We start from the raw sequence: 288358 nt of genomic DNA on the forward strand, positions 1-288358 counted from the left end.
ATCTCCGCCAGGCTCCCTCTGTAACAAACAAAACGCCCTAGCCCCTTTTGGGGGTCCTAGTAGCTTGGATTCGCTCCCAGTACTCACCCAATAGAGTCTCAGAAACGAACGAAACAATGATGGAGAAAGAGTATATTTATTTCTAACACGTGCACGTGGAGAAGGGCCAAGCCAGTTCTGGCAAAACTCTGCAGTGCTGGCCTTTTTATCAGCTTTGTTATGTTAATTACATTAGCATCATTATGATCGTAATTACATCACTTTAACCATGCCCACTGTACCTTCCCATTTCCTCCTAGCCCATATTTAGACTTTGTTATTCACAACTTGTTTTGCTCAATTTGACCTTGTATCTGCAACAAATGTTGATACTTTTCTTCAGTACAGCTGCATCTTGCAACAAAACCTTATTTTCCCAGCTATATCTATTTTGCAAACACAGCTTTAAACAAACAATGATAATGCATGCCAGCAAATTAGCACTTCTCTTTACACACACACAAGTAAATTAACTTGTCAGCAGATTAACACATAAGCAAGTTAACTGTCAGAGGGATGCTATAATTCCCAACAGGCCCAGCACTTTTTACTTTAAGCAGCAAATAAGCAAAATACATCTTTAGTTTAAACAAATAAAGTCCAGTGTCACAATTCCAGTGTCACAATTCCCCCCTTAGAAGCTTTTTGATATTTATATCATATAGCTTCTTCATTCTGAATCACTTGCTGATACATAATTTTACCATACATTTGCATGCTACTTTTAGTTACTGCATTATCTATTATGCTGCGAATACCGTTCATGATTATAGGTAATAAGCAGGGCAAAAGCATACATCCTAATAAAATCAAAACAACTAATACAATTATTGTCTTCATTCCTCCTAACCAGTTGAACCAGCTGCCCCAATTTCCAAGATTTATTCCTTTCCAGGTTTGCACTGGGACATGGGCAAGTACCTTAATTTTAATGCCAATTTCTTTTACTACTTCACCATTGTCATCAATTTTCAAACAACATTCTGTCAGATTTAGGAGTCCGCAGACCCCTCCTTCTTTGGCTAACAAATAATCCAAGGCCAGCCGGTTTTGGAGTATTGCTTCTCTCATTTGAGTTGACTGATCAGCAAGCAATATTAAAGCTTTAGCTGTTTGATTGGTTATTATCTCCAATACCGCCTGAAGTCTAATGAGGCGATTCAAAATGTATATCGGGCCACGGTATCCCGCTGAACCATCTTGTGCCCATGAAGCAGGATCGTAATGTTCAATGATCCGTTCTGGAGGCCAAGTGTCTCTCCAACCATTGTCTTGGCCTTTTGTTAAAGAGGTATCAATGGCCCGCTTCTTTCTATTAGACTGTTCTCCATCAAATACTGGAATTAAAGGATTTAGGTTTCTGCCTTTTATGGTATACATTGGCTGTATGATTCCAACATAACAAATGCCAGTCCAATTTAAGGGGAGAATAGCATAAGCCTTTTTCCCACAAATCCAATAATGTCCTTTTAGCGCTGGCATGGTACCGTTATGTAGAATTGAGGAATCTTTATTGTAAGGAATATAATAAGTATCCTTTGAGCCAAGAGGGCCTGTGACAATGCGGTATCCTTGTCCCAGAACAAAATTACACTTCCATAATCGGGATTCATTTCTGTAAGTACATTTAGTATCATTATTGGTTTGGTTCCATACTGCCCAATAATTCTGAAATCCCAAAATAACAGTTCCATTAAGGTGCTTCCATAGCCAACCTTGATTTTTTAAAACCATAGGAACCGTTAAATTTCTTTCTTGGCACATATTCAATTGAATATCTGTGGGTTCACATTTGGACCTACATGAACTCTGGTTACGTGCATCAGGGATACATGAACACCATGTTCCATTTGTGAGTTGGACATGTGTGTTATTCCATTGGGAGACGAATGTGGTACAATTTGTGACTGGACAACCACTAATGGAACAATACTCTCGCCATCCCAATGTCCAATTACATTTACTGGCTCCAACATATTTGCCTCTAGAAATATTTTGTTGGAGACAATATTTGCCAAGACTTGATCTATATAAATCCCACGTATGAGGCTCTGTCCAGGTGCTTAAGTTAATATGCACCTCACTTTCGTTACTCAAGAGCCATCGGGGTGCAAGAGGAAATCCAATCCACGGTCATTTTAGAAATCCTTTTGGACTTCCACAAATCCAACAATTTGTAAAATTAAATTCCTTGGCTACTTCTTGAGCGAGTTCAACAAACACATTTTCCCTTTTCTCCTCCTGGAATGAGCGCCTTTGACCTCTGCGTATTCTCGTTTCTTGCGTGGAAAAAGAAGTTGGGAAGCAGATATATACCACAAATAAAGAAATGAGACACAAAATAGTACCAAACATAGGCTTAAAGCCCAGACAGTTGGTATCTGCAGAGTTTCTTCCCATCTTGACATAAGGTATTGCTAATTATGATCTTATTCTATATTAACATCTTCTAATCCTAATCTCCAAAATGTTAATAAGCCCCAAGTCAGCACTTTCCAACGGTATCTTGTTCGTATGTAGCCCTTCTGATTTAACCTAGGCTGAGCATACAATACTTTCACATTTACCGCTGGTCGGGTATCTTCTGGAATCTCTCGTACAGCTGCTCTCAAAGGTAAAGGTCGTACAGAACCTCCCATTGACTTAAGGGCCTTGATCAAGGATGTATCGATCCGCCCATCTACGCCATACACGTCGTCGGTATGTAAGATTTGCCCTTAAATCAGGATGATAATAATACTGCCTAGGATTATTTGGTATATTGGCAATCAACGGAACATGGGGCAAAATAACATTTACTGAGACACGTCCCCAGGTTGCAAAAGATTCAAATCTCCAATCTCTAGGGTATGCTTCCGGTGGCAACGTTGGCGGAGACCCTCCCATCTACCACCTCAGGTGTACAGTCCTGAGATCAATATTGGGCGGAAGAACAGAGTTCAGAAAGGTTCGAGCGATGGTATGTAGGTGTTGTCTTTTATCCTTAGTACACGTATCTACAAATTGGATTACTGTTATTGGAACCTTCCTTCTAGGATCTCCTGGCACTTGTACACTAACAGCCTGGATGGGAAAAGGTTTCCGTTAACCTCCCATACAATCTTAGTCTTTTTGTTTCTTCAACTTGAGCTTCAGGTTGAAACCCGGCACGGTTTCCGACAACCACTTTTCTTCAGGCGTCTGATCCTTCGCCTCTCCAGGTGGGGAGTCCTTGGCTACTCCCTTCTCTGGTTCCTGGGTAATTGTAGGTTCTGCTCTCTTTATCCTGCTGGCATGGACCCACCGCTTATGGCCTACAAGCTTTACGGCAGACTCAGTAATCAGAATGATCTGCTCCGGTGGTCCCCATGTGGGCTGCAAAGGCTCTTGCTTCCACTTCCGAACTCGTACCCAATCTCCTGGTTGGTATTGGTGGATAGCCACATCCAAGGGTAACCTCTGAAACTCACGATTATGCCTGTGAATAGAAGACAAGACACCCTGCAAGGCAGTAATATACTCCAATAACTGTCTGTTCCCCAATTCCCCATTAATCTCTATCTGGGGCCCAGGCTCAATGGGAGGTCTGCCAAACAGTGACTCAAAAGGAGTCAATTTTGTTTTTCCCCTTGGAGTATTTCTCATGATGGTCAAAGCCAATGGCAGCGCTGTCATCCAATTCAACTTAGTCTCTTGCCAGAGTTTGGTCAACAAAGTCTTAACCGTTCGGTTAGCACGTTCAACTTGACCGGATGATTGTGGTCTCCATGGAGTATGAAGGTTCCACTTGAACCCCAAGGCCACACTTACAGCACAAATTATCTTACTCACAAAGTGTGGGCCTTGGTCTGACTCAAATGTCTCTGGCATAGAATATCTTGGAAAGATTTCCTTCAACAGTATCTTTGCTACTGTAATTGCTGTCGCCGTTCGCGTAGGAAAGGCCTCTATCCATCCTGTCAACTGATCTATTATAACTAGGAAGTACTTGTACCCTGCACATCTTGGCAATTCTGCTAAGTCTATTTGTAATCGCTGGAAAGGATAGTAGGCCCATGGTCTTCCTCCCATTGCTGGCGGTGGCTTTGGAGCAGGATTAGTTGCTGCACAGATAGTACATCCATATACTGCTCGCTTTGTTTCTTCATATAATCCAGGTGCAACCACTTGTCTGATTAGAAGATCCCCTAAAGCGTTGCCTCCAAGATGAGTCTGTTTATGAGTCTCTAGTACAAGAGCTCGAAGCACTGCCCTTGGGACAAAAATTAATCCTGTAGGTAACTGCCACCAACCACTAGGTAATTTCTGAGCCCCATATTGTACTGCAACATCTTCTTCTTTCTTAGAATATTGAGGGACCAACTCCCTCCATGGAATCATAATGTTCATTAGATTCTTTTCCAATGGTAGTCCACTCAGCGCTGCTTCCTTTGCTGCCTCATCTGCTTGATGATTTCCCTTTCGCCGAACTGGATCCATTTCTCTTCCATGGGCCTTCACATGAATAATAGCTACTTTCTTTGGTAACTGGACACATTCCAGGAATTCCTTTATCATCTGTTGATGCTCAATCCTGTGTCCATCACTTTTAATAAAGCCTCTTTCCTTCCACAACATAGCGAAAGCATGTGCAGTTTGGAATACATACTTAGAATCAGTGTATACATTTCCCTCTTGTTGATCCAATTCTTTCAGGGCCTCTATGGCTGCGGCCAGTTCCGCCATCTGGGCTGAATAGGTAGGCAGCAACTTAACACTCTTTACAGGCTTCAGGTCCTCACACACGGCGTAGCCTGCATACCGTTGTCCGTCTATTACTTTTGAACTTCCATCCACATATAAATGTCGTCCTGCTATTGGCTGATCAGTCAAATCTACTCGGGGTTTCAATGAGCATTCCAGTGTCTGGATGCAATCATGTACTAACTCTCCCGGTTGGGGCAATAGTGTTGCTGGATTCAAGGTATTACAAGCTTTCAGATGTAAGCCTTGTCGTCCTAGCAGCTGCTGTTCATACTGGGTAAGCCTACTTGGGCTGAGAACCTTAGCTGCCTTCTCTCCCAGGATCCTTTTCAAATCATGAGGTCCTAGTACTTCTACAGGGGCTCCCATCATGATCTTTTCAGCTTTCTTCAAAAGAATTCCTGTGGCTGCCACAATTCGCAGGCATGCTGGCCATCCTCTTGCTACAGGATCCAATTGGGAGGAATAATAACCTACAGGTAGGTGATCAGGACCCCACTGTTGTGTCAAGACTCCGCTGGCAGTTCCCTTGTTTTCTGAAACATATAATCTGTATGGCTTGAGTCCATCTGGTAGAGCCAAGGCTGGTGCCTCTTGTAAAGCTCGCTTGATGTTTACAAAAGCTTGATGACATTCCTTAGTCCGTTTCCAATCAGTTTCCTTCTTCAGCATCTCGTACAGGGAAGTGGCATAACTGCTATAATTTGGTATCCATTGTCGGCAGAAGCCAGCCAAACCCAAAAATGATCGTAGCTCCCTAACATTTGTTGGTGGTGGTAAACCACAGATCGCTGTCCGCCTTTCAGTTGACAACATTCGTCCTTCCCGTGACAGTTGGTATCCAAGGTAAGTCACTTTCTCCTGATTCCATTGTACCTTACCTTTGGACACTCGATATCCACAGGTATGCAAATGATTCAAAAGGCCCACAGCATCTTGTTCATTACTTTTTTCATCTGGGCTACAAATCAGAAGATCATCCACATAGACCAGCAATGCTGACGTTGGTTGTCGTTTGTACCAAGGTCCCAAGTCCTTCTGTAATGCCTTAGTAAATTCAGATGGGGAACTGATAAACCCTTGAGGTAACACAGACCAGGTCAGCTGACACTGTCGGAGGTCGACCGGATCCTCCCATTGGAATGCAAAAAGGTCTTGGCTATCTTCATGAAGGGGTATTGAAAAGAATGCATCTTTTAGATCAATGACAGTAAATCGGGTAGTATCGCCAGGTACCTGAGCCAGCAGAGTATGTGGGTTTGGCACTACTGGAACATCTTCCAGGACCTTTTCATTAATTATTCTCAAGTCTTGTACCAATCTATACTGTCCTGGGCGGCCTTCCTTGAGAACTCCAAATATGGGGGTATTGTGTGGACTAGTGGTCTGATATAGCCATTGATACTGGATGAAGTCCGTCACTAGTTCCTTCAAACTTAGACGTACTTCTGGCTTCAAAGGAAATTGGCGTACTGGGGTTGGGCCTACCCCAGGCTTCAATCTGACCCTCACTGGTTCAGCATTGACCGCACGAGCAGGATTATTCTTTCTGGCCCAAACATCAGGGTGAATTCCTTCCGGAGGCTCCCACTGTTGTTTCTCTTTAACTTCTGGCTCCCCCCTTAGGATCATTTGGAAAGCGCATTCTTGTTGCTTTGGTATCATCACTTCCAAGGTTTTTCCTCTAAATGTGATTTGAGCTTGAAGCTTTGCTAGAAGGTCCCTTCCAAATATTGCAATAGGGCAACCATCCGAAACCAAAAACTGATGTGTAAAATATTGTTGGTTATCTTCTCTTCCTGGAAGGTGTACCTGGATGGGTTGGGACAAAGGGATTCGACTACGCTTTCCTTCTATTCCCATTACATCCTTGGTTTCTTTACTGAGGGTCAAGGGTAGACGGAACATTGCTCGTGGAATCATAGAGAAGGCCAGTCCTGTATCCACTAGTCGTCGGACTGCTGAATTATCCAGGGTAAGGGACACATATGGTTCTTCCCGCGAGCCGCCCTCATATCCCGTCCACCTTCATTCTGATTCCTCCTGTTGCCCCCTGGCAGCCGCTATCTGGACATAGGGTGGATTCGGATCAGAACTTGAGACTGTCCTGGGTTCCCTGTAGTCATCCCTAGAGCCAGGAGCTCTCTATAGCCATATGGGCCTCCTCGTCCATCTTGGCGGGACCTAGGTACCTTCTCATTTCTACAGTCCTTTGCCCAATGGCCTTTCTTCAAGCACTTAGCGCACTGATCCTTCTCTAATCTCCTCCTTGGCCCTCTTTCTTTGTCTCTTTGATTCACACCAACCACTGCCGCAATCATGTCACATTGCTTCTCAATCATACTGTATTGCTTCTTCATCAACTTTCCTTCTTCTCTCTTACTTGCTTCATCCCTATTTACATAGACCTTGAACGCTATGTCTATTATTTGTCCCAGTCCCATACCCATCACTCCTTCCACCTTCTGCAATTTCTTTCGAATATCTGTAGAACTTTGGCCAATAAACAAAGAAATTAGGAGCCTTTGATTTTCAGCACCCTCAGGATCAAGGGTAGTAAATCTCCGCATAGCTGTAGTAAGGCGGTTAAGAAAAGCAGAGGGAGTTTCCTCCTTTTCCTGATGAATTTCATATAATTTTGCCACATTCATTGGTTTAGGAATGGTATGTCTAAGTCCATATAAAATCAGTCGTTTATACGTGGTAATTTCGGGGGCCACTGCTCCTGGGGTTTGAACCCACCTCTGAGGATCTGCCGTTGGTAAAACACGTGCTGGGGCCAAACCAGGCACATTGCCACCTGGTCTCTGCTCTTCTAATGCGAGAGCATTGGCTTGGGAAAGTACCAATGACTTCTCCTCTGGACTAAGAAGGGTATTCATTAATGTCTGTATATCTGCCCAAGTGGGATGGTGGCTTGCAAAAATAGTCTCCCACAATTGACAATGCTTATCTTGGTCTTCTCTCAAACCTGGCATCTGGTTTTTCCAATTAAACAAATCAGATGTAGTAAAAGGCACATGTACATAAGCAATCTGTCCATGGCCATCAAGCATTTGCCGCATCGGTCCCATAAAGGTACCATCAGACAAAACATCTTCCATTTCAGGGTTATTTCTTCCTGCGTTATTGCCTATGGGAGTGGAACTATATGTCCGCCCACTCTGCAAGGTATGTCCGCTTACTCCTTGATTCTCCCTCCTAACTTCCTCAATCATCTGGAGACGTGGATGTATCGTTTGGGGCGAAGCTCCCAAACCCTGGCTTTGCAATACAGAGTGGGTATAACGATCCAACATATCATATTCTTGACTCAACCGCCCTAAAGATTGACTTAAATCCTGGAACGTTACTACAGCTCCAGACGGGGTTCCAGAACTAGTGGACTGGGTCTGCGGGGTAGTCGACTGTTGATACGTTGGTGGCTGATTTTGAGGTGGTGGCGTCTGAGCTGGTGGCTGAATTTGAGCTGGTGGCTGAATCTGAGCTGGTGGCTGTTGGACCACCTGTGGTAGCACTGGTAATGCGGGTGCTGGTAGAGAAATCACCGGACCCTGAGGTGGCGGTAAAGGGATCACGGGTGGGGCCGTAGGAGAAACTAAACATTCCTCTTCTTCTGCCTGGAGGACTGGGGGCTTAATTTTCAAATTCTTCCCCTCATTAATTTTACATTGAGCCAGTGCCATTTGGAGCACACATTCTTGTGGTGGGTCTAGACAGATGATTCTCCAACCCCTCGCATAATACCACGAAGTTACCTCATCTGGTAGCAACTCATAAAGGGTGGCTTCCAACTGTCTAGCCCTAGTAATATTGAATGTGCCTCCCTGTGGCCTGCCAATGCCCAGACCCACCCACTCTTCATCACAAAACATTGACAATTGTTCTTCGTTCGGGACTGGTCCTCCGGAAGAAATAACATTTTTCTTAAATCTAGCAAAATTTTGCAAAACACATTCAAGGGGGGTCATTTTTCAGTCGCCCTTTTTCTTTTTACTCTTTTCAGACCCTTTCTTAACTTCCCTGTGTACTGTCCCCTCTGTCCTCTCCTGTTTTGAAGCACCCTGCCCCATTTTCCCGTGTCTAGTCCCCTCTGCCCTCTGCAGATGACGTACAACACTTGGGGGTAGCCTCTCCATCTAACCTGGGGGGTGTCTGAGACAAAACAACGGACAGATGACGTACAACACTCGCTTCCCGGTTTTCACGGCCCTTCTCCTCGCGGAGGTAGGGAAACGCGCTACTCACGGTCCGCACTCACTTCAGGGTAAACCGCTGTGGATAAGCCCTGTCTCATACACACACCACTCTCTTCACACTTAAGCCCACTGGGCTCCTTACCCCTCTCGAAGAGACGTTGGAAAGTTCAAACCCCTGCTCCTCTCCAACCTTGTTTCGATTTAAAAGGGAGTCATTATGGCGATCCCTCGTCGCCCCGATCCGCTCTCACAGGCTTGGGCAGGCTGAAGATAGCCTGGTGCGCACTTTTCCCAACTCCCTGTGGACTACGCCCGGGGCAAAGAGGAATCCCAGCAAGATGAGTCCCGGTGGAGTATCGCCAGTTGTAACAAACAAAACGCCCTAGCCCCTTTTGGGGGTCCTAGTAGCTTGGATTCGCTCCCAGTACTCACCCAATAGAGTCTCAGAAATGAACGAAACAATGATGGAGAAAGAGTATATTTATTTCTAACACGTGCACGTGGAGAAGGGCCAAGCCAGTTCTGGCAAAACTCTGCAGTGCTGGCCTTTTTATCAGTTTTGTTATGTTAATTACATTAGCATCATTATGATCATTATTACATCACTTTAACCATGCCCACTGTACCTTCCCATTTCCTCCTAGCCCATATTTAGACTTTGTTATTCACAACTTGTTTTGCTCAATTTGACCTTGTATCTGCAACAAATGTTGATACTTTTCTTCAGTACAGCTGCATCTTGCAACAAAACCTTATTTTCCCAGCTATATCTATTTTGCAAACACAGCTTTAAGCAAACAGTGATAATGCATGTCAGCAAATTAGCACTTCTCTTTACACACACACAAGTAAATTAACTTGTCAGCAGATTAACACATAAGCAAGTTAACTGTCAGAGGGATGCTATAATTCCCAACAGGCCCAGCACTTTTTACTTTAAGCAGCAAATAAGCAAAATACATCTTTAGTTTAAACAAATAAAGTCCAGTGTCACAATTCCAGTGTCACACCTCTACCATGAGTTTCCGCCAGGCCATAAAGACCTGGCTCTTCAGGCAGGCTTTTGCGGTGGGCTAGATTTTAACATCATTGCTTTTAGATTTTAATGTTATTGTATTGATATGTCATTTTATGCTATCTTGCTTATTTTGTACGTCGCCCAGAGTGACTGGTTAGCCAGCCAGATGGGCGACTAAGAAATCCAATAAATAAATAAATAAAGACTACTGGCCTAACTGCATGATCTTAATGTGAGTAATTCTGAAGGAAATCAGACTGAGTTAATGGGATGCAATCCCTAACAAGTGTGCACAGACTGCAACCTTTAGCGTGAAAACAATAGTACTATTGCTCAGGGTCCTCACCTCTGTTTCCCTCATGCTGCTAATGTGTGAGAGCAGGGAGAAGACTTGTTCAGGGGAGGGTTGCTCTACCTTTCCTGCTCTGCAGTGTGGCGAGGCCAGGCCCAGGCTGGAGGAGGGCACTGGCCCACAGGTCCATCTGATAGTAGCACTTATGGGGCTGGCCCTATGTGCCCTTCCCTTTTAGGAGTCCTCACATCTGTCACCAGACAAAGAACCTAACTCCTGGTTCCTAACACAAACCTTCCCAGACCTGTTAATTCTTTTCTGAAAGTCTTCCCTAGGCTATTTTTTAAAAGACTTTTTCTCTCAACTGAACTCTGAAACAGGACGTAATCTTAGCTGGGAGAGAAATGGCTGGGGAGGGGTATTTGGAGGGATTATCAATGGATGAAGGAAGGGTTAATCCATCTGCCTAGTCCCACCTGTAGCTTAGTGTCTCCTCTTCACATTAGCATTATGAATGAAAGGAGGGATGGCAGTTACAAGCCCCATGTTTTCATCCCTAACATGCATTTTTGCCACAAGCCTTCATCACATCAGTCTTCTCCTGCAAGTGTCTGTCCCCACATTCACAGTTTTTGAAATACACATTTGACATTGTGCCATTCAACCCTCCAAAACTAAGCTGTGTACAGATGATGGCTGCTTTCACACTGCACTTTATTCTGTTATTCTGACAATTTCTTACTGGTAACTTGCGCATTGTATTTGATCTTTCACATGATGCACGAGCTAGCCCCAGAATTCTAGTGGAATGTAGTGGAAGTTTAGTGCAAATTTCCATGATAAATGATACCAGAAATAATCTGTTAGCAAGGCTGGGAATCTGGAACATCGCAGGAGTTTTTCACTAGCTGCAGCAGCTCACGTGACAGGCATCCCACCATGCACTGCGTTCCTGCCCTTTAGTCATGTGGGTTTGGTTTTTTTTGCTTGACAAACATTGTACCGGTATTCTGGCATTGGCGCCAGAGCTTGGAAAAGTTACTTTTTTGAACTACAACTCCCATCAGCTCAATCCAGTGGCCATGCTGGCTGGGGCTGATGGGAGTTGTAGTTCAAAAAAGTAACTTTTCCAAGCTCTGAGCAGACAGCGGCAGCATTTTCCCCACCGTGTTGATACAACAAAAACAATTTAAAAAGTCAGATCCTAAAGGGAGAGGGTGTGATGTTCCTGTATTAGTGTAAATAGGATAAGTGCTGTTTGTATAGGAGATACATGGTAAGTAGAATGAAAGAGGAAGGGGGAGTGAATGGGCAGTAGAATGTTGGATGATTGGCTGAATGTTTAAAATGGCTGACAGTATAAAAGGAAGAATGACAGTGGAATCTGGGTGGTGGTGAATGTTAGTGGGTTGTTTTGGTGGGTTTTGAGAGGAGATTGTGTGGAGAGTTGGTGGATGTGAGGAGAGGGTGGAGTTTGGATTAATACTAAGACCAGTACCTCAGGAATAGATGTAACCATATGCTTAAGTGCCTTTTAAAGAAATCTTGTTATCTTTGTTATTCAATAAATACTTTTGGTTTACCAAAGGCCTGATCCTTGGCTGGGGTTTCACAGACCAGAAGGGAGGGTAAGGTAAATACCAAGGCTGAAGGATAACAAATGGTGGCAGCAGGGAAGGGAAGAATAACACCACAAGCAGTCTGAGTAAATCAAAGGGATTGGGACAGCTTAAGCACGCAGTCACAGAGGTAACCTAATTGAGGGAGACTCAGGCCGAGTCTCTGGGACTACTGGTTATAGGACGTGACTGGTGGTGCTGCCTAGCAGGGGGATCTGTTGAGATCTGTGCTAGAGCAGTGAGAGAAACCATAAAAAAGGACAGTCCGGACTGGTGGAGTCCCTGGTGGTGCCTAGAGACAGGCAGTAACCACGAGCAGGTAGGAACCTGACAGGGAGAGCCAGGGAAGGGCATCACACGTGGTGGCAGTAGCGGTGGGATACGAACCAAAGAGAGTCCCAAAGACACGTGGTGACAAAGGAGACTACGTCACAGGTGTTGGCTGTAGTGGTGGTACGAATACTAAAGAATCCCTAACAGTGGTGTGGCAAACAGAAATAACAAAACAAGATTACTTGTGAGAGTGACTGGCAAAGAGTGTGTGGCAAAGAGTGAGTGAACTCAAACACCATGGCTGAATATATAAAAATGAAAAGAGAGGAGCTGGTGGAGAAGTGCATAACATTCAATTTACCTCACGAGGGTAAAGGGGTAGATGAATTGAGGGTAGCACTTATAGGATTTGCAACTGCCCAGCAAAAACAACCTGTCAGGGAAGAGACCCCAGAAGGATACTCAAGCAATCCCGCTTATATAGAGTACTTGAGAGAGAAGTTAAGATGGGAGCATGAGTTGGAAACTGAGAGATTGAGGAGGGAGGCTTATGAGAAAGAAAAACAGAGGGAGTTGGAAACTGAGAGATTGAGGATGGAAGCTGATGGGAAAGATAAACAGCGAGAGTTAGAAACTGAGAAGTTGAAGATGGAAACTGAGAGATTGAGGATGGAAACTGAGAGAATGAGAGTGGATGCCGAGATACAAGGGGAAAGATTAAAATTGGATAGAGAGAAATTTCACTCTGAGGAGACAAGGAAAGACAGAGATGGAGCAAAAATAAAAATTACTCCAAAGGACTTTGCTGTGTATGAGCATGGTTAAGATCCTCAAATTTATCTCACAACCTTTGAAAAGGCAGCTCAGTTGTGGGGGCTACCTGAAGATAAATACATGCAGTATTTATCAAACCTGATTAAAGGGGAATTGGCTGAGGTATATTTCCCCTCAGACAGGCCCATCACCTATGCTGAATTCAAAGAAGCAGTGTTTAAAAGATTCAGACTGGGACCTGACTATTTTAGAAAGTTATTCCGAAACTGTCAGATCCAAGCAGGGAGGTCTTTTGTTGAACTGGGAGCAAAGTTGATGGATATATTTGGAAAGTGGATGAGTAGTGCCAAAGCTCAGTCAGTGGAAGAGGTGAAAAGCCTCATGATACTGGATCAATTATACCATCAGTTACCACCAGAAATAAGGCTCCTTGTCAAAGACCGTTCCCCTACATCGGTGCAGGAGGCCACAGAGATGGCGGATCACTTTGCCTCCAACAGAACTGGCTGGGTGGGGAAAACATCAAGAGAGTTTAAACCCAGACCATATAATGGTGGCAGAAAGGATGTGGTGCCACAGCGAGTGAGTCCTCCAGTAAAATCTGAAGGGCACAGGACACCCCAGAGTGGATCTGTGTACCCTAAAACAGAGGAGAAATTATGCTACAAATGTGGTAGACCGGGGCACCTACGTTTTCAATGTGAGGTTGCCAACCCCATTAGTAATCCTGCTCAGACAAGGGCAGTAAAAATAGAACCAAAAGATTTAACCACAAAAAAGTTTCAGTTCTGCCAGATAAACTGGACAGAAGTAACAGACCTTGATTCAAGTCTGAGAGAGGAAGTGAGTGTACAAGGGGCAAATTATTGGGCATTGCTTGACACTGGTGCCGCTCAGATGTTACTGAGGCCAGATTTAATAAAATCTGAAGAAATATTACCTCAGGAAACGGTGAATATCCAAGGAGTGAGGGGTCAACCAGAAAGCTTGCCTGTGGCCCTGGTGAAAATGGCGTGGAGAGGCCGAGAGGGCAGATATAAAGTAGGCATTAATGCCCAACAACAAGAACCAGTGATACTGGGAAGAGATGTTATGGGGGCACAAGGGAAAATATATGTGGTGACCAGACAGCAACTTGGCAGAGAAACAGAAGCCATGTTAAGGGAGGCTGAAACAAACAGGGTGGAATTTGTTTGCGAGCCTCAGGTCCCCATAGCAACCCTTGGCAGGCCTGCTGAAGGAGACAAACTGTATCAACTGGTCTCTGGGGAAGAGACAGAGCATTTCAGAGAAGAACTGAATAAGGATACCAGTTTGAATCAAATAAAGGAGCAAGCCCTGACCCAACAGATTTCCTTTCACTGACAAACTGAGGAATCAAGTTGTGTGTGAGAATGGGATTTTATATAGACTGTGGATGCCTGCTGAGAGAAAGGATGAATGTGAACCAGTGAAGCTATTGATAGTACCTAGCAAATACAGAACCAGATTGCTAGAGGTAGCCCACGATGTCCCATGTGCAGGACATCTGGGAATAAAAAAGACCAAGAGGAGATTGGCTGCACACTATTATTGGCCAAACATCTCCAAAGATGTAAAACAACATTGTCTATCTTGTGGTATATGCCAAAAGGTGGGAAAAAGTGGAGTAAAGACTAAGGCACCCTTAAAGCCCCTTCCTATAATTGGACAACCCTTTTATAGAGTGGGAATAGATTTGGTGGGCCCTTTTTCCAAACCCACAAGGCATGGCAAGAAATATCTAGTGGTGGTGGTGGATTTTGCCACCAGGTACCCAGACGCAGAAGCACTAAGATCTGTAGAAGCCCCTGTAGTGGCAGAGGCTTTATTAAAAGTCTTTATGAGGCTGGGTTTCCCTCATGAAGTGCTGACGGATCAAGGCAGTGTATTCATGGGAGAAGTGATGCAATGTATGTGGAAATGTTGTGGTCTAAAACATCTAAAGTCCACTACTTACCATCCCACCACTAATGGGCTAACAGAGAGATTCAATGGCATTTTGAAGGGCATGATAAGAAGCTATGTTCAAGATCACCCACAAGACTGGGATGAACGTTTGGGATGCTTCTTATTTGCATACAGAGAAGTCCCTCAGGAGTCAACAGGCTTCTCACCCTTTGAACTCATGTTTACTAGAAAAGTGAGGGGACCTTTGGAACTGTTAAAAAATTCATGGGAAGGAACCCTGGGAGAGTACAAAACATCTGTAGTAGATTTTGTATTGGAATTCCGCAATAAATTAACATCAATGATGGAGGTGGTGAAAAAGAATTTGAGTCAAGCACAGCAGAAGCAAAGTTACTGGTATGACAGAACAGCCAGGGAACGTGTGTATGATGTGGGAGATATGGTTATGGTGTTCATACCCAGGAAACATGACAAATTACAGGCTAACTGGGAAGGACCATATACCATCAGAGAAAGGCTTGACACAGTGACGTATGTAATCACCACAGACCAATTAAACAAAAGCAAAGTGGTTCATGTAAATATGTTAAAGCCTTACCATACCAGGGATGCACAGGTGTTGCAAGTTACCTTATTCCCTGAGGGAAGTGGGCCTGAACTTCCGGATTTGGTACAGGAAAGCAAAGACAAAGGAGGGGTAGATCAAGTGGAATGGTCGGAAGAGGTGAAGGAGGAAGTAAAAGAAGAGATTCTGAGAGTTTTGAAAAACTATGGGAATCTCTTTAGTAATAAACCTGGCCAAACCAGTATAGCCAAACATTCCATTAATACTGGAGATCATGCCCCAATCAGATCTATGCCATACCGTGTGAATGGGAAAGTTTTGAGTGAGATCAAAAAGGAGGTGGAAGATATGCTGGAATTAGGAGTGATCAGGGAATCCATCAGTCCCTGGGCCTCAAGTATTGTCCTGGTTCCGAAAAAAGATGGAACGACAAGGTTTTGCATTGATTATCGGCTAATCAATAAAATCACGGTCCCAGATGCATATCCTATGCCTAGGGTAGATGCAATGTTAGAGTTATTGGGGGCAGCAACCATTATCTCTAGGTTAGACCTCTGTAAAGGATTTTGGCAAATGGAACTAGACGAGCAATCCAGAGCCAAAACTGCCTTCAGTACACCAGATGGGTTATATGAGTTTGTGACCTTACCCATGGGACTAAGGAACTCACCAAGTTCATTTCAGAGGCTAATCAATACTGTGTTGCGAGGCATGTCAGATTTTGCAGTGGCCTATATCGATGACATGGCCATTTTTAGCAAGTCGGTGCCTGAGCATGTCCAACACCTGACAACAGTATTAGAGGCCTTAAGAAAAGCAGGTCTCACAATAAAAGCTAAGAAATGCCAGTTTGGGCTAAAGGAAGTAATCTATTTAGGACATAAGGTGGGGAGTGGGAAAATCACCCCCTTATGGAGCAAGGTGGAGGCAATACAAGCGTGGCCGATCCCCTTAACCAAAAAACAAGTAAGGGCATTTCTAGGTGTGGCTGGTTTTTATAGGAAGTTTGTGAGAAATTTTGGGGAAATAGCAACCCCCTTGCATGAATTGACAAAGAAAAAGTGTTCTGAGCGTGTGGTATGGACGGATGAATGTCAGAAGGTTTTTGATCTGCTGAAGCAAGCCTTGTGCCAAGGACCCATATTAATAGCACCAGACTATGAGCAACCATTCATCGTGGCTACAGATGCGTCAGACCTCGCGCTGGGAGTCGTCTTGCTGCAGGAGAGAGAAGGCACCAGACATCCAGTGGCGTATCTGAGTCGCAAGCTGACACCAAGGGAGAAAAACTATTCGTCGGTCCAAAAGGAGTGCCTAGCGGTCGTGTGGGGACTGAACAAGTTGCGCCCATACGTGTGGGGACGAAGATTCACGGTAACAACGGATCATCTGGCCTTGTTATGGTTGCAGACTATGAAAAACCATAACACTATGCTGCAGAGGTGGTCCTGGGCCCTACAAGACTATCAAGTGGACTTCCAGTTCATAAAAGGCAAAGACAATGTACTGGCCGATGGACTTTCCAGGCAAGTGGCTGGGACTGCAGTGACGTGACCAGACGGAGGAACAAAGAAAGACATTTTCCCCATAGAGACTTGTTATATTGTTAACGCGACGTATAAATCCTGGAACAGGAATAATACTCTGCCGTTGTTTTAAGGGGGGGGGAAATGTGATGTTCCTGTATTAGTGTAAATAGGGTAAGTGCTGTTTGTATAGGAGATACATGGTAAGTAGAATGAAAGAGGAAGGGGGAGTGAATGGGCAGTAGAATGTTGGATGATTGGCTGAATGTTTAAAATGGCTGACAGTATAAAAGGAAGAATGACAGTGGAATCTGGGTGGTGGTGAATGTTAGTGGGTTGTTTTGGTGGGTTTTGAGAGGAGATTGTGTGGAGAGTTGGTGGATGTGAGGAGAGGGTGGAGTTTGGATTATTACTAAGACCAGTACCTCAGGAATAGATGTAACCATATGCTTAAGTGCCTTTTAAAGAAATCTTGTTATCTTTGTTATTCAATAAATACTTTTGGTTTACCAAAGGCCTGATCCTTGGCTGGGGTTTCACAGACCAGAAGGGAGGGTAAGGTAAATACCAAGGCTGAAGGATAACAAATGGTGGCAGCGGGGAAGGGAAGAATAACACCACAAGTAGTCTGAGTAAATTATTTATTATTATTTATTATTATTATTATTTATTTCGTTTCATTTCTAGACCGCCCATAGCTAGTAGCTCTCTGGGCGGTGTACAAAACTGGATTAAAATACAATAATATAATAAAATCAATAACACATAGCAGCAAGTTAACTAACAAAATTAAACGTAAAAACATTAAAATGCCTGGGAGTATAGCCAGGTCTTAACCTGGCGCCTAAAAGAAAGTACTGTAGGCGCCAGGCGTATCTCCTCAGGTAAGCTGTTCCAGAGTTCGGGGGCCACCACAGAAAAGGCCCTAGATCTAACAACAGTCCTCCGGGCTTCCTGATGAGTTGGTACCCGGAGGAGGGCCTTAGATACTGAATGAAGTGAACGGGTAGGTTCATAGCGGGAGAGGCGTTCCACAAGGTATTGCAGTCCCACATCGTATAAGGCTTTATAGGTCAAAACCAGCACCTTGAATCTAGCTCAGAAACAGATGGGTAGCCAGTGCAAGCGGGCCAGGACAGGTGTTATATGCGCAGACCGATAGGTCCTCGTCAACAACCTGGCTGCCGCATTTTGCACTAGCTGGAGTTTCCGAACAGTCTTCAAGGGCAGCCCTACGTAAAGCGCATTACAGTAGTCCAATCTAGAAGTTACCAGAGCGTGAACAACTGAGGCGAGATCATCACTGTCCAGATAGGGGCGTAGTTGGGCTACTAGGCGAAGATGGTAAAACGCATTCCGTGCCACCGAGGCCACTTGAGCCTCAAGCGACAAGGAAGGGTCAAAGGGATTGGGACAGCTTAAGCACGCAGTCACAGAGGTAACCTAATTGAGGGAGACTCAGGCCGAGTCTCTGGGACTACTGGTTATAGGACGTGACTGGTGGTGCTGCCTAGCAGGGGGATCTGTTGAGATCTGTGCTAGAGCGGGGAGAGAAACCATAAAAAAGGACAGTCCGGACTGGTGGAGTCCCTGGTGGTGCCTAGAGACAGGCAGTAACCACGAGCAGGTAGGAACCTGACAGGGAGAGCCAGGGAAGGGCGTCACAGAGGGCTTGCATGGTGACAGGACGAGATCTTAGAACTCCTACAAAGTGGAGAACAGTGTGCATGTGTACAATCGGTGAGGGACGAAAACAAGATGTTCCTTGAAGCCGTGTGAAAGACTGTTGTGCAAAATGCCGGTATATCGGCTGAAAAAACTGTTGTTCCTTAATGCAAAAGGTACTGCAGTGTGAAAGGGATTTTAGAAATCAGGACAGAAGCACTACCTTTTAAAGCTGTTAAACTAATGCAATCAGCCCGATGTGTAAAAGCAGCCGATGTTAGCCACAGTCCATATCTATTCTGTATCTATGCTGTTGTTTCTCATGAAATACTGTATTGTGATACATTTCCCCCGCCAAGCCAGCTTCGATCTAAATTGAGAAAGACAACACATCACTAGCTGCTTTAAGCTGACAAAGTGTACATACACAGCCTAAATGTGTGTGTGCATATTATATATATGTGTGTGTGTGTGTATAATTTACCAAATTTAGTGACATTCATGTGAAGTCATTTTTTCTTAGTTTGAGGCCAGTTATCATTTTTACATTTTTAAGATGGCAAACTTAAAAAAAAATCTCTTGGTCATTTACTGCATAATTCCTTACATATCTCCTCAAAAGTAAGTCCCACTGAGTTCAATAGGGTTTACTCCCCAGCAAGTGTGTGTAGGATCACAGCTTTATTTTTCCAGTTTTTCTCATCTGCTTAACTTCTCTTTATAGTTTGCCACAGAAGTCTTCCAAGGACCATGAAATTCCATTAACATTTATTTATAACAAATTGCTTGGTGGTATTCTTATTTCATTGTTTGTGCTTGGAGATGCACAAACAATGTGCATTGTAAGCAGTAAGTAGGCACATGCTTCAATCAGGTACCATTCCATCAGAGGTCAGCTCTAGAAGGTGCTGCTGTATGTTTTGGTGCAAGTGCCTTAATCAGGTCCACAAAGTCAGTTTTTTCAATGCATGCTCTGCACACTTCTCCCCAGCTATCCAGGATCTTCCTCAGCTCAGCCACTCTCATCTTAGAGAGATCTACTGATGTTAAATCAACCTTTTTTTCTGTAAAACAAACAACCTGAATCACAAGCTCTATTAATTTTATTTACTGTATTTTACACTATTTTTCCAAGAAGCTCAGACTCTTACAAAAATATTACTTTCTCAATTAGCATGCTAATGCATTCTACAGACTATCTCCAATAGCCAGCCAGATGCCCATGGAATCTCACAAACAAGGCATGTTAGTGATACAATACATCTAAATTTTGTGTGGACTAGGAAGAAAAAACAAGTACTCCATCTCCACATGGCAAGTACACACAACATTTTATTCTAGAGTCAATGGAGACTGAGTTTTTTTGATCTAGTACACACACATTATAGACCTATTGCATAATTCTTGCCCCCTGAAAAGTGCTTCTTGACAAACTGGTTTCATTCAAAAAGAAGAAGCTCATTGCAGATTGATTCTGCATTACCCTACAGTGTGCCCATCTGAAAACAGATGTAGGCAGTCCCCCAGCAATGATGTTATGGGTGAGAGTATACCCAGATTTGCAAGGGGAGGGTTTTCAAATGTGTAAACTTATCAAGGGAAGGGGCTTCAAACACATACCAAGGAACCACGCCCTTGTGGACTTGAATCTATAATTAATCTAGATTACAAAAACAGCATATTGAGAACAAGCATGAATGATTCTATATGGGGAAAAACTACATTTTTGTGCAACAAATGGGAAAGTGTGTATGCATGTTTGGGTTTGCAAACCATGGCTTAACGTAAATAAGTGTGAGACTGCATGGAGCAAAAATCGTGGCTGCTTCACTCCTCCCCTGGATCTGCTGATGCAGTGTTAGCCAAAACTAAGCCATGGTTTGCCTTAGTATTACATTTGAACCTCAGCTAATGTTTTGTCTCCAACACCCCTAGATTGCTATTCCCATTTGCCCCCTTGTTTTGTGGGGGGATTTCAACATACAATATTTGAGCTCACAGATCTGAATGTCTAATTTCTTCAGCTTCTCACAGATCTTCAGCACAGGTACATGAGCACTCATTGGACGGCTGACTTCACTAATTATCTTGGCAGCTGCATCGCTTGTGGCCCCAATGTAATAGCACTACCAAAAACAACAAAGAAAGAGTCATGTTGTCAATATCAATTCAACATTAATGGTTAATGTAGGGGTTGCCAACCTTTTTGGACCACCAGGCATATTTTGAATTTGCTGTGGGCACCAGTCAAAAAATGACTGCCAGGGGAGTGTGGTGTAATACAAAATGAAAGAGAGTACAATTATTCCTGCTCCCCAGCCCCCCAAACAACCTCATGCTTGTTGTGGGAGGTTAGCTATGTCCTGCTGGCCCCAGTCATGGAGATCACACAATATTGATCATATCCTTGCCATTTTTTAAAAAAATCAAATCAATCAATCAATCAATCCATGGTGTCTGCGGCTGTGTGTTTAGCAATCCCTGGGTTAGGGTCTGAGATTTCCCCCTCCCTACTCTCACACAGCTGGAGGCACTTGAATGTAAGTACTGGAAACATTCTTAAGGAAAAAGAGAAATCAATACCAAGCGGTTTTCTTTCCCTTTAGTGTTCATGCAGCTCCTGACTAATTCATCCTCAATAGATGTCATGGAGAAGTCAGAGTGTTTTTCTTTTAAAGAACTATAAAATCTTTCCAAAAAATCTTGACACACTGTAATAAGGAAACCAAAAATTAAAGTAAATAAAACACACACACATATAATGCATAAGCCAAATAGACAGAACTACAAAAAACAAAGTTGAAAAGGTAAGTCGGGGATTCATCAGCACTTCTTAAAAAAACAACAGCCACCTTCACACAGAATGGCTCACCATATTTGCAGCATATGCACAGCTGATCTGGAAACGCCTGCACTGCTGAGTTGTAGTACTTCCCATGCTTCAAATTTATGTACTGCTTGGCTGTAAAACTCAGAGGAACTGTATTTGGGCAGAGCTTATGAGCTTTAGGAGGAAATGTCAGCATGGAAATTTCTGATCCTAACGTCTGGTGTTGGACACGGACACACACACACACACACACACACACGGACACACGGACGGACACACACACACACACACACACACACACACACACACACACACACTTCATCTTACCATGCAAGACGCACACATATGTAGAACATAAGTAAAAGCTGGAACAACATCTCTCTCTCTCTCTCTCATATACCCCCCCAAATGTATTTTTTTCTGTTTCTCTTCCTGCCCCCCACTACTCCTGGTTTTGGGCTGGAACAAAACCATACATCTCCCCCCCCCTTTTTTTGCTGCTGGGCTGAAAATAAGATTCTTGTTAACAAGGTAGAGGCCATGCAGCGCACACACACACACAAACACAGAGGGTGCCCCCCTTCAGCCCAAGTTCTCTCCTCCCTCCTTTTCCATGTTCTTGCTTGCATGCTCTCTGTCATTATCTCCACACTTTTTAGTCCTTCCTGCATGCGCCTTGTACCACAATAACAGATGTCCCTAGGAACCAATCAGCGGCAAAGGACACTGGAGACATAGGGACCCTGCTCCCAAAAAGGTAAGGGGTGTAAGACTTTCTGAGACCCTGGACAACTACACCCCTGCATTTGTGAGTTATATTGTAATGACCATTGGCTACAAACAATTAAATCTGAATACTCCTAGATCCAATAATGTCACTGGAGGACCATGTGGCTTCAGTAGCTCTGGTTGTTCTGGAATAGCCTTGCCACATTAATCCATGCCCTGGTAACCTCAAAATTAATTACTGTAATGTGCTCTACATGGGCCTGTCCGTAAGGATGGCCCAGAAGTTGCATCTAGTGACGCATGTGATGATCAGAGTTGTGAGCGGTATATTCAATCGGAATTATAGAAACTCATGCTGCATGAACTGCACTGGCTGCCATCATGCTACTAGGCCCAATTCAACGTTTTGATGATAGCATATAAAGCTCTGAACAACTTGGGTCCCAAACACTTGAAGAAACATCTCTCCCTACATATGCCAGTTCAGGCTTTGAAATCTGCTGGGGAGACCCTGCTTGTTGTTCTACCAACAGAGGTAGAACACAAGGAAACACCTCTTGGTGGTAGCAAAATTGAATTTCCTCTCTCTAGTTCAGTCATCATCCATCTTACTGAGTTTTGGATGGCATCTTAAGACATATTCTTCACTTGGGACTTTTGGAGAGATTTGGGGGTTTTTTTTGCTATGTATACTGTTTCATTCTGATGTTTTTAATATTGTTTGCATTTTACTGTGTTTATTGTGCTAGCTGTTATGTGTTATTGACTGTATGGTATGTTGTATTGTATATTTGTACAGCACTTAGAAATGTTCTAATATTAAGTGATCTGGAAATATTTCCAATTAAAAAAATAAATAAGAATAAAGATGTAACAGTTTGAATATTGTAACAGTTAAGGTTTTAAACGAATTCTATTGAGTGAATAGTTTAAACTGTATTTTGTTAACTGCCTTGGGATCTTAACCACTGAAGGGAGGTTTAAAAATGGAACAAAATAAATAAACAAGCTAGCTTCACACATTTTGGAAAGCAATGGTGTATACTATGCAAGTCATTTGTCTATTTGAATGCAGTTCAGTACTGTACAAGGGCATTAACAAATATACAACTTTATTGACCATTTTCTTGTTTCTTAGTATCAATTTGTTCTGAATTAATAGAGATCATAGTCGGTTGTCACACAAACAGTAATTAACCCTCATCTGAGGTGTCAGGCAAATATATTACCAACTTTCTAGGACTGGATGCCTGGCTTTATTGATATCTATTGGCTTGTGATTGTTCAAGTCATGTACTGTGTCTCAGCTTTTTGACTGTGTCTGTTCACCTTTTTATTATTTATTTATTTATTTGTTCAATTAAATTATTACATTTCTATCCCGCCCTTCCTCCCAGTAGAAGCCCAGCATCGTACCTTGCAAAACATATCCCACCCTCCAGCACATTGCCACATATCTTTATATCCATCATTATTTACTTTATGCATCTGTCATAGGGGACTCTAGCCCATATATTTATTACACTGTTAGGCACCATAAAGCTCTTTGTTGTTTTTAATACAACATACTAAAAGCTTTTTGGGATAGAAATTACGGTTTCCCCCAGCTCGGTTGGTATTTAAAGAATATGCAGTCTGTATTTTGAGCCAGGGAAATCTGCTTTTTATTGCTGCTGTAATCAAAACCAGCAGCTCAGTAATGTTTGATAAAAACCTAGACCTATCCTGCATGTGGTAATAAACTTATTGCAAAGCCACCATGCTGCTCCACTCTTCAGCCTATATTAAAACATGTAATATGCTTTTGTGATGCCTTTATGCCACCTACAGGAAATTCCACAGTATTTCAGTCAGTGTCTAAAATACTACAGCCAGACTACTAGCAAGGACTTATCAGCAGCACATGACTCCCTTATTACAACAGCTTCCCAGGCTATTGGTCTGTTTCCAGGTACAATTCAAAGAGCTGGTTACAACCTAAAAAGCCCTATATAATTTGGGACCATATTATCTGAAAGACTACATTCTTCCATACAAGCTTGCCTGGGTTTTACTATCTTTGGAAGAGACTCTTTTCTTTCTGTCCTGAAGCATGTTTGGGGAGACCTCAGGAGAGGGTCTTCTCGGTGGCTGCTCCCAGACTCTGGAACTCCTTGGTAAGGGAAGCCCACCCTTTCTCTGATGACCTTCTGCCAGCAGGCAAAGACATTTTTATTTAAACAGGCCTTTGGCTTCAAAGGCTAGCTCCTATGGTGACTTTACGTGTTGCAATTTGCTCAATTTGACTGTTGTTTTTACGGGTGTATTACCTACTTGCTTTTGTTTTATATTTTACTGTTGTTAACTGCCTTGAGCACCACTTGGTTGGACACAAATTTAATGAGCAAACAGATCATGGGGCTTGCACAGCAATGGATGAGTGCGTCACTCATCTCTAATCATGAATAACCTCATTCTATAAAGATATCATTCAATACTTTCCTTCTATATTTATTTCTTAGTAAATTCTACATACTAAAACACCTATCCAAAATGCTAATGGATGTATTGTACATCTATAATAAAATCCAAAATACTATGATGTTGTCTGATGTATAGTTTAGTTGGAGATAAATGACAAGAGTTTTCACAAGACACAGCTCCCAGACATCCCATGCATGTTTACGTATAAATAAGACCCTCTATCTTATGCACTGGTAAATGTGCTTGCACTACAGTCTTGATATTGAATCCATCCAATGTCTTTAAAAGGATGCATTTCAACAAATGTTTTTTTCATGGTCTTTGTAAATACATTAGGAATATTTTCTTCTCTTTCCCTACTGAATACAAAAGCAGATTGAAAGGTTAGATGAGTTTGGGGATCCAGTATAAAGTCCTCAGAATGGGCCCTTTGATATTTTCCAAAATGGCCTTGTCTTGTATGAATATCAGAGATGTTTGGGTAGCCAGACATCATGAGTGTGGTATCCTGTGCCACTCAACCATTGCATATTCTCTAACTACTTCCCTTTCTTTGGGGTATGTGTGACATTTTCCCCAACTTGTCCACACACCTTCATTTGAGCAACAGAAGCTCTGGACTGTTTTCCCTGGTTCTTTTGTAATAAAGAATCAGGTCTGTGTGAATCAGCATATCCCTCCCTGGATCCAATTCCAAGATAGCAGAATCAGCTGTTGGTTGAATTTCCTTGTTGAAAAGGACTCTGATTAGGGCAGCACCATGTACTGGATGGTGCCACAGGCCCAGGAAAAGTGTGCCTAGTTAGGTTATCCTGTGGTGCTTTTGCTTCATTGTGGGTCACGGGTTCAAATCTTGTGGTCCATCACACTGGGCTCGAGTCTTGAGAATGCAGTATATTCCTCTGGGACCCCAATCCTTCCTGAGTGGATGTATGGTGATACTTACTCTGTTTGCGAAAGACACACTTTCAAACGTACACACTCTCAGGTGTTTTAATCCCCCTGCATTATATTGTCAGTTGTTATACAAATAAGGAGCTGCTGTTTCATCACATCTGCTTTACAAAACAGTCTTTATTTTGAACCAAGAGCCTATTTTGTGGTCCAGAACTGCTCAAACTCAGGTGAGAGTGTGTTGCATATACATCAACTTTTGCACTGAGCATCAGCTCATGACCGATAGTGCCTTTCGGTGGCCTGCACAGCTGATTTGGGGTAGTCCGAATCTTGTTTTGCTGTACAGAGCTTTTTAAAATCCCAGTTCAGGCTTTACCTGCTTTAATTAGAAACGACAACTAAGGAAGCAGGATCCAACTTCAGCCTAAATCAGAATCGCACTATTCAGCCTCACCAACCCCCCAAAAGGCTGTCCTTGTGAGTTAGTTCCACGCTATTCTTGTCTTTTGACTGAGGAAGCAAAATAAAAATCCAATTCCGCACGATTTGTAAAAAGTATCTCCCCTCATACTCAGAGGTGTTAGTTTGGGAGAAACAGATTCCTTACTTTACATACACCGATGGCAGACTGTGAGCCATAAAACCTCAGGCAAAACGGGGCATGACGGTGCAGCCCTAAGCACGGAAGCCACGGCAGTGATGCTGTGCCATGCACTATTAATAACGCGCTCCGAGCTAATTATAGTAGTTATGCCGTCCCTCGATCAGCAGCAGCAAACGGTGCAGTAATGCAAGTGGGTCCCTCACCTTCGCACTGAGCTTCTGTGCCCCTTGCAGGATTAAGGGCACAGGCAGCCCTGGGACCTAGACAGAGCACGGCGAAAGTGAGGGCTGCTAAGGAGCAAGGGCGCAACCGGCGACAATGCCAAGATGGCTCCAACATGGTTGCACGAACGACAACGACTATCAGCAGAACGAGGCGCTGATTCCGCCGGCCGAAGGTACAGCTCGGACAAGAGATCTGGCGAAACCACGCCCCTTTCGGCGAGCGTCCCCTTTGAGTCGCTACGCTGTTGGAGGGCGGGATCCGCTTCGATTGCGGCGCTTAGTGACGTTTTGTGACACTCAGGCTTTTCGTCTCTAGCTGCTCTTCCGGTTCGGAAGTAGAACAGGCCATGTGGTTGCTGATTGGCTGTCACGGAGGAAGAGCCTGCTTCGGGGTGTACTGTGGGTAGGAAGGCGCCTTGCTCCGACGCCCCCGGGTACGCGAAGGAGAAGCGCGCGAGGGCAAGTAACGGGTTTATGGCGGCCATAGGAGTCCACTTGGGCAGCACGTGTGCGTGCGCTGCCGTTTATAAGGTATGGATGGGGACTGGCGTCTAGTGACACAGGAATTTATGGAGGAAGCTTGGGGGCTAATTGGGCGGAAAAACACTTGTCTTTTGAGTGCGGTAGGGAGGACTGAGAACTGGAAGTGTCCAGAAGCCTTTAAGTTTAAAGCATGGACTGCACGGGCAGCAGAAACTAGGTAGGCATGCATTAATATAGCCCACGGTTATTTAAATAGTTCCCTGTGTTTACAAACACATGCCCTAAAACAGTCCCCGGAAGAAGAAAAGTAGTTATGTAGCCAAAGGCTGTTGTTTTTACTTGCAGTCTGTGATCTCCAGGCAGTCTTTCATGCAGGAAAGTAACTCGCTATAATGCCCTCGCTTACATCTGAGGTAGTACCGCTTGTTCTGCTACTTCAGGGGACAGGCATCTCATTCTGTTGCTGAATGTATGGACTTACAGTTGACTTTTTTAAAAAGAAAAAACTTCACTTGGTCATCCCCTTTGTTTGGTCCACAGTCTGTGCTTTTGTCTTTTTTGTTAATTTGCAAAGAGTTTGTGTATAAGTTAAAGAACGTAACATAAATTTATTTATTTATTATTTATTTATTTAATTAAGCTTATATACCGCCCGACTAGCAACAGCTCTCTGGGCGGTGAACATTAAAAATACAATAAAAATAACACAAAACTGTACACAAAACTGTACAGTCTAAAATCAAAATATAATAATTTAGAATTAACAGGAATTAAAATGCCTCAGAGAAGAGAAAGGTTTTAACCTGGCGCCAAAAAGATGATAGTGTCGGCGCCAGGCGCACCTCCTCGGGCAAACCATTCCATAGTTCGGGGGCCACCACTGAGAAGGCCCTAGATCTTGTCACCACTCTCCGGGCTTCCCTATGAGTCGGAACCCGGAGGAGGGCCTTCGTAGTAGACCGTAGTGTACGGGCCGGTTCATATCGGGAGAAGCGTTCCGACAGATATCGTGGTCCCGCGCCGTATAAGGCTTTATAGGTAAGTACCAACACTTTGAATCTGGCCCGGAAGCATATTGGAAGCCAGTGCAAACGGGCTAGCACAGGTGTTATATGCTCAGACCACTTAGTTCTTGTTAGCAGTCTGGCCGCCGCATTTTGCACTAGCTGTAGCTTCTGAATCGTCTTCAAAGGTAGCCCTACGTAAAGCGCATTGCAGTAGTCCAGACGCGAGGTTACCATAGCATGTACCACTGATGAGAGGTCCTTCTTACTCAGATAGGGACGTAGCTGGGCTACCAACCGAAGTTGGTAGAACACATTCCGGGCCACCGAGGCTACATGAGCCTCAAGTGTGAGGGAAGAGTCTAAGATGACTCCCAGACTACGCACCTGTTCCTTTAGGGGGAGTGTAACCCCATCCAGGACAGGGTATATATCCACCATCCGATCAGAGAAACCATCCACCAACAGCATCTCAGTCTTGTCAGGATTGAGTCTCAGTTTGTTAGTTCTCATCCAGTCCATTGTCGCAGCCAGGCAACGGTTCAGCATGTCGACTGCCTCACCTGAAGAAGATGTAAAGGAGAAGTAGAGCTGCGTGTCATCAGCATGCTGATGACAACGCACTCCAAAACTCCTGATGACCGCCCCCAGCAGCTTCATATAAATGTTAAAAAGCATGGGAGACAGAACCGAACCCTGCGGGACCCCACATTGGAGAACCCACGGTGTTGAGCAATGTTCCCCAAGCACTATCTTCTGGAGACGACCCGCTAAGTAGGAGCGGAACCACTGCCAAGCAGTGCCTCCAACTCCCAATTCCGCAAGCCTCTCCAGAAGGATACCATGGTCGATGGTATCAAAAGCCGCTGAGAGGTCAAGGAGAATCAACAGAGTTACACTCCCTCTGTCTCTCTCCCAACATAGGTCATCAAACAGGGTGACCAAGGCAGTCTCAGTGCCAAAACCAGGCCTGAACCCCGATTGAAATGGATCTAGATAATCGGTTTTATCCTATAGCGCCTGGAGCTGGTCAGCAGCCACACGTTCCAGGATCTTGCCCAGGAACGGAACATTGGCTACTGGTCTGTAGCTGCTGACATCCTCTGGGTCCAAGGAAGGTTTTTTCAGGAGTGGTCTCACTGCCGCCTCTTTCAGACAGCCAGGGACCACTCCCTCTCGTAAAGAGGCATTAATCACTTCCTTGGCCCAGCCAACTGTTCCTTCCTTGCTAGTTTTAATTAGCCAAGAGGGGCAAGGATCCAGTACCGAGGTGGTTGCACGAACCTGTCCAAGCACCTTGTCCACGTCCTCGAACTGAACCAACTGAAACTCATCCAACAAAACATGAGAAGACTGTGCTCCGGACACCTCAGTAGGATTAACTGCTATTAAATAGGAGTCTAAGTCCCGGCGAATGCATGAGATCTTATGCTGGAAGTGTTCAGCAAATTTATTACATCGAGCTACCGATGTATCTGCCGTATCTTGTAGGCCTGGATGAAGTAGGCCACGAACCACTTTAAAAAGCTCCCGTGGGCGTGAGAGAGATGACTGAATAGTGGCGGCGAAATGTTGTTTTTTGCTGCCCTCACCGCTCCTACATAGAGCTTAGTAGAAGCACGAACCAGCTCATAATTGCATTCGTCGGGAGTTCGTCTCCATCTCCGCTCAAGCCGCCTCCTGTCTTGTTTCATCGCTCTCAGCTCCGGAATATACCAAGGAGCTGTATGAGCTCTACATAGGAGAGGGCGCGCAGGAGCGATCGTGTCAACAGCCCGGGTCATCTCTGTATTCCATAGATCGACCAGGGCTTCGACAGGAGCGCCAGTCTTATCAGCCAGAAAAACCCCCAGAGCCTTTTGAAAACCTTCAGAATTCATTAGTCTCCGGGGGCGGACCAATTTAATAGGTCCCCCACCCTTGCAGAGGTTACTTGAATGATGCTTTGTTAAGCAAAGTAATATACCCATTGGTCTCTTTTGCACATAATGCTAAGCTGTGGTTTATTAAATGATGGTTTATTAAATTGAGGCTTAATGGTATGTGTGAACCATGCCAAGCAGTTTAATTATGGTTTGCTTGCTGCCAACAAACCAAAAATTGAAGTGATGGTTTGCTCTCAGTTTATGAAACTTGGTTTGTTTTAATTGGCTTATATGCTAATCCAGCAACCTTCCTTAACTATGGTTTGTTTGATGGGCTTACCCCAGATGCTTGCCATTCTACGAAGATATGAGGCAAAAACAGCTGGAAAGCAAACTAGAATTGGGAGAAATAAGCCATAGTTTGATGGTCTGTGGGACGACTGGTGGCTAACTCATTATTTGCCAGCATTATATTCAAAACACGCCAGTACCTAAGATTCTAAGACAATGCCTTTGAATATCTGCTGAAAGGCACATTGAATTGTTGTTGTATCCACTATTCATTTCAGTTTATTATTGCTACATGTTTGGTTGCTTTTACTGCATGTTTTTTTTTCCTGCGGGAATCTGAGAAAACTGTTTTGCTGGTGACTCTTATAAATCATATCTGCTTACCTAGGAGTAAGTCCCATTGAACCCAATGGGACTTTCTTCTATGTAAACATGCATAGGATGGAAATATCAGACAAATTGTCAGCTCTTTTAGGATGACTTACGATAAAACAAAATGCAATAAGAAGTAAAATGCAACAGCTATAAAAATATAATAAAAAATATTAGGAAGCCAACAACTAAGAAAATGGGCAGCCCATCAAATATTACTAAAAGAATAGTCAAAACTAACATCCAGAGCAAGCCCAATACACATTGCAATAGAAGATTCACATTATATTAGTCCCAGTATAAGGTTCACATTAACATTATTTGTCTATTCAAAGAATTATTCAGTGCATTCCCTGGTAAGCTGAAGATGACAAGGGTCTATCTACTTCTAGTCTAGGAGTGGAATCTAGCCTCTACAGGACAGAACATTATAGAGAACTATTAATTTTTTCAGGGTATTCCAAATGATAATTAAACCTTGCTGTGTTTCATTTCTGTGTCATTGAGTTCTTATACCTGATAATTCTACTCAATGTGTGTGTGTCTTCTTCAGGATGGTCGTGCAGATGTTGTTGCCAATGATGCAGGTGACAGGGTCACTCCTGCTGTTGTTGCATTTTCAGAAAATGAAGAGGTAACTTCTCTTTTCCAGTAGAAATTGGAAGAAAAAATGCTGTTGATTTTGTTGTTGTTTTCAAACACCTTTTGTAATTATTTTTGCAGGTTGTTGGTCTGGCAGCAAAACAAAACAGAGTGAGAAATCTTTCAAATACAGTAGTGAAAGTTAAGCAAATTCTTGGGAGAAGGTATGGAAAATAACAGTCAACTTAATTTCAGGATTTAGTGTGGGTTTTATCTTACAGAATGGGATTGTTAAGTGAAAGTAAAAGTGTGTAAAAAGTATCTAAAACGGTATATAAGAAGTCCAAATCTTATCATGCTTAAAAATATAAGCAAATTGCTTGGAGGTCTTTTGTTCTAATAAGTGTATATAAATTACGTTAAATAAAATAAAAGTGAGTTATTCTATTTTGTTTTGAATTTTTCCATTTGAAATTTTCCACTACTAAGAAGTAAAGAGTCCAAACCTTGTTACCATGCATAAATACATTAACAAAGCTTTGAACGAGTGAAGATTAAAATAGGACTTCATGAACCGTGACTCCCATACAATGAAAATGTAAATAATAAGCAAATGTTTTAGTTAAATCTTTTAAAAAGTACCTTCCAATTTTCCTTGGTTTGACAGCTCTGGTGACCCACAAGCTGAGAAGTATATTGCAGAATGTAAATGTTCAGTAAGTATGTTCATCATATTTTTCCTTTTGTGGTTGGTGCACACTTTTAATAGAAATCGTAAAACCAACCATTCCTGTATTGTTAAACTTCAGAAGCCTGACAAGATAAAAAACTTTTGGCTGCTTTTCTAAAAGTGCAAAATTGTGAGCCTGTCTAGGGTGGGAGCTTGTAATTGTGACACTGTTACAAAATTGCTCTTTTGAAACACTGATTCCAAGAGGTGATGTGGATAGATGAGGAGTTCCCAAAGAGAAGGTATTCCTTAAGGTATGATAGGTTAAGGCTACTGAGAGCTGCAAAACCCACAGACCAATCTTTGTTTTGGTTTTCTTAGAATGTATTGTGAGGCTTCATAGCTTCCTGTGATGTTTCAGATGCGTATACTGTAAATTGACTTCTTTGACTTGCTGTATAATGTAAAGTGACTGAAGCCAGGAAAGAGCCTACTGATGCTTTTTCGACCAAAGAGATAGTGTAATGTTCAATGATATGTGAGTGGACCCATCCTATTCTGCCCCTAACAGTTCCCCCGCATCTGCTCCAGAGTGTCACCCAACCCACTAGAACAGATTTTGGGGCGTGTGCATCATATTTGCATTTTTATTTATTTATTTATTTGATTTATTATCTATTGGATTGCACATTTCCCTAAGTAATTTTTCTGATGAAAGAAAATTTGCATGATCTTTTATAACATAGGATGAGAGAGATTAATATTTGTATATGTTTTGTTCCTTTGTAGGTCATTGAAAAGAATGGGAAACTAAATTATGAAATAGATGGCAAACTTGTTTCCCCAGAAGATGTTGCAAAACTGATCTTCAGTAAAATGAAAGGTACAATATTAAAATGTGCTTTTTTTGAAGTGTCTGGTCCCCACCAGGAAAAGTGATAGGTACTCCTAAATTGAATTTAGCTTTACTTACTATACAATATCTTTTTATATGTAGAAACTGCTCAATCTGCTTTGGGTTCAGATGTCAATGACACAGTTATTACAGTACCTTTTGACTTTGGAGAGAAACAGAAGAATGCCCTTGGGTAAGAATAAAATTTTCAAGTTATTTTTATTATACATGTTTGCAGGAATTTGAAAGGTCCAAACCAGCAAAAAGGATTTGGACTTGGAAGATATGAGTTCAAAATCCAGGCTCAGTCATAGGGACATTGGGTGGCCTGGAGTAGGTCAGTTCTCATCTGTAAAATTGGAATAGATACCCTGACATAGTTTTACTTTTTCAATGGAATAACACAATCACTCGCCATGGCTATTTTAAGAAGTTCCTGCTTGGAGGTTCTGGCATCATGGAGAGGAGGTTATCTACAGGCTCCTGCCACATAGTAAATGTCTTCATATCTGCATAACGGTCACCAAGATATTAAAATACAAACTTATGTGAAGTAGATGCAGGTTTGTTGCAATGGTTTAAACTTTTTGAGCTTCAGGTGCAAGTGGACTCTTAACATGAATGTATACATTTGTAGGTATTTTATGCCATACCTCATTCGCTTATGGTGTTCATATTAACTGCGTGTGTGTTTAAATAAAAGTATGTCTTGAAATAGTATGGTGATGTCTTATAAGGTGTGTCTTGTACTGATATGGGGATAGGAAAAATAACTATACCGAGGCATATGCATTGCTAGATTCAGCTATACCAAAAGACTCTTCTACCGAGAGAAGACATTAGTGTAAAATGATATTCTAATATCAAACAATCATGTTTTTATTGCAGAGAAGCTGCTGTAGCAGCTGGACTTAATGTTCTTAGGTTAATTCATGAACCATCTGCAGCTCTGCTGGCTTATGGAATTGGGCAAGATTCACCAAGTGGGAAAAGGTGACTATTAAGTGCTAGTCTTTATTGTATTTTTACAATGCAATCCTAACCATGCTTGCACAAAAGTAAAACTCAATGGGACTTAATCCTTAGTGTCTTTAGGATTACAGCCTTGGTTGTAATGCAAAATGAATTGGATCCAGGATTGCATGGTGCAGAACACGGAGTGGGAGCCTCTGCGTGATCCATGCCAGAGCAATCTTAGTCTGAGGGCTGTTGAAACAGCTCTCCCTGACCATGGCAGGTCCCTGAAAAGAATAAGAGCAGGTCACTGCAGTTTCTGGACCCTGGCTTTGGTTGAGGCTTGCTGGAGGTGGGGTGCTGTGCCGTGCTGTGGAGTTGTAATTTGCCGTACAAGTTTCTGAGATGTCTTGAACTTTCAGTCTGACTGATCTCAGTAATGATTCTGATTGATGTGGGAGAATATTGAATACAATTATTGATCAATGATCAAGTTACACTTCTTTACTATTTTGCTATATGGTAACTGGCTCTACTACAACTAAGAAAATTTGAGTCCTTTACATCAGTTTTTTTAAATGCACAGATTCTAAACAAATGTCAGTGTCAAGGAACTGAAACACCAGTCTTTAATACTGTAATTTAAATGATGTTCATTTCAGGGATGGAGCAGGGCAATGGGGGTGCACTGGGAGGAGCACTGCCCTGCCTTGATCTCTCTGTTGCACTGTGTATGCAGCAGGAGCACTGCTACTGGGAGGCCAGGTCCTCTGTAATTCGCTACTGTATCAGCCCCTCCTTGTTCATTTTAGGACATCATTTTCCTGAGAATCTGCTGTTAAGAATTTTACTATTGATGCTAATGAAGGCAAAGGCATACTGATCCTGCTTTTTTAATTTTATTTTTTTGCACATGAAAGCAATGTGTTAGTGTACAAACTTGGAGGAACATCTCTCTCTATCACGGTTATAGAAGTCAACAGTGGATTGTATCGTGTTCTTTCCACCAACACAGATGATAGCATAGGTGGTATCTATTTCACAGAAGCTTTAGCACAACATTTAGCATCTGAATTTCAGAGGTAAGTGCTTAGAATCTAGAATAACATATGGTGTTTTAGAAATATTTAATAAAGAATTGTTGCTGTTAATTTTACAGTATAGGAAGTTGTCAGCAAACTTTGTACCGTGTACCAAATGAAGTACAACACATTTATTTAGGAAAAAACATATCCATCCTCTGTAAAAATACCACTTGGTGGCTTGCAACATGTATAATGTTGCAGTTGCATAAAGCAATTATAGAAAGAGGTAGGATGAGCAGTTTAAAAATCATAAAAACATTGTCTCGTAAAATGAAAGCTTGCCAAAATAAAGAATAACATGCAAAAATGGTGAGCTTTTAAAAATAAAGCTTTTAAAGGTTACAGCAGTTGAGGTAAGACATATATTGCTCTCACTTAATATTTTGGTAAAAGGTTGTTACTGCAACTTTGACATCCATTGTTAGTACAGTTTGGGAATAATCCCAATCTTGTAAAGAGCTTCTTGCCAGGTTGTCTGTGGTGTGTAAGAATTGCCTCCAGGCTACTAGATGAAATCTTTGCAGAAGGTGAGTTTTTTCCTCTTTTTGTTCAGGTACAAATGACTACATGAGTAGGCAAGATCCTTTGTTTTACTGCAACATTCTGAAAGGACCTTGTTACTTCTGTTGGTTGTCACTACAAGGAGCATGGGAAAATTAGGGGCTGCTCATAGCCGAAGTTAAACACTTCTCAGTTCTGTTGATTTCAGCAGGAGAGTGTTAAGCACAACTGTGAGATTTAAGTTCCTTTATGCTTGCCTTTATATTTCATGAATACATTCTAGTAAACATAATATCCCAGCTTTCAAGAGTTGTATATAATGTTTATATTTTGACTGTGAAGAACATGATAAATTGTAGGAGCCAACCATTTTTTCAAACCAAGGGTAAATGATCACCAGTATTACTGAATAGCTTTTCTGTAATGGTTAATGAGACTCTTTTTAAAAATAGATCTTATAAATATAATGTGAGGGAAAACTCCAGGGCCATGATGAAGCTAATGAACAGTGCCGAAGTTGCAAAGCATTCATTGTCAACACTAGGAAGTGCAAACTGCTTTGTCGACTCTCTGTATGATGGTCTGGATTTTGACTGTAACGTTTCTAGGTAAGAAATGCTATTTGGATGTGTAACTTTTCTTTTTGCCAGAGATTCTTTCTTTGAGGAAGCCTTTCAATATCTTAAGTGGCATTTGTTAGGCTCTGCTCCATGTACTTCTGCTGGCTGCAGGGCAGACGACAGGGCCACGTGGCAGGACCTTCCCCGTAGCAGTATCTGGACTATGGAATTCTCTGCCTTGTGAGATCTAGAAGTTTACTTATGGAGGCATGTTTTAAGTGTTGCTTGAAAGAACTCTGTTAAGATTTGTTTTTATGAAAATGCCTCCTGAACTGAGCTATCTATACATTAACCTCAGTTATTTTTGGATGCTGTTTTTATCACTGTGGTGCTACTGTTCTGGTTGTTTGTTTTTTAGAAATATATATAATGATACTGACTTTTGGCTTCTCTGAGGGTCTCATATGGAATGTAGGGGTGGGTTATGAATGAATGAATACAATGTTTTTGAAGTACATTCAGTAGAAATTGGGATACATAGCATGCTGACATTAGTTTATGATGGTAGGTTTGTTTTATCCATGAGTAGAAAGAACATGCCTACAGCCATACTACCCTGAACAAGCCTGATCTTGTCTGATCTCAGAAGCTAAGCAGGGTCAGGCCTGGTTACTACTTGGATGGGAGACCGCCTGGGAATACCGGGTGCCATAGGCTTAGAGGAAGGCAATGGTAAACCACCCCTGAATACCTTTTACCATGAAAATCCTATGAATACATCCGAAGGATTCCTAGGGTTGTCATAAGTTGTAATCGACTTGAAGGCATATAACAACAACAAGAAAGAACATGGGGCTGCCCTTAGAGGTGACTCAGAAACTTGTCCAAAGTGCAGCGGCCAGATTGCTAGCTGGGATTCCATTTTGAACTTGCATAATCTCTACCAGAAGAACGTTACACAAGTGGTTTTTTAAAATCAGCTAAATTGTTCATCCAGCTAATATCCCGGCTGCTGCATTTGGACCATTTGAAGTTTCTGAGTCATCTTCAAGGGTAGCCCCACATTAAATAAATAATTATTCTTATTTATTAAATAAATATTTAAGTCTGCTCCAGTTACCTTGTATAGCATACTGTTATAGCTATTGCGTCACAGGCCTCTGCTTGTGCTGCAGTAGCTATAACAGGACAGACTATCAGGCTGCTCAGTAAATCTCCCATGTGGTAGAACAGATATGGATGTAAGTGTGTCTTTTGAACTTTTTTTTTACAACACAGGGCCAGATTTGAACTTATTTGCTCTGCTCTTTTTAACAAATGCATAGAAGCTATCAAAAAACTGTTGCATCAGGTTGGACTTACAGCAGACGAAATCAATAAGGTAAATTGGCAAATAATTTTGTCCATTTTGAAGCTGTTCTTGAAATCCTCTTGTTTTGAAGAACGTTTAGAAAATACTTCAAGTGTGTCTGCAAGGAAGCTGATGCTCTGGGTTGGTACTTTAGACTGTTGTCTGAGGGTCCTTAAACCATAGTTTATGAGGCTGGGAATGAGATCAGGACTTGGTGTTTCTCCCTAGCTGCTCCCCACACATGCTGCTTCACAACTTAGTTCCTGGCTTGTATTAAGCCAGTGCTCCCCCTTACATCCAAATGAGGAAACTGTGGCTTAATGTCAGCTAACAAGCCAGGATAATAAGTCTGGGTGTCTGTGTTCCACTCTGTGTGTTTTATATAAAGTTTATATGAGTAAGTGCTCCTTGAAAAGTCTAAAACGTCTAGTGTTATCGTTGTCTTATTAATGCTTTATAATGTTCTCTAGGTAGTTCTCTGTGGTGGATCTGCTCGTATCCCAAAGCTGCAACAGTTGATCAGAGAACTTTTCCCAAGTGTTGAATTGCTGAACTCTATTCCCCCAGATGAAGTCATTCCTATTGGGGCTGCCATAGAAGCTGGGATCCTGCTAGGAAGAGAAAATACCTTTTTAGAAGATGGCATGCTGTCTATTGAATGTTCTGCCAAAGATATCTTCGTCAAGGTAAGACAAAATATTGTAACCCTCATAAATAAAGGAAGGTAGGTAGGTAGAGGGGTGTGTGTGTTTTGGGGGAGAGAGTCTCCCCGCACACATTTCTTATTCCATGTATTCAATAAGGGGTGGTGTTGTCTGTGGCGGTTTGACTACCTTCCATTGTCTCTCTTTTGGGTTTTTTAATGCAAGGCATTTCCTAAAAGGGCATTCACTTACACACCAATTAAAGTGAATAGGTGAAAGGCTGAAACTCTGTATGTCCAAGGTATCGGATCTAAATGACCCAATGTGGTAAATAACTTATTTAGCACATTAGCTGTTTTATGTTGATGCACAGTTAAGGTGTTTATCATTCAGTACGCTTTATTAATACCTCTGGAAGGGTTTTTTTTGAGTTGAAGTAAAAAGTATGTGGCTGGGATTTTGTGTGTAATTCCAGGAGAATTAACAGATCCATATATCATCCTGTATAGTAATAAACAATAAATTTTAATTTAATAGAGTAGTATTTAATTCTAGGCCTGCTCAGAGTATACATTTTGAAGTTAATAGACATGACTAACTTAGGTAGAGAGCCAGTGTGGCGTAGTGGTTAGAGTTTTGGACTACGACCTGGGAGACCAGGGTTCAAATCCCCACACAGCCATGAAGCTCACTGGGTGACCTTGGGCCAGTCACTGCCTCTCCGCCTCAGAGGGAGGCAATGGTAAACCACCTCTGAATACCGCTTACCATGAAATACTTATACATAGGGTTGCCATAAGTCGGAATCGACTTGAAGGCAGTCCATAATAGTAGTAACTTAGGTTAACTAATTTGAATGGATCTATTCATATTTTTATATTAAAGTAGGAGTCAGTTAAATAAATCTGTCATGTTTAAAATGAACTTGTTATTTATTTTACCTCAACATCTGATTAGAAAAGTGCTTTTAATAAGCATAGGATCTGACTAGTAACGTGAATATGCATATTTGAAATATCCCCTCTTAAGCGAGGATCAGTGTATGTGTTGTGTTTTTCTGTCTGTAGTTGCAGCAAACAAGCTGAAATACATAGTGGTGCCTTAAGATTTTTTTATTTTAAAAAGTAATTTTTATTTATTTATTTATTTGATTTATATCCAGCCCTTCCTCCCAGTAGGCGCCCAGGGCGGCAGTTTTATTAATCCTTCATTACATTACACTTAGTAATACTTAATATTTTCTGTAGATGAATTTTATTATAAACAAAACTATCATCTAAACATAAAACAAAAATCGAATTAACAAACAAGCATTGCAACATGTACAAATCATTTCCAAATAAACTTTAAATCTATTTACTGGGACTAAGGACATATATGTGGGATCATTTCTGCAATGTACTGACACAGCAAATCTCTCTCATTTCTTAGGCTATTGATCATTCAGGGGCTGATAAATTCATGGTAGTGTTCCCATCAGGAACTCCTTTGCCAGCTCGAAGACAGCATACTCTACAAGCCCCAGGAAGCAACTCCTCTGTCTGTCTAGAATTATATGAGTCTCTGGAAAAAAGCCCCATAAAAGAGGACGACAGATTTGCGAAGGTGAAGAAATATCAGTAGAAAAGAGTGCTTGTATTTTTTTACCAGTGTGGTCCTATGCATGCTTACTCAGAAGTAAATCCCATTGTGTTCAGTGGGACTTCCTTCCATTAAATATGCATAGGATTGCAACTTAACTATCACACATCTTATTTGTATATTTAGTAGGCACTTAAAGCTTTTATCTGTTAAATTCTTTACTTCATAAATGTAGGGCCCCACTCATAATGGCAGGTTACGTTCCAGGCCCCCACCAAAAAGCGGGGCCCTACTGTATTCCAGCTGCCAGGCTCCAGCTGATAGCAATCAGCTGGAGCACATGAGCTCCCCACGCTCCAGCTGATTGCCCAGCTGGCAACGCCGTATTAGCAGAATGCCAAAAAGTGGGGCGCCACTGTACATGGATACCATTTTTAGACCAGGGTAGACAAAAACCAGGTTTTTAACATTTAAATTAGATTTATTTAAAACTTTTTCTTGAATAACTTGGTTAATCTGAATTAAACTTGTAACATTTAAGTTTCAGTTCAGTAAAATATGAGTGTTTTCTGTAAGTGACTTCTAACTTTTTTGGTATTTCATAATTTCTTAGAAGTTGAGCTATTTAAGAATATAGTTACTTTTCTGGAAAGCGAGTGAAAGCCATTCCTTTCTGACTGCAGCGTGCCACATAAACACAGGATAGAATCCCACCAATTTGTTCTTGGACAGCTGGAGAGAAGTTTTCTTTTCAAGCCTTACAACCAGGAAAAACGTTTTAAGAACATCAATTTATTTTTGTCAACTAAAATATTGCCCCTCCCAATTGTTCTGAAACTACAGAGAAAGAAGGGAAACACTTTAAAAGTCAGGAAAAATAAATGAACAGGGAGGAACTCTGATGGGATGGAAAAATGGGGCAGCTTCACAGGTGATACAAAAGGTGGTCAGGGGCTGCATGTTGCTCACCTGTGTTGAAATATATGCAGAAAGTTAGGCAAGTTCATGAACTATTTGTAGCCGATAACCATGGATTCATTACATTTTTCCAGAGCAAGCTTTGCCTTACAAAAACCTTTTCCTAAAAATCACTCCTTTGAAACTTTGTTGCTGAATTTTATGTATTAGCTTTTACGTATGATAACACAGAACAAATTGTGTAAATTAAAGTGCGTTGAATCTAATCTCACTTGCATTTCTATGGTTTTGATTGCAGGTCAGATTACTAAAGTAGATTCGATACAAAAAACAAAGCATCTCATTATTCTGTTTTTTTTAAGCAGATTGTCCTCCAGGATTTAGATGTAAAGGAAGGTGGCCTACATGATATCCTAACTGTTCTCACAATGAAAAGGTATTGAAAACTAAAATACTACTAATTTGGTTCAGCACAGGAAGTACATATGAAATACACCTTTGAGAACTTTATTTTTCTATTGCAGTGGTTCCCAGCCTCCCCCCCCCAGATCACTTAAAAATCACTGATGGTCTTGGTGGACCATGGATAGAGCAGTCCAAATGCCGCCGGTGTAAGGACCGGCAGAAAGCCCCACAGGATCCTCCTCCCACTTGGGAGCCGGCAGCTCAGCTGAATGCTGGTTCCATCGGGAGCCACATGCACAAGCCAGCTGGGAAGTGCCAGCTTCTGCAAACAGGCCTCCCAGGGAGTAAGCGCTCTCTATATGTCCATGAGCTCCATTGTAATATTTTTTAATGCACTGGCCTTTTGGCCTGTGGAGTTTCTGGGTGGATCAGGACCCAGGGGAGGGTTCTGAATACGAGGAGGATCTCGCCAAAATCCCCCCCGTCGCTCTGTCCACGGAACGTCAAATTTTGGGGGCTTCTGCCAGCCCTCCATCTGCTGGGCTGGCTGTCCTCTGCAGTCTCCTGGTGGCAGAGGCTGGCCGTGCTGAGAGTCTGCCAGCACAGCTGGGGGTCTGCAGCATCCGAACTCCCCCCAGCCCGCTGGAAAGGTAAATTGGATTGCACCCTTAATGATTTTTCTGCTTGTTGTAGCAATTGTAATGTGCTGTGCTAGATGCACATAATTTTTAATTGTATTTTATATATTCTGATCTTTTTTTCTCTTAAATATTGTATTTTATTGTATTACTGGTTGCATTTCATAGAAGTCTAATTATAATATGATTTAGTATTGCTCAGACCTTTGCGATATCAGACACTTTTTCTTCCCCGGATCAATAGACAGGCATTCTTGGAACTGTGGATTACTCTGGTTAACATTGCCTTCTGGCATCTTGCCTTTTCTTTTTTTCCCTTCAGTTAAGACAAGGATGGAAAGCCTGTGGCCCTCCAGATTTTGCTGACTCACAGCTCCCATCTTTCCTAACCATTGGCCATGCCGGCTGGGACTTGGCGTCCAGCAACATCTGGAGAGCCACAAGTTCCCCATGTCTGAGTTGACTCATAAATGGGACTATGCTTTCTGGGTAATGGTGATTCTTATGGGATTCTTACAGGTCAGCTGCACGTCTGCATTGGGGAATTTCAGTGAAGGAGTGGTAGAGGCACACAATACGGTGGTTTAATTTTTGAAGGCCCATTTTAAGCCCTCTCATAATATAATAAAAAAAAACCTTAGGATTTTCCAGTCTTTGGATATTCACAGTATAAAAAGCTCTTTCTCTTTTTTTTAGGGATGGATCATTGCATGTTACCTGCACAGATCAAGATACTGGAAAATGTGAAGCCATTACTGTAGAAGTGGCATCATAGTCTTAACTTGGAAGACTCTGCTTTTATTAATTGTTGCCTCAAACAATGCTTTTTTTTTAAAAAAAGTTTTAATTCAAAGATGCCATGTTTATAATACAATAAATATCAAGAAGTCAAGAAAATATGGATTCTACATACACATCTCTGGAAAATGGGAAAGTCAGATCATTGCATTCTTAAGGTGAATCTGATAACAAAGGTATATTCAGTAATGAATTGCAAAATATATTTCATAGGGGGATTGGAGTTTTATATATAACTTGCAGATCAGGTTTGCCGCTAAAGTAAATGAAGAGTTCCTGAAACAGAGCATATGCGTAATGTGGATGGGAATCCTTAAGACAGGTTTTGTGTTACTGTCCAACTAGCTCTAATTATTTTTGAACAATGTACATTGGAGAGTAGAATTTGAATATTAATGTAAATACGAATAACTTACGGTTTTATACTGATCTATTCCAGTAATGGGAGCCTGCGGCCCTTTACGTGTTGGACTGCAACTCTCATAATACCTGACCTTTGAGCCAGGCTGGCTTATGGAAGTTGGAGTCCAGTGTCTGGAGGGCCACAGGTTCCCCACCCCTGGTCTACTCCATAATAATACTCAGTGTCTATACCTTTTTATAGGTAATAATCAAATGACTGAGTGGATTTACATTATAGAAAGGCGGTGGAGATTTCTCACTGACATCTATGTGAATATGAATGGTTTGTTTTGAAACCAGTTATTTTTGGCTATTGAATTTCTGAATACTTACATTGGCGGATATGTAAGAAAGGAGGAAGACAACTTTAGCTGAAGAAACCATCATACTCATTAAGTGGCCTCACTATTACAGCAACCATTGTTTGTCTGTTTTTATTTTTTCCTGTTTTTAAGCAGTTTCTCTTTTCTCTCATTTAGTCTATGATTTTTATTTTCAAAAATGGTAAGGTACACTGTACTTTATTGAGCTACTTTGGGAAGATTTGTCTACAGAGAACATAATAAAAATGTATATAAGGCTGCTACCAGTGTTGGACTTAGTTCTTTGCTAAGTTGTAAGAGCCAAGATATTGAACCAAGAACAGATTAGTAGTTTTTTGAAAAGCGTGTGGTGGTGGTGTTATAAATAATGGAAGCTATGCTACTGGTAAGAAAGACTTGACACTGTTGCAAACACTTGCATAGGCTATAGACAATTTTTGTGGTATCAATATAAGATTGTTAGGATGAGCACAGAAAAGAGAAACTAAAATATTAAGCAGATTTCTTAAAGCCATGGTTTCTAAGAAGTTGACCACGGTCAACTAGTTTATGTGGTTGCTTTACTTTAAGGTGTCTCATAAGAACAGGCTGCTGGATAAGGCCAATGGCCCATCTAGTCCAGCATCCTGTTTTCATAGTGGGCAACCAGCTGCCTGGTCTCAGTGTGCCTGCCTAGCCCACAAATGAAAATCCTGATTGAGAGGGGTGGCATTGGCCAGGAAATCTTAATATTTAACTAAAGCCAATAGTCACTTTATTGTAAGGAGAAGAAATTCATCATGGGATATCTAACTCTTCACTCTCTAAATCAGGTGGCTAGTCTGTGGCCCTCCAGATTTGTTGGACTCCAGCTCCTATAAGCCAGCAGTGCCAGTGGTCAAGGATGGAAACTAGTTCAGCAACATCTAAAAGGGCCACAAGGTAGCCACTGGGTTTCTGGTCATGTGGAGGCTTTTGATTGACTGTGTTCAGCTGAACAATGTTAGAAGCCTGTTTCACACTAAACCTGTGAAGGGCAGCAGGTTGGAAAGCACACATGGAGGATAATGGGGAAGGGCAGTCAGCTCTATACCTGTACATATTTTAGAGTTCCTGAATATAGTGACAGGCTGCATATCATTCCCTGCCACTTGCCTGTAAAGTAAGTCACAAGAATTAGAAGGGTGTAATTACAAAACGGTGAGGACTACATTTTTTTCAGTAATTTCTGACAAAATTCTACAGAGAGTAGATTGAAAATTAAAATGAGCTTTTAAAAAGATCTTGTTACAACATGAAGGGACGCACTGGCAGGTTATGAACACTGTCAATGTCATAAGATTAAGTATTGCATTGTCCTTGGAAATGCTTTTGTTTGAATATAACTAATTTGAAAATTTAAAATCTTTAAAGCCAGCTCCCAGTTGCCTGGTTTAACAAAAACAGGTAGTAAAGCGTTCCAGAGCTCATCCTTTGCATTTCGGAACAGACATATTCACAGGACTTAACAAATACTTAACTCTGGGTGGACTGTGCCCAGGAACATTTTTCTCCCACCATCTCATGCCTGCACTTTACAGCTGTTTGGTCTTTAAGTAATTTTTAAAGATTGCCACACAAATTTATTTAGCTATTGTTTATATCCCTGTTGGTGGGAGGACCCTCTGCCCAGATGGTTGACGTTTGACCTGTCCTAGATGGGGTTACACTCCCCCTAAAGGAACAGGTACGTAGTTTGGGGGTCTTATTAGATCTGTTCCTGTCACTTGAGGCTCAGGTAGCCTCGGTGGCACGGAATGCATTCTACCAGCTCCGGCTGGTAGCCCAACTACGACCCTATCTGAGCAAGGAGCATCTTGCCTCAGTTATCCATGCTATGGTAACCTCTAGATTGGACTACTGTAATGCACTCTACGTGGGGCTACCTATGAAGACGGTTCGGAAACTTCAGCTAGTGCAAAATGCTGCGGCCAGAGTTCTCACTGGGACAAAGAAATTTGACCATATAACACCTGTCCTGGCGCAGCTGCACTGGCTACCGATATGTTTCCGGGCCAGATTCAAAGTGTTGGTTCTTACCTATAAAGCCCTAAACGGCATTGGACCGCAATACCTGATGGATCGCCTCTCTCGCTATGTACCTACCCGTTCACTACGCTCGATGTCGAAGGCCCTTCTCCGGGTCCCAACCCATAAAGAGGCCCGGAGATCAACAACTAGATCTAGGGCCTTCTCGGTGGTGGCCCCCGAACTATGGAATGCCCTCCCAGATGAGATACGCCTGGCGCCTTCTCTGTTATCTTTTCGGCGCCAGGTAAAAACTTACCTTTTCGCCCAGGCTTTTTAAATTTTGTAAATTTTTAAATATTTTAATTTAACATTCTAAACTTAATATGATCTTAATTTATAAATCTCAATGGCAATTTTATTAATGTTTTATAATTGTACTATATATATATATTTTTTTCCACACTTGCTCATATTTTAATTGTGATTTTATTTGTTGTACACCGCCCTGGGAGCTTTCTGCTATAGGGCGGTCTAGAAATGTAATTAAATAAATAAAATAATAAAATCCCACCCCTCCATCTTAAAGAATGCTAGTAGCATGAAAAAGTAGGGTGAGTTTCCAACTACTGACTGGATGAAAAGATTAAATTTCTTTAAAATCATATTTTAAATATTTCACTAGGCAAGTAAGATCCTAAATTTAGTAAGTCCCCTCCTGCACACACAACTGGGGAAGTTGCATAGAGGCTTCACTGTAGCCAGCCAGGCTAATGAATGGATATCTGGGAGACGGGCCAGGAGTACAGTCCCCTTCTCCAGTAATTATGTAATGCCCCCTTCACATGAGAAACTGGAAGGGGGCTTGAGTTCATGGTCAGGTGTGAAGACAATCTTGCCAATAAAGGATGACAAGTGGCTGTTCGTGTAAATGTTTATATGATGGCTGTTGAGATGAATACTTGCATTATGGTTCATTCATCCTGCTCAACAAGATATTTAAAAATACATTCAATGAAGAACTCAAAGCGTTTTTTATATATAAATGATCTTTTATATCCTGCCCTTCCTTCCAGAAGGAGTCCAGGGCAGGATCTCACACCAAACTGTACTTGCGTCAAACAACTTTCTCAAAAAGAGCCTTTGAACAGACTTCAATGCGTTTCTGATTAGAATTTTCTCTGTTTTCTATCAAAGTGAATATAGGAATTTCCCATACAACAGGAAAAATCTATTTTCAATGTTAACTAAAACAATGAAAAAACAGTCACGTTTCAAATTACATAATTACTATCAAAATACGTGATTTGGGGAAGGCTGACACTTAACTCATAATACAAAAAAGTTGATAGGTCTTTGTTTCCCACTCAGTATAGATTCTCCCCCGCGGCCAGCTTCTTGTACAGACTGCACAGATGGTCTGGTTTAGGAATCTCTGTATCAGGAGTAGAAGGAATTTCAAAATCAGACGAGCTCTCAGAGTTTAGCTGGGCCTCAGGATTAAGTATCCCTGAACTGTCACTCTGTTTGCTCCTCTCATTAGTTGATCCACTCTGCACACTATGTGTCAAAGTAGGTGTGGCTGTGTTCACTTCCTGGGCTTTGCCTTGGCGTTCAAAGTCAACATTCTTTGTGGACAGTGCACTGTAACCCCAAGGTTTACAACTCTGCAAATTTGTTTGGTTTTCCTCAGGAGGTAGACAAGATGCATAGCACATTGCTCTGTCTGTTCCCCTCTTTAAAGGGCTGAATTCAAAGTTCTTTCTCTCTTGTGATGAAATGAGCAAAGTATCTGCCTGACTATCCCACCCTTGGCTACCTTGCTCAGATATATGTGTAGACTGAGAAGAGGTCTGGGAGGAGATGTGAGTAGAATCACTAAAATCCTCATCGTTGTCACTGAACAAGCTGGGGGACTGAGGCTCACTTGAATCTGTGGGAGGTAGAAAATTGTCTTCATGTTCAGAGGTATCTGTGACTTCCACATTGCGTTTAAAGAAGGCATCCCACTTTGGCACTTCCAGATTACAATGTTGCCTGTTCTCATTTTGCTTGGAAGTGGGCTCTGAACGAACCGATCCTGGATTTTGCAACAGAGTGGTAGAGTCTGCACTGGGTGGAAGAATTTCAGCTAGAACCAAGTCCTCCGATTCTTCTTCATCGTCATCCTCACCATTGGATTCCTCACACTCTATGAAATCTACCTTCAAAGAGGTTGGCATGGAAGATGCCTTATAACTTGTTTTGTCACAGTCATTTTGATGATTATCAGGAAGAGGTTTATTTTCAGATGATGCAACAGCTGGCAGGACTTTTGGAATTTTGTATCTTACAGGAATCAATTCTGCAGCAAAGAGTTCATCACTCCTATCATCTGTCAAGACAAAAAATCCCCCACCAAACCCAGGAACATAAGAGATGGTAGCAAGAAGACTTGAAGCCAATCTACAGAAGCCTTACAACAGGGCTCGCCAACCTTTTTGGACAAGTGGGCACATTCTGAGTTTTGAGAGAATGCTGAGGGCACCAGTCACAAAATGGCTGCAATGGGAGGCATGGCATAACATAAAATGAGAGAGAGTACAGTCTTCGCTGCTCTGTTTCTCTGTGTTCCGCACCTCATATTTACCATGGGAAGCCAGCTAGGTTCTGCCGGTCCCAATTGTAGAGATACAGCTATTAAAGGGACAAGAACCCTGTTTTTCCCAGTGCCAATTGTGAACCAAAACCTAGGCTGCCCCATTAAATAAAGATTTAATTCTGAAGAAGACATGTATACCACTGTACTGTAAGTTGACTATACAGTGAATTCTTACTGAGTGCCTCCAGCAGCTCCTGCGCACCAAAAGATATACCTAAACCTTTTAGTAAAGTTTTCACATTGTGCATATGCTATTTGGGGAGGACTTTAATATTATATTTTTAATATTCCCCTGCACTTATTGTGCAGTAGTATTTGCAGAAAATAATTTCTAAGGAGTACCTAGTCTCTGACAAAAGCACCAAGGGAAAGATGCATCCTGGTTGCTTGGGGAAAAAGGAAGGCCAAACTACGGAGATTTCAAGGACTACTAGGTAATAAGACAAAAGCCGGGAAGTGCACTAAAGGGGAAGGGAAATCAGCAGCTCTTTAGGACCCCAGCGATTCCTATTGCCTGGTGTCCAAGCAACTCCCTTATGAATCACAGCTCTGACTTCACTAATTGGCTAAAAGCACTGGCAGATGGGAGCAGCCAGACTGGCTCATTTTACAGAAACTGCTTAAAAGGGTATCTGCACATATTGTTTCATACTTTAAAAAAAAAAAAAAAAGCTCAGAGTCTGCGGTCTCTGCCGGAAGGTGAAAATGAAAGCCTTCATGGGCGCCATGGGGGTAGCCACCACCTTACAATCATTTGATGCATCTTTTCCTGGATTATACAAACATTGGGTGGGGAGCAGCAGACTTATAAACCAGAGCATCAGGGAATAGGCTGATCAGCAGAACAGCATATGAGGTTGTAAACCTGTATCTGGACTGTACCATTGAGCTCCAAGCTGTCCAGGGTGACAACTGGTGGGAGCCACTGTGATGCTTGACCCAACCCTATCGAAGATAGATACCTTCTAGAGCTTGTATAGTATAAGATGGTATATAGCAGCAGAATATCTGACTAGGACTGGGGAAACTGAGTAAATTCCCTGCTTAAAGCCATGAAGCTCACTGGGTGACCTGAGGTCAGTCACTTTCACTCAGTCTAATCTACACTTCACAGGATTGTTGCGATGATAAAATGGACGGTGGAGAAGAACTATGCCACCTTTTATTCCTTAGAGAGGTGATTCCCAACATGGGGGCCGTGAAGTAATAGACAGGCATCTGCCTATAAAACACGTGGCAGATGCCAAAGGGGGCTGAGGGTGGAGCTACCAGGGAGAAGAGATTATTAACACCACCTCCTTGCACTGCCGATCACACCCTCAGAAGGATTTTCATGAAGCAAAAAGAAGCAAGGCTGCAAGGAAAGGCTGCTTTCCCCCTTCCTTCCTGGCAGCCTGCCTTTCTTGACTCCCGCTTCACTGCCACCTCCTTCTAAAAATTATTATTTGTGAGGCTGCCCAGATTTCACTTTTGGCCCAGATGGAGTCAAGGAGCAGTGAGGAAGCTCAGGACTTGCTCGTGCCCCCATCTCTGAGGCTAAGTGTATGTGCCAGCATCCCCTCTTTCTTCCACCTACACTCCATCCCCCCAATCTCTCTCCCCAAGATGCTAAGGCAGTCTTCCCCCCTCCCATGAGCCCAAACGCATGCATGCCTGCAGGAGAGGCAGGTGTATTTGTATGTGTGCATGCGCTGATCTGTCTTCTGCTCCGCTCTCATTCCCCAAGTGTATGCTAACCAAGGCATCAGTTCTGATGATCATCCCAAGGCCTAAAAGCACTGCCCCCCCACTCAGTCTATCCACCCTTCTGTCTTCACAATCTAGCATCCCCACCATTACCACATTGATGCTTTATTATTATTATTATTATTAATAATAATAATAATAATAATTTTATTGTTTTTTTAAAAAAGCTGAGCAGGTTGGCTGAGGTCCACATACCTGCAGCTGCAATGTATTTATTTATTTATTTATTATTACATTTTCCTCCAAGTTGCTCAAGGTGGTGCACGTGGTCCCCCCCCTTTCCATTTTATCCTTACACCAACCCTGTGTGATAGGTCAGGCTGAGAGACTGTCTGCCCCAAGGTCACCCAGTGGGCGTCATGGCTAGGTGGTAATTTGAACTTGGATCTTAGTCCAACACTGTAACCCACTGCTGTTGGGAGACAGGACTATACATCTTCAGACCGGGGAGGGGGGGATACCAATTTGATTGGACCTTTGCATCAAGAAAAGAAAGCAACACCTCGTCTGCAGGGAGGTTTTAATGGAAAGGGATATTTGGAGATGTGATTTTGCCATGCACCACTTTTTCAATTAACAGAGACTAAAATTACAATTAGCGTGGGGGTGTGTGTCATGAACTTTTTTGAGCTTACAAAGGGGGTCCCATACTCATAAAGGTGGGATGCAAGTGTAATTTTAAAAAATGTAAGTTCTTTAGTGAGATGATATAATCATGCCATAAACATGATCCCATTGGTTCTAAACAGCAGTACGCATTTCATTTCCCACATCTATCTGGCCCTGAAGAGAAGGGAAAAAAACACACATTCTTCTCTTACCTGCATCTGCTAGGTCCATGGTTTTGGTTCTCTTCAGTGCTCCAAGTGGTTTATATGTCAGCTCACTATTTTTGCTGTACAATCTGCATAATGGCTTTAAGCTAGGAAGGAAAATAAGCAATACAGAGCTTTATAGCTCTTCCAGTTTTTAGGACAATACTTTGACTTTTCAGCAAACTCAGCTCTGCTGCACTTTACTCTCAACTTACTGAAATCCAGAGATGTGCAGCAAACAAAAGCTGCCTGTATAGGAAGAAATTGGTTAGTTCAGATAGATGTTGCTGATGTAATGCTGAAAAAGCTCTTTGAGGCATATGATGTGGGCACGTCCTGTGGTGTTTGCTTTTTGGTCAGAAATCATTGCTTATATCAACTTGGTCTTGGAGAAATCCTTGATATTTGTGGATGTCCATGCGCTCCTGAATTATATTCCTGTGGAGTGAGGACTAACAGATGGACAACCAAAGTGGGGTCTGCAAATCTTTATGGTGGCTAAGAGGCTTCGGTTTCGGCCCAGTTTATCTAAAGGAACGCCTCCAGAATCACCAATTATGCCGCCAGACGAGATCAGCCTCGCAAGACCTTCTCTCGGTCCCACCGGTTAAAATAGCTAGACTGGTGCGGACTAGAGAGAGGGCCTTTTCGATCGTGGCCCCCACCCTCTGGAACTCCCTCCCTTTTGACCTGCAACACGCTCCCTCCCTGATAGGTTTCCGCCGAGCCTTAAAGACCTGGCTATTCAGGCAGGCCTACAGGATTGGGGTGGATTAGTTTTATGATGAATGAATTGTTGCTGGTTTTAGATTGATTATAAGTTTTTTTGATATGTATATTGTATTTTATATTATGATGATTGTACGTCGCCTAGAGTGTCCGTTGACCCGGACAGATAGGCAACTAACAAATTAAAGTTTATTATTTTATTTATTGCAGTGTGTAGCTGGAAGGACGTAACATGCACAATCAATCGCCCAGTGGTTTGAAGATCTCATTGCCCTTTCTACATTTGAATGTATACCTTATAAAAGTCCATTTCATTCAGAAACCTATTTGAACATCTGGACTGCCTATATTAATATACACGTTTAAAACAACATTGATGGAATATTCTTACTGTCGCAGCTGGAAGAAGATTTTTTTTTAAAATAATTACATTTTCTCTCTTTTTTTCCTGTTGCAATTGCAAATGTTAAACATTGAAATTTTAAAATAACAATAATAATAAGCTGCTAAGATAACCAGAATTACTTTGCTGGCCATAGAAAAGGAAGAAAAGAGGTATTCAAACCCGACCCCAAAAAAATAAACCGCTGCTGTACAGTATTTTCCTCTTAAAAATTAGCTTCCTGGACCAGATAAGCTCTTCTCCTGAAGTTATCGGATGACAGAAACACCAAGATGCTGTTTTCATAGTGAAAAAGCCTTCCAGCCCCTCAGTAGTTCACTTGTAAATGAGGACAGTGATAACAGTATGGTTTGTATTCAACTAAGTCCTACTCATAGTAGACCCACTGAAATTAATGATCCTAAATTAGCCATGTTGATTCATTTCAATGGGTCTACTATGAGTAGGACTAGAATTGAATACAATCCTATGGTATTTTACTGTGCTGTGCAGACGTGGATCCAACATCAGACTGAAAAAATGCTAGTAAGAGTAAGGAATTCTCAATGAAGCTGATTGTGATCATGGTACTTTTGGTGCGCCTGAAAGATCAACAGCTTACACAAGATTTTTAATATTAGTTACCATTTATGCAGCAAAGGAGCCAGGGACAAAAAGACAAACACTTACATTTCTATAACTCTGTCCTCTGTTGCACCTACTGGGATTACATTAGGATACACATTCACTGGGCGAATATAGCTCAAGAAATCCTGAATCTAGAAAATGAGATTGGAGGAAGAATGGAGGAAGAATTAATAATTTTCTGCACTGAAACATGCCTTGAAATTCTTTTTGTATTATGATTTGCAACCGCTTTCAGAGACAAGTAGCTTTTTTTCAGTTTATAAAGAAATGAGGTAGAGAGAGAACAATTAGCCAGAAAACACTAATTAAATTCATAGCTGACATGACTTGAGTTCCAATTCTACCCAATGAACCATGCTGGCCCTCAGTCATTCTACATCATCATCTTGAGCCCAAACCCCACTGGCATGATCCGCACACAAAACTTCTGTGCTCATGGGATGGTCCCAGCGGGCAGGAGAGCTCCGTGCTCATGCATATATAATTCTCTCTTTCACTCACACTGTTCCATAGAGTGCCACCTTATATTAGTCAAGTTCCAAATCAGTGGGGCAAAGCCAATGGGCCATTAAAGAGCTTACAGCAATCAGAGCTCCATGGAGGAAGGACCGGATACGAATGGGATTGATGGTGTTCTCAATACCAGCATCTACTATGACAAAGAAGGATGTTGTTTCCTAAGTGTTAGAAAACAGAACAACAGCCAGTGTGCTGTAATGGTTAGGAGACCAGGGTTTGAATTCTCATTCAGCCAAGACGTTCACTGGATGACCTTGGGCCAGTCACAGCCTCTCAGTCTAACATACTTCACAGGGTTGTTGTGAGGGTAAAATGGAGATAGGAGAAGCATGTATACTATCCTGGGCTCCTTGGAGGAAAAGATGGTATATAAATATAATTGATTAATAATAATAATAATCCATTCTGCAGACATTTGCAGTCCATGGACATTTACTATTGCTTTATTCCTTTGGCCTGTTTCCAGTTGTGAACCCTCAGGGCTGGGGCTAAGAGAGTGAGCTACAAAGTTTCTGGATCAGGTTTCATGTCTGCTATGAAATAATATCTTGCCTAGGCATGCCACACTCTCCCAAGCTCAATTGTTGTCTGTAAAATGGAGATACTGGCCAACCTCACAGAGTTGATGTCAGGATTACCAAGATAATGTGTAGTGATTTGAATGTGCTACATAATGATTGAGTATAATCATTAGCATACTTTTAACACCAAAAGCCTATGACCATACAGGCTACAACATCTAAATAAGTACATTCTATAATAACGGTTCTATATATTATAAAAGGAATCTTTTTTTTAACAACATAAATACTTTCTACATACCTCACTATAAGAAGAGTGAAAGGAAAAGCAAGCTCTGTATGAACTCTCCCCAGTCCTAAACATAAACCAGAAATTGAATTATCAACATGTGAACAGCATCAGAACAAAGCAGATTGTATATAAAAATCTATGCCCTGCCTCCCAGCAAGAAGATCATGGAAAGAGGGAGACCAACCTGGCTCCAACCATTAGCAAAGGAACAGCAGCTGCAGGGATCTTGCTTCCCCCTTCACTGCCAAAAAGGTTGTTTTCCTCCCACTCCTACCTCCCAATCCCCTTTCCTGTTGTGTTGTGTATTTTAGATTGTATGCCTGAGAGCAGGGAACATCTTATTATTGTTCATTGTAAGATGCCCCAGGAGCTGTTTTCAGTTGAAGGGGAAGATAAAAATACACACATACATATAGATAAATTTATTTATAATTTGCCCTTCCTCTCCAAAGTGTGCTCAGAGCAGCTATCAACACACAACCCAGTGAAACTATATCTAGCAATTAAAATTACAGTTAAAAAAACTACAGTGCCTAAATGTACCTATCACCTTCCAAAGGCCTGGATAAATAAAAATGCCTTCAAATTCTACCTGAACACGGCCAGAGAAGGGGACTGCCTGATCTTCCCCGGGAGATGGGGAGCCACCATGAAGAAAGTCCTTTCTGGTGTTTGCACCCTCTTAACTATCCAAGATGGTGGCAGTGTGAGAAGGACCTCTCCCTGTGATTGTCAACTGTATGTTGGGACATACAGAGAAAGGTGTTCCTTCAAGTTCTTGAGTCCCTGGTCATTTCAGGCTTTGTATGCTGGTACCAACACCTTGAACTAGGCCTGGTAGCTCACCAGCAGCCAGTGCAGCAATCTCGAAATTGGAGTGATGTGCTCTCTTCTAACTGCTCCATTCAACTGCTGAGCCACCAGCTGTAGTCTACGGGCTGTTTAAGGGCAGCCCCATGCAGCAATCCATATAGGGGGTTATCAGAATATGGATCGCCATCTGTGCTTCAGTTCTGTCAGTTTGGCATCAAGGAGCACCCCCAGACTACAAACCTGCTCCTTCAGGGAAAATGCCACCCCATCCAGAACAGGCCAACTCCCTAATTTTGGACCAGAGAACCATCCACCCACATGATCTTAGTTTCAGTTTATTGGCCCTTGTTCAGCTCATCACTGCCTATAGGCCATCACTCGGAATTTGCCTAGCTTCTCCTGATTCAGACAAAATGGAGAGATTGATTCATACCCCAAATCCCTAGATGAGAGCTCCCATCATACATGTGCTGAACAGAATGGGGGATAAGACGGAACTCAAGATAAATGCCTTGGGTCCCAGTAGTAGCCCCCCTACTATTATTTTGAAGTTGACCCTGCAGGTAAGAATGGAACCACTGTAAAACAGGGTCCTGAACCTGCAGAGTTGCTTCAGGACACCAAGGTCAATTGTACAGAATGCCACAAAGAAATCAAGGAAATCTCTCCTGATAAAACTCATCAATCTGCGTGACCAAGGCTGATTCGATGCCATATCCAGACCTGATGCCAAAATGAAATGGGTTCAGACACTCCCATCTCATTACGGAACATCTGCAGTTCGTTAGTCTTGCCCAAAAAAGGGATATCTGCGATCAGACAATAGTTGTCTAACATCCCAGAGCCCAGGGAGGGCCTCTTCAGAGAAGGGCACACCACTACTTCTTTCAACACATGCATCACTTTCCTTCTCCTGTAAGAAGGCATTAACAACTCCCTGGACCTGCCCACATAGGATGGGCATGGTCAAGAGGGCATGTGGTTGGTCTGGTCCCTGCAAGCATCCTATCCACATCATCAGTATGAATCACTCACATTAATCTTCATTATGCTATGGTCAGTAGCAGCTGACATTAAGTTAGATGGCTTGAAAAGAGCAGGTAAGTTCATGGAAGCTATTTGCCACTTCCACGGTCAAAGGCCCTATTCGAAAACCAGATGCTGGGGACAATTGTAAGAGAAAGCCACTACCTGTCATGCCCCATTTGTGATCTTCCAATGAGATTTGGCTGATCACTGCTGGAGACAGAAGGCTGGACTAGACAGACCTTTGGTCTGATCTAGCAAAACAGTTATGTCCTTAATGTCCTGTTCAGGACCTAGACACTGGTGCTCCAAATGTTAAATAGCAGTCATCATAAAGGTAACTTAGCTTCACCTGCTTCATACATCTTTGGTTGGATTCGACCTCCCATTAGCCCCAGCCAGGATGGCCAATGGGCAGGGATGATTGGAACTGTAGTTCAACAACATCTGAAAGGCACCAGGTTCCCCAGCCCTGGTTTAAGAGATCAGTTTATTCATAAATGTTTGTGAATTGACATTTCGAAAGGACTGAGCAAGGTATACAAAGGTTCAGAAAGGTAGTGATAAAAATAATTTTACAAATTGTTTAAAAACAAAGAAAGCGTTCTCTGCTCACCTCACTATTACATTGGTTTTCCTTGTCCTTTCTCCAAACCACATTGTGGATGGTTTGATGCTAATTATGTGCAACCGTTTTCCACTCTGGGAAGTCATTCCACAAGGCAATCTGTTCCCTCGGAAGAATTCATCATCCTGTTATACAGATAGTATTAAGTGAAACACACAGGCAGATCAAGCAGGTCCCTGTTCCATACCTAATGTAATTTTACAAATTCTTCCATCCATTGTTTTACCTTTCCCTCTTTTCCTGTTGGAAACAAATCCATTCATCCCACACTGGCTGCCTCTTGTCCACAGACTGCTACTCTAGTGTAACCAGGGTTCCTATATGCAATATTCAGTGTTAACTCCTCTAGATGTCATTGTGTTCTCAGAAAATCAAAAGCTCCATATTTTGGCCATGAAGAAAATACCCCATCCAAGCTGCTCTTTTACAATTAAAATGGGATTTTTTGGCCTCTAGTTTCTACTTAGGATAGTTATAAATATGTTTAATTGTTGTAAACCGCCCAGACAGCTTCAGCTATGGGGCGGTATATAAATGGAATAAATAAATAAAAGAAAAGAAAGAAAAAGAAAAGACTATTTACCCGAGGGGCTCAGAAGGAGTACAGCCATTCTTCGCCCCCTTATGTTGATTATGCTCATGTTATATTTTGGCCAGATAATTATCAAAATGAATGAGCTTACCAGTAGGTGGAACCTGACTATTCTGGATAATGTGTTTTCTTAAAAAACGGATCAACACAATTCTCAAAAGATAAGAATAGCTGGCACTGAAACAACTGGTCGTGGCCCCTGGATTGCAGAAGGCTCTGCAGGACAACAGCTTCTCCTGCTCCCATGTACTGCCGTGTGAGGAATCTCCTCAGTCCTTGTTTCACTTCTTTGGGGCCTACCTATCTTTCATATTTACTGCTCACCACCTTGATGCTTTGCAATAAGGTGGGATATGCATTTAGAAAATAAGCAAAATAGAATGGGCTAGCCATGTCTGTTCATTCACGTGTCTACTCTGTTCATATCTAAAACTGGGGCAGAGAGGGTCTTTTTTAATATCAAGAGGAGCATTCCACAGTGAGGGGAGTTCAAGCCTCCTTCTCCTCCTCGCACCCTAGATTTCTACTTAATACCACAAGGATGACTTCTCTATATACTATCACAGAATGATCTGAAGATTCCCAATTTGCTTTCGGGCTTGTTTTGAGGAGCTGAGCAGCAACATTAAACCCTTAACACAGCTGGGATCCTGCATATAGCAAGGATCTTATCTGCCAATATGTTCCTCCCTGAGGTTTACTTATTCTGGCCCTGCACTGAGATTAGCTCAGGTGCAGAGCAGGTTCTCAGTGATGGCATCCACTGGAATACCCTCCCCTAGAAGGTACATAGGAAGCTGCCTCATACCTAGTAGACCAGTTTGCTAAGTATTGTCCATACTGACTGGCAATGCCACTCCAGGGTTTCAGGCAGGGACAGCCCTACCTGGAGATGCTGGGAATTGAACCAGGCACTTTTGCATGCACAATAGATACTCTTAGCACTGATCCCTTCCACTCAGGCAAAACCTAACTACTGTACTTAGCTTGGCATTTTCAGTGGAATAATAGTCTTAACAGCAGTTTCTTGATGGGTTTTTAATAATGATATTATTAGACTACTATCTGATCTGTGCTTTTATGTTATTTTGATTTCGTGCATTTTACAGCATTTTTCTAAAATGACTATTCAAAGCAACTAATAAGACATTATCCAAAGTAAAAATACAAATATATTTTGAAAAATTGTCTACCTCAGCTTTATTATGCACAGATTGCTGCTTTGGCCAAACTTTTCCCCATTTCCCAGAAGACAAACTCTTCTTAAACATGTCTGACAACTGGGGCTCTAACAGTTAACACCAGAGATGGCAGCATGGTTCCTAACAGATACGCACCTTTGGATTGCGACATGCATGAATCTGAGTACGCCGATCGGAGGTAATATGGTAAAGGATTTCTGGCATGTTTTTAAACATGTCCAGTTTGTTCACATGCACCTAGGAAATGAAGTTCACCATAATTAACGCCATTTTAGACTAACTTAGAAATGAGTCAGTAAACTTCTCCTTCCAAACAAATTTGCCCTGCCTTCTTACTGAACATGGGGGGTTGAAGAGGAGTGGGATCGTGCCTACAGCATTCACGCATACAACTGTATTTATTTTTATTTTATTGTTGCATTTATATCCAGCCTTTTCTCCAAGGTGTTCAAGGTGATGTACATGTTTCGCCCCCTCTCCATTTTATCCTCACAACCACCCTATGAGGTATGTTAGGCTGAGAGGCAGTGACTGGCCCAAGGTCACCCAATGAGCTTTATGGCCAAGTGGAGATTTGAACCTTGGTCTCCCAGGCCATAGTCCAACACTCACACTGGTTTGCTTTTAGTATGCATTAGAGGTCTTGCCCAGAGCTCCACATCGCAGTTACCGATTGTGATGAACAGCCCTATGCTTGCGGTTGCATTATTTATTTATTTCATTCACGAATCGCTTCCTATGAGGAATCTCAACGAGATTTACAATACTATAAAAACGTATTTAAAACAATTACTTATATAAAAGCAATTTAAAAAGAAAAAGAAAAATGTGTACAAACATATATATAATATATATGAATATATCTATATATATATGATATATATGAGAATATATATATATATATATACACACACACACACACACACATATATAATCAGTTTCAAATCCAATACAGATATCAACAGTTGTATGAGAGTCTGGCCCTTTTTCATCAATGCCACACATGTTGCTATTGGTGGACATGTCCAGCAGAGTCTCCACTCCTCTGTTTGGTGAATGCGCAAGGGGATCATATGCATAACCTTTCAGCCACCTAGCCCTGACATCATACAGAAAAATACCTTAAAGCAGGTATAGAGAGTATGTGCATGACATGGAGCATCCATTTGAGTTGAGGAAGCAGTTGCTCCCTCCATAGGCTCCACAAAATTATGGCACCTGTATCCATCTGGCACAGTTGGATGTCTAACCTTACAGAACAGAAATTCACTTCCCATGCTGCTACGTATGTTTTTATTAAGTGAAACTGGGCAAGCTTTTCAGAAACTAATTGCAGTATATGGAGGACAGTGGCTAGTAGTGCTATTGCTTTTACGTCTTCCCTTGTTAGTGTGTCGACTGGTTTACTTTTTTTGAGCTCTCTTAGCAGTTTCTGCCCATGGATTCCTTCCTCTCCACTCCCGTCCTTCCTTGTGTTAGTAGCATATATAGTTTGGATGATGTAGCTGGTCTGATGCGTGAAAGATCTGGCCTTCTGCCAGAAAGGTGGCCCTTAGAATAATTCAGTCTAAAAGGGCCAAGTCTACTGAATGAAACTTCAGAAAGGAGTTATGCTGAATGGCAATCTTACCTTAATTCCAAGCTCCTCACTGAGATTTGTGAATAAATACTCATATCCATAAGCCGCTTTGCAGTTCAGCCATACCATGTGATAGGGACTAAGGGAGATCCAGCTTCGTACTAACTCTAATATACCCCTCGTGCATTCTTCCTATTGAAGGAAAAAAGTGCAAGCCATTTGTTTTTAACTTAAAGCTTTGCTTATGGTGGATCAAAGTTGAATTTTATTCACTTGAGCCCACAGCTGACCTGTGAGGCCTAAATCCAAATAATTTAGGGAAGTCAGGAGAAGGAACCATATTTTAGCCCAAGGGCTTCATTCCCTCATGGGAAACCTTCTGGGGGCCACATGCCGGTGGTGGGCGGGACCAGACGTAGAGGGGACAGAAGCAAAAGGAGGTGGAGTGACAAGTGCACCTCTTACTTTTGTACAGTAGGTTACATCCCAGCCCCACAAAAATCAAAGGTTTCTTCACCCACCCTCATCTCTCTGTCCTCCATCCAGCTAAGCAAAATGCATTATCACAGTTCCAAAGCACTTCAGGAGGGCATAAGACAGGACTGGTGAGAGGCATGGTCTAAGAAGCAGGCATGGCCTAGGGAGAAGTCGAGGGGCCAGACAGAGAAGCCGGGAGGGCCGTAGTTGCCCCCAAGATTGAGGTTCCTGTGACGTCCTTCCCTGGTTCTCCCTGTCAGGTTCCCACCTGCTTGTGGCTACTGCCTTTCACTAGGCACCATCAGGGATACCACCAGTCCGGACCGTCCTTTATATGGTTTCTCACTCCGCTCTAGCACAGATCTCACTAGATCCCCCTGCTAGGCAGCACCACCAGTCACGTCCTATAACCAATACTCCCAGAGACTTTGCCTGAGTCTCTCTCTAGCTGGTTATTTTTGTGACTGCGTGCTTCTGCTGTTCCCAACCCCCTTGTATCTTTATAGATAACGCATACAACTCTGGGTTGCTCTGGATACTTGAATTGTTATTATTCCTCCCTTCACCGCTGCCACCATTAGATACTGTTTCTGTTCAGCCTCGGTAATTACCTTGCCCTCCCTTCTGGTATGTATATCCCCCAGCCAAGAATCAGGCCTTTGGTAAACCAAGTAAGTATTTATTAAATATCAGAAATAACAAGATTAGTTTTAGAATGTTTCACAAGCGTATGGTTTCATCTATTCCTGTTTTGTACTTGACTTATTATTAATCAGAACTCCAACTCCCTCTTTCTCCACATTCCTGACCTCCACCCAGATTCAACTGTCATTCTTCCATTTATACTCCCAAACGCTCAGCCAATCATCCAGCATTCTACTGCTCATGTACTCCCCCCTCCTCTTTCACTCCACTTACCATATGTCTTCTATATAAACAGCACTTACCATATTTACACTATAAGCAGGAACATCACAGTTCCCCATTCCTGGTGATGGCATTACTGGAAACTTTCCATATTTCAAGATCCATCACTCAGGTGTTTCTGGTTAAAGATGATCCAAAGAGCAAGTGGTGATGGAAATTTTGAAAACACCAATACCTGGAACATCATGATTGTCTGATCGGGTGGGGCTGAGCTGTCCTATCTATGACCACTCCCTTGCTTTTTCCTTCTTTCTTTGGACATTCCTCTGTGGGAGTGGGGTTCCATAACTTATTCATACAATTCCATACCATGAGCTTTGTGAAACTACACAACCTATGGGGCTCCCAACTCCCATCACTGGCTATGCTGGCTGGGGGCTGGAGTCCAATAACATCTGGAGAGCCACAGGTGTGGCACTCTTACTTTAGCCCAATACTCTACTATCTTTTATTAACTAGCAGCAACTCTTTGGTGTAGGAGTTCAAACAGAGTCTCTGCAACTCTACTACTAGAGATCCTTTTAACTAGAGATGGCCAGGATTGAACCTTGGTCTTTCTCCCTGCAGAGCACCAAGTTCTGAGCCCTCCTCAATTTATTTTAGCAATTTCTAACATACCTTTCAGGGTGGTTTACAAAAAGCAGTTTAACACACAAAACATCAAACACACTGTCAAGAACAGTTGAATGTAACATGGCTCTTGTACAAAGAATTGTGGGGTTTCATCTTGTCCAGAAATGAGGCCTCTGTGTGAGAGCAAAGATTTTTTTGCCGTTTCATCTCTCTGCTGCAGTTAATTAGGAGGCCTGTGTGAAGACACCTGCTTATCTGTAAGGGCCTGGTACTCAAGGTCAGCCTAGCCTGGGAATGGAGAGGAGTATGTGCCAGTTAGGCACGAAGACTAGAAGAAGTATTACATCATGAGAAAGCCCCGATTGGCTAATTAGTTCTGGACTGTTACTAGGGACTTTTCCATAAGTATAGGAGGGAAATCTTTAGCCTTTGCTCCCCTGGGTTCCATCTTGCCTATAGGTGGGTACCTGTGTGGGTTCCACTGCCATCCACTACCCAAGCTGTGCATCTCTGAGATGTGGGATTTTACAACAGACTACCTCTTCTGTAAGTAGCGAATAGGTTAGTTAGTTTTCATTTTGTTTTTGTGCCTGAACTCTCTGTCTGTATTTTACCTGGCCCCTTTTGGGGTGTGGGTTTTAAGGAACCATTTTGCTGCTATTAATTGTGTTTAATGTTTTATTAAATAAAGCTACTTCTTATTTACCAGTGTGTGTTCACTGCAGGGGGAAATTGGCTCTGGATCTGGTACTTTGGCCACTGACCACAGACTACCGTGTATTTAGGTTTGCCTGAGGTTCCAGGACAAGGAGTACCCTTCTGGCTCTTGTCTATTGGAATCCCTGGCAGGTTTCTTTCTGGGCTCTGGGTTATCCCTTTGACTCAGAGTGGCTGACCAGTTTAAGGGGTGGCGGCAGTCTGCCTATCTTGCAGGGTTGCTGTTGGAACACTCAGCCCTAACAAGGGGAGAGGAAGGGGAGAGAATTGCCAGGATCAATTGCCCTAGGTGGGAAGTTGCATCCTGGGACTGCATGGCATGCCAGGCTAATGGCACGTGTGCATGACACAACACAATCAAAACAACAAGTTGCAGGCCAAAGCTATTACTTCAAAGCAACAGCAATTTAAAAAGCAGAACACATCAATCAAACTCAGACTGAAATAAAGAGAGGAGGGACGTCAGTAAAATCCCTGATTTTTGCAAAGGACCATCAGTGAGAATAGTGTGGAAGCAAGCCACCCACTCACCTTCTGGAATAAAGCAAAATAAAACTACATTGGTAAAGTGGGGAACACTTTTGGGGGGGAATATACAATAATATATTGCAATTACATAACATCAGCAAGCCTGATCTGTTATAAGTTACACTGAAGAGAAGTCCTTAGTGGAGTTTTCTGGGAATCCAAGTCACAGATTTTTCAGATGAAACTGAAAATATGGGTACCAAAGTTTCCAAGCAGAATTCTTCTTGCTAGCAGCAAAGCAAGTGAGATGACATGATTGTATTTCCTCCATCAAGTTTTACTTACCCTGCTTGGTATCTGATAAAATTTGGGATCACAGAAAGTGGTATCCAAGTACACGCTCTGGATGTCTTTCACTCTGTATGAGAGACATTCAATACTGTTATAGTACTTGGTACAGCAGTATCAGCTGCATGTTACTCATCAGTATACTCGGATTTCTGTCAGAAGCTGAAAGGTTCTATTTGCTTTCACAAATTGATACATCTAAAAGAAACCAAACTGCCTTCATACCAAGCCAAGGCTTGCATAGCACATGGTGGTCATGCAAGGCAATATGCGAATGCCAGACCTTGATGGTTCGTTTTTGGCAGCTCCCATGCTAATCGTGTAACTCCTTTCTCAAGTTTTAATAGAGGATTGGGGAACTGGATCCAGCCAGCGAGCAAAATCATTACAGCGCACACACACTCCCATGGGACACCTTTGGCAGATGGGTGGTCACTGAAATCAGGCAACAACTTTGAAGGGGCTGCTCTAAGCAACCATCAGCTGATCAGCACTGAAAGCCTGGAGAGCTGCTGCCAGTCAGTGGAGACAATGCTGAGCTAGATGGACCAATGGTCTGACCTAGTATAAGGCAGCATCCTCTGTTCCTAAGATCCCAGCCACATCTTTACCTGCCCTACACGTGATGTCCCATATGACGTCAGGCGGCTGCGGTTTGGGGGAAATGGCCCTGTGGGTCTGATTAGGCCCATTGGCCAGGGATTCTAAAAATGAATCGGTTGGTATTTGCACAGATCTGGATCACACACAGTGTGTGCAGGCACTCCTCATCTCCTGTGACACGGGCAGCTTCCAAGCAGCTACAGCTTCAGATCTGCATTGTTCTTAGCTTGACCGGAAGTGAACAGGGTCGTGCCAGGAGGCTGTGAATATGAATGGCATGCTCTCAAAGCCCCTACCCAAGGGCTGGAGAGCACCACTGGGAGCCGAAAAGAGGCAGCCAAGCAAATGCACAGGTTGACACCACATCAGATGACAAGCCTGCTAAGTAAGCTAGATGTTCAATTACTCTGTTGTACGGCTTTGCCCCCGCCCCTATGCAGGATTACCAAAGGCAGGACCCTTTGGGAGGCCAGCTTCCAATCACTTTGTCTCCAGGTTGTCCCCTATAGCCAGGAGACAGGGCTGCCAGCAGAGTCAGACAGCTCTGCCCCAGCTGGAGGGCTCCCTTTATCCACAGTTGTGCAGTGGCATGATACTACAGGTATAATATCAAGCATATATGAGGCACGTGTGAAGAGGTAGCCTCAAGCAGGTTTTACCTGCCAGGTTCATGGTTTTTCAGCAGCATCATGGAGCTGCCAAGTGGGAAATTCTCTTCCAACAACACTGCCACATTGAGATAGGAGCTGTGGTGTCATTTTAATGAGAGCCAAAGCATGAACGTGTCACTGTGACTTCTCCACAGGCTGACTGTGGCCATTCCAAGAGTAATAATCCACAGCTCATATCACTTGTTTGCATTCAGTGGCCCTTGTTCTAGTCTCTAGTTGTTTTTAGGTACAAATCGTACCAGTTAAAAGTTACTGTATCTGTAAACCGTTAACATAACAGGGATTTGGGGGTCTGACTGTAATGCATCTGACCTATTATACTTGTTAGAAATTTCAAAGCACAATGAAGCTAAACTGTAAAGATTAACAATCAGTTACCTGCTCCCTGAGTGCAAAAGTTCCATTCGGGCCACTTCTCCTTTGGCAAGTCTGAAATCCCCGGTATACAACACAGTGCCATGTTCACCTTGGAATAGAAACCTGAATGAGAAATACACATTTGTATGTTTCAGCAACTGATGCAACGCTGATTCAACTCAGTGGCAATATGGTGGTGATCTAGGATAATTGGGTCAATTGAGGAAGAAACAAAATACACGCCCAGTATATTCTTCCTTGGGAACGCAATGGCCTTGCAGTAAGACCAGGACAAGCCAAGACTCCAAAACACCAATCTCCATGCTAAACATGCACATAGGGAAAATATCCCACAAAGCGAATACAGAGGGACTATAGGTCAGAATTACAGTTTCATGTTGCATCAGCACTAATGTTAATGACAACTTGTGCTAGTGAAATTCCCACTTAATTACAGTCTCAATTCCTAATTTCAAATCTTAGTTAAGAGTGAACACTGCTACCTCACAACCCTCAATTTTTACACTGGTGATCTGCTGCTTGTTTAACTGCCATTGGTGTTCATTTGGTTTGTTTTTAGTTTTTTAAATATTTATTCTGCACTGGTTTTGATTTTATATGGGGTATTTTTGTAGAAACACAGGATACAAACTCATAAATGAATAAGAATAAATACTAATGCAAAAGGCAATTTTACTGGGATACACTGTGCAAGGCCAAAGCAATTCAGTGAGCAGGCCCTGATTCCGTAGGCAGGGGAAGGAAGTGGGGGGAAAGTAAGTCTTGGTTAACAAATCAAAAATAAATGAATTGCAGCTCAATCCTTACAGACACTAACACAATGTATTTTCTATACTGATTTCCACCAATTATTTGAAGGGAAGGAAAATGCATACATGACCGATCCTGGGCAGTGGCCAGCTGGTAGAAGTGTCACAACTACGTCTTCTTTCTGGAAGAAGACACAAAAGAAAAGAAAACAACAACACAGAGATATATTTACTAGTTGAATGTTAACTTTGGACTGAACAGCTCTTGCCTGGGGGCTGTGCAGAGTGAAGGCAAGGAGGAGGGAAATACAGCCCTGTTCACCCAATGTATCTGGGGATAAGAACACATAGGCTGGGTCACCTCCTGTCAATCACCTGATGCTACAATAATCTCAGGTGACCCGCTTTTGCCCATGTGGTTTGAAATCAAACCATGTGGGCAAATAAGTGTGCACAACACTTTCCTAGCACCAACAATCAACTGATTGTCAGCATTGATGCAGTCTGTGTGCATGCTTCTCAAGGGGGTTTGTAGGGACTGCCGATCAGCAGTGCCTGCAAAGTCCTGCTTGTCCAAGCCCTCCTTAACCAGCCCCATACATGATGTCGTTTATGATAGGTCAGGAAGTGACCTTAGAGGTCCAACAGGGACGTTTGGTAGGCCCATGGGCTAAAAGTTTTATCACAGTGTATTTTCAGTCCACCTGACAGCCTCTGTAGCGCTAAAGCTGTGTTTATTTTAGAGATGCAGAAAAGAGGAGAAGCCTGGAGACCTCAAAGCAGAGCAAAAACAAGGGGTGGATTAGGACAAACATGGGAGGGGGGGCAAAGGAGTAAAATAGCTAATAGACTTCCATTTTGTTGGCTAAGATTGAGGGTTCACAGCAGATAGTAGCTAGCATTCCTAACTATGTTAGGTGAAATACTTGGATTCAAATGTTCAACAGCCAACATAACTGACTACCTCGCCAGATGCTTCCTCAACCAAAGAAATTTGCGTTGGAGTTTCAACTTCAAGGGAAACCTACAGCAGACAGACAAAACAAACATATAGAGGTGCATTATAGGAGACAAGAACTATTTCTACAGCATATACAAAATGAATGCTTTTATGGCATCAAAATACCTAGGATTAAACAACATAAATAATGCCTGTTGAAGGTAAGCCACATCAAAATCTAAGAAACTATTATATGGAAATCTAAGAAGCTGGCACCACAGAATGTCCTTGTCTCAGAAGAAAACTGGTGTTGTTCAGACCCCCCCCCCAAAAAAAATCCAGGTAAAACAACTGCACATATAACAAAGCAAATAAAATACAGAGAAAACAAGGAAGCAAGACTCCCCAAGAAGACAGTCACCCTTTCCAACAGCTGAAAATACACACCTCATTTAAAAAACAACTGGGAGGCATAAGAGACCTTGGGGAGCACCTAAGGGGATATCTGAGGGCATTGCAGCAACCACAGGAATCACATTGGTGACTCCAGATTTTTTAAAAGCAACTGTTAATGGTCACTTCTTGCAAAACATGACCCACCTAATCTAGAAATGAGACTCATTCAAAAAATCATTTTTTTCACCATGTTTCTTTCCCTTTTTCAAACATGTTCCACAATTTCCTTGCAGCCTAATCCTCAGTTTTGCACCAAAATAAACTCCAGAAGAAGTCTGGAACGTATATCAAGCAGTGAGAATCAAAGAAAGAGAGTGTGAAATGCTGATGGATATCTCTCTGTGTTAAAAGACAACCATCATCTTCTACCATGGTTGTGCACGTGCAAGGAGAACCTGAGGTTGAGCAGTTTAGCAAAAGAAAGAAGAGTCCCTAGATAAACTTTTATCTCCTTTTACTTGAAGACATGACAGATGCAGGACATAAAACTCATTCTCAAGAATACTGCTTAGGAGGACTTCATCTCCTAAGACTATTGCAGCTCTACCATTTGCCTACGTTGCTAGTTACAAGAGCTTTAAGTTACCAGAACAGTGTCTGTGTATAAATATTTCATATGTTGTAATACACAAGAAAAGGGGTAACTTACAATGTGATTCTTCCAAAATTCGTAACGTGGATTAGTTAGCAGCAACTCCTTTGTCACTGGTGAACAGTACAGGCGAACTTTCAAGCTTTAAAGACAGAAAGGGGTGGGAAACTTATCTTACAAAAAAGCAAACAAAATGGAAAAACTTGGCCGATGCTCACAAGTAGGTTTGGGATTTGTATTTTTCAAAAATGTAGCCCCCATGCCACTTTGCAAACTGCTTTTAAAAATGTTGGGATTTCCACAAGCAGTTTGTGATATGACGTAGGTGCCTTTTATTTAAAGAGGAGTAAAGTAAACTATCCCACACATCATCTGCTGTATTATATGACCTTTAGTCTTTTCTGCTGCCTACAGAGGAAAGCATCTGTCTGAAGTACAAACATATGCTAGTTAGAAAACCCAGTCACTACATAAATTACTCATCTGCCAAGATTTGCGTTCCAAATTCCAGCACCTTCCCTGTCATAGTTAATCTTTAGGACAAACAGAGAAAAAGAAAGTTGGTACAGCCCCTAATTCCCAGGGCATGTAAGATTTGTGTTGCAGAAACCACAGTGTAAAATATGCCTACATAAATGGATGCTGCAAAATCCTTAAACTACATTTAAGAAAAGGAGATAAATGTTGGGAGGAATCTTTAGAACCTGAAAGACATTTTCCCACATTGGAGAAAAGGGAGAAGTAAATGTATGGGTAGGTTTTGCTAAGGACTCCAAGGGACTTCTAGGAACTCAGGCTACAAACACTGCTACTTTCAGAGACAATAGGGTATGTACACAGTAAATCAGAAATCTATTATTGCCATCTTGCAAGACACAGATTACTGTATTTAATGCGGAATATGAGAAACTAAGCTACCATTTTAACAATAGAAACAAGTTTCTTCTCCTTGTTGTTAAGGTCAGCCTGAGAAGAAGCATTTTGTTACACTGGGTTTCTTAATCCTTCACTCAGTACAGGAACAAGCCCATTTTCTCTCTCTCTCTCTCTCTCTTCTCTGTTCATTACCTGCATGCCAGTCTTCTTTTCAGGGAAGGAGCTCTCAGGCCTTTCATGTGATCTAAATATTTAATAAAAAGTTTATTTTAGACTTCTACTAAGAACAGTCTTGGACCTCAATACAGGTAAGAAAGATAAGGGCAGACCCAGTTATTAGTGTGAAGATCACACAACCAGGGCCAAATCATATGCCCATCCTAGTCTTCTTAAACAGTACTTAAGGAACGGGAGCAAATGGTAAGGGGCCAGGTCCCCAGCAATCTGAACCCTGTTCTCCAGATTAAAATCCCTCCTTCCCCTAAAGCCATTGGTTGCAGTTACACAGAGGTGGAAGGGCAGGGTTGCCACTTTTGTTATGATTAATTGACATGGCAGGCTCTGGCCATCAACAGGGAAATAGCAGGCACAAATCACCAGAGGAAGCATTTCCAGAACCAGAGATTTATCAAGGAAGCTTCTTCAGGGGGTTTGTAGCAGTTGTGTGCCTGTTAGAAAAACAAAGCCCCTTGCTGGATCGTCACCTTGTAGTGGTGAGTGGGCATGCGTGTTCCAATGAACCCTGTGAGCGATGCTGTCGGGAGTCATGTACTCCCAGCAGGGTCACCCATGGCGGTAAGGTCAAGGGAGAGGAACCAGACAAAGAACGATCCAAGAATGTCCTCAACAGCAGAACAGGCGGAGGATAACAATGTGTATGTTACAATGGCTGTGAAGGTGGATGAAGGCTGCAACAGATAAAGGACTTCCAATCGTCATGGTATCCATGCCACTGGATCAAAGCCTTTTTCTGTCAAGATTGTGTGTTGATCGTGGTGCACCGATCTCCCCACATAAAACAAATTCACGCACAGGCATCTTCCATAACCAAAGTCCCATGGCGATTGACAAATGGCTATGGGGGCAGGACTGTGAAATCCAGAAGCCCCTAGTCATGGTCTGGTACATCGGTGGTGGATACAGATTCAGACGGATCCATTGTTAAAGACTGTATTTTGGAAGACAATCTTACTCAGTCACGAGTGATCGCCAAGAAGAGAAAAACAAAGGGGCAGCTATAAGGAAAAATAGCACTCAGCATGTGGCCAATGAAACGGAATTTATTATCTTCGCTAAGGCTTAGCTCAGACAAAAAAAAGAAACGATACTAGGAGGAAATTAAGACCTTTCTATTTAATTGTTACAACATTGGTTAGAACAGGGATAGCCAACGTGGTGCCCCCCAAATGTTGTTGGACTACAACTCCCACCGCCCTCTCCACTGGCCATACCGCCTGGGGATGATGGGAGTTGGATTCCCTTAACATCTGAGGACACCTCGTTGGCTGTCGCTGGGTTAGAATTTGGGGACAGTGTAAGCAAAGCAACCTGAGAGAGCAGGGCGGAAGTATTAAGAGACCAAAGCGGCGGCAATAGTAAAGGGCGTGCGTGCGCCTGTTCTTCTCACCTTTATGGCAGTGAGACAGGAAGTACGCCCGGGCTCGCAGATTTTCCCGATCGAAGCGGTCTATGGAGAGATGCGGATATTCTCGCATCCTCCCTCCAAAGCTACTCATGGCACTGCCTGAAAAAACCCAACAGGATTCCTCCAAGCTCTCTTCGGCTCCGCCGAGGTTACTTCCGCCAGGCTCCTTTCCGCGCCGTCCTCCCATTGGCCGAGCTCGGGCCCAATCACCGGAAAGCCTCAGAACACTCGCGCCCTAACTTCGCCGAAAGGGGCGTAAATGTAACTCGGCGGCTGGGGCGTCATTGCTATATAGCGTCTAATCCTTTTCCTGTCCAGTTCAGTCGGGCGCAGGGGACTCAGGTTGTAGCCCTCATGACTTCAGGCAGCGGCAGGCTGTTTTCAGGCTTGCACTACACGAGTATTCTCAACGATTTCTGTCCCCGCGCTTCCTCCCTTTACCGGTGCGACCTAGCACCTGTTCAACACCATATTCGCGTAGTTGTGACCATGTGCTTTGTAACTGTATGCAAAGATCAAGGGGGGGATGGAGCAACTCCCCTGCGAGGAAAGGTTACAACATTGGAAGCTTTTTAGTATAGAAAAGGCAAGTAAGATGTGACGTGACGGAAGGGTATAAAATTATTATGCATGGCATGAAGAAAGTAAACAAAATATTCTGCCCCTCTCTCATGTCATTATGAATCTGGCCCATCCAATGAAGCTGAATGCTGGAAGAGTCAAGATAGACGAAAGAAAGCACTTCACACAGGGCAGAGTCACGCTATGGCATTTCTCCCACAAAAGGCAGTGTTGGCCACCCACTTGGATGAATTCAAAACGAGGATTAGACCAACTCATGAAGGATAAGGCTGTCCATGGCTACAAGCCATGATGGTTATGCTCTGCCTCTATAGTCTATCTGCACTGTCACCTCAGAAGACCTCTTGCTGCAGAAAGGCAGAGCGCAAACTTTTACACCTCCTAATTTGCAAACAAGCTTGCTCAACCGTCCCTACTAACCGGGCAAATGTAAATTGATACTGATTTGGCCAATTAGAACAGCGCCCTCCCAGATACGCCTGCTGATTGGTCCCGTTACGCAGCGCCGGAAAGGCAACTCCCATTGGCACAACTCAAGCTGAGAGAGGTAACGCCAGCGATTGCCAAGCAACCGCACAACCGCTGAGTGGGGTGGGGAGAAGAGGGAAAAAGAGGCAGTAGGAGGGCGCGGAGGAGCGGCCAGCGGGGTGAGTAGAGCGGAGAGGAGAGTCGATACGGGGCTCGGTTTGGGCCAGAAGAGCGGTTGAATAAGAGCCAATAGGGTGGGGAGGGAATCATGATGGTAGGGGGAACCGAAAAACGTAAATGCCCCTCCCCCACCCAAAATCAGTGTTGATTGGATGCCCTGTTAGCCCCGCCCACCGTCATATCCTTGATCAGCCCCAGCCTCGCTCCATCCTTTTTCTAATTCCGCCACTCCCGCTTGCTTTCGTCTCCTGGTGTCGAATAGTGGGTTACCTGATGTTTCAGCTGAACTCCATTTGCTCGTTCTGTATAGCACTGGTCCCGAACTTTTTTCCACATGGACTACTTGAAAATTGATGAGGCGACCACTTAATAATTAGTGGACCACTTAATGATTTTTCTGCCTGTTGGAGCAACTGTAACGCACAAGCCTGGATGCTGTATGATTTTTAATTGAATCGGGATTAAACTTCTTAGTTAAGAACATAAGAAGAGCCTGCTGGATCAGGCCAGTGGCCCACCTAGTCCAGCATCTTTTTCACACAGTGGCCAACCAGATGCCCCAAAGGGAAGTCCACAAGCAGGACCTGAATACAAGAGCAGTCTATTCTCCTGCAGTTTCCCGTAACTAGCATACAGAAGTATGCTACCTTCAACCATGGGGGCAGAGCATAGTGTTCACGGCTACTAGCTGTTAATAGCTTTATCCTGCTTCATTAATTTGTCAAATCCTCTTTCAAAGCTGCCCAAGTGGGTGGCCATCACTGCCTCTTGTGTGGGAGTGAATTCCACAGAAGTACTTTCTTTTGTCTGTGTTGAATGTTCCAACATTCAGCTTCATTGAATGTCCATGAGCTCTAGTGTTATGACACGAGAAAAAGTTTTCTCTGTCCACTTTCTCCACACCATGCATAATTTTATACATTTATATCGTGTCACTTCTGGTTTAGCTTTTCCCTAAACTAAAAAGCCCCACATGCTGCAGCCATTCCTCATAGGAGTTGCTCCATCCCTTTGATCTTTCTGGGTGCCCTTCTCTGAACCCTTTCCAACTCTATCCTTTTTGAGGTGAGGATTCTCATTAACTTCACTGCTGATCCTCACCACTCCTTCCAAGTACCTCCCCCCCTCATCACTTTCAGACCATCCTGCTCACCTTCCAGGAGACTGCCAGGTTGTGTGAACGACAGGGCAGCCACTGCACCCACCATTCAAGGTGGTTGCTCCTGCCATTCTTCAGAGACACACTGCAGACCATCTGAATGATGCTCACAGACCACCAGTGGTCCATGGACCATAGCTTTGTATATGGGAACACCCTCTGCTTGACCAGTGGCTTTTCTGACTCTCCCTCCCCTTCCCCCATGGAAGCGAAGAGGAGAAACTGTGGCTACCTATTAAAAAAATAGAAAAAGATAAGGTGTGATCTAGTAAAAGGATCCTTCCTCCTAAATTATTGTGTTATCAGGCTCATGCTTTGGGTTAGAAAGCTACTATATAAAAGTCAGACCATTGGCCAATCAGGATCAGTATTGGCCAATCAGGATCAGTATTGTCTACCCAGTGCCTGCAGGAAGAAGGAGAACATTGCCACCCAGGGAAGGAGAGCCTGCTATTGCTGCTGCTGTTAGAACACCACCTCCACCACCCTTCCCAGTGGGACTGCTGCCTGGCAGACGTGCCTCCTGCAGGACCAGGTCCCAGGTACCCAGCCAGCTGTGACTAATTTCCATCACCTGTCCCTCTTTGGAGGGATACGTAAGCCGGCTGGCTGAGGTGGCCTGGGAGACCCAGTACCTGCAGGAAGAAGGAGAACATCGCCACCCAGGGAAGGAGAGCCTGCTGTTGCTGCTGCTGTTGGAACACCACCTCCACCACCCTTCCCAGTGGGACTGTTGCCTGGCAGATGTGCCTCCTGCAGGACCAGGTCCCAGGTACCCAGCCAGCTGTGACTAATTTCCATCACCTGTCCCTCTTTGGAGGGATACATAAGCCGGCTGGCTGAGGTGGCCTGGGAGACCCAGTACCTGCAGGAAGAAGGAGAACATCGCCACCCAGGGAAGGAGAGCCTGCTGTTGCTGCTGCTGTTGGAACACCACCTCCACCACCCTTCCCAGTGGGACTGTTGCCTGGCAGACGTGCCTCCTGCAGGACCAGGTCCCAGGTACCCAGCCAGCTGTGACTAATTTCCATCACCTGTCCCTCTTTGGAGGGATACATAAGCCGGCTGGCTGAGGTGGCCTGGGAGACCCAGTACCTGCAGGAAGAAGGAGAACATCGCCACCCAGGGAAGGAGAGCTTACTGTTGCTGCTGCTGTTGGAACACCATTGCCACCACCCTTCCCAGTGGGACTGCTGCCTGGCAGATGTACCTCCTGCAGGACCAGGTCCCAGGTACCCAGCCAGCTGTGACTAATTTCCATCACCTGTCCCTCTTTGGAGGGATACATAAGCCGGCTGGCTGAGGTGGCCTGGGAGACCCAGTACCTGCAGGAAGAAGGAGAACATCGCCACCCAGGGAAGGAGAGCCTGCTGTTGCTGCTGCTGTTGGAACACCACCTCCACCACCCTTCCCAGTGGGACTGCTGCCTGGCAGATGTGCCTCCTGCAGGACCAGGTCCCAGGTACCCAGCCAGCTGGGACTAATTTCCATCACCTGTCCCTCTTTGGAGGGATACATAAGCCGGCTGGCTGAGGTGGCCTGGGAGACCCAGTACCTGCAGGAAGAAGGAGAACATCGCCACCCAGGGAAGGAGAGCCTGCTGTTGCTGCTGCTGTTGGAACACCACCTCCACCACCCTTCCCAGTGGGACTGTTGCCTGGCAGACGTGCCTCCTGCAGGACCAGGTCCCAGGTACCCAGCCAGCTGGGACTAATTTGCATCACCTGTCCCTCTTTGGAGGGATACATAAGCCGGCTGGCTGAGGTGGCCTGGGAGACGCAGTGCCTGCAGGAAGAAGGAGAACATTGCCACCCAGGGAAGGAGAGCTTGCTGTTGCTGCTGCTGTTGGAACACCATCTCCACCACCCTTCCCAGTGGGACTGTTGCCTGGCAGACGTGCCTCCTGCAGGACCAGGTCCCAGGTACCCAGCCAGCTGTGACTAATTTCCATCGCCTGTCCCTCTTTGGAGGGATACGTAAGCCGGCTGGCTGAGGTGGCCTGGGAGACCCAGTGCCTGCAGGAAGAAGGAGAACATTGCCACCCAGGGAAGGAGAGCTTGCTGTTGCTGCTGCTGTTGGAACACCATCTCCACCACCCTTCCCAGTGGGACTGTTGCCTGGCAGACGTGCCTCCTGCAGGACCAGGTCCCAGGTACCCAGCTAGCTGTGACTAATTTCCATCACCTGTCCCTCTTTGGAGGGATACATAAGCCGGCTGGCTGAGGTGGCCTGGGAGACCCAGTGCCTGCAGGAAGAAGGAGAACATCGCCACCCAGGGAAGGAGAGCCTGCTGTTGCTGCTGCTGTTGGAACACCATCTCCACCACCCTTCCCAGTGGGACTGTTGCCTGGCAGACGTGCCTCCTGCAGGACCAGGTCCCAGGTACCCAGCCAGCTGGGACTAATTTCCATCACCTGTCCCTCTTTGGAGGGATACGTAAGCCGGCTGGCTGAGGTGGCCTGGGAGACCCAGTGCCTGCAGGAAGAAGGAGAACATCTCCACCCAGGGAAGGAGAGCCTGCTGTTGCTGCTGCTGTTGGAACACCATCTCCACCACTCTTCCCAGTGGGACTGCTGCCTGGCAGATGTGCCTCCTGCAGGACCAGGTCCCAGGTACCCAGCCAGCTGGGACTAATTTCCATCACCTGTCCCTCTTTGGAGGGATACGTAAGCCGGCTGGCTGAGGTGGCTTGGGAGACCCAGTGCCTGCAGGAAGAAGGAGAACATCGCCACCCAGGGAAGGAGAGCTTGCTGTTGCTGCTGCTGTTGGAACACCACCTCCACCACCCTTCCCAGTGGGACTGCTGCCTGGCAGATGTGCCTCCTGCAGGACCAGGTCCCAGGTACCCAGCCAGCTGTGACTAATTTCCATCACCTGTCCCTCTTTGGAGGGATACGTAAGCCGGCTGGCTGAGGTGGCCTGGGAGACCCAGTACCTGCAGGAAGAAGGAGAACATCTCCACCCAGGGAAGGAGAGCCTGCTGTTGCTGCTGCTGTTGGAACACCACCTCCACCACCCTTCCCAGTGGGACTGCTGCCTGGCAGACGTGCCTCCTGCAGGACCAGGTCCCAGGTACCCAGCCAGCTGTGGCTAATTTCCATCACCTGTCCCTCTTTGGAGGGATACATAAGCCGGCTGGCTGAGGTGGCCTGGGAGACCCAGTGCCTGCAGGAAGAAGGAGAACATCGCCACCCAGGGAAGGAGAGCCTGCTGTTGCTGCTGCTGTTGGAACACCACCTCCACCACCCTTCCCAGTGGGACTGCTGCCTGGCAGACGTGTCTCCTGCAGGACCAGGTCCCAGGTACCCAGCCAGCTGGGACTAATTTCCATCACCTGTCCCTCTTTGGAGGGATACATAAGCCGGCTGGCTGAGGTGGCCTGGGAGACCCAGTGCCTGCAGGAAGGAGAACATCGCCACCCAGGGAAGGAGAGCCTGCTGTTGCTGCTGCTGTTGGAACACCATCTCCACCACCCTTCCCAGTGGGACTGCTGCCTGGCAGACGTGCCTCCTGCAGGACCAGGTCCCAGGTACCCAGCCAGCTGGGACTAATTTCCATCACCTGTCCCTCTTTGGAGGGATACATAAGCCGGCTGGCTGAGGTGGCCTGGGAGACCCAGTGCCTGCAGGAAGAAGGAGAACATCGCCACCCAGGGAAGGAGAGCCTGCTGTTGCTGCTGCTGTTGGAACACCACCTCCACCACCCTTCCCAGTGGGACTGCTGCCTGGCAGACGTGCCTCCTGCAGGACCAGGTCCCAGGTACCCAGCCAGCTGGGACTAATTTCCATCACCTGTCCCTCTTTGGAGGGATACATAAGCCGGCTGGCTGAGGTGGCCTGGGAGACCCAGTGCCTGCAGGAAGAAGGAGAACATTGCCACCCAGGGAAGGAGAGCTTGCTGTTGCTGCTGCTGTTGGAACACCATCTCCACCACCCTTCCCAGTGGGACTGCTGCCTGGCAGACGTGCCTCCTGCAGGACCAGGTCCCAGGTACCCAGCCAGCTGGGACTAATTTCCATCACCTGTCCCTCTTTGGAGGGATACATAAGCCGGCTGGCTGAGGTGGCCTGGGAGACCCAGTGCCTGCAGGAAGAAGGAGAACATCGCCACCCAGGGAAGGAGAGCCTGCTGTTGCTGCTGCTGTTGGAACACCACCTCCACCACCCTTCCCAGTGGGACTGCTGCCTGGCAGATGTGCCTCCTGCAGGACCAGGTCCCAGGTACCCAGCCAGCTGGGACTAATTTCCATCACCTGTCCCTCTTTGGAGGGATACGTAAGCCGGCTGGCTGAGGTGGCCTGGGAGACCCAGTGCCTGCAGGAAGAAGGAGAACATCGCCACCCAGGGAAGGAGAGCCTGCTGTTGCTGCTGCTGTTGGAACACCACCTCCACCACCCTTCCCAGTGGGACTGTTGCCTGGCAGATGTGCCTCCTGCAGGACCAGGTCCCAGGTACCCAGCCAGCTGGGACTAATTTCCATCACCTGTCCCTCTTTGGAGGGATACGTAAGCCGGCTGGTTGAGGTGGCATGGGTGTTTGTCTTTTGTTTTGTTTTTCTTTTTCTTTTGGGTGCCATTGGTTTTAGCTATGGGTGGGTTCGGTTTCGTTTTATATTGTAGTTCTTGGGTTTTTATGTAGTTTGTATGTTGTATTTTACTTTATCTTGTATGCTGCCTAGAGTGGCCGCTTGTGTGGCCAGATAGGCGGCCTAGAAATAAAATTTATTATTATTATTATTATTTTACCATGACTGGCAGTAGCTCTGCATGTGTCTTCGGCCAGAAATCTTTCCTAGCCCTTCCTACAGATGCCTGGAGGTTGAACCTTCGACATACAGCATGGGAAACAAGCGCTGAGCTGTAAATATAAACATTCACAAATGTGTATTGGGTTGTGATGAAATTACTAACTATTTAAAAGAAATTATAAATGATTGTGTGTTTTAGTTGATTTATGTAATTATGCAGCACACACAAATTTACTATTGGCACCAAATTATTTAGGTAGTTGGTACACACAAGGGCTACTAGGATCTCGACCCAAAGAAGAACAAAGCAATCCTGCCCCAAAGGACTTCCAACTTAAACTTGAAGCACAAAGGGTGGGGGGATATGGGAGCAAGAATAATCGCATATAGAGATAAAAGCAGACTTTAAAAGTTCAATGCATCATTTATTTGGGTTTCGGGTTCAGACTGCAGATTGCACTCACAAAATTTGCAAGTGAACTTGTGGGCGATGTATCATTTCAAAGTCATGTGCATGTTAATTTCTCTTTTAAAAATGTTTTGTATTGTGTTCCTTTTCCTGTTACCCTGTGTCATCAAATCCTGTGTTAGGAAATGCTTTTTCCTATGAACCCAGTCAATTGCTGATGATGTCATTTGGACATGACTTGATTGTCTACATATACAGTCACTTGTATGTGGCCTCTCTGCTAACTGGAGTAGGACTTAACAATGAGGTGGAGAGAACTAACGAGGAAAATAATGTGTCCTTAGTTTATTTTCCATTGAGTTACTTAATATATCTTGAGGCATTTAAAAAGTTGTAACCATAGCAATGAAACTACTATTGATTGTTTCCTCATTTTATAAACACAGCTATTGCTTATTCTGCTTTGCTTTTTAGTCAGCAGTTTCTGTGTACTGCACTATATATATAGCAGTTCTAGGTGTGTAGTATTTTTTGCATCAGTTTTAGGTATCTTCCTGCATGACAAGTCTCTTCAAGTTAACCTAGTTAAATGGATTACTTTGAGATAAGAAGTTATGAAATAACAGTTTCAATGTGTTACTTGCTTTTTTGTGGATCATTTTTCACATGTGCTGGGGAAGCTCTTAAATTATCATCTGGGTCATAATTTCCACTGAAGCTCATTCACAAATAAATAGTTCCCTAGTTTAAAGGTCCTTTCACTTTTCCGGCTAGTGAAAGAGCATGTCTTGAAGTTAGGCATTTCTATGGTAATAATGGTGCATAGTGGTCTGGTAATGCAGTTAGGCAGGACACGTTGTTTTGACAAGCTTTTCCAGCTGGATGAAAAGGTCTCTTGCCTTAGGTGTTCATCTCGTATGGTTTTAAAACCTATCTTGGGGGGGGGGGTGTTGTACTGTTTTTAAAACTATTTTTAGCTGTGCTATGTTTGTAAATTGCTTATTTTTAGCTGTGCTGTATTTGTATATGTTTTATGGTATGTTTGTAAATTGCCTTGAGATGCATGTAAAAGGCAATTCATAAATAAATGATATCTGTTCACAAGTGATTCCAAAAGCACATGAGACCTTCTTTCATGGTTTTTAATTGAATTAAAAACTGGATTCCTGTGTATTGAAAGTTTCATTAAGTCACTCACATATGTAAGTAAGCAATAGCAGATATTCAAAGTCATTTTTAGTGGTATGGGTGAAAGTCTTGTAGAAGTTTTTGGCTACAACATCATTTACATTTTATTTACATTTGTATTTGTTTTTGTAGGAGTCCTTATGGAAAGTCCAGTAGTGTTCATGGATAGTAAGGATGTAGCATGTTCAGCTTTCTCCTCCGAAGAAGTACGTATGTCACATGAGCCTGGTACATCCTTCAGTAGAGAAGCAGATAGCCTTGAAGACACGTAAGTGGTAATAATATAGGATCTTCAGGTTAACATGCCATTGACGTCCAGTTTCATTCTGCACCGACAGTTTTGTTCACCTATAGGCATAAGTTATCTAAGTGAAGTTGATTCATCGTATCCCAATGGCTTTGGACAAGTAGTGAAACTAAAACCTTGTGTTCCTTGGAATATCAATATCTCTGTTTCCAAACTCAGAGTCTGTACAATGGTGGAAAGTAAGTGGGAAGGACAGGTCAGGAGTGGGGACTCTCAGTGTCAGAATGACACCCTGATATCAGAATGCGGTGCTTAAATGCTAGCCTTTGCCTGCTGAAACACAGAAGGAAACATGAGCGGAGGGGAGGGGAAATTGATCCCTCATTCTTCAAAGGTCCTTTCTCAAGGTGAAAAGAAACTGCAGCTCCACTGCTAAAAGTATTTCAAAGTAAAAGGGAATTATGTACCAAGATGTGCACCCTGTGGAACTGTACTACAAAAAATGTCAGCCATTGGTTGCTGCCAAAAAGATTCTGGAGGAGAGGAACTTGGGATCCAAAGCCACAGTCCCTCCCCCACTCTTTTTGGCAACAAAGACCTCACCCCTTTTTGCCAAATTGTGGGGAGACGGAATATATATACCCTGTACACTTCATGGGTGCCTCCCCATTCATTTATCATATTTATCATGTATTTGCTACATATAATTTATGTAGTTGACAGAGCTCATGTAGTTAACACAGTTGTTTAGAATGTGCTATCATTTACTTCAGTTTTACTCTAGATGTTTTATTAAACTATAGTTGATAGTGTTCCATGTATTTAATGGCAGTCTTTTTACATCTAGATTCAGCTGAAATTCATTTTCAAACTCTGAAAGTTTGTCCATATGTTTGTAATTCTTTAAAAATTACTTTCAGCCAATTAACTGGTGATGTTTCTGGAGCCACAGCCAGTGTTGTCATTAAACCAAAATCCATACATCGTGCTAAGACATGGTCACATGAAGTTGAGAATCTATACAGATTTCAGCAGGCTGGATATAGGGATGAAATTGAATATAAACAAGTGAAGCATGTTAATATGGTAAGACTTGATAATTATGCAAGCATTATGTATTTTAAAGTATCGCTTATCCTTTTATTGTCTATAATGTTTCTCAAGCCCACAATTCTTTCTTTATGTTTGTGTTCTCCTCCTGAACTGATTTGCCACTGTGGGCACCATCAGAAAGTAGAGAAGAAAGGGACAGCTCATAGGCTATGTTAGGAAAAACTTTAACCTTTCATCTGGTGAAGAGGGCCTCAAATGTCTCTTCTACTAGGAACTGTCTTGGGGAATGTCACAAATTTATGAAGCTACTGGTGCCTTTGTGAATCAGCACCGATTACTTAAATCCTACGTTCATCTCCTCCTCTTCGGATGCACACCTTAACGTGGTGAGGGGATTTGAGAGTGTTGAAGAAGCTAAGAGCAATGCCGTCAAGAGGCTAGACCAAGAGGCTAGACTCCTAGCAGGGGCACCCAAGGCGAAATGGTCAAAGCTGAAACGCCAGACTAAGATGCATCCAGACTCAGGAAGGCAATGAATACCCTATGAACAGAGTATCCAAAATGCAACACGAGATAGTGCTGGAAGATGAGACTCCCAGGTCAGAAGGCACTCACCATGCTACTGGGGAAGAACAAAGGACAAGTACGAGTAGTGCTGTGACTAATGACGCAGCTGGGTCAAAGCCGAAAGGAAGCCCAGAGGCTGATGTGCACTGATGCGAAAGGAGAGTCCGGAGTTGTATGATGCACACAATGGGAACATGGAATGTGAGAAGCATGAACCAGGGGAAGTTAGAAATTGTCAAGCAAGAAATGGAACGTATCAACATTACAATACTTGGTGTGAGCGAACTAAAATGGAAACTGTACACGTGGACATCACCAAATGGTCAATACAGAAATCAATTGATTATATAATTGGTAGCAGACGATGGAGAAGTTCTATACTTTCTGCGAAAATGACCAGGAGCAGACTGCAGTACAGATCATGGACTAGGAATATCGAAAATCAGAGTAAAGCTAAAGAAGAACAACAAAGCAATCATAATGCCAAAATACAATTTAAATAACATCCCAGAAGCATATAAAGATCAAATAAGGAACCGGTTTGAGGCTTTAAACTTAGTTGACAGAGAACCAGAAGAACTATGGAATGAAGTCAGAGAAATGATCAGGGAAGAATGCAAAAAGACAATACCTCTAGTTAAGAAGAGAGAAAGACCTCAATGGATGACTGAAGAAACTCTTAAAATGGTTAAAGAGAGAAGGAAAGTAAAAGCAAAAGGAATAGAAACACAGTCAGAACCCTAAATGCAACAATACAGCGACTAGTACGTAGGGACAAAGAGAACTATTACAATAGTTATTGTATAGAAGTAGAAGAGGACAACAAAAAGGGTAGAACAAGAGCTCTGTTCCAAAAGATTAGAGAAATGAAAGGGAAATTTAAACCAAGAGTAGGGATGTTGTATAATCAACAGGGGAACACACTGACTGGCCGAGATGAAATAAAAGAAAGATGGAAACAATACACTGAAGAACTCTGTAAAAGAGATGCAAGGATGATAGATTCATTCACGGAGGAACCATATGATGAAGAACCAGAAATTTTAGAATGCGAGGTGAAAGCTGCTCTTAAAATTCTTGGAAGAAACAAATCACCAGGAACAGATGGCATACCAATAGAGTTGCTACAAGCTACTGAGACTGAATCAGTCCAAATTTTGACTAAAATCTGTCAAGAAATATGGAAAACTAAACAATGGCCCACAGACTGGAAGCGTTCAATATATATCCCAATTCCAAAGAAAGGGGATCCCAGGGAATTCAGTAATTATCAAACTATTGCCTTAATATCCCATGCAAGTAAAGTAATGCTCAGGATTCTACAACAAAGGCTCTTTTCATATATGGAGCAAGAAATGCCAGACGTCCAAGCTGGATTTAGAAAGGGAAGAGGCACCAGAGATCATATCGCAAACATACGTTGGATAATGGAACGGACCAAGGAATTTCAGAAGGAAATCACCCTGTGCTTTATAGATTACAGCAAAGCCTTTGACTGTGTAGATCATGAAAAACTATGGAATGCTTTAAAAGAAATGGGGGTGCTACAGCATCTGATTGTCCTGATGTGCAACCTATACTCTGGACAAGAGGCTACTGTAAGGACAGAATATGGAGAAACTGATTGGTTCCCCATTGGAAAGGGTGTGAGACAGGGATGTATTTTGTCACCCTATTTATTTAATTTGTACGCAGAACATATCATACGGAAAGCAGGACTGGACCAAGATGAAGGAGGTGTGAAAATTGGAGGGGGAAATATCAATAATTTAAGATATGCAGATGATACCATACTACTAGCAGAAACCAGTAATGATTTGAAATGAATGCTGATGAAAGTTCAAGGGGAAAGCACAAAAGCAGGACTACAGCTCAATGTCAAAAAGACTGAAGTAATAAGAAGAGAAGATTTATGTAACTTTAAAGTTGACAATGAGGTCTTGTCAAGGATTATCAGTACCTTGGCACAATCATTAACCAAAATGGAGACAATAGTCAAGAAATCAGAAGAAGGCTAGGACTGGGTAGGGCAGCTGTGAGAGAACTAGAAAAGGTCCTCAAATGTAAAGATGTATCACTGAACACTAAAGTCAGGATCATTCAGACCATGGTATTTCCAATCTCTATGTATGGATGTGAAAGTTGGACAGTGAAAAAGGCGGATAAGAGAAAAATCAACTCATTTGAAATGTAGTGTTGCAGAAGAGCTTTGCGCATACCATGGACTGCAAAAAAAGACAAATAATTGGGTGTTAGAACAAATTAAACCAGAACTATCACTAGAAGCTAAAATGATGAAACTGAGGTTATCATACTTTGGACACATAATGAGAAGACATGATTCACTAGGAAAGACAATAATGCTGGGAAAAGCAGAAGGGAGTAGAAGAAGGCCAAATAAGAGATGGATTGATTCCATAAAGGAAGCCACAGACTTGAACTTACAAGATCTGAACAGGGTGGTTTATGACAGATGCTCTTGGAGGTCACTGATTCATAGGGTCCCCATAAGTCGTAGTCGACTTGGAGGCACATAGCAACAACAACAAACCTTCATCTCAGATCTATTTGCATGTCTAGCAACCATTATATCTCATACTAACCAAAAGAAACAAAGAGTGCAGTGATGAATAAATCTGAAAGCCTGTTGAGAAATTAATGTGAGTATCCAGCAGTGAACAACAACCAGCGCAGCTACTCTGTATACATTCCAAGCATATGGTGGGCATTTTGCTAGCAATGACAAAATGTTAGCTGCTTGGTTATGGAAGGTCTCCTCCATTTATTTTGCAGAAAGCCGCTAAATTCACATTTACTCCTCATAGTTTTCTTTCTGTTTTGAGCATACATACCGCTTAAGTCATTGAAATCTTTCTACCCTTCCTGTTTTTTTTCTTGGGCAGTAGGAATACTCGCCTTTTTCACAGCTTGGACCACATATTAGAGATAACAGTACAACTCCAGTACGTTATTCAGCATGTCAGATTGACTGATTGACTTGGGAATCAGTCAGTCATATATAGACCAATATCTCAGAGGGGAGGTCAGGTCTCCTGCTCCCCTGGTACATTCACTATAACTGCCCAATTTCCCTGTTTTTTAAAGTTTCATACAAATATTTGTTGGCTATAGGTATATTCTTAAACTGCAAGGGGTTTTTGCCTATTAGTGAATTTTTCTGCTTTTTAATCCAGGGGGTAAGAAATGAGATCCTGTGCAAGTCTGAGAATGGATTGATCATTTGCATGCTTATTGACTTCAATGGGATTTACTCCCCTGCAATCATCCTCAGGATAGGTGAAACTGACCGGGGGGGGAGCAAGGGCAGGGGAAAGGGAGAGGGAGGGAAGGAGTGAGGGCACAGGGGAGGAGGGAGGTTGGGAGCAGGCAGGAGTGGGAGGAGAGGAGGAGGGCAGGCTTGATCATTTGCATGCTTATTGAGTTCAATGGAATTTACTCCCATGCAGTCATGCTTAGGATAGGTGGAGCTGGCATGGGGGAGGAAGGGCTAGAGTGGAGACAGGAGGGGGGGAGGGAGAGAATAGTAGGGGGAGGAGGGTAAGGTACATTTGATCATTTGGCATGCTTATTGAGTTCAGTGGGATTTACCCCTGTGTAGTCATGCTTAGGATAGGTGAAACTAACCTGAGGGAGGGGCAGGGAAGGAAGGAAGGGGGAAGGAGACTGGTTGGGTGGGCACTGGGCAGAGAGCCCTTTTCCTTTCCAAAAGAAAAACATTGTTAATAGTATCATTATTTTTTGGAGTTTCCCCCCACCTTTTTATTTTACAGCACATTCATGTAGTCTCCCACCCAGATTTCAACCAAAGCTGTCTCTGGCCACATCCCCACCAGACCTTTATTCCACTTTAAACATTCATGGCTTCCTGCAAAGAATGCTGGAAAGTGCTACGATCACCAGAATTCTTTGGAAAGAGGGGCTGAGTGTTAAACCATCTTGCCACTGGAGCTCTGTCAGGGGAATAGGAGTCTCCTAGCAATTCTCAGTACCCTTCACAAACTACACTTCCCAGCGGGGAAGCCATGACTGTTTAAAGTGGAATAAAGGTCTGGCATGGGTGTGGCCCCCTGATGAGCCAAGCCAAACAACTGTTAGTCTGGCTTTTAGAACACTGACAGTTCTTCTTACTGAGCATGCCTCTGCTGTCATAAACTCCAATGTTAATTTTCTTAAATCAATTAAAAAGCAGCAATGTATTTTTTTAATTTTTAAACCACAGAAGATGAAGGTCAAAGTATGCGGTAAGATCAGTAATAGGAATGCTGGTACTCTGTAAACATGGCTGATTTTTAATTAATTTCAACAAACTATGAGGCCACTGAGAGAAAAAAGTCCAATAGGGGTCTGAATTATTTTACTCTTGTTTCAGACTTTGAACTCTGGATTCTCTCTGTTTTGTGTATCACCATGAAAATGTAGAGGGTTGTTAAGCCAGCGTTTCAGGACTATAAGCTTTGTAAGATTTCTATTTGAAATGAGCTTATGGAAAGCAGCAGAATGACATGGAGGTATTTTCAATTTAACATGAGGGAATGTGAAAAATCCATGCTGGCTATAGTATACAGTCACTGTGTAATTATTGGAGCAATAAGCAAAATATAGCCTAAAAGTCTCCCATGTGGGCCCAATGCATTTTGTGGTCTGCAAACTCCCTAGTAAATCTTTTAACAATCTTTCTTTTCTTTTTAAAACACTTTTTGATTTTATGGTTTCAGGAACATGTTGAAAATGCTAATAGTTCTGAATTCTGTGGCCTTAGCAAATAAAATGGTCTCCGTGTTTATATTGTTTTATGTTCAAATTATGAGTTTTGTGATTGTGAAAATGTGGAAATGGCAGTGCTAATTTTTTACGGCAAATATTTTGAATTAATGTGTTAAGTTGACGACTATCCTACAGCTTAGAACATAATAGATGCTAAGAATAAAATTCTGCACATATGCAGTTTAAATCCCATTGAAGTGAATGAGATTTAAACAGCCTAACTGTGAACAGGATTGTGCATAGCACTATTTCTGCTAGCCTGGTTTCTTTCCTGCAATCACTATTACAGATTAGAATTGCTGTAAGTATGCATTAAAAAGCGGTGTGCTTGTGTGTGTGAATTTGTTCATTTCCAAATGTTTTAACTATCACTGTCACCATAAAAAGCTGGCTTAATTATTTTATTTATAAATAAGGGATGATTTATAATTATATTAAGGGACAGTTAATCCACACCAAGGAACAACAGGCGCAGTGTTATCTCTTTATCTATTACCGGTGCTTTTGTTGTGCTATAACAGGAGCCTTCCTTACAAATGCATGTCTTATTAGCAAGCTTACTTTAAAAGATCATGGCTTAAAAATTTGCAAAGCTATCTTTTAACAAACTTAGAGCTGCTTTGCAGAATATCAATCCTGCAGAAACTTTCTGCTTGTCAGTGAGACGCTGATCCTGCCAAGTCCAGCTACATTTCAGCTCCTCATACTATCACAGTCTGTTACTAATCATACTATTGCTAGTCCTCTAGTAAAAGTTCTGCAGTTTTGCCAAATAAAAATGAAGGGACAAACTAAAACTGCAAGCATCACAATTTTATGTGCGCTTAGGAGCACATAGAAGGTAAAGGGAGAAAAGACAGTAATAAGAACACTATAAGAACCATGATGTTCTCCTATTCACAAAATTTTGGACCACACATACATTTAAAGCATGGTGAGCTGAAGTGCAGCATTCTGCCCCTCTGTTTACTTTATTTCTTACATTTATATCCTGCCTTTCTTTTGTCATGGAATCCAAGGCAGCCTACACGTGGTTCCTATTGACTAGACCCAGACCAGCTTAGCCTCAGCACGTGGTGGCTGCATGTGCCTTGTGTTAATACAAGAATGGCCAGCTTTTATATTCTGGAGGAGCAAGGTGGTGGCGGTGGCCAACATTATGTTCTTTAGTCAGTGGTTTGGGGGTTGGAAGTGTCTTCTGCTGCACAATGTGGCCTGTCAAATACCTAGCAGTATGCTTGGAATTTATGGATCAGAGTCAATTGGGGGCATAAGTCCCATTGAGTTCAGTGGGGCTTGTTCTTAGGTAAACGTATAAGATTGTAGCCCTAGGGTTGTAGCCAATGAAATCATACTCAGAGCAGACCCGTAACTTATGTGCAGTGATTTCATTAGGTCTGCTCTGAGCGTGACTAATTTGGATCCAACCCCACGTGTGGAATTTCTCACTCATTATCTATTGGTGATGGGGGAAATAAGTGAATCTATGGACAAAATATTTTAAAATCTGATAGGGCCACTGGGGGCCAAATAAGATGGCCAGTCTAGAGATCTCTGCTTGGCCACCCATATACCTTTTTGAGAGTCTCTTTATCATGCAGAAGAAATATATTCTGCATAAAGTCATTGGTTGGGGTCCAAAGAGTTGCATGAATAATTCCACAAGTACTCAAGAACACTTTGTGCCAGTGTTTTGTGAACATCAGCTCCTCACCTTACACGCATAGCAAGCTACTTTTGAATCTGAAGGAACATCTGGGGGGTTGAAATTCAAAGGAAAAGAGTCCAGTTTCCCACCAAGCATGCCCTACCCCTTGGGAGCATCTAAAGTGGTTCTTTGGATCCTGGCCGTCATGATTAGTGCACCTCCGCATCAACTCTTTATGTCATTCATCTGTGAGAAATAGATTCTCTCTGCCTTTTAAAAAGCTGAATGACTGATATTTATTTTCACAGTGTGTGAAAGTTCTGCTATCCTTGACTAATCAACAGGAATCACACACTGATAGGGTGGGGAGGATCATTCTGAGGATCAGCTGCATTTCGTGTATACTCTGGCTACATACACTACAGTACATCTGGCATTTACCTGCTAAGGGATTGCAGGCAGACAGACCTTCCTGTGATAGTGCCCCCTTCATCAGCAATGTAACCAGCTTGGGCTGTAAAAAGGCAGTTACTAGGATGTTTTGACATGGGTCCGTAGCAAACTGATTCCCTTATTCATTAAGACTGAACAATGAAAATTATATTCCTTCCCAGAGGAATACATTGCCCCAAACAGGCTGTTTTGGCACCTCTAGCTAGCCTTTCATTTTGAAGAAACAATCCTGTTAAGTTTGTTTTTTTCCCAGACGAACATTCCATGCAGTTGTAGTCACTAAGGACCTTGGTGTGGCCAATCACCCAATGCTGAAAATCATGAGATATAACTCAGCTGGACCTTTTTGCCTTCCAGCTTTTGACCCTTTAAAACCCCTAGGGTTAGTGTTTTGTTTTTTTAGAGCTGTCATGGAAGATAGTGCTTCCTGGGTTTTAGTGTTGCTTTTAATCAAAGCTGGGACCCTGGGAGGATTGTATGTGTTAGAGAACACATAGTTTCTTCCATTTTGTTTCCTCTTGTTTTGTTTAGACTTCAGTCATTCATAGAGGAACTGAGCATCCCAAATTTACTGTTGAAAACACTTGAAATTATCCTTTACTAATTGAGTTGAATGGACCACAAGATGATGGTCATAAGACTGGATAAAACAGTAAAATATTGTAGGATTGAAGTTTGTCTTTGGTTCTCTGCATCATTTTAATCTTTATGAGAATCCATGACATAATAACTAAGGTCTTACAGAGGAGAGGAAACAGATTTAGTAGTTTCATTTTGTGAAGGAAAGCAAGAGAGGGTCAGAGAGATACAGAATCAGGGCACATCAAACCTTGAATCCATTGCAGATTAGAATCTAGATATTTTATCAAGTACACAGAATGAATTAATAAAATACAACTGGGATCTGCAACAAGCTGGTTTTGCTCATAGTGCTAACCATGGTTTGGCGCTATATGCACAAGTAAGCCTCTGAACCCACCACCACCTGCCTCTTCTTCCTGCACAGATGGGAGAAGTACTTCTGTTGCATTTTTTCTGCAGTTTTCACAAATCCCGATTTGTCATTAGATTTTTTAAAAAAGGGATCATGGCTTAATTTTTTTAATTTGTTATACTGGTGACCCACCCTTCATTGAATGGTCCCAAGGAGGGTTACATAAAATATAACGATTGAAAACAATATACAGTTCATTAAAATTATTAAATTAAAACCACAAAACTAAATCTCACAACAGCAGCAAAACAGGAGTATAACAATACAGCAGAGCACAACAGCAGGCTTGTAAACTTTAAAACAAACCATCTTCAAACCATGGATTATGAAGGTGGCCCTTCAGATGCTGTTGGACTCTAATTCTCATCAGCCACAACCAGCATGTCCAATGGTTAGGGTTAATGGGAACTGTAGTCCAGCAACATCTGGAGGGCCAAAGGTTCCCTATCTGTTCTACATGATCCCTGATTCATATGTAATGACAAGCCAGGATGAATAGAAACAAAGTAAAAAGAGCAAAAGTCCCTTTCCCTTCCCGTGCATGGCTGGTGCCATTTTGGCTACATAAGGTTCCACACTCAGAGAATGAGTTTACTGTTAGTATCTATTATTATTTTGATGGATTTATTTCATTATTTAGGGAGCTTGTAACATACTTTTCAGGTGGCAGCAGCCTCTCAGAATAGCTGGAGTATCTTGAAACTGAAAAGTAAACCCAATAAAATAACAGTAAATAATCTTAGAAAACAAACAACATATAAAAGACTTCCAGACAGACAGAATTAGAAACTGGCTTTAAAAGACCTTGATGTGTAAAGAGATCTTCATCTTGTGTTGAAAAAAGCATCACCAGGCGAGCCTCCCTGTGCAGAACATTTCAGAATTGGAACACCACAACTGAAAAGGCCCTGTCTCGGATCACTGTCTGTCTCTCTCTGATGGCAGGGTGAGGGGCGCACAGAACAGCGTCTCAGGAGATCTTAGTAACTGGCCAGGTACATATGGAAGCAAGCTGTTTAGGGCTTTGAAGTGAGGTTAAAACCAGTACCTGGAACTGACCCCAGAAATTCAAGGTGTTCTTAAATTGAGATAATTTGCATGGAGTGGAAATAACTGCACATCTTTAGCCCTAAGAAGAAATATGGAATACTGCCAATCAGCTGTGGGAGATAACAAAGCCTTCAATTTCACCTCCAAACAGCTAAATGCTGGGAGTTCAGCTTTCTTTAAAAGTCCTTGTGTGCACAGCTGGTGGATCAGGCTGGGGAAATCACATGTGCAGCATCCATTTGCATGATTCACTCCCCCATCTAGGCATTGATACATGCACATATGGCCTCTTTCTGAAACAGGGTTGATTTGTCATATATGTAGTTGCTCTTGTAAGGGCTTGTGCTAGCTGTTTATAATACATGAGCATCCCCTCCCCCACTCTTTGTCATTCTGCATGCAGGTGGAAAGGTGGCCAGAAACTGGCTTTGTGAAGAAGCTTCAGAGAAGGGACAATACTTTCTATTATTATGACAAGGAAAGGGAATGTGAAGACAAAGAGGTCCATAAAGTGAAAGTTTATGCTTACTAATTTTTGTTATACCCCACTGTTTTGTTTTTTCTAAAAGTAAAATGGTTTGAAATTATATATTTTTTGTTGTGAATGATATGTAAAGCATTAAACACATTTTTTGAAAGTAGCTTGATCTGTTTATAAACATGTCTCCAGTCTTTCTGCAAAAAAGGAAAAGACAAGATGAAACAATGTAAAAAGATACCTGAAAAATGACAAAAGTGAGGAGGGAGGTTCCAATTTGATTTTGAGACTCTGCAATCCTATACCCGCTTACCTGGGAGTCTCACCGAATTCACTGGGACTTACGGTTGACATGTATAGGATTGCACTGTGAGTGTGTATTCACACTTGGGCCTACTTGCATTAGTTTTGAGAGGTGTGTGGTTGCAGCATTGCTCCATGACTTTATTCCTCTCCCCTTTAGTTAAACTCTGAAAGCTGGAATTATACAGGATGGGCCGATTAAAGGAACACTTCAGTGTTCCCCCGAGACTAGGCTGTTGACACTGCCATGGTAGGAGAAAAAACATTTGCGGCACTGCAACAAATGAGGACTTCCTGGAGATTAAAAAAGGCAACACATGTGTTTTATGGAAGAAGTTTTATCTGACAGGACCCTAATGTCCTGGTTGCTAACTAATTTTTAACAGAGGCCATCCTTTTCAACAGAGCAAAGCCTGGAGGTTCAGCAATATTGGCTCAGTACCGCTCATGCCGATACGGAAGACAAGAGACGCTTTACCTCTTTTCCCCTCCCAATCTCCATGTGCACAAGTTTTGGGCAAGTCCTCCCTTTAGGCACCCCAGTTGCTCATTCCCATATCTCTCTGTCTTGGTGAATGGAATAAGGATAAGAAGGTGAGGGCTCTGCCAAATCCACTCCTGTGATTTCGCCCTCTAGCAGAGAAGGTTAGAGAAGAAAGTACAAAATAGTGTGGATGGAGTCCTTTAGTTCCGGATCCAATGGGGACCAGAGACATAGGCTTGTTAGGCTGGATTTCCCCTTCCCCCAGTTACCTAGCTTGCCGTAATATATGAAACTTTGCTGGTGTTCTCATCATTCAACACTTTGGTAAAGAAAGGGGTGGCCTATTTTGCAGGGAGAATGGAACGGGGGCAGCTATTTTGTCAGTGTCAACATGGGAACTACCACAGCAAAACAGCTTTAATGTCAGGCTGCAATATAAAATGTTACTGAAGAGAGCCAGCATGCCTTAGTGCTTGCAGGGGTCTCTGGGGCAACACACAGTTGTGCCTGAGGAACAAAACAAGACGTTTAACTAAGGTGATTGGTTAACAAGATAAAAGGACTGTCCTCTGCTTTTATGGAAACTGAAAGCAAGTTCACAGCTGTGTTTGTTCTCTCGCATAACCGAGTCCTGGATTTCTTCTTCAAGCTCCAGCTGCATAGCATGGAATTGTTGGACTTATCAAATACTGCCTGCTGAATACAAAAGTACATATTCCGGCGTATAAGACGACTGGGCGTATAAGACGACCCCCAACTTTTCCAGTTAAAATATAGAGTTTGGGATATACTCGCCATAGTACCCCTGCTTATGACATGCAGGTACTTAGCAGGAAAACTGTCACTTATAAACCTAAGGCTGTTTGTCATCAAACATGTAAACATAAAAGCCACCCCTTTGCCTCTCTTCGCCCTGTTCCACGTGCGGGCTTGTCGTAGCTGAAAAGCGTCAATGAGGCGCAATCCCCTCAACTTTTGTCCGGGCCGTTCCGCGCACCAGATCAGATCATCTCCGCCGCCAGGTCCTTTAACGAGCTCCCCGCCCCGCCTTCTCCTCTAAGCTATCCCGCCGGCTTTTGTTTTCCCCTCTTCTCCCATCCCCAATCCAACCTCTGCCCAAGCCACGCTCACGCAGCAAAAACCAACAGGGAAGGTCCAAGAGCACGTCTTTCCCCCCCCCCCCCCAGAGAAAGCTCCGCTGCGGCTGCCCCGGACGAGGACAAATTGCCGCCATTCATCAAGCCCGGGAGGGCAAGCCCACGAGCATCATCCCCATGACAACTACAAGCAGAGGAAAGAAAGCGCCGCTGGCCGAGATCGAGAGAGCAGGCTGCACAGAAGAGCCCACATCCCCAAGGCTGGCGCTTCAAGTGGCGAGTTCAATTCTGATCGGCCGCTTTCCTCTTTACTACGGCGAAGACGGAGCGTTTTGTTCCTTGCCCGGATTTGCCATGACCAAAAGTGACCCAAACTTTGCCCAAGTGTCTCCCCGCCACCTCCATCCCCTGTTGCAGCAGCACCTCATTCATGTCCCCGTCCCTGTCGGTTGTAACTGAAGGAGGCTCCTGAGTGCGCACTTGCTCTTCCTCTCCCTCCACTCATTTATGCGAGAGGAGCCGTAGTGGCCTTTTCATACAGCGGCTGGAATGCGAGACGTCAATAGTGATGCCATGGAAGCCTGACGCTACTGACCCCCGCCCCCTGCCCTCCCCGCCGGGTGTCTGTGTGTGTATACACACCAGCCCTAGCCTGCACGTTTGTTTGCGGAAAGGCACGCCAGCAATCGTCCAGCAATGCCCACTCTTGCGAAATAACTACAATACACTACTGGATCACAACCTGATTTAAAGGAAGCGTGTGCGCACGCGCATGTTGTGATGGTCTGAGAGGGAACCCGCCTTGTCAGACGGAGTGGAAGAAATCTGCCAGCTTAAGGAGGGCACAGCGCCCGTGCTGTCTCGGAGGGAGAGGGCCTTCTCCACGCTCATCCCTCTCCTCCCGCCTCCTTGCCTCAGGCAGGCGGGTGCATGCTTGCGCTGGGCTCATCCTTGTCAAAATAGGGAGGCGATAGACGCGGGAGCGTGCGCACTTGCCTTGCCTGAGTAAAAGCCGGCCGGGGGCGGGATGAATGCCCGCCGCCCAGCTGATCAGCGAACGCAACAACGCAATGAAAAGGCTAATGTGTCCTTGTCAAAATAGGGAGGCGATAGATGCGGGAGCGTGCGCGCTTGCCTTGCCTGAGTAAAAGCCGCCCGGGGGCGGGACGAATGCCCGCTGCCCAGCTGATGAGCGAACGCAACAACGCAATGAAAAGGCTAATGTGTCCTTGTCAAAATAGGGAGGCGATAGATGCGGGAGCGTGCGCGCTTGCCTTGCCTGAGTAAAAGCCGCCCGGGGGCGGGACGAATGCCCGCTGCCCAGCTGATGAGCGAACGCAACAACGCAATGAAAAGGCTAATGTGTCCTTGTCAAAATAGGGAGGCGATAGATGCGGGAGCGTGCGCGCTTGCCTTGCCTGAATAAAAGCCGCCCGGGGGCCGGACAAACACCCGCCGCCCAGCTGATCGGCGGAGAACGCAACAACGCAATGAAAAGGCTAATGTGTCCTTGTCAAAATAGGGAGGCGATAGATGCGGGAGCGTGCGCGCTTGCCTTGCCTGAGTAAAAGCCGCCCGGGGGCGGGACAAACGCCCGCCGCCCAGCTGATCGGCGGAGAACGCAACAACGCAATGAAAAGGCTAATGCAATAAAGGAAGGTAAACCAATCTATGAAACTTAGAATAATTCGAACGGCAGATAAATATATTCAAAAACCAATCCAACACAGAACAATCAATTTAATAAGAAAAACTGAGCGAGCCCTTCTCTACAAGCTTGCCGGACCTGGGGAGGACAGCGAACGACTCCCCCTCCCGAGGAGACAGAGGTGCGCTCCCTACGGCACCCCGCCCTGCTGTCGGAGGCTGCGGCGACCGCAGATTTTCAGCACCCGCCCTATAAGACGACACCCGGCGTATAAGACGACCCCCGACTTTGGAGAAGATTTTCCTGGGTTAAAAAGTCGTCTTATACGCCGGAATATACGGTATCCTGATGATGAGTCTTGGAATAAATAAAAGATAAAGCTCGCTTACATGGATATATAATGTAGTTTTATTAATTATAGTCTCAACGTTTATGCAGAATTGGTGCCAAAAGTCCCACTTGGGTTTTTTTGAAGGAGCACTCAGTCTCCGTGGAGTGTCTGCACCATTCAGATATTAACACTTCAAGTACAACATGGAACGAGTACAGGGAAGAGAAGAGGATAAAAGAGTTTGGGGGGGAAGGTCCATAATGCAGAACCTTACACACGGAAGGTGCCAGGTTTAGATGTCTTCAGCTAAAAGAATCTCAGAATTTATTTTATTTATTTATTTTATTACATTTTTAGACCGCCCTATAGCAATAAGCTCCCAGGGCGGTGTACAGCATAATGACATCTGTCCAAGACCCTAGATAGACATGGCGAATCAGAGTACATAGGACTGAGCTGGATGGATCAATGGTCTGATGCAATATATGGCAGTTTCACATGTTCTTCATATGCAACCTTATGGCGCAAATTTCCTTCCAGCTGCCTCTTCACCCATTGCGACTACTCTGATCATGCTATATCCAGCCCTGCCTTGCTGAGACCATAGCACTTATTTCCTGTGGGTAGTGATTAAATTGGGCTGAACATTCCTAATTTGATTCTCATTTTCAGCCATGAACTCACAGTATTTCAGCTTTGGCTGCTCGTGTAATATGAAAATAATCTGGGGCAGGTTAAAGCACGGGTGGGCAGACAATTGTTTGAGATCTACTGGTAGATCTTGGGGTTTTCAGATGATTATCAACAACAAAATTGCTTCCCCTCGCCTAAATTATTGTGCTGAAACTTAAGAAAGCGGGGGGGGGAAGAGTTGGGGTATGTGTGTGTGTGTGTGTGTGTGTGTGTGTGTGTGTGTGAGAGAGAGAGAGAGAGAGAGAGAGAGAGAGAGAGAGAGAGGACTGTGAGATTAGTTCTGGTCCTAAATTCTTTGGCTAAGCATTTTAAAGATACAGAAGTCCCCCTGTGCTGTGATTTTGGGCTGGCTGGTGAATCTTGAAGTTACTATGAAAAATCCAAGTAGATCCATCAAATCTGAGATCTGCTCACCCTGGTTGAAGGAACCCTCCCTCACATATAACACAAACAGACATGCGTGTCATTGAATGAAGCAGTCCTTTGCACACTTCATCCCACCCCAGCTATTTCTTTTGGAGAATGAAGCTCTCCCACTTGCATGGGCTTCCCCATTCACTTTGATGGTGGGACAACTGTATTCATGCATGCACTGGGCTGCCCCCAAGGATGGGAAAGAATAACTTCATAGGGGTAAGAAGCTATGCAGAGCAATTCAAATAAGTGCTTACTCGGAGGCAAGCCTCTCTGGGTTCGGTGGTACTTACTCTCTAGTAAGTGTATTTAGGATTGCAGCCCAACAGCACAATCCTAAGTATCTTAACTGCTCTAACTACTAAAAGTCCAACTACTCAGACCTAACTGCTCCGATGTCCTACTTACTTCAGTGTTCCCTTGCGCTCATTACTTGATGACTGTGACTTCAAGTGAGGACTTGCATATGTGAATGAGTCATCACAGATGTAGCAATACAGATACTGTACATCTTGCTTATCGTGTCACCTTAGATGCAAAGCTTTTCTGTGGAGTCAGTTCAAACTTTTTGCTGCCAAGGGTACAATAATCAAGTGTAAAGACATAAAGTGATGTACATGCATGTGCGAAGTAGCCGGAGATCACAAATGTGAAGTGAGAAGAAAATAAGGTTCAGTCATGAGGATTGTTCCATATGTACTAAAAGTATTACTTGCTCATCTTGAGAAGTAAGAATTTACCAATCTGCTAAATCAATGAGGAAACGTTTGTTTTGAGATGACATTGTTAAGTACATATCCACAGAATAGGAAAAACAATTGTGATTGAAAGCAATCCTCTTGAAACACATTGTAATAATCAGATTTATGTTGAACAGTCCTGGATCAAATAGACTTGGGCTGCTGTCCAAACTACTAAATCCCTTGGAGCTCTTCACATATAGCTCAGGAAACATGTTTGTATCCTGTTTGCCCCCAGCTGGGATCTGCTTTGGGTTGATAAGGCCATTTTGCAGTCTGGCCAACTCTGAATTAACTGAAGTTGGCAACTTACTCTACAGGAGCAGTTTTCAAATTGTGTTCTGAGAAACCCTTGTTTCCTCCCTAAAAACTACATGCATACTATTAATCTCTGCTTGCAATGCAGAGCAGCAGGAAAGCCTTTGTGGCCACTGCAGAATGATGGTGGCAGTGTGTTGTGTGAACTGAGTGTGTGCACTCTAGAACTTTCTACATTTAGGGAAGCCTTTGCACATTGATTTATCTTCTGAGGAACCCATGAGCGTTTGCCATGGAACCCTTGGATGTTGCAGAATATTTTGCAGCAGTCTGAGGTGCACCTTCAGTTCATGTTATGCCTCACGGTCACCTTGCACCAACTGAGGGCGTGCCTTAAAAACATACCAACAATCCTGCACCTCTAGAATGCAACCAAAGATGTCTGTCTTTCAGGGAAGCTTACCTGCTGTAAATTGATTGTCTTACTGAGGAATTCCTAATCAATTTCCACAGGATCTGAGGTTTCCCTGGAGGAAAGCTTGAAAACTGCTGCCCTAGAATGCACTCCACGATTCTCCACAAAGGGCAGGGGTTATGTGGCAGATGCCTGTGTGTTCTTCAGCAGACACGCTGAAGTGGAAAGTGTTCCCTGAAGCTAGAAAGTTTGAGAACTACCAACTCACAACATAAAAGGATTGTACATATTGGACTCCAGCTCAGTGCTTGACAGATAGGCATATAGATAGTTGTACATCAACATCTGATACAAGTCCCTAGTGTAGCCTCTTTCTCTTGATACTTATTTTTACTTGAGAGTGATGGGGTGTAGTGGCTGCACTGTTGGGTTTGGACATGGGAATCTCAGATTCAAATAGCCACACAGGGCACTTCCAGACTGTTGCTATTTTGGGGTGGGATTCAATCACATGCTGGCAAATTCAGGTTCCACAGTTATAGTTGATTGCTCTTCAACAGCAAACCCATTTCCCCAAGAGATTGTACTTTTTCCAACAAGGAAAGTGAAGGGAAAATGCACTGGGAAGTGTGGGATAAAGCTTGCTTTGACACATCATCTAACCTCCCTACAAACCAACCAGGATGAATGCTTCTTAAATTGCCACCTTCATCTAATCTCCCTGCCAAGAAATAAGAATGAACGCTCAATAAATAGGTAATCTGGAAGTGGCCATCGTTATATGAAAGTCACACGATGACTATAGGCAAATCAATCTTTTACCCCAAGCTATTTCATAGGATTGTTTAAAGACTATAATATTACTCTGAACTGTATGCATTAAAGGTGAGATACAAAGATAGAAGTAAATGGAGTGTCTAGTACTTTGCCTCAGTTGAAACTTCATGGCTAAGTAGTACTGAACTATGCCTCATCCTAAAATGCTATGGTAGCCTAGATCAACTATCTTTTCAGCCCTTGGCCTGGTTAGAAAGCAGGTCAAAAGATATTGTAGCTCATGGAATTTTATGATAATCACCCACCATTGCCCAAGGGAAGCTGGGAAGGAGTTGAGTAGAGGGTGTGTTTACATTTCAACCCTGGTTTAACTGTCATGTTTTCACCCCATGGAATCCTGGCAACGGTAGTTCTGTGTTAGACATGAGGCTTATCTATGAGAACTCTCACCATGTTTGTGAACATGAAACTCCCACAAAGCCTTCACAAAAGAATGGGTTTAGAGTAATTGTTTGCAGAGCATCCCAATAAGTGTTGAAAGACTTTCAAACAGGTATGTGATAGACACTTCCAGCGCAATTGATCAAAGTTTGCACATCAGTAAAGTGTAAGTAACATAACAACAACAACAACAACATTATTATTATTATTATGGTCATAGACCAGAAATTAAGTAACATAATAGTAGTGAGGGTTTGCCATGATAATGGCATTGAGGATGTGGAAATGAGGGGCCATCAGACCATGTGGAAGGGAATAAATATAATAAGCAAACAAATACATAAAATCTTGAGCAAGTTGGCAGTAGACTGATAGACAGGCAGGAAGGTATGATCTCCCAGAGTATTTTGTCCTATTTGTACTGATTTTATGCACCAAAAGACTGATCTTAATAAACTTTGAGCAGAGCCAACAGAGAGAGATGATTTTGTGATTTGTGAATTAAAGTTTTCAATAGTTAATGTTTGGGGTTTATATTTTGTTGCCTTTGCAGATATCATGTGTGAGCAAACTGCCAACACATAAGCTCCTTCATTCATTAGTAATGCTTGCCCAATTTATGACCTTGTGGCTCAGCAGATACTGCAAGAATTGGCCCATTTCTGATTTAAAATGATCACGAGATGATGAAAAGTGGGAAATCCAGGGCTCTTTGCTGAAATTATAAAAGTTACAGACCAGTCCTATTTTCACCTCCTCATCTCCATTACCACATTGCACCCCCCCCAACAATTACATTACAGATGAGAAATAGAGCCTATCAACAGTACAACAACCATGGCCTCTTGTTCCATTTTCAACAGGTATGGAAGCAAAGGTTCTTCTCTCTTCTTATGAATGTATTTGGTACATTCAGCACAAGGTGACTCCTGTTACAATGGATGCTTCATTTGACCTGTATGTAGCACTTATTAATGAAGGACCAACCTCATAGGTAATACGGTAACTGCAGCCTCTCTTGAACACAATGAGAGCTCTTTCAGGAATTACATACTCTCAATCATTTGTTTATTCATCATGTACAGAAAGAACGCTTTGATGTAAGCCTTGAAAAGGTCATCGTGTACTAACTTCCTTTTATTTCTTGGCTTTTTAATCCCTTTCAATGCCAGCAATAATTTTTGTTTTGCTACGAATGTCTATTATTTATCATCATCACCACCATTCTATTGTTACTCAGTGTTGGTAGGGAATAGATGAAAAAACAAACAAGAAACAAAAAGCACAACCTAATGATGCCTGAAATATTTGAGAAAGGAAAATGTCTTAAGAAAGGGCGCTGGAGCCCAAAATGTATCAGAACTTTTTTTACATTAAAATTAGCGTTCTACAGCATGGATGGGCTTGCTTTGGTCTTGCATGGTCTCCCTTTTGCTTAGCAGAATGCCAGTGGTCCACTAAACATGTTTTACATTTTTAAAGCAAGCGGGCATGACCAAGATCTCTGAAGCAGGGATGGTGGGCCTCCAGATGTTGTTGGACTACAACTCTCATCATGCTGATCACTGGCCATGCTCACTGGGGCAGATTGGAGTTGTAGCCCAACATCTGCAGTCCACTGGTGCCCCGTCCCTTCCTATGTTAAGGAATGATAAATCTGTGTTAGATTAACCATGAATATAAACTCCTACTTTAGAGTATATGGCATACGTTGGTGTCTTAGCCCACCATTCTTTGTCAGAATCCCAGGAATCAGCAGCTGCTAGTCAACTGATCAGTGATCCACTAGGGAACATATGGAATGCCTTATGTTCACGTCTCTGGGATATTTTTTTCTTTTTGCCATGAACTGGTGTTTCCCCCAGTAGGCACTGTAGAATAAAAGAAAATGTGTCAAGTCCTTGTCTACACCTTGCAATTTCACAAGCAAGACACACAACAAATAGGAACGAAGGGGGGAAAAACAATGAAAACAAAGCTGCTTTTTAAAAAAAAGCCATATAACACTGATGGAAGCTTTTATAAGCATAGAGATTGTGCTGTGAGGGGAAGGTTGAAGAAAAGAGGTGGGCATTAAGAGGTTTGACTCTAAAAATACGATGTTTGTGAGAATCTAAAAAATTCCAACGCTATGGGAAGCCAAGAGAGACATGGATGCATATGAGCCAATGGACTGATGGGTTAGCAGTAGGGTTGCCAGGTTCAATCCCTGAGACTGCTTTTGTATCTTTAGGAGAAGAGAAGTTGAGCTAAGTGCAGGTGTTCTTGCAACTCTGTAATGAGAAAAACCTCAAGGTGGAATTCTCCCTTCCCCCTTCACAACTTTTAAAGATACGGAAGACCTCTTGGAGGCTGGGCCTGGCAACCAAGAGGTCTTCTGTGTCTTTAAAAGTTGTGGAGGGGGGAGGGAGAATTTCACCTTGTGGTTTTTCCCATTACAGTGTTGCAAGAACACCTGCACTTGGCTGACCTTCTCTTCTCCTAAAGATACAGAAGCAATCTCAGGGATTGAACCAGGCAACCCTATTTAGCAGATGTCGGGGCAAAAGGACAATGAGCAGCAAGAGTTCAGTGAAAGAAGAAAGAGGGGAGTGAAAACACCTTAACTCATTCAAAGTGAGGAAAAATGTGTGTACCAAATGCCAGATGGAACAAGCAGTCAGTGTAATAATAATAATAATAATAAACTTTATTTCTACCCCACCTTTTTTCCAATAGGACTCAGAGCGGCTTACAACTAAAAACAACACCATTAAAACATACAGAAATATACAATTAAAATAGAATTAAACTATGAGAAAAATTAAAAACCATAAAACTTACGTTAAAAACAGTGGACAATTTAAAATAATAAAATCATATACTGTAGTCACCAATCCTATGACATTTAATCTTGGTCGTTCTCTATCCCAAATGCCTGTTGAAATAAAACAGTCTTTACTTGTTGCCGGAAAGACGGCAAGGAGGGAGCTAATCGCACCTCACTCGGAAGGGAGTTCCACAGCCTAGGGGCGGCCACCGAAAAGGCCCTATCTCATGTCCGCGTCATATGTACTTGCGAAGGTGTGGGGAGCACAAGAAGGGCCTCACCTGAAGATCTCAAATCCCGGACAGGTTCACGTAGGGAGATATGTCAAATAGCCTGGACCTGAGCTGTATAGGGCTTTGTAGGTCAAAACCAGCACAAAACCAGTGTAAAAAGGTAAAGGTGTCCCTGCACTTAAAGTGCGAGTCGTTTCCGACTCTTAGGGTGACGTCTTGCGACGTTTACTAGGCAGACCATATATATGGGGTGGGATTGCCAGTTCCTTCCCTGGCCTTTCTTTACCCCCCAGCGTATGCCGGGTACTCATTTTACCAACCACAGATGGATGGAAGGCTGAGTGGACCTCGACCCCTTTTACCAGAGATTCGACTTCCTCCTTCCGTTGGAATCGAACTCTGGCCGTGAGCAGAGCTTTGGCTGCGTTACCGCCGCTTACCACTCTGAGCCACAGAAGGCCAGTCAGTGTAAAGAGCACTAATAAAAAGGAGTAAGGTGAAAATTGGTGAAAAATGAGCTGTGTTGCAGATCCACACCACATCATTAAAGCACTCTTATACCACTTTAACAATCATGGAGAATCCTGGGAAATGCAGTTTGTTAAGGGTGCTGGGAATTGTGGCTTTGTTAGGTCAGCACCCTTAACAGAGTAGAGTTCCCAAGAATGTGTGTGTGTGGGGGGGAGCCATGACTGTTAAAGTGATATAGGAATGCTTTAAATGTTATGGTATTGATGTGAGGAAACCAAAGGCTGAGGGTTAGAAATAGGCGTGAATCACATTCTTAGCTCTCAGGCCATTGCTTTCTTTGCTAAATTAGTGGAAGGGCCATTCTCACTTCTCAGCTTGCCCTCCTTGGGGCCAGACCCAGAACAGAATCTGTTGTTGCAGGGCCTTCATAATTCCAATGTGTGTGCTGTTTCCATTGGTGCCAAGCCATGGGCATGTTGATCATTATACATTTTTGCATTGTGCATTAGGAAATACAGCAGCCCCCAAATTAGTGTGCTAGTAGCCACCCAGAAACAGCAGGAACAGGTACAAACTCATTAGTGATGGCAAAGAAGAATCTGAGAATCATTTGGCCTCAGGCCACCTATTGAGTGGCAGAGCCCAAAGATGCCACAATACCAGTCTTCAGAGCAGTCTTCTGATTTCATTACCATTATTTACCAATATATGTGTTACAGGAAATGTCCAAAGTTCGGTGAATATGCACGTGAATGCTGATAATGCTAGACAAATCTTGCAAATGGCCGAAAACTCAGAGATATTCGAAGAATGTTGACAATCATCTAAATTCCACTGTCAGCACTCTGTTGGATTACCTGAAATAATGGTCTCTCTCTCTCTCTCTCTCTCTCACACACACACACACACACACTTGCATTGGGGATTGTCACAATTCATTTCTGGATGTCAACATTCACCAAACTTTGGGTACTCGCATATAAAATACTTCTGACATACAGATCATGATTTAGCAGCCTGATAGCTGTCCTAAAGATACAAAGCATTTTGTGTAGGCTAAATAATATGCCTGCTCCCCACTCCCTCTCCAAAACTGAAATTGCTCAATGTCTATCTATTTAAACTTGAGAATCCCTCAAAGAGATTTGAATGAAGTGCTGGTTAAACACAGAAACACTGCAATGTTTCTTTCATCTGGTTGGTTTTCAAAATGCTGGGAACCCTTCACCCCTTTGATTTCACTTCCAGTCAGGCTGCCCCTTTCTTTGCCCAGCTATTTTATAACTGGATGATCAATATCACATGAAGGGTGTCCCCCCCCCAAATCAGGCTTTACAAACATCACTTGAGATTAAGAAAGTAGATACCAGTGCAAGAACTTACAAATTGTACTTTGAAATGGAACCGAAGTCAGGTACATTCAAGTAGCTTGAGTCTGAAAGAATTACTCAGCTTCCAAGAACTTTTCAAAATGGGCCCTTTGGTGTGCCAAGGCACCCGCTGGAAGTTGCTTCAGCTTCCCAAGTCAATGGGGTTGCTGTTTGAAATATTTGTGGAACTTTTTTTAGCAAAACCTTAATCACTTCATCCTCTGTGTACTCAGTAACTATATAGGGGCAGGGGCAGTTCTCCTGTTGCCTTTTATTTCCCTCTCCCCCTTTTCATTTTTTTAAAATTATGTTTAAGCTGTAAAGCTATCAGGGGTTCAGTACCCCTATTTAAAATGAATGGGAGGTTCATTATATCCCCAGCAACGTCTTAAAAAGAGGATGGGGAAAATAACATTTGGGCTGTATCATAAATTTCACTTGTTGTGGCTATACCACTTCAAGAGTACTGCAGTTAGGGTTGCCAGGTCCATGACCTGAGACTGATCCTGTATCTTTAGGAGAAGAGAAAGTCAGCCAAGTGCAGGTGTTCTTGCAACCCTGTAATGGGAAAAACCACAAGGTGGAATTCTCCCTCCCCCCTGCACAACTTTTAAAGATACAGAAGACCTCTTGGTTGCCAGGCCCAGCCTCCAAGAGGTCTTCTGTATCTTTAAAAGTTGTGGAGGGGGGAGGGAGAATTCCACCTTGTGGTTTTTCTCATTACTGAACCGCTGCCTGGCCGCGATAATGGACTGGATGAGAGCAAACAAACTGAAGCTCAATCCTGACAAGACTGAGATGCTGCTAGTTGGGGGGCCCTCTGCTCAGATGGTTGATGTCAGACCTGTCCTAGATGGGGTTACACTCCCCCTAAAGGAACAGGTCCGTAGTTTGGGGATCTTATTAGATCCGCTTCTGTCACTTGAGGCCCAGGTAGCCTCGGTGGCACGAAATGCGTTCTACCAGCTTCGGCTGGTAGCCCAACTACGACCCTATCTGGACAGGGAGAACCTAGCCTCAGTTATTCACGCTCTGGTAACCTCTAGATTGGATTACTGTAATGCTCTCTACGTAGGGTTACCTTTGAAAACGATTCGGAAACTTCAGCTAATGCAGAATGCTGCGGCCAGAGTTCTTACTGGGACGAAGAAATTCGACCACATAACACCTATTCTGGCCCAACTGCACTGGCTTCCAATATGTTTCCGGGCCAGATTCAAAGTATTGGTCCTTACCTATAAAGCCCTTAACGGCACTGGACCGCAATATCTGATGGAACGCCTCTCCCGCTATGTTCCTACCCGTTCACTCCGCTCGACGTCTAAGGCCCTTCTCCGGGTCCCAACCCATACAGAGGCCCGGAGAACAGTAACAAGATCTAGGGCCTTTTCAGTGGTGGCCCCCGAATTATGGAATGCCCTCCCAGATGAGATACGCCTGGCGCCTTCTCTGTCATCTTTTCGGCACCAGGTAAAAACCCACTTCACCCAGGCATTTTAAAGTATTTAAGCTTTTAATCTTATTTTTTTTAGTTTTCTTTCACTTTGTTTATATAATGTTTATATTGTCTGCGCAATACACACTTGCTGTATTTTAAATATTGTGGTTTTATCATGTTGTACACCGCCCTGGGAGCTGCTAGCTATAGGGCGGTTTTAGAAATGCAACTAAAAAAAAAATAAAAAAAAATACGGAGTTGCAAGAACACCTGCACTTGGCTGACTTTCTCTTCTTCTAAAGATACAGGATCAGTCTCAGGCCAAGAACCGGGCAACCCTAACTGCAGTAGATCTGCCGCCTTTTGTCATTTGTTTTAAAACTGTTCACCTCTGTGTGTACAAAATAAATATATAAATATTACAGGGCATTGCAAGAAGTCCTTGGACCTCAGGAGCAAATTTTACTCTATGGGGTTAATTCTGCTTCAGGTTGGCTTTGATACAGGAGTTAACACTTTCACATTGCAAACTTACAACACTGTGTGTGGGTGTGTAATATATTCTTTTGAAGGGGAAAAACCCCTATTAGGCTATTAGTGTGGTGTTGTGGTTAAGGTGTTGGACTACAACCTGGGAGATCAGGGTTCAAAACCCCACATAGCCATGAAGCTCACTAGGTGACCTTGGGCCAGTCACTGCCTCCCAGCCTCATGAAAACGCTATTCATAGGGTCGCCATAAGTCGGAATTGACTTGAAGGCAGTACCGGCTATTAGGGTACATTGGATTCCTTCCATTATTTACTATTTAATCAACACATTTTGTTTCTAATTTATTTTCCCTTCTGTTATTGCCCAAGTATTTATTTGTTCTGCAGTTGCAAGGAATTGATCCTTTAGTGCAGCAGCACCTACACTTTGAAACTCCTTGCCCATTGATATTAGGTAGATGCTGTCACTATCTTCTTTTCAGCATTGCTAAAGCTTTTTTTGTTTCAGCAAGCCTACTCAGACATGTAAATTTTATATGCATTTTTAATTTTGTTTTACAATGTATATTTTCAAAAGTGCTGATTTTATTGTGAAATTTTTAAAGCCAGCTTGTTTTTAAAAATCTGATTCTATTGGTATTTTTTTAAAATGAATTTTGTCAGTCATTTTAATATATATTTTATATTAACTACTTAGAGGTTTTGATTATTAAGCAGTATGTAAATCTGGTTAAATAATAAATAAATAAATAAATATTTCACCTATACATCCCTTCTGTTATCTCCTCCACAGCTTCCTGAAAGGATAGCCCAATGAGGAATTTAAGTTACCATTATGGGGATCTGTGAACCCCAGTAGCTTTAGTGTTAGACTGTGGTTTTGAAATACGGTATCAATAAAATCTATATTTTTAAATGTTGAAACTGGAGTCCTTTGGAAATCAGTCATTAACTTTATTTCCAACTAGGGTCTCAACAGCAGATTGATACTGTTTAAAAAGTGGCCTGCCAGACTTCAGATTCTGCTCAAACAACAGTGCAATGCTGAGTATATCAACTAGGATACTTTTAGGTCATTTTTCTTTCTAAGAAAACACAGCTGTATTTTGTATGTAGACTCTGTTTTATCCAAATGATGCAGTTTGTATGCATGTATACATTTTAAACAGTCAGCAAGCCAGCCAGCAAACAGAATGAGGCTCACAGGATGAAAATCAGCGTTAGTGGTTCCTCTGAGTATGGTCATTAAAATCGGAAATATTAAAACTCTACCCAGCATAAATGCACTAATGTTGCTCCGTTTAAGTTGTACCCTTGAATATCTATTTCTCTGTAAGTAATTTCGCTCTACGGAATCAGGGTAACATAATTATTGCGAGGCGGGTTTTTTTTTAAAGAAGATCTCCCACCCCACCCCACCCCCGTGGAAATTAAAAACACAGATTTGCAGCAAGGTGCAGGTATTCTCTGGTTTGTGATTGGACAAATCAGGCCAATGAGCTCACAGAGGAAGGCAGGACTTATATAGGCCGGGGAGGAGGAGGCGGTTTGTGTCACCGCCTGAGAGCGAAAAGGAGATTGTCCAGTGAGAAAGCAGGAACTTGCTGTAGCTGTTTTAATTTTGGGTTTGTTTCTTCCTCCAAGCAACAGAAAGGTAAGGAACGGCGACAGAACGTTGACTATGGTGGCGTTCCTTTTTGGAATGTTCGTTACAGCTGCTGGTACGTGTTTCTCCCCCAGTTTGCGTTTCGAAAGGAGGTCGGATTCCTGTGTGGGATGGAGGGGGGGGTACCTGCAGGAGGGTCAGACGGGGTAACGTCTGGCTCTTTACCGCAAAGATCTGATTTATTTAGTTCTACAAATTATTGTTCATCCGGCTGCCCCTTCCTTTCCTGTTCCTTTCTCTTGAAGGCAAAATATTCAGGAGAAAGATGTATTGTGAGCGGAATATCTGGTTTTTGTTGAGGCCGCTGCTGCCCGGGCAGAGAAGGGTTATTCCTGGATGAGCTATTCACGCTCTTGCTTTCTAAGGGGGAAGGAGGCGGAGGACCTGCACCTTCCATACTTGATCGAAACTGGTCGAAGGAAGACGAAAGTTTATGGCGCTTTGATTTAAAACCGAAGATCTGTTTTTGGGATCTGGGAGATCGGCGGTATCAAATTTGAAGAAAATCTGTTTTAAAATCGCGGGTCAAAGGTGCAGGCAGTTGGGTGGGGGGAGTAATCTGCCATCCGCCACCCCTTCGTTTGAGTGATAGCCTGTCCCTGCTCCCGTCTCTCCTCGTAAATCTCTCTGGCTTTTGATTCTTACTATGGGTAAAACCAGAAGTGGCTCCAACAAATCAGCAGTGTTTTATTTTAGATCCAGCATTTCTGTTCTCAACGAGAGAAACTACCAGGCCAGTCTGAGTATTGTGCATATTTACTCAGAAGTAAAGTATTTCCCCCTCAGTTGCAGTGGGCCTTTTCTCCCAGTTATGGCTACAGTTCTATATACACCTACTTAGGAGTCGCAGTAGGACACTCTGGGATTTGCTTCCAAGGAAACATACATAGGAGTGCAGTGTGTGTAGGACTGCAGCCTTAGCACCTTCCCCAAGTTCTAAGTACAGACTCCCTTTTCCATTCCACAGGCCGCTGTGTGCTTCCACATAGAAAGGTGGATCTTGGCTCAAGGGGTCTGTAAAGAAGACTCTCTTATGTCCACATGCAGCACAATGTGGTGACAGAATGCTGAGGTGGTAGAATGGGTCACTTTACCACTTGAGTCTGCAGGAGGTTGCCACCACATGTGAGAATGAAACAGAAAATGGGCACACCTGGGAGAAAGATTATGTATAGCCTTGCCCTTTGTGCAACGTTCTGGTTTTCTGTTTGCAGGGAGATTTTATCACAAGGGAGCATTTGGAACTGTGACCTTCTGTCTGCAGTCTTAAGTGGTCCTTTCTACTTCCTTTGCAATACGTAGGAAGCTGCCTAATACAGACTCGGACCATTGGCCCATCTAGCTCAGAATGATCTGCACTGATTGGCAGCACCTTTTCCAGGGTTTCAGACAGGGAACACTCCCAGCCCTGCCTTGAACATGGAGCCTTCTACATGCAAAGCAGCTGACTTTTGACTTTTCCCTACCACTTCATTTTAGTTCTTGTGTAGACTGGGCTAGAGAGAGGATTTTAGAGGGCAGAAGAATGAGAATAACAGAAGCATCTGTATAATATCATATTGACAAGTACAGCCCTCATTAGTTCAACAGAGCGCCAAAACAAAGCTTTTAATACATTGTCCATGCTTTTGGCAAGTGTGCCAAATTTCTACTAAGTTTCCTTTTTCTTCCTCTTCTCAGCTTCCGATCATGAGGAAGAAAGCTGAGGCTTGGAGGAGAGGCTCAGATCCCTGGCTTTGAAGTGCAAGTTCTATGTAGCCTCCAACCCTGCAGGAGAAATGCATTTTCCATAAATAAACTCTTCCCTCCCATCTGATGCTCCGTCTGCTGTGTACCAGGGGCTTCAGGCCTCTTTGAAACAAAGGATGGTCCTGTTCTGAGAGGATCCGCCTGCCTATGTGGGAGTGAGCGATCAAAACTGAACTTGAGAAGAATTGGGAAAATGATGGAGGACTTTACCACTAGTACCTATGGGACCAGAGGGCTGGACAACAGGCCTCTCTTTGGAGAGACTTCACCAAGGGTAAAATGAAATCCTTCATGAAATCTTTCTACCCTCCAGAAATGGGGTTTGTTTGCAGGGCTGGCCCAAGATAGTTGGCTGCAGCCAAAGGCTGCATAGGTATTCCCTGAGGTCCATTGTGGTGTTGCAACGGATGCTGGCTGTGGTTTGACTTGAGTATTGTTGCGCACAATCCAAAAGGTTTCAACCAGCTTCTTGAAAAAGGCTCTGTGATGCACCTTTGTGACCACATGCCTGTTCACTGGCACCTGTAAACGAATAGCTGCCCTGAGTAGCTGTGTAAGTGATAGTGTTTCATGTACAGGCGGAAAAATCTGTGGCATTAGTTGTGTTTTTCCTCACTGGCTTTTCAGTTCCTTAGTGAGTTATTGGGTCCATGGCTGGTGATGTGTGACACATCCAAGGGTTACCTTTTCTGTCAGATTGTGTAATGTGTACAACCCTTGCACAATCACATACTTTTATCATATAATGTTTACAACTCTTGCTCACTTTTCTGATAAAGAGCACTTTGTGCTTCAGCAATTTGACAAAGTGTTTGCCATGACTAATTTACCTTGGAATTCCCTTGTTCTTGATTAGATTATTTCAAGGGCCGTTTTCCTGGAAGAACCTACCTTGTCATCTAGTGACCGGAACTCTGTAACTAGACACTGTGAATTATATTCATTAATACGTTGCGTTCATATGAATATCCATGCTCATCCAATATTGGTCATACAGTACAAAAATTCTTTGTTTAGGAATTAATTATGGAATATTGTGTCTTCAGTTGCACACTATTTTTTAAATCACTCTTCCTCTGATATCTCTTTCAGTCCTGTATAGGCCAGTGACAGACATCTTTTTGGATAGGACGTTAGTCCATTTTCTAGGCTCTTCCTTGTTCATTGGGCTGAGTAATTTTTGTGGGGGGGGGAGGGTTGCAGCAGTGTTATCATGGCTCTGCACCACTTGTACACCCTGATGATATCCTGATGCTGCATTCCGCTGAACGTGCAAAATGTAAGCTTGGTAGTACGTTGTATGGATAACAGGGACAACAATGTGTGTTGTCAATAACCTACAATGGCAGTGGTTTAGCTGATACTGTACCCACATATATGCACACACACTTTAAAAAATACTACACTGCCTTTACACATGAACCCAAGGGGGCTTACGGTAAATAATACATATGTTGGGTATACTGTATCTAAAATGTTAGCAATTTGGAGGTGTTCCCAGCATCCCTCTGATGTTGTAGGTGACACTACCGTGCATGATTTCATCCCAGAGGTATGTCCCTGGCATTCATTGCAGCCCTCCAAAGCATGCTGATCAGTGTTCCTCAAATCATGTGCAACTTAGGCAGGAGTGTTTTGACTCGGCCTCCCATTCCTTCTTTCCTTGCTTGGTTGTGATTAGCGATTGAGGAGTATGCAGTGGTAATTAGTATGCTATGCATATACTATACGTGTGGGGTTCTGCAGTTGCTAGTCCATATTGCTTTTGTGCTTTGTTTCTTTTCTAGCTGCATAAGGCTCTGATTTTCTTCAAAAATGTGATGAGCTGTGCTCCTTTCCTTCTTTTCCAGCTCCCACACTTGTTTTGGGATGGGTCCCATTCATCTAGTTACTCGCTTGGTACCCATGGGTGACCAGAAATTCCATGCAGGCGATTAAGAGGGCTGGGGAGGGATCGAGGGCTCTGTCCATCCTTTGTAACCAAAGTAAAAGCTAAGAAGTCTGCCAGAGGAGAGAAGCAGTTGACTGCAGGAGGAGGGATGGAGCTGTCTGCCAGCCTGCAGCAGGTTAGTAAAATGTTTTGCAGGCTTGTAACTTATTGGCTTATTTTCAAGGATGCTACTGACAGTGTTGGAACTGTATGGAATAAATGGTAAACTCTGAACACTTCTCATTAAAAAGGTTTTTAAATGTGAGACCTTATTGATTACTCCTTCCTTAACTTGCGTATATTTGTTATTTATAATTTCACAGTGCAGTAACATATAAAATAGTAACAACATCATCATGGAAAAAATCATTAAAAAAGAGCAGACCAAAAAAAAGAACGAAGGGAAAATAAAATTGAAAAGCCAAATAATTCGTATCATAGATAGCATATAGTTGCTATCTAACTTTCTCTCTCAACAAACCTGCCAACTTGATATATCAAATAACTGCTTGAGAAGTGTTGATTTTGTTCATAAAGCAATATACCTCCTTTTGAAAAGCTATTCTGAAATGCAGGGCATTTGGGGAGTTTCCCAGTAAACAGCTATACAAATACTACTGTCTTAATTTGTGGTCTTAAAGAATTTCTCTGTACAGGGTAGCTCTATTGGAAAAAATGTAGATGACAGACATCACCTCTGGTGATGGAGTAGATGAAGCAGGAGAAATTATAGTTGTAATGTTTGGCTTCTGCGTTGAATGCTGAATAACTGCCAGTTCCAGTTGCTTGCAGGCAGTAGTAAATACTGTGTGTGTAGGTCACTTCAGAGCTCCCGACTGTGTTTTTGAAAACCTAAGCGCACTCCCTTGCCGGTGGATTGACAGCTTGGTGGTAGAGCCTCTGCTTTGCATGCAGAAGGTCCCAGGTTTCATCCCCGGCCTTTCTAGGTAGGGCTGAAAATGTCTCTTGCCTGAAACCCTAGAGAGCTGCTGCCATTCAGTGTGGACAGTACTGAGATAGGCAGGTCAGTGGTCAGACTCTGTATAAGGGAGTTTCCTAAGTTCGTGTGATAAAAAGAGAACCAAGCCCAGAGCAAAGAGCATTGTTGATCTTGCATAAAGGCTCTATAGCATGTGGCTTGCTTAGCATTTAATTTAATATTACAGTGGGGAGTCATATAACATGGTTCCGGGTGAAGAGGGGCTGTAACAAAATGAGGATTAGATACTTTTTTTGGTTGTTCATTATTGGGGGGGGGAATCAGGCAGACTGTAAGTAAAAAAATAATAATCAGGCAATTGAAGCAACTTGTGCCATGCGTGTGCCTGGCATATGGGGGTGTTAGATTAACAATTTAATCGTAGATGCTTCTTGGAAGTAAATTCCATTGTCTTTCATTGGTGCTTACCTCTGAGTAAGTGCAGCCTAAAGTTACAGTTTAAAGTCAGCTGTCAGTAGATCTTTTCACAGCTATAGGTATGTATCTTTCTCTGAGTTTCCTGCAGCACCAGCCTATGCATGTTTACTTGGGAATAAATCCCACTGTGAGGGTTACTCCTAGGCAGTGTGTTTTAAGCATACAGCTTTAAAGGAAAAGGTTAAAAAAAAATAGAGGGAGGATGTCAGAAGCTTTTTCCCTATTAGTCAAGTGTTTCTGGCTAACCACTTGTACTCACTGGGGTCTTTACCTTGCAAGCCCTTTTTTTCTAGGGGCTACCTTATTGGCCACCATTCTTTGGTGTGAAGATGTTGCATGATAAATGTACAGAACTAGGCTGAGGGGAAATACAGGTACCACTGAGCCTCTTGCTATGATGTTGGCCTTTCTCGCTGACCTAGTTGCATGCATTCTCCAGGGTTCTTTTTTGGTATATATGGCCCTAATTTGCAAGAGCACGCTCTTCTTTTTTGTATGGGGACGTAACATTAGCTCATAATGTGAAAAGTGAGCATGCTAACTACTGGCTGCCTAACCCCCCCCCTTTAATAACTCTTTAGGCCAGCCTTGTAGACAAATGCATAGAGGTTACTAGCTTGTAATTCTTTGTGTTTAGCTGGCTAAGAGACTAGTCGCCTGAGTTTCTGTGCTGGCCATGGAGGAGGGAAATCTCCCTTCTCTGCAGCCAGACTACTAGCCTCTTACTGATTTTGTTTTTTACTTACTTACAGTAATTCTGTACAGTAACAAAAGCTTTCTGGACTCTTAGCCGGCAATTAAAAAAAAGCCTTCCACCAAATGGACTGGTGGAGGGAAAGCAGAGGGATCTGTGATTGCCCCCCCCCCCCCCGCTGCCAGCTCAAGGGTTGATTCCATGCTAGTTGTGGAGGAGGAAATTCCCTTTTCTGCACTGATTACAGAAACCCATCTCCCAGTGAAGTTGTTCAACAAAAGGCTGCTTTTGTTTCCTCTTCTCCCATGAGCCTGCTCCAGTCATTCCCAAACTGTCTTAGAGCGCACAGGGGCGTGGAGATAAATGAACTAAGCCATGGAAGGCTCCTGTGAGGACCCAAGTACCCACCTACAGAGGTGGCTGCCTGTATGACTTGCTGCCTCCTTCAAATCAGCCGTGGCTGCGGGTGAGCAGTTTGGCTGCCCCTTTCTGTACTGGAGGCAGTTGGATTCTTCTGCATTGCTTTTGAGGCAGAAGAATCGCCCACCTTGCAAGACTTGCTTGTCTCCTTCTACTGAGGTGGCAGACCCAGTATGGTGCCTTGTGCAGGAACACGGCGACGGTCCAGTCAGTCTTACTCTTGCATGCTCTTTGAACCCTTTTGAGTGTTAGAGTGAAGTTGCCTCTGGTTTTTAATTCAGAAAAAAGATGTGCCTCCCCTATCGGGTATCTAGGACACACTAAACATCCAAACTAAAGGGCATACAGATAACCCCCTGGAGACACTATGTGACTCCACCATGCTTCTTAGCTTCCTTCCTTTCGCTTCCCGCCCCTGTTACCCTGTAATGATAAAACCTGGATGAAATTTGGATTGGTACATTTCTACCGACTCCGACTCCACCCAAAATTGCTTCTGACTCCACAGCCCTGGTACACGCATGAGGGACGCATGGGCAGTGCCCCCTTCCCTGTTTTCTAAAGAACAAGGGTTATTTTACAATTGGACTTGTACTCCACACAAAATGTGGAGCATTCACAACTCTTTTTGACTATTTAAAATGGATCTGCTTATCCTTATGTGTGCTTTTTTGACAGAAGCTCAGTAAATATTCAGTTCTCTTTGCAGCTAAGGCAAATATCTCCTGTAATAGTGAGCAGATGCCTTTCATACCGATGCAGAAATTGTTGCACCAAGGGGATACACTGCCCAGGTTGGCAATCTTAAGGTAGGGGTGGCTGAACTGTGGGCCCTCTCGATGTTGTTGGACTTGGTTCCCATCATCCTTGGCCACTGGCCATGATGGCTGGGGCAGATGGGCATTGGAGTCCAGTGGTATCTGGAAGACCACAGGTTAGCCACCTCAGTCTTAAGAAATCCCAAATAACCTTTTCAAAGCAAGAGATATAACTGACTCCTTAATGTTTATTCTACACTTTTGGGGTTTTTAGTGTGTGGTGGATTTTTCCAGTGAAGAAGCAAGCAGTTGCTAGCCGACAGATGAGATTCACCCAACTTTTCACAAAACAATCCAGATTATGGCAAAGTAGGAAAACTTGTCCAAAACACACTGTGTGTGTGTTGGTGCACATTACTATGAAGAACTATTCCTGTTAACTTTAAGGCGAAGACAGATGTAATATATAAGAGGAGCTGTCTTCACCTTAAGGTTAACAGGAGTAGTTTTTCATAGTAATGTGCACCAACACACCCACAGTGTGTTTTGGACAGCAGTTGTCCTACTATCCTGAGCCCAGTTTTGCTACTAAAACAACAGATGTGTGTAGCACTGAATAGAAAGCTAGTTCAGACATCAGTCATCCCTCTTCAACTATGCTCTTGATAGGCTGATTCGTTTTTAAACTTTTGAAAGTGCTGTAAAAACTTATTTGCTCATTTGTTGCCTTACATATTACAAGGAAAATTGCACACAGGCCTCTGTTCAAACTTGCAAAGCTCTCCTTATTTCATAGTCCGATCCTGGAATAGGCTGGATTTTGTGATGGAACACAGTGCCCTTCTAGAGCAGTGCCACAGCTGTAAAGTTTTGTCTGTCTTCACCCTTGGAATTCATAGCAACCTCAAAGTATAGTGTAGCTTTTATAAACTTAGTGATGCCTTTCAACTCCTCTTGAGATTCCTGTCTGTCCCTCGTAGATTAGTGTCCTTAGAGACCCAGGGCCTGCAGGAAGAGAACATCACCGCCCAGGGAAGGAGAGTCTGCTGCTGCTGCTGCTGCTGTGGGATCACCACCTCCACCACCCTTCCCTGTGGGACTTCTGCCTGGCAGACCTGCATCCTGCAGGACCAGGCCCCAGGTACCCAGCCAGCTGGGACTGATTGCTACCACCTGTCCCTCTCTGGAGGGATACATAAGCTGGCTGGCTGGGGTGGCCTGGGTGTTTGTTTGTTTTTTGTGTGCTGCTTTTGTGTGTGTGTGTGTGTGGGATTAAGGAGGATTAATTTTATGATGTTTTAATTGGAAATTGGTTTTAAGTTGTTTAGGACTGTGGTTTGTTTTTGTATATGTATATTATGTATAGCTTTTTGTTATTGTAAGTCGCCTAGAGTGTCCACTAACCTGGACAGATAGGCGACCAATAAATAAATTATTATTATTATTATTATTATTATTAGAGATGACTGTGGACTTGCCTGTTGATTCTGTCGTCTTCGTTTAAAGTGTTTGCAGATTTGGTGTGCCATAAATCTCAGTCAGCTGTTCTGCAGAAAGCACAGCCTCGGCTTGAGTTACAGTGCCATGATTCCTGTCATCCTTTCATCTTGACGGTTTTGGCAACTAGCAAGAGTTTGGGTATATTGATGTTGCTGGCATCTTATTCTTCAGTTGTTTGGGAATGCCAAAGCCATGAAAATATCTGTTTATCCCTTTCTTTGATTCTTCAGATGGTAACAGAAGACCATAATATGGCTGAGATATCTCTTAATACTTTTCTCCTTAGATTAGTTATTGTCACAGTGAATTGTCAAAAGGCTGTTTACACACAAATGGGGGAATATCAGGATATTTGTGTGCATCTCTCTCTCTCCCATTCCGCCCCCCCCCCCCCCGGTTGTTTTGCTGATCAAAATCAGTTGGAGATCCAACAGTTACAGCTTTTATTTTTGGTACTTGTCTGCAAATCAGTACTCAAGCACCTATCAAGGCTGATTCACACATTTATTTATTTATTTATTTATTTATTTTATTTAATTACATTTCTAGACCGCCCTATAGCAGAAAGCTCTCAGGGCGGTGTACAACAACACATGGTGCTACATCGCTCTGTGGGCTAGTTCCAACATACATGCCACCATGTGGTGACTGCAGTATCAGGTGAAGACTTGGATATTGAATCTTGCTCCACAGAGAGAGCTTTCATATCTCCTCCCATTGCCCCACAGGCAGTGTTCTTCATTGGCACTGATACACATGCTCAGCTATGTGAAATCAAGTGGAGAAGAGACATCCTGTGATGGAAATGTTTGTGTGAATGTGCAGGGCCGGCACTATATATATATTTGCATTTTTCCCTTTTTTATGTAGAAGAACTGTGTTTTTAATTTAGATGTAAAATTTGGGATTAGATCCAGCCATAAATTAGTGGTTTTACATCCGATTGATTCCAGTGGGAGGGAATTTTAAGCCTGTGCTTAAAGCATTCAGTTGAAATCAATTGGGCTGACCGCTATAATCCTATGCAAACTTAAAAATATAGAAAACTGCCTTTTATGGCATCAGATCATTGGTCCATCTAGCTCAATATTGTCTGCACTGGTAGTCTTCAACCTTTTCAGACTAGGGACCCACCTTCAAGCATACATTGAGGGCCCACTTCTTCATTTTATACCATATATCTATATAGTGATAGTGCTGCTTTAACAACCCACCAGCAGTTGAAGACCAATGTTCTACAATGATGGTTAATGACTCTCCAGGGGTCAGACGGGAATCTTTCCCAGCTCTGCTCGAAGGTGCCAGGAATCAAACCTGAGACTTTTGCATGCAAAGGGTGTACTCTTCTACTGAGCTATGACCCCTTATGGGAAATTATGCTGTCACCTCAGTTCAATTGCTAGTACAGCAGCAGTGTACTCAAGTAAATTCCTTGACTGCACCCTATGGCCAAAACATGCAATAATAGCCTGTTTAACTAAATTCCTTTGGTACCACTTTTGGCCAAAATGTGGAACAAGAAATTAATTTGGCCTTGCTACCTTTACTGCTGCAACAACTTAAACAAGTCTTAATGGCAGAAATAGCTATAGACCATGTAGCCTCCAGGCAAAATTTAACCAATGAATTAGATGGTCGTCCACATCAAGCAATAGGTGGTCAAGTGTCAGCCTCTCATTTGTTCCCGAACTCACAAAATGCCCCCAGGGTCAAGTGAGAAGAAATCCTTTGATTCAATAGCCGCTCATTCAATAGCCGCTCATCAAATAATCAACATTTGGATGGCAACAACTGTGTAAACCTCCTTGAACCAGATAAGGCAGAGTGAGTGATGGCTCAGACATGGAGGAGCAAACCTCTTCAAAGCTGTTTCACGACTCGCACTATATTCCATTGCTATGTAAAGCAATGGCAGCTCTTGACTTTAAAGGAACCAGTGCCCAAACTTCAGTGTCTTCAATGTCGGAGAGTGCAACCGTACTTCTGGATCCCAAACAAAATGAGAAACAGGTCCGAGTTCAGTAGATGCTAAAGAAGATAATGAAAACAGAATTGAATCAACCAATGCACTCAAAAGAAATATGTAACCTATGCAAATATTACCTCTTAGATCCGGAATTAATGGAGCAACTGAAACCATCAGCTGTTCATGCTCCCTTAGCAGCATTAATATCTAACAATTTCCTGTCAAAAAATGGGAATGCTCAATTGTGCAATCTTATGGAATGTAAACTGAACTTTCTTCTTAAGAAGGTTCATGAAGCATCGGCATTAGCCCAGAGGGCTGCATGTACAGCTTTGTTCTTCGCAAGAGCATCTTTCCTGAGTATGGTGATATCTAGATGATACATCATAGGACCCTGATCACCTCCAAAAGACTGATCTGAAGATTTCAAGAGTTTCGGCATTATTGTAGATGTGACAATGGATGCAGCTCAATTTGCAGCTACAGCAGTGGCTGCTGACTCATTGTAGTGAGACTCATCTTGTGGCTTTGGCACTGAGAAACAGGCGCTAACTGTAGGCTCATATTGGCTACAGTACCATATAATAGAAAGAAACTGGTGAGTGACAAGGCATTAAAAGACATCTTGATAGAAACAAAGGACAAAAAAGCTATGCCATCCACTACCCAAAGGGAGGACAGGTGCTCCTTTTGCTGCTTTCAACCTTATCAGTCCTTTCAGTCATCATGCTTTGGCATCATGCTTTTTTCAGTCTTTCAGATCTGCCTGGCGGTGCCCCAGATTCCAGCCTAGAGAATAACAGCAAAGCTCTAATAGATATTCTAGAGGAACATTCTTCAGAAGAGGAAGACAACAAAAGTGTTTGACTCCCCAGCTCCACCTGTGGGGGGCAGATTGATCAAGTTTGTGGCCTGGTGGGAATCCATCACCTCCGACCATTGGGTGAAAGAGGTGATACGTTATGAATATCAGACAGAATTTCAGCATCTACTTCCAGGCCAGTTCATCCCATCCCCAATAACAGCCAACCTGGAAAAGTGAAAATTAATGCACACAGCTATACTTCATCTTCTTTAGATAGCAGCAATAGAACCAGTGCCAGCAGAACAGAAGTTCTCAGATGTTTATTCACTGCTATTCATCATTCTGAAGAAAGGGGGCACTTGGAGAACAGTATTGTACTTTAAATTCCTAAACAAATTCATATGGTATTGCAAGTTTTTCATGGAAACATAACTCCATTGGGGAAGTGCTGCAATCAGATAACTACCTATCATTGATAAACCTCACTGAGGCATATTTAAATTTCCCTATACATTCAGGCCACAGATGGTTCCTGCATTTCTCTTATGTGGATCAGCATTTCCAATGCAAGGCCATGGCATTCAGTAGCATCAGCCCCAAGGGTCTCCATGAAAATTATGGTAACCTCCTTAGTGGCTTATCTATGTCAGGAAGGATTTCATCTGTATCCATACCTGGATGACATCCTAATATGGATTCCTTCCATTCAGGCAGCTTACCAGGACTTGAACATAACATTGGCAGCTTTGAAATACTACGGGTTCTTAGTCAACACAATAAAGAGCCACTTGCTTCCATCTCAACAGCTTCAGCATTTGGGAGCCACATTAAACACCAACAGAGAAACAGTAGCTCTTTCAGAAGAAAGATCAAGATCAAAGCAGTAGAAGATATTCTCCTATTAGCCAAGGTCCTTTGAATGCTAATGTTAATGATACAGTTGAATCTATGGGCCAGACTTCACTCTCAGCCCCTACAGTTGTCCTTGGTCCCCTACCAAGCTCACCAACACAAATTCACCTTACCAACCAATTTTGAGCTTCACTTAGGTGGTGGATGAAAGACAATCTGCGCAAGAGAGTTTAATTACAAGATCCTCCACACAAGACAGTGGCTACAGATGCCATCCTAATGGCCTAGGGCACTTACTGCAGGGGGCAAGTGGTACAAGGCACATGGAGTCAATGCAAAGTGAAACACAGCTTAAATTGGTTGGAGCTAAGAGCTGCATGGTTAGCGCTCCAACACTTCGTACCCACACAAGGACTACACAATGTGATGTTGTGGACAGACAATTCCACAACAGAAGCTTGCATCAACAAACAAGGAGACATAGAATCCATGATATTGCAGATAGAAGCAAGTATTTAACTAAAATGAACAGAGAAACATTTGAGATGCTTGGTGGCAGAGAACGTCAGAGGCACAGACAACATTCAGGCGAACTGGGTCAGTGGACAGAGCCTGATGCTGGGAAGAGAGAATGGAAACTGAACAGTTCAGGGGCATACAAAACAAGTTTGGGAAGATGGATGTGGATCTTGCATCAGACCAGAACCACCAGCTCTGCAGGATCTTCACCAGATTTCCATCTGTCGTAGCAGAGGGATTAGATTCCCTCAACATGCATTGCCACACCACCTCCTGACCCTCCTCTATGTGTTTCCACCTTCACCGCTGATAGCACGTGCAGTTAAAAAAAATGCCTAGAGCAAGCCACAGAAGTCCTAGTGGACCCATATTGGTCAAGGAGGCCCTGGTTCTTGGAGCTAGTGCAGTTAGCCGAGATGCATCCCTGACAGTTACTAGTGTGTCGGGATCCACTTCAGCAAGGGTCAGCATGGCGAGCTAGCTATGCTTGGAAGCTGAGCAGAGGTGCGGAGGTGCTTGATGAGAGCAGGCCTTCCTGCCGAGATGATAGAAACAATTCTGGCTTCATATTCCTGTCTACCTTTTGTATCTTCCAGTACACATGGGAAGGATTTCTTCACTGGTATAACAAACAACACGTCTGTCCAACCAAAGGTGGCTTAGCTGACCTTTTATCATTTCTACAAGATGGACTTCAGATGGCTCTAAAAGCCAATACATTGCGGAGGCAAGTATTGGTTCTTTCATCAGTCTTATCAAAATCTCCTTCAGCCTCACTAAATGCTCATCCCTTTCTGAAGAGTTTCTGAAAGGGGTTCCACTGACTAGTGCTCCAGTGCAGCATTGCTTTCCTATGTGGGATCTTCACAAAGTCTTGGTGGCACTACAAAAATACATAAATTAAGGTACAAGGTAAGTAAAGTTTGCATTTGTTTGGCTGTTGTGTGGCTTTCTGTGGCCACAGGTGGCAGTGATTAGATGTTCACATTCCTGCCTTCTCTAATCTTCTGTATGTCCTTGGATGAAGGTGTATGGCGAGACATATGGATCACTGTAACTGATGGCAAGTAGATACTGGATGGGAAGGAAGCAAAAATAAAAAAGTAAAAAATCCAGCTTTGAAGAATATATTTCCTAAGCAGCAGACCTTATCTGTATCTATTCCAGTCTCCAACCCCATGCCTTTTTCTTGGACAGCCTCAGATTCTTACTACTTGACAACTTCAATTTTTTCTCTCTTGCTCCTGAGGCTTGTTTGTAGCCCAGCGAACAATCCAGCCTGTGTCCCTGCTTCTGATCAGCTAAGCCACCTCCTCCTTGCTAGTGTATTTTTGACCTTTCGCTGGAATAAGCTGCCAGCAAACCATAATGTTACAGGGTGCCACAGGAAGGCGGCCTGAAATCAGTCCTGGGATTTCTGGATGATTTGCTTGTAATCTTGGGATCCTGAAATGCCTGGCTTTACAAAAGGGGTGTATTGTGGAGCTCTGCGTAAATGAATTGGTGTTTTCCATTTTACACACAACAGAACTAGTTTGGATTGGCTCCTTGCTTTGAGACTATGTTGTTACCTCCTGGCCTATTACCCTGATCCTGCTACCCTCACCCTTCGCTTGTCATATTGGGAAACTTGTATTTGGGGGCAATTTCAGAAACTTGTATTTGGAGCAATGCAGGACCAGTTGGTTCAGAGAATGATGGCCTAAAGGCACGTGATGTCATTCCATCTCTGAAGCTAAGCAGGTCTGAGTATGTCCAATATCTGGATGGGAGACCATCTAGGGATGCCATGCAGGACAGAAATGTAGACTGGTTATCAGGTTACAAAAGAGGACAGGACTCCTGTTGTGTAGAAAAGGCAATTTTGACAAGAAGTGAAAACAGTACCTTCTAGTACAAAGTGATTAAAGAAAGTTACAGGGATCCTGTCCTGCTTTGTACCTGGCTAACCTAAATGTAGCAGTGTTCTTCTGGATTGATTAGCTGGATGCAGTAGTCATACTAAGCTGGCATATTCCCTTCTGATAGTGTCAGTAGTAGTAGCCCTTTTCAGAAATTATAAAATTGTAACTGTGTTGGAGGCATGGGTTTATGTGCATCACTCCCTGCATCCCTGAACTTGCCATGTTCTGTGGCAAGATCTGAAGGGGCTTGTAAGCATATTCACTTGAAAGTGCTTACAAGCCTTCCTGTGACTGGCAATCCTGTCCAGTTGGGATTCCCGATTCCTGAGAGCTGTATATACATGTTGAAGCAAGCACGCTTACTAGTGCCATTTAGACTTTTGTGTGTTCAGCAGCAAGGCTTGGGTGCAGGGGGTGGTCCAACATGCATGCCTCACGTGTGATCACTGCTTTGGCTGCATGCAAGAGACGGACGGTGTACAGCATACAGATCGTACCTTTTTGGAAATTTTCAAGGGAAACAATTCAAATGTGTGATTCTCCCACCTGCATACTGAAGAGGTGCAGTTGTCAGAGGGTTCTACCATGTACTTTTCTGAAATATGAAGACTGGCAACAACTTTTTGAGATTCCACTCTTAGTCTCTCAATCTGACCTGCTGGCAAGCCCTGTTTTCCCCAGACTGCTCTGTTTGCACAACCTGTTTCACTCTTAGAGTGACATCTTGAGGGCCACTCGGGGTGAGATGGGGGCTAGATATGGGTCAAGGGATCAATCTAGATTAGGGATTAACATCTGTGTTGGACTTGGTCTCAGAAGAATCCCATTAGTGTGTGCAGGGTATGACTCTTAAAGTTACACCTTAGTCATATAATAGGATGTTTTATTTATCGAAGGTGCAAGGGCAATCATTTTATGAGTGGTTATTTGGCTGGCTGGAGTAGCTTCCAGTGTACTGTGTAAAGGTAAAGGAGAAAAGATTTCTGAGCACTTTAAAAAAAACCTGAATGATGTTTGTGCTTGATGGAAGGAAATAATGATTGTGCTGAGTTCATTCTGAAGATGGAGCGTTGCAAATAGCCAAATTGAAATTTTACTCTGTTTCTGAAATGACAGCACAACCATGATGGAAAATAAGCCAAACCTTTCCTGTGTTTACCTTTGCCTGACAACACCTGTTCTCTCTTTACTCCACAATCCCAAGCAAGTAGCTTTGCCTAGCCCTCCAGTGGGCTCCTGGAAGCTGTGTTTTGGCTTGGTGAGCCACTGGTTGCATAGGCCCAGCTTGAGCCTTTGGTTAGACATGTATAGGATTGTGGTGTAAAGCTATTTAAAATGTTGTTACGTCAGGAGAGACCATTCCCGTGTGATGGGGGGGCAGTGATAGACGGCCAACCCACACCTTACAGTAAGTGTGTAATGTGCAGTTCCATATTTGTGTTTTTATTTTATTACAAGTGCAGGGGCCCCCAATTTTAATGGGAACTGCAGCCTGGAGGGAGGTTTATTCTCTCTCCAGTCCCAATCCAGACACCCCCTACTGGCCATGGCTGTGAAGCTTAGGAAAAAAAACTAGTGGTGTCAATGGGAACTTGGTTTTTCTAAACCTTTTAGACATGCTGAGGATGGGTGGTGTTGGGTAGGAAGTTTTTGTCCCCAGATCATAGTTGGAGAGAGGAAGGATAAGGCTCCTCTTCCCACGCACTGCATTCCCAGTCACTCTTGGGATACCCATGTCTGCTAATTTTTTTCTTCAATGTTGGCACCGCATGGTAAGCCTTTAACGTAGTGTGTAGTTTGGTCCGTGATATCGCAAGAGGCCATCAGATTGGATGGCTTTAAAAGGAATTTAGACAAATTCATGGAGGATAAGTCTATTGGTGTCTACTAGTGTCGGAGGCAGGCTGCCTCTGACTGCCAGTTGCTGAGGAGCATGGGTGGGGAGAGTGCTCTTGTACTCATGTCTTGCTTGTGAGCTTTCCAGAGGCATCTGATTGGCCACTCTAAGAATTGGATGCTGGAGTAGATGGGCCTTTGGCCTGATTCAGCAGAGATGCTCTTATGTCCTTACTGACTGCTCTGCTACGAACTTGTAGGACTAATGTGTACATTTCCAGAATAGTGTGGATGCTGTTTCGTTGTGGTCCAGTCCCACACAACTCTGATAATATCTGTAAAAAGGAACTGCTATGGAATTGGCTGAATGACACAGTTTGTTGTGATACCAGCATTGTCTGTCCCTCAGTAAAACTTACTGAGCTAGCACAAATTAATATATTTCACTTTGGAAGCCAATGTGTTCATGTTCGTTCCCTCTCCCCCCGACTCCCAAGAATAATGTAGGACATGATTACCAGCGTGTACAGATGAGATGTATGGAAAAGTTTAGATTTGTTGCTAGAGGGCAGTAGCTTCCTGATGGCCATGCTGTTTCAGCCTTCGGTCTTGGACGTACAAAGGACTTTTTCAAGGGATGAGGGTAAAATAAATACTCCGAATAAATACATAAATTAGTAAAGGCTAGTTTTTCACAAAACAAATGAGGATAATAGTACCTGTACATTTTACTTCGTATCTCAGGCTCTACAAATGCTAGAAACGTAATCTTATTTTTTTTTTTAATGAAAGCTAGAAATCTGGGGATCATTATTCATTTGAGGGGGGGTAATTACTCCCTTACACCTTGCATGGATTCCCATGCCTTTGGTACACATTGGCACCTTTGCTGCAAAAAAGCTAATAGCGGAGGAACTATCTTGAAATCATATGCCACCTTCTTTAGGTGGTGGGATGGGATGGTGCATGGGATTGTTGTGGAATGGCTTAGGGGGAATTAGCTGCTAATTCTCCATGGAAGGCTGCCAGATTCCATTTAATGCTGTGACAACAACTGATCCTAATCCCACCATGGGTCCTGATTACAGCTGGACAGGCCAGCTTGCTTTTGGTTTGTGTTATGTGACTTGTTTTCCTCAAAACAAGGTATTCCTAATTCTGTCTTCACTTAACTTGCTTGCTTTTTGTATTTGCGTCGCATACTCCCCCCCCCCCCCCCGGCAGAACATTAAATATTTTCATTTCAGGGTTTGTCACTGACTGGGGAGGAGCTGGCAGAGCAGTTGGGGATGCAAGAAAAAAGACTTGGTGACATTATGGCCTAAGAGGAAGTATGCTAACAGCAAGCATTCCAGTTGTCCTTGTTTTACCAGGAGTATTCTGGTTGTCTGTAGTATCTTATCTCGAGTAAATTACTATCTCTGTCTTGCCTTTTGGTAAATCTCTTTAAAGTGCCACAGTGAACTGCTAGAGTTGCCTTCCTCAAGCATCAGTCTTTCCCCCAGATTTTTAAAAGTTACTGTGTTTATAAATGCATCTTGGTCTCTAGTGCACTCGCATTTTACAAGCATGTACATGAACATTTAAGGCACTGTGCCATGCCACATGTCGCCACTCAGTGTGGTTCTTCTGGAACTGTTTATAAGAGAGAACTGTTGCATCTCTCGTATGAAGTCTTTAACCAAACAGAACACCACGTTTGCTGTTCAGGACAAAAGGTTACAGTCTACAGCAGTTGGAGAACAACTTTTTGCATTTTGAAGTAGTAGTGGAGCTATGAGCTCAGGTGGTCCTGCTGGGTGTAAAAACTTTACAAGTGTCTCTTTTTATCTGGTGAAATGTTAAGTAGGTATATAATGAGACACCTTTTTTTAAAATGAGGGTAATAATAATACACTAAAGCCACTTGAGCCTTACTTTCAGGTGTATTCTGCAACATGTCATTGATACAGTGACAGTGCACTAGTGGTGAATTTATCTGGGCTGTGTCCACACATCATTTCATTGTATTAGTTCTGTGATGCTTTCCCAGGGTTATCTCATTATTGCTGTCTGGAGGGACACTCTTGCACTATAGCACAACAAAACCGGAACAAGCCCCCGCACCCGCTGCTAATATTTGTGGTTACAGGATTTTAGTAGGAGGCTACACGACATGCACGGACTGGAAATGAAGCAATATGTCTACTCCAAAACTTTTGCCCTAAGTCTCATTTGCAATCCATGGGACCACATTGAAGTCAATGGGGTTAGGACTGGACTGCAAACTGGGAAAGCAATGAAGGGTATACCTTGTGTAGACTTCAATAGCGGACCCTCTGTAGCTGCTAATTTTTTAGAGAAACTAAGCCAAATTCTGGGTTTTTTTCATCTCCCTAATCCCACATATTGGCATAAAATATGAGTTCTTAAGAGGTCAGATTTTCTGGGTTCTTGTGAAGAGCTCCTGGATTTCAAGTTCATATTCTATGTTCCTGGCTGTGCAGCTGTGTAGATCTCTCAGCATATAAGAATTGGTAGCCATTGCCCTTTTCTGATAGACTGCTGTAGTCGCTAGTCTTTGGTCAACATGGATAGCAGTGTTCATTTTATTGTGCTTAATCCAGCCCCATGCTCTGACCTACCAACCTGTGAGCTGCTGCCCTTTTGATACACCTGTTTTCTCATGGTTGTTCCTTTGCCTAGATAGGGTTGCCATTTTTTTAAAGCTGTGACTTTCACAACAGCTTCGTCTGCAGATATCGGAATTTCTGCAGACCAGGCTGCTGTTATAGGTACAAGAAGAGGCCATGTCAGCCCCAACCACAGTCCTGGGCACTATGCTTCTCTTATTTTGAATGTCATAAAACAGCAGCCAGGACTGGGTGGTCTTGCCCATTCACATCCAGTAGTGTTAAGTGCAGAGATAATGTTGAAGGAAAGAGTTGGTGCAGATGTTTAGCGGTGCTGTTGGAGAAGCTTGCCAACCTTTAGTTGGGTAGAGATCCGCACTGCGTAAAGGACATTTTCAGTGTCTTGCATGGTTTTTATCCCAGGGTTTTCATAACTGTGCTGTTGTACTTGCCTGAAACTAACGTGAAGCTCACATACTCAAAGTTCCAGTACATCGAACTGTCCACCCATTGGATACATGAAAGAAGTCCTCAAGTTTTACTTGAAGAGTGTCTGTTCTGCTGGAATTTTTTAAAAAGAGAGGTAGCAAATTTTGATTCCTAAACTTATTTGACTTGAGGATTTGCCCAAGGCAGGGTTTTTTTTTGTTAATTAACAGCTGGTTTACGTGTTTGTGTGTGTGCCCATTGCTGGCTGGCAGCTGAAGGTATGAGGTACCTTTACTGGGGGGGGGGAATCACTTGGAGGCAGTATTGATGTTTCAATCCTCAAGTTGCAAACGTGGGGAAGAACCAGTCTTCAGTTGTCTTTCCACTCTTTAATTTTAAATCTCTTCAGTTGCCTCTATCTCTGGTATGTCTTACATTTATTAACACTCTTAGGCATCTAATCTAACTTGGGCATCAAATGCTATTTGTTTGCCATCCACCACAATTAGCACCAGATGTCAGTGGACTGTTATTGGTGCGGTTTAGAACAAGCCTGTAAGGGAAATAGCAGATTGTGAACGGGCCCGCAATACCTGATGAAACGTCTCTCCCTATATGAACCTACCCGTACACTGCGCTCAACATCGAAGGCCCTCCTCCGGGTGCCTACTCAGAGAGACGCCCGGAAGGCGACTACAAGAAAGAGGGCCTTCTCGGTGGTGGCCCCCAAACTATGGAACACCCTTCCTGACGAGGTTCGCCTGGCACCTACATTACTATCCTTTCAGCGCCAGGTGAAAACCTTCCTCTTTGCCCAGGCATTTTAATATTTTAATATTTTTTAATATCTTTTAATAGGTTATTATTTGTATTTAATGATTTAACAGACAGTCATACGACACACCTTGTTATAATTGGATGATCGCTGGTTTTAAATTGTTTGTAAGTGTTTTTATCTTACGTACACTGCCCAGAGAGCTTGCTATGGGCGGTATAAAAGTTTAACTAACTAAATAAATAAATAAAATAAATAATTGTCCTTTTCTTTCTTCCAGGATAGAATAATCAATTTAGCTGTTGGCAGCATAACATCCTTGTTGCTCATAGTAAGTATTCAAACCAGTTTGGCAAATGTACAGTGTAATCTTATATACGTCTATGGAGAAGTAAGCCCCATTGAGTTCAGTATAGCTTACTCCCAAGCAAATGGGTATAGGATTGCAGCACATCCAAAAACAAAGTCTTGACAATCCTGCGTTAGAATTGCCTTGCTAGATGGTCCTCAGTGGGTGTTAGGGTGTGTGTGTGTGGTTTCTTAGGTTTTATTTTTGAAAGATTTTTTGGATTTCTACAAAGCTGAGGATTCCCCCTAAGCACAGTGGAGACTGGTCCATTTGAGCAAGTGGGACACTGCCCCACCAACCTCAGTCTGCTCACAACCCCGGCCTGCCGTCCCACCTACTGTTGGGTCTCCTTGACTTCTACCCCACCAGTCTCAATGGACATCAGCCACCACTGCCTAAGCATGTGATACCTTCCTCATTTCTCAGTTGGCCTCTGAAATCTGTTGCCAGGTATGTGAACATATGAGGCTGCCTTATACTGGAGGTTGAGATTTGGCCCATCCAGTTCAGTACCATTGGCTTGGCCTTTCACAATTTCTTAGACAGAGGTCTTTCCCAGCCTTGCTACCTAATAGTCTTTTAACTAGAGACACTAGTGGCAGCCATGAGCTCTACAGTAGGACCCCGCTTTTTGGCATTCCGTTAATACGGCACCAGTGGGGCGATCAGCTGGAGGGGGGGCTGGACCTCCCCGCACTCCAGCTGATCGCACCAGAGGAGGGGAAGATCAGCTGTAGTGTGCTACAGCTGATCTTCTCGGGGGCGGTCAGACTCACGCACTCCAGCTGATCGCGCTGGAGGAAGGGGAGATCAGCTGTAGTGTGCTACAGCCGATCTTATCCTCTTCTGGCGCGATCAGACTCGCGCTTGAGCTGATCGCGCCTGAGGAGGGGAAGATCTGACCTTCTCCTCCTCTGGTGCAATCAGCGGGTTAGGTTCCAGACCCCCGCGCTACAGCTGATCCGCTTTTCAGCGGTTTTCGCTTTCTGGCGGGGGTCTGGAACCTAACCTGCCATATGAGTGAGGCCCTACTGTTCTATGACTTCTCAATGGAAAATCTTGGCTTGGGCGGGGGGGAACCTCTGTGCAACATTAACTGTTATAAAACTTAATCAGATCTCATCCCACCTCCATTGGGCATCTTTTCTCTAAATTAAACAGCTATGGATGTATTAGCTTTTCTTCAAGGGAAGACATTCCAACCTCTTCTTCATTTTAGTTGGCTCTTGCAAAGCTCCTAACAATTTAAATGTCATGATGCCCTTTTAGTTTTGAAAAGTTTTTGTAAAATACTTGTTTTAGCATTGGTACAAGAAGAGAGATGTCCACTTAAATACTTAAAAAAAAAAAAAAACTTGAATATGAACTGTCTAAATCAGTACTCCCTTGTCGGATAGTAGGATTCTTTGTTTCAGAGTAAAAGGCTCATATGTGCCCTTAAAAATATTCAAAGCCCAGGCAATGCAAAAGCACTCTTTGGCATGGGGATAACAAGTTGCAGTCATAATACTCAGTGTGCTTCTGATTTCTGCATTCTTTAAATGAGCCAGATGGTTAAACAAAGGCAGTGTGGTAAGCTACAGTACAGACATCCTGAATTTCCAAGGAATGCAGTTTGTAATTGGGTTTTGACAGTCTCAACTTGAAAAATATAGTTAGCTGATGTTGCCAGCCCACCCACCAAACTTTCACTGAGCTGGCCAGACGCTTCCCTTTGTTGAGCAATTAACTAAAAGTAGCAGCCTGTTTTAGAAGCCTCATTCAGGAATCCTGCTAGGTGTGGAGCAGCAGGTGTAGACCAGGCTTGTAAATAACTGCTCATGTTGCCTATGGGAGTAAGAATTACAGAAGCTGGTATGACCAACATAAGTAAGCGTTGACTAGTAGCTTTTGTAGACTCTTGAAGACGGTGTAAAGTTTGTATGTCATCTGCGTTTAAATCTTTGCAGAGAAAGATGGAGTGTAAATTTACATGGAAATGGATGGATCACAGTCTTCTTCAAAGAAATGGGGGAGTTCCTGATTATAAGTAGCTACCTTACTGGAGTGATAATTTGTTTAAACTGGCCTGAGATTCAGCTGCGTTCCTATTAAAATGCAATGGGGATTCCCCATTGGATAACACTGTGTAGAGAGAATACTTATTTTGTGTGAAGCACCTAACAGTTTTAATTTTCTCTGTGAAAGTAATGCCCCTACCCTTTCTTTCTTTCTTTCTTTCTTTCTTTCTTTCTTTCTTTCTTTCTTTCTTTTCTTTCTTCTTTCTTTCTTTCTTTCTTTCTTTCTCTTCTTTCTTTCTTTCTCTTTCTTTCTTTCTTTCTTTCTTTCTTTCTTTCTTTCTTTCTTTCTTTCTTCTTCTTTCTTTCTTTCTTTCTTTCTTTCTCTTCTTTCTTTCTTTCTTTCTTTCTTTCTTTCTTTTCTTTCTTTCTTTCTTCTCTTTCTTTTCTTTCTTTCTTTCTTTCTTTCTTTCTTTCTTTCTTTCTTTCTTTTCTTTCTTTCTCTTCTTTCTTTCTTTCTTTCTTTTCTTTCTTTCTTTCTTTCTTTCTTTCTTTCTTTCTTTCTTTCTTTCTTTCTTTCTTTCTTTCTTTCTTTCTTTCTTCTTTCTTTCTTTCTTATAGGTCACTCTAATTAGTGCTTTTGTCTTTCCTCAACTACCTCCAAAACCGGTGAATATATTTTTTGCTTTCTGCATCTCCTTGTGTAGTGTTTCGGCTGGCATTCTTGTAAGTATTGCAACATTGGATCTTGCTCAAATTGTGGTTGAGGCGGGAGAGTAGGGCCCAATAGTTCAGCAATGAAAAGATTAATTCAGAAAGGGCATAATGAGTAAGGACTTAAAATGCACAAGTCTGGATTTTATGTAATATGCATGTCTAAGGAACACTACTTCTAAAGCAGTGTATATACATTCAAATTTGGAATAAGAGTTGGAAATGACAGGATTTGCATATTGCCTTGGGGAGAATACACAGTCTATTTTTGAAATGTTTACTTATTTGTGCAGGTGAGGGTCTGGAGGTGGTGGTGTGTATTTTTAGGACATAATTGAAAAGTTCTCTACAAACTCCCACTGAAACGAGGAGGGCTGCACTGGATTGATACATAAATTACTTAGTGATGGATAGAGAACATGCAAAAAAGTATCTATTTGTGTGAATATCATTACCTAAATCCCATTAGTAAGGCAAATTAGCATCTGCCAATATCTATACCTAGTCTTGAAATATGGTATTTTAATTTAAGTAGGAGTATAAAGCACTGTATCTTTTGGGAAAATGAGACAGGTCTATTTGTTTCAACTAAAGTGAGTATAATGCATCGTGAGGCCACTTTGCATTTTACTGTTGAGGTATAGGAGCTATTTCACCATACCTTTCCTTAGCATAGTAATCATCAAGACAAGTACTGGCCTACCCTGCATAGTTCTTGCTTTGCCATAATGGTGTGTGTGTCAGACAGACAGACAGGATGGAGTCTTTAAACCTTTAGTTGAACCTCTGCTTGAATTACTCATCTAACACAGTTTTTTCCCTCCCTAGATCTACTGGTATCGACAAGGAGACCTTGAGCCTAAATTCAGGAATCTAATTTACTACATTTTGTTTTCCATTATTATGTTGTGTATATGTGCCAATCTCTACTTCCATGAAGTGGGGAAGTGACTCTTCATAGGGCATGCCCCCAGAATGCATTAAACTTGTTCAGGGCACCACTGTGTGAAATGCTCTCAGACTGGATAACTACCCCCAAATGGAGAAGGCTTCTTCTGTGCAAGCATCAAACGGGTACTTGAGTTTTTGTATAGATGTATATTTTAATAGCCCTGCCTTGTGGTGGGGTGAAGACTATTGCCATATGCCATGACATCTTTGCTTTTGGGGGTGGGGGAAGAAAAGAGCTTCTAGTGCACTTAATGAACATTCCAACTCTACACGTATTTCAGAATGGCACAAGCTTTTTCCTTGTGGGGAAAATGCTTTTTTATTACACTGTACAAAAACTGCAACACTGCAAATGTCTGTACTACAGTATAAATAAAAAGGCACCTACTATTACAGAAGACAAATAGGTTCTTATTTGTATTAAACTGAACAGTTATTTCTGTTGCCCCTCTAAGCAACCAGCTGCTTCTGTTAACGACAATATCATTTGCTCATGAACAAGAAGCAACAGGATAAAGACAAACTGACTTCTGTGGAAGCTAATTACAGCAGTCAATATTGTTGTAGCGGTGAGTCCTATTTCCCATCCAAGTTAGACTCCAAGTTCAGCTTAGTGTCTACTCTTGTAGCCCTCACGTATGGGCAGGAATAAAAACCCAGCAGTCACTACTAAGCTTGCGCAACTGAAAGTTGCTGTAAAAGTATGGTCTCTACTGTACTAAACACACCCCACTCACTATAATTATTTCAGTTGTGGAGGTGTTTTCAGCTTCTGTAGTACGGTTCTACATAAGCGCTGGAAGGACTTTGTGTTTATTGCATGGGCAAGAGGGGGAGTTAACAGGCTTATGCTTCCTTTTCTTCTCCTATACTTGTGGTGATAGTGTGATAAGTTTAAGCACTGCATCTACTAATTCTGGGGCTGCTACATCCATTGCCAGCAACAGATTCCCTATTAACCACCACAATCACAGACTTGGATCTATGACAGTAAATTAAAGACTGGAAATATAGATCTCTACTGCCACTCCTTGTTTTCTTTAGTTACTGCATTAAAACTATATTTTGTCCTGAAATAGGTACTTTGATGCATAATAACCGCTTCCCTTGCTAACAGGACCTGCTTGCTACTGCACTATTGACCAGCATAACTCCCTCCTTACCAACATTTGGTTCCATCCCCAAGCAGACTAGTAAGGGATCAGTACCATTACAAAGGAACAGCTTCCTAAGAAGCAAAAAAACATGGTTTGAGCAGCTGTGCCTATAACCCTTTAATAAAAGCATATGAGCGTGCTTCTGTGCCCAATAAAGGTGGGCTGAAGCTGTTTCAGAAAACGTTTTCCTTTGGAAAGGTGGTTCAGCAGTTAGATAGTTCTTTTTGTGACACTGTGGGATGTACTTAGTGACAGCTCACTAAATCCTCAGCATCCTTGGCGTCTTCAGAAGCAAGGCTGTCCAAAGAGGAGCCAATAATATGAGAGTTCTGTCCATGCCATTGCAATATGGGATATGCAATGAATTAAATGGTTGTCGAATTATAAACATTCAAAAGTTGATACTTGTTGCTTTAAGTCACATAAATAAATTCACAGTTCTGGGAAAATCCCCTATTCCTATCTTATCTCACCCATAGGGATTTTCTAAAACGGCTTGCTTTTTCTCTCTCCTTAAATTTAAATGGATGGGCTGAATAAGACTAGAAATTTTACAGAAGTGTTTTGCTCAAAGTAAAATCACTCACATTGGGTGTGATCACTCTTCTAATGGTGACGTGGTTCAGTATTACAGGAACAAACTTTCAGTTTGCCCACTTCACCCATGGGAACAGACAAAAAACAGCACAGAAGCCACAGTTCCCTAACTATTGTTAGTAAAGCATTATAATCATATAAGCAGGGCTGGTTCTAAAGGGCGGCCAGGTTGGGCACTGGCCTGATGGCCCCCGGAGCTACAGGGGGCCCCTCAACTGCTCCTCCACTCCCCTTCTGTGATCCGCAGTCCCCCCATGTCTCCCCACTTACCTGTCTGCTGTCTTTTACCGTTGCCCTTAACAAAGATGGCAGCCACGGTTTTCCTAAGGTACTGAAGCCCTTGCCGCCATCTTAGTTGATGGCAGAGATGTGTGCACGTAGCACGCACGTGTGCCATCAACAAAGATGGCAGTGGAGGTGTCATCCCCTTAAGGAAACCATGGCCACCATCTTCGTTAAGGGCAATGGTAAAAGACAGCAGACAGGTAGGTGGGGGCCCGTGTGTGTGTGTGTGTATGCACGCATGCACACACACACACACACACAGGCTGGGCCCCAGGGCAAGCTGATGCCCAAGGGCCCTGACATTCCTGGAGCCGGCCCTGCATACAAGTATGGTTTGATATCCTCATTTATTGTAACTATCGATAGTTGGAAGAAACTACCCCCCCACACACACACACACATTCAGACTTCATGAGGAACTGCACTTGGTTCTAAATGTGAAGCTTCCAATCTCTTTGTTGTTTGTGATGGTGGGAGATGAGAGCATATAATCCTGAGGGTTGGACAGGCTTATTCCATAATGCTAAACTATGGTTTAGTGTAAGGATTGTGGGTACATGAGAGAAATGGGATCAAAACAAAATTAATGAAACATTAGCCCTTTCACATGTATGACTTAAGGAAGTTAGAAGTGGCATTGTCTACCCTGCCCCCTGGAGTTTGTACTGGGTACCTGTTAGCGTTATCAGAGGCAAAGCTGATTCACTGTCTATATCATCTGACGTCTGTATAAAGCCACAAGGAGAAGGTAAATGAGGACAGTTTCATCCATGGCAGGCTGTTCAACTTGTTCTTCCGTTGTTGAACTGAGATCCTGTATAACAGCATTTTTCAGCTAGTGCACATAATAGAAATGTGTTTTTTTTAAAGCCCACAAGATCAAATAAATGAAGTGCATTACAAAATTGCTTGCTTTAAATACGCCACTGTGGGTAGTCGATGAAAATGTCTTTATCATGATACGCCTTGCCTCTTAGTTGTGAAATACAACAAAGCAGTTACTGGATTTCTTTGCAAGTGTGAAGGCTTATCTAAGGAAATAGCACAAAGAAGAGCTCTCAGATCATCTGTCGTTCCATCTTGCCCTGAATAAAAACGCCAGAACTCAAGTAACATCAACAGATTTGTAATGGATTTTTAACTGGTATAACAGCTAAGCTAGACATAAGCTCCCATATAATTTTTTTGCCAAAAGCAAAGAGAGGTGGGTGGGTGGGGGTGTGGGTGTGGGTGTGTGGGGGGGGGAGGGGGAGAGAGAGGGGGGGAGAGAGCGAGAGCGCTGGATGAAGACAGTGGCATTGGGGGAGAAGAGTTTAAGTTCTTTCCTCCATGTCTTTTTCCTAGTGAAACTCATCTGTCCTTAAAGGCTCTCTGAAGCTCATTTTACTTCTGAGTGCTTAATTGCCACAATCCATTTGGAGAACTGCATATAGCTTTAAACAGCCTATAAAGAGTGGGAAGCAGAATCATTAAAGAGCTGCCTTGGGTTAAGTCGGACTACTGGTCCGTGTAACCTGCTACTGTCTAGTCCGACCAGCAACACTGCTGCAGGTAGGGGTCTGTCTCAGCATTGCTACTCAACACTTGAGATGCCAAAGACTGAATATGGGATCTATGTTTATTTTGTTATTATCCCACTTAAGTTTTCATGTTGCTCAGAGGTGCATACATATTACTCTGTCCCCACACATATACACTTGATCCATTTTCATATAACTTTATGACCCTTCTCAGACATGCTCTATCACTGAACTTTCAGCTCTTCCTTCAGTTGTAGCTGAAGCAATAATTGGGCAGGGGGACACACAAAAGCCAGTAATGCCGCTACTTTAAGGTGAGCTCCCTTTGGGAAAACTGTGTAAGTAATATTTGTACAAATAGGCCAAAAAAGCAGGACCATTTTTTCACGCATCAGCATTCTCATCCAGTTCTGAACGTTTCTTACGGCTATTTCATGCATTATACTGTGACAAGAGGAAGCTGCATCCACTTGCAGCTCTCAGACAAGAGCCCTGGTATGAATCAGGTTTATTGTGTTCAGAGTTGAGCAATCTTGCATGTACACCTAAAGATGTAATGCATGTGGTCTTCCTTACTCGGCCTCAAAAAGTGGTAGAAGTAGCAGATGCTGTTGCTAAAGATCCAGCCATGCACCAAATCCGTCTCATACTGTCACACAGTTACATATTGTTTTCCTTACCTCAGAATCATAGGTTCCAGCCAATTCAGACTGACAATCCTCTTTGCACTTGAGGTCTGTATGCAAAATTTCTTCTCCAGCTCTTACCATGACCCTGTCAATGAGTTCATTGCTGCTCCTGCCACCAAATTTGGAGGAGTTGCCTTCGTTACATGCAGACTGCTCTTATACAGTCAGCTTGGATGGGTGGATGTCATTTGGAAAAGCACCTGCTTCCAGAGAAGCTAGAGGGTCCACCAGGTCAAGTGGCTGAATGTTTGAATCAACAGTAAGTTCCACCTGTGTTATTTATTCATCTATTTATTAAATTTATTAGTCGCCCATCTGGCTGGTTGTCCAGCCACTCTGGGCGACGTACAAAATAAAAACGTACAAATACATTAAAACATTGAAAATCTCAACAACAATAATAAAACCTAGCCCACCCCCAAAGCCTGCCTGAAGAGCCAGGTTTTCAAGGCCCGGCAGAAGCTCATCATAGAGGGGGCATGGCGGAGATCATTTGGGAGGGAATTCCACAAAGTGGGGGCCACAATTGAAACCCTCTCCCTAGTCCTCACCAGTCTAGCTGTTTTAACTGGTGGGATAGAGAGAAGGCCTTTTGAGGCTGATCTTGTTGGGCGGCATCGCTGCTGATGCTGGAGGCGCTCCTTTAGACAGACTGGGCCGAAACCGTATAGGTTACAGAGGGAGAAATTTCTGCTGCTGCAACGGTGCAGATTATGACACTTGGTGCATGACACTGTACTGTGACATCACTGGCATTCAGCAAGTGTTTTGGCTGTGAGAAATGGCCATAAAATTTGTAAGTGCCATATTAAGTGCTTAAAGTTTCTCAACTGAGCTTATCTTACATCAGCAACCTGATGTTTGTTAGTGCTGGATGGCTAGTTCTGGATTTCAAAAGATGCTCGGTTTGTTTTCTGATGTTGTGGCCTGAGTTACACAGACAGGTGTTTCATTCACATGCCCTTACTCGCTATTCTGCATCACTCTGGCACTGCTACCGACCCCAGTCTTTGTGAGGGATGGGGAGGGAAGGAGACACCGGAGATGTCATGTGAAATTGCACAGAGAGTGGCACTGGTCATGCCAAAGCTGTGCAGAAAACCCATGAACCACCTGCAGTCTAGTTATCTGCCCCACACAAAGCAAGAGAACGTGCCCTAAAAGTCTAATGCAATGGTGAAGAGGACTTGGAGAACGCTCACTGCGTTCCTAACTCTGTTGCCCCTTCCTGTCTTCTCCCCACTGCAACCCACACCATGACTTCCTCTTCTAAACAAAAAAGGGGGGGAGATGTGGCAGATGGCATCCTTAGGGACCAGAGCCAATCCATGAACCTTTAGTTGCCAACTGCAGACAAACAATTTTTGGGAAAGAGATCTGAAGGCTTTTCTAAACAGTTTATAAACTCTGATTAATGCAAAATAAAACTTACTCCTTGAGTTTTTCAACTTCATCAGGAGTGTACCTGTGAAATATGTAAGCAGCATATTTAATTAACAGACATGCATATAATTTGTTTTTTTAGCATCAAGAAATATTTCAAAGTGCAATATATCTTACTGGATAGTTAGCAACAGTAATCTCACGTTAAGGCAAAGAAATGGACATAGCTTTTGGCAGGGTTCTTACAGTTCTGTAGTTCCTACCCATAAGGACAAATAGTAAATACACCAAACATTCATTAATCTTGTCAATGTATTTATTTAAAAGCAAAAAGTCACATGTGAACAGTGTTAGGATTAATGATGGAAATTAGTGTTTAGTTAGATATGATTTCAGAACAGAGTAGAAAAATAATATAACTATTGGTAAAAGAAATAAACTACCAAGTATTAATCTATCTGAGCAGCATTGAGAGCCCTAACTTGAGCCACATGGCTCAGCAATTTCACATAGGTCCCCACCATGCAAGTCCTACACATGAAGGGGCCCATGGCCCATCTTGGGCTCATGCACTCTTCCCCACTATGTAGAACTTCATACCTGAGCATGAATCTAAATGCAGTCTGTCCAACACACACTGTACATGCATACTGATGTAAGGGTGCACTGGCCCACAACTGTGTGAAGTCTTACATGTAGGTAGTTGTACGTCTCACTCCCATGACTCCATCACAAGTGCAGTCCAAGCGACAATTGAGATTCTCTCAACTTACTAATGGTGAGAATTGAGAATCATGGTATCACACTTATAGCAAGTGATTAATCCATAGATATATATACCTCCATTGCTTCATGCTATATCATCATTTTTCAAGATTTTTTCCTCCCACCTTAATTCTTCAGGTTGTAATACATTGCTATGATTTAAAGGGGGCATCAGACTATTCATAACTGTAATACCATTTAGTCAAACATTAGAAGGTTTCATACTTGCCGACATGGTTTTGATCATCATACATGCAAAATACTTGTCTATAAACAGCAAAGACAGACCGGTTCAGACCCCATGCAATGGCCCTGTAGAAACCTTTCATCTTTTGACATCTCAAAGATTATTTCTGTGGCATCTTTTATTCCATGTGACTAGTCACATTAAGATTTGGATGACATATTAAGTTCCCAAGATTTTACACTAAAGACTGACGCTTCATTAATTACAAATTCTGCAAAACTATATCAAATCCTGAACATCTGAATTATTTATTTATTTATTATTTATTATTTATTTTATTTAATTTATATACCGCCCTAAGCCAAAAAGGCTCTCTGGGCGGTGTACATAAATAAAATGTCTTGAGACATCTTCTAACATATATCCTCAGTTCGAATGGGTCATGTGCCAGGCATGTTGGGCCTTGCCAGAACTCTGCATAAATTGGAGTAGAACATACTCAACCTTGATGTTGTACATTGCAGGGAATGTTTAGTTAGTGGGGAGGCAAGCTGTTTTTGAAGAAAGGACGGGAGCTCAGCAGCTAAGCACATGCTTTGCACACCGAAGATCCAAGTTTCAATTCCTGTCATCTCCAGTTTAAATAAACTGGTGATGGGAAAGTTCTCTCCTCAGACCCTGGAGAGTCACTGCCAGTAAGAGAAGGCAAAACCTGGCCATATAGTCAAATAGTCTGACCTGGTATAAGGCTGCTTCCTAAAGGAATCATCACTGGTTATCTGACAGAAACCACTTCCAAGGACCTGTAAAGTTCACCAGAGCAGTTTGAAACCCGTCACTTCAGAGTGAAAATCTTACAAGCAAAACTGCTCTGCCCAAACTGCAGCATACAAATACCCAAAGAAAATCCAGCAGATCCTATTCTGCATTACATGTTGGTTAACTCTTTTTTTTATTGAAGACATTTATATATCGCTTAATCATTAGCATTTCTAAGCGGTGTTAACTATACTTTGAAATAATATGGAGAAACTATAGAGTCAAATAACAGTTGTCTAGATCCTATGGATAGGGTTTTCATGAGGCTGAGAGGCCGTGACTGGCCCAAGATCACCCAGTGAGTTTCATGGTTGTGTGGGGATTCGAACCCTGGTCTCCCAGGTCCTAGTCCAACACCTTAACCACTACGCCACACTGGCTCTCTTTACATTTTATACAGTCAAATAACAGTTGTCTATACTATCCTGAGGGCAGTGAAGAATAAGGTTTCCTTCAGTGTGTTGGGTCAAAGTCACAGAATTCACGTTTTCTACTATCACTGTGTCAGACTCTTCTTCAACTATGCTCATACTCAAATCTAAAAAGAGAACAGCTCACAGATTAGTAATCTTTAAATAACCACTTTTATTTTGAGCCTGTAAGCTATCTACTACCCCGGAATCAAGATGACCTCATGCACTGGTAAAATGCTAAGTACAGAAAACATGACTGATAGGTAAAAAACCACATTATAGCCAATGCACAGATCTAGATAATAAACTCATAGCTGAGGAACACACATCACATCAAGGGACTTGGGTACGTCATACTGACTCACAGAGAACTCACTTCTGAGTACATATAGTTGTGAGTCCTCCTGAATTCAGTAGGGTTTACTCCCAGATATGTGGGCCTAAGATTGCAGCACACATCTCTAGAACTCTAGCCACACAAGAGAGGAAGGAAAGGAAATCAGCAATGAGGAACAACAGAGAAAGTGACATAGTGCCAACAAAGGGGCATTTCTCCCCCTAAAAGAAGAGCCAACTTTCCTCCCATATAATCATGTGGAGGTGATTCTTGTTCGCAGGCAGCCAGGTAAATGGCACTGCATAAACCTGGAATATTGAGCAGCATTTTCACAAACCATAGACAAAATATCTCATACAGAACAGAAAGCAGATTAGCTGTATAATCTTCTGAAGTCCCTTTAGGAGCTCCACCCCAAGTCACTGGAGCACCTAGCAGATACCTCACTTCAGCAGCTGCAACAAAGCATTTCACACTGGGAAGCAAGTGAGGGCCCATCAAGGATAAAAAAAAAAGGATGGGCCACAAACAACAACCATCTCTCACACATCTGTATACACTTTGCAGAACAGAACTGGGTGTTTGCAGCATGTGAACATCAATACTCAGCAGCAACTCTGCAACATGCTCAATGCTGATATAACTAAAGGATACCTCAGTTTTGCAAATATATCTATAAACATTACTAGCATTTAAAAAACACACTAAACCATCTACCAATCCTTGCCAGTGGTAGTCACTTTTGGCCTAAATGAAGAACTAGCTCTTAAAATGCCTCCCTGCCTAATCACATGGATGCTATTTTTGCCACAGGCAACCAGATGAAAAGGTATTAACAAGACTATAATACTGACTAGCCTGTGTCTATGCAAGCAGAGACAGCTATCTTACCAGGACTGTAAACCTAAACTACAGCAAGAAAATATTTATTATTTACACAGTTTTTGTTGTTGTAATCGACTTGAAGGCACATAACAACTTATAGCAACCCTATGAATCAGTGACTTCCAAGAGCTCTATTATAAACCACCCTGTTCAGATCTTGTAAGTTCAGGTCTGTGGCTTCTTTCAGGGAATCAATCCATCTCTTGTTTGGCCTTCCTCTTCTTCTACTCCCTTCTGTTTTTCCCAGCATTATTATCTTTTCTAGTGAATCATCTTCTCAGTATGTGTCCAAAGTATGATAACCTCAGTTTCATCATTTTAGCTTCTAGTGACACTTCTGGTTTAATTTGTTCTAACACCCAATTATTTGTCTTTTTTGCAGTCCATGGTATGCGCAAAGCTCTCCTCCAACACCACATTTCAAATGAGTTGATTTTTCTCTTATCCACTTTTTTCACTGTCCAATTTTCACATCCATACATAGAGATTGGGAATACCATGCTCTGAATGATTGTGACTGGTGTTCAGTGATACATCTTTGCATTTGAGGACCTTTTCTAGATCTCTCATAGCTGCCCTCCCCAGTCCTAGCCTTCTTCTGATTTCTTGACTATTGTCTCCATTTTGGTTAATGACTGTGCCGAGGTATTGATAATCCTTGACAAGTTCAATGTCCTCATTGTCAATTTTAAAGTTACATAAATATTCTGTTGTCGTTACTTCAGTCTTCTTGACGTTCAGCTGTAGTCCTGCTTTTGTGCTTTCCTCTTTAACTTTCATTAGCATTCACCAATCAGTTTGTCCAGAGTATAGGTTGCTCATCAGGACAATCAGATGTTGTGGCACCCCCATTTCTTTTAAAGCATTCCATAGTTTTTCATGATCTACACATTCAAAGGCTTTGCTGTAATCTATAAAGCACAACGTGATTTTCTTCTGAATTCCCTTGATCCGTTCTATTATCCAACGTATGTTTGCGATATGATCTCTGGTGCCTCTTCCCTTTCTAAATCCAGCTTGGACGTCTGGCATTTCTCTCTCCATATATGGTAAGAGCCTTTGTTGTAGAATCTTGAGCATTACTTTACTTGCATGGGATATTAAGGCAATAGTTTGATAATTACTGCATTCCCTGGGATCCCCTTTCTTTGGAATTGGGATATATATTGAACACTTCCAGTCTGTGGGCTATTGTTTAGTTTTCCATATTTCTTGACAAATCTTTGTCCAAATGTAGACAGATTCAGTCTCAATAGCTTGTAGAAACTCTATTGGTATGCCATCTGTTCCTGGTGAGTTGTTTCTTCCAAGTATTTTAACAGCAGCTTTTACCTCACATTCTAAATTTTCTGGTTCTTTGTCATATGGTTCCTCCGTGAATGAATCTATCATCCTTGCATCTCTTTTATAGAGTTCTTCAGTGTATTGCTTCCATCTTCCTTTTATTTCATCTCGGTCAGTCAGTGTGTTGCCCTGTTGATTATTCAACATACCTACTCTTGGTTTAATTTCCCTTTCATTTCTCTAATCTTTTGGAATAGGGCTCTTGTTCTTCCCTTTTTGTTGTCTCCTTCTGTTTCTATGCAATAACTATTGTAATAGTTATCTTTGTCCCTACGTACTAGTCACTGTATTGTTGCATTTAGGGTTCTGACTGTGTTTCTATCTCCTTTTGCTTTTGCTTTCCTTCTCTCTTGAACAACTTTAAGAGTTTCTTCAGTCATCCATTGAGGTCTTTCTCTCTTTTTAAGTAGAGGTATTGTCCTTTTGCATTCTCCCCGATAATGTCTCTTGCTTCACTCCATAGTTCTTCCGGTTCTCTGTCAACTAAGTTTAAAGCCTCAAATCTGTTCCTTATTTGATCTTTATATTCTTCTGGGATATTTAAATTGTATTTTGGCATTATGATTGCTTTATTGTTCTTCTTTAGCTTTACTCTGATTTTCGATACAGCCAGTTCATGATCTGTACCGCAGTCTGCACCTGGTCTTGTTTTTGCTGAAAGTATAGAACTTCTCCATCTTCTGATACCAATTATATAATCAATTTGATTTCTATATTGACCATATGGTGATGTCCAGTCATCTTTTCGGTTGCTCAAAAAATGTGTTTGCAAGAAACAAATTACTGACTTCACAGATTTCAATAAGTCTTTCTCCTGCTTCATTTCTGTCTCCTAAGCCCCATTGTTGTGGTAACCTCTTCTTCAGGCACTTGTACCCAAATTGTGTTACTGTTCCTAAGAACAATGGTTCCCTTTGTGAGTAAACAAGGCCTTATAAAAGAGCCTCCAATACCTTTCTTAGTATTATAGGAGAGACAACTTATTTTGAAGAAGAGCCAGCAAGAACAACCATGAATAATACAACTCTATTTTATTTATCTATCCCTAACACAGAAAACATTTTCCCTAAGAATGATTAAAAGAGTATTGATCAAGTCTTACAATAAAAAAGTATGTCTTACCAAGCCTGGGACTCGATCTCTTGGAAGCAGCCAAGGTTTTGATCACGAGCAACCCTTACAGTCTAGGGTACTTGTATTTATACCTATTTTATGATGTCATACATCTATAGATGAAATGCATAATGAATCTCGGGTTACCACTAAACTTAATTTTACTCCATGGTCTGTTGACATCATTCCGGAAGAAGCCTCACTGAATGAGCTGTTTAGCCTTCTGAACCATCAGAGCTCTTCCAGGTTGCGTGGAGAAATTAAACAATGTATGCCTTGCCTTACAACGAAACATATATTTCCTCTAAACTACTGTATTATACTAACAATCCTGGATGGGTTTCTGTTAAGCAATTATTGGATTCTAGGAGCATATCTTATACCATGAGCTACAAAAGCTACTTGGATTCTCTTATATGTTTTCTATTCTTTAAAATGCATCATCTGCCTCATAATATTGTGGCTAAGCAATTAATTGTCACTTCAAGTTCTCCCTTGTGGTTACTGCATAGAGCTAGCATCCTGTTTTACCTCTGAGAGCTAAACTAAAGGTTGACTCACTTCCTGGTACTTCTTATTGTGCTTTGAAGTGGCTTTTGGTACTTTGAGATAGAGGTGAACTGCTGTGGGTTGAGCCTGTCTATGTGTCTCATAATCACATTGATTGATCCAAAAGACCTTGCAATGTACTTTCGGAATCTTCCAAACCTTGGATGAATGTTTGGCAGAATTACAATGGTTCCCTGGGGGAAATTCCTATCTATCCAGGTCTGCATTCAAGTGTGGCTAACTGGATTTTCAAAAGTGCTGGAGAGATTCAAGCCACTGTGGGCTCGTTTTCCTGTGACACCATTTCCCCACAATTCCTAGTTCTCCTCTGTTCCCTGCTTTTGCATTCCAGTCCCCCATGATTATCAGAACATTTTGTTTTGGTGTGTGATCAACTTCCTCCTGTACTTCTGCATAAAATCTCTCCAATTCTTCTTCTGCGTTTGCTGTTGGAGCATAGACTTGGATGATGGTTATGTTAATAGGTTTCCCATTTAATCTCATTGATATCACTCGTTCAGACCTTGTATTGTAGCTCCTAATTGCTTTTGCTACATCTCATTACTAAAGCAACCCCGTTTCTTCTTGATTTCTCATTTCCTGCATAAAATATTTTGTAGTTGCCTGATTGAAAATGTCCTATTCCCACCCATTTTAATTCACTCACGCCAAGTATTGTAATGTTGATACGTTCCATTTCTTGCTTGACAATTTCTAACTTTCCCTGGTTCATACTTCTCACATTCCATGTTCCTATTGTGTAAGTCGTACAACTCCGGACTCTCCTTTCACATCTGTGCGCATCAGCCTCTGGGCTTCCTTTTGGCTTTGACCCAGCTGCATCATTAGTCACAGTGCTACTCGTACTTGTCCTTTGTTCTTTCCCAGTAGCTCGGTGAGTGCCTTCTGACCTGGGGGTCTCATCTTCTGGTGTTGCATTTTGGATATTCTGTTCATAGGGTTTTCGTGGTAAGAGGTATTCAGAGGTGGTTTACCATTGCCTTCCTTTGTGTTTGGATGCATCTTAGTCTGGTGTCTCAGCTTTGACCATTCCGCCTTGGGTGCCCCTGCTAGGAGTCTAGCCTAGGAGGACTTTGCTGTCAGCTTCTTCAACACTCTCAAACCCCCTCACCACGTTAAGGTGTGCATCCTAAAGGGGGTATTTACACAGTACCTATATAAATTAGGTGTTGCACATAAAGCAGAAGTCACAATATACTTTAACAGTGTTAATTTTATTGTAGGATTGCAAACTGCAAGCAAAGTCTTTCAAGAACAGGTTAGTTTAATTCAGATATAGGCTATCCAAAAGCTACAATACGAATATTTGTAGGATCTGTCAGACAATAGATTCCCAGTTGTGCTCAACAAGTCTACATATGTATTTGGCTTCAGATCCACTGGACACTGCTCTTCTCTGTTAAGAGATAAAGAAATTGGGTGTGCTTCAGTATTTTCAGATTTTCAGGATCCAAAAATATTAGAGCATTATTTTATAAAGGCACACCAGCTGTTAAGAAAAATTAGATGTGCACTTTTGATCATCAATCCAAGAGATCTATATTTTGAAGGTTTTGAGAATAGCATCTACCTTTTGAAGGTTCCATTCTTACCATATCTTTTAACAACAAATGTAACTATAGAATCTTTCTTCAGAATCTCGTATTATTCAAACTAACAGGCTATCCACATACTAAAGGTTAAAAATATCTAGAACTAGCAATCAAGTCATTAAAACTGTGAAACCATTAAACAGAAATCCTCTTAGGCAAACATCTACTAAGAATGGATCCAAAAATGAACACAGTTTGCATATAGGATTCCTAATATTTATTTAAATATTTATAAACCGCACTTTCACATCATAAGGCAGTAAAAGGCATATGAATCTTACAATCAAGAGGCAGAATCAATTGGGGGGGTAGAGGGACATGTGTATGCTGCCATTGACTAAAGACGTACTATCTCTATCACTAGAAAACACTTTGATCTTAGAGCCTTTGCTTCTGGTATTGGGCCACAGAGAGAGACTGGTGTATCAACTATCCTGCAGCCCAGCAGCCTCCCTGACCGAGATTGTCTCTAGCACAGTGCTGGAGGAAACCAGGATGATAGTCCTGGGCAACTTCAATATCTATGTGGTGGCTACTATTGGTCTGGCTTGGAATTTCATGGCTTCCATAAAAACTATGGGGCTGTTGCAAATGGTTATGAGTTCAACACACTGGGCAGGGCACACCCTTGATGAAGTGTTTATCCAGAATGATGCAAAGGATGGACCAAAGGCAAGAGGGGTGCAATACACTCCCTTATCATCGTCGGACTATTATCTAGTAAAGTTAGGATTGGTAATGATAATTTCCCTCTGCAAGTGTAACGGATCCATTCAGATGGCCTGCCCTTGGAGACTAATGGCTCCTGATGAGTTCCCAAATGCTCTGGGAGATTTTCCAGTGGACAGAGGTGACAATGCCTGATAGAGGTTCAATAAACCACCTGTTTCAGCTGCTTGCCTGGAAGTGAAAAAGTGAGAGGTGTGGGTATGTCAAACAACTGGTAGGTCACACCGCACAATGATCAGACCCAGAATGTGTAGCTTCAGCAATGTAGCTGTATATGTACCTTCTGATCATGCCTTGGGACCAGCACTGACCAACTTTAGTTGGGAAAACTCTATCATAATCTTTGGATTATTTCTATGAGCCTCTGACTTCAGCTCCTTATTTTAACTGCTGCACTATCTATCCTCTCCATCTACAATTTACAGTTCTTTTTGAGAAGATATTCTGTCAAAGATTAGACAACATGAATCTTTCATGTTTCACAAATTGTCATCGAGGTCTGACTCAACAGCTCTCTAGAGTGCTATGATTCATGAACAGACGTTGTGATCTAGAATTCTCTGCAATATCACAGCCCTTATTACTGTGAGGGCCTTTGCCAAAACATGCAAGATTATCCAGAATTTTTATATAGCATAAATTAAAACTCTGTGAGATCTCTCACCTATTTTTTTTAATGCAAAAGGTTTTCAGAGTTGCAATTTTCACTTTTGCTTAAGTGCATTTTTCATAGGATTTTTTTTAAAAATCCTGTCACAGATCTCATTCTCATAGAAAGAGCCATATACAATGATAGAAATGTTATGTGTTGTGAATTCTGGAGTAAAGGAGATGGGGAGACAGTCTGTCCTGGATGGGGTTGCACTCCCCTGTAAGGTTCAGGTCCTGGAAGTATGACTTGGCTACTGTACTCCATGCTCTGGTAACTTCCAAATCTGATAATTGCAATGTGCTCTACATGGGGCTACTCTAGAAGACTACTCAGAAACTTCAACTCTTCCAAAATGCAGCATCCAGAGTACCAGCTGTGGTTCAATTTAGATCTTATTACACCCTTTTTTGAAGAACAGCTACATTGGTTGTCAGTTCATTTCAGAGCTTGGAAAAGTTACTTTTTTGAACTACAACTCCCATCAGTCCAATCCAGTGGCCATGCTGGCTAGGGCTGATGGGAGTTGTAGTTCAAAAAAGTAACTTTTCCAAGCTCTGGTCATTTCTAGGCCTAATTTAAGGTGCTCATGCTAGTGTTTAAAGCCCTAAATGACATAGGCCCTAAAGATATGAAAGATCACCTCCTTCCCCACAGACCCTCTTGGTTGTTGAAATTGGCAGAAGGGCCCCCCTTGGTATTTCCAGAGCTTGGAAAAGTTACTTTTTTGAACTACAACTCCCATCAGCCCCAGCCAGCATGGCCACTGGATTGAGCTGATGGGAGTTGTAGTTCAAAAAAGTAACTTTTCCAAGCTCTGGGTATTTCCACCATCCTCAGAAGTTCAAGGGGTGGTGGCCTGGCAGAGGGCATTCTCTGTGGCAGCCCCTAAGTAGTGGAATTCCCTTCCCACAGTCTGCACCTTCATAGTACATCTTTGTCATATGCTGATGATGCACCTCTTCATCCTGGCTTTTGATACTTGAGATATATATTTTTAATACCCTCTCTAGTTGTGCATTTATATTTTAAACTGTTTTTAATACTGTATTTTATATAGTTGTGATTTGCTTGATCAACAACATAGGCCCTGCAACCCCCAAGGCCGGCTTCTCCCCTCTCCTCAGGCAGCTTTTTGGGTGCTGCGAAGGAAAGGGTCCGGGCACCTGAGAAACTAGGATGGAGGCTCCAAAATACCAGGATGGAAGCGCCCACCGGAGTGGCGGCCTCAGCAGCAACGGAGCAGACGGAGGGAGGGGGCAGGGACAGTGCACTCTGAGGAGGAAAAGGAGAAGGAAGGGGAGCAAGCCAGCGACGGGCCAGGAAGTGGCCCTCAAGGCCCTGCCTACGGCTTCCATTCAGGGACCTGCGGCACCACAAAGATTGCAGGAGATATAGCTAGGCAGTGGGGAGGATGCGAGATAGTTCGCAGTTCGCTCTGTTCCCCTTTGGCCAGCCTTACTGTCTCACGTGTTTATTGCTGGATTGGGGAGGAAGAGGAGAGATGACGCTTCGTCTCATCTCTCATGAGATGGCAGGATGATACAAGGAGACGTCCTCCCACCACTGCTTTGAATCACCAAACGCTGAGGAGGGCAGGGTTTTACTTTTCTTTTTTGTAATGTATTTAAATATCATAGTCCAGATATATTTTTGTTAGGAGGAGAGAATGTCGACATATGCAGCTTATTCTTTGTGAGGCAAGAATGGGGAAAGCCTTTTCTCTGCCATGAGACTTTGTAAGAAGAGTCTTTCCAATGGCCATAGGAATAAATGTACACCAAGTTTTCCAAATTATCTTAGAACAAAAATGGAAGAAAAGATTGCTGGGTTTCTTCTGTTTAGTAGAGTCTACTACAACCATATTTTAAAAAAGCAAGCTAAAACTAAAGTCTTACATCACTTTCAAGACTTAAGGCTGCATTATTGTCTGTGCTTACCTGGGCATAAGCCCGATTGATCACAACGGGACTTGCCTTTGAGTGAAATTTGTGAACATTTGTTACTGTTCTGTTAGGAACTATCATGAGATAGTGAAACAGATAGATTGTTGTGGAGGTAGGTAACTACTCTTCTGAACGGCCATTAAGTTACAGAACAGCTCTGTTGTACGCAAGTAATACAAAAAATGCAGAAGATATGGATTCCTTTCACTTTGTTCTACCACATGGTGTTTTTATTTGTTTATGTGAAGGACTTTCATCCTGCTGTTCAGCCAAAAAAGGTTCCCACCACAGCTTATAAATAACAGTAGTAAAATGGTCTCAGGCTTACAGTCTAATGACACATCAGAAATGGGATTGGGAAATGGGAATTAGAAGGGAGAAGGGAAAAAGTAAACTCATGCACAAGTTTTTAGTTACAAAATCACTCCCTCTGCTGTTCTGTGTAAGGCTGCTTTACACTGGGCATTTACTGTGCAACAGACATGCTTTATTTGATCACTTTTTCAGGGCATCTGTATGTGCTGATCAAAATGTCCACCTCCCATGTTTTCCCTGTTCAGTTGTGTTTTCTCTCCCCAGAGCTCAGAAAGTTTAATTTTTTTTACATAATGGGAGAGCTGCACAATTTTATCTGATGCAGTTAAACCATCACACAGCTGTTCTGGTATATAGGCAGGTAATTTATTTTTATTTATGTATTAATTACACTTTTATACCGCCCCATAGCCGAAGCTCTCATAACCTCTATAGGTGTTCTAGGCTATTTCCTTCTTTGTGGTTTCTCTAGGAATCAACCTTAATATTTCCCTTTCCAAACAGCATTGCCGTTATATCATTTTCTTTTCCCTCAGTGGGAGCGATTAGGAGTACAGCAAGGGAGTAATTAACCTCCCTCCCCCAACTCCATATTGGAAATTATTTATTATTTATTTATTTGATTTATATTCTGCCCTTCCTCCCAGTGGGAAATTAACAAACCTTTAACAGAACTGGACACCCTGATAACATTCACCATCTCTTAAGAAAATTGTATCAACTCTCTACAAAGTAATAAATAAAATTATAACTTGTAAAACATCAGACTCCAAATCATAACTACTACTAATACATTAGACTCCAAAATAATCTGGGAAGGGACTTAAATATAAAAATTTCAGATACCCAATGGAAACAGCTTTGGACAACCCCCCCCCATCAAAATCTGTTTTAGCTGCAATTAGGGAAAATACATTAAAATTACACATTGTTGACATCTATCAAATTAGGCAATATAAATAAATCTCTAAGAAATGTTGGAGAGCATGTGACACATTTAGTATATTTATCTTTGGTGAGATTGTTCAAAAATCCAAAGTTTTGGCAAAAAAATAATAATTCTGGAAGAATAATAATTCTGCCGCCCTGGGCTCCTGGTGCCATTTCCTTCTAAGGGAGGCAGGTCAGTAACAAAGTCTAGAGAAATAGCTTTTCACGGTCCTGAAGGGGTCTGTAGTGGAAATAGTAATCCAGCATATTTGCCAGGTTGCTTTAGATGAATGGTGGGTATGGCATAACATCTGCATGGAGCCAGGGCCCCTACAATTTCCAGCTGCCTAAAGGGATGGTCTAGAAAAGGACAAAATGCAGCAGGTTGGCTGTTATGGCATAGAGGTAGTGCCTCCTCCCTGAGAGCCCCTGGTGGCATTTAGATGTAGCCTTGGTGGTGGTGGAGCTAATCTTGGACTGTATACAGGATCTCTGTATGGCTTTTGGAACAGAACACCTGTTGTAAGAAGGCCTCTGTAAAGGGGACTTGTTTTTGTTACTGCCAAGTCTGTTTAGTCATGGACAGCTGTACTAGACTAGTTTTCTGGCTGAAGAACTGTGGAACTAGATCCTCCTCCTTAGAAGTCACATAGGCAGGTTTTTGAGAGAAGGCATCTACCTGTTAATTGTGGGGGCTACAAATGTAAGGAATTGAAATTAAATCAAGAAAGAAAAGGGACTATTGAATCTGCTGTTGTTTGAGTTTGCAGATTGTCTGTAAGTATTCCAGGTTCCAATGGTCTGCACGCATCTGGAAAGGATGAACTGCATCCTCCAATAGATGCCACTGGGTCTCTAAGACTGCTTTGATAGCTAACAGCTCCTTATCCCAAATGGTATAATTGCTATCCATGGGGCTGAGCTTTTAGGAGTAGCAGGCACTGATCAAGCTTTGTCAGACTGAGCAATACTAGGGATCTGGATGCTTCAGATTGGATTGGAGGTGAAGAGTTCTTTGAGGTGATGAAACACTCATGGTGGGAGGGATGGAGGGTGACCTGGAGTGGGGCTGGTGACCCATAGGGGAGAGTTCTGGTGAGCCATGGGAGGAGGGAGGGGGAGTGCTCGTGACCCATGGGGGGAAGGGGCACTGGCAACCCATGTGGCAGGGTGAGGGAGGGGGACTGCTGATGAACTATGTACAGGGTGAGGGAGGGGGGGCGCTGGCAACCCATGGGGGGTTGGCAAGCAAAATGAGCAGGGGTGGAGCCCCTAGGAAGCCTCCTCTTGGGCCTTTGCTGGGAAAACAGATCTATACTAGGTTCACATAGGTAGTAGGCACTCTCCCTAGATATGGGGCAGATGGTGGATATAGCCAGTTACTTAAAGAGCCAGAACTGTGATATGTACTTATCTCCTTGATGAGTGTTTGAAAACTTCAAAACTGGAAGAAAAAGTTCCAAAGTTTCTATGTTCTGTCATGAGAATGTATAAAGTGGATTCAAAATCCACTTAATAAACTGCAAGCAACAATCATGTACAGACATATTTTGTGTGGCTATCTGAATTATTCACTTTTCAGTAGGATTGTTTTTCACCTGATTGGTTCCTTGCAACCACTAGATGTCCCTGTTGCTCACGGTTGAGTTTTGTTTTTGCCTACTTTCATAAATGGGGTCTATTTTGGTTTGTTCAAGTTCTGTTAAGGACAAATGTGAATTGCTATACAGCAGTGGTCAATGTTGTGGTGCCTGGCGCACTTTCAGGTGTCCTCTGAGACTACTATGAGAACAAGTGGGGCTGCAGTAAAAGCCTTGTTTGCAATGAACAAGGTTAGAAGGTGCTTCTACACATGTACAAGTGTTTGTGGGAAACAGTGTACAATTGTTGATTTGTACAGCTCAACGATTTGTGCACTCAGATTGTACACTTGCTGAACATAACATGTGAACACCCTTTGTATGTTGCAGCATGGAGTGCTCCTGTTCAGAGTTCTAGCCATCTAGTCATGCCCTTTCACATTCATTTATTAAATTTATATTCCACCTTTCCTCCCAGAAGGAGCCCAGGGTGGCATTATTCATTCCATCCCCCTGCCAACAGATACTCAGCATTCTATCTCCACTGCACATGCTCAGTCCTCTCTGGGCTGTTTTTAGGTCTGTCCCTCCTCCCTGCAATTTCCCTTCCCCTAAATATAGATTCTTTTACTTCATCATACCTTTGGTTCCCCCAAGCCTGATGTGCTTGGATGGTGCCATTTCCACTACGTAAGGATCTAAATTCAGAGAATGAGCTTGCTATTTGGATATCATAGGGGTAGCCAACATGGTGTCCTCCAGAAGGTGTTGTTGAACAGCCCCAGTGAGCATGACCAGTGGACAGAGATGATGGGACTTGCAGTTCTACAACATTTGGCAGGCACCATGTTGGATCTCCCTTGTATAGGATGCTCATACGATGAAAGTTTGTATGCTTCTATCATATGCTGAAGAGGCAACCCTCTATCCAGTTTACATTTTTAAAAGTAATCTAAACAGCAACTTTTCTCTTCAGCAGAGCAAGTGGCTGCTGTTGAAGTTCAATAAAAAATAGCTATGCGCATTCTTCTCCTCTGTGCATGCTTTGTTGCATTGTGAGCATAAATGACAGACCCATTATTGAGTTGCAGTTAAATAAGTTTTTCAAGCATCCTTCCATGCAGTAACTGTAAGGTAACAAATATGTGTTGATGCGGGTGGGCATGCGGGCTTCAAATAGCAAAGAAGCTAAAATAGTAGTCCTCATTCAACAAAGTTAAAAAACATAGCCCAACAATGGTAGTTTTCAGACTGTCTTTCAAGGAAAACCTGGGATTCCTTGGAAGCTGATCAGGATTCCTCAGAGAAAATCAGTAATGGTGGTGGGCAAGCTTCCCTGGAACCCAGCCTGCCTGTCTGTTACTAATATTCGCCTGTGATATGCAGATGCAAAGAAGTGTTGTTGACAGTGTGTTTAGGTCACATTCTCAGTTCAGAGTCCAACAGGTCTGGTCAGTGCACTATACAAACTCTAGATTGCACCCAGAATGCACTGCAACATACTGGGATTCTGTGGTAGGCTCTCATGGATCGGTTCTTCACCAGACCAGGATATTAATTTGGGGAAATAAATTAATTTAAGTTGTCTTTAGACATGGTTTGGAGGTAATTAAGGGGGTAATTGAAGGAAGAATTGATTTGGAGCTAGGATTTTTTGGGAAATTAATTGGGGGTTAATTGGGAAATTAATTGAAGAGAAAATGATTTGGGGTGAACTAGCATGGGGTGCAAATTAACAGAAGAACTTATCTGGGGTGATTTGAATGGGAAATTGATTGGCTCACCTGTGACACTTAATATCTAAATCTGCATCTATATGTATAAATCAGCATTTGCAAATGTGTGACTATGGGTCCATGCCCATAAGTACCTAGAAATGCCCCTGTGCAGGGATTCCTCTGAAGACAAGGCAATGCAATAGGGTTTCCTCTGCAGTTGCAGTGAGCCAGCATTGCAACACATTTCTTATCTATGTCATATTCTGGGGATGCTTTATAGGTATAGAAATTTAAGTCTGATGAAAAGGATCAGACTCAATGGAGCTGATGACACATCAAAATGAGTTTGAAAAGGCTTGAAAGTAAGCTAATCAACTCTAGCATATCATCATGCATAACTCTCCTAAACTTAATCATAGACTAGTTGTCTTTTTGATTTGGCAAAAAGTACTACAAACAGAGGTAGCTAAGATCTAATAGTGCTTTTTTTAGAGCACATGGTTTTATTTATTTTTCTTGCACAGATCTAAAAGCCTCTGGCTGGGTTGATTGTATCATTACAAAAGTTAATCATGAAGATATTTTAATGTATAACACTGTTTTTTTCAGTGGCAGTTTTAACTTTTTGAGTCCTTTCAGGTCCTCACTTAGCTGGCTGTCAGATATGCAAATGACTGGTTCCCCCCCTTATTCTAAGTAAGTTGAGCAACTGAAAAGAAAACTGTACACGTGGACATCACCAAATGGTCAATACAGAAATCAATTGATTATATAATTGGTAGCAGACGATGGAGAAGTTCTATACTTTCTGCGAAAATGACCAGGAGCAGACTGCAGTACAGATCATGAACTAGGAATATCGAAAATCACAGTAAAGCTAAAGAAGAACAACAAAGCAATCATAACACCAAAATACAATTTAAATAACATCCCAGAAGAATATAAAGATCAAATAAGGAACAGTTTGAGACTTTAAACTTAGTTGAAAGAGAACCAGAAGAACTATGGAGTGAAGTCAGAGACATGATCAGGGAATAATGCAAAAAGACAATACCTCTACTTAAAAAGAGAGAAAGGCCTCGATGGATGACTGAAGAAACTCTTCAAATGGTTCAAGAGAGAAGGAAAGCAAAAGCAAAAGGAGATAGAAACACAGTCAGAACCCTAAATGCAACACTTCAGCAACTAGCATGTAGGGACAAAGAGAACTATTACTATAGTTACTGTATAGAAATAGAGGAGGACAACAAAAATGTTAGAAAAAGAGCCCTATTCCAAAAGATTAGAGAAATTAAAGGGAAATTTAAACCTAGAGTAAGGATGTAGAATAATCAACAGGGGAGCACACTGACTGACTGAGATAAAATAAAGGGCAGATGGAAGCAATACACTGAAGAACTCTATAAAAGAGATGAAAGGATGACAGATTCATTCACGGAGGAACCGTATGATGAAGAACCAGAAATTTTAGAATGTGAGGAGAAAGCTGCTGTTAAAATACTTGAAAGAAACAAATCACCAGGAACAGATGGCATACCAATAGAGTTGCGTGCCATCAACAAAGATGTCGGTGGAGGCGTCATCCCCTTAGGGAAACCGCAGCTGCCATCTTCGTTAAGGGCAATGGTAAAAGACAGCAGACAGGTAGGTGGGGTGTGGGGCCCCCTGCATGCACACACACACACACACACACGCGCTGGGGCCCAGGGCAAGCTGATGCCCAAGGGCCCCGGCATTCTTGGATCCGGCCCTGCAACAGAAGATTTATGTAACTTTAGAGTTGACAATTAGGACATTGAACTTGTCAAGGATTATCAATATCTTGGCACAGTCTTTAACCAAAATGGAGACAATAGTCAAGAAATCAGAAGATGGCTAGGACTGGGGAGGGCAGCTATGAGATAACTAGAAAAGGTCCTCAAATGCAAAGATGTATCATTGAACTCTAAAGTCAGGATCATTCAGACCATGGTATTCCCAATCTCTATGTATGGATGTGAAAGTTGGACAGTGAAAAAAGTGGATAAGAGAAAAACCAACTCATTTGAAATGTGGTGTTGGAGGAGAGCTTTGCGTATACCATGGACTGTGAAAAAGACAAATAATTAGGGATTAGAACCAATTAAACCAGAACTATCACTAGAGGCTAAAATGATGAAACTGAGGTTATCATAATTGGGACACATCTTGAGAAGTCATGATTCACTGGAAAAGACAGTAATGCTGTGAAAAACAGAAAGGAGAAGAAAAAGAAGACCAAACAAGAGATGGTTTGATTCCATGAAGGAAGCCACAGACCTGAACTTACAAGATTACAGGGTGGTTTATAATAGATGCTCTTGGAGGTCACTGATTCATAGGGTCACCATAAGTTGTAATCGACTTGAAGGTATATAACAAGAAAGTTCTAAGTATCAGCATTACCAGATTTAGAATAATTCTGAAACAAAGTGCAGTCGTACTCCTGCACCTAACTTCTCCAGTGAGAGATGTCAAAACAAAAGAAAGGGGAGGGGGAGAACTTAACCAGTAGGGGGCCCAGCAGGGACAGATCTCAGCCCACCAACTTCCCCCCCGGCCTTCCATCATACATCCCCTCCTTTCACTGAAGATGGCAGGACCTGGAGGGAAGAAAGCTTATCCTATCTGGTTCTCAGTGGTTTCCTTCTGAGGGAAAGGGCAATTATTAGAAAATATGGAGGATGATGCCAAAATTCACCACATCTTGTGTGCACTTTTTTATTCATTCATTCCATGCGCTACCCATACTTGTGACAGGGAATTTTGAGGTTCGCTGGACTGGGGGTCCTTGAGGAAATTGAAGACACAAGCTTGTAGCAAAGTTAGGCCTTTATTGTTTACGTGTGCATGGTCAGTCTCCAGTGATGTTGGTGGAGCTCTGCAACATGGCACTGTTTGCTTGGGATTTTTATACATTCCAGGACAAAGACTGTAACATATACCAATCAGGACATTACACATCAGCATTTCATAGGCATTACATGAGCATTGCACTGTATACATTATGTTGTGGCCAATTTGGCCGATGTTCAGTAATTCACATACCAGTACATTTCCTATGAGATAAGTACTCCAGCTAATGAGCTAATGCATTTTTGTTAATGCAATCGTTTCTATGTCTTGGAGAGTACAGGGATGTTCAGTGTTTGTTCAGTGTTATAGAGTTCACGCTGTACCATACATACCAGCACAGTCAGGGAAGACAGCTCCAAAGAGAAAAAGGTTCTGGCTAGCTACTAAACTATTAAAACATTATTAACCTTTATAGCTTTATAAAAGAATATATTTTGCTTATTGTTTAACATATATAGAATTCCCCATTACTTGAGCAGGGCTTGAAATATATGAATGACAGTCACATAATTTAATCTTGGGGCACCTTAAGAGACTAACAAATTCATTACAGCATAAGCTTTCATAGACTAGAATCCACTTCATCAGAAAATTGTAAATGAAAGGCATCATAAGTCTAACTTTTACTTTTCATGCATGCCATCTGTTTACTTTCAAACCCACAAGGACTCTTGTAGTAGTCTTTGATATGCAGTAGAGGAGCTATGAAGCTATGCAAGGAAGACGGAACTGCATCTTAAGCAGATTTGTGAGTTGTTTCAAAGGATTCACAGGAAAGCAACTATGGAGGAAAAAAAGAAGACTGGAAGATTCTTGGAGATGACTATATGGTAAAAATAAAATAAAAATGCTGGAGGTTGGAGAAAATGAGTTTGAAGAAGTGTCATTAAAATGTACAACACAAGAGCAGGAGGGACTAAGGCAAAATATGATGCCCAGATTATAGCTTAATGACAAGGTGAGTGGCAGTGGTGACAGCAGTGATAGAAAAAGGCAGCAAGGTTAAGAGAGCAAGGTTTAGAGGAGTAACAGCATATAGTTTCCTTCATGTCATTTTGACCTCATTTCTTTCTTCAGATGTGCTCCTTTAGATAAATTAATGTTGACACTGAAATGCAGGAGATGGCACATAAAATGTCTCCAGAAATCCCAAAGTTATTTCTTGCTGCCTGCTTCTTCAGATTTTTGTTTTATTGTGAAAGAATCTTGAGGCACCTGAAAACAGTATTCTTCAGCCTTGTGTCCCCAGATATTGCTGGAGTATAACTCCCATCATTCCTGACCATTGGTTAAGATGGTTGGGAATGATGGGAGTTACAGTCCAGCAACATCTGGGTATTGACGGTTGAAGATCCTTTAAAAGACTAATGAATTCATTATGGCATAAGCTTTCATAGACTAGAATTCAGAGCTTGGAAAAGTTACTTTTTTTGAACTACAACTCCCATCAGCCCAATCCAGTGGCCATGCTGGCTGGGGCTGATGGGAGTTGTAGTTCAAAAAAAGTAACTTTCCCAAGCTCTGCTAGAATCCACTTCATCCGAAAATTGTAAATGAAAGTTATCATATGTCTCGCTTAGACTTGCATGCCATCTGTTTACTTTCAAACCCCCGAGGACTCTTGCAGGTCCCCAGGGGCAAACTGTGCCATAGTGCTCCACCAGAAAATTCCTCAAGAAAGATGGTGGCAAAGAAGAGCTAGAGGGCATGTTTTAGCTCACGTTCTGCAACATTGCAGAGAGAAACATGGCTATACAAAATGCACTCACCATCTTTGTTGATGGGTTCTTTAGCAGTGGGGGACCCAGCATGCAGGGCTGCCAATGGGATTTTCTAGACCTAGTAAGCTTTTTGAATTCACCTTACTAGGGTGGGGCCTGGTTATCCAGTAGCCCTTCTAAGCTCTGCCCCAAACAGATTGACCTGGCTGTCCACTACTCCTGATAATGGGTTGGATCCAGACATAGTCATGCTTAATGGGAGAAGTTAGCTGTGACTGACTTAAGTCCAATTGATTTCAATGGGTCTACTCTAAACTGGGGATTGGGGAGAAATTTGCTTTGCATTTTAATATGAACCTACCTAATTCGCACTTCCTGAAACAGTATGCAAACTGCAATTCAACTATCCTTTGAAATTTGCACTCTTCCAAATTTTGCAATGCAGTTCTCCAACCAAACAAATGTGTGCAAAAATGAGGGGAAGGTGTGCCTAAAAATACTAGTGCAAATAACATATAGAAATGCATTATATTAGGGGAAATTGCACGCAAAAATGTGTACATTAGGAGAAATACGCATGAAAATGCTGACTTTTAAAAATTTGCAGACTGATGCAAAAATGTGGTGAACTGAACATTGGGAAAAGTAGCGGATCCATCCACCCCTACTCTAAGCATGCCTAAATCTGGATCCAATCCAACTCCCCAACTCCAAGACCTTTAATGACGTTATGGATGTGTGAAAAGGGAAAGCCGGAGTCCCAACAATTGTGGGGGAAAATGGGGCAAGTCCTAAAAGGTAATATTGGGCTTCTGCTGGGAGGAAGGGGGGATATAATAACAATAACAATAACAATAACAATAATAATAATAATATTCTCTGAAGAAGCACCTTGAAATTCAAAGCAGAAAGGTTCTGTCTGTATCCCCCTCTCCATCTCATAGTAGTGCGGTGATGGCTTTTGCTGTCTTTTCTCCCAGTCCCTTTCTCCTGTTTGCAGCAGCTCTTTGAAGATGCTGATGAAGATTTTAGCTGTGACAGACAATGGGAAATTATTTAAATGAGCTGGAAACACCCACATTAGATTCGTCATGCTTGGTGGTATCATGACAGAGCCTCCGGAGGCAGGCAAGTATTTGTCGGAAGATACAGAAGCTAAGGGGCATATTTGACTCTCTTCCCATACTTTGGGTCCCTCCTGATAATTTAATCCACTCATGTTAATTCCCAGTTATACTCTCAGAGGAGTAACATTAAAGTTACGTGATTGTATTTGTGCAAGTTATTTTGTAAATAAGTGTGGCTTTTCATGCGAAACAAGTCTGTCTTAGAACTACTTCCTGGGTTTGGCTTTTGATGTGAATAACACGATTATAAAATGTCAGAAGCCAAATTGAAAATCTTTTCACATTTTTATTATGTATTTATTTGTACCGCAGCATCTATATACATGATGCTTCACAGAACAGTATTACCTGCCCCCTCCTAAAAATAAAGATGGGAGATCCTTGTTGCAAAGAGTTTATAATCTAAATTTAAACACTGGATCCAGAACACACACATATGGGAAGGAAGAGGCAAGGGCAACAGAGGGGAGAGGAATGTAAAGAAATTCACTTACATGTTCTTTGATTTTGTTTCAGTTGGGGATGAGAACTGAGGGTTCAAACCAATTATTACATTTCATCTAAGCAAGAGGAATCCTGAACGTGCACTTTACATTCTCCAGTTATATGACAACAGTATTGTAGATTTTGCTATTCTGTTTTTCCCACCCCACCCAATATAGGCCTATCAATGGAGGCTATGGGTGCTTCCACACTAGATATTTAGTGTGAAATTGCCGTGCTTCATTCACTCATTTTTGATGGGTTGGAGGGGGGTCCAAACAAAATCATTATCCATTTGTGACTTTCCTGTGTTTTCCCAGTGCATCTTCCATTTCCCCTCGAGTGTAGAGTACTTCCAGATGAGGGCTTAATATTGTAAACGGGTCACTGAGGTATCACAAATGGATCACTGGCAACAGTTTTTTTTTAATTTGTTAGATTTCCCCCCCAGAAAGAGTAAATTCAGATTATATGGGGGAAAATATAGGCTGGCATTTTTATGGTAACAATGTGGTATGGACATTGGGGAAAAATTGCATGCATGAGGAGCACCCATCCCACACTAAACACCCATCTGGAAGCACCCATAGAAAATCCAACTTTTTACAAAAAGAACTGAATCTTACTGCATTCCTCACAGCTGTTGATGGTCCTTAGCTTTAGCATTCCTGTCTTTTGAGGGATGTATGGTTTGACTCTTACAGTGACATTCTTGGGGATCATGACATATTGCTGTAACACCACACCTCTTGCTTCTTGCATAACCATACCTGAGCATGATTCTCTCATTTTATGACCAGTCACCACCTTTGACAGGTGTCTCCTCAGTGGGAGGTAGTCCATTAGGACAAATGAGATACTATTCTACCAGTTTCAGTCTGCCTTCAGCCGGTCCCCATCTGCCTATCTTCTTAGTTACATCCAGTCCAGGGTGTGGCACTGGCTGACAGCTTCCTCCTACTTAGTCTCAGTGTTGCCTTTGTAGAACAGAGCAGGAAGGAGGATGGGAACAAAACTAGAATTAGTTGGCTCTGGCTTTACCTACTGTTGGGCTGTCCACCTTCCACCCTACCAGTCCCAATGGGCACCAGGCACCACTGATTTCTCTCTCCACTCCTACTTGGCAGGTCGGCTCCAGAAGGTGGTGCTTGGGGAACATTGCTCAGCACCCTGGACTCTCCGGTATGGGATTCCATAGGGATCAGTTCTGTTCCCCATGCTGTTCAACATCTACATGAAACTGTTGGGTGTGATCATCTAGAGCTTTGGAGTGCATTGCCATCAGTATGCTGATGACACACAGCTCTATTTCTCCTTTTTATCTTCTTAATGTGAGGCTGTCACTGTACTGAACCAGTGCCTGGCTGCGACAATGGATGAGGGCTAATAAACTGAGGCTCAATCCAGACAAGACTGAGATGCTGCTAGTGGGTGGTTCTTCTGACCAGATGGTGGATGTCCAACCTGTCCTGGATGGGGTTGCATTCCCCCTGAAGGAGCAGCTTCATAGCTTGGGGGTTCCCCTAGAACCATCTCTGTCATTTGAGGCTCAGGTAGCCTCGGTGGCATGGAGTGCCTTCTACCAACTTCGGTTGGTGACCCAGCTACGCCCCTATCTGGACAGGGATAACCTGGCTTCAGTTGTCCATGCTCTGGTAACCTCCAAGCTAGATTACTGTAATGCGCTGTAAGTGGGGCTGCCTTTGAAGACGGTTTGGAAGCTGCAGCTTGTGCAAAATGCAGCAGCCAGATTGGTAAAATCAGTTCAAACATATAAAACCGATTCTGGCCCGCTTGCATTGGCATTTTAGCATGTGTTTTTAAATTGTTTTTTTTTAAATTAAATTGTGTTTTTAATTTTTTTGTGTGTTTTAAATTTTGTATATTTGTTTTTATTGTTTTTAATTGCTGTAAACTACTCAGAGAGCTTCGGCTATGGGGCGGTATATAAATGTAATAAATAAATAAATAAATAGTATATCTTGAGTAATCATCTATGAAAGTGAGCATGTAAAAATTTCCACCCTGTGATTGCATTCCAATGGGTCTACAAAGGTCAGTGTGAATTAATACTAGAGGACTTGTAGTTTTCCTTTCACTTTTCTTACAAAATTTTGGTTTCACACTTTTTGTCTTTATACAACATTCACATTTTTCTGTAAATTTATATTGTTCAATTTTAATGCCTCCAGCCAAATTTTCCTTCTCTAGAGCATTGATTCTGGCTAAGCTGGCATGTCCCATTCTTCGATGCCAAACATGGAGACATCCAGAATCACAGGTTTCTTTGGCTGTATTTGCATGCATAGTTTCAAAATATTCCAAATGCAGAAATCCATTTTTCAATTTTGCAGTACAACATACTTCTCCTTCATCTAAAACTTAGCAAATTTTGTCACTTAAAGTTCACCTCCAAGCTGCATTATTTTAGTGACACTTATTAAATTATTTTTAAATGCTGGAACAAATAGGCAATTTTTCAGTTCAAGCTCTCTGGTGCCCTCTGATGTTTTGCAAAGTGGCTCCACAGTGCCTGTTCCTTGAGAACAGAAAACATCTCCTGATGCTGTAATTACATTTTGTGTATGGAGGCTAAAGTTCTTAAACACATTTTTATTATTTACCAAATGTGCGGTAGCCCCAGTATTGATTAAAAATCTGGTTTTATAATCATCATTCTTTCCATCAGATACATAGTAACTGGAATGCTTCACATTAGTTTGGCTATTTGATTTTTTTCCAGCTTGCTTCTGTTTAAAAGCAACTCTTTGTCCTGTCTCCCTTCTAGAACAATCTCTTTGAAGGTGATTAGGAGATTTGCATTTGAAGCACTTCTTCCTTTGTTTGTGTGTGCCCTGCTGTGGCTTCGGGGCATGACTCATCTCTCTATCCTGCCTTTGGTTGCTGTTTCTGCCCACAGTAAAATTTGCTTTTTCAGACAGAGCTTGTTCCTGTCTCTCTTTATAGTCCTGATCTTTCAGATATGCTATAATCTGATCCAGATTCTGATCTGTCGAGGTATGCAAGCTGTGATATAATGGCATTCATTTAGAGAGGCCAAGAGTATGACTTTTTGTAAATCTTCATCTAAAGATCTTCCATATCTTTCTAATTCTTGGAGCAGACTGGTAAATCTCTCCAGATGTGGATTCAGATCTATGCTAGACTGTTTCAGCATGTACAGTGACTTATAGAGAAACATCACATGATTTTTAGATTTTCTCTGATACACATTTTCAAGCTTTCCCCATATTTCTTTAGCATTCCTACAGCCCATGCAAACATTAAGTGCCTCATCTGATAAAGCAGAAAGTAGAAGAGTTCAATTTGGTATGCTTACACTTCTAGGATGCAGTGGCTGCTTCATCCTCTGCTGAGGGTTCAGGATCAGTCAGGACTCCATGAAGATCCTCCCCTTCTAAGAGTGCTGTCATTCAAAGACTCCAAATTGCATAATTGTCCTTCTCCGGCCTTGGGATGCTTGTCTTGTGTTGATTCTTCAGCCATGGTTTCCTATATTTTGTTCTGCTTTTCCTTTTCTAACCTAAAGTCTCCTTTTGATCTCTTTTGTAAATCACACACAATACTGAGCCTTTTTAGCTTTCAGGCACAACTTGCAGCTTACTGGACTGCTACAACCCTTTGTTATGGAAATATGCAGATACTCAGCATCTGAGCTGTGTGTGTGCCAGTGTATGGATTTACCTAACTAGCAGGCTTTTACCCTGCATTTAGATCACTGAGACTTAAGGCTTAGTAAAATACAAAAAGCTACTTTATTTATAGAAATACATAGTAGATAGGAAAGACATACCTTGTTCTAACTAACTAAGTTGGAGGTGCAATGCCCAGACTTGTGTATTGCCCTCACAGCTCAGGAGAGAGAGTAAAGACAAAGATGTCTCCTCTCTCCTCGGACAGTCAAAGAAGATGAAGGAGGGGCAGGTCAGCTTCCCTGAGCATATCAGTTTACAATGGAAGGAAGTTAGGTAGAGAACAGCACAGGTAAAGGTAGGCAAGCCTAGCCAGCTGGAGGACCATAACTCTATTTTCCTTCTGGAATACAAAAAAGAACCCAGTCAAGAGTTGCTCTTGCCCAACCTCCAACACAAGTTAGGACTACAGTTGACTGACAGCCTATTCAATAGAAAGGAGTCATCAGGTGATCTGGAACAAACCTTTTGGGACAGAGTTTGGACATTTGAGATTGGACATGCCTTGCACAGTGACACTTCCCACTTTGGAAGTGGGCATATTGAAGGCTGACTGATTCTCCCCCCTTCCACCTCACTTCTAAAGCCAAAAGTAGTTCACTACAGGGGATATCAGTAAGCAGACTTAGAGGTTCTTGGTTCAAGTCCCAGCTGTATGTCCTGCTTGGTTTTTTGTTGTTGTTCTAGGCTAAAATACACTGTGCAGGTGATAAACAGGTCTCATTTGATTTGTTCCTCACAAGCTCAGCAAGACTTCCTAATGTGGGTAGAGCCATGGCTGCTGAATCATGATTAGCACTCAGGACAAACCATCCAGATGACCCACTTATCTGTGTGTGTAATTTTTGTGTTGGGAAGGTGGAGAATCTTATGGAAATATAATGTTCCTTCACACTACTTTACATCTTTACTGCAAGAAACACTAAAACAGAGTGGTTGTTGGGTGCATGAGACCGGAATAATTAGCCCTTGTACTAACCAACAAGAGCTTGGAAGCCATATTTATTTCATAATAAAACAGGGGATTTAGGAGGAAACAGTAATCTGAACAGGTAGACTGCATCACATGATATCCATAAAGCCAATGCATGTTAAAAACATGCTCATTTAATTTTGGACCACTGATCTTGAGTTATCTGTAGAGGACATACTCTTTCCTCCATCTAATGTGACTTGATCTTAAGGACTAACCAGAGACTTCTTTAAATCTGCGTTCAGTGGACGAAATGGCTTGCACAGTGTCAGGAGCACTGACAAGCTGAAAAGGAAATTAAATGAAACAGGCTTTCTAAAGGAAACACAATCCAATTAAAGGCTTCTCATTCCTAGCTACCAATCTGAAAAGTAGATTTCTGAAAGCGTTAGCTATCAATTTAGCAAAGTGTGATGTTCATCTGATGACTGTCGGGCTACTCTTACACACAAAGTCAATAAATCAGCAGATGATTTATTGTTATGAATGATTATTGTTTCTTTAGTACTTAAAAATTAAACTCTGTACAAAAGTTAAAAGGAAAAAATCTTGCCTACAGGCTGATGACTTAAAGGACAATTTTCTCTCAAATACACATTGACACATATAACCTTTGAGAAAATAGTAGATGCGGGAAGATTTGGAGCAGGCAAATTGCTGAAAAGGAAAGTGTTAAGGACACCTACTCTTTCTTCCCCAACTGTGCTGCTCAAACTGGCAGTTTCTCAAGGTTGCTTTTAATTTGAAAAAGAATAAAAGAATTGGGGCCACCTTAGTTTCATTTCTGTAGTTTGCCACTGAAGAAAGCCGCGGAAGAAAGCAAAAGAAGGAGAAAGCTAGAGGTTGCAAGGTCTTTACTTGGGAAGGCAGTTTTTGCAAGATAGGTTTTCAGGTGTTGTTTAAAATAGGAAGAGGTGGGATGGAGCTAGCGATGGATGAATCTCTCAGTTTCAGTTTCTCTCATTTATCCAACCTTACATACAGTTCTCCACATCACTGTGCAGTTTTTTTTTTAAATAAAAAATCCTCATGAAAATTCATCAGCATTAATTTCTCTTAATATACACAGTCTTTGTGCAGTTTTGCCTAATATAATGCATTTTGCCTAATACATTTTTTGCAAAGCAATTTCCCATAATATAGCACATTTTGTATGCTATTTTCACGGATATTTATAGTATACACATTTTTGCACACACTACTTGGCCGGAGAACTGGATTGCAAAATTCAGAGAAGTACAAATTTTGAAGGATGGCTGTTACTTGGTTCATGTTTTGTTTTGGAAATTGCAAATTTGGTAGGTTCACCTTTAAATGCAAACCCCAGTCCTAGATGGAGCATGTGCCAGAAGGGGGACAGTAGAAAGAGAGAGAGAGAGAACAAAGACAAGGATCTTCCATTGATAAGATGGTACCAGAAGAACGTAGAGTGTGAGCTACGAGTAGTGATGGAAGGAGCTATCAATTTCAGTTCTCTAAGTTTCTCAATTTTTTTCTAATCTTAAATTAAGTTCTCCACATTTCTGCAGCAATTTGCATTTTAAAAACATCCTCACAAAAATTCTTCAGCATTTTAGTGTGAATTTCTCCTAATAAATACATTTTTGCGTGCAGTTTTGACTAATGCACACATTTTTGCAAGCAATTTCTCCTAATTCAACACATTTTTGTATGTTCTTTCCACCAATATATTATTTTTGTGCACTCTTTCCCCTAATACATGCGTTTTTGTAAACATTGCTTGGTTAGGGAACTGCATTTCAAAAATTAGTTAAGTGAAAATTTTGAAGGATGACTGTGTTTCAATTCTCATGCTGTTTCAGAAAGTGCAAATTTGATAAATTCTGCTTTAAATGCGAACTGAATATCTCCCCCATCCCTAGCTGCATGAGACTAAAGAATGAGAAGAGAAGTGAAGAGAGAGAAGTATGGTATATAGGCACAGTGATTTTGTTCTCAGGACATTCAGAGAACACCAAGGTGGTGAGTACTCAGTGCTAAAAGAGTACAGGGCATTGTCATTCCATGCCAAGGCAACCCAAATTTTATGTGTATATATTTCAGTTGTGCAGCCTATAGAAATTATGAAAATTAACCATACTGGCTTTTGTTTTTGTTGCATTATTTAATTTGCTTCTGCTCGACATGTGAAGGGGCAGGGAGTTCTAAAATGCGTTGAAGCCCCTTCCCTCACCACTCACATCATATTCAAAGGAGGATGCAGGTGGTGCACCAAGTATAGCTGCCAAGAGGTGCTCCAGGCCACCGGTTTCCACCTCCATATCCTGCAACAACATAAAACCCAAGAACATCCTCAGAAAAAAAAATATTATAACAGAGAAGGCTTAGAGTAGACCAATATTAGAGTGCATCAGTTTAACACATTCATGGAGCTTCTGCAGTCTGAGGTGGTCTGCCCAGAATTCGACCACCTCAGCCTCATTCTGCGCAATGTGTATAATGGCTCTAAATCAATGCTCGGGATTAATATCTTTCTATCCTTACTATCACTCTAGTATATATTTACACGGATCCATGGTGTTGCTGTTAATGCTGCTTGCTTGCCAGAAGTTTGTGAATGCAGCTTTGTTTCCTCTGTGTAGCCATTGTTTAATTAAAGGCTTTCAGTGTAGTTGGGCTGATCTGTGTTATGTGAGTGAAAGCATAATAGCAGAGAACAGAAAGGCAAAACGCACTACATGTCCCTCTTACACTTTGCAATTTCATCCCATTATTTATTCTTTAAAAACCATGGAAAAACAAGAAAAGAAAGAACTGCTATTATTTGTGGATGGAAAAAGACATCCAGTTTCTACCAGTCTTGCAAAGAGGAAGATAATTTGTGTTACTCCACTTAAGAACAAAACAAAAAACAAGCAGCTGGTAATCTTGCAGTTGGATTACTGTAATGTGTTGTATGCGGGCCTGTCCCTGAAGATGGTTTGGAAGCTGCAGCTAGTGTAAAGTGCCATAGCTAAGTAACTGAGTGGGGCAATCTCCCTGGATCATATAACATTGGTCCTGAAAGAGCTGCATTGCTGCCAATATGCTACTGATCAAAATTTATAGTGCTTGTGATGACTTACAAAGCCCTATACCAAATCTGAAAGGCAAACATCCCCAAGAATGTTCCCAGAGGCAAAATAAGCATAAAGTAAATACAATGATTTACTAGGAACAGGTACCAGAAAATAAGTACTGTCTGGGATAGTGAATGGAGGCAAGTGGTCTTTGATGAGGTTATATTTCAGCTGAAGAACCAGGAGGTGTTATCCTGAACTCTGTGGAAATGCAGATAGTGTCAATGCCTAGGAGTACCTTTTACCAGCTTAGGCTGATACACCAGCTGTGCCCCTATCTAAAGAGGCTGAACCTAGCTTCAGCTACCCATGCACTAGTAACAACCAAACTAGATTACTGTAATGGGCTTTATGTGGGGCTGCCCTTGGAGATGGTCCAGAAACTTCATCTAGTGCAGAATGAGGGCACCTGAATGTTGGTTGAGGCCTGGCAGCTACAGTACGTGATGCTGATTCTGTAGCAGTTGCATTGGTTGCTGATCCATTTCTGGGTCCAATTCAGTGTTGGTTTTGCAGTTTAAAGGCTGCCTAGGCATTCAGATCTGCCTTTGTGACCCTGCGTGTAGATCTGCCATTGAGATCTATTCACTTGGTGAGCACAAGAGACAGTCCCTTTTCTATGGTGGCCTCAGGTTGTGGAAATCCTTCTCTATTGAGCTACATTTTGACCCCAACATTACAACCCTTTAAATGTGCTTTAAAAAGCTTTCAGGACTGGTCACGGAACTGAAACAGCCTTGGTCGCTCTGGTTGATGATTTGAGGAGGGCATTAGATAGGGGAGAATCCACCTTTCTTGTCCTCCTCGATCTCTCAGCGGCTTTTGATACTGTCGACCACAGTATCCTTCTGCTTCGCCTGGAGGGATTGGGAATTGGAGGCACTGTATTACAGTGGTTCCATTCCTTTCTCTCCGACAGGTACCAACAGGTAGCGTTGGGGGAGGAGGTATCAGACCCTTGGCCTCTCAATTGTGGTGTGCCACAGGGCTCTATCCTCTCTCCCATGCTATTTAACATCTATATGAAGCCGCTGGGAGCAATCATCAGGAGATTTGGGCTGCAGTGTCATCAATATGCAGATGACACTCAGCTCTATCTCTCGTTTAAATCTTCACCAGAGTTGGCTGTGGAGACCTTGTCCAACTGCCTGGAATCCGTGAGTGGATGGATGGGAAGGAACAAGCTGAAGTTGAACCCTGATAAAACCGAGGTACTACTTGTGGGGGACAAGAGAAGGTTGGGCGACATTGACCTGAAGTTCAATGGGGTGAGTTTACCCCTAAAGGACCAGGTCCGCAGCCTTGGGGTTGTGCTTGATTCCAGGCTGTCCATGGAGGCTCAGATTTCGGCAGTGAGCCGGGCAGCCTGGTACCAACTACACCTCATACGAAGGCTGCAACCCTACCTTCCTGTTCATCAGCTCCCACTGGTGGTACACGCCCTGATCACCTCTCGTTTGGACTACTGTAATGCGCTCTACATGGGGTTACCCTTGAAAACGGTCCGGAAATTACAACTGATACAAAATGCGGCGGCTCGACTACTTACGAATAGTCGCCGCCGAGATCACATCACACCAGTGTTGTTCGACCTACACTGGCTTCCAGTTGTTTTCCGAGCCCAATTCAAGGTGTTGGTATTGACCTTTAAATCCCTATACGGTTTCGGCCCAGTTTATCTCACGGAGCGCCTTCAACGCCACCAATTATGCCGCCCCACAAGATCAGACACACAGGGCCTTCTCTCAATCCCGCCAACAAAAACAGCCAGATTGGCGGGTACAAGAGAGAGGGCATTCTCAGTGGCGGCCCCCACTCTTTGGAACTCCCTCCCACAAGATCTCCGGCATGCCTCTTCCCTAAATGTATTTCGGAAAGCCTTAAAGACCTGGCTTTTTCAGCAGGCCTTCGGGGTATCCAGGGAGGGTTAATCGATATAATTGTAATGCCTCCTACCCAGTTTTAATATTGTTGTTGTAGATCTATTGTTTTTATTGTATTACTGTATTTTATTAATTGTATTTTAATAATTTTGTAAGTCGCCTAGAGTGGCCATTGGCCAGATAGGCGACGAAGAAATTAAATTTATTATTATTTATTATTCTTCTGTTTTAAATAATTGCTCAGTCTTTAAAATGTTTTTAGTCCTGTGTCTCAATTATTAAAAGGGTAAGTTGCCGTTTAATTAATGTTTTTATTAATCCTTTAGTTTTTATGAGTACTGTGGTCTATCAGGCTCATAATGCAGTTTTCATGATGCTGAGCTGTTTTGTAATTGCTTGGAAATTCTTGTCTTCATTATTTGTATTATACTGTAAGCTGTCTTGTGTGCATTATATCCTAAAAAAAGGTAGCCTTTAAATACATTTATAAATAAATGAACATGTCCTGAAGGACAGTCGAAACAATTTACTCTTTCTACATTGTAACATGCTTGATAATTTGTGAGTGTGCATGTTTTTAAGATAGAATGTTTCTGTTCTAAAATGTTTTTACTGTTCTAACCCAATCCTATGCATGTCTATGCAGAAGAAGTAAGTCCTGTTGTTACAAAAGGCAAGACCCTCAATGTTGGCCTGCCTACCGTGGCCCCCAATTCTCAAGTGCACCGATCAGGAATTGGAGACAAGACCTGTATATTGTGAAAGCGTGCCTTTATTCCTTTGCAAAGGGAGAGAGGGCCAAAGACATGCAAGTCCTGACCTCCCTCCTCTCTATTGGTATAGGTTCCTTAAATACTCTATGTAACCGTTATTTCTTAAGATACAGTGCTCATGTTTCTGACCACGACATCTGACATCTGCTTCCTTATTTTATTTTGGGGTTAGCACAAGACACACAAATGCATGTTATTTTTCCAAGCAAGCTGCTGACTCTTAGACCATATTTCTAGGGGAAAGGTTTATGTATATTTTCCCAGTTACATTAGTGCTTAGCACAGCAAGCTATATTTTTCCAGCATTTACTTAGCATTATTTTTCCCACTGAGGCCTTTTCCAGCTTTGGTTCACAATCCTTCCCCAAGAGCCTTAGACAATCATTGTCTAAGGTCTCTTTACAGTTGTACCAATTGCTCATACAGGTGCTCTTCTTGATTAATCAGCTGTTGATACATTACACGTTGTTGCGCCATGTGATGCTGGTGCATTACTTTGCTCAGGCTTTGCGTTACAAGCGACACAATACAGGGCATGCAAAGCAAAATCAAGAAAACGATACAACCTATTACAAAAAGATGGCGCAGCCAGGGCCAGTTGGGCAACCAATCTGTTAACCAGCTCCAATATAGCCCATTCCAAGTCTGCACTCCCACATGTGCCACCTTCTCTGCATCCTCTATCAATTGGTGGATGATATTGCTTTTATCATCTATTTCCATACAGCACGTGCCTGGTGTAGCATTTAAGGCTGCACACAATCCTCCTATGTGGAGGAAGAGGATGTCCAGTCCCTTCCTATTGTTCATTTCTTCCTTCCGGAGTTGCTGGACTTCCTGAGAGAGTGCCAAGATTTCTTGGCCAGTTGCATTGGTGACTATTTCCACAACTGCTTGTAGCCTAATTATTCCGTTTGTTAGGGATCGTGCCCCCCTGATTCCAACAGAGCTCCAGGTAAGCGGCTCATAGTACTCAACCAAATCCTGTGGGGTCCAATATTTTTGTCCCCACTGCTGACTGCCAGCATGTAATGTATGCCTGGGTTGTCTATACCGAGGGACCAGGATGTGGTTTTTATCCTCTACCTTTTGAAAGGCAGGGATAAGGTATGCCAGGTAGCAAGTCCCTTTCCACCCTGGGGGCAAGGCTGTATAGGCTCTATTGCCGCAAACGAAATAATGGTGAAAAAGGGCTTGCCTACCACCCTGAGGCAAATCCCTTTTCTTCCTCTCTGCACTGGGTCTGGTGCCATTTGGTAGTGAACGACCCCCTGTGTTCACTTGGTACCAGCCGCCCAAGAACAGTGTTGTGAATCTCATGGTAGAATTCTCTGCATATTGGCACCAATGAAATGACTGGTTACCCAATACCCGGTCACACTGTGCATCGTACCAGTCATCTTTCAGCACCCAAGTCCCCGTGGCAAACCAAACGGTGTTGTTTGGGAACCTCCATTTTAAGGAGGTGGTGTTGTCCTTTAGGGTGTGGGTGTTATTTAGACTTCTGCAAAGGCATGCCTGCCATGCCGAGCGATAATTGACATTCCAGGGTGAGTGGAGGCCCAAGGTTTGTCGGGTGCATTGCGTTCCATCATATTCACTCCAAATTATTTCCTGGCCCTCTTTATATGTCAAATGTGTCCTATTCCAACGACCAGTGCAGTTTATCATCAAGGTGGTCATTGGATCTGATTCCCAGGAAAGGGTGTGTTTGCATTGGCTATCCCCTACATACACAGGATTGTCGCTTGGTTCATTTTTCCAACACCAGTTCCCATCCCGAGGGACCACAAACACGAAATGGTCATCTTGCCAAGTGCTGTTTTGTGGATAATCAACCACTATTTCGATGGCTGTTAAGGGTATTGGCCTTAAAGGTATGTGGGGGTGATCAGTGGGCAGGCAGACTCAACACTTGGTTAAGTTGAATTCTTTAGAGATCATTTTGAAGATCTCCAGGACCGCCCCTGCCACACCCAAGACTGCACAGAGTGCGATGCTTATTGCGACATACAGCGCAAATTGACTACACATTACAGTAAAGCGAGTATTATTCAGTCTGTTTTCTGCTTCTTTAACTTCATCTTCAGGCTGAAACCCGGTACGGTTTCCGAGAGCCATTTGTCTTCCGGCGCTTCTTTCCTACCTGCCTCTCCAGGTGGGGAGTCCTTGGTTACTCCCTTCTCGGGTTCCTGCACCTCGATAGGCGCTGAAGTCTTTTTCACTCGGGTGTGGTGGACCCACTTGGCTTTGCCGGCTATTTTTACCGCAGCGTCCGTAGTCAACAGCACCTGGACAGGTGGGCCAAACTCAGGCTGGAGCGGCTCCTTTTTCCACGTCTTGATCCGGACCCAATCCCCCGGCTTGAAGGGGTGGACAGCTGCATCTAGTGGCAGTCTCTGGAACTCCTGGGTATATCTGTAAAGTTTGGAAAGAACAGACTGCAGGGCAATAACATATTCTTTCACGACAGCGTCTCCCACAAGCTGGTTTATTTCACGGGGTTGTGTTTTTAATGCTGCAAGTACAGGCGGTCTCCCAAATAAAACTTCAAATGGGGTTAATTTAGTCTGTTCCCTGGGGGTGCAGCGGAAGATGGTCAGTGCCATAGGTAGAGCGGCCACCCAGTTCTGCCCGGTTTCTTGACAGAGTTTAGTTAAGGTCACCTTCAGGGATCTGTTGGCCCTCTCTACTTGGCCTGCTGATTGTGGTCTCCAAGCGGTATGAAGGCACCACTTGAACCTGAGAGGATGCTGGAGTTGCTGAACTACTTCAGAAATGAAATGGGGACCTCTATCAGAGTCTATGGTTTCAGGGAGAGAATAGCGAGGAAAAATCTCTTTTAACAAGGTTTTAGCCACCACTGCCGCTGTGGCCTGCCTTGTGGGATAAGCTTCTATCCAGCCGGACAACTGGTCCACAATCACTAAAAGGTATTTGTACCCGTTTTTCCTTGGGAGCTCAGAAAAGTCAATTTGGATATGTTGGAAGGGGTAGTATGCCCAAGGGCGTCCTCCCATCGGGGCCAGTACAGATGGTCCCTTTTGATTCACGGTGGCGCATGCGGCGCACTGCACCACGGCTTGGGTGGTTTCGACGTAAAGACCCGGAGCCACTATTTGTCTAATTAGCAAGTCTCCCAAAGCGCTTCCTCCCAAATGAGTGTTTTGGTGTGCCGCCTGCACGACCTGCCTCAGAAGCGGTCGCGGCACTATGGCTTGCCCGGTTGGCAGCCTCCACCACCCATCCTGTGTCTGTGAGGCTCCTTTTGCGACTGCGTCTTCTGTTTTGGTGGGTGAGTATCGGGGCTCCAAAACATTTAGGGGGGACAGTTGCAGGCCAATCATGGGGGTCTTTTCAGAAAGCGCTGCTTCCTTAGCAGCTGTGTCAGCCATATCATTCCCTTCCCTTAAGTTCTTTGCCTTTTCCCTGCCATGGGCGAGGATATGCATTACAGCCACCTGTTTGGGGAGGGTAACTGCTTTCAGAAGTCTTTTGATAATTTCCAAATTCTCTATTGTTTTTCCCACGCTATTTATGAAACCTCTCTCCTTCCATATCATTGCAAAAGCATGGATGGTGTTAAAGGCATATTTAGAGTCTGTATATATGTTCACTCTCTTCCCTTCGAATAGGGAGAGTGCCTTTTCAAGCGTGGTTAACTCGGCTTGTTGCGCCGAATACCCGTTCGGCAACCTTCTGCTGGACAATACTTGGTTTTCTTCTACTACGCCAAATCCTGTTCTCCTGTGACCCTCTATCACTTTGCTGCTGTCATCAATGAAAACTTCGTGGGCTCCTAGGAGCGGCACGTCGGAGAGGTCATCTTGGGGTTTGGTGGCTATTTCTAGGGCGTGTTTGCAATTGTGCAGCAGTTCCCCTGGTTGGGGCATCAGGGTTGCAGGTTTTAATGTGTTGCAGGTACTAAGGGTAATTCCTGCTCTTCCAAGAAGTTGCTGCTCGAACAAGGTCAGCCGACTGGGGCTTAAGACTCTAGTGGCGTCGGCCCCCATTATTTTTCTTAAGTCATGCGGTCCCAGAATTTCAACTGGACTCCCTATCATGATCTTATCGGCCTTCTTAAGCAGGATGGAGGCTGCTGCTAAGATCCTTAGGCAGGCGGGCCATCCCTGGGCTACTGCATCTAATTTTGAAGAATAGTATCCCACTGGCCTCTGCTTTTGCCCCCATTTCTGCGTTAACACCCCGGCTGCTACGCTTTTATTTTCTGAGATATAGAGGCGATATGGTTTATTTCCATCTGGTAATGCAAGCGCGGGTGCCTGAGTTAATAGGGTCTTAAGTGTTTGGAATGCATTTTGCTGCTGTCGGGTCCATCGCCAGGTTTCTTTTAATTGATCCGCCTCCAATGCTTTATAGAGGGGCAACACTATTCTAGCGTACTCAGGGATCCATGGTCTACAAAACCCAAATAGTCCCAAGACTGTGCGCAGCTCTTTCACATTCGTGGGGGGGGGGTTAATTTGCAGATTGCTTCCTTTCGCTCAGGGGATAGCATTCGGCCATGGTGGGATACCTTGTACCCTAGGTACCTGACTTCGTCCTGGCACCACTGTATTTTCTGGTGGCTGGCTTGGTACCCCTTTTCAGCTAAATGATTTAACAAAGAGACTGAGTCTTGTTCACAGGAGAGCCGTTCTGGACTACAGAGCAAAAGATCACCCACATAAACCAAAAGAACAGTGTCCTTTGGTTGGCTATGCCACTCTTCCAAGTCTTTTCGCAGGGCTTTCGTAAACTCGGAAGGGCTCCCCACATATCCTTGGGGTAACACTTGCCAGGTCATTTGAGAAGCTTGGCCAGTTTGGGGGTTCTCCCATGTGAAGGCAAACAAATCTTGGCTCTCATGATGCAGGGGAATACTGAAAAAGGCGTCCTTTAAGTCTATCACAGTGAACACGGTTGCGCTTGCTGGGACACCAGAGAGGAGTTTATGTGGGTTGGGGACTACAGGAACGTCCACTTGGACTTGTTTATTGATCACCCGGAGGTCTTGGAGGAACCGATATTTGCCGGGTTGGCCTGGCTTCTTTATCCCAAAAATCGGGGTATTGTGTGGGGACGTCTCTGCGGACCCTTACGGGACCTCAGAGGTCATCAAGAGGGACCTCCTGGCTGGCTCGCCAGTTAATTTGTTACAAAAGGCAAGACCCTCAATGTTGGCCTGCCTACCGTGGCCCCCAATTCTCAAGTGCACCAATCAGGAATTGGAGACGAGACCTGTATATTGTGAAAGCGTGCCTTTATTCCTTTGCAAAGGGAGAGAGAGCCAAAGACGTGCAAGTCCTGACCTCCCTCCTCTCTATTGGTATAGGTTCCTTAAATACTCTATGTAACTGTTATTTCCTAAGATACAGTGCTCATGTTTCTGACCACGACATCTGACATCTGCTTCCTTATTTTATTTTGGGGTTAGCACAAGACACACAAATGCATGTTATTTTTCCAAGCAAGCTGCTGACTCTTAGACCATATTTCTAGGGGAAAGGTTTATGTATATTTTCCCAGTTACATTAGTGCTTAGCACAGCAAGCTATATTTTTCCAGCATTTACTTAGCATTATTTTTCCCACTGAGGCCTTTTCCAGCCTTGGTTCACACTGTTGTGTTTGAAGGGGAGAGTTCATCTCAGGTAAGTGTGTAAAAGGTTGCAATCCTGGTACAGGAAGGCCTCAATTTCAGGGAATGGCATCAGAACATAAACAAAACCCAGCCCCAGAGGTAACCTAAACCTTTTTTTCAAGGCTGAGAAATTTCACAGTGGCATGATGGAGTTGCTCAGCTACTGCCAGATATTATATTCCTCTAATGGGCCTCCCCAGCTTTTAAATATATTTGTATTCTGCTAAATATCAAAGGTCACTTGAAGCATAAGCTACTCAGTGGAAGCAGCCTCCTTTTATTTTTGCCATTGCATTTGTGATAAATGCACAGTCTTTTAGAGACTGACTCATCTGTGCTCTTTGCTCTGTGGGGATAATTTTAGGGTGGAGCTGGGTGACAATTTTTTTTAAAAAAGCAGGAGAAGCTCTCTGCTCCAGTAACAGCATGTAAATCTTGACACATGGCATGGCACCATCCTGGGTGAGAGCTTACCCAGTCCTGCAAGTGGTACCCACTGAAGTGGATTAAGAAGACGTGTATTATGCATTGAGATTGACGAGACATTACTAAGAGAAGGGAAGGTGAAGACACAGGGCAGCTGCTTTTGAAAGCATCTAGTTTTGCCATTTTTGACTTTTGTCCGAATGAAATAGAAATAGAAATAGAAATTTTGTCTGTACATGTATTGGAGTACAGCAATATTCAGCAAGCCTTTATGGTTTTTAATGGTACAAATGTGTTGTAAGTGTAGGATACAAAAATAATTATCTTTGTTGCTTTCCATGATATTTTTGGGATGCACAACTTCTTCCAAATCTGGCCCTCTTACTTTTAACTGCTTTGAGTTTAAGGCAGCCTGAAGGAACGTTTTGAAAATGGCCTATTGCCTTGATAAAAGTGCTAAAAAAATTATAGCATTTGTAGAAAAAGAGAATATTTTTAAAAATTACTTAAGGAGGAAAGTATGCTGATCTCTTTGATGGGAATTATTAATAAAACATGAAATATAATTATTTTGTTGCTTTTATATATTGTGATTCCCATATGCCAGGATATTTGCTTGAGAGTAAGATTGTGTCTTTCCCATTGATTCTCAGGTAAGTCCCACTGAGTTCTTCCAAGTATACACAGAATTTCAGGCTTAGATTGAAAAAAATTACATATAATGTTTTGAATCCTATACCTAGAAAACACTGTGGACACTCCTGAAGATGTCAGAACAAATTACATCTGCCTTTTTTTTACAGATTGCTTTCTGTTCTGGGGTTGTGTCTTAAAAATAGCCAACTGCCCTGAAGGAGTTGGTAAAACAATCAAATACAAGCAAAGGATTGTCTTGTGTTAAAACAGCTCTATATTATCTGTACCTGAAAAGCATTGTGCACGTAGCACAAAACTCATGCTCATGGGCTCCTATACAAAAAGCCTCACAGATGTGTGTAGAAGGTTTGATGCACATAATCAAGCTTCCTAATTATTTAAAAACTATTTTAAATTATTGTTTCAAGGAAATTATCTCCATTGCCAGATGCAGTATGTCTCTGAAGACCAGTTGCTGGGAATCACAAGCGGGGAGAGTGCTGTTACACTCAGGTCCTGCTTCCAGACTTCCCAAAGGCATCTGGTTGGCCAATCTCAGAAAGGGATGCTGGAGTGCAGCTCAGAAACTGTCTCCCTGCTCTAGATTCTGAACAAGTTGCAGAAACCTGAGTGCAGCTCAGGAGAGAAAAAGAAGGCAAAAACTGTGACCCGTGGGTCAGGATTTTTTCAAAAAAATGAAAAGTATGCAAAGCATCTCAAACTCGCGTCATATGATGCCCGAGATCCGAAAGGGCAGAAAAAGTGTGCGGAACCTGTCTCCCTGCTCTAGATTCTGAACAAGCTGAAGAAACCTGAGTGCAGCTCAGGAGAGAAAAAGAAGGCAAAAACTGTGACCCGGGTCAGGATTTTTTCAAAAAAATGAAAGGTATCCAAAGCGTTTCAAACTCGCGTCATATGATGCCCGAGATCCGAAAGGGCAGAAAAAGTTTGCGGAACCTCTTTCCCTGCTCTAGATTCTGAACAAGCTGCAGAAACCTGAGTGCAGCTCAGGAGAGAAAAAGAAGGCAAAAACTGTGACCCGGGTCAGGATTTTTTCAAAAAAATGAAAGGTATGCCAATCGTTTCAAACTCGCGTCATATGATGCCCGAGATCCGAAAGGGCAGAAAAAGTGTGCAGAACCTCTTTCCCTGCTCTAGATTCTGAACAAGCTGCAGAAACCTGAGTGCAGCTCAGGAGAGAAAAAGAAGGCAAAAACTGACCTGTGGGTCAGGATTTTTTCAAAAAAATGAAAAGTATCCAAAGCGTCTCAAACTCGCGTCATATGATGCCCGAGATCCGAAAGGGCAGAAAAAGTTTGCGGAACCTCTTTCCCTGCTCTAGATTCTGAACAAGCTGCAGAAACCTGAGTGCAGCTCAGGGGAGAAAAAGATGGCAAAAACTGTGACCCGGGTCAGGATTTTTTCAAAAAAATGAACGGTATCCAAAGCGTTTCAAACTCGCGTCATATGATGCCCGAGATCCGAAAGGGCAGAAAAAGTGTGCGGAACCTCTTTCCCTGCTCTAGATTCTGAACAAGCTGCAGAAACCTGAGTGCAGCTCAGGAGAGAAAAAGAAGGCAAAAACTGACCCGCGGGTCAGGATTTTTTCAAAAAAATGAAAAGTGTCCAAAGTGTCTCAAACTCTCGTCAAATGATGCCCGAGATCCGAAAGGGCAGAAAAAGTGTGCAGAACCTGTCTCCCTGCTCTAGATTCTGAACAATCTGCAGAAACCTGAGTGCAGCTCAGGAGAGAAAAAGAAGGGAAAAACTGTGACCCGGGTCAGGATTTTTTCAAAAAAATGAAAAGTGTCCGAAGTGTCTCAAACTTGCATCAAATGATGCCTGAGGTCCGAAAAGGCAGAAAAAGTGTGCGGAACCCTTTGGTGTGATCCATCAAGGCTAGTCTTATGTTCTTATGATAAAACCTAGGTTTTTTTTTTTAAAAAAATAATAATACACCAAATATAATGGCTAAATAAAAGGGGGGAATAAATCAGAAAGGGAAAAATACTACTTAGATGGGCAAATAGCATAATAAAAGAAAACAAAATAACCCTTCATGAGATCAAATAATAAATGAATAGTTAAACAATACAGAAAAGACAGGTCAGAACCACTGCAAAATGGTAATAACACCTCTGGCAGAAGCTCCTCAGACTGTATCAGATGACCCTCTTAAAGTTTCCCTGAATTTCAGGAATATTTTCTCATATAATGGAAGGACGGTGTATCAGAAGGATGCCTCTGGGTGAGCTGTTTCACAGTGGCAGGAGGACACCAAATAAGATTTGAATGAAAATCAGCTTGAGTTGGCATCATTTGGCACCAGTCAGCAGGAACGATAACAATAACGACAGCAGCAACAGGTTTGAGGGAGTGGATCCAGACAGTAACTCCTGTAGGTCCTGGGAAAGTTCTCAATGAAAGCACCCAGACAAGCGAGGGAGCTGAGTTCAGCTGAACACTGCAATTCCGTACACATGCTTAAAGTGGTTGGAGTAAGGCCCACTGAATTCAATGGGACTTATTTCTGAACAGACATACATAGGACTGAGCTATACTTAGCAAAGCAGGTCTGCTGCACTACCTTGTAGACATTTAATAGAGCCAGAACCCTGACATTTTGAGTGGCTTTCGGGTGTGCCCTCTGTCTTTGCCAGGAGCTCAGAGGAGAGCTGAGCTGATGGAGAAGTGACAGAGCTATGGATTCCAGTTCCCCCCTTCAGGAGCCTGGCCTCACAGGCACATTCAGGACCCAGGTCCAGTTCTTCTACCTAGCCTGCAGAGTCCTCTTCTTCAGACTAGGTCTCAGTCCACCTTGAGATCTGCAGGATCCCTGAAGTAGACTCCTGCTGACCCACGGCTATAGTAGCCATTACTGCTTTGGAATCACTTTCCAAAGAGCCTGAAATATAAGAGGTTTAGATGTTTAACTGCATATTGTCAGGATACAGGATTGGGACCCTGAGGTTTCAGAAGATGAGGAAAAGGAGGGGGTCATTTGGCCAGAGCTGTGTGAAGAAGAAGTAGAAGAGGGGGAGGGAATCCCAGAGATAGAACTGTCTGGCGGTGAAGACCTTGAAAGGCCAGCAGACACAGATACTTCCCATGAGCTTCCCACGCCTTCTCCCCCTTCGAGCTCAGAGCAGTTAGAGAAGGAGGGAGGGCAAGGGGGAATCCAACCCCCTCCTGATTCAGGGAAAAGCAAGGAGAAGGAGCCAGATGCTTCAAGTGCCCCCCTGCTTTCCCCCATACCTGAGTCAGAGTCTTCAGAAGGGGAGGGGGCAGTAGCACCCCCTTCACCACGCACAAGACAACAACAAAAGAGGAGGCAAAAGAGGGAGGAGAGGAGGGGTGTGGATGAGAGCACTTTGAGGCGGAGTGAGAGAATTCGCGCCAGATTGCCCCCTTCTTAAGGGACAGGGGAACTAGTGGTTCCTTGTTCTGTCAACTCTCTTTTGCAAGTCGCAGGTTATGTTTTGTAGTGAAACTTCATGAGAAGGCGTAATCTTTGTCTGGATATTACTTTAATAAAAACTGAATTGCTTTCACCATCTGGTCTGGTTCCTGAGTCCCAACCTGGATATGACACATATAGAGAGGATTGTATTCAACTAAGTCCTACTCAGAGTAGATCCATTAAAATTAACGAACCTAAGTTAGTCATGTCTATTAACTTCAGTGGGTCTATTCTAAGTAGTACTAGCATTGAGTATCATTCAGAGCTTTTGATTCTGCCTAGGAAGCCAAGTTAGCTTTATTCTATCTAAGGCTTTTTTCTTTGGCTTAGAGATAATGTGTGTTCCAACCAGAGCTTGGAAAAGTTACTTTTTTAAACTACAACTCCCATCAGCCCCAGTCAGCATGGCCACTGAGTGGGCTGATGGGAGTTGTAGTTCAAAAAAGTAACTTTTCCAAGCTCTGGTTCCTACTGCTTTTGCTCTTAGAATATCTGCCTTTACCCACAGAGTCATTTGTGATGTAACCATGAATGTTTGGCATAGGACATTTCCAAGGGTCAATCAAGGTCTGGCCTTACATGAACACACTAAACATGTCATTTCTTTTTGTCATATCATATCAAAGTAGTTTTTGTCTCTTTGTATCTCAACATGGGCCCAAGCCACAGTAGTCCCATCGAAACCTAAATACTAGTTTTTCAATCTCTTCCCTCCATTTTCAACTGCTCATTCTGCTCAAATTCAAATATCCTGCCCATCTTCAAATTCAAATCAACCAATTAAGAGTTTGCCCACCAAAAAAACCCAAATCATTACTTGCATGTGTGTGTGTGTGTGAGTGCTGAGTAACTCCATATATGACTGTGCTAGTGGGCTTTCTTTTGCCCCTTAGAAATGAAACTGAATGAGTCACTATGATACTTAAAGCTGAAGCTATGTTTATTAAAGGTCTATGATACAATTGAGGAATTTATGCAGGTTTAAAAATAATATCATGAGTAATGCTGCAGGTGAGTAAGCCATTGTAAAGCTCCCCATCACCATCTGGGATGAAGAAAAGTAACTATTCGTCTGTAGGCATCAGGATGCTCTCTGCAGCTTCGAGATCGAATGTACCTCTGTGATGTGGGACGAGCTCCTACTCCATGACATAAGTAATAATAAGGATGCCTTGTTGAACCATGTAGCTCTTGGGGGTTCTGACACAAAGATGGCAAGATCTGTGATGTTTTGAGAACCCTCCCAGAGTAGGCTGTGCCAGGATATTGGTGGGTTGGAGAAGCCCATAACATCCATATGAGTGATGTCACAAAATATGTGTTCTTCAGTATAAGGTTTTTTACCCAGATATGCTCTTGGTAGAGAATAGCCCAGTAATCCCAGTGCATGACAGGCAAGTAGTTAAACAGGCTGATGATGGCTGTCTCCATTCTTGCCGGCTTTGGTGGCCCACTTATCTGTTGGGAAAGCAGTGCCACTGCCCACAAGTTCTTCAGGACGTTGTCATTGTTGGACTTGTTGGCTTGAATGCTCACTGCCAGGTTAGGAAAGGAGCCACTGCCATCCAGATTCAGCATAGGATGCTGTGCAATATTTCCACATTGAGTGTGGAAAATGCTGTCACTGTGACCATTGAGATCGCCAACTACTGTGGTGGTCTGGTCATCATTGATGTATAAGCTGCTTATGCTCAGTCCAGTGGCAAAGTAGTGATAGGCATGATTTTCCTAGTTAGCTGCCTTGGCATAGGTAAATTTGCGATTTCCTCCCTTGTCCTTCCATCAAGTGACATACTGAGGGGTGGATTTCCTGCTTGGTTGATGTAGTTTCCTGGCTTGGTCAGCTTGCAGCCCTTGTGAGGTGGAAACTGGCACATGTAGATCCACTTGTCACTGACACTGAGGTTCTCATGGTCCCAAGACTCGAGCATGAAAAAGGTCTTGACAATTTTTTGGTAATGGTGGGCTAGATGGTCCTTTGCAGGGATTGAACCCGTCCCAGTTTTCATTAAGACAGAATTTCATGAAGATTGGTGAAGAAAATTAAGTCCACTTAATTAAAATGTGTTATAATTTATATATGTTTGGCTTGAGTTATAGGCCTATAAAAAGGTAGGTGGTATATTTTTAATGCTTTCCTCATTTATTTATAAAGCATGTTTGGGGAGCTATAACAGTTTGACAGCAAGATCTGGGACAGTGCATCAAATGGGATAAGTTCTGTTGCCACAAGTAAGAACTTCTGGTGAAGGACACAGTAATTGTACCTCTAAACGAGGCTCCATCCTCCAATGCCCTGAGGACCGGGGGCAATTAAGCATTCAGCTCAGGGAAGCTGCATATGACATCTGACCTAACTAACAGCTGTATGGTAACTCCATCTATAAATGTGGGGTTCAGGCTGCATAAGCAAATTCTGGCAGTAGCAAAGGGATGGGTGAGAGTGTAGAATAAGGACTGAGCTGTGAATAGTGGTGCAGTTTGGTAGTTTTACACTCTGGATGTAATGGTCTTATTTGGGGGGGTGTCGTTATATGGTAATGTGCATTACTTCAGAATATGGTAAGGCAGCTTTGCTGCATTTGAGTCTCCTCCTGCTCATTCTGTCGAGTGGGTCCTGGAGTTCTGCTCCAAAAGCCCTTACAGCACTACTAGGTATGGATCAGGAATTCCTTTGGTGAAATGTCACCTCTGTGGTGAACTCACTAAATGGCCTTAAGGCACGGACAGACAGACCATGGAGCAGGATTTGGTGGTAGATTTCCACATGATTTTCAGTAGATCGGGAAGGGTTTCTGATTCCCAGCTGTTTGACGGTAGTGAAAACAAAATGGCTTCCCCCCACTAAATTAGGCTGCTGAAATTAAGAAAGTTAACCAATAGTGGCTTTTTGTGTGGAACAAAGATGAGCAACAGTTCTGGTGTTGAAAACGAATTCCTAGGCTCAGAATGTGCTCAGATCCACCCTGCCTCATTGTATTGTTTGTTTGTTTATTTGTTATTACATTTATATCTCGCCTTTCCTCCAAGGAGCTCAAGGTGGTGTACAAACGTGGTTCTCCCCCTCCTGATTTTATCCTCACAGCAACCCTGTGAGGTAGGATAGGCTGAGAGGCTGTGACTGGCCCAAGGTCACCCAGTGAGCTTCATGGCCAAGCAGGGATTTGAGTCCTGGTCTCCAAGGTCTTAGTCTGACACTCTTACCACTACACCACACTGGCTTTTTAAAAATGTCATTTGCAGCTGGCTCTCATTAGTAGATCCTGGGGTTCCAGTAAAAAACAAAGATCCAAGGCCTGCCCAGACCTTCTTAAGGAACCCACTTTATTTCAGCCTCTGTACCCATCACCAATATGGTGATAATACTACTGATTATAAAGCCTTGTTGTGATGTTAAGTGTGTTAAGCACTAATTGCTAAGTATTATTGAGAGAACTGGAAGGAGCAATGGTATATATAGGCAGTGGAATTCAACACTCCAGAGAGGGGAGTGAGGTGACCTGGAGGGCAGACCTGACCTAAATCACTGCAATACATTAAAATTAGCTGAGTAGTTATCACTGATGATGTTGATCTCTGCAGCAGCTGATGGAAGAGTTTAATTGTAAATTAACATCACATACTGATTGCCAGCTATGGGAAGATGCTTCATGCAATTTCAGTCATCATCATCTCACCTATTTGAAAATAAATAGCACTTCAGTGGATAGGCTTTGAAAAAGCAAAACCGCACATTTCATCTCAATCCATAGTGGTCCAGTCTAGTAGCTATGGTGCATATTGCAGGCACTGGATCTCTGTGTGTGCAGAAGTTGCTCCCATTCATTTCAATGTAGAATGCTTTCTAATGAAAGCCTGATCTATATAAACAGAAGAGCATGTTGTAGACGTTTTTCTGGAATGTCCAGGAACAGTAGCATTGGGAGGGTGGCGTGTTTGAATGCTCCTCCATGGACACTTTGAATGTCCCATTGTTGGTACAACTATAGCATCTGTTGCTCTGTTTTTCAAATAAATGTACTACTGATAAATGATAATGGAGTTATGCTAGGGTTGACAGGGGTATTTCTAATCCTTAATCTATCATTTTAAAAAAATAATGAATGTGCCCTTACATTTCCTGATTATTCCACTTCATGCTGCCCCTTATCTAGAATTTATCCCACTCACCATCCTGATGTTTTCGATGTCTGTTCAGTAATTTTATCCCTTGCAAAATGTCAGAAAGGAAATGTCTCTGGAAAGCACAAAGGTTTTGAGTTTCATTTGCCTGATAGGGTTAGCAGCGAAAGGTTAATGGTTTCTCTCACACTGTTATGCCAGCTAATGCACCATAATGTCAACCTAGAGACCAAGCTAATCCTGGTGGTAGGTGCTAATTGTTATCTTCAAAAGAGAGGAAGACATCTGCTTAGATTTCCCTTTTCAGCTGTCCTGATTAATAACATCTGATCAGAGGCATGTGATACAACCATGTTTTTGCTGCTGTTTGTCCACAGCTTATGGTTTAGCTGGTGGATGGGGAGATCATTCTATATTGGTTTGTGTTAGTTTCACATTTCTTCATTCGTAAGTCAATTTCGTACCATTGCGACATTAATCTGTGAATGTTTTTTTAAAAATCTGCATGAAAACCAACATTTAAATGCATATTTTATCTATATAAAATGTATTTTATCTCAATGTATGTATTTTCAATCACATTTTTATCCTAAAATACACATTTTTAACGTATTTTGGAGAAGTGCAAAATCAAAAGGATAATTACATTCTGATCTTCATGCTAATCTGAAAGGTGTGGACTGAACTGGAATTCAGAGAAATGTAATTCTCCAAGTGTTCCTAGCCTGGGGCTTTGTCTACATGGAGAAATGTACTTATTTAGCTGATACATAGGATTGTTTGCTTGATGGATAGTCTAGTGAAATATTTGTGGGTTAGGCTGCAATCCAAGCTCCTTTGTGTCAGGCTGGGGTGGTCACTGTGCAAGCACAGAACTCCCTTTTCTATCTGTCAAATGTGTGAGCAAACAGAAGTGCTGGTAGAGGGATCTTCACTGTTGACATCCCACAGAAAGCCCTGGAACAGGGCATTCTGGGGAGTGGGAGTGGTTGAGCTGGCCCAGGATCCCAAGCCGTGCTCGCTGCTATCACATGATGGCACTGAGCCCAGTTTGGGCCTGATCAGTTGGTGCAGCAATTCGCCGGCCCCCTGCTTTCCACCCCAGCCTGTGTAGTGGCAGGACTGTGGAGGTTACCCTGCCTCCTTATTAAGCCCTGCTGCTTCTTGGCTGGAGTTTGCACTGCACCAGCACCAATAACGTTTGTAGACTTATTTGCAAGGCTGTGCAAGATCTGCTCATATATGTAGCAATAGATTCCCTGCATTGGCAGGAGGTTGGACTAGATAATCTTTGAGATCCCTTACAAGTCTATGATTCTATGTGCTTATGTTTAGGTATTTGCATCAATATTTATTTATTGCATTTATATCCCACCTTTCTTCAGTGAAACATGACGTACCCTACACGAGTGACTCAGGGCTAGCCCAAGATATTTTGCTGCCTGAGAGAAAGGACAAGATGGTTCTTTCTCCCACTCCATGTATAAAAGCTGACCAGAATCACAACTGAATCTTTCTTCAACATGAATGATGGGACAGCATCCCCTGCTGTACCATCAGACAGCAGGATAGCTCAGGGGGCACACAGCAGGGCACATAGTGCATACAGCATTGTGTTCCTACACCGTCTTCCTGCTCCATGCCCCACAGCATCTGCTGCTTAAGGCAGCAGTCTCACTGTGAAATGGTCAGGTGACTGCATGATGTGGCTTCAGAATATAGCCTCCTATGGGCTATGTGCCAGGATCTGTTCTCTCCCACCCGAGCTAAAACAGCTGAACAGGAGTCTTGTGTGATATATCAATTATTGAGTGGGGAATTAAATGTTTCAATTCTTTCCCACACAAGAAAATTAATATAGTGGGGGGAAAGGTAGTCTAGAAACATCTCTTCAATGGCCAGGGAGGAGGGCACCACATTGGCTACCGCCGGCCTAACTGGACTCACCAGGTTATTGTATGAATTAAAAGGGTTGGGGAAAAAACCATATAGGCCACTTGATTTCCTTGTATGAAGGCTGGTATAAATTATTATTGTTGTTGTTATTATTACATTACTAATAAGTGGGGACTTTTTATTCATCTGTTTATTTACCCAGGCTGGTTAGAGAACTAGTGGATACTTACTGAAAATCCCTGTTGTCCAATATACACAAGGATGACCAGATCTAGCAGAGGCCAAATCTTCTGTACCTGCTTTATCAGTGATGCAGGAACAGTAGTGTAGTGGCACATTCAGAAGTGCAGGATCCCTTCATGATAGTCAGAGTCACACCCACTCCCCCTTTGTTTGCTGCTGAGTTGAGAATGAGATCCTTGTAAATGCCTTCTTCCACAACAACAGAATCCTTACAAGCCATAAGAATGAAAGGGGAGAGCGTCAGCTACTGATAAGAGTCTTCTCAGTGGCTAATACACTCCCCTTTCATGCTGATTGGCTCATAGGATGCTGGAGACATAGGGACCCTGCTCCCAAAAAAGTAAGGGGTCTAAGAGCCCCTGAGACCCCAGACAACTACACCCCTGTGCAGAATTAGTGTTTCCCACCTCTCTGCAGCAGCTTGATATGATATGCTGCATTTCCTAAAATGTCCTCTTCTGTGCAACTATTCAAGGCAGGGCTGGTCCTGGATGTTTCTCTGCCTGAGGAGCAGTGGCAATTGGTGCCCTGGTGCATCGCACCCAACATGATTCTTTGGGCACCTGGGGCAGAATATCCTACAAGTGCCTCTTCTGCTCCTTGGGAGTAGAAATACAACAATAATCAATTAAGATACCTAGGAATTTGCTGCTCTTTTGTGACCCCCCCAAAGTAGCTGCCTGAGGCACTATGCTTGATAATAGCCACCCCCCATATAAGGTTACCCTGGCTGCAACTAGATGAACCTAGAGCTGTGAAACAGCAGTTGTACTTGCAGGACATTGTATTCAATCAAACAAAAAACAAAACAAAAAAATAGACCTGCAAAGCGTGATCTTAAAACTCCCTCTAAATGTTCTCTTGTGAACACATTTGCTGGTACTTTCATGGTAGCAGCAAGAGAACATCTACAGTCTTTAACCATGTGGGTTGCTAGAACATCATAGTTAGAGACTGTATAGGCGAGGGTAGCCAACATGGTGCCTTCCAGATGTTGGTGGACTATAGCTCCCATGATCCCTGACCATAGGGCATGCTAGCTACGGCTGGTGGGAGTTGTAGTCCAACAATATCTGGGGGGCACCATGTTGGCTACCCCCAATGGAGGGTATGTGCCATTGCCTGCATGGCTGCCGACTATGATATCACAGTGATCCACATGGGTATGGTTGCCAATTGATCAGAACAAAATGGTCTGTTCTGTTCTGGTACCCTTAAAAAATGGTCTGGCCTGTTCTGGTACCTTTAAAAAAAAATTTATTCCATACTATTTAAATTATACAACAATGGGAACAGAGGAGCGAGGGATAGAATGAAAGGCAAAGGGAGCAAGAAAGGAAATGTTAGCCTCTCAATATGCATATGTTGAGGAGTTAGCAGTATCCTAGGGTCACCAAGCATAAGTTTCAGCAAACACAGACAAGATAACAACATGTGTGTCTTCCTTGTGTTCTTGCCTGTAAGATGCAAGTTAATAGAAGGACAAATAATGTAACTGTTATCCAGTATTGAACTTATCCTTCCTATGTTGTAGTATTAACTGTTCTGCCACCAGCAAATAACAGAAGATCCATTGCTCTTGACATGGAGAATGATTCCATATGGAAGGTATCCTGTCACAATACACACATCTGTAAATCATAAAGAAGTTTCTAGGACTAGGCTGAAGATCACCAGGACCTCTGCCTAGAAAGGGGGCATTGCAAAACACATCCATATCAAGCAGATATGTTAAACACCCACATCACCAGCAATTAGAGTTGAGAGATATATGTCCATTTTTTGTTGAAGTAGCCACATTTTCAGATCTAAGAAAGATCTTTTAATAGAGGTAAGCTCCACTTTCCATTGCTCTGGTGCCTTTAACAGCACTTTGATCCAGTAGACAAAGCTTTTCATGGCACAGAGATGAGCATTATCATCTGCTAATGTCTATAGATCAAGCTTTGTTAAAGCTGCCCAAGAGCAGAGTCCAGTAGAAATGCTGGCAACATACACAGAGCTTTCTTGTATCAGGATGGGAACGTCTGCACAATAAACAGCAGCCACAGTAGTAGGAGAATGGTTATAGGGGCCTGTGACTAAGACTTAAAAGTTGTGAAGAACTATGATCCAAGCAGTCTCAAAAGGTAAGGAAGATTATTGTAGAAGATGCCAAAAATCTGAGCACTTTCCAGGAGTGCTGGAAACTACAGCATAATGTAGATGACTTTTCAAAACACATTGTGCTGTAAAATCAGGTGCACTTCAATTCCCATTGCTAAGCATTACATCACTGTTAAAATCTCATGGGAGCTGAATAAGGAAAACACTAATTTAATCCCATGGCAAATAGTGCAAGAAGCAGAGTGCTTTGTTTACTTGTACTGTAATATATGCAGCCTGATCCTATGTAGAGTTAAGTGTGCCTAAGCCTATTGAATCAATGGGCTTAGGTGCACCTAGCTCGGGATAGGTTTGCACCTTTAGAGTTTGGCTAAAGCAAGGATAGGGAACATACGGTCCTCTAGATATTGCTAGACCACAACTAGGGATGGAAAGATATGTCTGTTTCAGTTCTCTCAGTTTCTCATTTTTCCAGTGTTAAACTCAGTTCTCTACATTTCTGCAGCAATCTGCACATTTTTTTATATAAAAAAATATATCATGACGATTCACCATTTTAGTGCAAATTTTTCCAAATAAACAATTTTTGTAGGCAATTTTGTCAAAGGTACACATTTTTGTAAGCCATTTCTTATCATTTCATGATTTTTGCATGTTATTTTCACTCACATATTCATTTTTTATGCACATTTCCCCCTAATATATGCATTTTTATAAATGTTTAGTTGGCGAACTGCACCCCCAAATTCTAATAAATGTAAATTTCGAACGATGGCTCATATTGTCTTGGAAATTGTGAATTTGATAAACTCTGCTTGAAATGCAAACTGAATAGGAATTCTCACCCATGCCTAACCACAATCTCCATCTTTCAGGACCACTGGACATGTGGGCTGGGGTCCAACAACATCTGCAAGGAAAATGTTCCCCTGGGCTGGGTTAAAGAAAGGAACTTTAAAGGGAGGCTCCAGTGTGAAACTGCTGACATGAATCAAAGGTAATAAATTCTATCTGGGCATGAATACAGACAATATTTTCCTGTTCTACAACGGAGTTAATTAACTTAGCAGTGCTTAGATTATTGTGTTATCACTGGTTACTGGTGTTTTGAATAGTCCCTGTGGTTATTTTGCATATATTTATGCTGGAATTGAATTGTCATAGACAATTCACAGAATTGCCTGTAGTTCTTGCATTTGTTGCAATTTGATCCCATTGTCTACATCTCCGCAATGGACACTTCATGTGTCTGACAAAGTGGAAGTAGACAAGAAAAGCTCATGCCATAATGAAATTGTTAGTTTTTAAAGGTGTCACAAGACTCTCAATTATCTATCAGGATAGCCTCTTAAATAGTGTTTGAATCCTGACAGCGTCAGGGAAGGGCAATGGATTTTTCCTCTATTACAAAAAAATTCTGAGAAGTAGCAGGGATGGGAAGAGAAAGTACTTTTACATAGCTATAATTAATCATTAGGAAAGTGATAGACAATTAGATTCTAGCGGACAATATATGCTATGAGTACTTCATCAATGTGCTAAATCCGAATGCTTTTCCTTTATGACAGATACAGTTTCTGTTTACAGAAAAATGTACACCCACTGTTGGATATTTTTTGCACTAACAGTGAAAACCTCACATTCTGCCATGTGCTAACACCAGAGATATTAGATAAACACACCATGAACCTGATACAAGCATAGTGGCTAAGCGTATGAGTAGTGAGTTACTCAAAATCTCATGAGACACAAAGTCACCAGACTGCTTTAGTCAAGCCACCATTCTCTCAGCTTCAGTGCCCTTCCCCCAACCTGTAATTATACTAACCTATCTTACAGGGCTGTTGTAATGATTACAGTGTAAAGTGCTTTGAATGCTCTAAAGCAGAAGTTCCCAAACTGTGGTCCATGGATCGCCAGTGGTCTGTGAACTTCATTCAGGTGGTCCACAGCACATTAAATATTAAAATTGTACAATTTAAATTGTATTTTATTGCTTCTTTTATTTTTTATGTTGCATTTTATTGTGTCACAATTTGAATTCTATGGAATGCAAACTCTAATGCAATAACATGCAATATAAGAAGTAAAGGAAATAATAAAAATACAATTAAAAATCATTCAGCACCTAGCACAATTGCTGCAACAGGCAGAACAATCATCAGGTGGCCCTCAGCAATCTTCAAGTGGTTCATGGGAAAAGAGTCTGGGAACCACTGCTCTAAAGTACTATAGAAGTGCTAAGTATTATTATACAGCCACGAGAGTGGCTGTATACTATAGTCAGCAGGGCTTTTTCACGTTCTACCATGTTAAATGAAAATACCCCCCCACTCCTTTCTGGTGCTTTGTATAGTCCCAATTCAAAACAAACACTTGCAAGTCTTATACTGTTGGATTCAGAATCACTTGCTCTACAACTCTGGAAGTTTTCTTGGTGATACACAACCCCCCCATGGAGAATCCACAGGTTAAAGTGAAAAACGGGAAGAAAAAAAACTAGAAGCCGTTTGGACTTTTTTTTCTTGAAATTGACATAATCTGTTGTCCTTGATTACAACTCAGAGATGACTCTAAGGTATCCCTAATCAATTGCCCGAGCTTGCCCCAAACACAGTACTTCATCTGACATAGGTTTAAATTAAAAAATCGTTATGGTTTATTTTTAATTAATTTTTTAAAAAATGCCTTGTCGTGGACTATAACGTACCGCATGCGCAGTCGAAGGCAGTTTCCCTCCCCCTTCTAAGTGGAGAGCCAGACCACGTGGAGGGCAAGGATGAAGGCAGCAGCATGGAGGTGAAGAGCTGTGGAGGTGAGTGATAATGTCTGTGTGTGTCTGTGTGTGTTTTACTGTTTCTCTGTGGCACGGACACTCCCCTGAGAGCAGAGCTTGGAAAAGTTACTTTTTTGAACTACAACTCCCATCAGCCCCAGCCAGCATGGAGACTGGAATGGGCTGATGGGAGCTGTAGTTCAAAAAAGTAACTTTTCCAAGCTCTGCCTGAGAGGCAGCCAACTGAGGAAGGGGACAGACGAGGGAAGGAGGTGGAATGAGCAAGGTCCTCTCTCTCTCTGTTTCTCTCTCTCTCTGGCCCCTCAGCCAACACGTGCTAGTGAAGTGGTGAAACTTGCTTTGTAGGAGTTGCTGTGTGAAAGTGTTTCTCTGCCCACTACTTTCAAGGAGTGCTGTGCATATCCGACCTGTTATGGATTTGGTCAGCTGTTTCTTTTCCCCCTCCAGAAATCTGAGCTGTCCTGCCTGATGGTATTCTGAGGCTTTTAAAAAATATATAATGTATATGCTGTTTTTTAAAAAAGGTTTTGGCCACTGGTGATTAGATCATGTTAAAAAGAAAATAGAAGCCATAAAATGCAACATTACATCTAGGCAATAAATAGAAACATAAGAATAAATCAGAAGATATCTTGGTGAAATTGTAAAAGCCGGTGTCATTCATATTATTTATACAGCCACGAGAGTGGCTGTATACTATAGTCAGTAGGGATTTTTCGCATTCTTTATACAGCCACGAGAGTGGCTGTATACTATAGTCTATATATGGGGTTTTTAATCTTTTTTCTAATGCTACTATTATGCAGTACTGTCACCTCTTTCCCCTCCCTTTTTTTGGTGCTGGTACCTGTAGCACTTTTTTTATACAGCCACGAGAGTGGCTGTATCAAGGAATGAATAGTGGCACCTCATTTTTAGCAAACAAACAAAAAGCTGTGTGTGTATATAACACATACAGATATTATATAGCCACGAGAGTGGCTGTATACCATAGTCAGCAGGGATTTTTCACGTTCTACCATGTTAATATAAACTGCTGACTATAGTATACAGCCACTCTTGTGGCTGTATAAAATAGGACAGAATTGTCAACCTCAGATACATCTCCATTCTTCACAGTTCTGTCCTTACTTCACCTAATGGGAATGTTAATAGAGATTATATGCTGGATGAATGTTTTTTGCCATAAATTTTGAGAAATGTCTTTTTCCATTACATCCTGTCAAAAATAATGTGTTTATTCTACATGATCATAGGATGTCACAGCTCTAATAAAATCAACAAAGATTTTTGTGGTACTAAAGGCACCAACGAGAGCCAGTGTGGTGTAGTGGTTAAGGTGTTGGACTACAACCTGGGAGACCAGTGCTCAAATCCCCACTCAGCCATGAAGCTCACTGCGTGACCTTGAGCCAGTCAAGGACCTTGAGCCGGAGGAAAGCAATGATAAACCACCTCTGAATACCACTTGCCATGAAAACCATATTCATAGGGTCGCCCGTAAGTCGGAATAGACTTGAAAGGCAGTCCATTTAATTCAAAAGGCACCAACACACTTACTGTGGTAGAAACCTTTTTCTAGGAAAGAGCCAGTGTCATTACAATGAGTTGCTGAAAACACATTTATTAGCACTACAAAAGACTTTAGTCCTGTGCTTGCTCTCAAGAGTAACCTCCACAGACCTCACTGGGGTTTACTGACTTGAATAAGATGAATAGAATGGTGCTAGTAACCAGCAGTGCTTCAAAAGTTCATTTTAAAAAGGGACAGAACCGTTCACTTCAAGTTCATCCAAATGTACCTTTAGTTCATAATAATTTATCCCTGCCACACAGGGGGTTAAAGTCATAAGACTGTTCTCCCAGTGCTAACCCTAAACCATACAAAGAACTCAAGTGAACAGTAAAAAGAAAAGAAACCACACATTTGGGAAATGTGATAATATATATTTTTAATTACAACATATTTAAAATGAACATCTCTAATTGTATAAATGTAATGGTTACAGTGCTGGATGCATGTGTTCAACCTGCTATATGGGCATGGTCTATTCAAAACATAAAGCACACCTAGAAATTTGCATATTATCCAACAATTGTTTTTGGAGGTTTTTAATGTAAATTGTACAAAGTGTTGCTGTACTTCACATATTCAGACTCTTTTCAGATTTAAGAATGTCAGAACTCACAGTTGCTTCTTAAGTGTATAATCTGTCATAGCGAGCCCTATGACTGCCATTCACAGATTAAAGCAGAAGAGGTAGTAACTGCTGATACTTTGCAAAGTAATATAGATTGCAAGATGTACAATGTTTAAAGAAAGGGTGTCAAGCATATTTCTTTGTGTATCCCCTGTAGAGTATAGGAAACATAGGAAGCTGCTTTATACCAAGTCAGACCATTGGTCAATCTACCTCAGTACTGACTGACAACGTTTCAGATAAGGAACTCTCCCAGCCCTAATTGGAGATACTGGGTATTGAATATGGGGACTTTTGCATGCAAAGCATGTTCTCTGCCACTAAGCCATGGCCCTCTTGTAAAAGTAAAGGCATTCTTGATGGTATTATAACATTTAAAATACCCGGCTGAACTATTTCTGTTACTGCTGGTGCTAACTTGCACAGGATTCCATCTCTTACCTCTCGGATTAAAAAGCAGGGAAATTCACTAATAGGCAAAAAACCTTGCGGTTTAAGAACGTACCTATAGCCCACAGCTATTTCTATCAAACTTTAAAAAGCAGGGAAATTGGGCAGCTATAGTGAATGCACCAGGGGAGCAGGAGACCTGAACTCCTCTCTGAGATATATGCTCAGAGGCACATGTTACCAAATTCTTCCAAGCTACACAGGAAGTGGATTGGACTGTGAAAGACCAACCCAAATGGTGTTTGCATTTTGAAGGGCAGTACAATATCTCAGAGAGGAGTTCAGGTCTCCTGCTCCCCTGGTGCATTCACTATAGCTGCCCAATTTCCCTGCTTTTTAAAGTTTGATAGAATTAGCTGTGGGCTATAGGTACATTCTTAAACCGCAAGGTTTTTTGCCTATTAGTGAATTATCTATTAGTATTCTAAGAACTGGTATAGCATATCCCATTGGGTTTAATGGGACAGACTCCCAAGCGGGCAAGCACATATACAGTGCCTTGCAAAAGTAATCAGACCCCGACCAATGCTATCATAATATTGAATTACAGTTTGTATATTGTAATTTTGTTCTGTATGCTATTTTATTTTGAAACACTGAAACTCCAAATCCATTATTGTACGGTGACATTGGTTTTATGTTGGGCAATGTTTGTAAGAAACAAAAAACTGAAACATGTTGCTTGCATAAATATTCAACCCCTGTGCTGTGGAAGCTCCCAGTTTACACAGAGGAAAGAAATTGCCCTGTCAAGGACACAGTTACCTTACCATTGGCCTGCACCTGTGACCCATTAAAGTTGCTGTCACATTGTCAGGATAAAACCCCCACTGTTGAAGGATCATTGGTCAGGCTGTGGATCTGAAGGAAAATGAAGACCAAAGAGCATTTTACAGAAGTGGGAGATAATGTAATACAAACACACAGATTAGGAAAAGGGTACAAAATAATATCCAAGTGTTTGGATATCCCAGTGAGCACAGTTGGATCAATAATCAGGAAGTGGAAGCTGCATCACAGCACCCGGGCACAGCCAGGAAAAAAGCCATCCCTCAAAACTCAATGCTCGAACAAGGAGACTTGTGAGAGAAGCCACAGAGTGGCCAACGATCACTTTGAAGGAGCTACAGAGTTCAGTGGCTGGGAGTGGTGTAATGGTGCACCAGTCAACCATATCAAGAGCTCTGCATAACACTGACCTGTATGGGAGGGTGGCAAGAAGGAAGCCATTACTCAAAAAATACCATCTGAAATTTGCCAGAAAGCATGAGAGTGCCCCAGCTGCAAAGGTTTTGTGGTCAGATGAGACAAAGATAGAGTTTTTTGGCCAAAACTCAAAGCGCTATGTGTGGCGCAAACCTATCACTGCCCATGCCTCAATACATACCATCCCTAAAGTGAAGTATGGTGGTCGTAGCATCATGCTGTGGGGATGCTTCTCATCAGCAGGGACTGGGCATCTTGTTAAAATTGAAGGAAGAATGGATGGAGCAAAATACAGGGAAATACTGCAAGAGAACCTGCTTCAGTCCACTCAAAATTCACTTTTCAGCAGGACAATGATCCCAAGCACAAGGCCAAAGCAACAGTGGGAGTGGCTCAAGAACAAAAAGGTGAATGTCCTACAGTGGCCCAGTCAAAGTCCTGATCTCAATCCCATTGAGAATATGTGGCGCTCTTTGAAAACTGCAGTCCAGAAGTGATGTCCAACCAACCTGAATGACCTGGAGTGAACCTGCCAAGAATAATGGGCCAAAATCCCACCAACACTGTGCAAAGCTGATACATACCTACCCCAAAAGACTTAAAGCTGTTATTGCAGTGAAAGGTGGCTCTACCAAATATGATGTGTGTGGGTTGACTACTTATGAAAGCAACATGTTTCAGTTTTTTATGTTTCTTACACACATTTCCCAACATAAAACCAATGTCACCTTACAATAATTGATTTTGAGTTTGTGTTTCAAAATAAAATATCATACAGGATGAAATTACAATGTACCATTTGCAATTCTGTAATATGAGAGCATTGGTCAGGGGTCTGATTACTTTTGCAAGGCACTGTAGATTGCAGGCTAAAAGAATTCCAATTTAGGAAAGTCCCCAGTTCAAGGCTTATTCCGGCCATGAACTCATTTAAATGGCTCTAAGCAGCCCATTTTTTTCTCAGCCTATGAGGGGATAAAGCAGCCTATCTTCAGCACTGTTGTAAGGGAGCAGGAATGGAGAAGCTGTGACCCATGAGAAGTTGTTGGATTCCAACTCCCACCAGCTTCAGCCACCATGGCCAATGGTCAGGGATGGTGGGAGTTGCAGCCCGGCAACACCTGAAAGAGAGCCACAGGTGCTCCACCCTATTGCAAGGCTCACAACAAGACGGCAACAGCAACACACCCAGTCTTGTGGCACCTTAAAAAGGAACATATTTGCTATGACTTAACCCAGCCTTTCCCAACCAGTGTGCCTCCAGATGTTGTTGGACCACAATTCCCATCTTTCCTGACCGTTGGCAATGCCGGCTGAGGCTGATGGGAGTTGTGGTCCAACAACATCTGGAGGCACACTGGTTGGGAAAGGCTGGTCTAAGCCTTTGTGGGCTGGACTGCAGTCCATTCCATCAGAGGCAAGCTAAGGCGACGTACACTCTAAAGCACTACTGGAAATCCAAAGTATCACTATGATGGCTATGCATTGTCGTGGTTTTGGAAACAGCTCCGGAGGATGGAAACCTGGCCAGCTGGTACCCTGCGCCGCTCCACGTCCTCTCCCGCCCCGTGGAAGCTGCGCCGCTACCCGGCCGGTGGATACCTGATGTCATGGCGAGAAGACCGGGCGAGAACCTCCCTCCCTCCGCTCGCGCCTGCGCTCTCCGGCCTTTCTCCTCCTTCAGGCCCCGCCCCTCCTCTTCGCTGTGTCACTCACTGGCTTTGTCAGTCTCGAGTTGCTACCCGGAGGGAGAGCGAGCAGGTGGAAGCGCCACAGCCCCGGCTGCCGCTCCGCTCCCATCAGCTTTGAGTGGAAGCGACAGACCTTGTAACGCGCATCTAGTAAGCAATCAAATAAATAAATAAATAAATAAATAATAATTAATAATAAACTCCTCTCTTGCAATGAAATGCGTAATAGCGAAAGGGTCCAGAGAAGCGTGGTGAGGTCTTTGCCTTGGAAAAGAGCAGGAGAGACAGACCGCTTCCAAGCAACCTAGCCAGCCCAAAGCCAGCGTCCTCGGTGGAAAGAGAGAGAGAGAGAAAAAAGATGGTGTTGTAGTTGGGGCAGAAGAGATCCTCGAAGGAATTAGCCAGGGCGCTGTTGCAAGAAGCCCCTGGCCAGCTCGGCGTCAGCGTGGCGAGGATTTCCTCCCTTTCCAAAAAGGAGACTTGGGGGATGCCGCAAACGCTCCGGATGACAGCGACGAGAAGGCAGTGCTCTGGCCGGGGTCTGCGCTTCCTCTCCTGGCTGGGCGGCTGGGCTCTCATCTGCTCTCAAGCTGGTTGGCGTGTGGATGCCGTCGCTGCTGCTTCCAGCCTGCAGTTGCCTCAGTGCCAGGAGGTGAGGTGTTTTGTCTTACGCTCCCCCCTCCCGCCCCAAAGCAGAGCTGAAGTTTTGCGTGGCAGTTTTTGTTTAAGGCAAAACAAAACTAATTCAGGAAACGCACACCACACGTTTCCCGTTCATCACCTTGCATCCTTCCTATTGGGCCAGTGGGCATGAGTTGGTATGGGGGGGTGGGGTGAGGGAGGTTCAGGAAAGGAAAAAAACAAACAAACCAGGGGCTGTGTCATTTTCACCAGAAGTACCTGGTTAAGCTTCCTTACCAAGGGGAGAGAATTCTGCTTAAGTAGTGTGGCCCTTTAGAACCTGTTATTATTTCAGATGGAGCTTTTTGAGGGTAAAAGAACTTCATGTATATGAACTTAGGGTGGTTTCCGGGCGACTGAGCATTCATCCTGATTTGTTGGAAAGATGATGTTGGCTACTTAATGAGCGTTCTTTCTGATTCGTTTGCAGGGAATCAAAGTGAACGTTATCCCTTACTGTCCTGTGCATTTCCACCTTGACCTTTCTTATTGCAAAAAAAGTCTAACTTTCTGGGGAAGCAGGTTTGCACAACGCTGCCCAAAGAGCTCTCACTGTGCAACCTGAATTTGCCAGTGTGTGACTGAATCCTCCCTGAAAATAGTGAGAGTCTGGAAGTCCCCTTAGTAATGCTTGCAGTAAGTAAGTTAGCCAATTAGTAGTATTTTCATTTTCCAGTTGAGGTACCTGGGCTGTGGGATTGCCACTCCCCACCACCACTTTGCTCCTGGGCCATTCACAGCAACATGACACACAACATTAAGGAAGCAAAGTTTCTTTTGGCAAAGAGATAAGTGGAGGAGAAGGAGAAAAGGATCCTCCTACTACATTTCTGGGTGTCAGGAGCGGAGCTAGCAAAACGACAGGCAGCAGCCCCTCTGCGGTTGAGAGATGATGGTGGTAGAAACCTAACAGTGTCTACTCACAAGTAAGAGCCGTTGAGTCCAATGGGATTTATTCCCAGGAAGGGATTTATAGCAGGAGTGGAGAACCTTTGACTTTCCAAAAAGACTAGACTACAACCCCCACCAGCCCTAAATATTGACCATGCTTGCTGGTGCTGCTAGGCGTTGTAGTCCAGAAATGTCTGAAGGGCTAAAGGTTGCCCACCTCTTGATATGCAGGACTGCAGCCTAGGGTTGCCTGGTTGCATCATAATTAAGGTGCAATTTGAATCGAGAACTTCCTGGCTCTTAGCGCAAAGTTTGAGGAGCAAGCTACACATTGCAGCTAAACAGATGACTTGATGGGCTTTCTTAAAAAAAAATCTCTGTGCACACAGAGGATAGTTTTGGAGCTTGGGGAAAAGATGAGAGAATGTGCTTAACTCTTTCACTGATGGCTGCTGTTTTTTTCCAGAGTAAAATAGTCTTCCCAAGCTGCTTTCCTTCTATAGTGCACTTTACAGTCTGCATCTGTGTTAAAATTACTTTTTAATATGTTTTTAAAGCTTTTTTAAAAAATGTTTTAAAGCTGTTTTGTTTTAATATGTTTTAAAGTCTGTCTATATGATGTTTTAGAGTGTTTTTAGTGCTTTTGTTTGCTGTCCTGGGCTCCTACTAGGAGGAAGGGTGGGATATAAATCTAATAAATAAATAATAATACTCCAGCAGGTGGGGAAGCATTCAGTGTGCATGTGATTTTGAGCAAAAAAGGGAAAAAACCCTGAAAAAAGACTTAACACCTCTTCCTCCACCGTTCCTTCATCCAAACCCTCCTGAATCTGTTTTTTGATGAAGATGACGACGACGACAATAAGACAACTTTCTTATATCTGCTTGTGCTTTGTAATGTTTACTTTGCTTCTTAACCACTATACTGTCAGCTCTCATTATTGAGGCACAAGTAGAGGCACCATGAAAAAATGTTGGTATCATGGAATGCCATACATGGGCAGACGACAGGTTTCTAGGACCTATATTGTTTATTTAATAGGATCCCAAAGTCCACTGACCAGAGCCAGGTGCACTTCATGAGGCATACAGTAGGATGGCTGGTAATGACAGGCAGGAGCAGCCAGGCTGGCTCATTTCATATAAGCTTAGAAGGGTACCTGCATATTTTGGTCCCCTATGACGAAAGGTTGCAGCATTTGGGACTTTTTAGTTTAGTGAAAAGGCAAGTCAGAGGTGACATAATAGAAGTGTAGAAAATTATTCATGGCATGGAGAAAGTGGATAGAGAAAAGCTTTTCTCCCTGGGCTTATGCACATGGGAATATTTCTTTGTAGCAAATGCACTGCTTTTACCATCGTAATAGATTTGCAAGGTCCACACTTCATGCCCAATGGTAGCTGCAAAACTGTTGTTTTCCATTCACACAAGTAGGCGTTCCTCTGGGAACGATTAGTGTTGCTGTTTCCTTGTGGCTCCACCCTCTAATTTTACATTTTTATTCCCTCCGGTTGCTCAATTACTGGGCATGTGCAAATATTTTTGACCTGTGCAGTATTTCCACTCCCTCCAGTCCTCACAGCTTCCTGATGTTTGGCAGTTGAAAAGAAGTGTGGTCATCTGCCCCCCTTTCTCTGCTGCCCCTTGCTTTTTCTGAGTTAATTTTTCCCTGCTGGAAAAACAAATATTGATATTTTAAAGAAAATATCAATATCAGTAGTTTGAGGAAATACCAATACTGATATTTTCTCAAATTATTAATATCAATATTGGTATTTTCTTTAAAATATTGATGTTAATATTGATATTTCTGGGCCACTTTTTTAAAAAATCAGAAACTAGGCATGGAGCGATGTTACTTCAAAATTCTCTCTGCAAAGATAGAGAATATGAGAAAGAATGATAAAATCCAGTGGCAATTCCTATCAATTGTTACAAGGAGTGAAGTTTGCTTAGGGAGAAAGGCAGGAAAAAAGGGAGGGCTGCAGCAAATGGTGAAGGGGGGAGGACAGAGCAGCGGAAGCTGCTAGATGAACTACTGGAAACAAAATGGAATTCATGGGAGAGTTAGTGGGTGGAGAAAGGGGAAGAGCTGAAAGTGACTATTCACCCACGCACTAAAAACCATCAAAGCAAACAATCTGGAAAGAAGTGTGGAGCAGAGTAGAACCATATTGTTCTAAACTTTTTGTATTATTGGCGGATTGGGTTAGTATGTACAGGGGGAAAACTGCGTGATAGCTTCTGTTTACCAGTAATGTCATGTGAACCATGTGAATTAAAAAGAGATACGAGTAGCACCAGACACATACTAAATCACCATGTAGATAAGCGCTCTCTCTCATAACACTCGAACTCATGGACATTTAATGAAGCTGAATGCTGGAAGATTCAGGATAGACAAAAGAAAGTACTTCTTCACACAGCACATAGTTAAACTATGGAATTCGCACCCAGAGAAGGCAGTGATGGTCACCAACTTGGATGGATTTAACAGAGGATTAGACAAATTCATAGAGGAAAAGGCTGTTAATGGCTAGTAGTCATGATGGCTATGCTCTGCCTCCATAGGCAGAGGTTCTGAGTAGAACTTAGTTGAATACCGCCCCAGGAGTTTGGATTGTGCCCTTAATTTCCATATATAAAGAGCCATTATCTGGGTTCTGCCACACTCTAAAGTGACCAAGAAGTAGGACCCAGAGTGGGTCTATGTGAAAGAAAGAAAGAAAGAAAGAAAGAAAGAAAGAAAGAAAGAAAGAAAGAAAGAAAGAAAGAAAGAAAGAAAGAAAGAAAGAAGGTGGGGATAGGCAGATAGGGATTAGTTTGGTTTTTGGTTGTCTCTACTTAGTTCTGCTGAAGAAAATAAAGATCCTTCACGACAAATTGCATCTTCAGCATTGGAACCCTGCAGAGAGGGTGCTCAGCCCATATGCTTACACACACTTTGTCATAATGAAGGGCATTTTACTATTGAACTCAACCAACCAACAGTATTGTAGTTTTTCCTCCAACAGTACTTCACAAGCAATTCTGTTCTGTGTCCTCCAAGCAATTCTTTGTGTTTCTTAATAACCAGTTATCCACAGAGAAGCCACAACAAGCTATTTATTTTTGCCCTGGATAGAGTGAAATTCAAGGTTTTGAGGTCTGGCTGACATGCCTGCTGAACTTAGCATCTTTCTGGAAGGAAATAATTTGGGGAAATGTTGAGGTCTTTCTCTGTTCATCTGTTGCTTTCAAGGCCAGTGTGTTACATGTTCAAGGGCTCTCAACTCTGCAGTAATTTGAAAAGGATGTGGACTTGTAATATTAGCAAAAGATTCAGAATCTGGAAAGCTGGTTTTGATAAATAATATACTTCAGCACACATATACCCTCTCCAGAGTGTGATTTTTTAAAAAACGTTATCATTTGAAGGCAATTTTATTTAGTCCTTTTTCCAAAGGAGAAAGTGGGGTGGGGTGGGAAGAGACTGACTTGGCAGGTCTGGTTATTTATTGTTACTCTTGCAAACCCTTGTGATAAGTGAATGGTAAGATCAGGACAATGATTAAAGGGCGGAAAGGTGACAATTTTAGTTATTATTAAATTTCCTGCATGCAGTTGCAGTGATTGTTAGAACTAATCAAAGCCTACATTCATGCATTTTTAAAAAACAGGACAGATGTATATTTTTAGCTAATCCACATGTTGGGTGCTGTTGCTTTGCAGAAGACATTAACACATTTTCAAGGAGAACAATATTAATTGGAATCAAAGTGAAGGTAGTGCTATCATTTTGATTTAAAATTCTGGATGAAAGGGGAGGAGTTGCAGGAGCACCTGCTTTCCATGCAGAAGTTCCCATGTTCAGTCTGTGGCATCTCTTGTTAAAAGGTGGAAGGGCTGGGGAACATCTCTCTCTCTCTCTGTGACACTGGCGATTCATTGCCAATCAGGGTAGATAGTACCCTGGTTTAGGTAAACCAATGTCCTAGCTTGGTATAAAGCTTTATATTTTCCAGGCTGCCTGGTGCTAAAAAGCCATTTATTTTCCTGCTGATGTTTGCTAGCTGTTGCAAGATTACAGGCTAAAGGCTAGCTGGGCAAAGTGGAAGAAAAACATATTCTGGAATTTGGTGGTTGGGAGTATCTGCTTTTTGCTCGGTAGTTATCTGGAAACTTGGAGCTTCCCTGTCTGTGCTGAGATATGTGTGTGTGCAGTTTCCGGCTGTAGGATTGTGTACTTGGTGTTCACAAAAACAAATGCACGTATGTTTCAAATGCTACATTTTGGTACACATCCTTAGCAGGAGATATTTCTGATTTTGCTGAGTATGGCGGTATTTTTGTGGTCTTGAATAAGTCACTACCCTCTTACCAATCTGTCAAAGGAAGCAAAAACGAATGTTGTGAGAGATGAATTGATGTGGATTTAAAATGTTTAAAAAGGTTTAAAAACATAACGCATCTGTTAGCAGGGTTAGCATTCAAGTAAGAAGTCTGGGTCTTTAGGGGGAAGGATGAGTGACTTTTACCCTCTTACCTTGTATGAAAGCCTATGGTTTTGAAGGCTTCCTAACATCATCCATATGTATATTATGAGCCATAACATCATGTTAGAGGTAGTATACCACTGATTACCAGGAACTAGGGCAAACAACTTGTTTGTGAGCTTCCAGATGCATTTGGCTGGCTGCTGTGGAAATGATGCTGGACCACATAATACTCACTGTACTTGTATTCCAATATCAAGGACAGGAATAGTCCTCATTAATTAATTCTTCCATCCACTCTGCAATATATATTTTGTTCCCTTTCTGTAAAATAGGAATTATAAGAGAAAGCTATCTTGTACATCACTTTGATAACACTGAGTGAAAAGCGGTATAGAAATCTTTTAAATAAATGCAACACTGACGATAAGTGTCACTGTGAGCCCCTGACTGACCAGGAATTTGAACTTGGATCTGATTGCAATACTGGGTGCACCTGGCCTCTGTAGCGTTCCTTGTTTTTCTGTACTACAGAACTTGTATCCTACCTTCCCATCGCATAGCAGTGCCTGAGATGGCCTGTAAGAAATATGGGGAAAGCAGCATAGTACATAAAAGAATTAAAAAAACAGTTTTGGGTTTAGGTTACAATATTTGCCTCTCTTCTCATAATATGTCAACAAGCTACAATGTCAAAACCCAGTAATGGCTGTTACTGCTTTAGTTTCTATAGACCTCCTGTGGTACCAAACATTATTCATTAGTGCTTCACAGAGGCCTTTGCCAACTCTCCAAACAGATAAGTTGGAAAGGTAGGTCCTGTGCCTCTCTGTGAGAAAACATGCCAGTTTTTCAGAACTTGCATGTAGAATTGGCAAACTTGACTGATGTTCAGGTGATGAAGAACATTCATTAGCCTTCCTGCTCCTCCAGAGTTGCTGTGTCATTCAAGAGAGCTGCAATTTTCCAAATTAAATATCCTGAATGGCATAGTCTATTATTGTCAGTTGAAATGAAACAGGCGCAATGGGCATTCTTAGAAACATCTTCAAGGCTAACAGATTCCTACTTGCATTATAAGTGTTCTTTTGAATCTACCTATATTTTAAAATTAAGAATACTGAAATACCCAAGTTCAGAAAGCTGAAGAAGTAGGATTTATCTTTAATATCAAACTCTACTATGAAACCTATCCTTAAACAACAACTAATGGCTATCATCTCCTCAAGAGAGAAAATAAATGGTTGTATATATATTTAAAGTATTTATTTCCTCCCACCTATTAACAGACATTTCAGGTGGTTTATGGATTATTATTATGCATTCATTCATTGCTTTTTATAAAAAACAATGTCTCGAAGCAGCTTACAAATCCATAAAATGCAACAAAACAGAGTAGTTGCTAAGGAGGGGCAAAGTTGTATATGAGCTTCCTCCTGATCTCAAATAAAAAATATGCCGTCAAAAATCCACAGTGCATGAGAGACTGTTTGCTCTTACTTATTGCACTGGGTTGGCCTATCTTATATTATGCCCCCTTAATGGTGTCCACATTTTGTTGGATGCCAGAACTAACACCTACCCTCTAGTCTGAGCAGAGAAGAGGTATAAAGAACTTCTCTCTGTGAGATCACACAATGGTGGCTAATGTAGGTACCCTTTTTCCATTGATGGGGGGGCGCATGCCCAGAACTTTTTGTGTTCCTGTCTTTCTGCTCTTTTTGGGTGTGGCAGTCATATTGTGTTAAGCAACATCCCTTGCAGCAGCCATGTTGTGACTAGCATCCACAGCACTTGCAACATTTCAAATGGGCCCACTGGCCAGAAAAGGTTAGCAAACCCTGACTTAACACTATTTGATTTCTGTCACTTTAAATAGTATATAGGATTCTTCCCACTTTAAGAGCATAGTTATGGGAGCTTCAGTTCCTCTTCCTATCCAGATCTCCCTATCCAGTTTCCTTATGCTCCTCTTCCCCTCTTAACACAATTAAGCACTGAGGACTATACTTGCAGTCTTCTTCCATCAGGTCCACAACCTCTTCCCTTCAGAGTCTCTCAGGCTTCTCCGTTGAAGTCTTCCCCCTGATGCAGCAACTGCTTTTGCCTCAGGTTCTCAGCGAACCTGCTAACACTCTTCCCTGCGCTGTAGCTCTAGCTTTGTGATGTTAGTTCTTGGCTCCTCTCAAGTTTCCCAAGCTTCTCCGAGCCACTTCTTAAGTTCCTCAATGTCTGCTGCTCAGCTCCAACTTCCAGCTGAGCCATACCCTCATCTCGTCTGCTATTCTCTTCAGTCACTCTGTGCTCTTAAGGAGAAGTAACATCTCAGTCCGCTGTGAGAAAGCATAAACTATTTTATATCTGCAACAGAAACTGAACTTCTGAATAACTTCAGGGAAAATTCAATTAACAGTTAATATTTTCCACTGAGGCACTACCCTTGTTTTATACTTACATAACTCACATGTCTTTTCCTTATACAACTATCCACCATTATCCCCCATTTTTCTGGTAAGGGAGAGTGGGTGGATTGAGAGTCTGTTTTGACAGCAGAACTCCTACACATGACTAAGGGTGCACATATATAAGCCAACATAATGTGCCATAGACATCTAGGGTTGTCAATATGTTGAGCTGAAAAAAAGCAGACAAGCAATGTACTGTTGCATTTTTTTTAAAACAGGCTTATAAGAAAGTAGATTGAAGATGTCAGAGACTCATAATCAGTCTTAGTAACTAATGCATAGCTGAGCATAGCAACTTACAACTCCTGTTGGGAACTCCTCTCCTCCCCCTTCTTTGAAATACTGACATTTGGGAATGCCACCTGGGTGAATATACTGGCCAGCTTTTATTTTTTTAGCCCAATATAGGATTGCCAGGTAGTGACTTAAGAAGTGTGTCCCCACATGAGAGAGCAGAGGCATGCCGAAAGCAAACCAGAATGAAACCTGGTGAGTAAGGGGTGGAGCCTTGCGGTTCACTGAGTGGGGTAATAATTAGCAAAATCCCACACAGTTAACCTTCTGGAATTCATAGGAGAGGTACAGATGCACTACAATGTGCAGATGGTACCTGGATAGATTCTGGCAAGGTAGGCAAAGTATACTGCTCTGCATGGCACAACAATGTTGAGAATTGTTACCAGACAGGAACAGGGCCGAGAAGGAGACCCCTCAGATCACATAACTTCATCAGCAAACTGAAAAGAAAAACACAAAACAATTTCCCAACTATCTGAATTAGAGAATACAACTGGTGACTAGAGTTCCAAGAATGGTCCCAGGAGCATATAAACTCATTAGTTTTTAAAACTGAATGGCATGAATGTGTTAGAAGCATGGGGCTGGAGAACATTACGTCTTTGCTGGTGGTGGTATTGATGCAAACTGAAAAGACGACAGTGTAAAAATGACAGGCAAGGAAAAAGCTGGGTGAGTAGGCAGAGAGGAGGTTCTAATGGGGATTCATCCCGTGATTCAGCTGAGGCGTCTAAAAAAGGTGGAGGGAGACTTGGGGAAAACAAATGCTGGGTTCACAGCATGGGAAACAGAATGCAGTAGGAAAGGATAACCAATGACTCAGTTGCATAGCTTTTGGAGTAGCCAAGAAGCATATATGTGGCCTCTAGCTGTAACGACTCCTGCCACACAATATGTTCAGGGAAATCTTTATGGTTCACCAACTTTGTTAATTCAGATGCAAGTTCCTGCAGGACACCAGCCAACTTTCAATGGCCAGGTTCCACCACAGTGGTCTCTTCAGGAGACCAGGAACTCAGGAATGGCTTGCCTAGTGGGGTGAAGTCACAGCAATAGCTTCCTGGCAGAAGCATTGCTTCTGCTTAATGGAAGGGGAAGGAGCAAGGTAGTGGCAAGGAGGTCAGGACTGCAAGGTAGTGGCAAGGAGGTCAGGATACTCCTACTGGTATGTCTGCATAGCCCCAACCTTGCCATTCTCCTTCCTCTTTCTGGTAAGCAGCAGCAATGGTTATGCTAGGAGGCTGTTGCTGTGGCTCTACCCCAGTGGGCAAGCCACTCTTGCAGAAATTGTATAGTGCACCCCCACTTTCAACTAAATGTAGAAAAAGTATCCTTTTCTTTCTTGGCAAAACAACACTTTTACAATCTCTCACCTTACTGATCACCTTGTTCTTCCCAAGACTCCTGCGCCATTCAATTGCCAATATAATCCAGTTCTGTTTATAATTTGTTGCAGCTGCAAAGTCTGATGCCTTCCTCAGTAGAAACTCCCACACCTCTTTTGAAGCTTTCTTCTGCAAATCTCCATTCTACATTTTTCAAATACTCGTTTCTATTTATGGTGTTTCTTAATCAACTTTTGATATATTTCAGAAAACCATTTAGTCTTATTCTTTGTCAATAATAACTCAAAATCTTTTAAAAAATGTTTCTTAGATTTTTATTTTGCTCCAGCCTATTTAAAAATGACCTTATTTGGACCACTTTTCAGTGGTCACTCTGCATATATGGGACTCCCTTTCCAATGAAATATGTCTTGACGCTTCATTCTTTAGATGATAGGTAAAGAGACACACGTCTTCCGCCAAACCTTTGGCGGGAGTTAAGGTGGTTTTGGTGAATCTGATGAGTTTGCCCCATTGCACTACTGTTTTATGCTGTTGCTCTTCTATGTTGTTGTAATTGTAAACTGGTATAGTTTTAGTTATATTTGTAGTTGTTTTATTTCTGTCTACTGCCCTGTGATTGTAAGGTGAAGAATGGTAGACTTTGTTTATTTACATTAATATTTATATATTTCTCCTCTTCTGGGGAGCAAGCAAAACTACAGAGGGGGAGAAAGTAACTTAGGTGGGATTCTCTCTCAGCATACATCAACTCAGCTCTATTTCATCTAACAGAAATAGTATTTATTTTTTTGTGAGCCACAGGTAATAACCCTTGGGATTTTTTTTTTTGAATGTGCCATTTACATTTGAACATTCAAGCCACTGCAATTTGAAAACAAATAAAATCTGAAATATGCTTACCAATTGATCAGGAAAAAAAAGGCTTGGCCATTTGTACACGTGTGTTGCTTGTCAGCTGGGGTGTAGTCATCCAGGGTCTCAGGGGGTCTTAGACCCCTTACTTCTTTGGGAACCGGGCCTCAGTAAGGGCCCTATGTCTCCAATATCCTATGAGCCAATCCACATGAAAGGGGAGTGTGTTAACTACTGAAAAAAATCCTCAAACATGCTGGTTGGAGCCAATCAGAATGAAAGGAGGTGAGTCAGCCACTGAGAAGACTCTTCTGAGTAGCTAATACTCTCCCCTTTCATGTGGATTGGTTCCTAGGGATTTCTGTTGTAATGGGAAAAGGCATTAACAAGGATCTCATTCTCAACCCAGCAGCAAAAGAAAAGGGGGAGGGGTGCGGCTGTGACTACCATGAAGGGACTCTGCTCTTCTGAATTTGCCATTATGCTACTGCTTGTCAGACCAGTTTCTAGAAAAGGAAAGGGAAGGCTGGAGTTTATTTTAGCGCTTCACCTTAGATCAGCCTTTCCCAACCGGTGTGCCTCCAGATGTTGTTGGACCACAACTCCCATCAGCCTCAGCCATTGGCAATGCTGGTTGAGGCTGATGGTAGTTGTGGTCCAATAACATCTGGAGGCACACTGGTTGGGAAAGGCTGCCTTAGATGAATGGACAGTGCTTTGCGGTGAACTCTGTGCTCTCCAGATCCACCAGCAAGCTGTGAGCACACACCCCCAGATCTCCCCAAAAGTGCTGGGTCAGTAAACACTTCAGAGACCCTGTACCACCAGATTTAATCTGGGTTTTGTCCCCATTCCCCAGGTCCTGCTCAGGTGCCAGAATTCTAGTGTTCAAGAATGGGCACGCCTGACCTGCAGGACATTTTATCAGAGGTACTGGAGACTTTAAAATGTTAGATTAACATACAACTCAAGAGTTCATTTAAACCTCACAGCAGCTGCTATGTGTGTGGTATGTGAAGGTTTGATTCCATTTTTGCTCATCTTCTTGTTGCTATTAGTAGTCTCTCCCTCTCTCCCCTCACCCCGCTGCTCTCTTTTACTGAGGGGGAAAAAAACTAGTGAAAAGGTCTCTTCAGAAGAATCTTGAAGAGGAAGGTGAGTTAATCATCTACATCACTATAAGCAAGACAGCAACCTGGCAAACCTCACTGAAATGGATTTCCTTCCCTGGAGTTTTAACGGTTGCTATACCAAACTGTTTAAAATGATGTAAAAACCATTTGACATGCATTTATTTAGATTTTTATTTGCTCTTTCCAGCCCAAAAGCTTGAGGTTGTTAAAACGGCATACAGATTGGCGTAGGTGGGATTCCTCTCTCTAATCTTTGCTTTCCACCAGGAGTCTCTTGCAGAATATAGCTGGTTAATCATCATCATGATCATCATCATCATCATAGGTGTGATGCTGGTTACAATCTGGCTCTTTAAACCACCCAGAGAGCTTTGGCTATGGGGCAGTATATAAATGTAATAAATAAATGAATAAATAAATTTGTTCTGTGGGGTTGCTTGTCAAGGCAGCTGTTCCATCTGGACAACTCCTAAAAAGCAACAGCCCAGTATGGTTCCTAGATAGTGATTTAATTTTGTCATTCCATAAGTGTGAATAAACATGCAAATTAGCAATTGTTACTATATTGGGCAAGTATGAGCCTTGGATCTAAGATGTGAGCTGCTTTGTATGTGGTGGGAAAGATAAGTTCCTGTTAGTCCATTCTCTGTTTCTACAATGACCTCAATCCATGGTCCAAGCATTTTAGCTAGGCTTTGTTTGTGGTCTCTACTGAACCTTATTTATTTTTTTATATATTTATTATTTAATTTATATCTCACCCTTCCTCCCAGCACAGGAGCCCAGGGCAGCAAACAAAAGCATTAAAAACACTTTAAACATTATAAAAACAGACTTTAAAATACATTAAAACAAAACATCTTTAAAAACATTTTTTAAAAAGCTTTCAAAACATCTTTTTTTAAAAAAGAAAGGTTGAAACATATTTTTTTTAAAAAATGAAGGTTTAAAAATATATTAAAAAGCAATTCCAACACAGATGCAGACTGGGATAAGGTCTCAATTTAAAAGGCTTGTTGAAAGAGGAAGGTCTTCAATAAGTGCTGAAAAGATAACAGAGATGGTGCGTGTCTAATATTTAAGAGGAAGGAATTCCAAAGGGTTGGTGCCACTACACTAAAGGTCCGTTTCCAATGTTGTGTGGAATGGACCTCCTGATAAGATGGTATCTGCAGGAGGCCCTCACCTGCAGAGCATAGTGATCAACTGGGTATATAAGGGATAAGAGTCTTTCAGGTATCCTGTTACCAAGCTGTATAGGGCTTTGTACACCAAAACTAGAACCTTGAACTTAGCCCGTAGCTAACAGGTAGCCAGTACGATTCTTTCAGCAGCGGGGTGACATGTTGGTGATACCCTGTCTGAGTGAGCAGTCTCGCCACCGCATTTTGCACCAGCTGCCTTCTGGTGTGCACAAATTATTTGGGGAGAGAGATGCTTTCTCTCCCTGACCCAGCACAATATAAGAGGCCCTTTTATTCCCTAAATTCACTTCACAATGCAGAGAACTCAGAGGGGTGATGAGTGGTCTCTCATTTTCTGCTTAGTCAAGGACAGCAGTTCACAATTTTTCCCCCCATGGACCACTTGAAAATTCCTGAGGGTCCTGACAGGCCACTTAATGATTGATCTGCCTGTTGTAGCACCTGCAATGCACTGTGCTGGATGCTGTATGATTTTTCATTGCATTTTAATTGCTTCTTTTATTTCTTACATATTGTATTTTATTGTATTGCATTTTGAACTCTATAGAATTAGAATTGTAATATAACAAAATACAATATAAGAAATAAAAGAAGTGATACAAATACAAGTAAAAATCAGTATGAATATTTGATGTGATGGATGGGCTGTCTTCAACCACAAATCTGGAGATGTACTGCAGGCCACCTGCATGAAGCTTGCGGACAGAGCAGGCGCCAGAGGGCGACCAGGTTGAGCCGCGGCTGAGGGCCTCTGGGGCCTGAGAGGCCCTTGAAGGGCCCCTCCTTATTCTGGGTGTGTAGCACTCCCTTGTGAGATCTGCGTCAGTGTCAGCTCCTGACCCTGGCAAGGATCGCAGAGAGGGAGCTCCCAGGCATCCCCCCTACTACTGTGCAGGCCTGCAACACCCGCCTGTATGCCCCATGTACCTTTCTTTTGAAGTAAATTCTGGCTGCGCTGCGGGCGCATGCCTGTCATCAGCCAAGATGGTGACCTAGGCTTCCCTAAGGGGCTGATGCCTCTGCCACCATCTTGGTTGATGGCAGGCCTCTGGTCAGAGGCATGTGATCATCAGAATGAAAAATATTGGATGAAATCCAGTGTTAGTCTACTTAGAGTTGAACCAGTGCAATCAATGGAGTTAAGTTAATTAAAAGTATTAATTTACATGGATCCACTCTTGAGTCTGACTAATACTAGATGAATCACCCACTCTCACCATTTGTCCTGTCCCTTTTCAAAATTATCTGATATATGTTGGACTTGGGAGAGGATTGGGCATTCATATCTGACTTTGCAGTAGGGATGGGAAGCATCAGTTAATTTTGGTTTTCTCAGTTCCTCAACATTTTAGCATGAATTTCTTCTAATAAACAAATTTCTTCATGCAGTTTTGACTGATACAGACTTATTCAAGAAAATTGCCATAATACAATGAATTTTTGTATGTTATTTTCACTAATATATGCATTTTAGGCACCCTTTCTCCTAATGTATGTAATTATGTAAAGATTAGCTGGTTGGAGAACTGCATTGCAAAGTTCAGATAAGTGCAAATTTTGAAGGATGGCTGTATTTTGGTTCTCCTATTGTTTTGGAAAGTGCAAATTTCATAAAGTCACCTTTAAATGTGAACTGAGTTGAATGTCTCCTCCATCCCTTCTTTGCATCAGAGGCAGAAAGTGGCAGAGAATGCCAGCATGGTGAGAGATCCCTCCTTCCTCTGTGGGGAGAACTGTGGGAGGGAAGGTGCCCCATTTATGTTCTGAGTCAGGGGCATGTGATTGTCGGAACTAAAGTTAACCTTGGCACCATCGACCTGGCTGCATTTGTGGGCCCCTTGTAGTGGTGAGAGAAACACATGAGAGTTGTAATTGGAAAAGATGTTTAGGCACACATTTTCCTTGTGTTTTTATTTGGCATACTAATGTCCTTCCAATAGTCTGGAGCAGCCTTCTTCAACCTTGGGTCCGCAGATAATGTTGGACTGCACCCTCCATTAGCCCTGACCATTGGCTAAGCTGGCTGGGGATGATGAGGGTTGTAATCCAACAATATCTGAGAACCCAAGGTTGAAGAGCAGTAGTTTGGAGCCTGGGGTTGAAGGCAGTATAGTTAGGCTGCAATCCAGTGCATGCAGCGCAATGTTCTTATGTGTAAACATGCAAGAATATTGCCCTATTAACACAGCTGCAACATGAGATTTTAGACGGTGAGCCTGAGGCTGAGTTTTGTAAGCCACTTTGAGAGCCTTTTGACTTAAAGGGTGAAGTGTAAATGCCTTGAATAAATAAATAAGTAAAATTAGAAAGTTGTCCTTGATAGCAGTGACAAGCAATGGAGATCAAGAGAGCGGGAGAAGGTAGTATGGGACAGGAGCATGTAGCGGTTGAAACAGCTGCACAGTGAAGACCACAGAATGTACTGGTCTGCTCGTGCCCACACACCTATGTTAGTCTTTTGCACCATATTGAAAGTCTAACATTGGAATCATAACGGTAATAAAAATAACTAGTTTGTCTCCATATTATGGATGTTTCACTGCCTGGTCACCTGGAGACAGTTTCTGCATGCCATTGGTTGTCCACCCAAGGGTAAGCCTTTTTGTCCCCTGAGTGGTCACTTGAGGGTCACATGCCAGTGGTGTGGTCTGGGTGTGTATGTGTGCGTGCACATATCAGAGTGCCTCCCTGCATATCCCCTTCCCACCCCGTCAGGGAGAGATCACAGTGGCTGTCCCTGTGTGCCTTCCTCCCCATTGAAATTGTGCTGTTCTCAGCCTGTCAAAGAGCTGTTTAGTGGGCTGGGAGAAGTGTGATGTAGGTTGTGCTTCCCTGCCTTGCACCAAAATTCAGTAGGGGGTGAACTTTGGTAGCAGGAGGGTGCTGCTTGGACACCTACAGTGGCCCACATGTAGTCCATGGACTTCAGCTTACCCACATGTGCCATCAGCAGTCAGGTGAGTGGCAACATGCAAACCAGGGCTAAAGGGTTTGGACTTTCAGGACTTGCTTTTTTGATAGTCAGAACTAAGCTTTGAATTGACCCAAGTCAGGTCCGTTTGAGTCTTGCCTGAAGCTCTAACTACTAGAGCCTACCTAAAATGGCAAACTTCTCTTGTGTGGCTCTGCTTTTAAAATGTGTCTTGCTGATTGAACAGGAAATATATTTCTTCAGGACGCTCTGTTATGTTAAAGAAAATGCAGTAGGAAGGTCTGTATTGAAGCCTCTGATGATCAAAGTTATCATGGGTTAAGGATGCTCTTAGACAGAACAGCATCCTTAAAATTGCTCTTAAATTATATTACTCTTCATCTGCTTGTGACAAATATACTGCAGCTCTTCATTCATTGCAGAATGAGATTTAGATGATGACATATTTGTACATCAATACCAACTTCTTGGGGTTATTTCCCTCACTCACCCCTCCCACAAAATGCTGATTATACGTGCTGTTTCAGATACTGGTGGATTGTTTTGGGTAACATACAGAAAGAGAAATTCCTACTTAAGCTAATAGGGCTCCTTCAGATGACAGAGGCTCTTCTTCTGCAATTACAGAATTCTCACTCTCCACAACTTGGGTTTTTGAAGTAGGAACTAATAGGAATTCCGTTCACTCTGATTGGCTCCAATCAGCAGGAAACTACAAGGAAGCAAGTTAGAAGACTCTTCTCAGTGGCTAACACACTCCCCTTTCATGCTGATTGGCTCATAAGATGCTGGAGACATAGGGACTCTCCTGGGATACCCTGGACGACTACACTCCTGATTTCCTCCCCCTCTAGAAGCCCCCCATAGTGAGTCTGCCAATCATCGCCAGGCTCAAAACATTTCCTTGCCTCCCCTGCAGGACTGGCATTGGGGTGTTCCAAGGCCCATGCAACAGTAGGGGGCCCATTGCCAATCTCTGGAACCTCCTGGCCCTGCTGCTATGCCTTTCACTAGCCCTGCTCTGTGCCCTCCTTGAATGCTTTTGCATGGTTAGAATGTGTCCTTGAACTGTGATAATGCCTCTTGCTTGTTTGTATGGTGATGCAAAGAGGTGCGTGAGTGAGTGTGCGTGAGTGAGTGTGCGTGAGTGAGTGTGCGTGAGTGAGTGTGCGTGAGTGAGTGTGTGTGAGTGAGTGTGAGTGAGTGTGTGTGAGTGAGTGTGAGTGAGTGAGTGTGAGTGAGTGTGAGTGAGTGAGTGTGTGAGTGAGTGAGTGAGAGAGCGAGAGAGAGAGCGCGCGCGCGCGCTCTGGGTTTTGCATGGCTGGAATGTAATCTGCTATATGAAAGCAAGAGTCGCATCTGTTGCTCTGTTCCCAGCAGTGGTATGTGGCCTTCAGAAGGTTGCTCACAAGGAAATGTGGCCCTTAGGCTGAAAAAAAGTTCCCCACCCCTACCCTATAATAAATTAAGCTAAACTAACCACTTTATTCTATATTGGTTTTCAGGCTACATCTTAGAACATCTTGAGGTTCCTCATAAGCCTTTCAGGAGTCTATCGATATGGTTCAGTAATGGAGGTCATGTTTCCCTGAAAGCTAGCTTGCCTACTTCCATCATTTTTTCCTCACCCTGTGAAGTGGGTGTAATCTAGGTCACAGTAAGGCCCAATGGACCTGTGTGTCCATCCTAGAACATGGTCCTTGAGAATCCTCTTCAGCCCATAGGCAGTAGTGCAGCTAGGAAATGTTAGACCTTGGACTTAATGGTGATATGCCTCCCACCCCCCTTAGATGGCCAAGTGTATTCCTTCAGTTTTTGTGAAGCCCACAATTAACATTTCTCTTCTTCCCCCAACTGCCATTCCACGCTTTACAACTACTGCAATGATCTTGATGTTATGGCAAAAAACAAACGGTTTGCCAAACCTGAGTACAAAAGTAATCCTCTGAACATATGCAGTTTTAAACTTGCTTGAATCATCGCACCATTGTGACTACAGGAATAAAATGGAGTTTGCTTCTGCTGCTCTGATGCTAAACACGCTTGCGACCAAGCACCATTTCGTTGTCGGAAAGGATAATATATATTTTAAAGTAAAAGTAATAAAATGAGCATCTGTGACCATGTATATGGCCAGCCTGCTGACCCCTGACTATGCATTTTGAAAAAGAAAAGAAAAAAAAAGAGAAGAATGCTGGTGCTGGTGCTGTTAACTGCTGCCCCCATCATCTGTCACTGTCATTCCATCTCCACTCCCCAGACTGCGGTACCCTGGACTTCAGCCCTGAGGTCCAGCCCTGGCAGCATCGCTGTCCATAGGAGCTGTTTGCCAATGTGGGAAGATTTTCCTGCAGGAAAATTTTTTGAAACCTCTGTCTTTTCCCTCATTACTATTGTCGTTGGTTAATTTGGGGTAATTCCTCTGCTGTTGGCCTTATTTATCATAGAATAGTAGAGTTGGAAGGGGCCTATAAGGCCATCAAGTCCAACAAACTTTAGAATTAGAACACTCTTTGGAAGAAGTTGTGTTTCCCAGTCATTTCGGACTTAGGGTGACTTCAGTATACAAGCTTCTGTATCACCTTTCTAAGGAAGAACAGGGATTTATAACTCACTGCTTCTCCCTACAAAATAACACAAGGTTTACTTTACACTGACCAATTGGTAGGGTATGAAGGGCAACTCTATCCCTTTCATAGGATCACGGGGCATACATTTCACTTAGTCCAAGATAAATGTCTGACTAAGGAACCAACTTAATAGAGGTCAGACATTTTTAGACTCACAAACTTTAAACTGTTCCTTCCTGAGGTTTGGCTACAGAGATTATTTTTTGTTTTAAATTCATATAAATGCATAGTGATTTTTTAAAAAAGCAAACTCTTTTTGGATCTGAATTTTGTTTACAATTTTCTCTCTATTCCTTTCTCTTAAACTTAATGGCTGTCCAGCCCAGAGCCGAAAGAATGAGGCTGGAGCGTGTGTGCAAGTAAATCTCGTTTTATTAGAGTAATGGATACATCAAAAGCATTGCGCTTCATAGGAAATCCTAGGCTAACTCACTAAAGTCCCTTATACTCTAGACATGCTCTGCAGCGTGTGAAGGAAGTTGACTCAGCGACCCCCCCCCCGAGAGCAGCAGGCTTATATAGGAAATGTTTTTGAATGTAATCTCTGACTCCTTCGTAACTCCTGTCTTTGCCCTGTCCGTTTCTCGCGGCGATGGGAACGAGGAGACAGGGGTGGCGCCTCCACTTGCTCATCCGAAGACACCTGCTCCCGAGCAACAGGCTCGAGGTCAAGAGGCGGTGCCTCATTGGAATCCTCATGGGAACTGCTTGGGAAAGGAGGAGTTGGCACTGCCTCTGAAACTTCCTCCCCCAAGTTCTCTGCCTCAATTGGGGGCAGTGCGCTCGGCTCCTCAGAAAGGACATTACTCGTGGGAAATGGCTGAAGAGCAGGCTGCCCTCCTCCCAGACGCTCCTGTTCAGACACAACAATCCCCAACTCTGCTTCTTCTGACTGCGGAGGCGCCTGAAATTCATGCCTCCCCCCTTCCTGTCCCTTCTGAGTTGGCTGCAGCGTAACAATGGGATGGCAAAAGTCAAATAAACTTTCTGGTTAAAAGGTTTTCTTTCTTTTTATATGAAGAAAAATTGTTTTTCACCCAATGAAAAACTATTTAGAATTCCATTGAGAATATTTTGTTATTATACAGTTCAACACACTGTAGAATTGCCAGCACTTTAAATACATTAATGTAAAGACTTTTTTTTTTTGCATGAAGAAAACCTTCAGTGTGTGCAGGACTTAAAATCTCATGCTTCTGTGGTGATAAGACATCAGTGGGTTTAGAATAGCTACTGCACAAATCAGGTAACAAACTGACTAGTGAAGATTAGAACATTGTTAGCTCCAAATCCAAATACCATTACGGATATTATACAGTCTCAAGAGCGGCTGTATACTGTAGCCAGCATGGATTTTTCACATTCCGCCATGTAAAATTGAAAATATCCCCCATGCCATTCTGCTGCTTCTCCATAGCCCAATTTCAAAACAAAATCTTACAAAACTTATACCCCTGAACTCAGGAACGCTTGCATAACAACCCTCTTTCATGGTGATACACAAAACACTCAGAGACAATCCAGAGTTCAAAGTTTAAAACAAGAGTAAAATAATCCAGACCCCATTGGACTTTTTTTCTGTCAGTGTCTCATAATTTGTTGAAATTAATTAAAAATCAGCCATGTTCACAGAGTACTTGTAATCCTATCACTGACCTTGTCCCATACTCTGACCTTCATCTTATGCAGTTTAAAAGTGAAAAAAAAAATAGCATGGCTGTTTTTTAATTAATTTAAGAAAATTAACATTGGAGTCTATGATAGAGCAGGCGTGCTCAGTAAGAACTAGAGATGGAATCCTCTCCTTTTTTACATTTTTTAAAAGTGTGCCCCCTGGTGGTCATTAACAATGTGATTCCTTTTTCCTCCTATATCCTTTCATTTTTCTGATCTCCTCTGATTTTGTTTTGTTTTGCAGAGAATTATCAGTATTATAATCTCTATTCATTTATGACTCTCCACTGAATTTAATTCTGAACTCTATAATGATTGCCTATTTACATTCCTTTTCAAGTGCATGGCAGAGCAGATTAAGGCAGATAATCACCCCTGCTTACAATCAACACTTCATTCCTCCCTGCTGCTTACAATCAACACCTCATTCCTCCCTGCTGCTTTCTGTCTGTCAGTTACAATCAACACTTCATTGACACAAGTGAAAGGAAATACACAAGAGCTCATATAAAAAGTAGATCAATAAAAGTATCACTCACACTATCGATTTCAAAGCAGTTAAAAAAAGAATCAGGAAAAACAACAACAACAAATCAACAACCAGGTGTGGAGAGTTGCTACTTCAATATTCTCTCTGCAAAGATGGAGAATATCAGAAATAATAATTAATCTGGTGGCAAATCTGAATATTGCAGAAATGGAGCCCATCACTAGTAAGAACCAATTCTCAGTGTTCTAAAAGCCCGACTAACAGCTATTTGGCTTGACTAATCAGGGGGCCACAGCCATGCCAGACATTTATTCCATTTTAAACAGTTATGGCTTCCCCCAAAGAATCCTGGGAAGTGTAGTTTGTGAAAGGTGCTGAGAGTTGCTAGGAGAGGCCCTATTCCCCACACAGAGCTACAATCCCCAGAAGAAGGGCTGACTGGTAAAACCACTCTGGCCACTGGAGCTCTGTCAGGGGGATAGGAAACTAACAGCTATTTGGCTTGGCTAATCGGGGCCACACCCATGCCAGACATTTACAGTAGGGCCTCACTCATATGGCGGGTTACGTTCCGGAGCCCTGCTGAAAAGCGAAAACCACTGAAAAGCGGAACTCATTGAATAGAATGGGGCGCAACACCCGAAAACCGCTGTAAAAGTGGAACAAGCGCCGTATGAGAGGGGCTTTAGTCTAATTGCGGCTAATTGAGACCGCTGCATTAATGAAGCACTGTAAAGCGAAGCGCTGGTAAGCGGGCCCTTACTGTATTCCACTTTAAACAGTCATGGCTTCCCCCAAATAATCCTGGGGAGTGTAGTTTGTGAAGAGTGCTAAGAGTTGTTAGGAGACTCCTATTCCCCTGGCAGAGCTCCAGTGGCCAGAGTGGTTTAACAGTTACCCCTCTTCCCAGAGAATTCTGGGATAGGATAGTGCATAGTTATTCCTCTGCTGACCTCCATTGATGGAAAGGAGCAACACTGCAGGGGGGGAAGATATGCCATGGCGGGAGTTCCAAGCTTTGTCCTTGTGGGTGGCAAACTCCTGTCAGCAGTTTCCCCACCAGCAGTAGCCAAGCCAAGTGGGGTGTTCTGGAGTGGGATGGGGTACTGGAGACTTTGTTTCTGTTTGATCCAAAGCCCTATGGGTCTCGCAAGGGGCCTGATCTTAGGGCCCTTTAGTTCTACCAGGCTGGAACTGGCACAGACCCCCCCCCAAAAAAGTCTTCCATCCTCACAAGCCGGAACTGTCAGGGCTTCAGATATGGTATGAATCATCCACTCTGTGCCTCCCCAGCCCCTCATTAGGATTTCGTTGTGAGTTGATTAATCAGTGGGGCTATGGTGAGGGCCAAATTCAGTTGATGGGATAGAGAGTTTGGGGCCTCGTTGTTTTGTTATATTGAGTCTATTCTGGCTCTGGTGTGCAGTTGTAACAGGCAATGACAGAGCAAATATTAGAGTTAGGCTTTCAGTCTAACAGTATTGCAGCAGAGTTATTTATTTTAAGGCAACTTGCATTTTTTCAGCATCTTCCAGTCCCAGCGAAACCTTCCTGTATTATGTACCTGAGCTGGTTTGTTACAGAACATGCTCAGATGCAGGCCTTTGGGGGGAAGGGCTGTCGCTCTGTGGTAAGAGGATCTGCTTTGTATGCAGAAGGCCTCGGGTTCAATTCCCAGCATCTTCAGGTAGGGCCGGGAATGCCCCCCTGCCGAGCTGCTGCCAGTCAGCATAGAGATAGTATTGAGCTAGGTGGGCCATGGCTCTGACTTGGCATAAGGCAGCTTCCTACACCCTCAGACTTACATGGTATCTGAACGGCAACTTGTTATGCACATGTATCTTGTTATGCACATCCGTTGCTCACTCTGATTTACAAAGCCTGATTTGCTGTGCACAGTGAGGAGTGCATGTTAAAGATCCCCTTGGCCACCGCTCAGCGTGCGCAGGAGTTGATGTTTCTTGCCCTTTGAGCCATTGCTCAGGTTAAAAATATATACATGCCTTCCTTTAAAAAACAGCAACAAAAAACGAGCTGCCAGCAAGGTTGTTTAGTTCCTGCAGGGAATTCAGTCACGAAATAGCATAGATGGGAACATAGGAAGCTGCCTTGGACTGAGTCAGACGGTTGGCCCATCTAGCTTAGTGTACTGTCTACACTTCCTGGAAGCTGCCTGATAGGAGTCAGACCATTGGTAACCCAGGATTGCCTACACTGACTGTCAGCAGCTCTCCAGAGTTTCAGAGTGGGAGTCTTTTGCAGCCCTACCTGGAGATTCCAGGGACTGAACTTGGGACCTTCTGCAGGCAAGGCAGATGCACCGCCACTGACCTATGGCTTTTCTCCAGTAAATCAGCAAGCACCACTCCTGAGAATGTAAGAGTCACTCCCTCTGTTTTTTCCCCCTGCTCCCTTGCGGGTGGGGCTGTTGCTTGTCATCCTCTCAGTCCCTTTCAGAAGTAGTGAGAGTAAGCGATCCTGTTCTTCTCGTCATTGAAATCCCGCTTATTTTCATTATAAAGGAGGAAAGCTGACAGGGCTGCAGTGTCATAGTCTATTGCTGCTTCGGCCATTTAAACCACTATTTTTGATGTTCAGGCTGCGAGTGTCATTGCATATGCCACCAAAATGGCACCACTCATGCATGAGAGAGAGGTATTAGCAGATGCTGGGGGACCCCAAGATTTGCAGAAGTGCAAAAAAAAAGTTAGAACAAAACTAAGCAGGGGGACCCTCAAAACAGCAGAGGACTGTGTGTGCTTGGTGGCCACAGCATGTTGGCTGACTGTTGAAGTTGTGGGGGCAGAATGGAAAATAGAATGGAATATCATGGATGAGGACATGGCTGGCTGGTTGGGACAGTGAGCCTGAGCACTCTACACTGCCACATTTTATTACAGGCTTCACTTGTTAGGGCTTATTTTGAGTGAGTGTCCCACCTTTCCCCATAAGTGGTCAGATGCCAAGGAGGACAGGGTTCCCCTGCCTTTAGTTTATTATTTACTTATTTAATCTAGTTGTTACATAGAAGAGAATTTTGGCAGGTGAAGCTTTTTATGCTGAGTGAAAAGACAGTCTGTGCAACCTGCAAATTGTAAACCAATTGACCTCTTTTCACACCCTACCGTTAGCAATGACTGAACCGAGATTTTTGAAAGTTTATCAGTAACATTAGCAACCTGCAGTTATTGGCGAAGCTTAAAGGTTTTCCTCCTCCAATCCATCAATGTTATACAGCTCCCACAGCAGATGCTAGGTGTGCGGCATGGCATCCAGCTATGGGGGGAGAGCAGGATGCTTCAGCATTTGTGTGCTTCTGCATGCTGCATCAGGATGCAGTTGGCAAAAGGGCCTATTTAAGGCCATGTCTGCTCCTGCCAGCTCAGTTGGCATCTGCCCACCCTGGGATGCTTGTCACCCAAAGTGGCTGTAGGAACTGACTTTAATTAGTTAGTTAGTTTTGCTTACTTAGTGCTGTTTTACCTGAGGGAATTGGCAGACAGTAAGGGGTATGATGCATTAATTAGGACAGGGCAATCGGTCACGTCAGCAGGACAGTTTTGGAAGATGTAGATTCTGCTCAAGGGTCACCAACCTTTTTGGCTCAGTGGATTCATGTGGAATTTTGAGAAAGTGTTGTGGGTGCCAATCACAGAGTGGTTGCTGTGGAGCGTGTGGTATAATGACTGACATTCCCAAAAGAGCAGAGAAAGACAGGACCACAAAATGGTGTGGGGATGCCCCCCAATCAGCCATCCCATCAATAGGAAAATGGCACCTATATCAGCTGCTGCTGCACTTGCTCATCAATCAATCAATCAATCAATCAATCAATCAATCAATCAATCAATCAATCAATCAATCAATCAATTTATATCCCTCCCTTCCTCCCAGCAGGAGCCCAGGGAGGCAAACAGAAATGCTAAAAACGTCTCATGCAGAGAAGCTCTTTGCACCTCTCCTCTGTTCAGAAAGGAAGGGAGTGTGGGTGTCCAATCTTGGCACCCAGTGAAATGTGGACATGTTTAAGGAGGTGTGTGGTCAGCATAGGAGCGACTTAGCCAGTGCAAAGAGGAATTGCAAACAGTCTGTCATGTATATGAGTTTTTGAGGGGATATTCTTTACTTTTTTGTGGGTGCCATAGTGTTATAGGATTGTGGGGCCGGGTTTGGATGATATATGTGAGACCCATTCTAGCTTATAATTGTGTGCCTATAAGAAATACCATCTTCAGTGCAGAGACCTGCTAGACTGGGCAAACTGGTTTCCTTTGCATAAGCTAATAATTTAGCCAAGTCAGCCTGTGAGTTAATGGGCTTTTTTAGTGGTTAATCTCTATATCCAAAAGGAAGTTGCCAGGATAAATCCTGTTGCTATTGCAACTCTTTCTGGAGGGAGGCTTCCCCCCCCTCCTGGGGCCCAAGAGAGGGTTTTGTTTTTAATCTTGTCTGGGGAGTAAAGCTGGAAAAACATAGAGAGAGGTCTGTCTTCTGTGTCTATACCCCCAAATCTATGGGCTTTGGGGGGCAAGATCTGATGGACTGTTAATGCTGAGAACCCCTCCATCTTATCCTCAGGTTGTGACTATGTGTAAATAAAAACCATATATCTTATAAGACACCACAGTCTTCGCTGACCTTCTTTCCAAGGAAACCAAACCCTGCGTAAGCGCAGGAACCCCCAGAAGTCTCACACAGCTCAGAGATTGGGGTGGCGCACAATACTAGCAATTAGTGAGCATCCAGAGGCATTAAAAAGGGAAAGTGGATTCCCTGAGACTTACTAACCAAGGCAGTAGTGAAAGAAGCCCCTTTGGAGCTTGATTAGCTGACAGGCTCACACACTCAGGGTATTGTGTCTTGGGAGAGCTGCTTTTAACACTGAAAGAGGGTGGCATGAGGCAGTTAGCACACTGTTTCTGGTCTCGAGGCTGGGTCAGCCTTACTCTTATTCTCTCAGCATGGGGAAGTAGTACCTGTCATTGCTGTAAGAAAATATACAGTTTGGTATATTGCAGATCTCCTTTTGTAAGTTAAACTGTGACCCAACACCAACTAACTCAACATCAAGTGTCTCACCTCTTTATTCTGAGTGTGGGCACAATTAGCTGACCAGAGAGAGATCATTTTTCAGTTTTGTAACCAATATTTGTATTGGTAGGCATTTAGATAAGATATCAGAAAATATCAGTTAAGCAAATGTTTGGTAAACAAAAGTTTGGCATCAACTTTGTAGGAAGATAATGTCATACATATTAATTCATTAGCACAAACTGAATGATGGTCCAGATAGTGAAGTCTGCAGAGTCTGGCTGGTCTGCAGAATAGGAGATGCAAGGGGTAAATAAAGCAATATTTGGCTGTGATTGTTGCTGAAGAGAGGGACAGTTTTGTGTTTCATATGCAAAGAAGAAAATGGGTTTCACTTTCCCTCCTGCCATACGCAAAACAGCATCTGTGGCCTTATTCCTTATTAATGAGAAATACATTTTACTTAATTACCAATGTCAGGAGAAAATGATCCTTTCAGCTAATGGCCATCTCTGTTGCAATTATCTCTAAAGGGTAATGAGAGCTCACTTTTTGTTAATGTATCTCATTAGTGATGGATCATATTACAGCCAGCTAACCTGCTGCCCCATTATAGAGAGACAGACATATTTTTTCCCAGAGAAGTGTGAAAAATTATTTTTTTCCCCTACTACAATTGTGGCTGATTTTTCTTAAGGTTTTAGTGATTTGTCTCCTGCTCAGTTCACAAGTCAGTTAAGCCTGTGAGAATATGGTGGGCTTCGATCCCAGTACTAGAGATATGAATGCCCAGGAGGAAAAAGGAGAAAAATGCTTAAAAAAAAATCCTGGTCTTTTTCCAGGCCTTCACATCTCTACCCAGTACTCCAGTGTACCCAGTTGTGATGTAGACGGATTATGAAAAAGGGAACAAATATCATGTGTTTCATTCTGTGTTGACAAATGTAGACCAAAGCTGGCCAAAAGGAGTCTCAGGGACCATTTTTCCTGGTCTCCAAAAGGCTGTGAGCATCTAGGCAGCTATGTGTTATCCCCATATTGGACAGCTACTTCCTTCATCCATATCTTCATCTGTGAGCCAGAAGCATCATATCAGATTTCAGTAAGTGGAAGGCAAGAATCTCAGCAAGGCTTAAAGGCTCCCATTCATAGATACATTTAAAATTGAACTGCTGGATTTTGTAAGGATTGGTAAAGCTGCTTACAAAATGTCTTCTGACAAAAACAGCTAATATGTTCAACTAGCACATTATATACAGTAACTGAAGGGGACTAAAATACAACTGCATGGTGTTTTATAAAGTGCCATAATATATGCAAACTCCAGAATGCTACCAAACATAACTCATACCTCTGTTGTAGTTAATAACTCTGTAAATTCATTTGAAATGTGTAGACACATTTGGATGGCTTTGCTTGGCCAGCTAGTTGTACTCTTGGCTTAACGGGAGATGGGATGGAATGGATTTGTGGGGCAAACATAGGTGAAAGTGACATGGACCAGAAATAGACGGATTTTTCCTATCCCACCACTGAATGAGGGAAGGGGATCTAGGTCTTTACCGAGGGGCATCACCCGGTGGCGGAAGCAGCACTTGTGCTGCAATCCAGGTACATAGCTGATAACGCGCTCTACGTAGGGCTGCCTTTGAAGACTGCTCGGAAACTTAAATTGGTACAAAGAGGACTTCCCAGGAGGATCCCTCCGCCTGTGCAGCCTCTGAGACGGGCTCCCGTCTTGGATGAAACTTTTTCAGTTTTAAATCCAGTCAGAAGGGTTTTTTTTGACTGGGGATAATTTCTTCCGGATAAGGAAGAAACGTGAGATTTCCCACACAGCTTTGTTGTGTTTGTTGGAGACTGGAATTCGTCAGAATTGTCTGTGAAAGAAGGTCTTCCAGCAGCTCGGACGGAGCTAGGATTTCTAGCTAGCTCAGCTGAATAAGTGAGCCGTTTTTCTTTTCTTCAAAGAAAAACGGTCTAACAGGCAAGCATTCTCCTGTCTATGCTCATTATTTTGTTATCTATACAGCTAAAGAGATTTGTCAAAGAACCAGCAATTAAGAAAACCTGGGTGAGTCAAAACTTTCTCTTTTACTCACGGAACTAAGGGGGAAGAAAATAAAAATAGCCTATCTTTTTTTTATTGCAAAAAGCTGACATGGAAATTAGCATTATAAAGATTACAACGGATGAGGGGTTTCTGATTGGAAGAGAAAAGAAAAATCTTTTTGATTTATAAGACTTTTGTGTAATATATGTCTGGGACTATTTTTTCTGGTCTACTTTTTTTTTGACGAATCTGCTCATTCTTTCTGCTACTAGTCATTTGGACGCTGTGAACTAAAGCTGTTTTGCACTTCTGGGCATATAAGAGATAAGGGCTGTCTAGAGTGTGACATCAGTTGGTTTGAAAGATTAACTCCTTTGTAACTGGATAAAAAAATAAATTGCTCTTTGCTTGGGACATTGAAAATTGAAGGAGTTTTGTTCCTTTGGTTTTAAGAATGACAATTAAGAAGATCATGGATGTACAAGAAGGAACTTTATCTTTAGATATGTTTCAGAAAATAATGAATGGGATTAAGTCAATAAAACAAGAACTGAGAAATAATAGTCAAGCGTTGAGAATTGAATTTGACGAAATGAGACAGGAGCTGAAAGAAATTCAGGATTCTATGAGAAAGGAGAATAAAGATAGATCTGGAAAACCAAAAAAGGATGAAAGAGAAATTAAAGGCAAGGTTCAAACTATGGAGATTGGATTAAATATGGACCTGGAAAAAGATTTGGATTTCCTGGCTGTGATGGATCCTGGAGACAAATATTACGGTTTGGAACTCAGCGCTGTCTCTGAAGGAATTGATGAAGAGATTGGAGATAAAGATATTATCGGTTCGAAAAAATTCCTGGACTGGAAGGATTTGATGGAACTTGAAATGGAGAAGGTTAACAGCATTAATCCATGTTTTGTGTCAATGGAAAAATCTTCAAGAGATGTGCTAGTGTATTCTGTAAAAAAGAGGAACAGAGATGCGGCTTTGCAACAATACTTCAGTGATACGTTCGGAATTGATGGCAAGGAAATATCTGTGATAAAGGAAATTCCTATCAGACTCTTATTATATGACTATGACAGCAAGATTATTGGGTGCGTAAAGATGGAAGATGGAACCAATACAGATAATGGAAGAAGAGCGATTTGAAATTACTGGACTTAGTAGACTTGATGAGTTGGATTAATTGACATGTTTATCTAGAAAAAAAATTGATGGACATATATCTCAAGGATTGGAAACTTCTCTTTGACTTTTTGTGGAAGAATAAAATGATATGATGTTAATGAGATTTGATACCAATTAAGATAACCGCTGGAGGAAGGTGATTTTATAATCTATTAAGAGACAGGCTTGTTATATATTATAGACTTATAGCTGAACTACGACAAATCGGAAGTCAACATTTTAATATTTTTTTTCTTTTTTTATTGTATTAGTTATTGATTTGTGTTTTTTCTTTTTGTATTGTTTTGGTTTTGAAAATTTGAATAAAAATTAATTGGAAAAAAAAGTTGGTACAAAGAGCGGCAGCCAGAATGTTAACTGGAGCTGGGTTCAAAGAACATACTACTCCTTTGCTTTACCAGCTCCACTGGCTGCCAATCTGTTTCCAGGCACAATTCAAAGTGCTGGTTTTGACCTATAAAGCCTTATACGGCTTAGGTCCAGGCTATCAGTTAGACCGTGTCTCCCTCTATGAACCTGCCCGGATTTTAAGATCATCCGGTGAGGCCCTCCTTACTATTCCATCTTTCTCGCAAGTTTTTCTTGCCGAGACACAGAATAGGGCCTTTTCAATGGCTGCCCCTAGATTGTGGAATTCCCTCCCTAGCGAGGTTCGGTTGGCTTCCTCGCTATCGTCATTTCGCGCCCAGGTGAAGACTGTTTTATTTAGGCGGGCTTTTAACTGAAAATGTTACAGTTTTAATCTATTTGATTTAATTTATTTTTAATTGTTTTTAACATGCATATTGGTTGTTCTGATTGTTTATTGTTTTAATTGTGAGCCGCCCTGAGTTCCTTGGAAGAAGGGCGGGGTATAAGTATTTTAAATAAATAATAATAAATAAATAATAATAAGTGAAAGGAAGTGCCTGGTGCAGGCCACTGATACAGTCATCTGTGCCTCTGCCAGGATTATCCTTGCCTGCACTGGGCTCTGCTATCCATTCAGCAGTCATGCATCAGCATGGCGCTGAAGTAGCCTCTGCCACCTCCTCATGATGTTCCTTAGTAAGAGTGCCAGTCTCCACTTGTTTGGGGCATTCAGTGGCACAAGCTGGTAGTTTGTCAGTGAACCACTGCACAAACCATTGCTGGGTGGTATGTCCTGAAATGGCAGAGCTGTGTGTAGCATTTCAGATGAGGGATTCACATTTTTGAGTGGTCCTTCATACTAAAAACAACTGTCTGTAAATAGAAAACTAGGAAAGGAGGCAGAGAGTTGCTCTAGAAGCTTCTTCATGATGGGCTGGCTTTCTTCAAGAATGGACTTACTAGCAAAAGGTGATGCCCAGCTAAGTCATACCCAGAGTAGACCCACCACAGTCGGTGGACTTGTGCTAGTATCATAGATTTTAGTAGGTCTACTCTAAGTAAGACTTAACAATGGATGCCATCCAAGGTTGTTTTAAGTATTGGGATTAAAGGTATTATTAATTGTGTTACAGGATTGCTTGCTTATCATTTGTTAGCCATCTTGAGAATTTGAAAAATATCTTATTTAAACAGAATGTAGATTTGTTTGCACCTGCTTGAGAGTGATGATAGTTGCAACCTGGTGATCTGTGTTGGAGCATGAAAACTCCTGATGAAGCAGGAGATGCAGCAGGTGTACCTTCTCCTGTCTGCTTCTTCCCTAGTTCTTAATCCACCCCTGCCTGCTGCGGGCACAGCAGGAGGCCTGCTTACAACTATAGGCAAGAGTAGTGAATGGCAGGACTAGAGAAGGATCTGGTGTGAGAAGTCCCAACTGTTGCATCTTTTGTTAATCTTTACAGCTATAACATTAATCTCCGAGTTGCAACATAGTAGACCTACCCTGTCCCATGTGTTTAATTATTTTACTTATATAAAGCTTGATGCTAAAATTGGCTTTTACAAGTATCAAAACTAGTTGCACAAGCATTAAAATAGAAACATCCATAATTAAAAAACAAAATAAAAAATAAAACAATCCCATTAAAACAACACAGTAATTAAAACAGGAGACAGGTTGAGAGATCAAGCGCGTGCTTGTGCAAATGGGTGCAAATATATATATTTCTGTTTTTTCTTTCTTTCCTTATGCTCAAATGCTGTTAATCTGGAGGACACCATTAACTTAATGGTGATTCTGATACAGTCAGAATTAGACTTTGATCCCGAGAATCTGTTGACTTTGGTGTGGACGACTTTCCTAACAGCATGTATGCTACAGAAACTGAATTTTCAGTGTCTCACGCAGCTGCCGTTTCAGTTGAAATAAGGAAGGCTGCCTTGAAAGTGAAGTTTGTATTAAATAAGAGATTTTAAGAAATGTTCCTAGTCTACTCCCCCCATTTTTAATTTTTGTGTTTTGTGAAGCAAGTGTGAAATTAAATGTACATGGGAGACAGTTTACAGAACATTGTGGTAAGTGGGAAATGCCAAAATGCAGTTCTCCATCTGTTAGAAAATCAAGGGAGACAGACAGCTTAGGATCTAATGAGAAACACTGTGTGTTGGATTCTGCTACCCCAGGTGTAAATTTACAATGGTGTAATCAAGAGCAACATTTGGCCCCTTAGCCTTCATATATTTGAAAATGGACAAAAACCTTTTTTTGCAAGGAATATGAAAGTTGTCTAATATATAGAACAAAACTTTAGATTCAAATAAATAATTGTACACAAATATATGACTTTATTTGGAATTATTTCAGTGAATCCTATTGCCATGGGCACCTCCAGATGGGTGTTTTATTATGGGACTGGTGCTCCTTATGCATGCAATTTTTTGAAGCATTCACACAATGTCAGCGGTATCAAAATCCCAGCCCATATCCTCTCCCCCTTTAATCTGGATATACCATTCTGGGAAAAATCCAATAAGTTTTTTTAAAAAACAAAAACAAAAAACACTTGTTGCCAGTGACCCATTTTCCGTATCTGAATGACCCTTTACAATATTAAGCCCCCACTGTTGCCACATAGCCCTCAGAAGGTTGCTAAGATGGGGACGAGGTCCTCGGTCTCTGAACAAAGTTCCCCATTCCTGCTGTACAATTCCCCAGGAAGCAACAACACATCCTCATGTACTATCGCTTCCAGGGCATTTTTAGATCCATTTTCAACTAGCATGAAAATGTTAAGGCAGCCCTTGGACCACCTCATAAAATGTTATTAGTCTGCTTGAACCATGCAATTTTAGCACTGCTTTTGGAGGTGTAAACTAGGGATTTGTTGTTGTTATGTGCCTTCAAATCGATTACGACTTATGGCGAATCAGTGACCTACCTTTACTGGTAGCCAGTGAGAGTTGTAGAGTTCAGAGCCCATGTCATTCCCACAGATAAAGAGATGAGCTTTGATAGAGGAGACCTGGGGAAATGGTCCATGGACCCATTGTGCGGCTTGGGCAAGTCATACCTGCCCATCTATAAAATGGGAATAACCAGACTACCTTGCCAAAGTGGCTGAGAAGCGTGCTTTGCAAATGCAAGAGTCCTGAAAATGCATGTGTCATTGAACGTATTTTACCTCCCAAGCCAATTTTGCACCGCTTAGGGATTTTTGAAATATGAAGCGGTATATAAATGCTTTTTAATAATCAAAATAAATAATAATCAAAAGCATCTGTCATGAACCACCCTGTTCAGATCTTGAAGTTTAGGTCTGTGGCTTCCTTTATGGAATCAATCCATCTCTTGTTTGACCTTCCTCTTTTTCTACTCCCTTCTGCTTTTCCCAGCATTATTGTCTTTTCTAGTGAATCATGTCTTCTCATTATGTGTCCAAAGTATGATAACCTCAGTTTCATCATTTTAGCTTCTAGTGATAGTTCTGGTTTAATTTGTTCTAACACCCAATTATTTGTCTTTTTTGCAGTCCATGGTACGCGCAAAGCTCTCCTCCAACACCACATTTCAAATGAGTTGATTTTTCTCTTATCCACTTTTTTCACTGTCCAAGTTTCACATCCATACATAGAGATCAGGAATACCATGATTTGAATGATCCTGACTTTAGTGCTCAGTGATACATGTTTGCATTTGAGGACCTTTTCTAGATCTCTCATAGCTGCCCTCGCCAGTCCTTGCCTTCTTCTGATTTCTTGACTATTGTCTCCATTCTAGTTAACGACTGTGCCGAGGTATTGATAATCCTTGACAAGTTCAATGTCCTCATTGTCAATTTTAAAGTTACATAAATCTTCTGGTGACATTACTTTAGTCTCCAAATTATGGAGTAAATTAAATTCTCATCCCTAGTTTTCATGGAGCAATTTAGGAAGAGCTGTAGCTCAGTGGTTAAGCACACACGTTACATACAAAAGGTTCTAGGACAATTTCAACCTCGGAGAGCTGTTGCCAGTCAGTGTTGAAGATACTGGGTTAGAAGGACTAACAGTGGTGAACTGTCTTCACCACCTTTTGTTTGATCATACAATAGTCTCTTTGGGACCAGAGCTCCAGGGAAATTGGTTGTCAGTTGTGCACATCAGCACCTGTTGGTTGGAGTAACATTATTATTAATTTACTGCAAGGTCATCTGAAGATATCCAGCTGTATTTCTCTGTAATATCTGATCGAGAGAGGCCTTTAAGCCCTGGATCAGTGCCTGGACTTGGTGGTGGGCTGGATGAGGACTAATAAACTGAGTCTGAATCCTAGCAAGATGGAGACATTATGGGTTGGTGATTTCTGAGTTTGGATAATTGCTCAGTTGCCTGTTTTGGATGGGGTTGTACTTCCTTTGAAACAGCAGGTTCGTAGTCTGGATCCATCTTTATCGCTAGAGGCCTAGGTGACCTCAGTGGCTAGGAGTGCCTTTTACTGGCTCTGGCTGGTAAGACAGCTGCGGTCATTTCTGGAACAGGATAGCCTGACCACTGTTGTTCATGCACTGGTAACCTCCAGGCTGGATTGCTGTAATGTGCTGTGTGTGGTGCTGTCCTTGAGGTTGGTCTGAAAGCTGCAGCTGATGCAAAATGTGGTGACTGGTACAGGGTATTGTCAGCATGTTACCCCTTGCTGAAAGAATTGCACTGGTTACCCATTAGCTACTGGGCCAAGTTCAAGGTTCTAGTTTTGGTATACAAATCCCTGTACAGCTTGAGAGTAGGATACCTGAAATATTATCTTACCCCTTATATACCCAGTTGCTCACTGTGGTCTGCAGGTGAGGACCTCCTGCAGATACCACTGTGTCAGGAGGTCCGTTCTACGCAACAAAGGAAGCGGACCTTTAGTACGGTATTGACACTTTGGAATTCCCTTCTCTTAAATATTAGACAGGCACCATCTCTGTTATCTTTCTGGTGTCTACTGAAGACTTTCTTCTTTCAACAAGCCTTTTAAGTAGAGACCTTATCTCAGTTTGCACCTGTGCTGGGATTGCTTTTTAAGATGCTTTTAACGTTGTTTTTTAAAGATGTTTTTCTTTAAGATGTTTTCCTTTAATATGTTTTAAAAGATGTTTTGTTTTAATATGTTTTAAAATCTTTTGTTTTAAAGTTGTTTTTTTAGTATTTTTAGTGTTTTTATTTATTTATTTATTATTTGATTTATATCCCACCCTTCCTTCCAGCAGGAGCCCAGGGCGGCAAACAGAAATGCTAAAAACACTTTAAAACATCATAAAAACAGACCTTAAAATACATTAAAACAAAACGATAAAAACATTAAAAAAGCTTTAAAAACATATTTTAAAAAGGGTTAAAAACATGTTATTAAAAAAACCATATTATTAAGCAGTTCTAACACAGACGCAGACAGAGACGTGTTTTTGTTTGCCGTCCTGGGCCTCTTTTGGGAGGAAGGGAGGGATATAAATTTAATAAATAATAAATAAATTCTGCAGTGAGCAAGACTATGTTCCAGGTGACCTGGAAAGGAAGTCCATTTAAACCTTTTCCCCATTTGTTCTGATTGGCTACATGCAGTAGGTCAGATGTCTTACATGATGTGCGTGGCTAGGTGGGACCATTTATGTAGACACTAAAATATTCATGCTGAAGAATTTTCATGGGGATTTAAAAAAAATAGTAAATGGCTGCAGAAACTTGGAGAACTGAATTTAAGATTAGTAAAACTGAAAGAACTAAAACTGGCAGATTATTCCATCCCTATTTCACAAATTAATTTGTTATTCCTTGTTTTGTACAGTCATCAACTAATCAAGTAAATACTACACTCAAGCCTCAGAATTCAGTTTGGTGGTGGTGCTGAGGATTCAAGGTGAAATCTCCATTCTTTTCATGGAACTGTAACTCCAAAAATTTCTCAAGGTTGTTTTTGAAGCCATGACGGCTGCCAGTTTAAAGACAGAGTGGAGGAAGGGAGGGACTGAGTTGAGTCACCAGGGGCACTTTCTGAAGGCTGTGTATTTTTTTTTTTTTTTGGTCTTCCTCAGGTAATAAAAGCTCAGTACCTTACTTAAGGTAATTGGCTGGAACTGAGCACAGGAGGGCTGAGTTACTCCAGGAATGTTTCTGAAGTTAAGGCCCCATCTGCACTACACATTTAAAGCAATATCATACCACTTTAAACAGTCATGGCTTTCCCCAAAGAATCCTGGGAACTGTAGTTTATCAAGGGTGCTCAGATTTGTTTAGGGGACACCTAATCTCCTCACAGAGCTGCAATTCTCAGAGTTCCCTAGGAAGAGGGATTGGTTGTTAAACCACTCTGGGAATTCTACCTCTGTGTGAGAAATAGAGGTCTCAGCACCGTTTACAAACGATAGTTCCCAGGATTCTTTGAGGGATGCCATGACTGTTTAAAGTGATATAACACTGATTTAATTATATAGTGCAGATGGGACCTATGTTTGTAAGAACACCACTACCTGACGCTGAAAGGTACCATTTCAAGGTACCACTGCATGGCAGGAGATGTTTGGCAAGTGAACATTCTCCTCAAATGGCCACACTGTGAAGGGATAAATTGCACCTACCACACTAGGAGTTCCAAATTGTAGTCCGTGCACCACTAGTGGTCTGTGAGCTTCATTTAGGTGGTCTGCTGTGGATTTGTGGATTTATGGTTGAAGACGGGAGGTGGGCACATCCATTGCATTAAATATTTATATCGACTTTAATTGTATTTATTGCTTTGTTATTGCTTATATTGTGTTTAATAAAATACAATATATGAAAGAAATAAAAGGAGCAGTAAAATGCAATTAAAAGTCATCTAGCCCAGCGCATTACAATTGCTACAACAGGCAGAAAAACCATTAAGTGGTTCGCCAAGATCCTCAGCAATTTTCAAGTGGTCTGTGGGGAAAAAAGTTTTGGAACCGTTGGACCTTGCTTCTCCCTTCTAGGCTGCCTTTGAAGGCCAGTCCCTTGCTGTGGAACACTCTTCCAGAAGAGATTCAGAAGGGCGTCTTCACTTTTGGCTTTCAGATGTCTCTTGAAGACTTTTTTCAATGTTGATAGGCCTATGCAGTTGTTTAATATTTTCTTGAGTAGCCAGTCATTTTAATGATTGTTATACATGGCTTTTAATGGTTTTTAAATATGTGTTTATATTGCTGTAGATCCTCCGTGGCGCAGAGTGGTAAGTGGCGGTAACACAGCCGAAAGCTCTGCTCATGGCCGGAGTTCGATTCCAACGGAAGGAGGAAGTTGAATCTCTGGTAAAAGGGGTCGAGGTCCACTCAGCCTTCCATCCATCCGTGGTCGGTAAAATGAGTACCCGGCATATGCTGGGGGGTAAAGAAAGGCCGGGGAAGGAACTGGCAATCCCACCCCATATATACGGTCTGCCTAGTAAACGTCGCAAGACGTCACCCTAAGAGTCAGAAATGACTCGCACTACAAGTGCGGGGACACCTTTACCTATACCTTTATTGCTGTACGCTAGCCTGATATTTTATGGAAATGCACTGCTTTCAAGTCGATTCCGACTTATGGCGACCCTATGAATAGGGTTTTCATGGTAAGCAGTATTCAGAGGGGGGGTACCATTGCCTTCCTCTGAGACTGAGAGGCAGTGACTGGCCCAGGGCCACCCAGTGAGCTTCATGGCTGTGTGGGGATTTGAACCCTGGTCTCCCAGGTTGTAGTCCAACACCTTAATCACTACACCACACTGATACGGTGGTATATAAATACTTTTGTTAAATAAAGAAATAAACAAGCTTTGATAGTTGTACAGAAGGAAGCTTTGATAGTTGTACAGAGTTTTGACAGATGCTGTATCTTCCCTCATGGATTAGCATTGGTGGGAGAAGTTGACACTTGCCAGAATCTTGCTTTACTATCTTTTGTGGACTTTAAAAATTGGAATGCATTTACGGAGGCGATGGAAGAAGCCTGGATTCAAATAATCCATCAACTATAAAGCATAGTGGGTGACCATGGACCAGTCACTACCAGACCTACCTCATAGTGTTTTTGTGAGCCTTCAGGGTAGCGTGGGAGAGGATTTAAAAATTATTAATTCACTAATAGGCACCATATGCTCAGAGGCACATGTTACCAAATTCTTCCAAGCTACACAGGAAGTGGATTGGACTGTGAAAGACCAACCCAAATTGTGTTTGCATTTTTACAAATTTGTAGGGCAGTACAATATCTCAGAGAGGAGGTCGGGTCTCCTGCTCCCCTGGTGCATTCACTATAGCTGCCCAATTTCCCTGCTTTTAAAAGTTTGATAGAAATATCTGTGGGCTATAGGTACGTTCTTAAACTGCAAGGATTTTTGCCTATTACTGAATTTCCCTGCTTTTTAGTTCAAGAGGTAAGAAATGGAATCTTGTACAAGTTTGCTGAGAATGGATTGATCATTTGCAGCTTATTGAGTTCAGTGGGATTTATTCCCCTGCAATCATGCTTAGGATAGGTGAAAGTGACCACAGGGTAAGCAAGGGGAGGAGGGGGATGGGACCAGGCAGGAAGGGAAGGAGGAAAGTAGGTTTGATCATTTGCATGTTTATTGAGTTCAGTGGGATTTACTCCCATGCAATCATGCTTAGGATAGGTAAAACTGACCATGGGGAGGGAAGCCTGGAATCGGTAGGGGAGGAGGAAGTAGGAAGAGGGGAGGAGAGGAAGAAGGGAGGAGGAAGAGAGAGGAGAGGGGAAGGAGGAGAAAGGCAGGTCTGGTCATTTGCATACTTATTGAGTTCAATGGGATTTACTCCTGTGCAATCATGGCTAGGATAGGTAAAACTGACCATGGGGGAGGAGGAGGGGGAGGGGAGCAGAAGGAGTAGGAGGAGGAAGGAGGTGGTTGGAAGGGGAGGGGGAGGGGGAGAGGTGAAGGAAGGGGGAGGGAAGGGGCAAACGGGAGGTCATGGGAGGGAGGAGGAGGAGGGGAGGGCAGGTTTGATAATTTCCATACTTATTGAGTTCAGTGGGATTTACTCCCGTGCAATCATGCTTGAAAATGAAATGGACTGCCTTCAAGTCAATTCTGACTTATGACGACCCTATGAATAGGGTTTTCATGTTAAGCGGTATTCAGAGGTGGTTTACCATTGCCTTCCTCTGAGGCTGAGAAGCAGTGACTGGCTCAAGGTCACCAGTGAGCTTCATGGCTGTATGGGGATTTGAACCCTGGTCTCCTAGGTTGTAGTCCTAGGATAGGTAAAACTGATCACAGGGGAGGGGGAGGGGAGAGGAAGGAGGAGAAGGAGGGGATGGGGGAGGGAAGGGAGGGGTGACAAGGGAGAAGGAAGGGGCAAGATGGAGGCAATAGGAGGGAGGAGGAGGGAAGGGCAGGTTTGATCATTTGCATGCTTTTTTAGTTCAGTGGGATTTACTCCTGTGCATTCATGCTTAGGAGAGGTGAAACTGACCTGGGGGAGGGGGAGGAGGAGGGCAGGAAGGGGAGGGGAGGAGATTGGTGGGTGGGCACTGGGCAGAGGGGAAGCCCCTTTCCTTTCCAAAAGGAAAACATTGTGAACAGTATCATTGTTTTTCAGCATTTTCCCCACCTTTTTATTCTACAGTAGGCACATGTAGCCTCCCACCCAAATTTAAACCAAAGCTGTTCCTGGCCACATCCACACCAGACTGTTATTTCACTTTAGGCAGTCATGGCTTCTCCCAAAGAATCCTGGGAAGTATAGTTAGTGAAGGGTGCTGAGAGTTGCTAGGAGATGCCTGGTTCCACTCACAGAGCTTCAATCAGAGCGTCTGTTAAACCTCTCTGGCCACTGGAGCTCTGTCAGGGGAATAGGGGTCTCCTATCAGCACCCTTCACAAACCACACTTCCCAGGATTCTCTGGGGGAGCCATGACTGTCTCACATGAAATCAAAGTCTGGTGTGGGTGTGGCCCCCTGATTAGCCAAGCCAAACAGCTGTGAGTCTGGCTTTTAGAACACTGACGGTTGGTTCTTACTGAGCATGCCCAACAATATCATTCAGTTCAAGCCAACATTTCTTAAACTAATTAAAAACCAGCCAGGCATTTTTTAACTTTTAAACTGCAGAAGATGAAGGTCAGAGTATGGGGCAAGGTCAGTAACAGGATTACAGGTACTCTGTGAACATGGCCGATTTTTAATGAATTTCAACAGATTATGAGAACTCTGGCAGCAAAAAGTCCAAAAGGCATCTGTTTCTCTCTCTCTCTCTCTCTTTTTAGACTTTGAACTCTTGATTCTCGCTGACTGTTCCGTGTATCACCATGAAAATTGAGAGGGTTGTTAAGCAAGTGTTTCTGAGTTCAGGACTATAAGATTTGTAAGGTTTTATTTTGAAATGAGCTTATGGGAAGGATCAGAATGGCATGGGGTATTTCCAGTTTAACATTTCGGAATGCGAAAAATCCATGCTGACTATAGAATACACTGTATAATACTTAACCCAAATTTTGGTGCAGGAACAAAGAAAACTTTGGTTCCTATTTGTGGAATGCACTTGTGTCTTTAATGGGGAAAGTGCTATAGAGCTGTGGAAGATTTTGTAAATGGCATTGGCATTTCTGCATTAAGATGCAGAGTTAGTGATATTGACAATCAGCTCTTTGGTATGTGAACTAGCTTTTTACATCTTGTTTTTCTTACCCGTCTAGACTATATTAACCTTGTGCTGCCTCTTTAGAGCTGACTGGAATAAGATAGATGACAACTGCTGCCCTCAACATGGTGTCATGGTCTGCATTCCAATCCACACAGAGGAAGACTTTGTGGAGTTCAGTATGGGGAAATGTTGCTTGCACCTTTATACATAGGGAGCCCGGCCTTCATACATGGCTAGTACGCATTTTCATCTATTTTTTTCCATACAGCAGGAGTTTACTCCTGAGCAATAGCAAACTACTTTGCTTCTGTGCAGTATACACTGCTTTGTCACTGAAGAGTAAGTAAATGCTGTTCTCTCAGCGTTGCTCCCAGATGCAACAGAAAAATAGACCTCCCATAGTCTTTGGTGGTACATAAGGAAGGATTCTGACTTTGAAAAGGGCACCCCACTCGACTCTTTTCTGTACAGCATGATAGAGGATGCTGTTGTTTCCTAGAGAACACTTTATAGACTATGGCTTTCAAACACTGCAGTAAACTACTACTGGATTCTAGAGGAGTAATTTAATGCTGTATGGCACGGGTGGGGAACATTGTGCCCAGGGGCCAAACGCAGCCCCCCAGGCCTCTCTGTTTGACCCTTATTTATGAACATATTTGTATGCTTCTATTTTATTTCAGAAAACATCAAAGCAGCTTATAACAAGTAAAAACAGTATAATAAAAACCATTTACAACCCATAAAAACAAGCTCAGCTATTGCAATGAGACATTGCTGCCTGCATAAGCCTGGTGGAACAGAAAGGTTTTCAGCAAACTTTTAAAGGCACCTGCTGAATCTTTGTTGGCAGAGCATTCCAGAGAAGTGGGCCGATAACACTGTAGGCTTGATTTTGTGTTGATGTTAAATGAGCCTCATCAGCTTGGATGACCAGTGCCACTCCTGCAGATGATATCAGTGACCAAGCTGGGGTATAAGGATCCAGGTGGTCCCTAAGATACCCTAGACCAACGTTGTTTGGGGCTTTGTAAATTAATACAAAGGCCTTGAACATGGATTGTCAGTAGATGGGAGCCAGTGCAGATGTTCTAACAGTGGGTCACATGTGGTCGCCATATGCTTCCATCAGCAATCTGGCTGACTCTTCCCAGCCCACCAACCCCCTCCCCGCCACACTCCTCACTGGCCTTGCTTTGTGCCCTCCTTGAGTTTTTTTTGCCTGTATCCTTGAACTCTAATAATGACCCTTCTGTGCCTGGATGATGCACAGAAAGAGGCATGTGTGAGTAGAAACTAGCCTACTTTACAAAGATGAAATTTACATTCATTGCTTTATCTAGTTTTGCCTTTGGCCTTGCCCACCAGTGGCATGTGCACCCCCTGGAAGGTTGCTCAGAAGGGAATGTGCCCCTTGGCCCCTGCTGTATGGCCGCTGGTCAAGTTTGAAGTGTAGAGTACCAGAAGTATATCCAGAAATAAACTAGTGGTAAAACATCAGTGTGAAGCCAAGGACATCTGTGTTTCCATAGGCGTTTATTTATTTATTTTAAACTTTTATAACCTGCCTTTCCCCTGCAGACCCAGGTTGCAGGGTACACTGCAATCAATATAGCCATTAAAACAATTTATACAGGAAACCAACAATTAAAATATTAGAAAAAATTACACTGTAAAACCAACGTCAAAAGGCAAATGCTTACAGAGGAAAGATTATTGTTATCTCTTCAACTTCTGCCATGGGCAAAAACGTTGAAAATTGTGAGAACAGGATGCTGGAATAGATGGGCCTTTGTTCTGACCCAGCAGGGCTCTTATGATGTTCTTATCTGATGGATATTGATTAGGGGTAGCACCTGTACTCCTTAGCATAGTGGCTGAGTGGTGACCCTGTAAGTCCCTGGGGCTCAATCTTGCCGGTGCTCTGAACTCAATGGGATGTTCAGGGGCCAAACTAGATGTGACACTAAATATGTCACTTGGTGCGGTGCCATAGCTGTTTTGGAGGCCCTGATTTTTGTTGGGATAATGGTTCAGTGGGACGGAATGTAACAGGTTTCTCCACTGCTGTAGTCCCAATGAAAATTCCACCCCACAGTGGCTATTAGTCCTAGAAGTGAAGCTCTCGTAGGTACCTATGTTTTTTTTTGGGACTGTAGAGGGTCAGGAAAGTTATACCCCCCTCTCCATGTTCTATGAACCTCTGCAACAACAACAAACAAAAATACAGCCATGGCACTTCAGGTGATGCTTTTAGTGTCAAGGTGAGTTCATTTCTTAGTAAGATACAGAGTGCTGAGGGCATTACTGAGGAAATGAAGCATTTGAATCATTTGAAACTTGCATTTCTACGTGTAGAAATGCTGTTGACTAGGAAGATGCAGATTTTGAGGCATGTACATTGCGGAGAGCAGTCATGATGTTTCATTGCCAATTGCAGAAATAAAAACATGTTCGTAAACAGTTAAATTAAGGACATATCTTGACTGGTGTCCCATTACGTGATAATCTGTATTCAGTGTGCCTTTTATAATGAACATTTTACCTGCGGCAGTGCCTGGCATACAGCCAGAAGTTGTTTTAGTACTTAGTTGTCATCCTGGTTTGGATTGAGTTGGGATTTAATTTTGCAGCTTCACTTCACAGCAAATGGGATTCATTTGTATAGCAACAGTTTACAAAGAAATGGATGCAGAAAGAAATGTCCCCTCAGCCTTGTGCCTATTTTGACAAATGTGCTTTTGTTATTGCAACATCTATCTTGTTTGTCCATTGGAATTCTTTACATCTCATTTTTAAGGATGCAAATCTTTCTAGGGTTGCTTACAAGTACAATAATGAAACCGCAAGAAGACAATATCCAAACATAACTCATGAGGATCCTTCTCATAGGCAGTTGGTGTCAGTTGGTCCTATGGGGTGAGAGAGGACAGTCCACCTGGACCAGGCATATGTGTTACCTTTACCTGCCTTCCTCACTCACCTGCTCCTTTCCATAGGGCATGGTGGCTGAAGGCCCTTTGCCGATGCAGAGGACAGTCCAGTCTTGTTTGCCTGCCTGTCTCATTCCCATGTTCTTTTCCACAGGGCTGCTGCTGCTTATGCATATGCACTATAAGTTTCCAAGGTGGCACTGGGCAGTTTGGAAGTGGGTAGTTTTAATTTAATTTTAATTTCCACCAGTTTGGAAGCTTGGTTCCTGGCCTGGGAAACCATAGTTTGGCAGCCTGGAAGCCTGGTTCCCAGCCTGAGAAACCATAGTTTAGCTGTCAGGAACAAGCAATAGGACTCTCTCATCTCTTTGCTCACCTTCTCCCTTCCTTGCCAGTTTTAATTGATTTAAGATTCTAGTCATAAACCGATATTAAGCCCCTGTTTGGTCGTAATGGCTAACTGTAGTTTAATTAAGCCAGGATGTAAGTGCCAAGGAAGCGATAAGGAGACATATGAGGAGGGAGTGTGTGGTTTGTGCTCATTCCTGGCTGCTAGTCTATGACAGAGCATCCTGTGTGTATCTTTTTTTTTGATATCCAGTTAATTTTGGGGGCTGTAACACTTCAGGTTGTTAAATGGTACCAGAGAGAGGAAGAAGGCAGACTGAGACACAGGTTTACTTAAAAGGAGACAAAGTGTTTATTGAGCAACTTTCAACCCACAGGTGTGCCCAATACACAATGGGACAGGCTGCCAGGCTCTGCACAAACATGGATCAGACTGAACATTGAACCGGGCAGCCAAGAACCCTTTTATAGGAGACATGTTTACCAGCTCAGTAATGAGGTTACATAACTGACTGATTATGGTGAAGCATTAAATCATTGCATCTATTCTATTAATCTTTGGATTAACAAGGCAACTTAAGTACTAGAAAAGGCTACATCATGCTACTAATTGCTGCAAAGGATTAAGTCACCACTTAGCCATCCAGTGATGGGGCTCTTTCCCAGGGCCGTACAGCATAACAATAGCTGATAAACTGTATGCCCCTAATTGCCTGGCAGGGAGTTAACTGCTCCAAGGCCTACCCTATCTGGTTCACAAGGCACCTTCCCAGCATCGCACAGACACTCTTGGCAGAGCATCACACCGAATGCTTGTTAGAAACCCCAGATTAGACTCCAGGTGGCTCTGAGCTCTTTGACTGTTCCTTGACCCATCTTCCTCATGCTTAGAGGCTAAATGCTAAACTAAAGAGAACTAAGGCTGGGGGGGATACAAGCCTCCCTTGCCTACAGGCAGATATTCTGCTGATGGAGCTGCTGAGCTTGCCCACTGGCCAATACAGGGGCTTTGGAGCTTTTTTCCTTGCCTTACTTTCAGTTCCAGTGAATACCTATCTTCCAATTTTTTGGTTGGTTTGTACAAGGAAACTTCTTACCAGCTGAAAGCTACAGTTCTGTTGACAACATTGCCCATTCTTTCGCTTTGTTTTAAGACCCAGTGTGTATTTAAAGGTGCTTGAAAAGCATTTTTGTTTAATTTCAGTGCCTAATACTAGTGGCGTGAATAACACATTTCTCATAGACTGTTGCCTTCTTGAACTCTCTTCCTCCTCCTTTGAAGGAAACAGCAGGTGAACATTTTTGTGCATGGATAGTGCATGAATGACATACATGCACAAATAACAGATTAGGAACCTGACACTTGGGAAACACTCAAAATGTTGTCCCGGTTTTATATATACCCATCCCAAGACAAATTATGTACGCATTTTATTTCTTTCTATGGAAATGAAATACAAGGAAATTAGATTTCTTCAAATAATCTGACAACTGGCAGCAAAAATAACATGTCTTTTAAAATACATGCCTTTTTTAGCATGCACAGGGCTGGCATTTTCTATGTTTTTGTTTTGAGTGGAATTGCAAAATGGCACCCATAATAAAATAATGAGGAACTGCTCTGCCTGCAAAGAGGAAACCAATGATCAACCCCCCCCCAGTAACAGGAATTGACTAAGGGCCAATTTAGGAATGTTACAGCTAAGTGAGTAATGGGAAGAAACTAATTCGAGGGGCAGGAGCAGCTTTAAAGAAAGGACAAGGAGGAGGCTTCTGAAAGGGACAATGACAGAGAATAGCACCTGTGCTGTAATGGAAGTTCTCAGTTAAACATAGCAGGATATTACTCATGGGGGATGAACATTGCTGGATTTGATGGGGAATATAGTAGCATATTAAGTGCTGTGTGGAACCACTATTTTAATTCCACTTGTAGCTAGTGCTCAAGGATGCTAACAGTTTAAACCCTAGGAAGTTTTTTTTACGTCTGATATCCTGATGTTAGCATCTCCAGATGATAAATCTATATGAGTAGTTTCAAATAACATACCCCCAAGAGCCACACACTTTTATTAATTAGGAATTTACAGTTGAATGAAGGTTTAAATGTGATTTACTCTAGGGATAGATAAATCAATCTGTTTCTAGTAGGGTTGCCAGGTCAGAAGCATCCCAAACCCTGAGATTTCAAGGGTGGCCCCAGTGATGCCATGGGGGCAGGTTGTAGTGATGTCATGGGGTGGGCTGTACTGATGTCATAGGGACAGGCCTGAGTGATGTCATGGAGGTGAGCCTTAGTGATGTCACAGGGGCAGGCCCTAGTGATGTCAATAAGCATGATACATTAAGCATCAACCATAGTTGCTTGGAACAATCCAAACAAAAACATTTCTCTGATTGGAAATTAAGATAGAAATCTTAGCTAAAAGATGGAGCCTGGGTAGGGAACATTTAATCTAGCCTACTTGCTTCTGGCCAAATGGATTTAAGTGCCCTCGGGCCAGGCCAGTCATCAGAAGGCCATTGTAGGAAGAAAGGAGCCTAGTGCTGAGGAGTTAGATGGGAGCACTCAGGAGTAAAGATGGATGCCCCTGAAGGCTGCAATTCTAAACACACTAAGCCCCATAGAACTCAATAGGACTTACTTCTGAGTAGATATGGTTTGGTTTGTGCTGTTGGTAAAGCTTGACTAGGAATCCTCTGTAAAGATGTCTATATCCAAGCAGGGTTGGCAACCCCCTGGCTGGAATGCCCTGCCCCTACCTTTTAACTTGGCTGCTCCAAACCTCTTTATAGATTTGACCCTTCACTTGAGATTTGAGTAAAAAAAAAAAAGATTCTCTACCTTTTTCTGTCTACCCTGTGGTCTGCTATAAACTCACTTTGACAGCCAACCCAATTCCAGTGAGTAATAATTGACAGACACATGGTTTGGTCTACCTTCACAGACAGCAACTTGGGAACAACAGCAATTGCAGCCACACTTCCCAGTATGTGAATTCTCTTTTACCACTATTGGGCAAGAAACAAGCCGTTATGCAACCAACAAGGTGCAGCATCAGTTGGTTTTAGGGTGTTGAGCTGAGCGCATGGAACCACTGATGTTGCTTCTATGGATGAAAGAGAGTGAGGTTAAAGGTAAATGAAATGCAAATAGAAAAGGAAAAGGAAAAGACAGTTATGATTTCCTATACCATATGCAATATCATATCAACCACAACAAATTCCTATGAGTAAGGCAGAAAACTCAGCATCCCACAACCAGTCAGGATTCCTAACCAAAAACCAAATCTAAAAAAATCCTGACAGCCAGTCAGCCAAGGTCACAGAAATCCCCACGCAGCACAACCTGACTCGGGGGTTGCACTTAGTGCAGAATGCTGTAGCACAATTGCTGACATGACTGAGAGCCTGTCAGCACATAACCTTTGCTCTGAAATGTGCACTGGTTGCTGATTTACTACAAGGCCAAGTTAAAGGTGTGATTTCCATGTTATGGGTGCCACATAGTACTTGTTCTGCTCGTGTGAGAAATCAGTCCTTTAGTGTGGCAACACCTACACTTTGAAACTCCTTGCCTATTGACATTAGGCAGACGCCTCTTTTCAGCACCTGCTAAAATCATTTTTGTTTAGGCAAGCCTATCCAGGCATGTAGAAGCTATTGTGTTTTTAAATCTGTTTTTAACTCATTGTTTTATTATTTTGAATGTTTTTAAATACCTGTCTTTAACTGGTTTTGCCAATAATTTTATTGTTTTATTCCCTTCTGCAAACTGCTTTGATATTTTTTTACAATAAAGTGGTATATAAATGTTGTAAATAAAATACATAAATGAATTTTGGAGTCACTGTGGCCCTTGGGTCTTTTTCTACTTTTAGGAACAAAGGAATCTACCTTATACCAACTCAGGCCATTTGATACCATCTAGCTCAATACTGATCACATGGACTAGCATTGGCTCTCCAGGATTCCAGGCAATAGTCTGTTCCTGGAAATTGAATTTTGGACCTTTGCATGCAAAGCATATGCCCTGCCACTGAGTTACAACCTCTCCCCTGTTTAAAAAAAGTTTCTTTTAAAATTATTTTTTTCAGTACACTAATGAATGCACATCATACCAAGGGCAGATCCGGACTATTCATTTAAAGCATATGAATCTCACCACAGAATCATGGGAACTGTAGTTTGTCAAGGGTGGTGGGAACAATAGCTGTGTGGGGGAAACTACATTTCCCAGGATTCTTTAGGGGAAGTCATCCGCTTTAAATGCGAGGTGGGTGTGCTTTAAATGTATTGTGTGGATCTACTTAATAAACTTTGCCTGCATATAAATCATTTTAATTAACTTTTTAAAATGGAAATGAGCTATAAAGTTTACTGAGTGACCATGGACTACTCACCATCTCTCAGCCTAATCTGTTCCTCAGGATGAAAACAATGGAGGGGAACCATGAACACCCCAAGGAAGAAGGGCACACTTAAACTGTAGAGAAAGTAATACTGTACAACCATAGTGTGAAATCAGATATTTATTAGGACATAGTATGAAGAAATATTTATATAAGCATGACTGTCAAAGATGTTTATTATTTACACAACCTGTAAAGATATTTGTAGTGCAATCCTATGATTGTTTATTCAGAAGCAAATCCCAATGTATTCAATGGGGCTTACTCAAACAGGGAAGTGTGCACAGAACTGCAGCCTCAAGTGATAAGGAGCGTCATTCACCCAACCCAAAATTCAGAATCATGCCACTTTAAGTTGTTTTGTAACTGTTTATCCTTGTTTTTATGGTTATTGAATTTTAAAGGGATTTAGTTCTTGTGAGCTGCGTTGGTTTCCAATCACCAACCCTACCTCACAGGTTTGTTGGGAAGACTCCATATACACTGGAGATGTAAAAATACATACACTCCATATCATAGTTTATTGTCAAAACCAGTTGGTCATTGCAGAACAAAATAAATCAGTATTAGTTTCCTACATAATAAAAGCCGTGATACCTATGTAAACCCTGCCTAATTGCTTTAAAAATAGGATTGGAGAGGGACAGAAAGATTTACAACACAAGCACAATTCTTTACTATGTAAACACTCAAAAACACTCAAAAACTAAAAAAACACTCAAAAAGCACTCAAAAGCTATATTAATTTATAGCACAAGCCTAACCTTGTCTACTAAAAGGAAGTCCTATTCAATTCAATGGGATTTACTCCAGGTATGCAGGATTAGCTTTGCAGCTTTACTCCCAGAAAAGCAAGTATTGGATTAAAGCTTCATATTGGGAAGGTTTTTAAAACACTGCCACCTTCAACAGCCCAGGAAAATTTAAACTTGATTCCTGCACACAAGAGAAAAAATGACTTTTGGTACTACTGAAAGCTATATACTTACTCAATTTAGGAGATTTTCAGATAAACAGGAAAAAGCAACAGTTTCTACCTTTGCAATGGGGTCTAGGTACTGCCTGGAGGCCAAGAAATTCCTTGTCAATCACAACCCTGACATCACTTACTGGCTACAAACCTGAAAGGGTGTGGTTAGAGCAGCCAGCTAAGAGATCATTTCACAGAAGGTGAAGAGCGGCAGCTGACATTTTGGTGTATATCTCATGAACCAGACCACGTAGAAACTTATTTTTTTTAAAAAAATGAAAGCTGAGATTCTGGAGATTAAGAGGACTCGCCCGGAGTCCCAGAGAGGATCCTAAAAATCTGGGGTATCCGGGTGAAAACTAGAAACCTGACAATCCTAGTTTGTAGTCTGTTCCACTTGTATTCACCTCATCATTCCGTCCTGTTTTTGTATTTATCTGTGATTTTTTTTAAAAAAAAGTGGGAAAATGTGCATTTACATATTTATTTAAATAGTGTTTTAAAACCTATTTTCTCTCAAAACACTAGTTTACAATTGTGTTTTCCCCTCAAAACATGCATTTTAAACTATTGCTTTGCAATGCAGGGCGTGTAATAAATATTTTAATACTTTTTTTGAGCTGAGAACTCTGTTAGATCATTCAGGAAGTTTGAAAGCAGCTGAGTAAGTAAGTTCTGATCCACAGATTGGTCCATGAGGTGCAGATCAGGCCAGTTCCTTTTGGAATTCACAATGATTTAATTTCTCTAAGATGCCTCCTTTTCTTCTCATCAGTTCAAACCTTCTCAGTGAAGAATCTAACCAACTACAGTAGGGCCCCGCTTTACGGCGTTCCGCTTTATGGTGCTTCGTTCATGCAGCGGTTTTCAATTAGGGAAAGGCCCCGCTCTTACAGCGCTTGTTCCCCTAATACGGGGTTTTTTTTCCATCGCGCGCCATTTTGATGTCATTTTCGCGTGACGCGGCCCATTATAGTCTATGGGGGCCCGCTTTACGGCGATTTCCGCTTTATGGCGGGGGCCTGGTCCCTAACCCACTGTATTAGCGGGGACCTACTGTATAACATTTATATGCAATGTTTGTCCCTTGGATACAAGTGCTTGCTATGAAATATTCACTGTCAGGCTACTTCAAAGAAAGAATCTAAAGTGACTAGTCTCTCTTTTTCTCTAACAAGCTGGGATTTCCATTTATAGAATATGTGCATACTTTTCAATATTCAGAAAGGTGTCATCAAACAGAATTTAGACAGGAATTACAAAGAGAAAACAAAACCTGGGTGGAAGTTTGTTTCCATGTGAAAGGACATATAAGATTACTAATTTTCACTCTAACGCACAGAGTTATATTCAGATTACTTCATCAGATTACTTTTGATTTCTAACTCTGTCAGTGTTTGCTCTTTTCTACCTTTAAATAAAACCTTTTCCTTTTAAGAACAGCGTTTAGCGTTTGTAGTAGAATCACCAACCAATTTATAATGTTGGTATTTCAGGAGCCTTGTCTATATTAAGTATAATACAAGTACAAAATCTATTTTGAATTGGGTTTTTGTATTTTGGAGTGTTGGGGTCAAGGTAGAATTATGCATCTAAATTTCAGACAATTTGCCCTTCATAAGAAATAGATGGACAAACTTTGTCCATAATCACTTTGTTATACTCTATTATGGACATGGCCTGAAACATGAATTGTCCATAAAAATTGTGACCGAGTGGCAACAGTGAAGATGAATCCTCAGAAAGGAAAGATAATTGGACCGTGTAATTCATGAGATCCCTGCTGTGCTGTATCTCCTGCTAGTATGGTCTCATGAAGAGCTCAAAAGGTGTCCATGCTACTGTACCCCACCTGCCAGAACATAAAAACACAACCTGCTGTCTCCTTGGTTACAGAGCAGGAAGTTCATTCTCCATCAGTATGTACATAGGATGCTGTGAATAGGCCTGTTACTGATTTCTTCTTCTTATATTTATTTATTTATTAAATTTCTATACCGCCCTATAGCCGAAGCTCTCTGGGCGGAACTATAATTGAAACTATAAGGAACTATAATTGAAAAAGCTACTTTCCCTTTAAAGGGTGCCAGTGAATGCCAAATCAGGAGTGGTAGATCCATGACCGAATCTCCCAGATTTTTTAACCTAAAAGCAGCCATGGGAGGTGTGGGATTGTCTATAAATTTTGATTAAGGCAGTGGCACTGGGGAAGGTTGAGTTAACCCTTCCTCTGTGCTAGGGATGGGGAAGCTGTGGCCTTCCAGATGTTGTTGGATTACAACTCCCATCATATCTGACCATTGGCCATACTGGCTGGGGCTGATGGGAGTTGGAGTTCAACAATGTGTGGAGGGCAACAGGTTCCCCATTTCTGCCAGTGTCATGTTGCTGATCTAATTCCCCTCACCCCCACACAAAGCTAGTTGCTCCAGATCTGAAAAAATACAGGTATCAGTGTGTATTCCCTGTGGGGTTTATGGCATGAGAGAATGGTTAACCTTTTCTCCTGCTGCTGCTTTTAGATCAAAATAAAAACATCAGGAGATCTGATTATGGATTTCCTGCATCTTGTATTGTGTGGCCCTGATAGCAGGATTTCTGATTATCTTGACAATTCGTCTTCCTGTTAGAATATTGAGGCACCAGTAGTGTGAGCAGGATTGGAGGCAACAGGTGCATCCGTCCTAAGTGCAACCTGAAAATGGATTAAAATGCATATGAAAGATAATGGAATATATCGACAGTTGTTTCGCAAGCTTTTCCTGTCTGAACAGGAGAGTTAGACATGTTTTCAAAAAGGAAGAGTGGAATACTGGCTTGCTCAGAGGTTGAACCCAAGCATTGGGCCAGGCTGAGTGGCATCACTGTGGCTGGGGAGGAACATAGCTCAGTTGCAGAGCACATGCCTTGTTTGCAGTAGGTCCCAGGTTCAATCCCTGGCATCACCAGTTATAAGGATGAGGCACCAGCAGTAGCGTAGTGGCAAATTCAGAAGTGCATGGTCCCTTGGTGACAGTCAAAGTGATGCCCCCTGTGATGGGTTCTGGGGGGAAGGGCACCTGGAAGCTCCTTGGATCCAACCCACACCCAGCTAAGTAAAGCAAAGTGCCTTTATTGTCTAAGCATTACAGGTTAGGGTCTAGCCACTAGAGGTTCCTGGCATCCCATTCACTTCATGGGGCCCACCTCTGCTGCCTTCACGCAGCCTCTGGAGTCTGTGTTTTATGGCCCCCTGTTAGGGCAGAGAGTTCCTCTGGCTCAACCTGGCAGGTGCTACCCTGTTACTTGCCTTCCTGTGGGCTTGTAAGCAGCATCCTCTGCCTATCCAGTGGCCATGCTCCTTCCTCCAGAGGCTTTGTTCACCAGACAGCACCTCTCTTCGCCTGCTGACCGCTCTCAGAAACCCGGGGGTCTGGTCAGTTGCTCTGTACAGCCTCTCTCAGGTGCCCCATCGTGAAGCAATGGATGAGCTAAAAGCCAGCTGCGGAGAGAAGCTGCACCCACCCTTTTCCTGGGTAGTTGCCGCCTCATGCATCTCATCCTTTGCTGGGTCCCTGGAGAAGAACCCCTCCTTGGCCTTCCAGTCTGCTTTTAAAGGAGCTGATCCTTGAGTGCACCCAGAGTGCTTTTCGAGGGCTGGGGTGGAGATCTTGCCATAACTCTCTTGCCTCTGCTCAGCTTCAGTGGCTGCATAATGGCTTACACCAGCAGCCAGAGGAGGGTGACACTTCCTTTTTTTCTGCTGGGTTGAGAATGAGATCCTTGTTAATGCCTTCTCCCACAACAACAAATGTCCCTAGGAGCCAATCAGCACAAAAACCACTGAGAAGAGTCTTCTCAATGGCTGACTCACCTCCTTCCACTTTGATTGGCTCCAGTCAGCAAGAAAAGACAAGGCAGAATGTTAGAAGACTTTCTCAGTGGCTAACACACTCCCCTTTCATGCTGATTGGCTCATAGGATCCTGGACACTTAGGGACCCCACTCTCAAGAAAGTAAGGGGTCTAAGACCTCCCGAGAGCCCAGATGACTACATACCTGTGTAGCAGATGAAGAGAGAGACCTCCCTAAGACCCCGGAGAGCCGCTGCTACTCAGAGTAGACCATAGTGGGGTACACGGACAAATAATCTGACCTTGTTTAAGACGACTTCCTTGCTAGCTGTGTGTCCACTGCCTATTGAATACGGCCAGCAAGGGAGAGAAAACTGGGGATGTGCGAGGCAGCCACTGGGTTTTCAACGCAGTGCCTTTTGAGCTGTCTTATTAGAAGAGAACAGCAGAGGAAGTCTAATTTTAGCAATCAGTCCTTGGAATTTCAGCAACAATGTCTGTGTAAGCACCACAAGTATTCTTCAACTAAAATATTTATCAATTACTCCCCACAGGGGTAATGCCAGGGGTAACTCCTGTGTCTGTGTCTACCTTCTTTACCTAACGTTTAGAATTTCCCCCTACTATGTGGGATCCCAGATGCAAGATTAGAGGTATAAAATCAGGAGCTTGCCTTGGATATAGAAATGATTAGTTATGTCACTCTGAGGAATGTTCTGGGATGCTCTCAATCAAGGTGTCATTTTGTGGCAGGCAAAAGTGGAAGCTAAACTGGTGAATGCATTGTTTAATTCAGAGACGGGAAGCATATGGCACTCCAAATGTTGCTAGACTGCAACTCTCATCTTCCTTGACCTTTGACTATGCTGCCTGGGGCTGATGGAAGTTGGAGTTCAGCAATGTCTGGAGAGCCAAAGGTTCCCCACCCCTGGTTTAACATCATGTGGGTTTGGGGGGAAAGTTGGAGGCATTTTCTGTGGCTGAGGAGGAGGACGGCAGAGATATTGCAGCTCTCTTTGTCTTGCCCCATCACATCTTCTTTCCATTTCCACGTGATTGGCTGCACCATTCTGAGCTGCTACACTAGAGCAACACTGAAATTCTTAACAGTTGCACTGATACAACAGTGTTCCAGCCTGGAACCTGATCTACAAGCCAGTTAGAGTGAAACTAGGTATTACACGATGTGGAGGGGCCACCTAAAGTGGCAGCCCTGTGTTTAGTTATTCTCTGACATGTTTAGGATGTCATCACACTGTGCATTTGCACACCCACACTAGCAGCAGCTAGTGGTATGGTGTAGGGGCAGGGGAAAGCCATGATGTGATGATTTTGTTACATGTGTGTGTGCGCCTAAACACTATGGGGAGAGGTGGGAGAATTTCACTTGGATCTGCTATTGTTTGCACCAGCCCTGTGTCACAGTTAATACCTCATTCCTCCCTCTTTTGTTTTGAAGGATTTAAATTTATTTAGTCCCATAAATGTCAATAGGGCTAAAATGAGTTCAAGTTGAAGTGCTCTATTGAACTGATTTGTACTTCACAGCCAGAGCTGGCATTGTTTTATTTATATCCTTAGATTCATTGTATTGAACTCCCTTGCATAAATGAAAATGTAATCTACAAATCACTTGAATGTAGCTAGGACCAAATTATAACAACATGTTATGTATGAGCTGTCTTAGAAACCAATGCAGCATAAAAGATGAGGTGCATATAATCAGAGGCTAGTTACAGTGCTCTTTATTAGAATTATTTAATTGCTCACATGTAGAGTTTCTTTCCACTGGAAACTTGTATAGGACCTTTTTCCTTTTCTGCCATTCACTCTTACCTCTGTAACTGGCCAGAGGAATATATTTCATAGAACGCACTGCATTTGGAGGAACTTCATATACACTGGTTTCCTTTAAGAATACAGTCCAGTCCTGATTTAAACCCCAACACTCATTCTATGTAGGGCAGTCATTTATAAGTTTGTTTGTTAATGATATTTGCATGCTACCCTATAACATAAAGTTATCTGGGAGTCTACATGTGAGAATAATATATGACAAGTGCAATGATCTGTTTGTAGTTGGTACCCATTAGGCATGGTATCAACACAGTGAGACAGGTACGGCACACAAAGCAGCAAGGTAGGTTGGTAATGTCAGCACTGTGGACCGCTCCATGTTGAACCACTTGCTCCAACAAAAAGGGTGAGGCTTGGGGAAATCAACTAAGGGCTTATGAGCATTTGCCTCCAATGCACCCCTCCTAAATTTGAAGAATGGAGATTATGAAAGGAACAGCCCTCTGGTCTAAAGATGTGTGTTTCTTCTCTGTGGCCACCCGCCTGACTCACTGCCTGCACCTTTGGTCAGGATTAGGAGTGCTGGAGGTTCTTGGGCTTTGGGAAAAGTGCTCACAAGTGTGTTATCTCCAGTTCTGCAGGCTCTTGTCCAACATCTCCAGACTCAGTGGACAGTTATCACCAGCCTCAGGTTCAACCAGCCCCGTTGCCCAGGCAGCAGCATGGTAGCCTTGGATTTAACTGGTTCCTCCTCCTCTACTGACTCCGGGCTTAAGGTCAGGGCTGGAACACCAGCTCGAATCCATTTCTAACCTTGTTTGCAAAGTGGGCTTGTTACTGGTTAGTAAAAATGCCAGTGAAACCATAATTTAAAGAAGCACCTGAAAGCGAAAAGAAGGCTGACTTTCTTTTGTTGCTTGTCTCTAGCCTCTGGTATGCAAAGGTATACTGTTTCTCCACTTGGATTCTCCAGTTTGTTCTCATGGTTAATGCCATTGATCATTTTTTTTCCTTTCTGGAGATTTCATTGGTTTTTATGGATGCAAAATGTACTTGAGGAAACACGCCTGACTTGCTGAGCAAGGGATAACCTTGTGGTGATGTTCTTGGTCTCCATGCTTATGTAAGGCAGCATCTCTGTGAGAATAAAGAAAGAGTGCTTTCTCTCAGCCTCAGAAAAGATCACTAGAGTATTTGACTAGGTCATATTATCTCCCCCTCTCCTAATCCTTCTTTTGTTCTTTTCTTACAGAAGGTTTAGGATTTTTTTTTAGCAAACTCAGAGGAAGGCAATGGTAAACCATCTCTGAATACCTCTTACCACAAAAACTCTATGAACATGGTTAGAACCCTAAATGCAACAATACAGTGACTAGTACATAGGGACAAAGAGAACTATTACAATGGTTATTGTATAGAAATAGGACAACAAAAAGGGTAGAACAAGAGCCCTATTCCAAAAGATTAGAGAAATTAAAGGGAAATTTAAACCAAGAGTGGGAATGTTGAATAATCAACAGGGGAACACACTGACTGACCAAGATGAAATAAAAGGAAGATGGAAGCAATACACTGAAGAATTCTATAAAAGAGATAGAAAGATGACAGATTCATTCACGGAGGAACTGTGTGATGAAGAACCAGAAATTTTAGAATGTGAGGTGAAAGCTGCTCTTAAAATACTTGGAAGAAAGAAATCACCAGGAACAGATGGCATACCAGTAGAGTTGCTACAAGCTACTGAGACTGAATCTATCCAAATTTTGACAAAAATGTGTCAGGAAATATGGAAAACTAAACAATGGCCCACAGACTGAAAGTGTTCAATATACATCCCAATTCCAAAGAAAGGGGATCCCAGGGAATGCAGTAATTATCACACTATTGCCTTAATACCCCATGCAAGTAAAGTAATGCTCAAGATTCTACAAGTTTACCATATATGGAGTGAGAAATGCCAGATGTCCAAGCTGGATTTAGAAAGGGAAGAGGTACCAGAGATTATATTGCAAACATACGTTGGATAATGGAACGGACCAAGGAATTTCAGAAGGAAATCACCCTGTGCTTTATAGATTACAGCAAAGCCTTTGATTGTGTAGATCATGAAAAACCATGGAATGCTTTAAAAGAAATGGGGGTGCTACAGCATCTGATTGTCCTGATGCGCAACCTATACTCTGGACAAGAGGCTACTGTAAGAACAGAATATGGAGAAAACGATTGGTTCCCCATCGGAAAGGGTGTGAGACAGGGGTGTATTTTATCATCCTACTTGTTTAACCTATATGGTGAACATATCATACGGAAAGTGGAATTGGACCAAGATGAAGGAGGTATGGAAATTGGAGGGAGAAATATGAATAATTTAAGATATGCAGACGATACCATACTCTTAGCAAAAACCAGTAATGATTTGAAACGAATGCTGATGAAAGTTAAAGAGGAAAGCACAAAAGCAGGACTACAGCTGAATGTCAAGAAGACTCAAGAAACGACAACAGAAGATTTATGTAACTTAAAGTTGACAATGAGGACATTGAACTTGTCAAGGATTATCAATACTTTGGCACAGTCATTAGCCAAAATGGAGACAATAGTCAAGAAATCAGAAGAAGGCAAGGACTGGGGAGGGCAGCTAAGAGAGAACTAGAAAAGGTCCTCCAATGCAAAGATGTATCACTGAGCACTAAAGTCAGGATCATTCAGACCATGGTATTTCTGATCTTTATGTATGGATGTGAAAGTTGGACAGTGAAAAAAGTGGATCAGAGAAAAATCAACTCATTTGAAATGTGGTGTTGGAGGAGAGTTATGCGCATACCATGGACCGCGAAAAAGACAAATTGGGTGTGAGAACAAATTAAACCAGAACTATCACTAGAAGCTAAAATGATGAAACTGAGGTTATCTTACTTTGGACACATAATGAGAAGACATGATTCACTAGAAAAGACAATAATGCTAGGAAAAACAGAAGGGAGTAGAAAAAGAGGAAGACCAAACAAGAGCTGGATTGATTCCATAATGGAAGTCACAGACCTGAACTTACAAGATCTGAACAGGGTGGTTCACGACAGATGCTATTGGAGGTCGCTGATTCAAAGGGTTGCCATAAGTCGTAATTGATTTGAAGGCACATAACAACAACAACAAATCTCTTTCCACATGTAAATATAGATCACACATGCATCCCTAACAAAGATAGAAGTCCCTTGTAGCAGAGGATACCTTTTGATAGCTTTGTATGCAGTTAAGCAATTAAACAGGTTAAGAAAAAAAAGTCTTACCTGGAAGATATAAAGTGAACTATCCTCTCTTCACAGGGAAGGAGGAAAACTACCTGCTTTTAACAGTTTGCCCTACAGTGATTGCTTGATATGTAAGATGAGTGTTATTATGTTGGTTCTTAGTGTTCACAATAGAAAAATAGTGCTTCTCTATCTGCATATTAAAATTGTTGCCTGAGATTTCATCAGGGGTGGGGAACCTCAACCTCGGGGGCAAAATGTGGCCCTCCATCCAGCCCTTGGAACTCTCCTTGCCCCCCATTTGCTCAAGCCACCCTCTTACACCCCCCTTAGGTGGTGTTGCCTGGCTGGAATGTTTCCTCAACTCTTATCATGTCTTTTACTTGCCTGGCTGGAGAGATGGGGGAGGGAGTGTAGAAACTTCTGAGTTTCATGTGATTGGAATGCATCCTTCTGTACAAAGGTAAGAATCACACTGGAACATCTGTACACTTTTTTATCCCACCCACCTTTTGCCTGTTACCCAGTGAAGACTGGTGGCTCTGATACCTGTGGGACAGTGAATCCACTCTGGGTTTTAGTCTGAACTTTCAAGGAGCTGTCCAAGGTGGCCAATGCTCTTACCCACCAACCACTGGCATGTGGTCCCTGGAGCGTTGCCCATGAGGGAATGTGGCCCTTGGACTGAAAAAAGGTTTGCTGCTGCTGCCCTGGTGTGACCAAGAAACAAAATCCAGTTTGAGGCAATACAAAGGAAGATAGAATTAACGGAATTCATGTGCATGATCTCTCATGATCTGATTACTTGACATGACCTAGTACTGAGGCAGAACTAGGCATGATAATGGTAGACTCACTTGCTTAAACCTGGGTCTTGTTCAGTCATGTATAAAATTAGAGTTGGAGGCCCAACATTTATTTATTTATTTATTGCACTTGTATACCACCCCATAGCCGAAGTTCTCTGGGCAGTTTACAGCAATCAAAAACACCAAAACAAATATACAATTTAAAACACATATTTTAAAAACAATTTAAAACACAATTTTAAAATTTAACACAATATAAAAACAATTTAAAACATTTGCTAAAATGCCTGGGAGAAGAGGAAAGTCTTGACCTGGCGCCAGAAAGATAACAGTGTTGGCGCCAGGTGCACCTCGTCAGGCAGATCATTCCATAATTTGGGGGCCACCACTGAGAAGGCCCTCTCCCTTGTTGCCACCCTCCGAGCTTCCCTTGGAGTAGGCACCCGGAGGAGGGCCTTTGATCTTGAACGTAGTGTACAGGTGGGTTTGTATTGGGAGACGCGTTCCATCAGGTATTGTGGTCCCAAGCCATGTAAGGCTTTATAGGTCAAAACCAGCACCTTGAATTGAGCTCGGAAACATACAGGCAGCCAATGCAAGCGGGCTAGAATTGGTTTTACATGTTCGGACTGTCTGGTCCCTGTTACCAATCTGGTCGCTGCATTTTGCACAAGCTGCAGTTTCCGAACCGTCTTTAAAGGCAGCCCCATGTAGAGTGCATTGCAGTAATCTAATTTAGAGGTTACCAGAGCATGGACAACTGAAGCCAGGTTATCCCTGTCCAGATAGGGACGTAGTTGGGCCACCAACCGAAGTTGGTAGAAGGCACTCCGTGCCACCGAGGCTACCTGAGCCTCAAGTGACAGAGATGGTTCTAGGAGAACCCCCAAGCTACGAACCTGCTCCTTCAGGGGGAGTGCAACCCCATCCAGAACAGGTTGGACATCCACCATCCGGTCAGAAGAACCACCCACTAGCAGCATCTCGGTCTTGTCTGGATTGAGCTTCAGTTTGTTAGCCCTCATCCAGTCCATTGTCGCAGCCAGGCACTGGTTCAGCACATTTACAGCCTCACCTGAAGAAGATGAAAAGGAGAAATAGAGCTGCGTGTCATCAGCAGACTGATGGCAATGCACTCCAAAGCTCCGGATGACCGCACCCAACGGTTTCATGTAGATGTTGAACAGCATGGGGAACAGAACTGACCCCTGCGGAACCCCATACTGGAGAGTCCAGGGTGCCGAGCAATGTTCCCCAAGCACCACCTTCTGGAGCTGACCTGCCAAGTAGGAGAGGAACCACCACAATGCAGTACCTCCCACTCCCAACTCAGCTAATCTCCCCAGAAGGATACCATGGTCGATGGTATTGAAAGCCGCTGAGAGATCAAGGAGAATCAACAGAGTCACACTCCTCCTGTCTCTCTCCCGACAAAGGTCATCATACAGGGCGACCAAGGCTGTTTCCGTGCCAAAACCAGGGCTGGAACCCGACTGAAATGGATCCAGATAATCGGTCTCATCCAAGAGTGTCTGGAGCTGGCCTGCAACCACTCGTTCCAGGACCTTGCCCAGGAATGGAACATTTGCTACTGGCCTATAGTTATTAAGATTTTCTGGGTCCAGGGAGGGCCTCTTCAGGAGTGGTCTCACTACTGCCTCTTTCAGGCAGCCAGGGACCACCCCCTCTCTCAGAGAGGTATTAATCACCTCCCTGGCCCAGCCGGCTGTTCCATCCCTGCTAGCTTTTATTTGCCAAGATTAGCAAGGATCCAGCACAGAAGTGGTTGCACGAACCTGTCCAAGCACCTTGTGAATGTCCTCAAGCTGCACCAACTGAAACTCATCCAAGAAATCGGGACAAGGCTGTGCTCTGGATACCTCGCTTGATTCACCTGCTATAACACTGGAGTCTAAGTCCTGGCGGATGCAAGATTTTATCCTGGAAGTGCCTAGCAAATTCATTACAGCAGGCCTCAGATGGTTCTACCATGTCCCTGGGGCCAGAGTGTAATAGCCCCCGGACAATTCTGAAGAGCTCCGCTGGGTGGCAGATTGATGATTTGATAGTGGCAGCAAAATATTGTTTTTTTGCTGCCCTCACTGCCCCTAAATACAGCTTACCATAGGCACTTACCAATGTATAATTGCATCCACTAGGAGTTCGTCTCCATCTGCACTCAAACCATCTCCTATATTGTTTCATCGCTCTCAGCTCTGGGGTATACCATGGAGCCGTACGAGCTCTACACAGGAGAGGGCGCTCAGGAGCAATCATGTCAACCACCTGGGTCATTTCTGTATTCCACACTTCAGCCAGGGTTTCGACAGGAGCGCCTGCACTATCAGGTGAAAACTCCCCAGAGCCCTTTGGAAACCATCTGGATCCATTAGTCTCTGGGGGCGGACCAAGTTAATAGGTCCCCCACCCTTGCAGAGGGGAAAAGGCGCTGTAAGTCTAAACTTCAGCAAGCAGTGATCTGTCCATGACAGAGGGACTGATGTAAGGCTCCCCCACATTCAGATCACCAACTCCATGTCCAGATGCAAAAACCAAATCTAGAGTATGCCCTGCTACATGTGTTGGGCCAATGGCATATTGGGACAGTCCCATGGTTGTCATGGAGACCATGAAATCCTGAGCTGCCCCGGATAAGGTGGCCTCAGCATGGATGTTAACATCCCCCAGAACCAACAGTCTGGGGGATCTCAACAGTACACCCGAGACCATCTCCGTCAGCTCAGCTAGGGAGTCTGTTGGGCAGCGGGGTGGGCGGTACACCAACAGAATCCCCAGTCTGTCCTGCTGTCCCAACACAAGGTGCAAACATTTAGAGCAAAAGAGCTGCATGTGTCATTAGAACTGAACCCTTGCCCACCTTAAGGACAGCCTGTGGGAACGTAGGATGTGCCATAAACTAAATGCAATCTGGGATATTTTATTTATACTTATTTATTTATTATTACATTTACATCCCACCTTTCCTCCAAGGAGCTAAAAGTGGCATATAAACATGATTCTCCTCCTCCCAATTTTATTCTCCATGGCACATGTGTGGGGTGGGGTAGGAGTGCACCTGTGGGTCCCATCTTCATCCTCTACATGTTCTGTTGTCTTGATCCTCTACATGTTCAGCCAGGAGTTTGAAATGGGCTTCTGCATGGAGACAGCTATATGTGCCTAGGATCTTCCATGTGATGGGGAACCCTGATTACACAGGGCTCCTGATCACATGGACATACCTGTGTTCATATCTCTGTATGCACATAGAAGCCCACTGTTGAACTTGAGGAAGTTGAACTTGAGGGGGGACAGGGCCTGTGGGCTTGATCAAGCTTGCAATTCCTCTTGTTCAGTGCATGAGTGAAGAAAGGAAGGTCTAAGCAAAGCTTGGGTGGTTCAGTCACCTGTAGGGATTATGTGAGTGGCCATTTTGCTCTATGAACATGTCAAGCAAAGCAGCGGTTCCTGTGAAATGCCTTCTCTCCACGTATACCTTCTTGTCATAATAATAAAATAATAAATTTTATTTTTCAGCCGCCTATCTGTCCGGGTTAGGGACACTCTAGGCGACGAACAACAAGAATAAAAACAACACATATAGATCAACATAATCAAATTTTAAGCTAAAAAGCCATTCATTAATTCAATTGTAACATAAGTTAATCTGTCCCAATCTTGTAGGCCTGCCTGAACAGCCAGGTCTTCAAGGCTCGGCGATAGCTGGACAGGGAGGGAGCATGTCTGAGATCGAAAGGGAGAGAGTTCCAGAGGGTGGGGGCCACAACAGAGAATGCCCTCTCTCTGGTCTGTACCAGCCTAGCTGTTCTCACCGGTGGGACCGAGAGAAGGTCTTGCGAGGCTGATCTCGTCAGGCGGCACAATCGGTGATTCTGGAGGCGTTCCTTCAGATATAGTGGGCCGAAACCGTATAGGGTTTTAAAGGTCAACACCAACACCTTGAATTGGGCCCGGTAGACAACTGGTAGCCAGTGAAGATCTAATAACACTGGGGTGATATGATCCCAGCGACGGCTATGCGTAATCAAGTGTGCCGCCGCGTTCTGTACCAGCTGTAATTTCTGGACCATTTTCAAGGGTAACCCCACGTAGAGCGCATTGCAGTAGTCTAAGCGAGAGGAGACCAGGGCATGTATCACCTGAGGGAGCAGGTGAACAGGAAGATAGGGACGCAGTCTCCGTATCAGATGTAATTGATACCAAGCTGCCCGGCTCACTGCTGTAATCTGAGCCTCCATGGACAGCTGGGAGTCAAGTATGACCCCAAGACTGCGGACCTGGTCCTTCAGGGGTAAACTTACCCCATCAAGCATCAGGTCAGTAATTCCTAACTTCCTTTTATCTCCCACAAGTAATACCTCAGTCTTGTCGGGGTTCAGCTTCGGCCTATTCTCTCCCATCCATCCACTTACGGATTCTAGGCACTTGGACATGGTATTCACAGCCAACTCCGGTGAGGACTTAAAGGAGAGATAGAGCTGAGTGTCATCTGCGTACTGATGGCACTGCAACCCAAAACTCCTGATGATTGCTCCCAGCGGTTTCACATAGATGTTGAATAGCATGGGAGAGAGGATAGAACCCTGTGGCACTCCACAATGAAGAGGCCAAGGGTCTGAAACCTCATCTCCCAATGCCACCCGTTGCTGCCTATCCGAGAGATAGGAACGGAACCACTGCAAGACAGTGCCTCCTATTCCTAATCCCTCTAGGCGGTTTAAAAGGATACCGTGGTCAACGGTATCGAAAGCCGCTGAGAGGTCCAGGAGGACAAGGAAGGTGTATTCACCCCTATCCAATGCCCTCCGCATATCATCTACCAGAGCGACCAAGGCTGTTTCCGTACCATGACCAGTCCTAAAACCCGATTGGTATGGATCTAAATAATCCGTTTCCTCCAAGTGTGTCTGTAATTGTGCAGCCACCACTCGCTCAATCACCTTGCCCAAGAATGGTAAATTAGAGACTGGGCGAAAGTTGTTTAACTCTTGGGGATCCAAGGACGGTTTTTTTAAGATGGGCTTTATTACCGCTTCCTTGAGGGCTGATGGCATTGCACCCTCTTGCAAGGATGCATTCACCACCGCCTTGATCCCTTCGCCCAGTCTCTCTTTACAGCTCATGATGAGCCATGATGGGCAAGGATCAACCAGACAGGTGGTCGGCTTCACAGTACAGAGCACCTTGTCCACTTCCTCAGAGAGAAGAGACTGAAACCGATCCCAACAGACCGGAATGCAACTGGCCGACTCTGGCCCACTTCCTGTCTCCACGACGAGCGGAAGCGTGCTCTTCAGACGTTCGATTTTATCGGCAAAGTGTTTAGCAAAAGTATCACAGGAGATTTTAGAATGTTCCATGGGTTCCTGAGCAACTGGACCGACCAGACTTCGGACCACTTGGAACAATCTCCTGGGACAACACTCTGCTGACGCAATAAAGGCAGCAAAGAAATTTTTCTTTGCTGCCTTTGTTGCCATCTGGTAGGCAGCTATTGCTGCTCTAACCCATGTCCGATCGTCTTCAGTGCAAGATTTCCGCCACCGGCGCTCAAGTCATCTCACCTCCTGTCTCAGACCCCGCAGTCGTGATGTATACCAAGGTGCTGTCTGAGTTCTGTTCAGAGGGAGAGGACATTTCGGAGCCACCCGGTCCACCGCCCTGGCGATCTCCTTATTCCACTCCATCACCAGGGATTCAACCGGGAGACCTTCAGTCAGCTCCATATCCCCCAGCGCATTCAGGAATCCTTTGGGCTCCATCAGGCGTCTGGGGCGGACCATTCTAATAGGTCCTTGTCCCCTGCGGAGGGCGTGCGGCATCGAGAGATCTATATTCACCAGATAGTGATCTGACCATGACACAGGGTTAGAAGAATTCACCCCCATTTTCAGAGCACTATCCTCCCCTCCCGAGACAAACTCAAGGTCGAGAGCATGACCGGCTACATGGGTAGGCCCTATATTACTAAGGTGCAGATCCCAGGAAGTCATGGTTTCCATGAAATCCCGAGGGGCTCCTGTGAGGACAGCCTCAGCATGTACGTTGAAATCCCCCATCACCACAAGATTGGGGGAGAGCAATCGCACAGCCGAGACTACCTCGAGCACCTCAGTCAGGGATTCTGCTGCGCAGCGGGGTGGGCAGTACACAAGCAGAATCCCTAAACTGCCCTTTGGGCCCAACCTCCAGTACATGCAATCAACAAACTTGGTCTCGTGGAGAGGGGGTCTGGCGAAACACAAAGATTCCCGGTAGATAACTGCCACTCCCCCTCCCCGCCTCCCAATCCTCGGCTGCTGTGCATATCGGAAACCGGTTGGACACATGGCCTCAAGTATAGGAGCTGAGGCCTCATCCAGCCATGTCTCCGTAATACACACCAGGTCTGCGTCCTCATCCAGGATCATATCCTGGATGAGTGATGTTTTCTGTACCACAGACCTGGTGTTACACAACAGCAATCGAAGATTGGATGGAGTTCTGCTTCCCCCAGTTATCTTCTGGTGGTAAACAGGCCCGGAACAAGGGATGGATATTAAGCATCTATCCCTAGTTCCCCGATGCCGGCTTGGCCTGCTACCCACGCCCCTACAGAATCTGCCGCCTAGCCTTTCAATATTGTGGCCCCCCCACCCCCCCCCCACACTAACCCCCTCTGATCTACACATACCTCCCTCCGGTACGCCGACAGGCAGGCCTTCTCCTTCGGTAACAGTAAAAACAGTAAAACAACCCCCCACCCCCCCCCAAAAGAAGCAACAAAACAAAACAAAAGACAAAAACCCAGGCCACCTCAGCCAGCCGGCTTATGTATCCCTCCAAAGAGGGACAGGTGATGGAAATTAGTCCCAGCTGGCTGGGTACCTGGGACCTGGTCCTGCAGGAGGCACGTCTGCCAGGCAACAGTCCCACTGGGAAGGGTGGTGGAGCTGGTGTTCCAACAGCAGCAGCAACAGCAGGCTCTCCTTCCCTGGGTGGCAATGTTCTCCTTCTTCCTGCAGGCACTGGGTCTCCCAGGTCACCTCAGCCAGCCGGCTTATGTATCCCTCCAAAGAGGGACAGGTGATGGAAATTAGTCACAGCTGGCTAGGTACCTGGGACCTGGTCCTGCAGGAGGCACGTCTGCCAGGCAACAGTCCCACTGGGAAGGGTGGTGGAGGTGGTGTTCCAACAGCAGCAGCAACAGCAGGCTCTCCTTCCCTGGGTGGCGATGTTCTCCTTCTTCCTGCAGGTACTGGGTCTCCCAGGCCACCTCAGCCAGCCGGCTTATGTATCCCTCCAAAGAGGGACAGGTGATGGAAATTAGTCACAGCTGGCTGGGTACCTGGGACCTGGTCAATGATAGGAATCTTGATAGTTTCCCTCCCGCACCCGCCCAAACTCATAATGATTTTCTACTTAAAGGCAGAACAGTGTGTACTGGGCAGTAATCAAAACAGTGTGCCAAAGTAACCTAGATTCAGTGCCAAGTGAAACTGAATGCTGTGGCCCCCTATAAATTAGGCAAATCACAAACATATTTGCACAATTTAATATGTATAATTTATTCTGCAATTTTGCTATTTTCTTTTCCTCCTTCCCATTTGTGCTAGTCATGGGGAGGGGCTCAGAGTTCTGCAGGGTACTGCACAATGGCATCATGGACTGCTGGAAATCCTCAACATCCCCTCCCTTGTACACCCCCACCCCTCTGATTTTGGAGATATCCAAATCAGCTGTCATGCAGTGACCTGTGGGAATAAATGTGGCTCCTGGAAGGCTCTCATCCCAGATGGAGTTGATTGGAAGCATCAGTTTTATGAACCAGTGCCTTCACATGGGGAATGGGGTGCAAAATAGCCACCAAAATGCTGATGGCCCTGGCGGCTTCTTTTCAAGCTGTTGCACTCACACAAATTGAGGTAGTTGTCAAGAATGCCTGGTTTGAAAGGTTAAAAACTAAAATGGTTCTGAGGCAAGGAATTGTGGGGGAAAACATCTTGTCTGAAATGGGGCCTCTGAGAAGGCTATGAGATTGAAGTTCTCACAGCTGAAGCTAGTTAATTAGGCTACAAGCAAGAACACCTGCTTATCAGTACCAACAGACTGGTACTTCAAGGCCAAGCAGCCTGGGAAGGTTGGTGAGTGCACAACTGTTCGGAACAAAAGCTCTAGAAGGTTTCATCATAAGAAAGCCCCCTGATTGGGTAATTAATTCCTAGCTGTTGCTGGGCATTTCCCCATAAGAATAGGATCCAGACCTTAGCCTTTGTTCCCCAATGTTCTCCGGTAGTTGCAGATGCTACTTTTGTGGGGATCCATCTTCCATCTGCTATCCAGGCTATACATCTTAGGGAGATGTGGAACCATGAAGTGGTTGCTGTTTGCCTCTATTGTAATATATAGGCTAGACAGTTTTGTTATTTTTGTCTGTGGTTGTAACTTTCTGTATTTTACCTGGCACTCAGGGGTGTGGGTTTTAAGGAACTATTTTGTTGCTATACTTGCACGCTTATATTTTATTTAATAAAGCTACTTCTTATTTACCAGTGTGTGTCATTGCAGGGGAGATTTGGCTCTGAATTCAGTACCTTGGCCAATTAGCCACAGGCTACTTTATATTTGGATATTTGCCGAAAGGCTCCAGGACAAGAAGTGTATCTTTGGCTCTTGTCTTTGGAATCCTTGGCAGGTCTATTTCTGGCACTTTGGGTTTCCGCTTGGCCAGAGTGGGTGTCCAGGATTAAGAGGTGCTGGTAGTCTACCTACCTTGCAGGGTTGTTGTTGGTTTACTCAGCCCTGGTAAGGGAGGCACGGGTTGTGCCTTGCCAGGATCAATTGCCCTGGGTTTGAGAATTGAGTCCTGGGACTGAACTGGTGGCTGCAGTTCATGACAGTAGTTATATGTCCATTCCCTGTTTGGATGTGCTAGTGCATATGACCAATGTCATTTTACAGCCCTGGCTAGGTCTTGAATTTACCAGTGGCCCTACCCACTCCTGGAGACTATTGCGTGGAGGCTACCAGCTATCTGAACTAGCCCAATGAGTTTTAGTTTAGTTTGTTCGAGTCTCATTACCATATCTCTTTCCCCACCACATGTTTACATGTTGTTGCAACAAGTTGGTATCCATCACTCAGTCTCTATCCATTCATACGGTGTTTTAACCCTATGCTCCTTTTCTCAGAAGCAAGTCCTACTGAGCTCAGTCGGACGTGTTCTCAGATGAGCGTGGGTGGGAGTACAATCCTAGTGTCATTTTATAAATCTTGTTGGATTGCTGATGCATCATTGAAGGTATTGGTGTATCAGAGTCCGGTTGCTCATCGCATAAAAAGTCAGCAAGCTCCAATGATTGAGAGCTCATTAAAGGTGTCTTTTCACAGTCAAGGAAAACTGGGGTGATTTGCCTTGGCACCATACTGATAGGGAAGGAGACACAGCTTGCCTGTGGGTTTCATTATCTATTTATCTCACTCAGCTGATCTGTCCTGACTGTCAACTACCAGAGCAGATTGTGCTGTGCTGAATTTTCATAACGTTTGGTTTTCGATGCAAAAATGTCTGGGGAAAGAGAAAAACTATTAACTCCTCCTACTTTTTCAGTATTTTCCTGTCTCTTAACAAGCATAGTTTTCCCTGCTCTATTTCAGCACCATTTCCCCCCTCCCTTGAAAGAGTGCCCTTATTGCATGTTGCATTGAGGATTGTGTCGTGAGCACAATGATGTCATGGTGCTATAGAGCCAGTCAGACTTACTTTATGTGGTGATGAGGCTGAGAGCAAATGAAGCCCCTCCCATTGCTCTCACTCTCTGTCAGGGGGCTGGAAGAAGGAATGTGGCAACTGGCCAAAATGCCTTGCCTTGCCATGCTGGGGCACTGTTTTCCTTTCCTGCCAGCAGTGTGCTGTAAGACTTGAACCCTGATCCAGTTTTAGTCCCACATTGTTATGCGTGACTAGTTGGGGCAAAATGCAGATGCATCTGTTCATCCAGATGCCTTTGGATGCACATCTCATTGACATGCAGTCAATGTGTCATAATGTGTAGCCAGGGTCTTGGGGGGGGATGTTGCTGAATTGGTACACTAGAATCAAAGCAATGGGGTAAATGGGGAAGAATGGAGTCCATGCTTTGATTTCAATAGGCGGTGGGTCATCCAAGTGGAACAGAGCAAACCTGCATGGGTAAATCTTGTTGCTGTTGTTGAGGGAACAGAAATTGCAACCATTATGAGTAGAACATTTACAAAACTGGGTCCCAGTGGAGATAAGTGGTTGTACGATGGGGATGAAACAGATGATTGCTCTTTATTGTGTGGAAGGAGTATGATCAGAGCAACCAAATGGCATCATGGCAGCAAAGTGGATGGTAATCATTACATTCATCTTGGTGTCCTTATACTATTAAGATTAGCACAGTCGCTGTTCTAGAATTGTAACAGGCCTTCCTTAGGTCAGTGGTTTACAGATGAAGGAAAATCCTAGATGCCTTGTGCTTGAAAAATTCTTACAGTATCCTTAACTATATCAGTTTGTTGGAAGACACAGATACACTTTCACTGGCAGAACACAGCAAGGCAATGCGTGGTGGAAACTGTAGAGTGGGGGGAGGAGAATGCACATTCATCTATTTTTGGCTTTGCTCTCCATGCTACTATTAACCTTTTCAGCTAAACCTTAAAAATTGATTTTGGTATGCTTCCTGGAATACTAGGAAAAATATCAGCCTTCCATTGGGAAAATTATACATGTTAACCCTTAGTTGGGGTTTCACCAGAAATATTAAACTTCAGATCCTAGTACAAAACCTCAAGTGCACCATAGTCTTTGCAAAAATGCAAAAGTTTGCAAGAGAACAGGTTAAAATCCAGTTTTGTCCTATAACTTTAAACTTGCTGATGAAGGGAAAAGGAAGTGGCCACAGCTTTCCCTGCTGATTCCTTTACTATTATCTACAGTATATACATCTGACTCTCCTTTTTCCCCTGCTGGCACAACCCTCATAGAGAAAGTTGTGACTTTTACCAGAGATCTAAACTGAAACATAATGCTCTTTACTTGAGAACAAGTGTTCATGCTACTATATGCAAATAGATCTTTTTTGCATGTGGAGAACGTAGTAGCAATGCTAGATCACATTTTAGTAGTAGCAGAAGTAACAAAAATAGTTAATTAAGTGTCTATGTCACTGGAAGCTCTTAATAAGGTTGCAATGTGCCAAAAGGTCATAGTTCCAAACATATATAAAAGCACAAACTTTAGTTGATTAATTTTGGGAAGCTAACTTTAGGTTAATTGTATGAATCATTGTTTTTGACATGCATCAAGCCTTTTGTAAGACTGCAAGGGGCCCAAGTGACAAAAATATTCATATGAGACCCTCCTTCCTTCTCATTGCACCATGTGTCATTGACATTTTCTTCCTCAGCTGGAGAGGGGAAAAAACACTAAATAGGCATATAATCTTTTCTGGAACCATTTATGCTTGACTAAAGAAACAATATATTAAGATCTTGTGTCTCTAAAATTGAAAGATAAAAATTATATTCAATAGTAGAGTGGATTGGGTTCATTTTGCAACGTACAGCACGCCTCAGTCCTTCTGTATATGGGATCCTGTTTTATGTTTCATCAGCTAATGTATCTTCAAAATACTATGTGCAGTAGTCTCAGAGACATCACATCCCCCTGTAGTAACTAAGAAGTGACTCCTCCTAGCAAAGGCAGAAGGGGGGGGAGAGAGGACCAATTGCTAGTTTTGTTGAGGTGGAAGAGTAGCTGATTCCACTTCCGCTAACTGATGATGCAATAGCCACGACCACAGTTTGTGTTTCTAAGGTGTGTTTTATTTAGTGAATTTATTGCAAAATGACATTATAACCCTGTGCTGGAGCTTGTCTTGTGATATATCCCAAGGGGTTTTTATGGAGCTCAAATTCATGCCCTACTGAAAGAATTGCACTGGCTGCCAATTAACTACCAGGCTTGGCTCAAGATGTTGGTACTGGTGTACAAAGCCCTATAGAGCTTGGGACCAGGATACCTAAAAGATTGTCTCAGATGCAACTGACCCCTGTGTTCTGCAGGTGAGGGCATCCTGTAGATACCATCCTATCAGGAAGTCCATTCTGTAAGATGCCGAAATCAGGCCTTTAGTGTGAAGGCACCAACCTTTTGGAACTCCCTCCCCTTGCATAGCAGGCAGGCGCCTTCTCTATTGTCTTTTCAGCACATGCTATAAATATTCCTCTTTCAACAAGCCTTTGAAATGGAGATCTTTATCCCACTTGATACCTGTATTGCATTTCAATTGATTGTATGTAGGTGTTGCTGTTATATCAAACTGTGTATATGGAGAACATTGATTAGAGATTGTATTTGTTGTTTTAAAGACCATTTCCCTTGAAAGAGTGGTTTTTGAGCCCACTTCAGTTATTGCACTCTGTCCTCTAAATTGCACCCCCACCCACCAGCATCCTCTTTCTTCCATCCTCTCCCATCTTGAAACGTTCCAGCTTTGCTTCAAGTAGGCATGCTCATTTCCAGAAAGTGAAGCCAACAATGTAAACGTTTTTATAAAATATGTATTTCTCTTTGTTTGATCAAAAGCAATAATACGTAAGAAATAATAGAGAGAAAGAAATGCAATTGAATGAAAATGAAACATACAAAGACAAAAGGGGGCACAAATTGTTGTTGCATTCACAGTCCCTGGGAAGAATAATCATTGTTGGTATTGGAGGATAATGACATGTCCTACCCCCCTTGTCTTGTTTTGTCTATAAGTATCAGAGTACTACCCTCGAGGTCTTCTGATATATTAACTTGGAAAATGGAGAGTTACTAAGAATTCCAAATAGGGGTGCATTTTGCCAGAGTATTTGAGCTTTGTCATCATTTATACATAAAATAATTTTTTGTCTTGTGGCTAAAAACGAGCCTATTTTTGTTTGTCCTCTACTATACCTTAATTTTGAGTTAGTTTTTCAGCAATAGCTATGGATGGAAAAAGTTGATGCATTTGTAGCTACTTGCTGGAGATTTTCCCCAAATCTTGTTTTCTGTTCTATTTTCTGTTTGCAAAATGTGCAGTTTCATTTAAGTCCCGATGTGTGAGTCTATTAGGTTTTGCGACTGTGGCCATCAGAAGCTGCGAGTTCAATATGTTGTATATTACTGTTTTTCTTTGATGATGCGCATTCCTTTCTTCCATTGTGCTGAGATTTATTTATTTATTTATTTATTTAAAATATTTCTATCCCTCCCTTCTACCTTGTTAAATATGGCACTCAGGGCAGCTTACAAAAATAAAATCAAACACGTACATAATAAAACTGTAAACAATAAAATCACAAAACATTAAAATAAATGAAAATACATAAAATATAACACACACACACACACATAAGGAGTGGTACTAAAGGGGACTACAAGGGTAAAATTTAACGTAGAAGGCATAAAATCATAAAATCAGTGTCAGGCTCTACCTTCAGTCCCTCCCAAAGGCTCTCCGGAACAAGATCATTTTCAGAAGTCTCCGGAAAACCATCAGGGAGGGAGCAGAGCGGACTTCTTGGGGTAGGGTGTTGCAAAGCTTGGGGGCCACAGCTGAAAAAGCTCTCTCCCACATGCCTGTCAGTCTAACGTCCAGGCATGCAGAGGAGATCAGAGGCAGATGATCTTAAATCCCGGGCAGGTACATATGGGCATAAGTGGTTCCTCAGGTACATTGGTCCAAGGCCGTTTAGGGCTTTAAAGGTCAGAACCAGCACTTTGAATTGGGCCAGGAAGCAAATTGGGAGCCAGTGGAGTCGATAAAGCACAGGGGTGATATGCTCCGTGCACCGTGCTCCAGTTAACATTCTGGCTGCTGCATTTTGAACCAACTGTAATTTCTGAACCGTTTTCAAAGGCAGCCCCACATAGAGTGTGCTACAGTAATCAAGCCTCGATGTCACCAATGCATGTGTCACGGTGGCCAAGTCAACTGTCTCCAGGAATGGATGCAGCTGGTAGACCAGTTTGAGTTGGCCAGAACCACTCCTGGCTACCGGAGCCACCTGATATTCAAGCAGCAGGGCAGGATCCAGGAGGACTCCCAAGTTTCCCCTTGACCAGCAGTACTTCCATCTTGTCTGGATTAAGTTTCAGTTTGTTAGCCTGCATCCAGCCCTTCACAGTCTCCAGGCACCGGTTTTAATCAGAAATGTAAAAATGTCAGAACTGAAGTATTTTTTTTGTATTGCTTGCAGACAGAGTACCACTTTGAATATACTGAGTGTGATAGCAGTGGATCCAGATGGAGGGTAGCAGTCCCAAACATGGAATGTTCCGGTTTACCCGATCCTGTCAAAGGGAAGGAATGCAGTATGTATTTATAGCTTCTTGCTACAAGTCTCATGTAAAAGTTACTTTTTTTTTGTCCCTTACATAATCAAGCATAGCTTACTGGACAATCCTGTACAAGTAGACTCAGAAGTAAGTTCTACTGAGTTCAGTGGGGCTTACTCCCAGGAAAGTGAATATAGGATTGCAGCCTTGGGCGTCCCATTGAACTCAGTGGGACTTTCTTCTGAGGAAACATGTGTAATATTAATACTTTTTAAAATCAAGTTGATATCTAGAGATGCTTGCTACCTCTTGCTCTTTGAATATAATTCTTCACTTGATTATTCTTAGATTTTTGTTGTTAAAACTATCTCTTAATCAGCCTTTCCCAACCTTTGTGTCCCCAGATGTTGTTGGACTACAACTCCCATCAGCCCCTGTCAGCATGGCCAATGGTCAGGAATGATGGGAATTGTAGTCCAGCAACATCTGGGGAAACAAAGGTTGGGAAAGGTTGTCTTAAATAGTAAAAAAAATCTCTAAACTTTTATTCTCTTGAGTCTATTCTCACATTCCATGTTTATCACTAAATGTACACTAGTTTGCAGGTGTTTTCACATGTGAGTTTTAAAACTTTTTTTAAAAAAATTAGTTCATTAATGTAAATACAAAGCTAGCATTAGTCAGAATGCACAATTGAATTTCAAGTGTCTCTGTTTCACTTTCTGTTCTATATTAAAAATGTTCATGTATTCTCCTGAGTGACATGATGCTGAAAGACAAATGATGTTGTAAATCCCCAGAGAGCCAATCCCTGGCATTTCACACATAACAGAGAAGTAAACCTGTGTTTGCCAAAGGACATACAATGATTGGGGAACCATGGCTGCTCATGGTTCCCTCTGACAAATGTACCCGGATAATGCATGTGTTTGTCTCCTTAAGTATGCAGCTTTATATGTAATGTGAGAAGTGGCCCTAAGGACACCTACGTAATGCAAATATTCACTGTCAAAGATACGCTCCATTCATGTTACCCATTTTTGTGTACACATGAAGCAATTTATGCATATCTTTAAAATGCTGGTGTTTTTGGCTTTTGAGGCCTTAACCAGGTATGGGGAACAGATTCTCTGTCAGGGACTGAATTCCTTTGGGTAACCTGTCAAGGGCTGGAGCTAGTGGTGGGTGGGGCTAGAGTGAAAAGTGGACAGAACACTTCTTTTTCTCTCTCTTTCTCCTGCCCCTTCTCTCTCTCTGTCACCCCATTTCCTTCTCCTTGCCATGTGCATGAAATTAGGCTGAGGGTCCCATCTGGTTCTTGTAGCACAGGCTGCCCACTCCTGCCCTAAATAGTCTTGAGCCTCGATATCTGAAGGATTGTCTTTTCCCACATAAACTGCCCAGCATTAAGATCTTTGTCAGAGGACTTTCTCTGGATACAATTACCTTCTGAGGTGAAGTGGATGGTTAGTAGAGCTTGGGTTTCTCAGAGGTGGCATCCAAGTTATGGAATTCCTTTCCTTTCCTAAGCATACAGATCCATCCTCATCATTGATGTCTTTTAGGGGCCTTTTCTCTCAAACTTTTAGTGAAATTTTGATCTGCCTTTATATGCTATATGCTTTCCCTTTTGAATTATGGTTTTATTTAATTTAACAAAACTGTTATACTGCTTGATTGTAATAAAACCTCTAAGTGGTTTACAAAAAAAACCCCAAAATTATCAGTGAACATTGTTAAAGAGATTACAACATGTAAATATACACCTGGAACCCCACAGGAGAAAACAGGTCATTTTGAGTGGAAAATGACCACCCCCTCCAGTGGTTCCTCTGCTCAAAACCACCTCATTGGATGGCTTTTCATTTTGAAATACCTGACAGTGCTTCATTACTCATATTTGTTTGCTCCTTAGTACTAGAGCTAGAGTAAGAACTAATTTTGTTCTGAGTTGTTAATAGAGAGGCTGCAGCTTCCAAGCTTGCTCTGTTACTCAGCAAGTGTATCCACTTTGGTGGAATTTTGTCCGCTTTTAAATGTGCCAGGAATCAGCTTAGCAACAAACTGCTCATTTACATGGTGGTTTAGTGTGTATTTGGTGCTACTCACGTCCCCTTTTAATTTGCATGGTTCACATGACGTTACTGGTAAACAGAAGCTATGATGCAATTTCCCCCCTGTAAATCCATACTAACCCAATCCTCTGATAAAATGAAAAGGGAAGGAAAAAATGCCTTCATTTCGTATCTCTAGTGCTTGCAGACGCTGTGCTCCGATGCTTTTAGGTGGGTGTGTCAATTGTTCACTTCTCCATGCCCCCTCCCTCCCCCTCCCTCCCCTATCCCATAGGATAGTGGACCTATGGACAGGTACAGGGAGGGACTGAATTTTCTCCTTCTACAGATGCTCAGCATGACGAAGATGGGAAAGAAGTATTAAAATAGTGGGAGAGCCAGAGAATATGACACGTCAGTGTTGGATTTTTCCTGTTGCTCTGCTTTTCTTTACCCTTCCTGGTGTCAGGGTCCCATGATAGATAGATCAGTTTATTTCCAGTCTGTGTCAGTTTCACATTTGTTCATCTGTAAGTCCCTTCCATCATGTTTCTACATTAATCTAATAAAAAAAGTTACAAAAATTTACATTATTTTTATGCAGTTTTTTCACGCAATTTGAATTTTAAGCTAAAATATGTATTCTGGTACATGTTTTGAGCTATGTTGTAAAAATCAGAGAAGCGAAAAACTGAAGGGTAACTGTGTTCTGATCTGTGGATTAGCCTGGGAAGTGCCCAAAAGCTTAGCTTTCTTAAAAATGCAGACTAAACCAAATCCTTGAGCATGCCAGTCTCCATGTAGGTTGAAATCTTTAAAGTGATGGCCCCCTTAATAACAGCATAACATGTAACTGTGGCTATGAAAGACTTTTTTATACTTGCTTGTCATACCTGAATAAAAAAAGAAGACTGTGCATCACAGTCTTCCCTGCTCTTGTTATCCTTGGAGGCTGTGATGGAGAAAGATCCTGCCACATCCCTGGTCACAGACCTACTTTTATTATGCCCGTTTTACAAGAGGAACAGTCAAAATGGCAGATATCTCTGGACACAAAAGTTATACCGCAAAGCAGCAAGGCATGCTAAATTACATATACTGTGAAATTATTTAATTAATTTCTTATTTCATTATAATAGCGTGGATGTAGGAAAATACTTTCTTTTGAGGTTTTAAGAGTCTAAGAAAGCTGGACTCAAGCCAAGCTGAATGGTTAACAGTACCATGTTAACAACCAAGTATTCCTTTATGAGTTACTCTGCACATATCTTCCACAACAGGGATAGCTAACATGGTGCCCTCCAGATGTTGTTGGACTACAACTCTCATCAGAGCATGGCCAATAGTAGGGGACAATGGGAGTTGTAGTCCATAAACATTGGGAGGGCACCATGTTGGCTACCCTTGGGCTAGGGAATTGCTCACCATATGTATAATGGAAAGCCCACTTTGTAAGTTTACTGCACTAGCACAGAGAAATAATGGAGGAAAAGAGTTCAGTGCTTTGAATGACAAAGGCTCCAATACATTGGAGTGTTTGGAATAAAGGAAACATACTAGGAGTTCACAGGGGAGTTACTGGGATGGTACCAGAAAGCAAGGCTAACTGCATATAAGACAATATAGATGTAACAGGAAGCCAAGATTTCCCACTATATGAACAAGCCACCGTGAAACTCCACTCACCCCCTCCTCTTGCTCACATAACAGAGCAGGAGATTGGAAGCATCTACTTTTAAAGAAATTACAGTTCCTTGTGATAGTTAGACTCAGGGAACTGTGGTCTGTTTAAATAATAGTTAGGAAGAATAAGCAGAATCAAATCCTGGCTTGTTCTCAAATCACAGTCCACAGTTGCCTGAGGTTGCATGTCATGGGAAACTGGTTAGTTTAAAACTGAAAGGGACTCCTCCTCTTGGGTGCAAAATAAAAAAAGAGCAGGAGAGAGAAGGGAGGACGCACACACAAGTCCAAGACTCACCATGGCTTATTCTTGTAGTGAGAAATGATGGTTTCATGTTACTTCTGAACTAAGCTGCAGAGTTCATTTGTGAAGAAAAGTTGTGCTCCTGGGACCAGTGAGTTCTATGCATGCATAGGAGTCTGGTTATTTTATTTTTTGTGTCTAACAGCAGTCCTTTATATTTGATTCACTAACAGGCAAAAAAACTTGAGGTTTAAGAATGTATAGCCCACAGATATTTCTATCAAACTTTAAAAAGCAGGAAAATTGGACAGCTATAGTGAATGCACCAGGGGAGCAGGAGAACTGAACTCCTCTTTGAGATACTGTACTGCCCTACAAATTTGTCAAAATGCAAAGACAATTTGGGTTGATCTTTCACAGTCCAATCCACTTGCTGTGTAGTTTGGAAGAAATTGGTAACATGTGCCTCTGAGCATATGGTGACTGATGGCAATACCTGCAATAAGAACATAAGAACATAAGAAGAGCCTGCTGGATCAGGCCAGTGGCCCATCTAGTCCAGCATCCTGTTCTCACAGTGGCCAACCAGGTGCCTGGGGGAAGCCCGCAAGCAGGACCCGAGTGCAAGAACACTCTCCCCTCCTGAGGCTTCCGGCAAGTGGTTTTCAGAAGCATGCTGCCTCTGACTAGGGTGGCAGAGCACAGCCATCATGGCTAGTAGCCATTGATAGCCCTGTCCTCCATGAATTTGTCTAATCTTCTTTTAAAGCCATCCAAGCTGGTGGCCATTACTGCATCTTGTGGGAGCAAATTCCATAGTTTAACTATGCGCTGAGTAAAGAAGTACTTCCTTTTGTCTGTCCTGAATCTTCCAACATTCAGCTTCTTTGAATGTCCACGAGTTCTAGTATTATGAGAGAGGGAGAAGAACTTTTCTCTATCCACTTTCTCAATGCCATGCATAATTTTATACACTTCTATCATGTCTCCTCTGACCCGCCTTTTCTCTAAACTAAAAAGCCCCAAATGCTGTAACCTTTCCTCGTAAGGGAGTCGCTCCATCCCCTTGATCATTCTGGTTGTCCTCTTCTGAACCTTTTCCAACTCTATAATATCCTTTTTGAGATGCGGCGACCAAAACTGTACACAGTATTCCAAATGCGGCCGCACCATAGATTTCAATCCTTTCTGATTATCTTTCTGTATGTTTGGCGGTGTTCTTCTTACTTTGCTTCATTCCTGTGTTACTATTGTTTCTACAGAGAATTTAATCTAGAAAATTTTATTTCTCTCATTCATCATGGAAACCGGTGTCACATTTATTTTTTTATTAATTTCAAAGCCATTTTATTGGTCAGTGTCATATGATTGTGTTTCAAATTGGAGGTTATGTTCTATTTCTATTTTGGGTGCATTAACAGTTGAATCTGAAATTGCAGCTGCGAGTGTGCCTTTTAGAACACTGACAGTTGGTTCTTACTGAGCATGCCCAACATTATCATTCAGTTCAATGCAAAATTTAATAAACTAATTAAAAATCAGCCAGGCATTTTTTTAACTTTTCAACTGCAGAAGATGAAGGTCAGAGTATGGGGCAAGGTCAGTAACAGGATTACAGGTCCTCTGTGAACATGGCTGATTTTTAATGAATTTCAACAGATTATGAGAACTCAGAGAAAAAAGTCCAAAAGGGATCTGTTTCTCTCTCTCTCTCTCTCTCTCTCTCTCTCTCTCTCTCGTTTGAACTGTCGATTCTTTCTGACTGTTTTGTTTTTCGCCATGAAAATTGAGAGGGTTGTTAAGCAAGCATTTCTGAGTTCAGGACTATAAGTTTTGTAAGGTTTTGTTTTGAAATGAGCGTATGGGAAGGATCAGAATGGCATGGGGGTATTTTCAATTTAACATTGCAGAATGTGAAAAATCCATGCTGGCTATAGTATACAGCTACTCTCGTGGCTGTATAATAAACTGCTTTTGAAACTCAAGATGGACATAGAAGACCATTTACCAAGTGGTAACTTACCACATTGGGCATGCAACCTCTTTGGGAGCTACTCATATGTAATGACCACCTATGTGGTGAGCAGATTTTTTCTACAGCCATGCTTTCGAATTTCTGATTAGATGTGGATTTGTGATAAAATTATCCCTAGCATGTGGGCTAATGCAATAGGTGACCAATTTTGTATGTTGCTATATTCCCCTGTAGTAAGTTGTTACTTAGTAAATTTTAATTATAATTTGTACTTGCCTCAATTTATATTTGGTAGCCTGCCCTGGGACCTTTTCGTGAAGAGCAGGCTGTAAGAATTAATTAATTGTCCTCTGTACTCATTGTCAATGGAGTTTCAAAACAGGCTGTCAAACAGCACAAAACCTTGAGTGAGAAGTATGCATCACTATGCATCCACAATCCTTTGAAGTCAGTATGCATCACTGTGCATCCACACTTGGAGTCACTTCAGGCATATAATAATAATAATAATAATTTAATTTATAAGCCACCTATCTGGCCAATGGCATGACAGGAAGCAGTGGAAACAGAAAGCACAATTGACACACTTCCTGTACATCAGGGTGGCTTACTTGTGTCCCTTCAGATGTTTTTGGACTCCAACTCCCCTCCACCCTAGCTGGCATGGTCAATGGATAATGGGGACTGGAGTCCAACAGCATTGGGAGGGCCAAAGGTTAGCCCACCTTTGCTGTACACCCATGCTTGGTGTTACATCTGAAATAACTCTCAATAAGGGAGCTCTGAGATTGCAGCCAAAGTTGGTTGCCCTTTAGATGTTTCTCCTGGTCTAATGGGTCATTTAAGTGACCCAACCACATAAGTGGGTTGCATGAGTCTTTCCCAAGTTTCCTATAGATCAGGGAGACAAGCAGCTTCCACATGCTGGGAGAGCATTTGAAAGTGCAAGCATTTCACTTGGTAAAATGTGTGTTGAGGAAATGCCCTACAAAGTAGCTTTTACTTTTATCTAGAAAGTGTATTTTATAATTTAGTACAGGCTTCCTCAACCTGGTGCCCTCCAGACATTTTGGACTAAATTCTCATAATCTCTGACCATTGGCCATAATGTTTGGGCTGATGGAAGTTGGAGTCCAAAACTTTTGGAGGGCACCAGGTTGGGGAAGCCTGTTTTAAAATCTGACATGCATACTGTAATTCCAAACACATTCCATGGAAGTGCATTTCATTGATTTCAGCAGGAGTGGGGAAGGGGATTGGGGGATATGAAAAATATCATGAAGCAGCTTTGAAAGTCACTCCAAATTGTTGCCACCTCACCTGCCCCCCTCCCACCTATATTACTCATTTATGGCATATGGATGGCTTGACAGGGAAAATAATAATAAACTCTTCCCTTTCAGGTCACCTGTAGACAATTCTAATCATATGTCGCCAGATATATGGCTCTTTACAAACTCTTTTGAAATGTGGAATCCAGAACTAGCCTATCCCAGTCTGCATCTGTGTTGGAATTGCTTTTTAATATGTTCTTAAACTTTCTTCTTTAAAATGTTTTTAATCTTAGAAGATGTTTTGCTAGCTTTTTTAAAGCAACGCTTTTGAAGATGTTTTGTTTTAATGTGTTTTAAAGTTTGTTTTTATGATGTTTTAATGTTTTTAGTGTTTTTGTTTGCCGCCCTGGGCTCCTGCTGGGAGGAAGGGCAGGATAGAAATAAAATAATATTAATATTATTATTATCATTATCATTATTAATAATAATAATAATAATAATAATAAACTTTACATGATATTTCAAGTGTGGTTACACCACATATTTACATAAAGGCGTATGATACTGGTAGCTTTATTTTTGATCCCTTTCCTAATGTCCCCAACATGCCATTTGTCTCTTTCACAAATGCCACACTCTGGACCAGTGTTTTCATTGATCTATCCATCACAACCTCAGTATAACTTTCCTGGTCAGTCACTGCCAGCTGAGGCTGCATCAGTATATGTGTGAAATTAAGATTTTTTTTGTACCATTTTATTCCCCATCCTACCAGTTTAGAGACTTTTTTTCGTTCTTTATAACCCCTTTTTGTTTTTACCCTTTGAATATTTTGCTATTAGCAAACTTGGTCATCTCATCACTCATCCACCCCAACTCCAAATCATTTCCAGACATGTTGAAAAGGTCTCAGTACAAATCCTTCTATATCTCCATCATGAGAATTGTTCATTTATTCCTAATCTCTTGTTGTGGGCTAGCCGCCCTTATACAATATTGATTAGAGATAGATTTTCCCATCAGAGTTCCATATATGTTTGAAGAAAAAGCCTCAGAGTTTAAAGAGGTCACTTTTTCCATTTTTTGCTTCCTTCAGTTTAACTGTACAGGTTTTTTTAATTCACTTCTGCAAAGGCGGACAAGCTCTGAGAATGTAATATGAGCAAGATAAGGCTTACAGTCCATTTATGACTTTTCCTGCTTCAGTTCCTTATATGGCTTTTCCTGTCAGCTGCTGATGCCTCTAGTCCTAGGATGAGGTATCTCAATGAAAATTTAGAGATGGCCAGACTGATAAGTGTGAGAAATTCCCAGGTACCATGTCATGTACCCTGTCATTCCCTGTCATTTGTTCTTCATTTTTTTTTGTATAAAAGGAGTGTGTTAAGCCTCCCATAAGAACATAAGAAGAGCCTGCTGGATCAGGCCAGTGGCCCATCTAGTCCAGCATCCTGTTCTCACAGTGGCCAACCAGGTGCCTGGGGGAAGCCCGCAAGCAGGACCCAAGTGCAAGAACACTCTCCCCTCCTGAGGCTTCCAGCAACTGGTTTTCAGAAGCATGCTGCCTCTGACTAGGGTGGCACAGCACAGCCATCACAGCTAGTAGCCATTGATAGCCCTGTCCTCCATGAATTTGTCTAATCTTCTTTTAAAGCCGTCCAAGCTGGTGGCCATTACTGCATCTTGTGGGAGCAAATTCCATAGTTTAACTATGCGCTGAGTAAAGAAGTACTTCCTTTTGTCTGTCCTGAATCTTCCAACATTCAGCTTCTTTGAATGTCCACGACTTTCAATTGGCCAGTCTCATGGATTTGGTCCCTCATCTTTCAATTGCTGCATGGGGAAAGTACCAGCAGCAGCTTGCTTTGCCTTGGAACATAATAGATGAGAGTATTCATTCATTCATTCATTCATTCATTCATTCATTCATTCATTATATAATAGTATGCTTTAAAGCTTGAATAATGCTAATAAAAATTAACTGAACAGGCTTTATGTAACAGCCTGACACATTCTATTATATTGCTTTACCTTGAGAATTTAATTCTGTTTACTGGCTAGAGCCAGAAATATTTGTTACCTATGTAACTAAGAATTACGTATGTATGAAATAAACATTTTTAGTTATTCCACTGCAAAGATCCTTTTTTTCTTTTCTTTTTGCTGAGATCCCTTGTCCTAAGAGAATCTTCGGTGGGATTTTCCTCATTTGATCTGCCCCATGGACATCTCCAATGTTCAGAGACAGTGCATGCCTAACTTAGCATAGTGTTTGGCAAATGGAGCTCTGCAAGGCCACAAGGTTCAAAGAGAACTTGTGTGAACTCTTGATCCTGTGCATTCACTAGAATGAGATAGTCCAGACTATTTCATTCTGCTTCTTATTCTTTAACCAGTTACCAATCCATAGGAGGACCTCTTACCTCATGACTCCTAAATTTACTTAGAAGCCTTTATTGAGGAGCTTTGTCATACGTTTTTTGAAAGTCCAAGTATACGTCTACCTTTATTTCAAGGTGATCTCCTTTAGAGCCTAGAATATTTTAGCAGCACCCAGTTAAAATCAAGATTCAGTTGAGGCTGACAATGTTCACAGTTTTAATAAATGGGGTAAAATATACATAAATCATTCAGGCTCTATTAAAGAAGGTCCATATAAATGATTCAGATCTGGCTTGCTGGATCAGAAAAATAAAATTATATGTTATGTTACTGATATGAAAATTTTGAGTTTAATTTTCCCAGTTTAATTCTTTGTGCTATCTTGCTTTATGGTATTCTTTGGAATATTCATGATAGAGTATATGCCAGGTTTAACCAGTGGTGTGTTAAATTCCATTATGATATGCAAAGAAAACATGGAATTTGATATTGGGAAAATAAGCACCCTGAGAATATCCACTTTTATTTAAAATAAGTCAGATTTTAACTGTTATAATTATGATGAAAGGTTTGAATAGGGAATGTGTGTTGAAATCCTGAAAGCCAGAGAAGTGGCTGAATAACATTCCCATAGGTGCCACTATCTACATCCAGAACTTCAATGCAATCCCAGTTAAATCATGAGTTTGCCAACAGTTGCAGGGGAATCTAACACACATTTGAACCAGGCCATAGACTTTGGTGTGTACAAGACAATGTAATAAGATATCTAATGAGATTCCTATAAGTTGAGGTAGGCTCTGGTGTTCTTTACCCCACCGCAATAGCAGAAGCAGTATAAATAACAGCATTTGCATACTTTGTATAATTTGTACAGGTTGCAGAATTCCACTTTTCGTAGTGCAGAATTTGGGTTCTTTTAGTGCAAAATTGTTGATTGCTGACGAACAAGCAAACACATACACACAGGCTACATAATAGCCATAACGTTTATCCCAGGAGTTTTCAAACTGTGTTCTTCTGGGGGTCCTTGAAGCTCTTTGGAAGGTTTCAGGAGTTTCTCTGCAGGAGAATTTTTCTCCATTGGGATCTTTAGCTGGAGGTCCTTAAATAAATTTGAAGACACAGGCTTGAAGCAAAAAGGTAGGCCTATATTCTTTACAAGCATATGTAGGGCCATATGCAGGGCCAGCCCCTCAGAAACATCCAAGAGAGACTGCACTGAGGCACTGTGTGCAAGCTCTTTTACAGAGTACAGTTACAGCATGTGACAATGATTTCACCAATCTTATGAGTTCCTGCCCACCCAACATCACAGTTCCTCCTCTCTACAATCGTTCCAAACCGATCAGAAAGTATTAGCTAACTCCAATGGTGATTCCAAACTTCTGTCCACCTTGTTAATATCTCCATTGTCTTACTGTCTTTTCAAGACTAATGAATTTTGGTTCTAGTTGGAACAGTTACTACTGTGAATATGTTTTCAAGCATACCCAGTACATTCCATATGCCATTGTTGCATTGTTTCTGATCAGTGAGGCTGACCCAGGTATGTCTGGAAATATTTTGGACAAGTTCCTTGAGTTAAGTTTGGGAACTTAACTCAGGGTGTTTTGTGAATGTATGAGCACCCCCAGTTCTATTCCTTTGCCATAGGGATTCTTATGTCCTTATACTTTGTCAGAAATCCCATTTCCTTATTTATAAAATACATAGCTCAAGAGAGGGGATTATATTTAAAACACTTGAGCATTTTGAAGCCTACACAGACTAAAAGAAAAACACTGGTTAACTCTGGCTAACTAGCATTTTTCAGCCTCTGAGATATAGAGGCAGGCAAGCAGGCCACCCCAGATGTCCCCTTTTCTGGATTGTTTTAAAATCATTATTAAAATCTTTCTATTTCTCTTCATTAAAACATTTGATTATAAAACCTTTCTCCTTTAGATGGCATTTAAGAATCAAACATTGGCAATCACAGCTTTTTTCTCACAATTTATACACTCCTTGATTTCGAACAATAAAGTAATTAATTTTCTGCATTGGGTCTTGGCAAGAAACAGAAGGTCTCTGTGACCGCTGCTGTTTTGCAACAGGTTTTTCTTTCTTTCAGATCTGAATTAAATGCTAAAATTCAGGGTTCCCTATACGCATGAATCTCAGGGCCTCAATAGGCCTGAAGTTCAATACTTAACTCCTTATGATTATAAAAGAAATGTGCCTTCTTAATATCTATGATTATATATGTGTAGATACATAAAATTCCCCATTATCTCAAGGAGAAAAATAGTAATGGCAGGCAAAGTTCCATGAAAGGCAGCTTGGCTATCGTTGCCAGGCTTCCCCTACAACACTAAGGCTGCTTTCACACTGCACTTTATTCCATTATTCCAATGATTCCTTATCCGGTAATTTGCGCATTTTATTTGACCTTTCACATGACGTAAAAGCTAGTTCTGGAAATCTAGTGGAATGAAGTAGAAGTTTAGCACTAATTTTTGTGACAAATGATTCCAGAAATAATCTGCAAACATTGGAACCCAGAAAATTGTGGGAGTGTTTTGCTAGCTGCACGTGCTGACATGATAGGCATCCTGGCACGCAATGCGTTCCCGCCCTTTAGGCACACACCAATTTTTCTTTTGCCTGATGAAAATTGTATTAGTATTCTAGCATGGGTTCAGGTGGCAGCTTCTCCTTCTTCCTTTTCCCACACACACCCCTGTGTCCAGACACCCCACAAAAATACTGTCAGATGCTACAGGGAGAGGGGTTGCATGGTGACAGTATGAGATCTTAGAGCTCTTACACAGTCAGGAAGTACAGTGTGTATAATGGGCGAGGGACAGAAACAAGACATTGTTTGTTGCAGCAGCATGAAAGACATATGCATGAAATGCCAGTATATTGGCTGAAAAAGCTACAGTTCTTGAACGCAACAGGTAATTCAGTGTGAATCACAGAAATTGGGACAGAAGCACTACATTTTAATCCATAAAACTGATGCAGTAAGCCCCATGTCTGAAAGCAGTCTAGGTTTCCAGGAAGTGCTCTTGGGCACATCTCAAGAGGGCAATGTTGATGCCCAACAGGCCTGGTTAGCACCCATCATAATCTGAGTGTGTGCCCTAGAAACTTCAGTGTACAGTAGTTGCTTGACAGACAAACCAGCATGGAAAGAGTTTTTTTGATGATAAGAAAAGTTAGCTGCTTGTACCAACTGAAACACCAATCAAGTTACGCAGCTTGTCCTAGATGTCGACAGTGGCTCATTTTGCCATTAGTCATACTCAGCCTCAGATTGAACCTGCAAACAGCTGGCTTGCTCAGAGCTATTTCTACTCATGGACATACGTATTGTAACAGGGAAAGAGCAGCCTCCTGTGGAACATAGAAATAGTTGGCCATGGTATAAAGAGACTGTACAGCAATGAATGTTGCCTGTAGCACTGAAGAGCCATATTTATGACTCAATATCGATCTAGGCTCTCGTTCATGACATGTTAATTAGTATGTGCAAGTAAACATGGTGTTTGTCTGATGGGGCAGGTGATCTGCACACCCCATAGGTCACAGTTCTGTATCACCTGCAGATCAAGGATGAATGCCCACATGGAATGGTGCATGCGCCATTTGAGGTTCAACCTGAAAGTCAGGTTTGGTTAGAATATGCCTATATTCTATACCAGAGTTGGCCAGTTGCAAGCCGGTAAATTGGGATCGGTTTCGGCTTCTCCCTTCTGAGGAAGTGGACAAGGTGCTTTCATCTGTGAAGCCAACCACTTGTCTTACTGATCCTTGCCCTTCGTGGCTCCTTGTGAGCTGCAGTGAGAAATTGGGCGAGGGGATCAAAGCGGTGGTAAACGCATCCTTGAAAGAGGGTGTGATGCCATCAGCCTTCAAGGAGGCAATTGTAAAGCCCATCTTAAAGAAGCCCTCCTTGGATCCCCAAGTGTTAGATAACTTCCGCCGAATCTACCATTTCTGGGCAAGGTCATTGAGCGAGTGGTGGCCAACCAGTTGTCAGCACACTTGGATGAAACGGATTATTTGGATCCATACCAATCGGGTTTCAGGACTGGTCACGGAACTGAAACAGCCTTGGTCGCTCTGGTTGATGATTTGAGAAGGGCATTAGATAGGGGAGAATCCACCTTTCTTGTCCTCCTCGATCTCTCAGCGGCTTTTGATACTGTCGACCACAGTATCCTTCTGCTTCGCCTGGAGGGATTGGGAATTGGAGGCACTGTATTACAGTGGTTCCATTCCTTTCTCTCCGACAGGTACCAACAGGTAGCGTTGGGGGAGGAGGTATCAGACCCTTGGCCTCTCAATTGTGGTGTGCCACAGGGCTCTATCCTCTCTCCCATGCTATTTAACATCTATATGAAGCCGCTGGGAGCAATCATCAGGAGATTTGGGCTGCAGTGTCATCAATATGCGGATGACACTCAGCTCTATCTCTCGTTTAAATCTTCACCAGAGTTGGCTGTGGAGACCTTGTCCAACTGCCTGGAATCCGTGAGTGGATGGATGGGAAGGAACAAGCTGAAGTTGAACCCTGATAAAACCGAGGTACTACTTGTGGGGGACAAGAGAAGGTTGGGTGACATTGACCTGAAGTTCAATGGGGTGAGTTTACCCCTAAAGGACCAGGTCCGTAGCCTTGGGGTTGTGCTTGATTCCAGGCTGTCCATGGAGGCTCAGATTTCGGCAGTGAGCCGGGCAGCCTGGTACCAACTACACCTCATACGAAGGCTGCAACCCTACCTTCCTGTTCATCAGCTCCCACTGGTGGTACACGCCCTGATCACCTCTCGTTTGGACTACTGTAATGCGCTCTACGTGGGGTTACCCTTGAAAACGGTCCGGAAATTACAACTGATACAAAATGCGGCGGCTCGACTACTTACGAATAGTCGCCGCCGAGATCACATCACACCAGTGTTGTTCGACCTACACTGGCTTCCAGTTGTTTTCCGAGCCCAATTCAAGGTGTTGGTCTTGACCTTTAAATCCCTATACAGTTTCAGCCCAGTTTATCTCACGGAGCGCCTTCAACGCCACCAATTATGCCGCCCAACAAGATCGGCCACACAGGGCCTTCTCTCAATCCCGCCAACAAAAACAGCCAGATTGGCGGGTACAAGAGAGAGGGCATTCTCAGTGGCGGCCCCCACTCTTTGGAACTCCCTCCCACAAGATCTCCGGCATGCCTCTTCCCTAAATGTATTTCGGAAAGCCTTAAAGACCTGGCTTTTTCAGCAGGCCTTCGGGGTATCTGGGGAGGGTTAATCGATATAATTGTAATGCCTCCTACCCAGTTTTAATATTGTTGTTGTAGATCTATTGTTTTTATTGTATTACTGTATTTTATTAATTGTATTTTAATAATTTTGTAAGTCGCCTAGTGTGGCCATTGGCCAGATAGGCGACGAAGAAATTAAATGTATTATTATTATTATTATTAATTTATTATTATTATTATAACTGTATTCTCCATTACCAAGAATGGAATACTATTTTGCTCCAAGGGCAGCAGGTTCGTCACAGATTAGATAAGCATAATGAAGAGCATAGAGCCAAGACATTGCACAAGACAGCCTTGAGGGATGCATGTTGTCTTTAGATTCCAAAGACAACCGACACATGTTAGCTGGAGCCTTTCTCCTTGCCTTCTCTTAGGCGTCTATGGCATTCGAATTCTGTGTAATGTGCAACTAGCAAATTCTGGTCCTTTGTGAAAAACATCTTTGTTTTAGCCGCAAAAAGTAGAAGCACCTTTTAGTTAAAAGATCTGAGCACATGGGTGTGGTAAATGGATGGAGTAACTTTGTATCATTGTCACAAGTTGTCCCCATTTTGGTTACTTAATTTTACAGCCTGCCCTGTTCAAAGGGTTGACGGCAACAATTTGGAGCAATTTTTTAATATAAAAAACTAGTTTTGTATGGAGTACGTGGATTGCCATGAACATTCCAGAAGGGTTATATAAATGCTGTTATTTTTGTCATTAGCCTGTGTAGCTTCTTCACCCATTTTTAGCTTCCTTCATCGTAAGGTCAGTGAAAATAAATTGCCAATTGTGTCAATGATACCATGTAAACTACCCAAGTAACGCTAAACAAGGTGTCCATTCTACTTTACAGAAATAAAATTCTTAAGTTCAAGATTCGTTTTAAAATTGGTGCTGTGGTCAACACAACTCACCTGCAACTGATAACAGTTGTGATGTACATATGCAGATCAAATTTGTGATTTTCCACATGTGAGGGTTGCTGAATGCTTTAATGAGGACTTGCAATAAATTAATTACCTGTGCCATTAATCAATTGTGAATGTTTTCCTTTTCAGCTTTTTCATGTTCTTCTGGGGAGTATCTAGAAATGAAGAACCAGATATGCAGTAAATGTGCTGAAGGGACTTACTCCTTGGGAAGTGGGATCAAATTTGATGAATGGGATGACCTACCTGCAGGATTCACAAATGTAGCAACTTACATGGACACAGCCGTTGACTCGGCTGAGAGGAAAGCAGATAACTGCGGCAAGTAAGAACTCTGTGGACTTTTTTTTGTCGTGTACAGCCAGGTGTATATTGAAACACCTATAATGGAGGCAGAACTGTCCCAAAGATTTTTAAATTTTTCCTTCACTATGATACCTACATTGTTAGGAAGCTGACTTGTACTGTGTCAGACCATTGGTATCTCAGTATTGTTTACACTGACTAGCAGCAGGTCTCTAGAGTTTCAGACTGGAAGTCCTTCCCAGCCCTACCTGGAGATACTGGGGATTGAATCTGTGACCTTTTGCATGCAAAATAAATGTGCTACCACTGTGCTGTGGCCCTCCCCCATTCTTCCTAAGCTCAGAGTTGCTTATGTGATCTTCTAGTGGTTTTCTATCTAGGCGATGACCGGGCCAATACATACTTAGCTTAAATAATGTACCAGTAGCAGCTGCTCACAAGTAATTTACTGAGGCTCATCTCATTGACTGAGATAATAAAAATGTACAGGGGGGGGTAGTGTTAAGAAATAGATTGATCTTCCATCAAGACCACCACTTTAACCTCAAAAGTAGCCATGAAAAGTGATTTAATATTCTTCGTGTAGGTTCAATGCAGCCCATTCAATCAATAGGGAGGAAGGATTTTTTTAAAGAAAAGAACCTATTGAATATTGGAAAAATGGAGTCTTGATGGGATGCTAGTTGTGAAATGTCTTTTATTTTTAGAAATGTTTGGGGAAAAATTGAATAATATTCTGTTATTCACTGTATATATCAATGAACACTTCCCTATTGTCATTGTATAGAAATTGTAGCTAACACAAATCAGTTGCGAAATTTAATATTTTCTAGACAAAAAGAAGGCACTGATGAGAAGCTCCTTTGATTTCTCATCCTTATTTTCCCTAGATTTTTATCCTCAGGATCTTATTAAGTAGCATATGGGTTAAAGATACCTGATACGTATTTAAGGTGTCTATATTGTAAAACAAGGCTTCTTTCTCCTCATGTTTGTTCAGATCTTCATGGACTTCTCGTGGGAATTACATCGAATCAAACAGGGACGACTGCACTGTCTCCTTGATCTACACTGTGCACTTGAAGAAGTCTGGTTCTGTCATCTTTGAATACCAGTATATTGACAACAACATCTTCTTTGAGTTTTTTGTAAGTTTTTGTGCACTAAATCTACACTACAGCAGATCTGCAGAAGCAGTCTTCTGAAAAGAACTACACAGCATATTTTTCAGGCAGTTTATTGATATCCTGACTATCTTTCCTTCCACGAGGCTTAAGGAAAGATGAATATGTCTTACACTGAGACAGACCATTGATTTTATCTAGCCCACATACTGTTGGTTCTGATTTGCAGCAGCCTTCAAAGCTCTCTAAGGCCTTGATGCTCCTCAAATATGCTTCGCTAACTCAAGTCCTGCTCACATTCATGAAGGAGATGTTTACAAGGCCTCCAGATATTGAGGAGTCTAACCTACAACCTACTTTAGCCAAGCTGATTTAGATAGCATTAAATGGAGATTTAGGAGCACACCAAAGTCTATGGCCTGGTTCAAATGTTTGTTGGTTCCCCTGAAGCTGCTGGCAAACTCATGATCCAACTGGGATTGCATGGAGGTTCCGGATGTAGGATGTGGCACCTATATGGGTGGTGGTTGCGGCAGTGAGCCATAGGCTGTTACAATTTTTGGAAACTTGAAAAAGGGCCACCATGATTGCGCAGACCACAGTGGCTATGTGTCTAGCACGTAGCTGTGCTACATGCTGATTCATACTACTTATGCCTCTGGGTAATCCTGGCCCTATTCTACATCTCTTCATATAGGTGCATGTGCTAAGGTAAAATGCATAATGGTGACAGTATAGTAACCAGCAACCCTGTAGCTTTTTACAACAGATAGCAGGAAATGGCTATCTCACGTATATGCCAGTATGTATGAGGCTGGGGACTACCCATACAAATAAAAAAGATGTTGGTATGGTAAAGATACAGTATGTACAAGCCAAACTCATCCTTAATTGATAATATTTTGGGCCACTATCTGAGGTTTGGTGGAAGGCACTCTGTGCCACCAAGACCATTTGTGCCTTGAGTGCAGTGGATCCAGAAGTACCCCCAAGCTGTCCACCTGCTCCTTAAGCACATGTGTAACTCCATTGAGAATAGGCTGAACCCCGTCCCCCTGCTTTAGGGTATCACTCACTAACAGTGCCTCAATCTTACCTGAATTAAGTTTCCATTTATTGGCTTTCATTCAGTCCATACTGATGCCTGGCACCAGTCTCACACATCCACTGCCACACCTTCAGATGTAAAGGAGAGATAAAGCTATGTATCACCAGCATATTGCTGACAATGCACTCCAAAACTGGATGACCCCACTCACAGGATTCATGTAGATATTAAATAGCATGGGGAATAAAACTGGCTCCTTTGAGACACCCCCTCATTGGAGGCTCCATGGGGCTGAGCAACACCCTTCAAGCACTGCCTTCTGGGACTGGCCATCTAAGTAGGACTGGAACCATCACAAAGTAGTACCGCTCACCCTCAGCTTGGACAGCCATTCCAGAAGATATCATGGTCAATGGTATCCAAAGCTGCTGAGAGATCAAGGAGAATCAACAGAGACACACTGCCCTGTCTTCATACAGGGCGTGCAAGGCAGTTTCCATGCCAAGATGAGGCCTAAATCCGAAATGAAATGGATATAGAAAATTGGCCTCATAGATCTGGACAGTGACCAGCTGCTCAACAACCTTGCCCAAGAAGGAAATACTATTTAGATTTTCTGAATCCAGGGAGTTTCATAATTATTTAGATTTTTAGAATCCAAGGAGGGTTTCTTAAGGAGTAGTGTTATCAATGACCCTTTTAAGCAGGTGGGGACCACTCCCTCCCCTCTCACAAGGAGGCATTAAACACCTCCTTGACCCATCCAGCCTTCCCTTCCTTGTTCGTTTTTAATTAGCCACGAGGGTCAAGACCACAAGTGGTTGCCCAAACTGATCCAAGCACCTTGTCCACATTCTCAAGCTGTACTCATCCCACACAGCAGGACTAGATAGAGCTTTGGATGCCTCTTGAGATTCATCTGCTATAACTGAGGAGTTTAGGGTTTTTTATGTTAGCATACACACCTTGAATTGGGCTTGGAAACTAATTGGCAACCTTTTAGGATCAGTGTTATATGTGTCTGACCAGCAGTACCCATCAGCACCTTGGCTGCTGTATTCTGCACCAGTTAAAGCTTCCAGACCACCTTCAAGGGCAGCCACTTGCATCTTTCAGGTATTAGTTTTCCCAAGGTGATTCTCTCTCTCTCTCTCTCTCTCTCTCTCTCTCTCTCTCTCTCTCAACATATTAAAACTAGTGGCTGATGCCCCTGTTCGCTTTGCTTGCTAACCCTGCCTACTGTCACCAAAGCTACTCCCCACGGGTTGCCAAAGCTCTCCCACAAGGGTCACCAGAGTTGCCCCTTCCCCCCTCAGGGGTTGTCAGAGCTGCTCCTTTTGTAAGCATGATGCTTACAAAAATATATGTATAGGAGGACATATATGTATATGTATAACATAATATAAGCCATAAAACTGCAATTTATAGAACGCTAAAACCTCTGAAATATTATAATAGCAGTTAACTAACATTAGCAGACAAATGGATTAAATATATAAAAACAAGACTTTAAAACAAACACAGTTAAATGTAGAATAACTAGAATACAGAATTAAAATACCAAGTAAAAACAGTTTGGAACAAAGAAGTCTTCAGGGAAAAGTTAGGAGCCATACAAAACTGCTTAGGGTGAGAGTTTCACAGGCATGGGGCTACCACTGAAAAGGCCCTGTGTCTACAGCCCACCAGTCTGATACTTTTCCATAGCTGGTCTATAGCAAGGCTTTTTAAGACCCTGGCAGTTTGTCTAAAACTGTTTATGACTGTAAATGAAATTATTTGGGACAGACAAAATTAGATACTTCTTCACACAATGCATAACTGCCATAGCACAATTACTAACTCAGATGGGGGTTTTCTCTCAAAAGGAGGAGTAGACAAAATCACGGGTGTTAGGGGATGTGTGACAGAGGGAGCTGGGGAAAGGGAAAGGGCAATCAGGGACAAATTTACTTTGACATGATCCAATTCATCATATCAGACTAAACAATGTGGAGGGAAGATGGCAATAAGGAAATGGCACCTTATATGTATATCTTTACATTGGCCATCTATAGCAGTCTTCTCCAGCCTGGGCCCCTCCAGATGTTTTGTGCTACAATTCCCAATCAGCTTCAACCAACATGAGGCTGAGGAAGGCTGATCTATAGAATTCTAGAGAGATAATTGGGAGTAGAGGTGGGGGGAGGCAGTGATGACTTCATCTGATTGACAATCGTGAGAACAGTAAGAATAAGGAGCCTGATTAAAACTTCCATGTGTTTTCCTTGCTCCTCGATCCTCTAATGCAAGCTGCCCACCTTGTGACCCACTGAACAAAATGGAGCTATATATTGTGGTCTTTCAGGTCTCTGACACCCTCTGTTTTTGCAGTCCCTGACAGGAAGGAAACAGTATGACTTATTAAGCCTCAGGCCGGCTGCTGTATGCCTTTGGTGGGCTTGAAGTTGACATTGGTTCAAAAGGAGGGTTAGCACCTGACTAGAAGCAAATATATGATGTAGCTGGGAG

General features: G+C 42.7%; 6 protein-coding genes and 1 pseudogene across 14 annotated transcripts in view; 5 read left to right on the forward strand and 2 right to left on the reverse strand.

The window, feature by feature from the left end:
• Positions 1–17657: 17657 nt before the first annotated feature.
• Positions 17658–26785, reverse strand: CDNF (cerebral dopamine neurotrophic factor). Its single transcript, XM_061582303.1, is given in 4 exon segments — positions 17658–19685; positions 20606–20747; positions 21205–21332; positions 26348–26785. Coding segments are annotated over 4 exon segments (585 nt in total). The 5' UTR covers positions 26484–26785; the 3' UTR covers positions 17658–19506.
• HSPA14 (heat shock protein family A (Hsp70) member 14) lies at positions 26696–50839 on the forward strand. Of its 4 annotated transcripts, none has more exons than XR_009757596.1 (15): positions 26696–26899; positions 30937–31017; positions 31107–31189; positions 31633–31681; positions 32425–32518; positions 32633–32723; positions 33419–33523; positions 34405–34566; positions 35523–35678; positions 36909–37011; positions 37452–37667; positions 39057–39230; positions 40490–40560; positions 41864–42123; positions 50818–50839. XR_009757596.1 is itself a non-coding variant. In XM_061582302.1 (14 exons), exons 1-14 carry the CDS (start codon positions 26843–26845, stop codon positions 41940–41942), a joined length of 1521 nt encoding a protein of 506 aa, XP_061438286.1. In that variant the 5' UTR covers positions 26696–26842; the 3' UTR covers positions 41943–42947. The 4 variants fall into 4 exon arrangements, 1 of the variants encoding a protein (XP_061438286.1); XR_009757595.1 differs by lacking the exon at positions 50818–50839 and adding an exon at positions 42570–42947 and having other exon boundaries at positions 41864–42141; XR_009757594.1 differs by lacking the exon at positions 50818–50839 and adding an exon at positions 42570–42947.
• Positions 36229–36347, forward strand: LOC133363566 (5S ribosomal RNA; annotated as a pseudogene).
• Positions 44639–69620, reverse strand: DCLRE1C (DNA cross-link repair 1C). The gene is made up of 14 exons (XM_061582301.1): positions 69212–69620; positions 67777–67828; positions 66766–66850; positions 65685–65744; positions 64847–64902; positions 63972–64073; positions 62317–62389; positions 58861–59001; positions 57366–57467; positions 55425–55561; positions 52979–53033; positions 51680–51768; positions 49885–49985; positions 44639–47050 (listed from the first exon to the last, which is right to left on the reverse strand). Exons 1-14 carry the CDS (start codon positions 69414–69416, stop codon positions 46044–46046), a joined length of 2265 nt encoding a protein of 754 aa, XP_061438285.1. The 5' UTR covers positions 69417–69620; the 3' UTR covers positions 44639–46043.
• A 652-nt stretch (positions 69621–70272) lies between these two features.
• On the forward strand, positions 70273–89398 carry MEIG1 (meiosis/spermiogenesis associated 1). Of its 2 annotated transcripts, none has more exons than XM_061637872.1 (4): positions 70273–70358; positions 78093–78228; positions 79128–79293; positions 89161–89398. In XM_061637872.1, the coding sequence occupies exons 2-4, from the start codon at positions 78101–78103 to the stop codon at positions 89287–89289; spliced, it is 423 nt and encodes a 140-aa protein (XP_061493856.1). In that variant the 5' UTR covers positions 70273–70358; positions 78093–78100; the 3' UTR covers positions 89290–89398. The 2 variants fall into 2 exon arrangements, with proteins under 2 accessions (XP_061493856.1, XP_061493855.1); XM_061637871.1 differs by lacking the exon at positions 70273–70358 and adding an exon at positions 70365–70458.
• A 15737-nt stretch (positions 89399–105135) lies between these two features.
• Positions 105136–129894, forward strand: TMEM243 (transmembrane protein 243). 2 transcript variants are annotated; one of them, XM_061582305.1, is made up of 5 exons: positions 105136–105368; positions 106994–107336; positions 125760–125810; positions 128447–128551; positions 129368–129894. In XM_061582305.1, the coding sequence occupies exons 2-5, from the start codon at positions 107256–107258 to the stop codon at positions 129488–129490; spliced, it is 360 nt and encodes a 119-aa protein (XP_061438289.1). In that variant the 5' UTR covers positions 105136–105368; positions 106994–107255; the 3' UTR covers positions 129491–129894. The 2 variants fall into 2 exon arrangements, with proteins under 2 accessions (XP_061438289.1, XP_061438288.1); XM_061582304.1 differs by having other exon boundaries at positions 105136–105301.
• Positions 129895–194557: 64663 nt separating this feature from the next.
• ELAPOR2 (endosome-lysosome associated apoptosis and autophagy regulator family member 2) overlaps positions 194558–288358 on the forward strand; it is a 135730-nt gene continuing 41929 nt past the window's right edge. For 2 of the 4 annotated variants that reach the window (XM_061582306.1, XM_061582307.1), the window contains exons 1-4: positions 194558–195169; positions 267454–267568; positions 283499–283694; positions 284676–284823. In XM_061582306.1, coding sequence (XP_061438290.1) covers positions 195005–195169; positions 267454–267568; positions 283499–283694; positions 284676–284823 — 624 coding nt within the window. In that variant the 5' untranslated portion in view covers positions 194558–195004. The other 2 variants (XM_061582309.1, XM_061582308.1) reach the window with 2 other exon arrangements.

The sequence above is a fragment of the Rhineura floridana genome, chromosome 8, assembly GCF_030035675.1.
Source record: "Rhineura floridana isolate rRhiFlo1 chromosome 8, rRhiFlo1.hap2, whole genome shotgun sequence".
NCBI classification, from domain to species: Eukaryota; Metazoa; Chordata; class Lepidosauria; order Squamata; family Rhineuridae; genus Rhineura; species Rhineura floridana.

Coding starts and splice junctions, on each gene's coding strand:
- HSPA14 (XM_061582302.1), top strand. CDS start 26,843: ATGGCGGCCATAGGAGTCCACTTGGGCAGCACGTGTGCGTGCGCTGCC. Junction 31,018..31,106: donor CATTTTCAGAAAATGAAGAG/GTAACTTCTCTT, acceptor TTATTTTTGCAG/GTTGTTGGTCTGGCAGCAAA. Junction 37,668..39,056: donor CCAAAGATATCTTCGTCAAG/GTAAGACAAAAT, acceptor CTCATTTCTTAG/GCTATTGATCATTCAGGGGC.
- DCLRE1C (XM_061582301.1), bottom strand. CDS start 69,416: ATGGGAGGACGGCGCGGAAAGGAGCCTGGCGGAAGTAACCTCGGCGGA. Junction 67,829..69,211: donor CCTGTCTCACTGCCATAAAG/GTGAGAAGAACA, acceptor TTAAATATTTAG/ATCACATGAAAGGCCTGAGA. Junction 57,468..58,860: donor GTGAGGAGCTTGGAATTAAG/GTAAGATTGCCA, acceptor TTCATTTCCTAG/GTGCATGTGAACAAACTGGA.
- MEIG1 (XM_061637872.1), top strand. CDS start 78,101: ATGGAAAGTCCAGTAGTGTTCATGGATAGTAAGGATGTAGCATGTTCA. Junction 78,229..79,127: donor GCAGATAGCCTTGAAGACAC/GTAAGTGGTAAT, acceptor AATTACTTTCAG/CCAATTAACTGGTGATGTTT. Junction 79,294..89,160: donor AAGTGAAGCATGTTAATATG/GTAAGACTTGAT, acceptor TTCTGCATGCAG/GTGGAAAGGTGGCCAGAAAC.
- TMEM243 (XM_061582305.1), top strand. CDS start 107,256: ATGATGGAGGACTTTACCACTAGTACCTATGGGACCAGAGGGCTGGAC. Junction 107,337..125,759: donor TTGGAGAGACTTCACCAAGG/GTAAAATGAAAT, acceptor TCTTTCTTCCAG/GATAGAATAATCAATTTAGC. Junction 128,552..129,367: donor GTGTTTCGGCTGGCATTCTT/GTAAGTATTGCA, acceptor TTCCCTCCCTAG/ATCTACTGGTATCGACAAGG.